This window comes from Hippopotamus amphibius, chromosome 11 (assembly GCF_030028045.1).
Source record: "Hippopotamus amphibius kiboko isolate mHipAmp2 chromosome 11, mHipAmp2.hap2, whole genome shotgun sequence".
Classification (NCBI taxonomy): domain Eukaryota; kingdom Metazoa; phylum Chordata; class Mammalia; order Artiodactyla; family Hippopotamidae; genus Hippopotamus; species Hippopotamus amphibius.
The window spans coordinates 1,631,658-1,875,450 of NC_080196.1; the positions used below are offsets into that span (position 1 = coordinate 1,631,658).

The 243,793-nt window shown below is 50.3% G+C and overlaps 3 protein-coding genes across 10 annotated transcripts; 1 reads left to right on the forward strand and 2 right to left on the reverse strand.

Moving 5' to 3' along the window:
- Positions 1 to 110,339: 110,339 nt before the first annotated feature.
- On the reverse strand, positions 110,340 to 183,545 carry MYLK4 (myosin light chain kinase family member 4). Its single transcript, XM_057699784.1, has 11 exons — positions 183,387 to 183,545; positions 128,930 to 129,008; positions 125,357 to 125,462; positions 122,084 to 122,177; positions 121,897 to 122,006; positions 120,857 to 120,998; positions 118,018 to 118,088; positions 117,140 to 117,268; positions 116,352 to 116,504; positions 113,758 to 113,836; positions 110,340 to 110,408 (listed from the first exon to the last, which is right to left on the reverse strand). Exons 1-11 carry the CDS (start codon positions 183,543 to 183,545, stop codon positions 110,340 to 110,342), a joined length of 1,191 nt encoding a protein of 396 aa, XP_057555767.1.
- A 16,305-nt stretch (positions 183,546 to 199,850) lies between these two features.
- Positions 199,851 to 211,015, forward strand: WRNIP1 (WRN helicase interacting protein 1). Of its 6 annotated transcripts, none has more exons than XM_057699819.1 (7): positions 199,851 to 200,754; positions 202,681 to 202,872; positions 203,292 to 203,533; positions 206,936 to 207,165; positions 208,456 to 208,611; positions 209,681 to 209,760; positions 210,181 to 211,015. In XM_057699819.1, exons 1-7 carry the CDS (start codon positions 199,996 to 199,998, stop codon positions 210,649 to 210,651), a joined length of 2,130 nt encoding a protein of 709 aa, XP_057555802.1. In that variant the 5' UTR covers positions 199,851 to 199,995; the 3' UTR covers positions 210,652 to 211,015. The 6 variants fall into 6 exon arrangements, with proteins under 6 accessions (XP_057555802.1, XP_057555804.1, XP_057555808.1 ...); XM_057699821.1 differs by having other exon boundaries at positions 210,290 to 211,015; XM_057699825.1 differs by lacking the exon at positions 210,181 to 211,015 and adding an exon at positions 209,014 to 209,083 and having other exon boundaries at positions 209,681 to 209,736.
- Positions 211,016 to 233,503: 22,488 nt separating this feature from the next.
- On the reverse strand, positions 233,504 to 241,768 carry SERPINB1 (serpin family B member 1). 3 transcript variants are annotated; one of them, XM_057700175.1, is made up of 7 exons: positions 241,525 to 241,768; positions 240,144 to 240,318; positions 238,309 to 238,446; positions 237,666 to 237,783; positions 236,541 to 236,683; positions 236,288 to 236,455; positions 233,504 to 234,868 (listed from the first exon to the last, which is right to left on the reverse strand). In XM_057700175.1, exons 2-7 carry the CDS (start codon positions 240,309 to 240,311, stop codon positions 234,467 to 234,469), a joined length of 1,137 nt encoding a protein of 378 aa, XP_057556158.1. In that variant the 5' UTR covers positions 240,312 to 240,318; positions 241,525 to 241,768; the 3' UTR covers positions 233,504 to 234,466. The 3 variants fall into 3 exon arrangements, with proteins under 3 accessions (XP_057556158.1, XP_057556156.1, XP_057556157.1); XM_057700173.1 differs by lacking the exon at positions 241,525 to 241,768 and adding an exon at positions 240,741 to 240,880; XM_057700174.1 differs by lacking the exon at positions 241,525 to 241,768 and adding an exon at positions 240,704 to 240,836.
- Positions 241,769 to 243,793: the final 2,025 nt, after the last annotated feature.

The window sequence follows — 243,793 nt, forward strand, 5'->3', positions numbered from 1 at the left end:
TCTATCTATATATCTGCCCATCTATCATCTATGTGTCCATCTGTCTATCTATCTACCCATCTATCATCTATCTACCTATCTGTCTGTCCGTCTGTCTATCCGTCTATCTATCTGCCAATCTATTATCTATCTAGCCGTCTGTCTATCTGTCTGCCCATCTGTCTGTCTGTCTGTCTGCCCCCCTGTCATCTGTCTATACCTGTGAGGGAAGGACTCACTGTAAGGAGCTGACTCACGCATTTGAGGAGGCTGACCAGACAAGCTCTGAGCTGACCAGGAGGAGACCCAGGGCAGCTGATGGAGAAGCTCATGGTCCAAGCCAGAGGCCTGAGAACAAGGAGACCTGGCAGAGTAAATTCTGGTCCAAGTCCAAGTCTGAAGACAGGAAAAGACCAATACCCCAAGGCAGAGAGAGTGAATTCTCTCTTCTTCCGACCTGTGGTTCTGTTCGGGCCTTCAGCTGATGGGGTGAGGCCCACCCGCGTGGGGAGGGCCACCTGCGGTGTCCGTCGAATGATGCAAACGTGAATCTCATCCCACAGCCCCCTCGCAGACACACCCAGCGTCATGTGCAACCAAACGTCTGGGCACCTGCGGCCCAGCCAAGGTAATGCATAAATCACAGCGTACTGGTTATAAAAGGATTTTAGATAGATCATTTGAAGAAGAGATAGACACCAGAGGAGCTACAGGAAAAGTGTTTTTGAAAGTTTTAGCCATACTACTTTACATTCATATAATAATAAAGTGATAGATTTTATGGGTAAATCTAAGAGACGACATAGATACATAGCTTTTTTAACCATTCTTTGAAGTCAGCTACTAATATTCTCATTTAACAGATGGAGACAGTGAGGTCCACAGAGACAGAGTGACTTCCGTACGGTCATAGAAGAAGAAAGAGGGATAGCACCAGAACCACCACGTCTTCTGACAGTTCTTTCTGTAACAACCACCGCTTTTGAGTAGATCAAGATGATGTGTTTTAAATTCAGGTGGATCAAAAAATCTAACCATCAGCAGGTAAATTATAGTTTTGTTTGTCTAAAAATCTTTTTAAATTTTTTTAATTAAAAAATGTCTATGTTATTACTTGGTGTACTTAGATTTTAAAATGCCAAACTCTTTCCAGAATAAAGTCTGCGTGCGTCTCAGATGGTCTGAATAAATGTTTGATCTTAAATACATAACACATAACACAGATTTAAGCTATTGACCACCAGGGAGGGGGAGAATGGTTAAGAAAGGTGGAAGACTTAGGCAAGAGCCTAGAAAACTGTCATTTTTTTGGACAAAGAACAAGACTCGGTTTCACGCTGTCGAATGGATGCTGTATTTCCTTGTTCAGCGGGTGTCCAGTGCTCTGAGGGGAGGGGGTTCTCTGGATGGAGCGCAGCTCAGGTTCTTATGGGGGTTTAGTGAGAGGCTGTGGAGGAAGGGATCACCCTCCTGGAACTTCTGCTGAACAAGATTCCCAACTGTCCCAGCCGGGAACCAAGACAGAGATTCTAGTATGTGAGACCCGGAGTCGAACACGTTTCCCAGAAGGGTCCCAGTGTCAGAGGAGGGGCTGAGGCAGCCACGGTGAAGAGTCAGAGCTGGGGGGCGGGGAGGAGGGCAGAGCCGCGTTGGGGTGACGGATAACAGCTAGAGGGTCCAGATGTTCTTATGACTTCGAATTGTGCTCCCAGCATCGTGTCTGCAAGCAGATTAGTAATGCCAGCTGCGCTGCTGCCTAACCTCTAACTTGCTGAGTAACGCGTCACGTCTACCTCTGGCCTGGACCTCCCTCTGAGACCCAGGCCCGAGCATCCCACTGCCCGCGTGACATCTCCCCTGAGACATCCCAGAGCAGCTCAATTCTGACGTGTCCGAAACCAGAGTCGGGCTTTCCGTGAAAGCCTCGTGCTTGCCTGGGCTGAGCCCAGTACTTATTATCTCGACAAATGGTGGCCGGTGAGCCAACCCCCCAGGGTGCCCGCGAGCGCCCGGGATCACCTCCAGCTCTTCCCCCTGTTCCCCCGCGTCCCCAGCCTCATCCCCGCCTCCTGGTCCAGGCCCTGGAGCCCTTCCCTTGGGCCATCGCAATAGCCCACTCTGCCTACATCCTCTGTGACCATTTGGGTTGAGTTCCCCCCTGCAGCTAGAACAGTCTTGTTCAGCGTGAGACGAAAACCACATCACTGGCTTCCTCTGCCTTAGGGGAGCGGGCTCTCCACCCGGTCTCCAAGATGCCGGCGTGGCCGGGCTGGGTCGCCACACACCAGGGCCCCACACCCACCGCGGCAGGCCCGTCCCAGCCCCAGCCGCTGACTCGGGCCCTGCGCTGTATTGGTCTCTGCCGGGCGCTGTCTCCTTCTAGCTTTGCCTACTGAGCGCCCACGGCGTCCTCCACTCAGCAGCCCGGCCCTGCTTCCCCCAGGAGTCCTTTCCCCACGTCCCCGTTGTAGGGCGACCTCGCAGCTCTCCTTTGAACTTTGTCTACAAATTGTAATTTAACAGGTACTCACGTGATCCTTCAATGCCTCTCTCCGCCCCCGACGCAGGCAGGGACAGGTTCTGGTTTTACTCTTGATTTGGGGCTGGAAAGAATAAATAAGTGAATCCCAACGGAGCAGGAAACGGCTAATGGCTTTGTGTGGCCGCTGTGTGTCCGAGAGGCCCCACGGCTCTGGCCCGGGCGGGGCGGGGACCACGTCGCTGCTGCTCTCTGTCTGCTGTTTGTGCTAATTTAAACAAGATAAGAAGCAGGGACGTGGTTGCGCCAAGAATATCCCTAGAAGTGTGAGCCTTAAAGACTCTGCTGAAAAGTCTCTGGCAAATGAATCTGGAATATCATTAATACAACTCGATTCTGCAGAAAGTAACGTTGAAAACATTTCGCCAGACCTCTTACGTTCTCCCTTTTCTTCATTTTAAGGAAAGGACAGAGGGTGTATTCTGCATGTGCTAATTTCATGATTTCCTGGGAATGTGTCTCCTTTCCTGCTTTTTCTCTTTTTGTCCCATCTTTGGGTGGCTATCTCTGCACCAGTAGGTCTTACGCGGGACCTCTCCGAGCTGAAACACCCCTACGCGTCTGGAGGACACCAGGCCTGAGGAGGACTCTGGAACTTCTGGGGACCCAAGGTGACTCAGCGCAGTGTCACGTCCATCCCGTGCTCCTTCACGATTTCTGTGGGTTTTCACCGAAGCATTTCAGGTTACACACCTGAAGGTTTGTGAGGAAATTTCGTGAGTGGAACCAATAGGTCAGCAAGCCTTTAGGGTCCCCAGCCTGCTGGAGATGAAAGCTAGTCTCCATCCAGAGGCGCTTAGCGAGTGGAAGAGTGAAGTGGGGGAAGCTCCTTGACTTGGGAGTATTTGCTGGTGCTTCCTAGCCTGTCTGCATCAACATTCCTGCAGCACATGAAATTTACAAAGGCAGTGGGAACGAGCCGTGATCGCGCCTCCCTGGGGATTTCCGTGATATTGTAAATCAGCCGCGCTGGCTCTGAGGGCCGGCCGGACCTCTTGGCCTCTGGGTTTTCGGAACATAATTCAACCTCAGTCCTGGGTTCATCTCTGTGTCTTCTTCCCAGAAGAGCGGGAAGAACGTCCTGAGAGTTTTCGGGTTACAGTTTATTAAAGTTCTTAAATCATCTCGAAAAGGGAAATCTGACCCGAGTAAAACAAGTAATTTTTTTAAATGGCCGTCAGAACAAAGCCTGGCATCTTAAACTGACAATTAATTGTGAATATGGCTGCGAGAAGCCCAGAGAACTATTTCAGGCTTCTGTTGGATTTAAGTCACATTCTCATCACCATGTATTCATAAGTATATTATGCTTACGAATAATAAGAAACATGTCTGTGCACTTTCCACATAATGCAATATTAAGAAACTCGAGGCCAGCTTTCAACAGCTGAAGCAGAAGTTTTGACAATTTTCTTGTGAATTAGAATCATTCCGAATTAGCAGCTGGGTGAGACGGTCAGTTTGGACAATTTAGACCCCACAGTGGTGTCTTAGGTCTGATATATTTGTTTTGGCTGCCTGGGTAGCTCCAAGTCAGTGGACGATGGCTGGTGGAGAAAATGGGGAAGGCCCCCCGCACATGTATGTCTCCTTTCTGGGCAGGTGTTTATAAGTGTGATGGTAGGAATTTGCCTTTCCTGTGTTGAGGGAATGACTTCAGAGGGTCTAACATTTTTCCTCTTCGTTCTTGAAACCCAGACAGCACTGGGAACCCGTGAGCCCCTGATGGCAATTGTGGGATGAAAGGTCTTAATTGACAAAAGAGCCCCTTGGCTAAATTCTCGTCTTTGTAGAACTTGTCAAAAGTGTTCAGTTTCAAGCCAAAAAGCTGCCAGAAGGAAAGCCAATCACTATGACAGGAAGATTAGGAGAGCAGAGATCTGCCGGCTGCAGGAAAGCACACGGCACGGCAAAGGCGGTGGGGGGGGGGGGGGGCTGCGGAGGGCAGTGAGCCACGTGGGTCCCTAGGAGAGGGCCCGGTCCCCCCGGCGCCCAGCTCTGCACACCCGCGCTTCCCACCCAGGAGCAGTGACTTGTCTCTGCCATAAGAAACTGGAAATGCAAGGCTCCAAGTGTCCTTCTAATTCAGAATCTTCTCTTCCCATTGTGCGTCTACATGGTTCCCAGCTTTGGAGTAAATGGAGAGATAAAGGAAGCAAGTGACCGCCCAGGTTATTCTCTGGGGAATCCCTGTCGCATGGGCCCCTACATTCCACCCGCAAATATATGCGCAAGCTCGCGCACACACACACACACGCAGAGTAGATCCTGTAGAGCTCGTTGTGGGTTCTCTGCAGGCTGTGGGAAACCTCCAAGAAAAGTCCTCGCCTCTCTGAGTTACATACAGGGCTATAAATACGCTCTTTTAGTTCAGTTGAGAAGGTTTAACAAACAGGCAGAGTTAAGACGTGTGTGAATGGCCCTGAAGACAGCTGGGCCAGGCCTTAGTGATGGTGGTTCTTGTTTGCTCTCAGCTGTGGAAGGCAGTTGTGCGAAGCTCCATCTTAGGTCTGGGGGCGGGGGGGGGGGGGGGCTTTTCCCACAGCCACACCCCCTGCACGGTCGCATCACCAGAGGAAGTCGGATGAAGGGATGGACTCGGATCTGTCAGTCTTGGGAAATACTGTTGTTCTGATTACCTAGAAAAGAAGTCGGAATTTGGCTAAAGAGGCATTTTGAATGTTTCCATTTCCTCCTAAACTGTGGGACCTCTATCCCTATCAATACCCTGCCCCCGACTCCTACCCAAGGAGGGATTCCGTCTTAGCTTCCTCGGCTCCTGAGCCTCTGTGGGGGTTACAGCCGCGGGAGCGCGGCAAAGGCAGAGGGTCCAGGACGAGCTGATGGATTTCAGGAAGTTCCAGGAGGGAAAGGGCGGGTGGGCAGGGAGAAACGTGGGTTTCAGCTGAGACTGTCTCGAGGGGTCTTTTTGACGAGCCTGGAGAGAAGTAGGAGAGAGGTTTTAGGAGAAGATGACACATGATGGACATATGAAAAGAAAAAGCACAATTGGAGAGAAGACTTTCTGAGGCTCTTTATGTGCTTCTGCTTGTTTATTTGTTTTTAATTAATAGAATTAATAGAATCCCTTTTGCAATTTACGGAGACCCCGGTAAAAGATATTTCAATTGCTTTTCTAGTTAAAACCTTGGCTGTCAGACAGTTTTTCTTTGCATGTAACGCCTCGCCGAGAATGGGTGGCAAGGGGCCCGGTTTATGTGGGTGACGCATGTAACGGAAGCCCTGTCTGCGGGGCGCTGGACACTAGTGCTGTGGGGGCCCTGCGTCAGAGCCCCAAAGGCCCCGATGATCGCATCCTCTGTGCTGAGCCTCTCCACGCAGGTCGGACGTGTCGGACGTGGAGACCCCCAGCGTCCTGCTGTGATGCCCGTCACACGAGAGTCAGGGCTCCGGTAGCAGCTGGAGGGAACCAGGGACGTAAATGTTACCCCAGTCGTCTGTGCCTGCTTCAGATCAGCACACTCTTTGAAACAAAATGGCTTGTTTTAAACCTTTTGTGTAACCAGGGCAGGGCAAGGACTTTAACACTAGAAAATACAACTTTCAATTTTTTTTTAAACACCACTATTTTCAAAAACAAAAGAGAGCAAAGCCATCACCGCAAAGTGAAATAGTCAGTGTTTGCGTGTAATTTTCCATCTGTGCCCTAGCGACTTTCACTAGCAATTTAAAAAACCCTGTCATAAGCAGAAAACACATTTGGCCACAAACGTAAACTCCCTTCCCTGCTAGTGATTGAATGTGACTTCCAGGTTTATAAAGTCACAGGCCACTCACATCGCGTTAGTTGTTGAACTGGGGCGAGGTTTGGCTTTGAAAGATGTTTACAATATTTTTCAAGTTTTGTAATAAGCGAGTGTCCAGTGAAATTCACCATGTGGACAGCAGGAACGGGGCGGCCTGACAGTTTTCTGCTTGTGTTCCCAGTGTCAGCTGCCGGCATTGCAGCCTGGGGTGGCTGCCTCGCTTGAAGACAGAGGCTTAAATAATATCAAGATGACGCGGTGATGCCGAACGAGATGTTGAGAGACGTTCTCTACAGCGTTCTACACACTGCGCTGAGTGAAATCACCCTTTCTCAAAGTTTAGCAGATTAAAGTTGTACATTTGCCGTGGGCAGGAAGCCAGCTGTTTCTGGAAACATAAGAAAGGTACAGATCTGTATCTCCTTTGTGTTTTCAGGTAGTGTGAATTCACTCCGCTCAAGTGATTCTGTTTGCGCCTGGTCTGGGAGCCTGGGTTGGCAAGTAGCCGCAGGGCCTGCAGAATAACTCAGTCTTCCCGGGTGACTGCATCCTGGTGCCTCCCAGCCCTCAGCATGGCCACCCCTCGCCCCCAGCCACCATCGCCGAGACATCCTGGCTGGCAGGCCCCTGGCATTCGGAGGCCCCTGTGGCTTTGGCTGTGGGGTGGGGCCTGGCTGGGAACAGAGGGAGGGACGCAGAAGTGGGATAAGGAATTGCCTGGGGTCCTCAGATGTCATCAGATACTCCATCTATCCGTGTAACCCCAGGGCTCTCTGTTTGGCAACAGTTTCCCCGGTTCCTTCTGTGACGTCTCCCGGGCTGCTACATCATGCTTTCTGGGGCAGCCCCTCTTCATTTCAAGCCTGCACTTTGTGCTTTTTTGTTTTTTACCAGATTCAGCACAAAAATGTTAACAAGGGTGGAGGAGGAAGAGGAAGACGTGCTGATTGGCTTTTGTGGCCCCCCCAACCCCCACCCCCCAGGCCTTCATCACCCTCTCCGTCCACGTCTCTGGGTGTGTTGGTCCTGTGGCGTTTCACCCTTTCTCCTTCCTAGTCAAAATGTTCAACATGCTGTATTCCTCACTGAAGTCAGTGTAAGTTAAAATCATTTTGAGAGCTGATCTAAGATACCTGAATATTCATTAGGCATGTGTTTGACTAAATGTAGTAGAAAACCTGAAGATGTTTACAAGATAAGGACTTTATTTGAGTCAGGTAACAAGAAATCTTAGTGTGGCCAAAGCAGGGCTAATGTCCAGGCTCCACCCACCTTCCTGCTCTGCCATCCTCAGCGCATGTGTCTGTATCCTCATGGTGGCAAGATGGCTGCTGCACCTCCAGGCACTGTATTCCAGGCAGGAAAAAAGGAGATGAATGAAGGAAAAAGGGAAAAAACCTGAATCAGACAGACCTACTGAATCTTTCCAATTCAAAAATCTTCTTCCTGGGACACTGTGCTAAGGCGTCTACTTATGCCTCAGCTCAGAACTGGCTTCCGCATCTACCCTTTGCTGCACAAATTCTATAGCTTCTGTATTAGAAGGAAGGGACTGTGTGACTTTTGAGTGGCTCTGTGCAGACTTTAACATTAAGATAACCCATGGGAAATGTATCCCTTCGTTCCGACATGTAAGTGGACCCCAGCAGGGTTTAAATTGAGTCGGGATGGCGTATGCTCAGGGGCACCGTCTGCGTGAGCTGGCCCGAGGCGCTGCAGCTCAGCCAGGGCTCCTGGTCTGGTGCTGGTAGTTCCTCCTTTCTCTCTCTCCCAAATTGTTACTGTGAAGAAGCTGGAAGGATTTTATGGGAATACCTGCATGTGCACGACCTAAACCCTACTGTGAACAATTCCCTGTGGGGGTCTTATCATATATCCCTCCACTCATCCAAACCCCATAAAGATACAAAACAGAAAAGGTCCCTCATGCCCCCTTCACAGTCCGACAGCTGCTGTTCTGACTGTACCAGCATAGATGACGTAACCTGTTCCGGGCCTTCAGATAGCTGAAGTCATTCAGTAGATATTCTTTCGAGGAAGGCCTTTGGGTAAGTGCAAACTCAGGGTAATGTTTTGGAGAATCACCCAGGTGCATCATTGCAAAAGCTAATTTATTGCACTCATTTTATAAGAACCAAGCAAACTCTGATCCCAGTTGGGTCCAAATCACCTATTTTCGAGGCTTATTTTTAAAAATCTCGACAGGGAGCAAAAGAACTTTAAAGCAATGGGAGCAATGGTGCTCTTCTCTGTGGCAAAGAATGTGAACCCCTGGAAATAAAAATCTTTATTTCACAAGAAGGAATGTGGCCTCGGGAACTTCTAAGTGGCTCGTTTTAAATTTCATGTCTCTAAGAGATATAAATTAGCAGCAGCAAAATCTTATGGCCCTTTGAAGGCTTCAGCCCATGAATTGTAAATTAAAGTTTGTTTAGCCATTCGGTGGGGCTTAACCATACCAGAAAGAGCTGTTAAATATTTTACGGTGTCTAAACGCGCTTGCAATCCTGGGCACCAATCCTGTCCCCTGACACATTTTTGTTCGAATGAGAAGGGGAACGACAGAATGCACATAAAAAGATTCCCAGTTAACAGAAGTTTAAAGGAATTAAAGAAAGAAAGAACACACATGTTTGCATTTAGACGTGGTATAGGGCCAACTTTTTCACGAAGAGCTCCTTATTACTTTTGCTCTAAGAGATGCTCTGAATGGCCAACATTTGACAAGGGGAATTTCCCTCCCCTGCTCTCCTTCCCCGATAGTATATATTAAACTAATTGCTTTATTTTAACAAGGGGGACCCTGTTTTCCCCAACCATCCTCTTGACCCCCAGCTTGAACTTCAGCTCTGAGGATCTTTGCTGAGAGATAATTGCACCACCAATATGATTTAAGGCACTTTCGCTCTAGTGCACGGAGTCTTCTCCGTCTCCAGAAACATTTTTAACTCTCAAAGGGTCAGATTCCCATCCCACATAATTCTTGGAGAGTCATATGAAAAATCTGGCCCAGAGTTTATCATTTATAATTTTCAAAACGCTCTCAACGTCACAGAACTATCTAGTGTTTCAGAGATGAACAATTTGCTGTCTTTCACGAATAAAAATTCTCTAAAGAGTAATGTGAGGAAGCCGACAGGATTAAGATTGTCACAGGGAAATTGTAAATAACGCGCCCGCCATAACCTGCAGCTCCCTCATTTCGGGTCCACATTTATAAACATCATTTCTTCAGCTTCTTCTAAAAAACTTCTCGTAATCGAAGTGAACATACACGGAAAACTGGCGTGAGGTGAGGGCTTGGCTCTCCTCCTGGAGAGCATGAGCCAGGCACCCCTGGGAGGGGCCCGGAGCCTCAGGACTCAGATTCTCCTTCCGTGGAACGTTCCCCCCAGTCTGCCTGCTCCGAAGTCCTGGGGCAGCAGCGCTGAGTCCTGTGGTTGGTGTAACCTGTATTTTCCCTCCCGCTTCCTCCATTTTCCTGGCAAGATGCTTTCTGCTTTTATGTACTTACACACACATACACACCCCAGCATGTAAAACACACATATGTACCCCACATACATCCCACATCCAAAACCTATATGTACACATTTTCACAATGAACTGCATGACCTTTCACTTATTTACATTCTCTCTGTCCTTACCCCTTAAGGAAGATTCTTGCTCTCTTGGGAGGGGCTAAGGCAGACACTATTGCTAACTCTTTGGGAAGGTATTGGGTCTGTGGGTGATGTAAACACAGTGTAACCCCAGGCAGCTTCGGCCAATGGAACATGGAGTTGCTGGCCTCTGAAACCCCAGGTGCTGCCCTGGCTCCGGCGCGATTCAGGGAAAGCATCTTGGACAAGGTTGGTTGCCTCTCTGGGGCTCAGTGATTGCACCTGCAAAGTGGGGATATGATGATCTGCCCTCAGAGTTATCGTGAGGCTCTGTAAGATGCGGCATTGTGAGTCTGTAAAACACAGAAGCGTTATCTCCACTGCCAGACAGCCTTCTAGGCGAGGATCACACCCGAGCAAGGCTGCTCTAGGACCCCAAGCAAAGTGCTAGGATGAGTGTGAACACACCTTCCGGGAAACAGAAGTGAAGTGAGATCTGCGCAAAGGTCCCTTTAGCTCTTTGCTATTAGCGGGGTTGGTGTGGGGGCCGCGGCTGGGCTGCTTTACTGCTGGTGGGCTTGAAGCTGAGGGCTTAGCTCACTGCGGGGTAAGCAGACAGCAAAGGCTGGCTGTGCAGAGCCCAAGGGGAGATGGGATTCTTCCTGAAAACTTCGGGAGACCCGGCGCCGCCACTCACCTGTCCCAGGACTGTAGATCCTCCCAGCACACGAGTCCTCCCTTTCCTTCAGTTCTCCCTCAGGAATCCTCCCCGGATGCCTGCAGGGGATGTGCCCTCTACCTAGCACCAGCAATCGCGGTGCACGGAGGGCCAGGGACCACGGCCAGCACGTGGAGGAGGGAAGAGTCAGGGATGCTCGGCCAGTCTTACACTCACATCAGATAACTTGCTTGTCAGAAGCATCAGTCCAACTCAAATGAGCCTGGGACACAGTCTTCTGCTACGGTGAGGGAGGAGCACTCATTTCTCCGCTGGGACTGGAGACAGGCGTGTTTCCCTGTCCTGCGGCCACACACGGCTCTGCGCCCCAGTGTGTGGATTTCCGTGCACCCAGCTACCTCGCGGCCTGCTCCCTGGGCCTCTGGCTCTCGGGGCCTTTGATCGTTTCTTTTTTTCCTGTCTCCATCCTCCCGCTGGTGCTCTGCTTTCTCACCGAGTTTCCCTCCACGCGTGGGTCCTTGCTTTCAACCCAATTCCTTCTGTTTTTTTTTTCATCTTTGAATCCTTTCCGACCACACATTTCCCTTTTCTCCATGGCTAGTTGGTAGCTGATGCAAACCCAGTGGCAGTCGGGCCATAGGCTGGCACAGCTTCAGTTTCTGAGCAAGTAAGTTGTACCTTGGCCAGAGGGTGTCTCCAGAACGCCCAGCCTCCCATGAGTCCAGCACAGGCGTGGCACCAGTCGCGGGGGAAAGGACAAATGCGCAGTGGGGTCTGTATGAACCCACCATCAGCATCGCAGAGGCGGTCCCTGGAGGAAGTCCCACTGGTGGGTCCGTCTGTTGGTATTGCGAGGGTGGCACCGGTCTGCTCCTAAATGGCCAAGCCCACCTCCTCCTAAAGCCTCCGGCTCCCGAGCTCCACCCCCCCCTCCTATCGCGGACGTCACCTTGTCCTGCGTTCTGCCCTGACATCACCCTTACCTTGAACGTGCTGCAGTTACTTGTTTACAGACCTGTCGTCCGCTAGACCAGGGCTCAGCAACATTGGTCTGTAAAGGCCTGAGAATACCTACTTTAGACCTCGCGGGCTACACGGCCTCCGTCTCAACGACTCAGCTGATGGTGCAAAGCGGCCGTATCCACGTGTAAACAAGTGGTGTGGCCGTGTTCTAATAAAACTTTATTCACGGATGTTAAAATTGGCATTTCATCTAATTTTGACATGCAATATTATTTTTCTTCTCTTTAAAAATCATTTAAAACTGTACAAACAACTCAGCTCACAGGCTGAAAATAAACAGATAGCAGGCTGAGTTGGACCCACCCGCCGTAGTGTGTTGAACCCTGTACTTGCTAGAGTATAAATTCTGAGAGCTGGACTTTTCAGGTTTGTGTATTCTAGAGACTTGGCCCATGATACGCATTAAATACTTGTTTAATAAAAGCGTAAGCTAAAGAATTTCTTCTGAATCTATGATATAAATATAATGCATGTTTATTAATGTGTATTATAATATATAACATTACAATATAATAATAGATTGTATTACATAAATACAATACTATAAACTTATATTTGCCTAGTTCTTTACAGTTGGACAAACACCTTCACAAACACCGCTTGTTCCTCTGTGTGTCTGTAACATCTGCAACAAGCCTGTGTCACAGCTGGTGCAATTTATCCCAGCGTGCGTTTTGGCTTTTGTGAACACATCACACAGACCCTGATGTTTGACGGTGTCCGAATAATTACCCTTATAGAAAATGCCTTCCTTGTCTTTTTGTTTGTTTTTTAATCTTTCATTACTTCTGGAGGTGTTTTAGGTGGTTTTTTGACGTGATGAGCGTGAGTTTTCTAGAACACATTTCAGCTTCTCGGGGACGTTAGTTCACATCCAGGAGGAGAGCATATTCCATCCGTCTTCTTGAGCACGAGGCCAGCGTGAACTCTGGACAGGCTGCGGTCCGTGGGGTCATCTCCGAAGAAGAAGGACACTGTCCACGGGTTCCGGTGGGCCTCAGGGGGGCTAGTGGCCGCGCCGGCTGTGCTGTGCTGCCTCGGAGCCTTCTCAGCCCGCTCTGTGCCCAGGGAGGCCGGCATCCCCGGACAATACCCGCGGGACATCCAGGAAGTTCACCCACCTGTCGGGGGTCTGCGGTGGCCGGGCCCCACGGGGAGCACCCCCCACCTTACCTTTTCCACGTTGCTGCTGGGTACTTGACTAACCCCTCCCCTGACCAGACCTCTGTGAATAATCTCTTGGTGAAACGTCTTCCAGGTGCGCCGCCTGCTTCCCAGCGGGCCCGGCTGACCGAGCCGTCTGTGAGGTCTGGCTGGGGGACGCCGGGAACGGGTCAGCCGGGGGCCCGGCCCAGAGCCGCGGCGCGAGAAACCCTCCTGCGGAGAGCGTCCTCCGCGGTCGCGACTCCAGACGTGTGCTCTGACGCTGCAAGCCTCTAGCCAGCATCACAGGTGAGGGGGCCTCGCGCGCCCGTCCTCAGCCTGGACGTGAGGAGCTGGGCCTGCGTGTCACCCTCGCTGGGGCACGGTGGCCTCGGGCACTGAGGGGTCTCGGCCGCGCTGAGCACGCGGGCAGAGCCACGGGGGGACAGCAGAGCTGGGACCCTGCTTCCGGGACAGCACCTCCGGGGGCCAGGACGAGGGCGTGGGGCATGCGTGGGGGGCGGGAGGGGAGACACTGGACCCTCCAGGGGCTCAGAAACTGAAGTCGGGGGTACTGACCACGCCGCGGGTCTGTTTTCCACATTTTCAGCACCACGTGTGAGCCCTCTGGTGTCCTGCACAGAGGGTGTCTCCCCTCATCATTCCGGGCGCTTTTTGTAAATTGGAGTCTAGCTGATTGGCACTGTTGCGTTCATTTCCGCCGCACAGCAAAGTGACTCAGTTATACAAGATATATCCTTTTTTATACTCTTTTCCATTATGACGTATCCCAGGATATTAAATGTAGTTCCCTGTGCTGCACAGCAGGACCTTGCAACGGTTTTTGATGCCTTTTACTAAAACCAATGCTCGTATTTATTTATTGGTATTACTGTTTTCTGTTTTTTTATTTTTTCATTTCTGTTTTTAGTTGTCGTAGTTTCTTCTTTCTGTTTTCCTTAAGTTCATTCTGCTGTTTTCTCTCCAAGTTCTTGAACTGTGTTGCTTTCCGCATCCTTCATACTTTCTTTTTAACAGTGTCAGCATCTAAAGCGGCTGTTTTCCTCTGAGCCATCCTTTAATGGCACCTCATGGGTTTTGATATATGTTGTTTTCTAAATCTTCTGCTATTTTGATTTTGATTTTTCAGTGACAGAAGAATTTAAAGTTTTAAAAATACTTCTAGATGGTAGGTTTATTTGTTTTCTAGTTTCTACTTCTATTAATTTCTCATTTTATTGCATTATGATCAGAAGATGTTACTTTTACTTTTTTAATTAAAAATATATATGGAGGTCTTCTTTCTAGCTGACTAGAGTCAATTTTTTGACTGTTAATAGGTCATTTGGAAACGAGTTATTCTCTGATTTTAGGATATAGAGTGTGATATATAGCAATTACCTCGTTGCGTGTTGTTTAGGTTTCTGTGTGTGTGTGTGTGTGTGTGTGTGTGACTACACACATTCAACTTTTCACCCTTAAGAATTTTTCACTTATTTAATTTTTTGTTTTTACTCTGACCGTGTGCCACTCTTTCCTATACACGCATTTTGCAAAGGCAACACAATCCATGTCTGACAGGTCGTCCTTTCTTCCAAATCAGATGAGCTCAGAGCAACGTCTTGGCCCTGACGTGTTCTGCAGAGGCACGAGGCCAGCCTTTGGAAGCACAAACGGGGGGGCTTTGGAAAGAAAGCGTGGTGTCGTCACAGTCAGCATAACATAGATTAGCACATCGTTGGCTTGGGACCCAGTGGTGGAACTTCCTTACGTGGCGGGGGTATATCCGCACGGGCCCTTGGAACACTTACTGCACGGTGGCTGGGAAGGGCCAGGTGCCACTGTCTGCTGGTACTCTTATTTTCACCTTCTTGTTTTCTGAAAGATGTGAGCCCTCATCAAGGCTCAGAGATATTAGAGCAAGAGCCCGAAGAGGTCGCCCTCGATCAGGCCACGTCACCGCAGATTCTGAGCAAAATTAGTATCTCGGAGTTTACGATTACTTGGTTACAAATGCACCTATAAGGAAGATGGGCTAATTTTTAAGATGTAAGTAATTGAAGATTATAGATGTTGTAGTATTCTATTATGGGATATTACATATTGGAATTTTTTTTCACATATTTAGCAAGCTTTTAATTAGAATGGGTGAACATAGAGATTATTTTAAAAAACAAACTTGGAAATGTAATTTCAGAGTCATTGTATGTTAATTCATGGAGAATCATTGCAGTGGAGCTGGAGGAAGGGAGAGGGTTGAGGTCCCGTTCGTTTCCTTGGTTAAGTGTAACGGCTGAACTTTGCAAATCACAAACCTGAGAAACATTCTAGATCAGATCACTGAGTTAGCATCTGCCAGCAGAGACCACCTGTGGATGGGGCAGACCCCATCGCTTCTTTTTTGTTGGGGTTGTGACAAAGAACTTATAGATGGGGAAGCAGAGTCGTCACAAAACATCCAAACTCTCTTTTGACGGCTGCAGAAGCGCAAGCTGAATGAGGAAGGATAGGTGATTCCAAATTTTGTTAAACTTTTCTGCCCAAACGCTGCTGGTAATGTCCTTGTCCGCGGAAAGAGACAGCCGAGCCCCCTACGTGACTGCCTTCTGTGACAGGAAAGCAGCCAAGAAAAGAGAATAAAAGTGCAGGTTCGGAATCAGACGACCCGCATTCAACACTCCTGCTCTGTCGTGGCCTTGAAAGCTGAGTGTTTCACCCATGAATTGATTTACCATTTCAACAAGTATTATCGGGCTCCTAAGACGTGCTGGGTGCGATTGCAGTTCTGGGGCGACCCGCAGTAGACACGATACCAGGAATGAGTGAGTGAGTAGATGAATGGATGTCCTCTTGAAACCTACATCGTGACGCTTATATCATTGACAATAAAAAATACTTGAAACGTACGGCTGTCCGACAGTACCTGGCGCTGGACTAAGAACGAAGCTGGGGGAGGGGGTGACGATGACTGGGAGGAACGGGGTGTTCTATTAGAACGTCCGGAGAGGCCTCCCTGGGAAAGTGATGTTTCAGCAAAGACCGGAGGAGCAGTCCAGGCAAAGGGAGCAGCCAGCGTGAGCCTCCTGAGGTCGCAACGTGTCTGCCAGCTTGAGGAGCGGAAAGGAAGTCAGAATAACTGACAGGCGGGGTCAGGGTTAGTCAGGGTTAGTCAGGGACAAAAATATAGTTTTTTTTTAATGATGCAAGATGTAGTATTTTGTTTACAATCTCATTCCATCTCCCTAAAAGTCAAGTATCCTAATCATAGGTTGACATCAAAGTGTAATCATTTATTTTTTTACTTTTGTTTTTTTTTAACCATTCTTACCATTTCACCATTTTTAAGCGCACTGTTCAGTACTGTTGAGTGTATTCACGTGGCTGTGCAACAGATCTCTACAACTTTTTCATCTTGTAAACCTGACACAGTACCCCTTGAACAAGGCCTCAGTCCCCTCCCAGCCCCAGCCACCATTCTACTTTCCGTCTCTGTGAGTTTGATTAGTTGCCTCGTATAAGGGGACTCGTACAGTATCAGTCAGTCTTTATGCCAGTATCATACGCTTTTGATCACTGTAGCTCTGTAATCTGCTTTGAAATCAGGAAATATGATGCCTCCAACTCTGGTCTTTTTCAAGAATGTTTTGCCTATTTGGGGTCCCTTGAGATTCTATACTGACTTTAGGATGTTTTTTCTATTTCTGCAAAAAGTGCCATGGACATTTTAATAGGGATTACATTGACTCTGTAGATTGCTTTGGGTAATGTGGACATTTTACCAGTTTAAGTCTGAAGTCTAATTTTAACATTTTAAATCTTCCAATCCACGAACATAGAATGCTTTCCATTTATTTTTCTCTTCTTTAATTTCTTTCAGCAACATTTTCAGTTTTCAGTGTACAAATCTTTTACCTCCCTGGTTAAGTTTATTATTAAGTATTCTAATTTTTTGATGATGTTGTGAAAGAGATTTTTTAAAATTTCCTTTTCAAAGTGTTCTCTGTTAGCGTATAAACGTGCAAACTATTTTGTCATACTAATTTTTTGAATAAGGAAATTTAATATAAACATTATTAGCTAGTAAAAGGAGGATTCCCTTCTAAGAGACAGTGAGAACCCTAAAGGAAATGGAGACAGTGGATGTAGGGAGAGCCACGGAGGCTGAGTCACCTGAGGAAGGTGAACCTGGACGGTCCTCTCCCTCCCAGCAAATTCAGACTCAGACTTCACTGAAGAGGCAGTGACGTGGTCCCCTGGGTAATCCGGGAGTGGGCATCTCTGGGTCTCCCACAACGCTGGCAGCTGAGCTGTAAGAGCAAAATCGAACACCATCACTTCCCCCTGCTGTGCCCTCTGATGACAAAGCTGGGCCTTGTGCCAGGAGAACTTCCCAGGGACCTGCCCCAGCACCAGAGGGCAGGCAAAGAAGGATGCATTTGTAGCTGAGAAGCCTCCGTGACCCCTGGCACAGGAGATGCTAGAGGCTGCTTTCATTGAAACTCATGCACCATTAAGGGGCTTTTACAAAGAGCAAGACAGGATGCCTTCACAGAGTTCTGAGCAGAAGACTGACACAATCTCATCCATGCCCTTAGCAGGAGGATTCTGGTTGCTGGTTTGGGGATGGCAGGCAGGGGGAAGCCCACTAGGAGGCTGTTGTAGTGATAGTAAAATAATAATCTAAACATGTCATTAAACATGTATGTAATAAAGGTATCTAATCGGGACTGTCATGATACCTTGGCTAACTTTGTCATAGCTAACTCTAGGTCTAAACAAGAAGCAAAATATTTTTTAAAGAACGTTTTAAAAATCAATCACCATGAAATACATGCTGATTTTTCTAGTAGGTGAAAAGATACAGCAACAAAAGCAAAAATAAGCAACTGGGACTACATCAAGCCAAAAACATTTCTGCACACAAAAAAGAAACATGTATAACCAATCACTTTGCTGTACATCTGAAAATACAACATTGTACATCAAGTATATTTCAATGCCAAGTGTTTTAAAAAAGAAACCATCAACAACATGAAAAGGCAACCTACAGAACGGGAGAAAATATTCACAAACCACATATATGATAAGGAGTTAATATCCAAAATACATAAGCAACTCCTACCACTCAATAGCAAAACACCAGGTGATCCAATTAAAAAATGGGCAAAGGACCTGAACAGACATTTTTTCGAAGAAGACATACAGATGGCCAGTAGGTACATGAAAAGCTGCTCAACGTCACTAATTGTCAGGGAAATGCAGATCAGAACCACAAAGAGATACCACCTCACACCTGTTACAGCAACTATCAGCAGAAAGACAAGGAACAGAAGTGTTGGTGAGGAAGTGGAGAAAAGGGAGCCCTCGTGCACTGTCAGTGCAACGTAACTGGTCAGCCACCACGGAACCCAGCATAAAGGTTCCTCGAAAAATTGAAAACAGAACTACTATACGAGCCGGCAATCCCACTCCTGGGTGTACCTCTGAAGGAAAAGAAATCAGTGTCTTGAGGAGATATCTGCAACCCCACGTTCACTGAAGCTTTATTTGCAATAGTCAAGACAAGGAAACCATCTAAGAGTCCATTGACGGATGACTAGATAAAGAAACGTGGTCCACACGTACAGTGGATTGTCACTAGCTATAAAAAGAGCGAAATCCTGCCATCTGTGACCACATGGAGGAGGGCGTTTTGCATTTTTCCCAGTCAGACAGAAAAAGACAAATACTGTCGGATCTCATTTACGCCTGGAATCTTAAGAAACAAAACTCGTATAAATGGAAAACAGATTAGTGGCTGCCGGAGGTTGTAAAGTGAGTAAGTCCTAGGGCTGTCGTGTTCAGCATGGCGGCTGTAATTAACAGCCCTGTATTGCATATTTGAAAGTTGCTAAGAGAGTAAATTTTAAAAGTTTTCACCACACATGCAACAAAAAACGTATAACTATGTGAGGTGATGGGTGCGCGAAATGACCTTATTGTGGTGACCATTTCACAGTATATACACACTTCACATCACTGTGCTGTACACCTTACATTTACACGGTGCTATATGTCAACTATATCTCGATAAAGCTGGCAGAAAAAGAAACGAAACGTATGCAGCAGAAAGCCCTCCTTCTACCTCCATCTGCTATCCATCTCATTCCCATAGAACTTTTTGTTTCTTGTGCATCTTTGAAGAGTTTTTAAATATAAACACTAGCAAACACAACTATACATTTCTAATCTCTCCTTTCATTGTTACGCGAAAGGAATATGGGATACTCTCAGCTTTTTTCACAAGATAATAGATCTGGAGATTTTTCCATATCAGTATACAGAAAGACTCCTCATTTTTTCAAATAACTGCATGTTCCATACTTTAAATAGTTTCTAAACTAACGGAAATTTGGGGCATTTCCAGTCTTTGGTTATTGTAAACAATGCTGCAATGGAAAGCCTTGTTTATATGTCATTTTGCACGTGTGCAAGTCTACCTGTAGAAGAAAGTTACAGAAGGGAAATAATGGGTTAAAGGGTGACATGCATGGTAACTCTGATGCTGTTGCTGAATAGAGCAGGAATAGAGCATCGCGGGGCCTGGAGGAATCTGCCCTCCCACCGCAAGGTACGAGGGGCCTGTTTCCCCGCAGCCTCACCAGTGGAAAGTATTAGCAACTTTTGGAGTTTTGCCAATGTGATTAATGAACAATGACATCTCAGTATAGTTTTAATTTGCATTTTTCTTACCCTGAGTGCAGTGAACATCTTTTTCTATTTTTCATATTTCATGTTTTTAAGACACAATTACTGTCTGTTCTTATCCTTTGGCCATTTTTCTGTTGGATTGTTGGTCTGAGCTCTGTGTTTTTAAGCCAACTGAGAAATGTTAAGCGCTGTAAATTACTTTGGGTCTAAAAATCCCATCGCATTTTTAATGTTGTAAAACTTACAATAAGCCTGCCATTTTAATACTAGTAAATACGTCTTATTATGCTACAAAATAGTTTCTTTGTTCCGAGGCTGAAGTTAGAAATCTCAAACACGGCTCACGTATGTGTGTGCGTATAATGATGGCCTTCTTATAAAGTCACATGAGGCCATAAAACTTTACTCCAAAAAGGGAACCCAAACTCCAACGAGGTCTCTGGATACAGCTATGCTGAGGCTTAGAAACGAGGTTGCAGATTAGCCTAAGCACTGAAGGGGATAGCATTTCTAATTACATTTCTAATTACTCTAAGCCCGTTTGTGGAACAGACTCCAGTCTGAATCATGAATATCGAGCCAGAATCCTGCATCGGCTCTTTGGATGGTGTACCGTGTATTATAGTCATATCGAACCCCATTTTATTACTAATTGAAAAAAAGCGTAATAGACATCATGAAATAGCATGTCAGAGCGCGTCGCCTTGTGTAATCCCCTCGTTTCACGTGGACTATTAATAGGGGCTTTGATTTCCACCCTTCCTCTTAACTTTTCTTCACCTTTTGAAACACTTGCAGTGCTCATGGGAACACCTGGTTGTAGGTAAGTCCACCCAGCTTCCGTGCTGCCCGATGCGCTTTCTTGTTTAGTTCTTGGCTGTTCCAAATTTTAGGGGTCCCTAGAGAAAACTAGGACAGTAAAAGTTCTGTTTTTTTGGTTGATAGACTTCAGTTTCTCCGTGGGTCCATGAAGGATGTTTCATGAAACGTCTTCAAGGTTCCCAAAGATCCAACCATCGCAGAGTTTGTGAGAGGAGAGGAAGGTGGGGTGATGGATTCTCCACTTTCCCTGAGGAAAGCGCTGCCCTATTTGGGGGCAAAGTTAATATTTCTGCATAGCTTTGTTACATTCTATTTCCTGAGGTCATAACAGTCTGGGTTCCAATTACATTCCTAGAATAATGAGCCTATTACAGTAAATGAACATTTTTAACTGCGACCGAATAACCGTCTATTGAATATGCCGGCACCTAATAATTCTCCTTTTGGCAGAAGGAAAGAAGGAGGGTTTTGGGTGACAGGAAGTCATCTGTGAAATGCGATAGAAAATAGAGGATGAGAACGTAAGGCGGTTCCAGTGTCTGTTGTGGCCTCTCTTCGTCAAGGCCTCTGGGAGATAGAGGCTATGGACCCTCTCTGCAAATGCCATGAGGCTCCCTGACTCCAGACTGCTTCAGGGTCCTGACCCCGGAAGTCACCTGGTCTAAGCTTGTCCCCTTGTTCCTTTTGAAAGCTGTGGCTGATACCAAACGACAGCTCAGGATCCTGGCTTCATCGGCTCAGCGTGGTCACAAAGAATGAAGTTGGATCAGGTAGCTCGTGTTGAGCGTAAGTTTTAGGAACAGATTTTTTTTTAAATGTTAAAAACATGGTTTTAAATAAAGCATGTTCTACCAACCATACTGCCCCTTGACTTCGTGATATTTTCATGTGGTTTTTATCAAGGCCACTTTGTGAGCGGACATACACACGGCAGGTGTTTCTGTTAAAAAGGCAAAGAGAAAAAGGGGCCTGTCGGTGGAACGTCCTGATGGAGAAATCCCCTGAATAGGATGCAAAGAAATGTTCCAAAACAAGTATGGGAGAGAGGAACGGTGAAAGCATTTCCATCTACAAGTATCTGTGCCTGCTTTTCCTAACAAACGATCGCTAATCTTGCAAAGTTTCGCATACTGATGAGAAGAATGCTTTAGTGTAGGGTTCTGGGTCCATTTCTGGCCCCACAATTCTCTGTATGAGCTTCCCCGAGTTCCCTACCTTCCCTGCACCAGCGCAGACCGCCCCAGGGCGACCAAGCGGAAGCTCCGTCTGCAGATTTGGAGCTAGAGGCCCGCGGTGGTCGTTGGCGCCACCGCAGAGTGTGCTGGTTTGGTGGATGTGCTCTCTCCCATTCCCGCCAGAAAAAAGGATCAAAACCAGTTTGTATTCATGTAGAAGAGATGATGACATTCGTTTATAATTCTGTCCCAGGGCTATGTTAGCTTTTCTGCTTTCTGTATCAGTCCAAGGAAATACGGACCGCTGGACATCCAGCAAAACATTAATTCACTGTTAGTGACCTCATACTGACGGGACAGGTCAAGCAGGCAGTGGTGAGTCTGTTGGCAGCTTTGGTGAGATACATGTGCTGCAAAAGGTGCGGGGTAAGCCATATAGAAATTCGGGGTGCTGCCACTGAGTTACGTCTTTAGGGGTCCAAGGGGTGACCAGATGTCCCCTCCAGGGTAACACGTAAAGTGCTGTATCTCATGTTCCTAGAGCACGTGGCATGCCCGAGAGGTGTGGGGGCCCATGTGCCGGGTGACACGGAGGATGGAGCGGGGCAGGCTCTGTGGTGGGTCACGCTGCCTCAGCCCTGCCCCAGAGCCATGTGGTGCCCGTGGGGCCAGATGCCCTCGTGGTGGAGCCAGAATGTCCTCTCTGGGGTTCTGCAGAGGGGCTGTGCTACATCCCAGACCAAGGCCCACAGCCAACGGGAAGGCTGAGAGCGAGAGCCATTTAGGACAGGCCCAGGAGAAGGGATGATGGGTTTCCATCTTGGCTCAACAAGTGCCTGCGGTGGTGGGTGTGGGTCACCTCTTGTAAGTCTCCTCTTGGAAACAGCCCTCAGGAACCAGGGAGGGACCCTCCCACCCGGCAGGCCTCCGTGTAGCAGCCACAGTGGTGGGAGCACAGCTGACGAACAGCCTCGAGCCACAGTCCCTTTGGACCCACCACGGCCCTCGTGCCAAGGCTGTGTCCCCAGGCTACACGCAGCCAAGGACCGAGCACGGCAGGAGTAAAGCTGGCCCACCCTGCAGATGGGATCCTTCCGGAGGTGACCTTGACTCAGAGGCGCACCAGCCTGGCTGGACGATCCTTCTTCTTGGAGGACCTGAACCAAGACAGGTCAGGGTATCTGTCCACTCAACATAGACGCACCTGCTACCGTTGGGATTCCCACACTAAGCCCCAGAGAAGTGTGCTTCCACCTGACAAGGAGCAGAGGCCACCTCGGAACAAAGCGGTTCTCACCCCCTCGTCAAGGTCAGGGAAGCAGCCGTCGCTGCATCCACCTCAGGGAGGCGGCTGTGACCTTGGGCCTCAAGTTCAGCAACAGGCCCATCTCAGTGTTCTGTAACGTTTCTTACACCAAACTTGTATAAATAATGAGGGGCAGGAGGGGCAAGAAGAGGAAATAACTATGTATATATAATTTATAACAGGCAAATTATGTTTATAAATATGTAGCTATCTATAACACAGAGAACATACACACATATCAAATAAATGTATGAAAAATATGTATAGCTGCTGCCATTCCTGTCTCTGTAACTGATCATGAGACCATCGTGGATACATTTTTAAGTATCTTTGTTGACACGCAATCTACATATCATGAAATCCACGTACTGAAAGTGTACGCGTCGACCGTTTCCGGTGTGTGTGCAGAGTTGTGGAAGCATCACCACGAACATCTTCCTCACTCCCAGACCAAACCCTGGACAGTCACGCCCGTGTCCACGCGCCCCCCCCCCCCCCATCGCTGGCAACCACTAACCCACTCTCTGCCTCTACAGATTTGCCTGTTCCGAAATTTATACGTGGTCTTTCATGACTCACGTCTTCCACGTAGCGTAATGTTCCCAAGCTTCCTGAGTTCTTCACAGCTGCTGTTTGTGATGGCTTCATAACTGGCACGCGGTACAGCAGGGATGCTTATGCTATGGAGGCATTAAGGGGAGGAAATGAGTTAATATACAAAATCCTCCGGGTGATGCCCGGCTGAGGTAGTACTTAATCAAGTAGCTATTTTTTTGTCTTTATAAAAAGAGCTAATTTTATAAATTTATTTATTTGTTTATTTATTGGCTGTGTTGGGTCTTTGCTGCTGCACACAGGCTTTCTCTAGTTGCGGTGAGCGGGGGCTACTCTTCGTTGTGGTGTGCGGGCTCCGCATTGCCACGGCCTCTCCTGCTGCGGAGCACGGGCTCTAGGCACGTGGGCTTCAGTAGTTGCAGCACATGGGCTCAATAGTTGTGGTTCACGGGCTCTAGAGCACAGGCTCAATAGTTGTGGCCCACGGGCTTAGTTGCTCTGCGGCATGTGGGATCTTCCCATACCAGGGATCAAACCTGTGTCCCCTGCATTGGCAGGTGGATTCTTAACCACTGCACCACCAGGGAAGCCCAACAGCTCATTTTAAAACTGTGTTTTTTCTAGCTATAAATAAACAGCACATAGATGAAATCCAGGATCATTCACAATATTCACTGTCAACACCATAATCCCCTCCCAGCTAACGTTTTGGAACATATGTAATATACACATATATACACACATACATATAACTCATTATAAATGCATGTGCATACATACATATGTAATATACGTTTATGATATGCTAACGTCTTATTTGAATATACCTGATTTACAGCGCTGTGCTGGTTTCAGGTGCACAGCAGAGTGGTTCAGTTATGCACACATACACGGCCCTTCCTTTTCAGGTTATTTTCCCGTATAGGTGATCGCAGAATATCGAGTATAGTCCCCTGTGCTGTGCAGTGGGTCCGTGCTGATTATTTCATATGTAGTCGTTTGTATCTGCTAATCCCAACCTCCTATTTTATCCCTCCCCCCCACCTTTCCTCTTTGGTCACCATAAGTTTATTCTCTATGTCTGTGGTTCTATTTCTGTTTTGTAAAATAAATTCATTTGTGTCATTTTTTTAGATTCCACATATAAGTGATATCCTTTGATGTTTGTCTTTCCCTGTCTGGCTGACTTCACTTAATAGGATCATCTCCAGGTCCACACACGTTGCTGCAAATGGCATTATTTCATCCTTCTTTACGGCTGAGTGATATTCCATCGTACGTGTGTGCCGCGTCTCCCTCATCCACGCCTCTGCGGGGGGACACCCAGGTTGCCTCCACGTCTTGGCTGTTGCGAACAGTGCTGCTGTGAACCAAGAGATGGGCCTTGAGAATTTCTGACTTACGGGGAGACGTGTCCGTGGTGCTGCCACTGTGGCGTCTGCCCACGGGCCTGTGAACCAGGAGTACCAGCCACCCGGGGGGCAAGACAGATGGGTGGGTGGGTGGTGCAGTGGTTTTTCAGAGGAAGACCCGAGTCCTTGCCTGGCCCCCAGGCTCCTGCCCGTGCCTCCAGCGGCCCCGTGGCCTCCCACCCCCCTCATGCCGTGCGTCCTTCTAGAAGTGCTGCTCCTCCCTCCTCCTGAGGACCCCGGCACCCAGGCCCCTCGCCCAGACAGTCCCCTGTGCCCCTCGGCTCCAATGTGTGCCGGTCTCCACCCCGATGTCCCTTCCTCAGAGGGGCTGTCCCCGTTATGTGATCACACAATGTCACAACATAACTGCAATTACTGTGAGTAATAAATCGTGAAATTAACCATTCTGCATCTGTTTTTGCCCTAGATCTGCTCTGTCTAATAGAACTCTTTTTCTTAAGAACTTTAATTGAGATATTATTGACATACAAGCTGCATGTATTTAAAGTGTACAATTTGATTTTTGTTTCTTTCTAATAGAACTTGTGACGTTGCTGGAAATGTTCTGTAATCTGTGCTGCCTCGTACAGTCACCACCAGCAACTGTGGCTACTGAGTTCTGGACCACGGCTGGTGCCACGTGGGATCCGTATTCATTTAAACTTAAATTCAAGTAGGCACGTCAGTCCGGCCGCCACTGTGTCGGACGCACAGCTGTGGGTGAGCAGCCACCCGAGTCTTTCCATCGCCTCCCCTTTCAGGCATCCGTGAATGAACAGAGGACTTGGACCAAGGAGCTTGTGTATTTCAAACCAAACGTCCTTTATGAAGACTGTTGCTCCGACTGGTTTCACACACTCAGCGGGACAGACTCTGCTGTTCTTCTCTGTGTTGGGTCAGTGATGAGACTTTCCAGGGCACACCAAGCCCTGCATCAGCTGATTAAAACTCGCTCGTTGCCCACGTGGCACCTTGATGCGGATTGCACGGTCCAGTAGTGTCTAGGAAGTAAGACCGACAGTGGAATTATTACTCCGATAGAGACCAGATAAAAATTTGACAGGAATGAGAGACAGCTAAGCAGGTTAAAACTCTGAAAAGCTAATAAAATTCTTCAAAGAAACAGGCAAAGATTGTCAGCTTAAGTCAAAGATTGATAAGAACAAAACGAGCTTTGAACAGCAAGACTCAGCGGGTTCAGGTATCCAGAGAGAACTTCAAGCAGCGAGCTCACCCTGGCTCCACAGTAGGTGCCCCCGCCAGAGCGGGTGCACAATCTCTGCGAATACAGAGCTAAGTTCTGGTGAGTCTACCACTTATGATCCAGAACACTCGGCTACATTCGAACTTCCAATGAAGAAATTCAATCTTCTCTGAAAAGTAACTGCATTTCCTGTATTTGTATTTGCTAAATCTTACAGCCCTATTTCAAAAACTTGGGGATAAACTAGGCACAGAAGATGAAAGTGTGCCAAATCAGAATATATATGTTGTGACTTAGAGTTCAGTGCTAAGGAGGTGACTGAGAGTTTTTCCTTTTTCTTGTCTCTTTGTGTCTCTTTGGTAGAAACTCTATCTTTTCTGCGTGGTTTGCTCCTCGTGGTCTGGATCAAGTTTCAGCATGTTTCAGAGTTTTATTCTGTACTGATGATGACGTTAGATCATATGAATTTCTCTTCTTTATAAAAGCAGCAGGAAAAAGGCAATGGCCACACAGCCTGTGAGCTCCTAAGGATAGGAACTTTGTGTTTAACAAACTTATAGCCTCAGAGTCTAGCACAGTGCCTGACTTAGAGCAGGTCATCAATTAATGTTTGCTCTTTCCTTAGATCTGTTGACGATGGTGGGGAGGGGTGGGGTTAGACAGAGACATCGCCAGTGTGCCCATATGTGGTTCAACTTTTCATTCCCACTGGTTTTCACAGTGCCTCAAATATATGGGGGGTCTCCATCAATGCTGAATGAATTGAACTCAGCTGAGTTCAGACAATGTGATTCCTTTCCATTAGGGTCTATGTGTCTTGAGAAACACTTTCATTGTGTAGCATATTATGGAAATTTGGATTTGCTACACACCTCGTAACCACACTTATTATTTTATGACTTTTTTATTCCTCTGGGTTTCTTGTTCGCGGTACACAATGCTCTGTGGTGTGACAGATCTTGGCGTGAGTTATTCCAGACCTCAGGGCTCTCTCATCATCCAGCCCAGTGCAATTACATGAGCACTTGAGATTCTGGCTGACTTCGGAAAGTGGATGTAAGTGAAGCAGACAAGGTGGAAAGGAACAGAGTGACATCTGGAGACGAGCCTGGCCAGGACCCGTGTCTGCCTGCCTCCAGCTCGCCCCCCACCCTTGGTCTCCATGCCCCTCCCAGTCAGCACACGATGGGTCACAGGACTGTCCCCTGGGCTGTGCTGGGGTCTGTCAGCCTCCAGCCCCTCCAGGTGGGCAACCCATCGGTCAACACATCAGTCATTTTCCCAAGCACCGTAGCTGAGTTTGGGTCTGATTGTCTATCCCCTGAAAATGACCCTATGTGTAAACTCTTAAATAATCTTTTAAAATCTCTAACTTCTTTGAATTTTCTACAAAGAGTTCACATACCAGAATTCTAGCTTGGCCACAATCCCTTTAATGAAATGAAAGATAGAAGGAAAAATGAGAATGCTGGTCGTCCAGGTGGTAGAATGTTTGGGTTTAAGGTATGCACACTGTTTCCTGGATCTCTAAGATAGATTTTATGGTTTTAATCAAAAGTATAAGCTTTCAGGATAATGCTAAGAGATGGTCCATTGAACTGCATTCTTAAAATATGAAAGACATCCAATCATTCTACAATCCCTACATTGTAAAATTTTATGTCTCAACTATAGTTAATTTTCCATCACCCAAACTCTTGGCTGGACTTGCACATTTTCTCAATAATAACTGCTCTTACTTGGCTAGTCATGTTAAATTTAGCGAAAGCTGGGATGCCAATCACCTCTGCCCCGGCCCCTCCTCTATTAGGTCATTTCTGATGCTATCTAGGGCTTCTGTCATCACCCTGTGGGTCTCCCCGTCACTGGGTTCCACGTTCGTAAGAAATCGCTTATTTGGCCGTCCATCCGGGCAGGCCCATCAGACCTTTCACAGCAACTTGCCTGAGCCTGGACGCTACACCGCTGGCTGCAGGAAGCAGGCCTTCGTGCTCTTGCATTAACACAGGAGAGAGGGGCGGGGTGTTTATTAAAACGCTCATCAACGTGCCTCCCTGTGCGTGAACGTTCTCTAAGTAGGAGGTAGGAACACTCCTTTTCACAAAGAGCTGTGGCTTCAGGGGAGAGAGAGGCCAAGTTTTCCTTCTTCTCTCCCACACCGACCATGGGAGAGAATCAGGTCTGTTTGTGTGTTGCATGATGACCCTATGGAACACAAGGAAATAGGGTGGAGACCCTGAAAAGCCAGGGTCAAAGGTTTTCAGTTTTTACCAGTGAACAAATTACAGAGGGATAGTCCAGGGAGTCTGATTCTAGCCGAGGGGAGGGGAGCGGATACGGTGCGTTGTTTCTGTCTCACGCTTGGACCTGGGGGGTGTGGCCTGGTCTCTGTTCAGCTCCCCAGCCTGGACTCTCACCGGCTCCCGGCCCCGCCCTCCAAGCTACATTCGGGCCAAGATAGTTTCAGCCCTCAGTGCTCTGTGCTTCCTTCTACTTTTCCTTGACAGACACACGCAGACACTGGGACAGATGGGCCCATGTAGACGCACACGTGGCCAGCACGTACATACACACAGGCTGTGTGCCCCTGCAGGGTCAACGTTGCGTCAAGGTCTCCGCTGCAGACGAGACCCTTGCTCGGAGCAGGTGGTCGACGATAGCTGCTGAATAAATGTCAGACGAGGAGCAGGGCCCAGAAGCGTGCACCTCTTAGGGGCAACTGCTGTCAAAGCTCTGATCCTGTCTCTCCTGCATTTTGATTCTAATTGGGAGTCTGCTGATCACCGCGTGGACTTGGAAGGCCAACGACTTCTCCCCAGCTCCCCACATACGCCAAGTCAGCTCGACTAAGGAACGTTGCCTCAGCGCGTGTACACAACACACGCTAAAGCTGCGCGATGGTTATGTGCCCAGGAGTGGGATTGCTGGATCATACAGTTGCCGGGAGTGGGGGGATGGATGGGGAGTTTGGGGTTAGCAGATGCCAACTATTACATATAGAATGGAAAAGCAACAGGGTTCTCCTGTAGAGCACAGAGAACTCTCTTCAGTACCCTGGGATGAGCCATAATGGAAAAGAATATGGAAAAGAATGTCTACATGTGTATAAGTGAGTCACTTTGCTGCAGAGCAGAGGTTAGCACAGCCCTGTGCATCAGCTATACATCAACAGAACAGTAAATTTAAAAAAATGCACATCGGTCCCGCCGGGCAGTCCAAGCTGCTTGCGGGAAGGGGGGGCTCTCGTCCAAGTCTCTCCTGTAGCTGAGGCTCTTAGCCTAGTGTTTGACATACAGAACGTGCTCATTAAATACGTTTAAAATTTAATAACTCAAAGTCACCTTTCAGAGAGTTTTGCTAATCCGCGCAGAGAAGAACGGACACATCTCAGAACCACTGGGCTGGACGCGGCTCCAAAAGCAAAGGGGCTTCAAACCATGGCCCGCGACCTCTTCTTCCAGGTTGCTCACCCTGCGCATAAAGTGCCTGAGAATCTGCCTGGCAGGCAGCAGTCCCTGAGCATCTGCTGCCCCCGCGAGCAAACGGACCCACCTTTCCCGGTCCCTCACTTGCCCTCCTCGAGACGCGGAGTCTGGCGGCTGGAGCCGGGCATCAGGCCGCTGGGCTGGTCGCAGACACGGGTGAGGTCTGGCCGAAGTCACACCCGGGACCGGAGCATCTTCTCAGAAGAAGGGTTATACGGAGGCAGCCGGGAGCTGAAAAAGTGAATTGTTACTCTACACAGATTTATTACTGAGTCAGAACAGAACTCACACCCTTGGTAAAAAAATAAACTTAAAAAATTATAATATGCGATTATTACTGAGTCAGAACTCACACCCTTGATAAAGAAATAAACGTAAAAAATTATAATATGCAACTATTGTAGAAAATGCATGAACTACAGCAACGTCTAAGAGGAGACTGAATTTCTGCATGCCCAGCACTGCAGACAGCCGTGGTTATTATTTGGATATACTTTCTTTTAATCTTTTCTCCATGCAAAACACATTTATAAAATCAGAATCACTGCGTTTCTGATTTTCTATTTTACCCTTTGATCTAACGTCATAGCATGAAGTATTTTCCAATATTAATAAACATTCTTGAAAGTATCACACCGATGACAGCACGTGAGCATAAACAGAAGATACGTAAACGTCCCCTCACGTCGCTGTTCTACGCAACCCTGGGGAGCTGTCCTGTGTGCAAGCCTCGTCCACTCTGCCGATCATTCTCTTGGGGGCGTGTCCTAGAGAGTAGAAAGGGCTCTCAAAAGAACAACAGTTCACTCGTGACCTCGGGGGAAGCTGGAGAAAAGCTGTGGTTGGGACTATTTCGGGCCACCTTTGAAGGGCACGCGCCCTCCGGGCCAGGCCTCACAGGAACCTCGGGCCTCCACCCAGCCCATCAGATTGCTGAGTTTCTCTTAAAGAGTTTCTTAAATTTCCTGGCTTCTAAAGGAGATAGACATTCTCCAATATTTACTTCATTAGCCAAGGGAAAAGAGGGGGAAGGTATATTATTCCTTGAAAGAGAAAATAAGATATTCTCCAGCCATGTGACCTCATCCCCCACGTCTTTGAAGGACTGGTGTTAATCTGAAGTCAATTCAAGTTAATAAAGTGTGCTTTTCCTTACAACAACCTTTGTTGGAGGTATTTGAGGTTTGTTTTTATAAGTCGTTCTTAAATGAGACTCGTTATAAAATTGTTGTAAAAGTCAGTTATCCTGTCAACAAGGGGTGCAGAGCAAAAGCTTGCTTTTACCCAGTTTAGAAAACGCATCGCCATTTGGAAATGAAATTACTTCCATCGATGTCATTAACTGTGCATTACTTACGCACGGATGCATGTATATGATGTAACGCGTGTACAGGCGTACGTATATAATCATGTACAATTATATACACAAGTATGCAGTTGTTTGCAGTTTACGAAGCATTCTCCAGCCAGGATCCTTTTTGTGAGTCATGACAGCAGAACCTCGGGCATGCTACATGCTGTTTCGCTTTGGCTGGTGGAAACAATGACGTTTTAGGGTCACTGAGTCGTCCAAGGTCACCTGCCTGGTTCACTGGTTACTAGATGGCCCCTCTCCCACCCCCACCCCCCACGGCTACTCAGATTCCCTAAGACCCTAAGGCGTGGGAACTGATTCATCAATCTTGGCTTCAGTTTCATGTTGCAGAACATGAAGGTGACTCTCTCCCCACCACTCGTTAGAGAAATTACAAGAACAGGTGAATTAGAACACAGACCACACACACACACCCCTCCTATTTTCAGGAAGGATGTAGGGTGGCTGATACGCAACGTTAGGGACGATAATAGTTTCACTGAGAAAGACAACAGCAGAAAAGATTTAAAAGTTAAGAAGGACAGAATCTGTACAATTTGTTACTCACTGCGCGTTCAGACTCTGGAGCAATATCAAAATGAGAATTTTCCTTCTCATCAATGACGTTTCAAAAAGCAAAGCAGTTCAGAAAATGCAACGGCTCTCTGCATTGATAACAGTGTGAAATAAGTAGGTTACAAAAGAAAGAAGACCGCGGCGGCACCAGGGAAGTCGAGGAGGAGTGGTCCTGCAGGGGAAAATGTAAGCCATAAAGCGAAAACCCAGGGACCACGGTGTCCAAAGCCCACCTCAGAAGACAACCTGCGGGGACACTCTGAAAGCCTCAGGTTTCCTGGACCTCAATTTCATCATCTGTAGCAAAGAAGCCAACGTAGTTTACGGGCTGTGATTCAGAAGGTGGGCGGTTTATACGAGACCGCTTTGTTAAATCACGTCCGCAATTTTACCCAGCACAGTCTTTTAAAATAGTAAACCCTGGAGAAAATTAACACAAGGTGACATTCACTGCAAACATAAAGTGCCACGTAAATGCTTTGTGATGGGCGATGAACACGCAGCGCGGTCTGCGATGCCGCGTCGGCCCCTGACTTGCCCGCCCCAGAGTGAGGCTGGCGGCTGTGACCGTGCGGGGTGCAGACTTCGAACAGCGAACACAGAACCTTCCCGGCAGATGTTACCTCTCCCAGCAACCCCCGATACGTAAGCCCCAAATAATGTCAGGACACATTCAGTTCCTCAGTCATCAAGTCGGGGACAGGCCCCCCCCATCACTTCAGCCTCGAGGGACAGACGGGGGCCCCTCCCTGCTTGGTCCTGGCGCGTCCCGACGGCCTGAATCCTTCTGGGCTGGGAGCACACCTCCAAGCTGGTTTCCTCAAGGCTTTCTGGACGGGCGACTTCAAAGTCACGCCCCCAGTGCTGGAGCTGCATTTTCACAAAGCTTGTAGCTTTCCAGATACACCTTGGGTTTAATTTCCCGAAGAGCGTTCTTTCTCTCTCCCGCCCTTCCTTTTCTCTCTTTCAAAAGTAAAAAGTAGCAGCTCTGAGCGATCACTGCGTCCTGCTGCTTGCTGTAGGGTCACCGGTGTCCTCTAGCTCAGGCGGGGCGGCTCCCCAACTCTGCTAATGCCTGCCTCTTACACACAGGGGGACAGTCTCACGGCAGTCAACACAGAGAACAAAGTGTCCCCCCAAACATACATATGTGTGTATATATATATATATAAATACACACTATACACACACACTAAATGTCCCCCAAATAAACCTACCTACACACCTGTGTACGTACACATGTGTATGTATGTACACACTGTTTGGAGGATGTTTACACACACACATACACACACGCACACACACACTAGGTCTGCTCTGGTCCCCCGTCAGATCCTCCGAATAAGCTCTGAGAATCACTGGAATCAGGCCTCTCCTTCATCCCGGCCCTGAGATTTGACCTGGTCCCTTCCTGCCTGAAAACCCGCTGTGAGGACCCGCCAGCCCTCAGCCCTCCGTCCATTGGGCCTCCACCTGGCGACACCATGGGAACCTTGTGGGATGGAGGCCTTAAAGAGTGCCCGGTGCCTGGGCCCCAGGAGGGGGGCCTCCGACTTGTGTGGTCTGGGCTGGTCCCCGCACTCGTCCGTGTCCCCCCGAGTGCCGAGCGGAGCAGCTGAGGTTAAGGGCCACTGGTTATGGGATTTCCTTCCCGCTCCCATCTTCTCTCCCTTTATGCACCCAGGACCTAAGAGTAGGTCTGCTCCAGCGGTGGGATTCTAACCTTTGGGCTCGGAGGCCCCTCCCGGGCTGACCAGCCACCCCACTTCCCGCTTCCCAGGGCGTGGACTTCCCTGTGGACCCGGCCGCCCAGGCTCCTGCCGCCCCATCGGGCCCGGCGGCACCAACGCTATTGCCTCTCGTCTGCTCTCTCCACAGAAAATCCGCAGGGGCCTCGGGGGCGCCATGGGCTGGTGAAGCAGAGGCTGGGACCCTCAGAGGCAGAGGGCATCACACACGGTCCCTCGGGGCCCGGCCTGGCCACCCGCCAGCCCTGCCACATTCCCCTCTGGGCTTCGATTTTACATCCAGCCGCTCTCAAGCAAATGTGGCCTTTCAGGGCCCTTGCTCCGCCCTCAGCGTCACCCCCCATACCCTCCACCCTGTTCCACGTGCGACGGAGACCGTGGTCGCAGCAGCAGGCATCCCCTCTCTTCCTTACTGAGCCCTCAGGCTGTGAAGGCAGCTGGCGCGTGTGTGTCTGTGCGTGCACCCGTGTGTCTGTGCACGTGTGTGTCTGCCCCTGGCACGCCCACTCTCAGTGCTGGGGGTCTCTGCCGTCTGCCGTATTAACTGTGCCTGGATTGCTGCCGCGTGAGCATCTCAGTAAGATTTACCCATGTGCCCCCTCCCCCCCAAGTCCCCCTCCCAGTGGTCAGGGCTGCAATGGGGATGCTGTGGCCTAATTCCTGAAATGGTTTTAAATCCCGTGCAAGGAAAGATTCCACAGACTCCAGTGTCGTCCAGCCCCAGCTCTGATGAGGCCCCTGCAGCAGGCACCATCCCCAGACCTGGCCTGGGCGGCTGATCAAGTGTTCCGGAGGCCCCCCGGAGGGCAGGTGGCCAGGGCCACGGCGGGATGCTTGGCCATGGGAGGCCTGGCCTCGCTCACCGCCCGCAGGGCTTCATGCTGACTTCAGAGCTGGGACGAGGGTGGGGCTTGGGCAGTGCGATGGGAGCAGATATTCGTTCCTGGGGCGGGGACGGGGGCGGGGGGGGGCTCTATTCCACAGTCGGAATGAATGTCTTCTGCCTGGTTAGAGAGGCGGACGCCAAGCCCCCCGCCCTGGGCGCCCTGGGGGCACTGGAGACGCTGCCCGACAGCTGCCGAGGCCGCTCGGGGAGACGCTGGCCCCCGGTACGATGCCGGGGAGTTCAGAGGAGGGACGCCCGTGTGACTGCAGCCCCAGACAGACCCAGTCTCTGAAAAATAACCCGCTGGTCCCTCTCTTCTTCTCAAAGGCGGTTCAGAAGAAGCTGCTGGACTGTAAGCCAGCATTTGTTTACGGCGACGTCCGTTATCAGCCGGAGGCTCATGTTTCACAGGCCACATGTGTGAGCGCTCACCCCTCGCGGTTTATGAAGACGCAGAGCCCGAGGTTTCCCGCGCGCCCTGGCTCCTCCGGAGGGCCCACCGGTTGGTGGGGGCCGGGGGCGGAGGAGGTCAGCGCTCCCTCCTGCAGGAATCTCGGAGCGCGCCGGAAACTTCCAGCACGTGGGTGGTACATGTATCAGCTGACGGGGAAAGCCAGAGTGTGAGGGCGGCCACCCAAGACTTCAGGTCACTGCTGACACCCCTGCGGGGGCTCGGATCTCAGCGCTGGGAGGGCACCTGCCGGCCTGGCCAAAACAAACCAGCCCTGCTGAGGGCATGGTGCAAAGGAAGGGCTGAGGGCCAGGGAGCTCGGGGTCACCCTTAAACCAGCTCAAGTAACCGGCCTACGCCAATGCGATGCCCTGGGCGTTGCGGGCAGACAAAGGGCCGGGGCCCCGCCCCGGATCTGGGGAGCCTCCCAGCCGAGTTCCAGAAACACGCCGGCTGTGTCTCGGCCCTTGCTCTGGGGGTCCTCGGCCAGCAGGCTCTCCCCCAGCCCTCTGTTGTCTTTAGGCCTGAGCGTCCATCTGCTTTGGATTCAGGTGGCCTCCGGCTTGCCTCGGAGGTGAAAAGGCTGCCCTCAAATTGAATTTCTCACAACGTTCAAACCAGAAGGATCCCAGTATTCTCACACAAAGCCCGTCCTGCCCAGGCAGCCCCCAGCCCAGGGACCCGGGCATAAATCAGTTTCGCCTGTTTGGCTGAACGAGCCCTGTGCGTCTAACCAGAGGGGCCGGCACAGACAGCGTCTGCACGGCTCGAACCAGCGAGGACAGCGTGGTGACCTCTCACTGACCTCCTGGCACCTCTGTTCCTGGCGGGGACGGTGGCTCTGGGTCCCGGTGGGGCAGGACGGGGTCCCTGGACCCGTCTGGGACTGGGTAGTTCTGAATACGTGATGGGGTTCTCGATCGCCGCTGAAGAGTGTTGGAGGAGAAGGCAGCTTGTTATAAAGCGGGGGCACGTCTGAGCCTAAGCCATTCAAATTAAAATGTCCCTTGAGGCTGCTGGATCAGGTAGCAAAACTGCAGATGAGAAATGTTTAGACGTCTGCCCCCTTGTTGCAGAGGTCGCACAGCCCTCGTGTCGGCAAGCTGGGTGAGGACGCATCCGAGCGTCTTGGCAGGACGTGTGGTCGCGCGGGCCCACCTCCCGAGGATGTTCCTCTTGGAGGGAGGCTCCTCCATCCAGGGGTCGCCCGGCCGCCCCGGGAGCGCTTCGTCATCGCAGGCGCTTCTGCTTATTACAAACCACAGATACAGTGGACGAAGGGACGTCGGATCCTCTCAAACCAGGACCAGCAAACTGGCTGGGGGCCGAATCCAGCCCACAGCCAGTTTTCACCTACAGAGGTTTATTGGCCTGCACACACACACACGTGCACAGATGCACACACACACAAGCACACGTGCGCACAGGCACACACGCACACACACGCACACACTCACCTGTGCACTTGCCAGTCCTCACGCGTTGTCCACCGCTGCGTTCTCAAGGGCAGAGTCGAGGAGCTGTGACGGTGACTGCAGAGCCAAACATAGTTGCCATGTCCCCCTTTACAGAAGACGCGTGCCAACCCTGCTCTAAACGGCGGTGCCTCTGTTTCCTTTAGTTAAAGGACGGCGCTCTCCAAACGGACCCAGGAGCGGAGGCCACCTGAGGGCCTGGTGGCTGCACAGCCACCGAACGGGCTCTGTGGGGAATTTGGGGCTGTACCTACACCTCCACGGCTCCTCTGGGTGGAAAATGCCCTTTGGCCCCGGAGATTCCTAGGTGCGCGAGGACATCCACGGTCCAAGAGACTGCCTATGGTGGGATCTCCTTGACGACGTCTTGGCTGTTCTGAAGCTTCATCTCCTCAGTCTCTGTGGCCTTGGGTTCCACAGGTCGTGGACGGCTCCCAGTAGAATCCCGTCCCCTTCGTGCGACGACACGACAGGCCCTGCCTGGAGCATGGCAGCCGCACCACACGCACCAGCCACGGAATGAACCGCGGATGTGGGTCCTACCCAGCGTGGTCTGGTGCGCAGCCACGGGTGGCCAGGTCAATGCTGATGTTGCTCAGACTCCCATTCCTTCTCCCCACCTCGCCCACTGTCTCTCTCTTTTCAGAACGAAGCTTTTGTTTGCAGCCACAAAGTCTAAACGAACCTCACGTGGCAAGCAAGGCTCTACCGTGGTCGCGGTGCGAGGCAGGGGCTGGGAGTCGGTGAACACCTGAGTTCAGGGCTGCCGTCGCCTCACCACACGGTGCTACGGTAAGTTTACTCAACTAGAACATTTTAAAAAGTCATCTGCCATATGACCCTTTCTCCTTCTTGCTAGAGTTGTATTTTAAGGAATTCAAGTAAAAAAAAAATGATACACCCATAAACATACATACGTGTGTGTTTTATGTATGTATGTTTTATATATGGGTGTGTATACATTCAAAATGCAGAAATGAATCAGATGTGCCCACCTGCTCTATCCTTCTGTTCACCGCAGCTTAAGGACGGAGCCCCTCTCCCTTTCTGAGCGCACACAGATCTCCTAGGACAAGAAACCAGACCTCTGTTTGCAAGATTTGACATCTGCTTTCCTGTTTGGCTAAGTTAGTCCTCGTAAAGCAAGATGCGGATATTTCTTCTGACGGGACGCAGCCTCTATCCTATGACTATTTTCCTTTATTCGCTACGGGGGTTCTACTGGGTGGGGCTGGGAGGAACCCACACTCCTCTCCTTATTTCTCACAAAGAGCACGTGACTCCAGGGGCCTCTGGTGAACGGGTCTTGAGTGAGCAAGACGCCGGGGTGTGAAGACCCCCCTCCTCCGCCGCCCCCCGGCTCTGCCTGGTGGCCGTCCTCCCCGCAGGACCCCGGCACAGGCTCGGGCAGCTTCGCCCTGGGCCCTCCCCGGTCTTTCCAGCTGTCATCATGTTATCATCTTAAGCGGTAAAGTTGTTACCGTGCTTTTGTAGGAAATAATCAAAACCCGAAGCCCCTTTGCAGAGCGACAGTAGCAGAAAGAGACAGGGCGGGGCCGCAGGGGTCCCGGTGGCACCGCACGGCACACGACCCCTGCCGCCGCTCCCTGAACTATTCCGGGACTCGAGGGAAAACGAAGCCTGATTTCCTATTCAGAGAAACGGCATCCATCCCCGGAGCTGGTCACACTGGACAACCGCTGGAAAGGGCTCAAAACGAGGTAAAACACTCGGAATGTCTTGGTTTTCAAACCGACACGCTGGATTGTTCCTTCCAGCTTCATCTGTCAGCATCTCGGGCGGGTGGTGGTGTCCTCAAGGGCCTCTAGATGTCTCCTGCGGAAAAGCAGCTTGAAACGATCCTATCTCCACAGGAAGACAGGTCGGGCCGGGGCCAGCCATCCGCAGCTCTGATTTCAAGGGGAAGTGGAGGGGAGTGGGGAAGAGAAAGCCGGCCTCTGCCTCGGGATGGAGGCGACCCTCTCTGTGACGTGGCTTGCGTTTTCCTGCGGCAGAAAGAGTGCCTCGTGATTCCGGGTCACTTTGTGACACGCGGACCACACAAAACAAAGGAGGGCGGAGCTGCGAGTTGACTGCTGCCAGGGCACAATTTCAAGGAGTATGTTAATGGCCCCCCTACAAAAGAGTCCCAGGGGTCCCTGAAGCTTGACCCCCAAACTTGAACTCTACCTGAACTGATTTTTTTCATTTTTTTTTTTTTTTGAGGTTTGAAAACATTTCATCAACTCTCCTCCCAGAACATTTGAGTTCTGTGCACTCCTGCCCTGTGGGCTGCATCTGGGGGAAGAAGTGCCAAAACCACCGCTGGAAAGGCTGCCCGGAGGTATTTTCAGTCGCCTGGAAGCAGCAGGTAACGGAAATCTTGTGAGACGGCTTGTTCTCAAGAGATGTTTTTGGGTCCAGTTTTGCTGACCAAAGCATTCCCCGGGTTTGGATCAACCTTGAATTAGCAACTGCACTTTGAGCAGCTGGTTCTTGGTTTTAATTGCAGTTAAAGTGCTTGCAAGTTCTACCCCCAGCCCTGCCGTTTGCCACCCCCAGTTTTGTCCCCTGAAATAAGTGTTTCCTGGGATCCCCAGAGCGTTTTGCTTCCTTCCCTTCCAGAAACACTGGGCTGTGGTTGGGTAAATCGCCGCGATGCTTTCGAGTCAATGAGCATCCACTGAGCATCAATGATATTCCCATCCCACACTGGGAGTGAGGGAGGGAGCCTGGTACCCTCGAATTCCAGGGACTCGCCTGGCAGAAAAGGCAGACGCTCTTTCAGATGGTGGCATAAGTAACACTAAGCTCCGGTTAAGAACAGCGGGAACACGCAGGTGGAGATGAATCAGCGTGAATAAGGTTTATTTTTTAAATAATGGGCCACAAAATTCTTCCCTCCCCCCGAAAGCCAGTTGTCCTAGGAGCAGTTGCTTTGGTTTTGTTTAAGAGTCTGGATGTAAATATAGACCAGGGAGTGGCAAGTAGTTTTCAATGCTGAGCTCATTTAGTGGGTTGGTGGTGGCTCCCTGGGGCACCAGGTTGAGAAAGATTCTGAGGCCGTATTTGTCTCCAGAGGAAATGGGGCTGCGACTGGCTGGTTGTCCGGGAGGCCTCGTGTGGAGGGTGGGGCAGAAACGCCGGTCCTGAAGCACACGCGGCCCACGTGTGAATCGACTCGGAGGGAAGACATGCCTGACGTGCCCGTCCTCAGCCCCCGCTGTGAACCGCAGGGAATGTCCTTGTGACGAGGCTCCTTCTCACCCTGATGTGCCTGCGCGAGTCCCGTGCTGGTTCCTGAAATATAAAAACGTGGAGAGAAAAGTCAGAGACATCAGCACATCAGAATATTCATGTCCACCTAGACCCCACTCTGAGTTTATAAAGGGTCTCCATCCCAGAGAACAAGCGGGAGAAAACCTTCCCACGACGCTGCTTTAAGTCTGAACACGCGCTGTGGCCTGTCGGTAGGTATCGACGGGGATTATTCGTGAACCTGAGAGTCACCGAACAAGAAGGATCCACCTAGAGAGGTGACACATGTGTACTTGTGGAGACACGCAATTCCCGACTAATTTTGGAAGAGTGAAGGCCCAGCCAGGGCCATGCTGACAGCTGGTCACCAGGCCGCTCCGGCGGCGATGTGCGCGGCCGCGTTTGTCACCCTGCGGGCTCCGAGGAGAAGGCGGGATTCCACGACCGGCACGCTATGAACCTGTCTGGGTATTTGGGGTGTTATTCTTATTGAAGCTCTGTCACCGTGAAACATGTTCCATGTAGATTTCTGTCTTCTGGGCAGCGCTGGTCCCGTAAATCCTGCAGGAGAGAACTGGCCGGCTTCTTCAACATCAAGGAACAGCCACACACTTTTTTCATTGTCTCCCTTGCAAATGACTTTTAAACAGCCTTACAAAAATGTTTTCCTTGCTTCACTCCCCCGTGAGTTAAAAGTGAGCCCCCGTGCGCGCCAGTTGGCATCCTCTCTCGTGATTCCAGCAGGCAGGCGGCGTGGAATGGATATGGCGATGGCTGGGGCCAGGTGGGTGGGGACCGCTTTTCCTTACCGTGTGCAAAATGAGCTGCTTGGTCTTTAACTAATTCCTTAAAGCAAAAGCACGTCCCACCCACGAATGCTGCCTCACTGGGGGGCATGGAAAATGAGTGATGAAACGGGCCTCAAGCAGAGAGGGTTTACGGCTGCCATCTCAGCGCTGATTAATCACTGCTGTCAGTGAACGGATCGTGCGCACGGGGTTGCATTTTCCAGAGTCCTTGCCTGGTCTCCGGGGTGGACGTACACCTGGGGCTTCGAGCGGTGCTGGGCGCACAGCTGCAACCCGCGGGACCCTTGCGCACACACGCCTGGTGTGCAAAGGATGTTGTGCTTCCGTGTTGGCTTGTGGTTCTAAAATGAGGTGCTTTTCTGCTTCAGTTATATTGCAGTGGATCAAACATCACAAAATAAGCCTCAAACAGGAGTGTAGCCTTACCCCAAACGGAAGCACACGTGTGAGTGTCCGAGTGCAATGGTCAGATGCTGACACCTTGAACCACATGGGCTTTCCTGCCGTGTCCAGGGCTTGCTACCAGCACAGATTGTAAAGAGGGCAGAGATTTGGTTTTGACACATTCCCAACCCTCTTGCATACCTTTAAAAAAAGCAGTTCTGTTCCTCTGCTTTTTTATCCAATGAGAGCTATCTGTTCCGTTCTCCCCTCTACCGCCTTTAAGCCGTTCTGTGCTCTAATCCACAGGAGTGTCGTCACCATGGAAAGATCGTTGGGTGGGGAGTTCTTTTGTTCATCATTGCAGTCAACAAATATTTGTGTACCTATTGGATGCTGGGCCCTGGGCCGGGAGTCAGGGATGTAACACTAAGCCCATCAGACGTGTCCCTGCTGCCTGCTGTGTAGCAGGGGAGACAGGTAGACAGGTATGAACCAAACAGTCACAAGGATGAGTTTACAACTAAATCCACAATAAGTGTCATGCTATGAGCTGGGGGTTCGCAGAGCATAACGGAGGGGTTAACCATGTCTAGAGGAGTGGGTGGGTAAGGGCCGGCGTGTGGGGGAAGCGTCTCTGCTTTGACCGAGAGTAACTAAACGAGTGGAAGGAAGAGCGTTTCCATGCGTGTAGGGTTGCCTGCATCTTGGAGTTCCCAGGACATGGGATCGTCGGTGCTAAACTGGGACCGTCCCTGGCAAACCTGCACGTGAGGGTCTGGGGATGTGCACAGACCCCATGCAGAACGGAGCTTGGAGCTTTTAAGGAATGGAAAGGAGGCGGTGGTTCCCGGGAGAAGCTGGCAGCATCGCCCCTACAGGAGATCCAGTGAGAGAGACGACGGGGTCAAACCACTCAGGGCCTTAGAGGTCACATCAAGGTCGCTATCTTAAGAGCAAAGAAAAGCATTTTAAGCGAGTAAATGACAGAGTCAGTGTTTCCCCTCAGAAAGTTCACTCTAGCTAGGACATGGAGACCATCACTGTGCAAAGTTCAGAAGGCTTTTCCTCGAGGAGAGCCAGCTGTGCTCCTTCAGCAGCGAGATGCTGGCTCTTGCGGGGGTGGGGGCAAGGTGCAGGCTGGAGACCCCGGTTGGTAGAATTTGCCAGTTTCCATGGTGTGAAGCTCCCACCTGGTCGACTTCCAGCTACCACACGACACTGCTGAAGGCGGAGTTGGGAAGCGATGCCACAGGGACTCTAAGAGCCTGACTGGTCCCGTTCCTCCCCTTCCCTTCCCATCCTGTCCTGTCCCTCCCCCTCTCCTCCCCCCGCTTCCCTTCCCTTCCCCAAAAACTAGAGAGGCTGTTCAAACAAAATCTGACTCTAATGACCAATACATTTAAGGCTTCCCCCGGCCCCTCAGGAGTTCTGACATAGGAGAGGGTTTTTAAACCCTTCTACCACATGATGTGAAAACGTGATGTGGGTGGGCCAGGCTTACTACACTGAACCTGGAGGGTCTCAATGGCACAGAAAAAACAGAACACTGAGAGAAATGTAAAAATCACACTAGGTTAATAAAAGTCTCTTTAGAAACCATGGCAACCTGTCCACAGCCTTCTGTGATGCAGGATGTCCACCAGAGAGCTGAGGGCCAAGACACAGGGGATGCCATGGTATCTACTGTCCCACAGGTTTGAAGATTTTGGAATCCCAACCACAATCTTAAAAACAAAACAAAACGTCCACAAAACTTCAGGCTCAGAATGCCGTATGCCTCTGGCCTTGCAAAGAAGAGCCTGCATCATTTTTCACCCTCCCTGGACAGCCAGAGCTGTAGAAATTCAGGCACAAGGTCAAGGAACTCTGCATTTCTTGAGAGCAGGGATCGTTTCTTATTCACCTTTCTGTCCATAGTGCCTGAACTCAGGGGTCAGGTTCAAACTGGAAGTTAAAAAAAGATAGATATATAGATAATTTGTTAACTTGCATAAAAAGATATGCCTTTAGGATTAACTTTATAATTATGTCATTAAAAGCTATCTTATTGGCTCAACTTAAGTATAAATACTATTAGCCTTTTCAGAAAAGGATGGCTTATTAATTTTTTCTTTTAATTTTTAAATAAATTTTTATTATGGAATAGATGTAGTTGTGCACAAGAGTTCTGAAGATGGTGCAGAGAGTTCCCATAAATCCATCTCCAGATCCCCCTATATTAAGAGCTCTCGTTACTGTGGTACATCTGTCACAATTAATAACCAACAGTGATACATTATTATTCATTGAAGTCCACAGTTTACTTGGATTTCCTGAGTTTTTACCTAACGTCCCTTTTCTGCTCCAGGATCTCATCCAGATAACACATCACGTTGAGTCATAATGTCTCTGAAGGCGACAGTGTCTCAACTTTCCTTGTTTCGGATGACCTTGACCTTGAGTACTGGCCAGGTGTTTTCTTTATATTTTCAAGACAGTCTGTTGGATTGGAATCTGCTTGACATTCTTCTCCTGGTTAGACTGAGGTAACTCCAGTGGTAGGGGAGGAAGACCGCAGAAGGAAAGTGCCGTCCTTACAGTGTCCAGGGTACGTACCGTCCACATGACCTATCCCTGTGATGCTGACTTGTACTGCTTTTCGGGTTTCTCTCCTGCAAAATTGCTCTGTTTTCCCCCTTTCAATCTGTGCTCTTTGCACAGCACAGTCTGCACAGCACAGGGCGTGAGGGGCTATGCTCGCCTCCTTGAGAGCCGAGTATCTACATAAATTATTTGGAATTCCTCTACATGAGAGATTAGTCTCTTCTCCTCCATTTATTTATTTGCTCAGTCATGTATCTATATCAGTATGGACTCGGGTATTTATCTTGTATGTTAGGTTCTAATTCAGTACCACTTCGTTTATTTTTTTGCTCAGATTGTTCCGGATTTGGCCATTGGGAATCCTTTCACTCAGCTCCAGTGTCGCTTTGACATAGTCCCATCACTGGGGATTTTATTTCTGAGCACTTTGTTACTTTCTGGCCCTACAAGATGCTGCAGGATCATCTCGTATGGTTCCTGTCCCCATCCTAGAATCAGCTGTTCCTCCAGGGAGCCCTGGTTCATTTTGTTGGAGAAGATCTTCTAATGAAGATCTTCGAAACCAAGGTCTGGATGCGAAGGTGCTCATTACTTCTGGGGTGTCAGTGCTTCCAAACCCTCTCAGCTAACAGAGCATGGAAGTATATGTACTAACCTGTGTATTTACAGGTATCTTTATACATTTCTGTATACATATATCCATATGTATTTATGGCAAGCAAAATGTGGGTTCATACTGATGTATCCAACCCTAATCTATTACCACATACGTCAAAATCACATCAATTGTCAAACATAATTTAGAAAATTCAAGAGGAGAAGGAAAATGTATTTATCCACATTTCACTCTTTCTGTTGCCCTTCCTTCCTTCCTGATGTTTCAAGTGTCCTTTTCTATTTTCTTACTTTTTAGAGAAACTCCTTTAGCCATTCTTTTAGAGTAAGTCTGGTGCTGCAAATTATCTTCATTTTCCTTCATCTGAGAACATCTTAATTTCCCCTTCCTACCTGAAGGATATTTTCACTTGATATACAATTCTGGGCTGACAATTGTTTTTAATTTATGTATTTATTTTGTTTTTTATTTATTGGCCGCATTGGGTCTTTGTTGCTGCGTGCAGGCTTCCTGTAGTTGCAGAGAGCGGGGGTTACTCTTCATTATGTTGCATGGGCTTCTTATTGCGGTGGCTTCTCTTATTGTGGAGCTCGGGCTCTAGGCGCACAGGCCTCAGTAGTTGTGGTACATGGGCTCAGTAGTTGTGGCTCGCAGGCTCTAGAACGCAGGCTCAGTAGTTGTCATGCACGGGCTTAGTTGCTCCGTGACGTGTGGGATCTTCCTGGACCAGGGCTTGAACCTGTGTCCTCTGCATTGCCAGGTGGATTCTTAACCACTGCGCCGCTAGGAAAGCTGGGCTGACAGTTTTTAATCTATCACTTAAAACATGTTGTGCTGCTTCTTTCTGGCCACCATGGTTTCTGATGAGAGATCTGCTGACATCCGAATCGCTATTTTTTTACCCGGTAGAGTTGGGTGCTTTCACTTCGCAGTAAGAAGAAAGCACTCAGGGAGAAGCCTGTGGAGGAGGTACTTTTTCCTGGTGAAGCCACTGCTGCTGCCTGGAGCCTGACGTCCTGCCCCTCGGCAGCTTAGAGCAACGGGACCTGCTCAGTGTTTGCAAACACCTGGCCGGGAGGGGCCTGAGGCTCCTCGGAGCCGCCAGCACTCTGGAGCCCCGATCTCAGGAAGCAGCCCCAGCATCTGACAGCATCCACCTCACTTCCTAATTCTTTGGAAAGGAACGCGCCAGCATGTTTGGGCTGGTGAGGGGCTTCCAGAGACTTGGTTCAAAGTCCCCACTTGTCCCTCTACTTGAACAAGTCACCAGACCTTCCTGGGTTTCAAAGTTTTACCTTTAAAACGAAAAGAGCGGGGGAGCCAGCCTCTGGGGTCCCTCAGCCCTGGAGTCTGCTGTGCCTGTGGCTGGAGGAACCCACAGGCCAGGCAGCCACTGCGGGGCCCCAAGTGGCCTCTCCCAGCCTGGTTTGTGGGGTCACCCTCACGTCCACCTCCAGGTCCCCCCATAAGCCACGTGCTCCTCTAGCCCCTGCTCAGAAGAGGAGTGGACAGCAGGGTGGCCGCCTGGGGCCCCAGGCTGTGAGCGTGGGCTGCGGCCCCTCACAGAGTCTTCCAGGCCTCGGCGGGCTTGCTGAAGGACGGCTGTCTGTGACAGTGCGACCTCGGCTCCCACGGCCTCTTGGACATCGTGGGCTCTGGCCAGGACACAGTGGCCGTGCTTTAGGAGTGAGTTCAGCGGGCCTGACGGGACCCACAGCCAGGTCAGCTGCCAGCCACTCTCGAGGACATCTGTGGGCGGAAACCGTCGCCGTCTACGTCTGCTTGGACCCTGCAGCCTCTGGCGGGACGTGCACCCCTACAGGCCCAGCCAAGTCAGGTTCCCTCCGTGCCGACAGCTCCGGCGGCCATGGCCGCCAAGCAGAGATGTTCTGGCAGGCGTTTTCCCAGGAGGGCAGTGTTACCAGCTCTCGGTGGAGACAGGCCTGCGTAGGCGGCCCTAGAAGGGGGCTGGGACTCGGGAAGGGCCCAGATGGTTTGGGAAAACTCTAGAAGCCATTTTTAACAGGAAAAAACACACACACACACACACACAACCAAGGTGTGGGGGTTGGAGTGTGGAACTTCTTGGCAACGAGGAGAAAGAAAATAACACGTCTGTCTTCTCAGCCTTGACCTCCCTGTGTCCCAGCTGCCTCTGGACAAGGCCGCTGGACTTTCCTGATGTTATCTCAGATCCAAAGGGGCCAAAACTGAGGTCATCTTTCCTCACCCTGGCTCCTCTTCCCACTCTGTCAGTAAAGCCACACTTCAGACACCAGAGCAGGGCCTCGGGGGAACCTCTGACTTTCCCTTCTTCACAACCGTCTCTGGACATCTCTTTCTCTGAGGCAGGATTTCAAAGTCATTGCTCACAAAAGTGACCAAAATTAAGTGACCATGTAAGACAAGGAATTTCAAAAGGGAGAATCGAACCCCAAATAGGAGTAAACCGGGGCATTTCCCACTGCTCCATCCTGCAGGCACCAGCCCGGCCAGGGGGACACCTGTGCGGCCCCCAGACCCCCGGCTTGGAGCCCAGCCCCCCCACGTGGAGCCCACAAGCTGCACCTCCTCCTGGGCCCAGGCCCCTGACCCGACCTTTCCTGGACTTCCTATTCCTCCTCCTAAGGCCTTCGCCCCTCCTCCCACCTGCCCCGTAGATGCCATTCCTTCGCTGAACTCAGAGTAACTGTCCAAGCCCAGCTCAGCCCTGCAGCCTCTACCTGCAGGACCTCCTGGACCATCCCTGCCCAGAGGGCCAACTGCACCCGCAGCAAGCCCAACGGATTGGCTAGGAGCTCGGGCCCCAGAGCCACACGTCACCTACGAGTGGACTAGTTACCTAACATTTCAGAGCCTTCTCCATCTTATCCGTAAAATGAGACTGATAACAGTACCTAACTTACAAGGGTGCGGAGAGAAACAGGATATGGCATTCAGTGTGCTTAGTACAATAGCTGGCTATTAACTAACAACAATCGGTCAACAAATTCTTGTTCTCGATGCCGTCCCTTTCCTTATTCTCTCGTTTCCACTTTTCCCTGCGTGTTTGTTTTCATGCGGCCATCTTGTCGACCCCTACCAACCTGTAAGTTCTCCAAGGGCAAAGTATGTTCTCCCCCGTGGCACACACGTTCACACACATGCACACACACACATGCATGCACGCACACGCAGGATGTTGCTGGAGTCAGGCCGGGGGCTGAGTGGATGGACAAACTTCCCATCTGTGTGTGTGCGGGGGTCGGGGGCAGGAGGCCTGGGGCCCCATCACCTGTACTGATGAAACGTGGGCCCTGCGGAGGCTGGGCTACCAACCAGCAGAGGCCGTGAGGGAGCTTCCAAGGAGCACAGTGATTTAATCCGATGTCACCCAAAGGAAGGACAGGGAACCATGCTGTGACTTCGGGGAACTTATAAAATAGGCGAAGAACAACTGATAAGGACATGACATCTTCTAGATTGGGGCTTTCAGGCAACGTGCAAGGAGGAACTAGGAGAAAAGTGAAGAAAGGCGAGAGGCAGAAAGGGTCCCTAACCATAGCCCTTGGTGATGGCCGTGCGATGGTTTTATTTGATCCAGGAACAAAACAGAGAGAACTTTTCCACATCAGTCTTAATTCTAACACTATTTCTCATCAAACAAAAGTGAACTCAAGATAAAATTGAAGGGGAAACCAACAGAAGGCAGTTGAGGACAGGAAAAGTGAACCAAAATATCGGAAGAGGCCTTTATCACGTCGCACCTCAAAACAGAACGAAAAGACACTCAACAGCCCTCCATTCCTGCCCTGGTTTCCAGGTCTGGGGCTCCCCAAGAGGTAGGCTTCCTACCCCGTCCCATTGTTGCTTCAACCAGCCCCAGGGCACTGATTTTCTCTCTTCAGGTTTATTCATTTGTTTTCCTATCTCTGAAATGCAGCCTGTATAGAATCTGGGCAGGGCTGCAAAATCACCCCATTCTCCGCAGAGTCTGCACCGCTCACAGCCCCTCCCTCCTACCCTCCCGCCTGGGACCCTCCGCACACCCGGGCCCTTGGCGTCAGGCAACATCTTTAGCGTCACGGGGTGTAAGAAGTAGTTAGAAAGGCACAATTGGGGTATAAAGACCAGTGATATTTTGGCTTTGAGCAGACCAGCAAAAGAAACGTATCCTTCGAAGGAGAGGGCCTTCCACTAAGATGCAAACAGCCACAAAACAGAACAGAATCGAGAACGCTGGAAAAATTAGTCACTCAATATTGCAGCGGTTTGTTTCTCAACTAAACTCAGTGTTTTGGTGTCAGGGGCTGGAGGGGGATGGAGGTGGGCGTGTTTGCATCCTGGCGATTTGTGCAAATTTCCAGGCAACCTGAGTCAGTTAACCAAAGAAATGAGGAAGAAATAGAAATGGCTGTCCCAGGGCAGGTCTCCCCTTACGGACGGCAGATTTCAGAGTCACGTTTGCTGTCACTGCAATGAGAACTGGCTCACGGCCGGGACCACAGCCTCGTTCACTGGGCAGAAACAAGCGTGGAAGGGAGAAACGTGCTATAGCCAGACTAGGGGGAAAGCGTGCCACTGCTGAGACTTTAAATAATCGGAGCCTGTGTCCCAGGTAAAAGTTTCAAACGTTCTACTTGGACTTGAGACCTAGGGACATGGTGGGACTAAAATAAAACAGTCTTTCCCTTGTCCTGGAGAACAAAGCCAGAAACTAAAGAGCCGAGTCTTGTTTATCGGAAGGACCATTACCTGCTCTTTATCTAACTTTACTTGGGGGCCAGCTTGGGGCCCCTCTGTCCATCTTTCAGCCAGAGAGCAAGGGAACAGAGCCCGACCTTACGATTCTTCCAAGCAACACGTAACTGAGATGGCAAATCTGCAAAACCCCCAAATCAGACCCACTCAAAGCAAGAATCTAGTCCCCTACACACACAGAGCCTCGTAGAGGCAGATCGCGCTGCGTCTCAGACGCTGCTTCACTCCTTCCCTCGCTGGGGACGGCCCGGGGCAGGACTCGTCTCCAGCCACCGCTGCGACCAGGAAGGACTGCCTTTGCCTGGGTCTCAAGACATTTGCTTGGTCACTCGCCAGACATTCACTGCCACAATCCAGCCTGTGCTGCCGAGGTCGGAGCCAACCAGGGCGTCTGAGAACGTGCAAAAGTGTGTTCTCACCGGCTGCCTGGCACAGGCCTCGCCCGAGGGAGGAGGAGCGGGTGTCTTCCTGCCAGAATCCAGCTCCCAACCTCATGGAAACTGGGGATCATTTCTGATGCTCCTTCTGACTCTGCCAAGGCTAAGTGCAGCTGCAGTCACTCTGCCTCCAGCTCAAGGACGTCCTTGATCCTGAGATCTTGGAGACGTCTGGTTCTTCTTCTTCTTCTTTTTTTTTTTTGTCTGGGCCACAAGGGAATCTTCGTTCCCTGACCAGGAATAGAACCCTTGGCCCCTACAGTTGAAGGGCAGAAACCGAACCACTGGACCGCCAGGGAAGTCCCCAGAGATGTCTGGTTCTTAATCATTAAATGCATATTAATAAAAACCAATGTGATATACCATATTGTGATATATTTATCACAATTATACAAGAATATTATATATTAATACAAGAATATTACATTAATAGTAACTATATATTAATAGTCTATTACTAATGAATGTTAATTATATTGACTATATATATAGTTACTTATATTAACGATACTATAACGTGAGAGTCACGTTAATATACGAACATTCTGTAAACACTCTGTTCGCATTTGTGAAAACCGATGCCAGCCTCAGTGGCAGACGCTGCGCTGCTCCACCCAGGTGTCGGCTGTCGGGGCGTCCGGCGGACCGCCCCGCTCCCAGCCCTCTCCGGGAACGGCTCTGGGCCAGAGCCAGCTACTCACCGTTCCCCGCCCTCTTCCTGGGGACAGCCTGCCTCCCGACAACCGGGTGATGTGGGGCCACGCTGCGGGCTGGGACCATCTCCCTCCGCCCCATCCTGCCTCCTCCTCTCCCCTGTCGGCCGTCACTCCTGAGAGCACGTCATGCTAACCTTCCTCCTGGAGGCGCTTCCTGGGAGGTTCGTCGACAACCTCTGGTCCCTGCAGGCGTCTTCGTGACCGGGTGCTCGGTGGGCCCAGCGCTGCGTCCCCCTAGCCACCGGCAGTCGTGGTGGAGCGTGGATGGTCTCCGGGACAGGCTGGCGGCGGTGACTCTTAGCACTGGTGGTGACTGGATGTCACAGGCGTAGAAGGAGGGCTCCATATATCAAGTGTTTGATAAAATTGGGAGAAATACAGCATAATGACAATGCAGTCGGGCCATTGCTAGGTGCAGTAAATTCTTCGGAAAGACTGAAAGGGATGGCTCAGCAGTTAAAGGCGGGGCACAGAAGCCTAAAGGGGGCATCGGCAACACGTAAGGAGCCTCCAGTGTCCTGCAGCCGCGGAGCAGCGCAGGTGAGCGCCAGGCCCGGATTAAGCAGAGACTAACCAGGCAGAGCGGGATTCTCACCAGGGCCGACTGCGCAGCCGGGAGCAGAGACCTGCGAGGGAAAGCACGGCACTCTCAGTCACAGGGCAAGGACGTCTGGGGGATGCACCTGGGCATCATAAACCCCAGATTCTCTTGAAACTTCCGGGCTGCCAGAGGCGACCCCTCCCCCTCTGAGGCTACTGCACCTTCACCTTGAAAACAACATAGAGGCCTCTTCCTGGTACGATGGATGACACACTGTCTGGCCCTGCCTGCACCGACCCTCTGGCAGCCCCAGACCATAAGCAGACCAACTTGGTGGGGGTGCTGGGTGAACCTGGCCGAGGCCGGCAGGTGGACCGGTGTCCAGGGAGCTGAGTGGACCGTCACGGAAGGGGACGCGGCAGACGTGGGGGAACTTCCGGGATATAGGATTTGACACCTGGAGGGGTCGCTGACACGCTGTTGGAAGCGGAAAAGTGACGGCTGACGCCCAGTGAAGTAACAAGGCCCGATCTGCCAGAGCACGCGGTGGAAGCTGGGACAGGCCAGAGCGGTTCTGCCAGGCGGGGCCGGAGAGCACATCGATGAGCACGGTTTGGAGGAGGGACCGCAGGGGTCTCCGTGCACGACCGCACTGAGGAGGGCACGGGGCCCTGAGAAGCCCAGGGGCAGCTGTCCTCTGCAGGCAAGGCTGGCCCCACAGCGGGCGGTCACAGAGGAGAGGAGCCACTCTTCATGACTTTGCTCGGCCACCATGTCCCCAGTTACAGTGTGCTTGTCATCATTTGGGGGCTGGGCTGCGGGGACATCAAAGGACAAGACCTAGGTCCCTTGTTGAAGAAGCAAGAAATTCAAGACAGCAGCTGCAGAGGTGACACTACACCTGGCGTGGATGGCCACCCTCGAAGCCGGCGCTGCACAGCCCTGTTCTCAGGACACTCCCATCTGGCCACGGAGACCGTAACAGGGAGGAGCCAATTCCGACTCCATCTGGGATCTGTTTCTTTTACTTTAACCTATGCTTCCCATTGCTTTTGTTCGCTAAAAGGATACTGTCTGTACACAACGGCCTGCCTCGGGGAAGCCTGCCTCTCTACCCAAATGTTAAACCAAAGCACCCTTGTTCAGGGAAGCATCCTGACCCTGTCCACCTGTGGATGGCTGCAAGAAAGAGGAGAGCAACACATCCCCTCCCCGAGGCTGGCCATCCCAGGAGATATCTGCAAAACAGATGGTCTTTTTTTTTTTTTAACTTCCTCATTTCCTCCCCCCTCTGTTCTATAAAAGAAACTGGCATCCAAACCCCAAGGAGACAGTTTTTCGGAGACACTAGTCTGCCATCTTCTCGGTCTGCCGGCTTTCTGAATAAAGTCGTATTGCTTGCCTCGACACCTTTTCTCCGATTTATTGGCCTGTCGTGTGGTGAGCAGAGTGAGCCTGGACTCAGTAATAGTTACAGTGAATTATTTTATTGCAAGTGTGAGACGTGTGATGTTGGAGAAATGCAGGCTGGCTCCTACGCAAACTTATAAGGGACTCAGACCCTCTGGGCAGGGGATGGGGGGGCGTGTAGGATGGAGAGGCGGGGTTTGCAGGGACAGAGACATTAGGGATTTGAGGACCACAGCCCTCAGCCCGATTCCTCACGGCACCATGAACTGCCCGCCTGACACCTGGCCAGCGGCGGGTCTTATTCAAAACCATCTCCAGGTCAGAGAAAATGGGCCACGAACACAAAGATTCCTTCCAATGCCACACTGTGCTTCCTTCACAGAGAAATTGCTCCAGAAGAAAAATCATTAAAAGAAAAAAATGTTGTTAAAATAAAGTGAAAGGAAACATAAGGAGGTCCTTCACTGGCTTAAGAAAATAAACCAAAATCCAAAATATTCTGCGAAACACATTAGGGAATTAGAGGGGATCAAAAAGCCCACCACAGGACGCGTTATACGTCAGGTTGAGAAACAGGTTTGATTCTACGCTAGCAGCAAGGAGACCTCAGTTCTGTGCCCAGCACTCTAGTTCTGAGAAAGTCACTTCAGCTTTCTGTTCTTTGCCTTAACGATGAAAAAAAAATGTTAGTCCGACATTTCAGATTGCAGGAGTACTATGAGGACGATTCTTTCAGGGTACTTTGGGCCAGCTCTTCTGGAAACACAAGCACCACGTTTACTCAGGACAAGGCAACCTCAGGTCAGCACCCACCACCCGGCCACACACACCGCGGTGAATTCAGACTCCCCCCGACCCCACCGTGATGCAGGCAGGTTTCCTGAGACACCAGACCTTCGTAGGTACCCACGGGCCCCGCTGGGCAGGGCCTGAGAAGATGTCTTGCCTCTTTCCTTGTCCATCTTTCAGTCAAGCCCACATGCCTCCATGAACACAGGTGCAGATGGAAGTTTTCCCATTTTGGAAAGTGTATACAATTCTTTAGTATATGATAAAATAATATTTCACATGCATAGTGATAGGGTAGGTTATTAAATGTACCGGGAAAACTACTTACCTAGCTGGAAGAATTCAAGTAAGCTTGAAGTAAGCCTTACAAGTAATAAAAGAAATTTAGATATTTACATAATTTTCATGAAAAGCCCTTTCTAAAAACAACATCAGACTCACAGATATAGAGAACAGATTTGTGGTTGCCAAGGTGGATCGGTGAAGGAAGGAAGGACTGGGAGTTTGGGGATTAGCAGATGCAAACTATTAGATATAGGATGGAAAAACAACAAGGTCCTACTGTAGAGCACAGGGAACTGTATTCAAAATCCTGTGGTAAACCACCATGGAAAAAATATGAAAAAAAAAATGTACTGAGTCATCCTGCTATACAGCAGAAATTAAACACAACATTGTCAATCAACTATACTTCAACAAAATAAAAAAAAGAATAAAAATGACACCAAAGGAAGAGGTTATAAAATAAATCATTAGCAACTCTGACTGCATACAATACATTCCATAGATCCCATAAGCAAAATTAAATGTCACTTAACGAAGCAGGACACTGTTTGCCATATATATTCCAGATAAAGTACCAACATCTGTACATAAAGAGCTGCTGCGAGTCAGAATATGAAAGACAAATCCTCTGTCTCCCAATTCCGTTTCCTGAAATTCATCCTAAGGAAACAAGCCTGGAAGGGAGGATCGCAGCACGTGCCGGTTGACAGTCCCCACGGAGTCAGGGGGCCAGGGGCTCCGCCTTCCTCAGGAGAGAGGGACCCATCCGATGGTCACCGTGTGCGGACACTGTGCATGGCCGTTGCTGGAGGAAGGGGTTCTGGAGGACGAACGAGCTCATCCGATAACGGGGTACCACGCCAGGAGGGGTGTGCAGGTCTAAAAACAGAGGCCCCACTGTGGGGGCCCAATGAAACTGCAGCACTCAGGGAGCACAGCCCGGAAGACGGAAATAATCCCCCGAAGTACCCCCCGCCCCACCCCTGGTGAGCCTGTGTACCCACCCCCTCTAAAGTGCAGGAGCACAAAGCTGAGGGAGACTGTGACTCGAGCTTCCACGCTCGGAAACGGGGGAGAGATGCAGCCCCGATGCTCTGTGTTCAGTCCCCTGGGGTCTGGGACCCTTCCGGGGGGCCTTCGCGGATGTTTCTGCTCCTTGCTTTCTCACGGGACCGGGGTACACGGTCTTTCTGTGGGCACCACGGATGTGGCAACCTGCAGACCAGGCCTGGGAGCGCAGGCACGCGTGGAGGCGTTTCCCAGCCTCACGGCCTGGGGACTGCGTCCGCTGACAATTCCAGAAAGTCCCGCGAGGTCTGGAGGCTGCGAGGTGGGCTCTGCGTGCCCAGGTCGGTTTCTCTCAGCAGCTTTGCGTACATTTCCCGTCATCAGGCACAGGCCCTGCCACCACGTCGTGAACAGAGACCAGTAACAGCTGATGTCGGGGCGGGCAGAGGTCTCCCCAGTTCTCTAAAAGTCAGTTCTTTTTTGTTTGTCTGTTTTTGCCGGGAGGTGGAAAGTCAGGCTTTGAGGACCTCGAGGGTCTCAGCAGATTCTCTGGGAACCAACATTTGTCAGGATTCAGTTCCCTGGTCTGAGCCCGTGTGCCGAGTTCTTGAAAGATTAAATAGCCTCCTGCTACCGACTTGGGAAGATCACAGACGTGGGGGGAGGTTCTGCATCCCCTGCCCTTTATTTCCTCTCTGGCTGTTGCACCTGACCACTGACGCGCTGGTTCACGTTAAATCACATAAAAGTGGACGTTCCAAGATCTGGTGCCCTGCCTTCTGGGCCAGGCAGAGTTTTTCTTAAAGAGCTGGAGTGTGATTTTTCTAGGCTCTGTGGGGCCAGATGGCCTCTGTCACACCTGCTCAACTCCGCCATTTGAAAGTAGCCACAGACAATCCCCAGACGCATGGGTGCGGCTGTGTTCAAATAAAACTTTATTGGCAGGATGTGGCTGGATTTGGCCCCCGGGGCCGTGGTTTGCAGACTTCTGTTCCTGTCAATACTCCTGGACCTCACATTCTGTTTTTCCACTTATTCCATCTCTTTTCCCTGCTTCTTCCAAGTTTCCTGTAACATCTGTAATATAACCAGCCCACAAACAACCAAAAACGAGAACTTTGGGGTTTGAGCAGTTTGCTAGAGGGTAAATCTGAATACGCCCCTTCGTCTGGGTTCCTGTGTCTTTCAATGTCTGTTTTGCATTTCCCAGTCTGTCTGACGTGACTGGTGCTGTGTGAAGAGGTGGGGCCCTAATCTGGCAAGGCAGTAGTGCCCTGAGTTGGATTCTCTTTGTGGCCGATTATTAAGAGCATTTCACCCCCTGCTTTCAGCTACTGTTTGCGCTAAATGCAGGAGGGCAAGGAGGGAACCATTCTGACCCCTGGGACCGCCCCCCCCCCCATCACCTGTGGCCCCCGCTGCTCGTAGAGGCGGCCGTAACCCTCGCACAGCACGGAGCCCTGGCAGCGCCTTTGACTGAGATCCTGCCAGACGGAAAATGCCCCCAAGTCACCCTGTCCTTACTGTACGTGATCAGCCTGACACGTCTGGCGCCCCGTCTGCCAGAGGACACAGGAGGCTGCGAGGTTTACCGCGCCGGGACGTGCAGCCAGGAAGGAGGCCTAAGTCTGCCTGCCGCCCCCCCACGACGTGAATCGTGATGCCAGCGCTGTTACTCGTTTGCCCGTTTATCCCTACACTCGCCCACCAAACACTCACCCCGCCTTTCCCACTCCCCAGGCGCTGGGCCAGGCACTGGGGATGTGGCCGCGGACGAGGCGCCCCCGTCCCGTGGGCCAGGAGCCCCGGAGGCTCCCCCACAGCCTCCCATGACTGCGTCATCGTGACTGCGGCCTGGGCTGCGAAGCAGAGCCCAGGGAGACGGGTGGGCACGTGGCCAGGGCACCAGAGCTCCTCAGCCCACTTCCCATCGCAGTCCGACACCTATTCAAGGGCCGCGATCGCACGTGTGTTATCCGCTACGTCACATGACTGTCCTATGGGGACAAACGGCTCTGATTGCTCCACCTTCTCTACCTGGGTGCGCACAGGTGAACAGTGGCGGAGACCAGCGTGACCTCTGTGGCCTCCTATAAGCACCTGGAAGGAATGAGGGGCGCGTACCTCAACGTGGAGAGACCGTAAAGCTCGCGTCGTTGGAGAAAGCAGTAAACAGAACGCTTGGACACGCGGGCTGTTTGTGGAGGCGGAAACATGTATACACGAAGCTGCTCAATAGGCTGTATAAGAAGAATGCACGGTTACTTAGGGATCTGGATAAAACCGCCTGGACGGGGCTGGGGGCAGGGGTGGGGGCTAAAATAAACACGGGAGGAGCCTTGCACCGCCTGGACTGAGAAACAGGGTTGATTACACCTCCGCCCCTGAGGTCCCCCGAATAAACACCAGAAACAAGAAGGCATCGGACAAAGCAACTTGCCTCGATGTTGTACTGGACAGAGGGTGACGCGCTTTCAGTGCCGGCCCTGAGCCTCTGGCCAGGAAACGGGAGGAAAGACAGAGGCAGAGAGGAAAACAAGGCAGAAAGCAGCAAAGAGCACAGCCCCGGGGACGGCGGGGCCGCTCCTGGGTTTGTAGACACGGGAGCCCCGAAGGAGTTGACCCCTTAGAGATCAGGGCCGTATCTTCAGTGCTTAATGCAAGACCCTCTTAAATGACCGGCCAAGGCCGAGGGGTGTCCCCAAGTACTTGAGGGGCGACAGCACGCGCTGTCAAGTGCTCTTCCAGGAACGTCCGCTGGGAAGTCCCCCCGGGCTTGTGAAGCGGTAGCTGATGCCCGCCGTCCATGGCCTCACGGAGTCCTGGGTCCTCTCCGACAAAGTGTGAGGCGAAGAAACGCGGGCCGGGACCCCCAGAGGAGCGCACGTCTGGTCTCGGCCTCCTCAGCAGGCTGTTCAGACACCGTGCTGTCTCTCCAGTCATCTGCAGTAACAAAGCCACCGCATTTGTTAGGAGACACCAAATACATCTTCCCCCTCCCCCACTGCCGCCCCCACCCAAGGTAATGAATAGCCAGCCTGGGCAAGGGTGAACGCAGGACGTCTCCCCCGGCAGCCAAGGGCCAAGAAAATCAGACTACGTTCTTTCTCCTGCCTCCAAATAAAATCTTGGACAAGATGGCAGTGGCCTCGAGAGGGCTCCCCAAAGCTGCTTTGATTTGCCAGCGATCTGTTCAGGGAGCTGATTTGTAGGTTAAAAGTATGCAGTGCACGAAACAGGGAATCATTTATTTCTGCACTGACCTTGGGCCTTGATTTATCTCAAAACCAAGAGAACGTTCCTCTTGGTAAAGGAGGGCTAATTCTTTCAGTACGGCCTTGAAATCTCCTGCCATCAAAAACAATCCGTATGCTGAATGCACAGAAACGCCCTGAACTTCAGGAAGGTGGCGTGGGGAGTGGGGAGGGGGAGGAGATGTGAGAAGAAAGAGGCTGGAAGCTCTGGGGGGAAAGGATGCTTAGCTAATTATGCACATTTCAGGATGGTAAAGAAAGCCCCGCGTCTGGGGAAGGATGAAGGTGGTCCTTGCCCCCGCGGCCCGCAAGCCCTCCCCGGGCTGGTCCCCTCGCTGGCTGACCTCCCCCTGACTCGGGGAGGGGAGAAGAGTGAGGCCCTGTGTCCTGGCGGGCAGGGCCTTCCTGTGACCTGCCGGGGACCCCGCGGCCCCTTTCCCACAGCCCTCCCCCAAAGCCCTGCTGCAGCTCTGGGTTTATTTGTTCAGGTGAGTAAACTCTGTATCAAATGCTGGTTTCTCAGTTGCTTTTAATTAGGCTTCTGGGCTCTACTCTTTCATCTCGGTGACATCTGCGTCACTTTTCTCCAGCTATTTTTGGTGCTAAAGCCGGGGGTTTGCTTTCACTGGGCTAATGGAAGGCACACAGGGAAGGAGAAAGCGGATAATCCCCTTCGCTCCACGTTTCTTAGAGTTGTGATAAAACACACGCTTTTTTAGCAGCAGAAAATCGCTTTCAAAATGGTAACTTTGCAGCCTCTTTCCTGAGGGGCCAGGGTGCCGACCCACCCAGGCTGCAAGGCCAAGGTCGTGTGGGCTCCTTGGAAGCCCTGAATTCCGGGGGGGGGGGGGGGGGAGGGGAGGTGAGACATCCCGGCGGAGCCGAATAGCCCCTCCGCGACGCCCCCTGTCCGGCCGCTCTAACCCTTGGGCTCTGGCTGAGATCCTTGAAGGACAGATTCGCTAAGGTCTGGGTGAAGGCTCGGGCAGACACCGGTGAACAGAGCGGACGGCCATGACCTTGAAATATCCCTTGAAATTAAATGAACAGCCAGCTGCCAGGTGCTTCTTTAATCTCAGAAAGGGCAATGTGTGTGTGTGTGTGTGTATTAGTAACATTTTATTGAATCTTAATAAAATTAAAAGGTGATAAAAATAAAAAGATCCTTTTTTTGCCCTTTGGACCAAAATATTCTCTGAAAACCATGTTCGTGAAGTATGTATAATTTGTTGTTTTTACCAAGGCCATTTAGTAAACTTTTGATCTTGTTAGAGTAATAAAAATAGGTTTATGTAGGGTAAGTATTTAGATTTATCACCGTTATTCTATTTTTATGACTGATAGATACCATTATCCGTGTCCTATAAAGTTCCTACAAAATGGAAAAAACCTGCTTTTTTGTTCCCAAAATAATCCAAATCGTATTTGCATTTATATGGCAATGTACTCTCGTCCCCACGTCCACTGCGGGAGACATAGCAGCACAGACTCCCGGCACCTCTGACTTAAGAAATCAAGCACTTACGCGGATCCGAGGCAGTCAGTTCACAAGAAATTGAAGTTCGTGGTACAGTCACCTTCGTAAGACAACAAACGGGGAAAATAGTTACAATTCACACACAAAAAGGGGATTATAATTAATACCTAACTAGCTCGCACAAGTCCATGAGGAAAAGACCAAGATCCAATAGAAAATGGGGGAAAGGACACTTTACAGACAAGATCACAGACGTTTAAATACACGAGAAGATGCTCGACCTCACTCACAGTGAGTAAAATGCACGTTAAACTAGACTGAGGTTTCATTATCCAACTCCCAGTTTATTTTTTAAAAAAGGATAAAATGGGGTGATTACAAGGGAGGAGAAAGTTGTTTATGAAAAGTTGATGGGAACACATGTTGTTTTGAACATCTGTGGGGGATCTGACAACAGATGTTAACATTGTAAATGCGTATGCTCTTTGACCCAAAGTTATTTTTCTAAGAATTTATTCATATTCATCCAGGGGAGAAATAAAATATACATGAGGTTATTCATTGGCATTGGCTGCAGTAGCAGAAGATTAGAAACTACCCAAATTTCATCAATAAAGGACGGGTTAAATAATTTTGTTGTGACCCGGCGGTGGAACTATCATACAGCTGTAAAAAATGAGGACTGTATTACACATTCTCCACTACATATTATTAAGCAGAGAAAAATCTGGTGGCAGTAATGCATTGTGACTTGTTAGTAATAGGAGATATATCTACGCATGTCAGTGACCAGGAGTAAAGGCAGAGGTAACCAGGGTCCGGCACCTGCTGCGCTTCTGTCTGCTTGTACTAATGAGAAACAGCTCTGGAAGGATACGTCAGAAGTATTTACGCGCAGCACAAGGATTAGGTGCACTGGAGAACTAGGTCGGAAGAATTTTCACCATATACACGATTATAGGTTCAATTGTGTCCCCCAAAGATATGCTGAAGTTGTAACACATGAATAGGACCTTTTTTGGAAATAGGGTCTTACACTGAAGATGTAATCAAGTCAAAATGAAGTCATACTGGATTGGGTGGCCCTAATCCAACGTGCCTGTTGTCCTTCTTAGAGGAAAAAGACACACACACATGCACGCACGCAAGCACGCACACGGAAACGGTCAAGTGAAAATGAAGGCAGATCTTGGGAGGACGTGTCTACAAGCCCCAAGACTGCTGGCAAACCCTCAGAAGCTGGGAGGGAGGCCTGGAGTGGATGCTCCTCCCGGACATCAGAAGGAGCAACCCAGCCATCCTCTTGACTTCAGCTCCCGCCTCCAGGCTGTGAGACAGTGAGTCTCTGTGGTCCTAAGCCACCCAGTTGGAGGTACTTTGTTACAGCAGCCCCGGGAACCAAATGCACACCCTCTGTAATTTTTGAATTTTGAACTCTGTGAACGTAATAGCTATTCAAAGAAACAAATAAGTGGATTGAAAATCTTTTGGCCAAAAGTAAGAAGAAATCAGTAGAGTAGGTCTTCTTACACCACGGCTCTGGTACGATTTCTTACATCACACAGAACCTCACGAGCTGTATGGGGATTCGTTTCAGTGGAGTCCACCACGCTGAGGCGGACAGTGTGAAAATGAAGGAAAGAAACCAACACGCCCTGGGGATGCAGGACTCCGGCCCTCTGCGCCTCCGTCCCTGAACCTCCGCCCCGAGCTGAGCCTCGGCTACAGGTGGAGGGTCCCTTCTTGCCTTCTTACCATACTTTTTTTGAAAAAAGAAAAAAGGTGAATTCCTTTGATGAGCAAGAGAGTCTGAGCCCGCTGAAGTGACCAGACCCATTAGGAGATCTGGTCTGGAGGGCTTTTGGCCACTGTCTGTCCACGACCAGCAGTGACACAGATCAGCTCCACAGATGCCACCACCGTGCCGGTGCCACCGATTCCGGGACTCCTTCTCTGCGTCTAGAGTGAGACTGTGGCTTCTTGCAAACTGGGACTGGGTCACATTCATATTTGATATTAGCTCTGAAATTGAAAAAGTTGCTGTGATCACAGTGCAACCAAGATACCGAAATGTCTGGCAAACTCGATAAACTCAAACAAAACCAGATTTTGACGTTAGATGCTCAGCTGAAGTTTTTTAATAGAAAGTACTTTTTAACAGGATGTTATAGATTTATTTAAAAAATTACAAAGCTAGTGCAGAATGTCCCTACACGTCCCACCTCCGTTTTCCCCCGTTATTAACCTTTCACTAGTCTGGTGCATTTGTTCCAATTAATGAACCAATATTAATAACACTGTTATTAACTAACCTTTACACTTTATTCAGAATTCCCTACTTTTTACCCAATGTCCTCTTTCTGTCCCAGGATCCCATCCAGGGCACCTCATCACCCTGAGTCCTCACATCTCCGTGGGCTCCCCTGGGCTGAGACAGTTTCTCAGACTTTCCTCGGTTTTGATGACTTGCAACGCTTTGAGGAGGGCTGGGCAGGAATTTTGTAGGATGTCTCTAAGTCAGGAATCGTCTGGGGTTTTTCCTCATGGTTAGCTGGGAGTACAGTTTGGGAGAGGAAGACAGCAGGCAAAATGCCATTCTCATCACCTCGTGTCAAGGCACCTGCTGTCAGGATGACTTGTCACTGTCGTTACGGACCTTGACCCCTGGCTGGGGTCGTGTCCGCCAGGCTTCTCTGCTGCAGAGTCACTCTCTTCCACCTGCTTTCCACACTGTCCTCGTTGGAAGGAAGCCACCGTACACATCACGCACAGCGGGGAGGGGCTCTGCTCCACCTCCTTGAGGACACAATGTCTCCATAAACTATTTGGAATTTTCTACCTAGAAGATTTGTCTCTTTTATACCCATTTATGTATTTATTCAATCATTTGTTCATATCAGTATGGGCTCGGGATACTTACTGGATTCAGGGTTACTTTATTTACTTGGCTGAACCTTTCTATTAAATAGAACGACTGTTTTGGCGTTGTGAGCGGATCAGCTTAGAACCCACAGCTCACTGCACCACGGCTCACCACGGTGCCCACGTGTGCTCACGTGGTGACCGCGCTGCTAGGCACTCAGTCACTGAGCACACCCGGGCCACGTGCGCACCCTGTGCTGCGTGCAGGTGCACAGGTGCAAGTGGGACAGGCCGTGTGCCCCCCACGTGTGTCGTCAGCCTCATGTTTGGCTTGTTTATTTGCACACAGCACGGCATTCGAATGTGGGGCAACACTGGAGACCATGTGAGTCCTGTGCTCAAGAAGCTCCAACGGCCATTCGAGCAGGCAGGAGGCACCCCCAAACTCACACAAGACGAGAGAGAAAGCGATGTGGAGTTATGACAGTACAAACCAAAAGAAGTCGGGGTGCTGCAGGACAGAGGTTACCAAAGGTGGTTTTCCTGAGATGGCACAGAGATAGATTTTCTCAGAAGAGCTTTACTTTTAAAAAAGTGGGAATGGGAGACGTGAGACAATCATTGGGAGGAACGATTGGATCAAGGGTAGGTTTTTCTGCACTAGTATGTCTGAGGGAAGGATGGACCGATCATCCATGAAACTGAGAAGGAGGATGGGGTGAGACCCCCAAAGTGCGGATGAGGGGTCCCTGGACAGAGTGAAGTCTTTGAGGCACAGAAGTGGTGGAGGGTGGGGTTGGAAAGACGATGGGGGTGAGGTCACGCCTGCTGAGGACGCGGGGACGCGTGAAACACTCCCATTTGACCTAGAAGGGAGTCGTGTCCTCAGGCCCCACAGGGAAGGAAGCAGAAAGAAGGTATGCCTTGTCTGGGAGACAAAATCGTCCATGGTTCTTTTCTTTTTTCAGTTTTATTGAACTACAGTTGACAAAATTGTAAGGTATTTACAATATACGATGCAATGATTTATGTACGTAAACATGGTGAACGGAGTCCGCCACCTAGGGAGGAATTCAATAACGCAGCCTCACCTCACCTCACATATTTACCTTTTGTTTTGTTTTGGATGAGAACACTTTTCTGCTCTCTTAGCCAATGTCAGCTATACCATACGGTGTTATCAACTGTAGTCACCACATCACACATCAGAACCTCGGCCCTCACTCACCTTATAACTCTGTGGGTTGGAAATATCTACAAAAAGTTCATTCCTTTTCGGGGAAGAGCAGGTAGGATGATTCCATAGCCCCAGCGTGGGCTGCTGGAAGGGTTCTAGAGAAAGATGTTTTCAATCCCAGAAGTTCACCACATTTTACTACCCACGCTTCTGCCGTGGCCCCAGCAGGTCTGCTATGTCTAACCCCTCACGTGACCAGAACACGTCCTGGGATTGAAAGGAAACACTGACGTTACAGACATCAGAATAACCGGTGTGGTTTACACGTTCTCTACACAACACAGCTCCTCACGGCGGTTTCTTGCCAAACCTTGTACGACGCCTTGCACAAATCACATGCAGTTATTGGGATGTGCTTTAAAAAACAAACAGCCACATCTCCACAGAGTGAAGTGAGTCAGAAAGAGACAAACAGATATCATATATTCATGCATACATGTGGAATCTAGAAAAATAGTGCAGGTGAACCTATTTCCAGGGCAGGGATAGAGACACAGACGTAGAGAACAGATGTGTGGACACGGCCGGGGAAGGGGAGGGTGGGATGAACTGGGAGATTAGGTTTGACGTAAATACACTACCATGTGTGAAACACATAGCGAGTGAGAACCTGCGGTATAGCACAGGGAACTCAGCTCGGTGCTCTGTGTTGACCGAGATGGGTGGGATGCGTGGGGGTGGGGGTCCAAGAGGGAGGGGCTATATGTACGCATAGAGCGGATTCACTTTACCACATTGTAAAGCAATTATATTCCAATAAAGAATAAAAGCACTTGAAGAGATGGATGTTTTGATTTTAAGTCTGAGATTTAAAAATAAATGTCATACTTGACTGCTACTTTATTTTTTAAAGCATGGCGTCTGTCTGTCCTCAGCCAAGTCAACGTTCCTTGGGCTCCTCCCACTTTCTCCGAGCCTCTCATCCTCCCTGTGCTCCCCTCCCCAGATGCTGGGTGTGAGGTTACCAAGGTACGGTCTTTCCACTCGCAGCATCACACGTGTTTGGAAAACTCACAACGCGTCTCCTGAACAAGCGAGGCCAGTGATTTTCTCTCAGGAAGCTGACGTGGCAATGGTTCCGGCGGCAACGAATCCCCCACCCCCGCGTGCATGAGGACCGTCCGAGTGTGCACACCTCAGCCTCCGGCCAACCTGCGGAAGACGGTCCGCGCTCCCCGCTCTCAGTTCAGCTGGCCTCGGGTGGACCAGCCAGTGGCCGTGGGGATGGCGCACACTGGATTCCACTCCTGCTGTCACCCTGTCTCTTGGGTGCTGGAAGTCACGGGAGTCCATCAAACCCCCAAGCCCTCCAGACGCAGCTCAGCGGTTACCTGGAGGTCCTCCCTCTCCTGCGAAGCAGCATAAACGCCTTTTCGGTGGGAAAGTGTCGCTCGTGCAGGTGGTTTCAGGTGTCTCCCTGTCTTGAGTCTGCGACCGTTTCTTTACAGACTTTGTCTTTTGTGGCTACAAGGATCGCGGCCAACATTTGTAGTCCTTTGTGTTCTCTTACCCCTCGCCATGGCAGGTACGGTCCTTAGCTCCATGTTACAGATGAGAAAACCGAGGAACCCCTTGCCTGTCCGTGAACGGACCCTCGCCAGCTGGTGGAGGCCGCGCACGCACACCCGCCCTGCGACACGGCCTGGCTTCTGGCCCCGACTCGCTGTGTGAACGTGGGCCCGTCAGCTGACGTCTCTTTGTCCTCTCACCTTGAAACGAGGATGATAATACCTGTCTCAAGGGCACTGGTCAGAGTGGAATGACACGTTGTGATTGACGGGAGTCCCTGCCATGCTCTGTGGAGACGTGGGACGTTTCTTTTACTGTGGACCGCGTTTTCCTTCGATACCATCGAGCTGTGCTACCTTCCAGGCACGCGCCTCACGTGATGGTGCTGGTGTGTTAGGTTCCCGTCGCTGCCATGACAAAGCACCCCAAGCGCGGGGGCTGCAGGCGGCACGAGTTTGTTCTGCGACCGCTCCGGAGGTCAGACGCCCCCGATGGATCTCCCTGGCTAAAACCCAGGTGTCAGGAGCTCGCCGCTCCTTGGGGGGCGCTGGGGAGAAGCCGCGGCCTTGTCTTCCGGCCTCTCAAGGCCCCCTGCTTTCTCTGGCCCTCACTCCATCCTCAAGGCCGGCAATGACGCGCGAGCCCTTCTCACGTCCACTGTTGCGACCTCTGCGCCCAGCACGTCTCCTTTTCCCCTGGCGGTTACACTGGGTTCACCCAGGGGCTCGCGGATAACCCCCGTCTCGCGGACCTTATCTGAGGCACGCCCGCAAAGTCCCCTTTGCCGTCGTAAAACCTTCAAAGGTCGGGGGAATGAGGACATGGATGTCTTTCGGGACCATTCTTCTGCCTACAGCGAATGGTGGCCCTGACATCCCCGATTTAATGAGATTAACGTCTGACCCCGTCTCCAGCTGAGAACGCTTAGAAATAAGAGATGAGATGGTTTACAGAGGCCATTGGAAAGGCCAGCGGTGCTGAACCTTGTCCGACCATTTTAAGACTTGGGGAGACTGAGCTTTTTACAAAACACTTGATTTCTCTCTAAAAACACAACACATCAGATTCAAAAGAAAGAAAGGAGAAAAGAAATCAGTGTACAGCTGCTCATGACCCCGGCCTTGGTGTCGTGCTTTGGAGATTTAGCCACACAGAGCTTCCCACTTGGAAGCTGGGACCCAAGGGACAGGGGAGTTGGCTTTACTCTGATAGACCCCAGCTGAGTTAGGCAAAAGGCTGTCACAGAAAATTGTCTCCACAAATCAGGAAAACAACTGATTCTCATGGGTTTTTAGTATGTAGGTCAGCAAGTTTGCTGAAATTGCCGTTCAGTTCAGGAGCTGGAAGAAATCTTATTGGTCCTCTGCCCTGACGTCACTGCTGAGTGGAGTAGGTGGGGCCCAGAGGGCCCGGTGATGGACCAAGGCCGCCCCCCAGCGAGCGGCAGTGCCAGGGCGGGCCCGGGACCAGCGACGCACATCAGACCTTCTGGGTTCTGACTCGGGGGGGGGGGGGGGACACTGTTTGTCTTAAACGTTAAATCTTTCTATCTCAAAACTACTGGCCTTGCTGCCTCTGTGGGGAAAATAACACTTTTGTGTGTGTGGCCAAGAAAAAGTGGTCGTAAAACAACATGCCATTTAAAAGTGAAATGATGACAAGAAGTCAAGAAAAAGAAACGTCTTAATTTTTTTTTATAAATTTATCTATTTATTTATTTTGGCCGCGTTGGGTCTTTGTTGCTGTGCGCGGGCTTCCTCTAGTTGCAGCGCGTGGAGGCTGCTCCTCGTTGCGGCGCGCGGGCTCTAGGGGCACGGACTTCAGTAGCTGTGGCTCAGGGGCGTAGCTGCTCCAGGGCATATGGGATCTTCCCGGACCAGGGATGGAACCCCTGTCCCCTGCATCGGCAGCCAGATTCTTAACCCCTGCGCCACCAGGGAGGCCCCTTATTAATTTTTAAAAGAATTCTGAGTATACGTAAAGGTTCAAATCTGCAAATACTGTGCTTCCTCCTTTCACATCGTAAATCTAGATGAACCCCACCCCTCCTCCCCACTGCACCCCTGGCAGACCCGGGAGGGGTCACCCCCACCACCGCCTCCCCTCGTCTGATTGCTTACACCCCTGTCCTCCGGCCTGGCCCCTCCTCGAGCACTCCACCCAGAACAGCCTCCCTAGAAACGCCAGGCGTCCCTCCGCCCTTCGGAGAGCCCCACGCCCCTGCCTCCGTCTCGACACAGGAGCCACCTTGCCCAATCCCGCTCCCGGACCACCAACTCCCCAACCCCAACCCCCCGTTCCTCCCCCCAGGTCACAGGCTCCAGACGCGCCTGGCAGTGCGGGGCCCCCCGGCTCGGCCGCCGTGCCCTTGGGTACGATCCACCCCCTCTGCATGAAGGTGCCTGCCCCGCCCCCTTGCAGGAACGTGTCCCCGCAGCACTCGCTGGACTTCAGCTCAAGCGTCACCTCCCGGGCGGCATCTCCCAGACCCTGTTCTGTGCCACCGTCGGACCCGTATTGACCACTACAGCCCGCAAGGCCCTGTTACGGTTATTTTGTGTACTTGTTCATCCTTCAGGGTCTGACACACACAGGAGCTCAAGGCTCATTTCTTGGGTAAATGAGTACACGAGCCTCTGAATTTAGCTTGAGGTGGGAAGTGGTGAAAAAAAACTGTCTCTGCTGAACAAGCCGTCCTTCCAAAGGATGTGGCTCATTCTTCTCAGCCCGGCTTTTCCAAGCACCACGCTGTGCTTGACTCTGGGGAGCGCGAGCCTTCGGGGGGCCCGCGTCTCTGCATGGGAGCACGTCCTGAGGAAGCGGGGCTGCTGGGGGACTTTCTCATGCTTTGTCCCTTCCGAGCCCTGCACGTCACTGGGTACTCCTGCAGCAGAGTGGCCCCACATAGGGAGGCTGGAGCGCGCGGCCCACCAAGGGTGGAAACTCGCGTTAGAACGGCAGGGCACGACAGCGGAGGGTTTCCAGAACAGCTACGCGCTGACACCACGCAGGCTCAGGGAGTCCCTCGGCTCTCCTCACGGGCGCACAGTCATATTTTCTGTGCATGCTCAGTAAGAGGCTCAGTGGCGGAGCACATGGGCCCTGGAGGTGGGCCAGCCTGGGTTCGGTCCCAGCTGGGACACCTGCTGCGTGTGTGCCCTGGGATGCGCAAAGGCTCCGACCCTCCGTTTTCCCCTCTTTGAAGCCGTGGTTGCTGTGAGCACTGAGAAGATGCAGGGGAGACACATCTGCAGGGGTCCCTGGCCTGCAGGAAGCGCTCCACATGTTCAAAGCTGGCGGTAGTCATTAAAGTGAACGTTTCTACTTCGGAACAAACAGAGAACTGGCTTGAACGGTCTCAGATACGTGCACCACGCCTCGCGTGTCCCCTTATAGCCAATGCTACTGAGATGTCAGGGAAATAATCCTCTTCTCGTAGGGTGCAGCTGATGTGCTTCAGTTAGATTCCATTTGGCCACCTGAGTGACTGACATGCTAATTTTCCTGATTCCTCAAGCGCTTTGGTTCTCTGTTGCTGCATGAACACACTGCGCCCTTAAGTGCATATGGCTAAGTGGAAGCAGCCAGTCCGAAGAGCCCAGCCACACGACATTCTGGAAAAGGCGGAGCATGCGGGGAGACCACAGCGGAAAGCTCCGTGACTGTCGGGGTTGGCGGGGGGAGGCAGGCGTAAGCCGCTGGGCGCAGGGGGAGCTCAGGGCAGCGCAGTTATTCTGTACGGCACTGTAGGGGTGGTCATGTGACATCGTAGATTTGTCAAAACCCATAGAGTGCATCACATGTTGCTAGAAAACTAGGACAAAATGGCATTGTTTCCAAATAATTAACAGGAAGGGTGGTTTGAATTCATTAAAATTCTCAATTATAGTCATAAAAAATGCAATATTATTACTTTCAAGCAAAAGCAGTCATTAGACACAGGCTAACCATATTTCTTGCTAAGCTCTAAGTACTGCAGCAAACATCCATCCATAAAAGCCACCGGGAAGGGATGGGTGGAAGAGACGGGTGGTGGGTGGTCCCTCCCGGGGGGGAAGGGATGGGTAGGTCCCTCCCGGGTGGGTCCCTCCCTCCCAGGGCCTTCGGAACCGGTGAGTAGGTCCAGTTCTGCCCTCCACAACAGGGCCCCGGGAGTCTTGGGAGGAGCCAATGTCTCAGAGGCCCTGGGGTCCTGCTGCCTCTCTGATGGCTCCTCTCCACTGGGCCCCCAGCCTCAGGGAATCTCTCTTCCCGCCTGCTCCTGGCTAGCGCATTTGCCTGGATCCTAAATCTTTTCTCCTCTAATGACTTACATGAAAGGTGCACGATCCCGGAGGTGCTCCTAGACCATTTTTCTTTCTGGCCTGCACTGCCTCCAGCAAGTCTGAAGAGACTCAGACAGATATCTGCAGAGGCGTCGCAGAACCCAGTGTCACAGAAGGAAGACAAGCCAAGATGCACGGCAGCTGAGAAAAATCTGTTGACTGGAAAAAGAACGAAATCTCAGGGGTGGGGGAGAAACAGAGTGTGTGATCAAAATGGGGCTCATTTCAGGACTGACAGACGCGCTGGGGTTCTCCCTGGAGGAGGAGGAAGGCGGGAAGGGAGGGGAGGGGATCGGGGGAGGGGGAAAAGAAAAGGGAAGAGAAGAGACACGCGAGGGAGGAAGAAGATGGTGGCAGGAGAGCCACATTCCACGGGAGCAGCTGGAGGAATTTCAGAAAATATTTTGACTTGAGATAGTTCAAAGTAAAGCCCAGGCCTAAAAGATCCTCCTTTTCCCGGGGTTACAAGGCCAGGAGTGCGTAGAGAACCACAAAGAAAGGGCTGGGACTTCAGTGGTAGGGCTACAGGGACGGTCACCTGTGCTGACAGGGGGCGTGGGGCCAGGCGCGGCTCAGAAGAGCCGGGTCCGCTCACGGCACCGGCAGGGGCCCCACCTATGTGACATGGACTCACGGGGAGGCGGGGGGGCTCCAGGAATAAGGGGAGGAGGGGGAGGATTTTGGAAAGGAACGCTTTTCTCGTCCTGCTGCTGGATGACAGCAGCGCGTTTTATCCCAAGTAAACGTCTCAGGAGTCAGGAAGGACGCGCTGTCTTCTCGGTACCTGAGCAGTCAGGGAGCCATGGGAACTTTATTTCACAAGTGAAGGTTTAGAATTTAGTGCATGAACTACCTAGAAATGATTTCCAGTTGTTCAGAGTATTTTATGGCTCTAGGTAGGCAGAATATTCTACCACAGTCGCACTATTCACATAGACTTTCTCCTTGGAGAGAATGAAAATAAACTTCAGTTAATGCTCCCAACCTGTTTAATCTACATGCTTTTCTCTCTCTTTGTACCACCACCCAGGACCCGTGTCACCCACCAATAATCACACTCGTCACCAAGATACACTGAGCACTCTGAGAATACGAGGGAACGGGTGCCCAATGGTGTTTGTAACCAGCTCAGTAGGGGGTTGCCTCCAGAGCACAGTTACTCAAGTCTGAAAATCATTTCCATCTGAGGAAGGTCTGGGGCCTCGCGTGATGGGGGGATGGGGTCAGCTAGTAATCTGATCTCCACAAAAATTCTCACAATTATCACCTATGCGGGTGGTCTTGGCCCAGATTCAAACTGACCTGGAACAAAGAAAGAATCACGTCTCTCGTGCTTGTTCCTGGATGCATGCTATCACAGTCCCAGGGCTCTCTGTGGTTAACGAAGCGTGAAGGGCACGCTGTCCACGTGGCTGGAGCCAGCACCGGACAATGGCTGCAGCGGGCAGAATTCTAAGACGGCTCCAAGGTTTCCATCTGTGGTGTGCACACACCTCCCAGTCGTTCAGTTAAAGACCAACTGGAGCACTGCCGTGAAGGGCTTTACAGGTGTAAGTAAGGTCCCAAGTCAGCTGACCTTAAGATGGGGAGGTGATCCGGGGGGCCTGACCTGATCACACTAGATCTTTGCAGGGCTTGGAGCTTCAGAGCATGGGAGGGATCCGACACCCCTGTGCTGACGTGGAGCTGAAGGGGCCACATGGCAAGGACCTGGTGACCGCTATGACCTGAAAGGAGCTCTTCGCTGACACCAGCAGGGAAAGGGGGACCTCAGTCCTACAACCACAGGGCACTGAATTCTGCCAGCAAGGATGAGCTTGGAAACAGATGTTTTTCTACAGAACTTCCATACAAGAATCCAACCAGGCAGTGCTGGACATCTGATCTATAGAAACATTAATAATACTGAGATAACAGTTTGTAGCTTTAAACCACTCAGTTTGTGCGAATTCATTGTTCAGCAGTAGAAAACGCATACGGCCCCCTTTACATCCTTCCGTATCTGTCTTTCTTTTTTTTCACTTAGTTTCATTCTCTGTCTCTGATGCACACCAAACACAAGGTAATAATTTTAAGTCTAGGTCTAAAAGAGGAGGGTTTTTTACAGTTTAAAACGGAATTAATGTTTTTATAACAATATTTTGGCATTTACAGTTTTGTGTCATAAGAAAAAGAAAACAGGTTGTTGACTGTATAAAATGTAGACAGTTCTGCCCTCAGATTCTCAGAGGCGGGAACGTGGGGCCAGAATGATGGTGAGAAGAGAAAAGCACAAATTTCAAGAAGGAGGGGGTCCAAAAAACTCTCTCACTAAGATAAATAACATTTTTAATTGTGACCAAACACATAACATGAAATTTACCTTTTAACCATTTTTAACCATTTCAGCAACATCAAGTACATTCACACTCTCGTGCCCCCGGTGCCCCCCTCCCTCCCCAGAACTCTTTTCATTTTTCAAAACGGAAACTTTGCCCCCATCACACAGTCACGTCCCAGATAAATAATAGCTTAATGCAATATTTTTTATTACACGTTATTTTTTAGAGCAGTTTTAGGTTCACAGCAAAATTGAGATGAAGGTACAGAAACTTCCCATCTGTCCCCTCCCCCCCACCACGCACAGCTTCCCACGTCATCAAGTACAGTGGTTACGATCGATGCCCCTACGTGGACACGTCCTCATCACCCAGAGTGCACTGCTGGCATCAGGGTTCACTCCTGGTGGTGTTCATTCCCTGGGTCTGGACACAAGCATAACGGCATGTAGTCAGCACTATGGTGTCGTGCAGAGAAGTCCCACTGCCCCCACATCCTCTGTTCTCCACTTGCACATCCCTCCCTCCCTCCCCCCAGCCCGGGGCAGCCACTCATCTTTTCACTGTCTCCATCGTCTGGCCTTTTCTAGGATGTCATGGAGTTGGAATCATACAGTATGATTGTATAATTGGCTTTTTGAATTGCCTTTTTTCACTTAGTAATATGCAGTTAAGTTTCCTAATACAATATTTTTAAAGATCAAAATTAATGCAAAGAAATCCAGGATGAACGAAATACCAAAATGTAAAGGCCAGAGGGGTATGAGTGGCCCTGAACACCTTCACACTGTAACGCACGCCACCATCTCGTCACGTAACAGACTGTGTCCTGTGGTAAAACTGGGACGTTTGCTTTGACTTACTCTGAGGAGGTCGTCTAAGTGAATTGTCAAGTTGGCCGTGACGGACTGGACACGGAGCCTGGCGGCCGAGGGGGCATTCCTGCTCGTCCTGACCCTGCCGGACGGTTCTGGGAAGTTCATAGGTGGTGGGCGGTGTAGATGACAGCTGAGAAGTTAGTCCAGATCATGCAAATAAATACGGACGGGAGAGTCAGCGTGGAGCGGTGTCCCCAGCTTCCAGCACGAGCTCCCATCACTGTTTCCAGAGCTTTTCCTGGCGCGACTTCAAAATAAATTCGTTCTGAATTTCCACAGGAAAGTGCTTCCAGGGATGAGAGAATTACTTTGTGATGGGAAAGTCAAAGTCCCGTCCCTTTCCAGCCCCCTGCCCACCCATCAGGCGCCGTGAGGTGGGGATGGGGGGGCTGCAGGTGCTGGGCTCCTCCTTTAAGCAGGCTCTGGGGGGAGCACCTCAGGAGGCAGCCCCAAGCCGGACACCACCCAGCAGCCTGTGACTCGCGGGGACCCGCAGCTCCAAGGGGCCCCAGAGCTCATCGCAGGGACCTGGAAGGAAAGACGTCACTTCTTTGAGCCGGGTCCAGGGAGGATGTCTGACATCCCTCTGACGGGAGAGGGTCTCCAGTCTTCTCAGATGCCAAGGAGTGACGTGGCCAGGGTTGGTTCTGAGGGCGTGGGGTCTGTGTGTGAGGGAGGAAGGGCGCCAGGTCTGACAGATGGGCTGGCCCGGCAGGGACGGGAGAGCAGCCCAAAGGCCCTTCGGGGCGCAGTCCACTCCCGAGGGCCGCCCGGCTCCTGGCAAAGTAGTGAGAAGCCCTCAGGGGCTCCTTTCTGTGCATGAGATAAAAAGGGGGCCCTCCCCCCTGCTCCCACGAGGGAAGGGAATGTTCCTGAACAGACCCAGGAAACCCACGGGCTCGCAGGAAAGAAGCGCTGGCTACTTTCCTACCTTTATCGTCTGTTACGAATATGCCACTTTAAAAGGGAATTTAGATGGTTTTTATTGTTGGTCTCCTGGAAATAGCTCTTAGCTCCTTGAGCAGAGCCTCCTTGCGTTTTCCAGGATCTATAAAAGCCATGGCTGACAGTTCTGCATCTCTTCACAACTTTCATGACTCCACACTAGGCGAACAAAACCCGCATCCTCTGCTAGGGTCGTGAGCTGCTCCGCAGAGAAAAGGAAGAGCCCGCCCGGAGCGGGTGTGGGCGCCGCCTCCCCGGGCCCGCGCTCGCACAAAGGTCCTTCACACCGGCCTGCACGCCTGCTGCGGGGAGAGCATCCTCTCTGGACTCACTGACCAGGAGGCCGGCAAAAGAGCGCCGGCCTCCGCGAGGTCAGACAGCCCCCGCCCTTCTCCCCGCGACCCCGGGCCCCGCCGATGGATTTCAGGAGCCGAGGGCGGGGCGCGGGGTGGGCGTGGAAGGGGCAGGAGGGCTGGGCTGAGCCGGTCACCCCTGCCCAGTGCTCTAAGGCTTCCTTCTGGGAAGTGGAGCGGTTCGTGCTCTGCAGTTTGCTAGCCCGGGTGGGATAAAGTTAAAAGTGACGCTTGGGCTTTACTGGTATTTTCCCAGAAATGGTCATTTTGCGATTCTCCCGATCCAAATCCCACGGGCCCTGCCTTGGAAAAGAGCGAAGACCCCAGGAACCCATAGAGGTCGGCGCCGCCCCGACCCCGCCTGGTGCCGGGCAGGCGTCCCCACGTGACCCAGTCCCGCAGGTGGGGCTGCGTCCCCCGCTCGCGCCCACCGGGCTTCCTCTGCGCTCTCTGGGTGACCCAGGCGGTGCAGGGGCCGGGGTGCGGCCTTTAAGGCGCGTGTAGGATGAGATCCAGAGGCCAGGAGCTCTCCCGCAGGAGCGGGTCTTCAGCAGGTGTCCCCCACGGCGTGTCTCCACAGCAGGGTCCCCTGTCACCTGGTGGGGCGTGGCAGGGCTTGTTGGATGAGGGACCTGGGATGCCCTGGGTTTCGTCCAAGACCTGGCAGAGGCTGACTCTTCTTTCCTGCCCCTCAAAAGAGAGGCTGGGCGCTGCTCCCCTGGTCTTGCCAGATGGCTCAGGGTGGTGTGGGGTTCCATGAGGCGCCTCTGACCAGGTGAGTATGATGGTTCCACATTTTCTCAGGGTGAAAACTCGCTCCCGGAGCTGCTCAGGGGGTGGCCATGGTGGGCTCCCCTGGAAATACTGCCCACGTGGAAGTGTGTAATGCAATGAACATGGGACCTTGCTGCCTTTTTGCTTGATACACAAGTAGCAAAAACGAATTTCAGCTCTAAACCACCTATTTCACCAACACAGGCTTCTCTGAAACAATCTGGAGAACAGCTCGCCCCTCACCACCAAGATTGTCTCTTTTCCTGATGGTGAAAGGCAAAGCGAGGAGGCAAATGGGAGAGGGAAGAGGGAAACATTTCAGACGGTCCAGGTGCATATCTGTGTCATCCTTTCAGCAGGGACGTTCGTACAAAAGCAAAACAAAATGCAAATAAAAACACCACCCCGGGTGTCCGGTGTTTATGCTAAGGTGTCCCCATGGGCGTGTCCACTCGATCCGGCTCCGCTGCATCCGGGGCCTCTAATTGTGATTTTCTTTCCTCCACTGTTAGATTTCTGTTCTTTGGAAGTTAGAAAATGTCAGTGGTTTCTTTCAAGCATTTTCGGGCAGGACTTTTTTTTTTAAAGAGTCAGAGCAGGAAGAGGCCATTCAGCTTATCTCGCTCACTTCCTGAAATCCAAACAAGCTCTCAGAACACCGCATCACACCCCATCCATTCAGCCAGGGTCTCTGCACTTGGACAGGAGACTTCAGAGCCATTTCGACTTTATAAAAACCTTTAGGACTGGTTTGAAAAGCCTCCAAAGATTTGGAGAAATAACTTAGAGAGTTTGAGGCTAACGTTGGTGTGGTTATTTCCCTCCTGAGGAAATGATTCAGAAAAATCCTTTCTTTCCTCAGAGAATTCCACCCCAGTGGGCCTCCCAAAGCTCCCACCTGGACTGATGGCTGATGTTTCCAAACGTCTGTTCTAATTCCATGTATCGCTGAGTAGAGGGAGCCTCCAGCTGTGCTTGCAGCTCCTGCTCCTAATTGAAAAGCAGACTTTGAGACGTGCATAAGATGGAAATGGACAGTCCTGAATGAATCTACTTGCCCTCATCAAGTAATACCTATTTAAGAGTCATTTACAGAAATACAGAACATTAAGCGTCTCACTAGGCAAAAAAAAAAAAAAAAATTCCAATCCGCATCTCATTTTCTCAAAAAAAGGTTTGAAGCTCCTCGCGTTTAAGACAGTTTACGCGGAGGGCCAGTGGTCAGTACTAACCAAGTTCCCAAACACAGTGCCATCCTGGTCAGTAATCTGTGTCCTTTCAGGATTCTTCCTGTTTTAATGCGGAAAAGCAGACACATCAAGCAAAATACACGGCTAAGGACCAGGCAGCAGGAAGCAGGCTGTGTCCAATCCAACCTCCTCGTCTGATAGGACGAAGCTCCTTAGAAAGTACCTGGCGTGGTCTTGGCAACTTGACAGAGTGCGGGTTAGTGTGAGTGAGCCCTTAATGCCGCAGCCGTCAAGGCCACAGTGAACCCTGAGTGGGCGCAGCTCTAAACAGAAGCAGTTGCTCCCCGGGGCCTGCGAGGGCTGCTGTGTCGGTGCTGGCCGCCGGCAATCTGCCCGCCGCTACCAAGGCAGACGGCAAATGTGTTCATCCATCCTCCCCTGCTTGGTGGTGGGAGCCGTACGCCGGCACTCACCAGAGGGACCGGGCTGGGCTCCGGCCGCAGAATCAGCCCGGCCGTCCGGTGTGGGTTGTTTCTTTTTTTTTTTAAGTTCCATTATCAAACCGCAAGATTTGTCGTCATATTTCATTGTCAGAGTTAAAAATAAAAGTCAGACCCCAAATCACGACATCCGATTCTTTCTATTAGGACATGATCACTTGCTATTTTTGAACAAATTCCAGTGACATTGTAAACATCAAGTTTTTTTGAAAAAAGGAGACGATTCATGAGAGAATCATGAAGATAGTTCTTGCTCACCCTTTTAAGCAGCACGTTTTTATTTTGAATCGTACGCATTTTGGTTATATTTTTTTCCAAAATATATCACAGGCTTCTCAGCGATCATAATACCTGATGTTTTTAAATTACAGTGACGGGTACATAACGTGAAGCTTGCCATCCTCGTCACTGGTAAGTGCGCTGGTCAGTGGTGTGAAACGGTGCCCCTCACCGCAACCCGGGGCGACTGGTTGCTTTTAACACAACGAAGCCTGCTTTTGTGACTCAGCGCACCACGGTGAACCTCCGGCGCTGGGCCTGCTGTCATGTGACTCGCGGGGGACAAATGAAGTGTCTGTGCAGTTTGTCCCGTGTGTCAGGCAACCTCGGGCCCTGAGGTTTGGGGGGTCATGAGATGGTTTTTATTGCTCCTGCTTCTGTTGTTCTGTCTTCTCCCATCTGGGTGTAACAATCATTTTTCTCTGCCTTCAGGACACTTGCCTGTGACACCCACTCTTTCCTAATCGACTGCAGGGAAAGTCAGTGATCGGACTCGCTAAAATGTGCTGAACCGAGAGCCCAGCTGCTGAGAAAGCTTTCCTGTGAGTAAGGGTCAAAATAGCCTGTGAACGGGCCTCACGATGTGCGTGTTCGTGCTTTGGAAAACATTTCTGCTGGTTTCAGATTCGTCACCGTGTCTTGGCTTGTAGTGATTGACATACATCTGACCTGTAAATAAGGGAAGACTCTTATTCTTGTGACTCTAGGTTGCCTGAAAATCCCTTGACATCAAAAGGCAAAAGGCAGCAATAACATCTGGAGGCCCGGCCCCCGCTGTGAAAGCTACGGAGAAAATTCAATTAAGGAGACAAAAATGTAAGCCAAACTCCCTTTTCAGGTTCCTATCATTTCCTGCCATAGAAATAAAGACAGATTCTTTCTCTGTTTGTTCTCAGTTTGTCTTGACCATATCATTTTTACTCATAAAATTATTCCTCCTAAATGTAGCCGGCGGAGAAATAAACTCAGAACCGAGACGTCGAGGGCAACCTTGGAGAGTGTGAATCAGATGGGGAGCCCGCGTCTGCACATACCTCCCTCCTTTCTACTCCGGATCTGCGGGTGGGTGGGTGAGATCGTCTCTGCGAGCATCTGCTATGGGCACTGTATTGCGGCGTTTTAGTTAAGTCATTGGTTCGCAGCTGGGGGTGGTTTTGCCCTCAGGAGGCGTTAGGCAAGCTCTGGAGGCAGTTGTTAATTTCACAGCTGGAGAGGTGTGTGGAGCAGGTAGAGGCCAGGGAGGCTGCCAAACAGCCTCCAGAGAACAGGATAACCTCCTCCCCTACCCGCAGCATGGACTCCTCAGTCCCAATGTCAACAGTGCTGAGGTGGGGAAACCCAGAGCTGAGAGGTCCAGAGGATCCGGGAACAGGCTACTGCTATAGGGAGAGGACCGAGCGGAACTCGGTGATGACACGTGTTTGTGGGTGGAAGGAGTGTCTGAAAGTGGGTTTCTGAAGCTAGAGGACTACTGGCTTTGGGGATTTGATCCTACAAAATGTAAATGATTTTGTTAAGAAGTTGAGCCTGCAAGGTTGAGCTGACCTGAGTGTTCTGAGAACTGTTGTAATTGTATCTATTAAAACCATTTTATATGGTTTTATGGGGGGGAGCTCTATATATATATATTGACATAGATAATTATTTTACACACATACACACACACACACACACACACACATGCTATTGGTTCTGTTCTCTGGAGAACCCTATCACATCACTCACTAACCAATTTGTATGAAAAAAATTTGAAGACAGTTTATATTTCCAACATGTAGGAGCCAATATAATTATGTAATGGAATACAAAATATTTATTAAAGTGAACAAATAAGTTTAGGTATTGAACCGCTCTTGAAAACAAAATGCTGAATATACAAAATGGTCCTAAACCATGTACACAACGGGATGCCACTTACATAAATTTTAAAAAATAGAAAACAACCCTGTGCCTTTATTATGGAAAATAGAAGTGTAATAACATAAACGCATGGACTGGAAGGAAGCGCTTCAAGTGGCTCAGAGCTGCGGCCTCTGAGGAGGGAGGGGAGGGGGGAGGCAGGGATGCGGAGAAGAATTGGGGCCAAGCGGGAGCCCCGAGAAGACCTCGACATCCTCAGTAATATTTGGTTGTTTCATAAAAAATGTCTGAGGCGTGAAGGACGAGATGTCAACATGTGGGTTAAATTCTGGCCCCTCCCAAAATCCATCCACAAAGAACCTGAGAAGGTGATGTTATTTGGAAAGTCAGATGTAACTGAGTGGAGGATTCGAGGTGCGATCCCTCTGCATTCGGGTCGGCCCCAAATCCAAATCCAATGGCAAGCCCTTCCCATCATGGACTTCAATTCTGCCCCCAACAATTCTGGGCCTGATGTCCCAAACAGGTTCATATATCGGAGAGAGGATGAAGGCACCGTGCCACAAGGTGAAGGTTAGATCTTGTCCTTCCTGAGGTGGTTCCAGACCTCTGATGTTGGCATCAGAGTACGGTCTTAAAAGCATCCCACCTGCCCCTGGCCCTCTCCTCCTCACTGTGGCAGCCGTGGAGGCCACGTGCTCCCCAGCAGAGCCACGGCGGAAGTGGCCAGAGCCCTGCTCACCTGTGGGATGAGAACTGCCCTGTGAGCTGGCCAGTCTGCCCCTGGATGAGAGGTCAGCACCCGTAGCGTTACGGGACCCGGGGCTCCTTGGTCTCTGCAGCGTGACTGGCTTTTCCTGACTAACCCAGGCCCTGAAGCAGCTGTCACGTTATTTACTCGTCTGCCTCCTGGGGCATCCGCATCCACAGACCTGCCATCGAAGTTCCCCAAATGACGGCGGCTCAGTCTGTTCCCCTAAGGATCATGAAACCATTCGTAAACACGCGTTAAAGTCAATTTTTAGTCTCTTCCCCCAGGATTTCACAAGTACCATTTCGTAGCCCAGTTAGCCTCTCTCACCTGACTCAGAAAAGCATATTGTACTTAGAACACCTTTTGCACAACAAGGAAAACAAAGCCGCTTCCCCAGGTGGTGCTGGGTCCGAAACGTGGTCGGGCCGCTTGGCTGGGAGCTGCACCCGCACGGGGCCGCTTGTTCACATGCGCTTCGGAAAGACGGGGTCGCCCCGCGCTGGTGAGAGGGGTGAGTGTGTGAGTGTGTGTGTGTGTGTGTGCGTGTGTGTGTGAGTGTGTGTGTGTGTGAGTGTGTGTGTGTGTGAGTGTGTGTGTGAGAGTGTGTGTGTGTGTGTGAGTGTGTGTGTGAGTGTGTGTGTGTGTGTGTGTGCGTGCGTGCGTGTGTGTGTGTGTGCGTGTGTGTGAGTGTGTGTGTGTGTGTGTGTGAGTGTGTGTGTGTGTGTGAGTGTGTGTGTGTGTGTGTGTGTGTGTGTGTGTGTGAGAGTGTGTGTGTGTGTGTGTGTGTGTGCGCGCGCATCTGCGTCTCTGCTGAGTCTAGTGCCTCCTGGCCCCAAACCGCACTTTTCTGCAGCCTTCTCTCACACAAAACACCTCCCGTGCGATGGAGGTGTGGCTTGGGGGGCAGTGGGGTGGCGCCCAGCACCTGCTCGAAGTCCGAGGGACCTGGTTCCGACCCGGCCCTTCCCAGGCTGCGTGCTTGTGTTGCCTCCCAGTGACTCCTTCTCGTGTGGAAAATGGGCAGATGTGTCGCCTCGTGACGTCTGTCACGAGTATTGAAAGTGCTTCGCGGAGGGAGAGCCTGGCTAGTCGGAGCTCTTACCGCAGTCACCTGGCCCATGGAAATCCCCAAAGCTCTGTTGCCCGCCAATCACAAAAGAAAGAGGATGGATGTGGCTGGCATCTCCACGACCGCATCCCCGGAATCCTGCCCCTAGAGGCAGAAGCTGCCACATCCCCTCCTGGAAGCTGACGGGGACCAGGTTGAGAAGAGCACGGCAGCCCTGCCCAGAGGGGAGCAGACACGGGGCGGCGCGGGTGAGGACACCCTGCAGCCAGGGAGGCACTGCCCTTCACAGAAGTCCCAGGCCCACCCCACTGGGCGAATCTGAAGACCAAAGAGCCACCTGCTTCAGCTCGATTAGATGTGCTTTGACCAGTTTTCAAGCAGGAAAAACCTGGGTATTGACAAGTTCATCTTGAAATTAATGCAGAAGAGAGACGCCTCGAAGGGCACTCGCTACAAGGTTCCTGGTTATCCCTGCATGCCGGCATTTCAGGGGGGGTTTCATGCTTTATTTTACAAAAACAATGAAGTCATCTTCATAAGAAAAGTAAGAAAAAACAATGGACATAAGAAGGAAATACCCCAAATTCTGAGTCAGAGACCTGACTTCAAATCCCAGCTCTGCCACCACCAGCTGTGACACCGAGAGAGTCCCGTTCTCTCTGAGGGCCTTGTTTCCACCTCTCAGAACAGAGCGAATAGTATTTACCTCCTGAGAGCATCTGAAGCTCAAAGTGCATAACTTATGACATGCAAAGCAGCTAGACTAGAGCCTGGAAAACAGGAAAGGTTTTTTTAAACGTTAACACTCCAAAACAACCTGCCAGGGAAAGCCATTTTTCACAGGAAGGATTTACTTTATGGGACACTGACCACCCCCAGCAAAGGTGGAGAAGGGCCGTGTTCTCCCTCACCTCCCAAGGCCTCCAAGTCACTGGCTTGGGGTGGGGGCTGGGGGGAGGAGGGGAGGGGGAGCTGTGGCAGCCAGAGGATGAGGCCGTGTCTCCCATCAGATTGTAGGTCTCACATCCAAGCTGACATTCAGCCCAGAGAAGGTATCTGAAGCCCCCCCAACCCCTGCCCATGCAGCCGCACCCCAGCTCTGGCCGCCCCACCCCCCAAGCCCTCCCCCGAAGAGGGGCAGTGGCTCCAGCCCATCTCCGCTGTCACCCGGTGCCCGTGCTCTTCTCTGTGGGGAGGGGACCCTGCACCTCGCCCCGGGCACCATCTCTATGTGCTCTGTCCCTGCCTCTTCCTCCCCGACTTCCCGCTTGCTGTGCGGCATCCCTTTCCAGAAGCTGGCAGGTCAGCTGGAGGCGAATCCCCGCCAGCTCTCCTGTCTTCTCCATCTTCAGTTCAGATTTCTCGTGAGACGGACACTCGGTTCATCAGTAGCTTCACCCGCAAATCCTTCCACGTCCTCCTCCCCTCCTCGAAGATGACCAGGCCGCCTCAGGGCTCAGCCTCCCCTCTTCCCATCTCCCTCTTCCAGGGCCTCAACCGTTCTCTCCCTGTTTTACTCCTACTGATGGTTTCACCACTGCAAGGAACACTCAGTTGCTTTACTGCCACATCACCATTCTTGGGGGCTTTCCCAGGGCTTGCAATTTTGTAGCAGAGAGGGATTTCCTCCCTGAAGCAGAGCAATGCTTGTTTTTAAAAAGAGCAGTAAGCTGAAAGGTATTCTCAAGGTGTTCAGCCCACCGCACTCAGGACCAGAGTGGGCACAGTCTGCCCTTTCCTTAACCAAACGTGCACAGGCCGCGGCCTCGGTGACGATGCCTGGGCCTCCCTCCACGGCTTCTCCAACAGGTTCCCGATGTGTGTCCAGCAGAGTCTCCTTCCCCCTTCCTGTGCACAGAGAGCGACCGCCGGCGGAGGACAGACCGCAGGAGATCCCCTGGGCTGGGTCGTCACGGCAGCCCCGGGCCAGCCCCGCTCCAGGCCGGGGCAGCACACAGGCCGCCCTGAGCTCCGGGCGCCTCCTTCTCTCCGCTGGTGGGAAGGCTCTGTGGGGACACGCATGCCCACGGCTCCAGTTTTTCCAGGAAGCAGCAAAGTGCAGCTGAGGGACCTGGTGTCTGAGAGTCCAGAGGCTTCGTTCCAGCTCCCAGATGTATCTCGTTGGCCATGTAACCTTGACCATCTGGCCTTCAGCTTCCTGCTCTGTCACGTGGTGAAGGCGACGCCTGCCAGGCCAGATGGCTGGGAGACCTGCTCGGAAGAGAACAGGAAGACGCAGCATGTTCGATGGGCCGCGGGGCTTGGAGCACTGGGCGCGGGCCCCGCCGAGCTGGAGGCGGGCGCTTGTTCCAGGGGGTGTTCTTAATTTTGTTCTAATCCCATCCGCGTGCTCCCCCCTGGCTCGCCCCCTTTCCGCGTCCCGGAACCGGATCTGTCATTTTCCAGCTGCCGTCACCAGGGCTGCATCTGTGACCTCCGCCGTGTCCAGGGCGCCGTCCCCAGCGTCCCCGGGGTCCCCCGCGCCCCCCGCGCTGCCCTGCGCCCCCTCTGCAGCAGTTCCCGAACCCAGCAGCAGCGCAGCCCGGCCCCCGCAGGCTGAGCAGGGCCCCCCGGAGCCGGCCCGGCCCCGGGCTGAGAGCCAGGCCCGCGCGGGGCCCAGCAGGTCCCAGCAGGTCCCGGCGAGGCCGGGCTCGCCTCCACCCCGCACGCGCGCCCCCCGCACAGCGGGCCCTCCCCGCGGGGGGCACCCGGGCGGCCCTGCGCTGCCCCCGCCCCACCCCCACCCTGGCCCTGCCTCGGCCGCCGGGGCCCTCGTGGCAGCAGCTTTCGTCCCAGGCGTCCCCCTGCCTGCGTGCCTCAGGCCGCCCGATGCCGCGCCGGCGCTGCCCCCTGCGCCGGGCGAAGGCTGGCCGGCTGTCCCCGGGCAGCTGCGGCGGGCGAAGCGCGGGGGCTGGACCCCCTGGGCCCCGCCCTGGGCCCCGCCCCGCCCCACGCGGTCCCTGCCCCACGCGGTCCCCACGCGGGAGCCGCGCCGCGCGCGAAGGGCCGCACTGCCCCCTGGCGGCCGCGCCCCGCCAGCGCGTGGGCCCGCGTGCCCCCGCGTGGAAACCGGCACCGGGACGCGGCGAGGCGCCCCCGGGACGCGTGGGATCAAACTCGCGTGTTTTTTAAGACTTTGAATTTCTGGGTTTTTTGTGTTTGGGGGGGTCCCCAGAGAGGGAGCCGAGTTTCTGAGCCGCTCAGAGTTCATCAAGGACGCCTAGACGTTTTCGGGCGTTTTATAACCTTGCTTTGCACGAGCGGACGCTTTGAGCCTTTGCCGTCTCTGTGAACGAGAGTGAGCAGACGTGCTCGTGCAGGTGTGAAAGGAACGAGAGGCCGTGGTGCCTTTGCATCACGTAAAAACGCCAGGTTTCAAGCTTAGTCAGACGGGGAACTGCACGTCTGAACCAGCGTTTAGGTTCTGTCTGAGCCAGAGCGCTGGCTCCAGCCCCCGGCCGCACACCCGTGAGGACGCCACGCGCGCCGGCGGCCGTGGGAGCCGCGCTGGGAGAGCGCCGCCTCCAGCAGAGCATCCCGTGGCACGTCCCGCGCCTCGTCGTGGATGTCTCCAGTCTAGACAGAGCAACAGCTGTCGCCCATCCGGAAATCGGGGAGGACTATAGTCCAAGAAGGCGTATCCCTTCTGGAACTTTCCACCCCCTCGCCGATTTCTTCACCTGGAAGAATCCTCCTGTGTCCCACTCGACCCCACTGTTGGGTGAGAAACAGGAACACGCTGGGGTTCTATAAGCGCGGTGAGCGTCTTTTCAAGGGAACGGCTTCCCAAAAGCAACTTCAGGAAAGGAGAGAAAACTCGGCTGATATTTAGGTATGATGCTCCCGGGGAGGAAGCGCTCTAAAACGCCGTGGATCAAACCTGCCTTAAAGGAAACGGATGTAAACTTCAGGGAAACATGCCGGCGGCCCTGTGCGCTGACTTTATGAGCTTTTACACGCCTGATGAGTGGAAATACTGGTCTGAAGGAGGTGATGTTCTCCAGCAGAGCTGTCCGTATCACAGGTAGGGAAAGTAAAACCCAAACACACACGGAGAAATGCACCGAGGCCCGAACTGTGCAAACTGAGTGTTTGTCCCACCTCAGATCCAGGAGAAACTGACCAGGGACCCCCGTGTGCGGAGGAAGAGCGGCGACTGTGGGCACAGGTGGGCGCGACCCCATGCTGTGAGGTGGGAGACCGTCTCCGCACTGAGAGCTCCTCTTTCTCTGGTTGTAGAGCTGCTTTCTTCCTTTTTAAATTGTGGTTAAAATACACCAAAGTAAAATCTACCATCGTAACCATTTAAAGTGTACGGTCTGTGGCACTAAGTACATTCACATTGCTGTGTAACCACCACCACCATCCTCTCCGGAACTCTGCCCTTCTGGCAAAACTCAGACTCTGTTCCCATTAATCACTAACTCCCCATCCCCTCCCCCAGCCCCTGGATGTCACCTCCTACTTTCTGTCTCTATGAATCTGACTCCTCAAGGGACCTCGTGCAAGTGGAATCATCCAGCATCTGTCCTTCTGTGGCTAATGTCACTGAGCGTGTTTTCAAGGCTCACCCACGTTGGAGCCTGAGTCAGAGTCTCCCTCCTTTTCAGGCTGGACAACAGTCCATCGTGCGGATCACCACACTGGGTTTCTCCGTCATCCGCTGGTGGACAGCTGGGGCGTGTCCACCTCTGGCTGCTGGGGTAACCTGCTGTGAACACAGCACCTTTTCTGAGTCTTTGCTTTTAATTCTTTCGGTGTGTATGCAGAAGAATGAAATTGCTGGGTCACATAGGCGCTCTGTGTTTAATTTTTTTAAGGAACAACTGCACTGTCTTCTGTAAGAGCTACACACTTGACATTCCCCCCGACAGTGCACACGGGCTCCAGGCTCTCACCAGCCGGTTTTCTGTCTCTTTGAGGAGGCTCCTGGTGGGCTTGAGGTGACAGAGCTGCCGTCCTCTGATTAATGAGCTGCTCACACCCCCTGCCTGGGAGTGTCACAGAAGGTGATTTCTTCGCACGGTGTCTCAGGGGAGAAAGCGGTCCGTCAGGTTGCCTCAGCTTGGACCTGTGAGGACCGTGTGTCTTCTCCCGCAGCCTCCCCCGCTTCCCCAGTCCTCCCCACCGCAAAAGGACCTTGGGAGTTGGTGGAGGGAGGACCTCCAGGACTTGGGGGCCCTGGAGCCCGTGTGACCTGGTGCCTGGGTGGTATCCAGGGGCGGCAGCAGTCAGGCTAGACCCCGTCACCTCACGAAGCCCCGGCACCCTAACCACATCAGCCTTGAGATCCAGGGCCCGGCGGCCGCCTGGTTGGGGGGCCGTGCTGACGTGGGTTCTGCAGGAGCCTGGGAATGAGGAGGGGCCCCAGATTATGAGGGAGCAAGACCCCGATAGACAGAAATGACCCATGGGCGCCCGCTGTGGCCCCAGTCAGGCCTGGGAGGGAATGCGATGGAAAGTCTTCCCAATAGATCCTGTTTACAGCCAGAGCTGACCTTCTCAGACACAGTGTGTATGTGAAGTGAGGTGGTGACTGGGGCACGATTCGTCTCAACTGGCCATTTTTATCACTGGCCTTTTATTTGCACTTGAAACGATTTTATTGTAGGGATCAGAGAATTATAACCCGAGATTATTTCTGTGGTTGGAAGATATGTACAGCTTCCCATGAAAGCCTAATCTATCTGCCTGTTTTGGTGTTTGAATATTTAAAACAAGATAAAAATAATCTGAAGGGATCATCTCTTTTTTCACATCTCAACACTCTTCTTACTCCCTCAATTGCTACTGAAGAGTCTACACTAACTCTGCAAGGAGTCGCAAATGTAAACAAACCTCAATTATAGGTCCATTTCAAAGGGTGGGGGGGGATCTGGGGGACCACGGATCCCACAGTCGTGGGGACTGTCCTTTCAGGGACGGAGTGGAATTCCGAATGCAGTTAGAGCTTCCCTAAGTGAAGACCATAGAGTGGACTCAGTGAAACACACCTGAGAGATAAAGGGAGTCGTGTGACTCAGTACAAAGCTCAACTTGCCATCTTTCCTGCCATTAGAGTCAGTCCCCAGGTTTCACGGTCTTGCAGCTTCCGCAGTGAGCGGTCCCCGAACTTCATGCACGTGACGACCACTGGGGAGGTCTTGACAAGCCCAGGCTGCCCGAGAGAAGGATGGCAGTGGCCAGAGTGGAGCCGGGCAGCAGGTGTGAAGGGTCCCCAGCCCACTGGCAGGTGCAGTCCGGGAGGGAGACCACCGCCCGCAGAGGGAGGGCACACGACACCCGAGAGCTGCGGGGGGAACCACAGCACAGGATGTTTCCCACAAAACAATGGATGGGAGATAATTTGGTTTGGGGCAGGGAGCAGGTGGCCTCGGAGAGAAGCGTGGCTTTTTAGGCAATTTGAAAGCAAAGCACAAAACACATCAACAGACGCAAAACCAACGCTGAGAGTGGAGTCTTGTGAACCCCCTTTTCCCTCAGTGACTTTCCTCTTGCGCCCTCACTAAAGATGCTCTCTAAGGTGTGACTTTAGCTAATTCGCTCCACAGTGTAAGTGACCACAGAGAACCAGAGTGACGCCCTGGAGTTCTCAACTGTGATCCCTGCCCCCACAACCCCCGCACAGGCATGCACACGTGCACAGGCATGCACACGTACCCGCGCACTGCACACGCGTGTATACGTGCAGGCACACACGTACCCAGGCACTGCACACTCACACACACACACACCCCAGTCACCACCACATGAATGTCCGTCTTCCTTTCCAGTCTTAGATTAGCTTTCTTTCTGCCTTTTAAAAACCGTCTCCTCTTTCCCTGAGATTCACGATTTCCCAGGCCCCCTCTACACTTCCAAAAATGAATCCACAAGTCCTTTAGATTTCAGAGACTCTCATTTTTAAAAAATACAGAGAACTAGTCGAGGTCATAAAAATAAAAAGCACGGGAGGTAAAAATATAGAAAATTCTGGAACCGTGGCTTCGACACTGCTAATTGCCTTTTCTAGAACATTTGGAAACAGTCTCCAACTTCTGGCTTCTATCTGTGTTTCCCAGGAAGCCTGAGCGATTCAGGTCTTCTTATTCCTGAGGGTAAAACCCACACTGCCCCCAACCCTCACCCCAACACCACCCTAAGCCCAGTGCCACGAGGCCCCTTTCTCAGCATCTTGCTGGCGGGCATACTTTAGGCATTTACCCCCACAGGGCTCTGAGCCTTAAGTTCCAAGACCAACTCTACCAGGGCATCGATGGACAGGGAGGGAGAATGGAGTGACGTGGGGTCTTTGCCGCCTGCTCCCCAAATGCGGAGGAACACAGGGAAGGCTTCCTTCCTGCAAACTCCAGATGGGCCGAGTTGGGGGCGGGGAAGGCGTGACCGCACAGGAACTTCCAGCCCTGGCTACTTAGGTACGTGACAAAGCCAGCTGTGAAACCTGGTAGCGATGGTTAGAGGCTCAACAGCTTAAAAGAACAAAATATGGGGCAATGTTGCGTAACTGACTAGCAATGATTCTGGAAGAGTCAGAGGTGTGAGAATGCTGCCACCTGCCTCTCATCCGAAGGCTCAGTCTAAACGGTCGCACAGACGAACATGGGGGGAAGGTGTGAGGTTTCACTGGAACGGTGTCCGGTCCCCCCCAACCCCGGCAGGCCGGGCCGGGACACACTTCCTGCCCTGGGCCCTGCACCTGCAGTGACGGTCCTGCATCTCAATGGAACGCGAGGTGCACTGGGGAGAATCTGATACCCCAGCCTCACTCCCAGGGCGGGTGGACAGAGTGCACACGTGTGTAATAAGAGCCCGGGCAGCCAGACGCTTGCCAAAGGCCTGAGGGATCATCTGGGCTTTTTGAACTTTTCTTTGGAGGTGGGGGGAGACCAGCAGGTTTCTGCCATTTTTGAAATATCAGCTGAATGCACCCGGCCTGCTCTGTGGAGGCCACTCCTCCCTGGAGCTCTGAGGAAATGGCTCTGATTCTCCAAGAAGTTCACATCCTGGAACGAAACCCTTGTCCTCCTGAAGGAGGGGAGCCAAAGCCCCTGAGCAGCTCACAGAGGGAATCAGAGACAGGAGGACAGAGTCCAGGTGAGCGCTTAGTAACAGACACGTTTTAGGAACGGTGGCGTTTCCCTACATCACGACTTTCCAGGACCTGGCTGAACACTCTGGGTCCCCGCGAGGCCAGCCTATCCCCAGAGCACGTTTGACACTTAATTTAAAAAAAAAACAAAAAAAACTGCACTAATTGAGTTCCAGAATGGCTGGCAGATATGAACAAAGCTTTAGACGAGAAGGAAGAGTGCAAACTGACAGAGCGTTTTCTTTTTGAATGAACAGATAGATCCTGGAACAGAGATACTAGGTAAGAGCACCTGACAAGTTGAGCTCGGGGACACGTTTCAAGTGAACAATCACCTGGTAAGCACTGACCTGGCCGAGAAGGCCGGGCTGTCAGGTGAGCCCCCAGGGGCCTCCATGTCTTCAAGATAGATTTGTGGCCCTCAGAGCAGGTGCTGCAAGGCAGTACACGGGAAGCCCTACCTGCAAAAATGTGCGCTGGGCTGCATGGACTCCCCTGTCACCAAAATCACACATATACTGACCATCCCCCCTGCCTCTTGGGAGCAGCTTCTCAGAGCTCTCTGGGATGCTGTCTCCCTGGCTGTAGTCCTCATTTTACCCCAAATAAAACTTAACTCACAACTCTCACCATGTGCATGTTTTTCAGTCGACATGACACAAGCACTGGTGCTCATGTGCCTGAAAAGCCAGCTGGGATACCATGTCCATAGTAAGTAAGCAGATACGTTGTGTTTGATACTGTGCTAAGAGATTGACCTTCATTCGCTAATAAACAATCAGAAACTAAACTTTAAAAACACATTTACCATAGCATAAAGGAACATGAAATACTTAGTGATAAAATCTGACAGGAAGAGTGAGAGACCTGAATACTGAAAACTATAAAACACTGATAAGAGTAATTAAAGATCTAATTAAGTATATGAATATTCTGTATTTATGGGTCAGAAGACTCTGTTTTTAAGACTTCAGTTCTCCTCAGATTAATGTATATGTTCAGTGACATCCCAGTCAACCTTCAAGCAGACTTTCTTCTTTGAAAACATTAACAAACTCATTCAAAAATTCCTATGGAAATGTAAAGAATATAGACTACCCAAAACTACTTGAATAATAAAAATGTTAGAGGACAAATAATACCTAATTTTTAGACTTATTACAACATTCTAGTAATCAAGACCGTGTGGTCTCAGCATCAAGAAAGACAAATAGATCGATGGAACTAGAGTCCACCTACACATATGTGTTCAACTGATTGTAAATAAAGACATAAAGTCAGTGCAATGCAAAAATGATTGTTTTTTTACACACAGTGCTTAAACAATTGGATCTCCATAAGCAAACAAACAGACAAACATTTCCCCATATCTTGTGAAGCACAGGTGAAATTAACCCAAACCATAAGGAACCTACATGAAAAGTTTACAATAATAAAAGGGCGGAGTCCAGATGGCGGCCTGCGAACGCGGAAAGCGCCGCGTGGGAATGCGGAGATCCGTCTCCCCACAGATCGATAGGTGTCCCGAGGCCGGTGGGAGACCTGAGGCCCAAGCAGACCGCAGGAAACCCTGAGCAACCGCGTAGGACCTGGGGGAAGTCAGGGTGGGTGGGAAGGGGAGACTGGACAGGACCGGCGCCCCCGGGGGGTGGCTGGGGGAGGGGGGAGGTTCCCGCCTGGAGGGACCGTCGGGGGCTGGGGAGATCCAAAACCACAACTGGGTTTCTCCCACCCAGGAGGCCGGGGGGCCTGCTGAGCTCCCAGACTTGGGGGCCTGCTGGGCTCCCCAGCAGGGTCCTCCACCTTCCAAGGCCCCCTCCGGGCTGCCCGGGTCCTGGGGTGTGGGAAGGAGGGAGGAGGGGCGAGGAGGTGGAGAGGTGGACAGGTGGGGGTGGGGGCTTTGAGATTGGGGGACGGGGAGGTGAGAGGGCGTTTCACCTGCCCTCTTGGGCAGGGAGGCCGACTGGGGTCCCGGGCCTGGTCCTTCACTCTCCGGGCCCCCCTCTGGCACGAGGGTCCTGGGGACGTGGGGGGAGGGGGACAGGGGGAGGGAGAGAGGCAGACAGTGGGGGTGGGAAGGGATCTCTCCAGGTCAGAAGAATAGGGGAGGCGCGGCCGGGTATTTCTTCTGGGCGGGTCCTCCACCTTCCAAGGCCCCTCTGGGCCGTTGGTCCTAGAAGTACAGGAGGGAAGGGGTGGGGGGGAAAGAAGAGAGGCGGAAGGGGGTGACCCACTGGGATCAGAGGGTCAGGGGAGGAGCGGAAGGCATTTCTGCTGCCCACTGACCTGGGAAGCCTGCTGGACTCCCGGGCCTGGTCTCCAGCTCTCCAGGGTCCCCTCCCAGACACCTTGGTCCCAGGGATGTTGGAGCATGGCAGGGGAAGAGGAAGAGAGGCAGACCAGTGGTGGGACGTTCCAGGAGCAGAGGACCAGGGGAGGTGCAGAGGACATTTTCCCTGCCCACATGGGCACGGTGGGCCTGCTGGGCTCCCGAGTCTGGTCCCTCCGTCTCTCTGGCTGAGTGGGTCATACAGGCATGGGAGGGAGGGAGGAGAGAAGAGGAAGAGAGGCAAACAGCTGTGGGGGGGACCTTGCAGGACCGGAGGATCAGGGGAGACACTGCGGGAAATCTCCCTACCCACTTGGCACCAGGAGGCCTGTTGCTCCCCCAGGCCTGGTCTTCGGTCCTCCAGGGGCCCCTCTAGGTCTCACTGGTCCTAGGGGTGTAGAAGGAAAGCAGGGGAGAAGAGGAGAGGCGGGCAGGGGAGGGGACCTCCTGGGATTGGAGGATCAAGGGAGGCGGGGAAGGTATTTCCCCTGCCCACTAGCTTTGGGAAGCCTGCTGGGCTCACGGACCTGGTCTTTCATGCTCCAGGGCCCCCTCCAGCTGCTTGGGACCTAGGATAGTGGGGGGTGGGGGAGAGCAAGAGAGGCAGACAGGGACCCTACGAGACTGGGAGATCTGGGGAAGTGCCGCAGGCCTTACCCTAGCCCAGTTGGCCCTGGGAAGCCTGCTGGGCATCAGAGTCTGGTCTCCTGCCATCCAGTGCCCCCTGCAGCTGTGAAGGTCCTAAGGGAATAGGGGAGGGGGGGTGAGAAAGAAGAGAACCCAAGGGGGAGGGACCCTCTGAGATTGGAGGACTAGGGGAGGTGCCTAGCATTTCTCCCAGCAACTCAGGCCCAGGGAGCCCACTGGGTACTTGACCTGGTCCTTTGCCCCCAGGACCAGAGGCATTCCTGGGCCCCTCTGCCTCATTGGGCCTAAATCCCATTCCCCACCACCCCCAGGGCCTTTTCTAAGTGTAGGCCCTGCCCAATGCCTAACCTCCCCTATCTTGTCTAAGCCCCGTCCCCACAGCCAAGGCCTTTTCTGGCTTTTTTTTTCCTTTTCTTTTTTCTTTTTTTTTCTTCCCACCTCCTCCACTTAGGCTATTACAGTTGTTTTACTTTCCAGTTGTTGTTCCATCTTTTTTTAAAATTTTTTCTAACACATCTGTTAGTTTCCTATTATCATATTTTTTATCTCGCTATTGTTCTGCTGTTGTCCTACATTTTTTTTTTAAATTTTTTTCATTTTCCTGCTCCACACAGCTTGTGGGATCTTGATTGACAAGCCCACGGTCAGGCCTGAGCTCCTGAGGTGGGAGCTCTGAGTCCAAAACATTGGATTAACAGGGAAACCCAGTTCCCAGGGAATATTCATCAGAGTGAGGTCTCCCAGAGGTTCTCACCTCAACACCAAGACCCAGCTATACTCGACAGACTACAAACTCCAGTGCTTGAAACCTCAGGCCAAACACCCAGAGGGACAGGAACACAATCCCGCCCATCCAAGGTGGGGGGAAAATGAGTCAACAATAAATATGTCACAGATGAAGAAACAAGGTAAAAATACACAAGACCAAATAAATGAAGAGGAAATAGGAAAATTGCCTGAAAAAGAATTCAGAGTAATGATAGTAAAGATGATCCAAAATCTCAATAACAAAATAGAGAAAATACAAGAAACAGTTAATAAGGACTTGGAAGAACTAAAGAGCAAACAAACAGTAATAAATAACAAAATAACCAAAATTAAAAATACTCTAGATGGTATAAACAGCAGAATAACTGAGGCAGAAGAATGAATAAGTGAGTTGGAAGATAGAATGGGGAAAATAACTGCCACGGAGCAGGAAAAGAGAAAAGAAAAAAAAGAAGGGAAGACAGTGTCAGAGACCTTGGTGATAACATTAATCGCACCAACATTTGAATCATAGGCATCCCAGAAGAAGAAGAAAAAAAGAAAGGGTCTGGGAAAATATTTCAAGAGGTTATAGTGGAAAACTTCCCCAACATGGAAAAGGAAATAATTCATCAAGTCCAAGAAGTGCAGAGAGTCCCATACAGAATAAACCCAAGGAAAAATACACCAAGGCACATATTAATCGAATAACGAAAATTAAACACAAAGAAAAAATGTTAAAAGCAGCAAGAGAAAAGCAACAAATAACATATAAGGGAAAACCCATAAGGATAACAGCTGATCTTTCTGCAGAAACTCTGCAGGCCAGAAGGGAGTGGTAGGATATACTGAAAGTCCTGCTAGAGGAAAACCTACAGTCAAGTATCCTCTACCCAGCAAGAATCTCATTCAGATTCTACAGAGAAATCAAAAGCTTTACAGACAAGTAAAAGTTAAGAGAATTCAGCACCACCAAACCAGCCTTACAACAATTACTAAAGGAACTTTTCTAAGCAGGAACACAAGAGAAGGAAAAGACCTACAAAAACAAACCCAAAACAATTAAGAAAGTGGTAATAGGAACGCACATGTCAATAATCACCTTATGGGGGGGGGGGAGTCAAGGGAGGGAGGGAATTCGGGGATATGTGTATAAAAACAGATGACTGAACTTGGTATACTCCCCAAAAAATAATAAATAAATAAATAAAATTAAAAAAAAAATAATCACCTTAAATGTAAATGGAGTAAATGCTCCAACCAAAAGACACAGACTGGCTGAATGGATACAAAAACAAGACCCTTATATGTGCTGCCTACAAGAAACCCACTTCAGACCAAGGGACACATATAGACTGAAAGTAAGGGGATGGAAAAAGATATTCCATGCAAATGGAAGTCAAAAGAAAGCTGGAGTAGCAATACTCATATCAGACACATTAGACTTTAAAGTAAAGACTATTACAAGAGACAAGGAAGGACACTACATAATGATCAAGGGATCCATCCAAGAAGAACATGTAACAATTGTAAATATCTATGCACCCAACATAGGAGCACCTCAATACATAAGGCAAATGCTAACAGCCATAAAAGGGGACATCCACAGTAACACAATAATAGGAGGAGACTTGAACACCCCACTTACATCAATGGTCAGATCATCCAAACAGAAAATAAATAAGGACACACAAGCTTTAAATGACACATTAGACCATCTCAACTTAATTGATATTTATAGGACATTCCATCCAAAAACGACAGAACACACTTTCTTCTCAAGTGCACACAGAACATTCTCCAGGATAGATCACATCCTGGCTCACAAATCAAGCCTTGGTAAATTCAAAAAAATTGAAATCGTATCAAGCATTTTCTCTAACCACAATGCCATGAGACTAGATATCAATTACCTGAAAAAAACCTGTAAAAAATACAAACACATGGAGACTAAACAATACACTATTAAACAACCGAGAAATCGCTAAAGAAATCAAAGAGGAAATCAAAAAATACCTAGAAACAAATGACAATGAAAACACAATGATCCAAAACCTATGGGATGCAGCACAAGCAGTTCTAAGAGGGAAGTTTACAGCATTACAGTTCTACCTCAAGAAACAAGAAAAATATCGAGTAAACAACCTAACCTTACACCTAAAACAATTAGAGAAAGAAGAAGAAGAACAACAAAAAAAACCCCAAAGTGAGCAGAAGGAAAGAAATCATAAAGATCAGATCAGAAATAAATGAAAAAGAAATGAAGGAAACAAGAGCAAAGATCAATAAAACTAAAACATTGTTCCTTGAGAAGATAAACAAAATTGATACACCATTAGCCACACTCATCAGGAACATAAGGGAGAAGATGCAAATCAAGAGAATTAGAAATAAAAAAGGAGACGTAACAACTGACACTGCAGAAATACAAAAGATCATGAGACACTACTACAAGCAACTATATGCCAATAAATTGGATAACCTGGAAGAAATGGATACATTCTTAGAAAAACACAATCCTCCAAGATTGAACCAGGAAGAAATAGAAAATATGAACAGACCAATCACAAGTACAGACATTGAGACTGTGATTAAAAATCTCCCAACAAACAAAAGCCCAGGGCCAGATGGCTTCACAGGCAAATTCTATCAAACATTTAGAGAAGAGCTAACACCTGTCCTTCTCAAACTCTTCCAAAATATAGCAGAAGGAGGAACACTCCCAAACTCATTCTACAAGGCCACCATCACCCTGATACCAAAACCAGGCAAAGATGTCACAAAAAAAGAAAATTACAGGTCAATATCACTGATGAATATACACGCAAAAATCCTCAACAAAATACCAGCTAACAGAATCCAATAGCACATTAAAAAAATCATACACCATGATCAAGTGGGGTTTATCCCTGGAATGCAAGGATTCTTTAATATACACAAATCAATCAATGTGATACACCATATTAACAAACTGAAGGATAAAAACCATATGATAATCTCAATAGATGCGGAAAAAGCCTTTGACAAAATTCAATATCAATTTATGATAAAAACTCTCCAGAAAATGGGCATAGAGGGAAATTACCTCAACATAATAAAAGCCATATATGACAAACCAACAGACAACATCATTCTAAATAGTGAAAAACTGAAAGCATTCCCTCTAAGAACAGGAAAAAGACAAGGGTGTCCACTCTCACCATATTATTCAACATAGTTTTGGAAGTTTTAGCCACAGCAATCAGAGAAGAAAATGAAATAAAAGAAATCCAAATTGGAAAAGAAGTGAAATTGTCACTCTTTGCAGATGCACAGAGAAAATCCTAAAGATGCTACCAGAAAACTATTAGAGCTAATCAATGAATTTAGTAAAGTAGCAGGATACAAAATTTATGCACAGAAATCTCTTGCATTCCTATACACACTAACAATGAAAAATCAGAAAGAGAAATTAAGGAAACACTCGCATTTACCATTGCAACAAAAAGAATAAAATACCTAGGAATAAACCTACCTATGGAGGCAAAAGACCTGTACCTAGAGAACTATAAGACACTGATGAAAGAAATCAAAGATGATACAAACAGATGGAGGGACATTCCATGTTCCTGGATTGGAAGAATCAACATTGTGAAAATGACTGTACTACCCAAAGCCGTTTACAGATTCAACGCAATCCTGATCAAATTACCAATGGCATTTTTCACAGAACTAGAACAAGGAATCTTATGATTTGTATGGAAACGCAAAAGACCCCAAATAGCGAAAGCAATCTTGAGAAGGAAAGACGGAGCTGGAGGAATCAGTCTCCCTGACTTCAAACTATACTACAAGCCTACAGTGATCAAGACAGTATGGTACTGGCTCAAAAACAGAAATATAGATCAATGGAACAGAATAGAGAGCACAGTGATAAACCCACGCACATATGGGCACCATATCTTTGACAAAGGAGGCAAAAATATACAATGGAAAAAAGACAGCCTCTTCAATAAGTGGTGCTGGGAAAACTGGACTACATGTAAAAAGAATGAAATTAGAACACTTCCTAACACCATACACACACAAAAAAAAACTCAAAATGGATTAAAGACCTAAATGTAAGGCCAGATACTATAAAACTATTAGAGGAAAACATAGGCAGAACACTCCATGACTTAAAACAAAGTAAGATCTTTTTTGACCCGCCTCTTAGAATAATGGAAATAAAAACAAAATAAACAAATGGACCTAATGAAACTTAAAAGCTTTTGCACAGCAAAAGAAACCATAAACAAGACAAAAAGACAACCCTCAGAATGGGAGAAAATACTTACAAATGAAGCAACTGACAAAGGATTCATCTCCAAAATATACAAACAGCTCACGCAGCTCAATATCAGAAAAACAAACAACCCAATCCAAAAATGGGAGGAAGACCTAAATAGACATTTCTCCAAAGAAGACATGCAGATGGCCAACAAACACATGAAAAGATGCTCAACATCACTAATCATTAGAGAAATGCAAGTCAAAGCCACAATGAGGTATCACCTCACACCAGTCAGAATGGCCATCATCAAATCATCTAGAAACAATAAATGCTGGAGAGGGTGTGGAGAAAAGGGAACCCTCCTGCACTGTTGATGGGAATGTAAATTGGTACAGCCACTATGGAAAACAGTTTGGAGGTTCCTTAAAATCTAAAAACAGAACTACCATATGACCCAGCAATCCCACTCCTGGGCATATACCCAGAGAAAATCATAATCCAAAAAGAAACATGTACCACAATGTTCATTGCAGCACTATTTACAATAGCCAGGACATGGAAGCAACCTAAATGCCCATCAACAGATGAATGGATAGAGAAGATGTGGCACATATATACAATGGAATATTACTCAGCCATAAAAAGGAATGAAATGGAGCTATATGTAATGAGGCAGATAGACCTGGAGACTGTCATACAGAGTGAAGTAAGCCAGAAAAGGAAAAACAAATACCATATGCTAACTCATATATATGGAATCTAAAAAAATGGTACATATGAACCCAGAGGCAGGGCAAGAATAAAGATGCAAACACAGAAAACAGACTTGAGGACATAGCGAGGGGGAAGCGGAGGCTGGGACGTAGTGAGAGAGTAGCATTGACATACACACACTACCAAACGTAAAATAGATAGCTAGTGGGAAGCTGCTGCATAGCACAGGCAGATCAACTCGATGCTTGGTGATGACCTAGAGGGCTGGGATAGGGAGGGTGGGAGGGATGCTCAAGAGGGAGGGGATGTGGGGATATACGTATAAATACAGCTGATTCACTTTGGCGTAGAGCGGAAATTGGCACAGCAGTGTGAAGCAACTATACTCCAATGAAGATCTGAAAAAAAAGAAAGAAGAAAACAACTAGTAGAAAGGGCGGGAGGGGATCTGATCGGTTATGTCACTGAAGAAAACATACAGATGGGACTTAAATTCACAAGACGATGCTCAGATTAAATGGTCGTTAGGAAACTGATGAGATACCACTGCACATCTCTTAGAATGGCTAAAATGAAAGGTGCCAACTACACCAAGTGTTGGCAGCGATGTGGGGAACAGGTGAGGACGTGGGAGGGCACAGCCAATGTGAAAAGCCACTTGGCAGTTTCCTAAGAAGCTGAAATACTCATCTGCCACATGATTCGGCCATGCCATTCTCAGGAATTTACAGAAAACAAACAAAACACACATGTCCATACAGAGACCTGTGCATGAGTGTTCACAGCAGCTTCACTGGTAATAACCAAAATTTGGGCAAAACCCAAGTGGCTGTCAACAGGTGGATGTATATAGTGGGTTCACACTCAGCAATACAAGCACATGAAGTGTTGACATAACATGGACGGGTCTCAAAATAAGTGCCCTGCGTGAGAAGAGCCAGAGAAAAATAAGTACATACTGTCTGAGTCCATTGATATGAAATTCTAGAAAAGGCAAACTGATAAGTACTTGACCAGTTGGAAAACAGATCAATGCATGGGAAGGTGGGAGTGAGCCTGAAGGGACTGGAAGAAGGCATACGCAGGCGCGCGAGGACATTTCGCAGGGCGACCGCCGTGTTCGTGGGCTTGATTGTGAAGACAGTTTCCCAGGTATTAATATACGTCAAAACTTAAAGTGTACGCTTTACAAAACAGGACAGTAGGAAGTCTGAACACGTGTGAAGTGAAGAAAACATGACTGGAATAAATGCGTAGCTATAGAGGATGACTATTTTGAGTACAAGGGTCATTGAAACCTGTAAGTTTTAGGTCTATTTCTAAAGTAACTCTCCTCACTGTCTCATCAGTTACTTTGTGTATCCATTGTTTCCAGGCGGTTAGCCTCATACCTGCCTCTGTCGGAAAAAGGGAAACTGGAAATGGTGAATAGAATTGGCCTTGGAGTTTGATCTTCTGGGTCAAGTGTACATTGATTAAATGAGTTTTATTTGCTGTCAATTGGATTTTTCCGTTGTCTTGACAATAGACAGTCTGTTCACAACAGTAGGGATGTGTGCGTGCATGCACATGTGAACCTTCAAAGGAGACTGTTTTTAAAATCAGAAAGGCCATTGCTGTATAAGCCCATCTAAGCCTAATGTTTTGTCCCCAGCTGCCTCAGTAATGTTACCACATAATAATTACCAATAACTAATAAAAGTGGCTACTAAGTTACTGTGCAATAAAACTCCTGCTTAAAGGCTAAACAGTAAACACTGCTTATACTTAATGTGACAAAATGGAAACCTTACTGTGCCGATATGGACAAGGTCTCCTCTTATCCTCTACTTTAAAGAGTATTATTTTGAAATTACAAGTCCCGTAGATTGCCACAGCAGGAACCATCCTTATCCGGTTTGCTCCTTTTTGTGCTATTAGTGATGTCCTCGTGTGGTGACGTACCATGTTTTAAGAAACAGCTGGATGTTAGCCAAGTTTGTAAGACAGCACAACCAGGACCAGAACTCCTGAGACAGAAGAAAAGGGAAAGCCACTGCAGGAAAACCGGCCGAAACCGTGGCATCTGACTTACCAGAAGTCAGCAGAAGGCAGGCTTGACAGAGAAGCCAAAACCATGTTTCACCTTGAAAAGCTGTGAGCTACTGCACCCAAGAAAAGCTGCTAAATTAATTATGGAATGATAAGATCTGGGACAAATAGGAAGATTTTCAGTGAAAGAGCTTTTTCAAAATGATTTTAAAAGCGTTTATAAAAGCAGACCATACATTGTCTTTTGAAACCTTACGAAAAGTTCATAATGTTTTGAAATATAAAGTTCAATTTTATTAAACATGTGGGTAAGTTTGAAATTATGCAGAATATTAAAATTAATTTGAAAATAATTAAAATTCAGAAAACCCTCAGGTGTATGTCCAAGTTCTGGACAACGTTAATATGGTATAAAAATTGCGAAGGAAATTTACAGTGAACAGGTGTGTGAAGTAATTGAGGGGAAAAGAAGTTCAGACATTAATTAGCAAGAATTATGAATACCCTTGTGAGGTTGTTTTCTCTCAAGTTGACATATTTTTAAGCATATGTGTAGAGGAAATATTTTTTAAATTATGAGTACACATGGAAAATAAAATCTCACTTATTCATAATAGTCTGTACTTTTGCCATCAATCACTTAATGAGATGGAGAAGGAAAACAAAAAAGGGTCTCAACCAAAAGAAAAATATGATTCTAAATACTTTTGGAAATTTATTCAATAAGCAGGGCTAATTGTGTTGAAATGTTCTCATTCCAAATGCAGCAAAATAAGGACTCATGTACTCAAAGATTAGCTCTGTTGAAACTTGGCAAGAAAAGGATAATTATGCCCAAATAAGACCCCCCGTCCTACATGCAAGGGACTTACAGGAGGAGGGAAACCAGACCCAAAAAGCAGAGGCTGGAAGATAAGGCGGCAGCCGCTGTGGGAGACACACAGAGGGTACGACGAGGACGTGTGCCTTTGCTCTGGGTTGGGAGCAACGGTGGCGTCTGGGTCCTTATCAGGTGGAGAGATGAGTGGAAAACATTTCAGAGAGAGAGCTGGGGATGCGTAAGGCTTCAGAATCACAGACAAGCCTACTGTACCGGTGCTGTCAGTACGCAGAGAGCTACCAGGACGAAAACCCAAAACATGGGAGAGGCTTTGGAAACGGGCTGTGGGAAGAAGATGGAAAGACCTTGGGGAGAGTGATCATGCAGGCGTGAAGAGACTTGAGGAGCATTTCATGAAGTCCTGATGCCCCTTGAAGAGGCTGTGAGTGAGGGCTTGAAGGAAAGCAAAGAAAATGTTATTTGAAACTGCAAGAAAACCATCTTTGCTATAGAGTGGCAGAGAGTTTAGCAACACTGTCACCTGCAACAATGGGGGAGGTGGAGGGGACATCCCTGGGGGTCCAGTGGTTGAGACTTAGCCTTTCAATGCAGGGGGTGCCGGTTCGATACCCAGTGGGAGAACTGGGATCCCACATGCCTTGTGGCCAAAAAACCAAAAATAAATAAATAAAAAAATAATAAAACAGAAGCAATATTGTAACACAGACAATAAAGACAAAAATTTTTTTTTTTTTAAATATTGGGGGAGGTGGGAAACTTACCAAACGAGCTGTGTGGTCTAGCTAAGGAGACTTCCAGAGACAGCTGAAAGTGCTTCTTGGTTTCTTCTTGTAATTGCTGTTTGCATAAAACATGAGGAGAGACAGCTACACTACAGGAAGGACTCAAATAAAAGGAAATTTTAAAACTCAGCCTCTCCAGACAACAAATGATACTACAGTTACAAAAAGGCTTCCAGGTAAAGATCAAATCCAGGGCACTCTGAAGAAAACATGGTCTGATCGTGAAGCCAAGAGTTTAAAATCTTCATTAAGACCTCGGAAACATCCAAGGCAGTGCTTCAGAGAACCTCTCGGCCAAACAACAGGGCTCCTGGGGTGTTTGAGGGTGCTGCCCTCTATGTGCCGAGGTCTGTGGTGTGGCCTTTTTCTAACAGAGTCAACCCCAATAATAGTCACAGGTGACCTATAAAGCTTTTAAAAGATTTCTATCGCCAGGTGCACCACCCGCGTGGACTGAAACGTGCAAGGAGAGCAAAAAAGGAAAGGGGCCTTTGTTCCTCCAACTTCTCCTGGCAGGAAGCAGCCCCTACAGGGCTGCACACAGACTAGCTTTCACACACGAGGAAGAGGGACTCAGCGGTGAGGCCACGACCCCAGAGAGCAGAGCCAAGAGCAAATGGCTCTGGGAGGAGCAGGGCTGAGTCCTGAACCAGGAGCTCCCAGCTTCCACCTGCTGAATTTCAGAACTGCTATGGGCCAGTCACTCTTGTACGCTGTCCCTTTCCCCGCATCCTGAGTAGGAATTTTCGTGGCTGTCCCATGCCTGTCCGCCACTGTGGGCTAGGTGTGTGTGTGCTGGCTTACATGACTTTGGACCAAGAGGAACCAGACTCGAGGAGCTGCACTTAAGGAATGTCACTGAGGAAGACTCGTGCACAGCCAGACATGGTTTAGGCAGTGATATTCCTGACTCTGAGCAGATGTCACAGCAGAAGGGGACCTCGAGGGGCCCTTGGAGCAGGGGAGGTGTTCGCACATGGGAGGGACGGGTGTCACTGAGGACCCACAGGACAGTCAATGGTCACTAGCCTTCAAAATGGGCCCTCACGATTCTCACCGCGTGATTCGCACCCGGGTAGTCCCTCCCCACGTGGAACAGGACACCGTGGACATCAGGGAGCAGGTCGTAAAGAGATGGAGGTTTGCACCTTACTCTCCGAGAAGCCAGCGTCACGGGGCCACCGCACGGAGAGGTTCACCTGGTGAGGAGCTGAGGTCTCCTGCCAAAACAGCGTCAGTCTGCCAGCTGTGCCAGCCGGCCGGCCAGGAATCAGATCCTCCTCTAGTCGTGCTATTTTCTAGCACAAGTTGTCCATGATAAAGAGAAACAACACACCAACAGTCTGAACCCTTTATTGGTGCCTGAATGGTCTAAAGGCATTACATTCAACATTTTAGCAACTGTGGTGTCCCAGAAGACCCGCATCTAAAGCCCTAACCCGGTCAGAGACGCCATATTACGACCCTGCTGGAAGCTTAGGAGATATAATTCCTGTGTCTTTAGTTAGTGGGGGTGGGAGGGGTGGGGGGTATTCAGCAAATGATGCTGAGAAGTAAGTAGTGTGAAAAGACCCACACTAGTGGGTGAGGGTCTCAAACCTGACCTTAGGGAGTTTAATTTTTTTTTGAGACTGAAGTTCTAAACTTTCAAGTGATATCATTAGATCTGTGCTTTGAAAATAAAATTGCCAGCAGGGAGGAGTGCAGGAGAAGGAGACTGGAGTCCAGGAGACTCACCGTGACGTCCAGGAGGGCCATGAGGGAGGGGCTGTGTTTGGCAGGAGCCCCCAGGTGGGGGATGGAGAGGGAAGAAGCAGGAGGTGGCCTGCGAGGGGCAGGTGCTCATCACGAGTCCACCTCACCACAGGAAAGCGCAGGATCTGAGTCTTTAGAGGAAAGTGGGCGCGGAGGGGCCATCCCTCTGGTGGGGATGCGTGTGGCCTCGAGCTTCCTAGAGCAGCAAGATTCCAGCTCATGTTTCACACCTGCGTTAGGGACATGCGTCATTAGACGGATAAGAGGGAGAGAAAGCACCGGTATTTGATGGTCCTGTGGTCATACATCAGTGTTAGCTGGTTCTATCCGGCAGAGATGTCACTAAAGGTACAGGGATCCAGGGATCCAGACGGGCCCAGTGGCCTTTATGAGCTGTGCGTTTTGGAGCAGAACAGAGCATCACGAGAAAGACAGGGACTCTGCGTTCCTCAACCAGCTCAGAGATGGGCCAAAGGCAGAAACAGGAAGGGCTTTTCTAAGGAAGAATTGTGTGAAGTACTGTAGCCAACCCGTATGATTTTGCCTGTGATTCCTTGTAAAATTCTGTGACACAGAAGTTAGTTAACATTAGAAAGATGTCACACTCCAGGGCGTAGCAGGTAGCATCTGACATCAACATAAGAATGCTGGTCTGTACAATCTATTCTTCTATCCTCCTATCCATTCAACAACAGAGGAGTTTGAAATTGACCTAATAGACACTAGAATTTTTTTTTAATTGGTGAAATAAGTGTGTTTAAAGTATGGATTGGCTAGAAATGTTGTACAGACATTTCCACTCTCAAATGAAGAATAAAAATATAATATAACATCAGAATAGTAATAATGTCATAATTCTTACATGATAATATAAGAGCAAGCTCAGGAGCCTATACGCTTGAGAGAGGCCCCCAGGCCTTTGAATTCTGTTGGGGATGTCAGACGTTTATCAAGGTTGCTGTCATCTGATCCAACTAAGCAGTGCCCTGGATCTTGCTATTAGAATACTGTCACGTCTGTCTTGAGGGACCCTTCCACACGAGGTACCGTCACAAGACCTGAGAGGCCTGCGCGCTGAAGCTCCACGGGGCTCACACAGCAGGTTTTGTAACTGGCTGTGCCTGTGCCATCATGTGTAGGAAAGACAGAATTCAGCCTGAACCTCACTTTCCTTGGACCAGATACCGGCCAGCAGCCAGGTTCTGGGGGAGGGTCACTCTGCCCTACCTACTGGATGCTGGTAGTAGCTCCCGAGATCCTGACAGGTGTGGAGGTTGGCCCAGGTCTGTCTGAGCATGAACACCGCGGCGGATGGGCAGGGAGCGTTCTCTGCGCTTCCCCAAGGGCTGCCTGGCTGGGCGCACAGCGCCAGGGCGATGGGGGCTCCGGGAAACACATGGGTGGTACCCGGAGGGCTGTCAGGAAGCAGTGCCCCCTGCAGAGCAGCAGCTGTCGGGTGGCCCGGAGCGGCAGGTGCGGTCCTGCTGGAGGAGAGGAGGATGTTTTAGAATTCTCTAGTAACAACTGGGTGAGCTGTGAGGGGCTGAGCTCTGCAGGTGAGGTCACGCGCCGGCTACGCACAGGTGAGTATCTTTCCCGAGAACCGACCTGTACCACGGCAACATCGGGCGTCCAGGGACACAGACCACAGCTCCCCGGAAGCCCTGTGTTAGGAGCAAGGAAGTAAGTTACCGAAGGGGGGCCTCAGGAGCCCCTCATCCCCCGACGGTCCGGATCTCGAGGGGTGGGGGTCGCCTTTCAGAGCAGGGAGGAGTCGGGGAAGTGATGCCGTGGGTTTAGCGTCTCCCCTGGGGAGAGGGTGAGGGGGACCGCCCCCTCCCCCTACCCGGGAGAGAGCAAGGAGAAGCGCCGGGAGGTCGGTGCCCGGTCCTTGTCCCCGAGTCCCGGGCCCCGGCAGTGAGCTGTTCCTGGAAAAGGCGGAGCTGAACCCAGGACCTGCTTCGTGCGAATGCTGGGGGCTGAAGGAAAACTGCTTATCTACCCGGAGCATTTCTGACAGCAAATGTGCGGGTTTTTCCTCCCGTGATCAGTCCTGACCCCCACTGCTTGGAGTCGGCGCAGACCCCTGGGTTCCGGGCTCAGACCCACAGACCACCCCCCCACCCAGACGCGCTTCTGTCAGACGTGACTACACAGCAAGGCGGCCCAAGGCTCCCTCCTCGGCTTCAATAATTTGAATTTATAATCGGTTAACAGAACCCAGGGAATAACTCTGCTTACTGCTCCCAGGATAGTATGAGGACGTAGTAAAGGACACGGATGGCAGCCTGAGCAAGAGGTGCGCAGGGCGAGGTCGGAGGGTCCTGAGCGCAGGAGCTGCTGTGCCCACGGAGGGGAGTGCATCGCCCCCCGGCACGTTCTCCAACCCAGAAACGCTCCAGACCCCTTCACATATAACAGAGGTTTGCCTAGATGTGACCGATCAGCTCGTGGGTCAGTCCCCAGTGCCTTTCCCCTCCCCAGAGGTGGGCGGCAGGGGTGGGGCTCAGAGCTCCCGGGGTTGGGTCCTCCAGCCACTGGCCTCATCCTCCGAGAGCCACCAGAGGCAACTGCTCAGGTGCGGTTGCTCAGGAAATCCCCAGGGTTTTAGGAGCTCTGGGTCAGGAGGCAGGGGCCAGGATCAAATGCACAGGTGTCCTTGTGTCCCGAGACCACAGAGGAGCCCTGAGCTCCCTCCTCTGGGGAAGAAGTCAGAAGGCCTCGCCTGGACGCTGGGCCGGAAGGACTGAGACTCCGACGAGACGGAAGCGTGGCTTTGTGAGAACACAGGGCCCACTTCTGCTTCCAGCGGGGTCACCGGAAACCTCGGCAGGACCGTCTCAGTCGGGCGCGGCCCCAGCTCAGCCTCAGGCCGGTGGCTGGGAGCTGCCCGGCACAGCAGCGGTCCAGCCAGGACGCGCTCTGCGGGCGCAGGCGTGCTGGGTCTGAGGACTCTCCCCACGGCGCCTTAGAGCGCGAGCTGCTGCTAGCTGCCTTCAGGATTTCTCAGACACGGTTCTGGCGCGAGATGCTTTATATACATCTCAGTCCACGTTTTTGTGTTAAAATCAGGGGAAAAAACCCTGAGCCTTGTGTTGGTTCCCTGTACCCACTGTGTTTCCACACGGGGGGTGGTTTCCCCGGGGTTCCCCCAGACGGTCCTGGGGCCCCTGCAAGCGTAGCCCCACGTCTGGGTCTCAGGGGATGTAATATGCCAGCCTGGTCCAGAGGAGACTGTTTGCATCACATCTGCCAAGTCCACTCCGTCGCATAAATGAGCTCGTCAACCAAAGGATAAACAAGGTCCAAATTTATTCTTCAGCCTAACACATGTATATGACGGTCACACGTCTTGACAAGGCAAAGGAGGGCCGCTGGATGACACCACGTTCAGAGACAGACAGCACATAGGATACGTGCAGTAACCCCTGTACGGCTCCGTTTTCACGTCTTATCCACACTGGGAAACCTCATCCAAAGGGCCCCCTGGCGCCTATCAGCCGGCAGAGAACACACAGGACTCCACGCGGGCGCAGGCAGGTGAGGGACGTCCTCTGCTCCTTTGAGTGGGCAGTAGGGGCGGCTCTAGACGCCTTCACGGAAGGTGGACCTGCCCACACAGAGGTCACTGAGGGAAAACCCGCCTGAGGGAGCCGGAGCTGGGAGAGGGGCCCACACCTGCCAAGGGAGACGCTGTGCCTTCCACGCGATGCACAGAGGTCACCCTCATCCGGGAAGTCACCGCCAGGAAGTGCGGCATCACGCTTCCTCTAGCACAGGAAGCAGCCGGCCCTTGGGAAACGTACCTGTCATCCCAAAGAGGCTGGGGGGGCCGCACGCAGAGCCCGCCTCGCGGGGCGTCCCGCCGCGTCCCGCCACGGCGCGCCATCCAGCTTCCGTTTTGGAGGCGAGACAGCGACGTCACGTCACGCGGGAAGGAAAGCAGGTGCACGCACCCCCCGGGGCCCAGCAGACGCGAGTCACGCGACCTCACCCCGAGGTCGTTCCCCAGGTTCAGTCCAGCGAGCAGCCGCCGCAGAAGTGTTCGCGTCCCACGCTGGGCCTGAGCCCTTCGCTCCCCGACTCTGGGTACCTGCTGGTGTCTCTCGCGTGACGGATGTTGACGTGCTTTTCCTTGATGGCTGGTGAAGCTAATTTCTCTCCGGCGGCGGGAAGTGCCCCCTCGGGGCTTGACTCCCCCCATTTACTGGAGAAGCGGCGCGGCCTGGGCGGCAGGGCCCCCCGCGGCCCCGGGCCAGCCACGCGCCACTGCTCGGTCCGCGCGGGCGTCGGGCTCCGCTCGGATGTGCAGAGCCCGCTCGGGTCCGCGCCGCCGGGGGCCGCGGCCGCGCGAGGGCGTGGGGGGGGGGGGGGGGGGACCGGCCGCGCGAGAGACCGGAGACCGGACCGCTAGGCTCCCAGCCCGCTCTGCGGCGCAGCCTCGCCTCCGCTCCCACAGAAGAGGCCCCCGCCGCATGCGGCTGCCTCCCCGGCCGACGTGGAAACCCAACCACAAAGGCTAAGGACTGCTGTCTTCAAAGGAGGGTCTCCTTTCCTAACCCCTGACCTGTGGGGTCCCACCCGCCGCCCGTGCGGTCGTCCGTGGGTGACCCTGGCAGAGAAAGCACGGCTGCCCCTCCGTGCGCGGCAGGACCGGGGAAAGCGAGCGGGAGTGGCTGCCATCCGCGCGCCCTGCAGAGGCCTCCTGCTCGGGCTGGGCGGGAGCCCGCTCCCAGGCCAGAAAACGCCCTCCACGAGGGGCTTCAAGTCAGGCCCCCGCGTCCTGTTCCGCACTTGAGTGGATGCCAGCTCTCTGTTCTGTGGACTGAGAATTGAGCCTGCCCTGGCTTGCATTTTTCCAGACTCAATGAGTACCAGCCACTAAAGATAGCACGGTAACATAACACTTCAGTCACAGGGCTCTGTGTGTGTGTGTGTGTGTGTGTGTGTGTGTGTGTGTGTGTGTGTTTTAAGGAAACCGAACACTTGAAGCATAGTCACAGAACAGGAACCGGAGAGGCCACCCTTGGATAAATGCAGAGGCCCAAGGAAGAGAGAGGCACCTCGCAGTGCAAGAGCAGAGGCCAGAAAGGAGGACCCTCCACGGCCAGCAGGACCCGAAAATTGGCGTGTGGTCTGAACTAATTACACATCATCCTCTGCGTCTGCATCCCCCGTACCTGCAACACGAGAGAAAGGACGGTGCACGTGTCGTTATTCGTGGGCAGGCGGTGAGGACTCACGAGGTGGGCTTGGAAATGATGGGGAAAAGCCAGCGCGTGGAACCTCCCTGGCCCAGGAGGCCCCCGAGCTGCTCTTATTTTGTTTCATCGCTGTTGAGACAACTGGAGCCTAGAACGATTTAATCTAAAAATAAAGACACTATTATAGCTGATCTCAACACAACAGGTATTTGGGAGTGGAAACTGTGAGGGAGGCTTAAGAAGCAGGTGGTGGGCGTGGTGCCGGGCGTGGAGTCGCTCTGCACGCCTCTGCTTCCGTCTCCGCAGCAGGGCCCACGTCTGTGGTAAAATGGCACACGAGCTTTGGAACAAGGAGAAGCTTCCAACTGGAACTCAGTGTCGCGTCCCCAAAGTGAGCGGAGGCTCCCCTGGCTTTCGGTGGGAGTGAGGTCACTTGGACAGGAAGCAGGGCACTGTCCCTCTCAGGACCCACCAGGCCCACCTCTTCTCGTTTCAGCCACGTCGAGGGAAGCTCTCAGGACGGTTAATGTTATTCCAAAGGCCGTGATTGTAAAGACTGACCCCGCACCACCTCTCAAAGTGTTTCACGCGGATAAGGGCTCCCTCGGAAGAGAGCAAGGTGCACGGCGACAACGCGCGTCCCTCGTTTGAAAGTAGACCAGCTGCTTAGACGACCCTGCTGCTCTAGGGGAGGATTTCGGAATAAATGGAAGAGAGAATGTCTGATGCCTCTTGCCTGAGAATTCACGGAAAGCAAATTACTATCGGCTGGAGTCACCTGATTTCAGACCCAATCAAAGTAACACAGTCTGAGAAACAAAGTGGTCAAGGATGCACCAGACTTAGGATGTTTTCTGGTGACGTACTCCCCTCTTTGAAAGGCAATTCTCCCTCTAAATGTATCCAACATTTTTTTTTACATACAGATACATTGTTTTTCATATTCTTTTCCATGATGGTCTACCACAGGAGACTGAATACAGTTCCCTGTGCTCTACAGTAGGACCTTGTTGTTTATCCGTCCTAAATATGAGTTTGCCTCTGCATCCAACATGTTTCAAAATCGCAACGAAACCTCCAGGACGATTGCTCTAGTGATGTGAGAAATAGCAGAAATAATGCACCCCGTGCTCCAGCGCCTAAGATCAAAAGTTCTGAAGCTCAGGGTGGCAGGGAAAAGTCCTCTCGGGTGTGCACTGCTGCAGGGTGTGGGCTGCGAGGAGGGGGTGCGGGCTTGCCTGCCCCCAAGGGCTGCAGCTCTGAGTGTCCATTCCCCACCCCCCACCCCCACCTCCCCACCCCTGCGCCTGGCAGAGGCGCTCACAGTGCAGTGTGACAGCTTCCCCTCCCGTCTCCACAGGGGTCAAGGCATCAGAACTGCTGATTTTTCCAAAAATCTTTTCAAAGCAGCAGCAACCACAGCAGTTTTCCTGCAAAGCAAACAAAATATGACTCTTGTTAATTCAGCAGGGCTTTTAAAATTGTAATGAGTTGGTTGTGCCCCTTAGGAAACCACAGATGACTTTTTATAATGTATGTGTGTCCGTGCGCAAAACAGACACCCCTTGAAGGGTCCCGCTGCTGACCAGAGCTGGGTGGTTCTTTTTTTGTTGTTGTTTCTTTGTTTTTTTTAGTTATGCAAGCTATTTTAGCACTATTTGCAACATCGAGGGACAAGGCCTCTTTGTTTCACCTCCGAAGCTGCTGCGGCCTGCGCGGCCTGCCAGCTCGATCCGGGTTCAGCGTGAGGCTGAGATGCGCGTGGGAATGTTTCCATGTGCTTCACGACCACGTGGGACCCCAGGCTGCATCTATCGATACATCATTCCTAGGGATCTGAGGACTTGTCCCCAGTGCTCGTCTCATGGGCTGGCAGAGGGCAACAGAAACGAGAAACAAAACGATACCCGTTTGATTTTTAGAGTGTTTCCTCAACCCATCAAAAAACCTCTAACAAACCGCAGGAGATTCCTCGCCTCAGTTTACACTGCACGTTGTGCCTTATTCATAAGGCCTGGGAGCCACTCTCGTTCCACAGGAATCATCTTCCACCACCAGATTTTAAAAATCAATATTGTCTCAAAATTGGTTTTACTCATGTTGTCTTGCCAAAACCCCCATCTTCTTTTCTGGCAGGAAAGATTGTGAAGAACGAGCTACTTTTTTAACACAATATTCTTCTCGAAGAAGGCTGCTCTCAGAGTTAACATCTTAAGCTTGTATTTTAAATTGAAAAAGAAAAAAGCGAGAAAGTAAACCAGGAAGCACCCACATCGCAGGGACACACAGTGGGACTAGGGTGGGTTTCTGTGGCCCCTGAGTCGGGGGCGGGGGGAGGCGCAGGAAGGGAAGGCTCCCAGCCTGAGTGGCCGGCCAAGTGTAGAGCGGTCTCACGGAGCATCTCCGACAAAGACGGCGTGTCGCCGGGCCGGGTGACCGACTCAAACGCTGTCGTCTTTGTTCTCTGCCTGAAGGGCACTGCCTGGCCGCCACCTTCCGTCGCCTTGGCTTGCAGAGCCAACGTTCTTGGAAAGAGTCAGCCACCTCCCACCCCTGCCCCTCATCATCCCCCCAGACCCTGGCGACAGGCCTGCCTCCTGTCACCCGCTGAATCCGTTCGCACCGGGCCTGCAGAGTCACCCAGGTTTATGGTGGGAAAGTGGTTTGTGGCAAACCCTTGGGGTTTGTGGTCACCGGGGATGAAGCTGCCCCTGGGAGGGGGTTGGGGGGACAGAGAAGGACCGACCAGGCCCAGCTGCCTGTGGACGCCAGGGCTCAGGGCTCACAGCGAGGCCCAGCTGCATGCATCCCAGGCCCCGGAGCACGGAGAGTCCTCCTCCTCCACGCTGTCACCAGACACAAAACGACCCCTTCCTGTTCCCAAACTCCGAGCCCTTGCTATGTTGGACAAACGAGAACGGTCTCTGTATGTGGAAAGCAGAAGCTTTCCTGTTGACTCCCTATCGATTTCTGAAGCAGTGGCAGAGTCCTCCGGCGACCCTCACAGCAAAGGCCGAAGGCGTGCCTCGTGCTGGCTCGTGACCTTTATCATGATTTACTGAATTATTTCTGCCTGATCTCACCCTGCAACGGATTCAAGGCGGCTTACGAGAATATGCACAGTCAGAGACACAGGAAACCTCAGGGCCCGAGCAAGTGCAAGTCAGAGCAAGAGGGCAGGGAGAGCGGGCTGCAGGAGGAGCACGGCCTTGCCAGGCGCGAGTCCGGCCGGGGCGCTGACGCCCCAGACCAGGGAGCCGGCTGGCAGGGGGCGCGTGTCCCCCACCAGGTGGAGACTCTGGCGTCTCTGAAAGTCCCCTGTAATAAGTACCCTCCCCTAGGCCTCTCCTCGAGGCCGTAAGTCAGGCCATTTATTGAGGTAACAGAAGATACTAACGTGGAAAGCTCCCTCTGAATAATTCCGACAAGATTCTAGGCAGGGCAGAGGCTTCATGTGAAGAGGTGTTTCCTCGGGGTCCAAGCGTGGGCCCAGACCCAGGGGCAGCTCGGGGGTGGTCACGCGCTACCGCTGAGCGGGGGCGTGGCCTTGGGGGCTCGTCCTCGCTCTCCCCATCTCCACCAAAAAGGTGCCACCTCCCCCCCAGGCACCACGTCTGCGCAGGTACGGCTTCCTGAACACCCCATTTGCGCAGCCCCTGGCCTCCGGGCTTCGCCTGGACGGCCTCATGGGAGCCCCTCAGCCAGCACAGGGCGTGAGAGCACATCTGGCCCACCAGTCACACGACGGAGGCGTCTGCGCTGGAAATGGCGGAGCGGCTTCCATCACAGCAGTCTGATGTCACGCCCTCCACCCCAGAGGAAATGCTGCCCCGCTTCCCACAGTCACACGGCCCTTCTCTCCCTCCCCTTCTTCAGGCGCAAATGCCTCTGTAGGAAAAGGCCCGAGACCAACCTTTCAGGAGGGCACCTCCGTGGACTGTTTGGCCACCGGGTCCTGGGCATCAGAGCAGCAATTCTTCCTCTTCTAGGAGAACCAAGAAGACATTTCAAGGAGGATCAGGACGTCAGCGCCTGACTTGCCCTCTGACCACACTTGCAGAGGCAGTGTCTTGTCACCAGGTAGGCCCTGCTCTTGCAGAGGCGTCCCTGGAGACCGAAAGCTGATGGCCTCTGACAGACACACTCCCCGGCCCCGAGTCCAGCTCGAGGGCGGCCCCCACGCGGCCCTCATGCTCTGCGTCCCCACCCTTCCCCTCAGAGTCACAGACAAGGCGCTTCGCGCCTCCTGACACCTGACTTTTGCATGTGTGTGTTTTGTCAAAACTCACGTCGACAAATGCTCGCTTCAACGAAGCCCAAGACAGAATGACCACAAGGATGAGTCAGACAGACACTGCTTCTTCCAGACGTTCAGATCCAGCAGACACGAGTTATGTGCTGGGGCAGGGAGAGGCTCAAGAGGGCAGAGAAAGCGCCCCCAGTTTGGGGCTTGAGAAGAGCTGGGCTGGAGACGGCAGCGCTGAAAGTGGGCCTCAGACACTCACTGGGATCTGGGCCAACCTGGAAGGAGCCGTGGGGACAGGGCTGGGGACCCGACATCAGGATGTGGTGGGGCCTGAACGGCTGGGTGTGGGTGTTCAGGGTGCATGGGGGAAAGACTGGAAGGCTTTTCTGATCAGGGAATCACATGATCAGAGCTTTAACGGAGTGATTTGGTGAGTTAGGGAAGGCGTGAGCAGAGGTGGACTGTGAGCTCGTAGGTTGTTTTATTAGCTCAGGAAATGGGAAGGGGTGTGAGCTGAGGTGGGTGCGCGGGGGGTGGGAAGGAGAGGTAGAAGGTCTTTAGCTCTGGGAGGAAAGAATCGTGCTGCACTTGTTCTGTTTTCCTTCCTCCGGCCCCAAAGCGTGGAACACAGTCGGTGCTTGCTACGTTCTCATAGGCTTGCAGTTTGGGAGGCTCTGCCCCAGCCCAGGTGAGAGCTGTTTCTGATGGAAGCTGGGTCACGTGTGGATGGGGGACACGAGGAAAGGCGGGGGCACGGCATCATGAGCGTAACGGAGAAAGCGGAGAACCTCGGGGCCTTGGCGCCTGCGAAGGGAAACCCTTCTTGCACTCACTGATCACAGCCACGCTCAGCGGTTCAGAAACAGGAGGTGCTTTTAAGCACAACACAATTAAAAGAGATAAAAGTTTATTAAGAAAACTTTTAAAAATAGAATTTAGATTTAAATAGTCTGGGTAAGAGTTAAATTTTCAACATAAAGTTGAATTCTGACTCTATAGAACAGTGTGCCAAGATTATTCCAGACATGAATCTTTTGGAAAAAAATTAGTCTCAATACTTCACTGAAGAATAAAATATACTAATTTTGAGCGTTGGCTTTCGGTAACAGCAACAGTGTCCTACGAGGATGGTTGCGGAAACGCCGCAGCAGGACGGCAGAGTGGGGACCCTCACCCGACTCCCGAGCCTACTGCCCGTGGTGGGACCCTGCACGTCCGTAACCCTGTCCCCGGCGGCCTCCTCCACGTGATGGGGGTATCGCAGCGCCTCCTCGGAGGCTCGGCCTGAGGACCAAACGGGTTAGTGCTCACAGAGCGGTGAGGACAGTGGCTGCCTCAACCCTGTGTAATTATCGCTTCCATGGTAACCGACTGGATTTACACAGGGAATGCTTTTAAGCCCTCACCATTCTTGAAGTATCTACTCACCTTAGGTACCAGCAGTTGGAGAGAACAACAAAAAGGTGATTTTTGTTGTTGTTGTCTTTATATGGCTTAAAACATATTTTTAAACACTTTCATAACTGTATAAAGTCATTAATTATCTGCTGTGGCTTCCATATGGTCCCCCACGTCAAAGTGTATTTGGACACCAATGAGCTTGGATAAAAATACGTCGGTGGAAAATTGGCCCAGAGCAGGTCGGTGACCCTAATAAGTGTTTATGCAGTCTGGGTGAGCTGCCTACTAGGGAACAGCCTATTTTTACTTGACATCAGTACCAATTATCAAGGAAAGGTATATTCAGACACAAATAAAACTTACTACTGAGCTGAATTTAGAAGTGAAGTTAATTTCAATAAAAACTGGATGTGGAAAAAATGAGTCCCTGGAGCACAGTCATCCCAGGGCTTCGGTCAGTGGAAAAGCTCCGCTCCAAGCCCGGGAGGTGGGCAAGCAAAGATGGAGGAAAGGGGATGTATCACGCACGCCCGGCAGCGGGACACGCCGGCAGCCGTCCCAGCTGCTGCTCACGCCGGGCCCACGTCCCCCGTGAGGACTGGCGGCGGAGTCTGCCCCTTGCCTCTCTCTGTGTCTTGCCCCGTTGACCACCCGCCATGTTCAGCAAAGTTACTTGCATGCTACACATCTGCTTCTGTGTGACTTGCATAATAGCCACCCTCTTTGGGTGGAGACAGCCTGGAGGTGGCTGATAGTAATTCAGGTGACAGGTGTCACGGGCGAGACAGCCGTGCAGTGGAGAGGACAGTGCGGGTGCAGAGATGCCTGGGGAAGCCACGGACAGGGCTTGGAGGTGGACTACAGACGAGAGGCGGGGACTGCGGGAGGGGAAGTCTCGTGCACGCCATTCGGGGAGGCGTCCTGGGACGGTGGTCGAGGAGGAGGTGAGGTTAGGGGTGCGTTCAGTTCAGGGCTGAGACCATCCGAGCGGAGATGCCTGGCATGCAGGTGGGTGTCCGGATCCGAAACTTAGGAGAGAAACCTGTGCTGAGGGGCAGACGAGGGAGCTGGGGTGTAAGCGGGAATTAAGGCAACGAGAGCCGATGGGGGTCTGTGCAGGAAGCGATCACAGAGCGCGGCTCAGCCACGCTCCGCGTTCACCACGCACCTGCATTCAGTCTCTGGTAAGAGCCTCCTTCACACGTACCTAATACAGTAATCCCTTGACCAAGCTGAATATTACAGTTTTTTGGCACCCAAAGCAGATGAGAGCAGGTAAGCACCGAAGTTAGAATTCTGAGTTGTGTTTTTAAGGAGGATATTTACCTTGAATGTACATTACCGTGTGTTCTCCAAAACGTTATGTGTCTATATACTCTAGGCTGCACGTGTGTGTGTGTGTGCGTGTGTCTGCACAGCTACAGCGAGACAATTCACTTTACGATGGACACAGGGATTGGATAATCAGCGCCAGGGGTAGTTCTGCTGAAAACAGTCCTCTACCAGACAACATAATTACCATTCACTAAAAACACAAATTGCTCAATAAAAGCATTTTAAGCACAAGACTGGAAGCCTGTGAGAAATGAGTTAGAAAGAACTCCACTCAAGGCTGAGGTGCTCGTAGCATCTGATCCTCAGAGATGGCAGCCGACTGGGAAAGCAGACGAGAAGCAGGAGGTGTTACCTGCGCGCCGAGCCTGGAGTGGAGCTTCTGGTCCGACAGCCAAGGGTGCTTGAGAGCTTCACTTGCACTTATTCTCCAGCTAAAGGGAAACGCAGGGGCTCATTAGGGACAACGGCAAACCAGACCTTGGCTCTGGCCACCGCCTTTGGGAGACCAGGGGTCGCATGTCACATTCACGGGCGATGCTGTCCTCTCTGGAGTCGGTGTCAGGGACTGGGGGTTACCTCCCAATCCAAACAGAGTGACAATATCGGCAAGACAAGCAAGGCAAATAATTCAGAATTCTTGTTAACAACTGAACTTCTGCCTTCCAGTGAAAGTAACCATTCTTGGTGGAACGTCTGAGTTTCGCACACTGAACTTCTATCTGTCAGCTGGAGGATGAACGTGTATTTCTTATTGTGAGGACAGAATCCTACGATGATTCTTGATGATTGCAAAAGCAATTCACATGTTAAAAGTTTCGAACAATATGTGTTTCTAATGTTTGAATTAAGACGTTTTGAAGAGTCAAATAGAGAAGCAGATGGAGGGTCAGGGCACGTATTGAGAGTAGATTAGACCCTCTGAGGCAACAACGGTTTATACAATTAAAAACTATATGAGGAAGAATCATAAAGATTGTGTTATAACTCTGAGTTTTGTAAACTTGTCTTGTGTGCTCATGTTTATCACATTAAACAAAATAACTTTTCAAACTAAAAAAGTATGAGTGCAACAACCTGAGGTCTGCTTCTGAAACGTCAAGAAAGTAGTTTCAAGCAGTCATGAAGTTCAATTTATAAAATTGCTTCAATAAAACTGCTTCATCAGATACCAAATATTTGAGCATAAGAAGAGGATATGATGGAAAAGAATCTGAAAAAGAAAATAGATAAGTATAACTGAATCACTTTGCTGTATGCTTGAAACTAACACAACATTGTAAATTAACGACACTTCAATTAAAAAGAAAAAGAAGAGAGAAGTCTTTACTTTAGTCAGGGAAGGATAACTTGGTGACAGCATCACCAGTGGGACCCCAAATGAACAGATATAATTAAAAAAAAAAACCTCTTGACCTCCACCAACTTCAGCTGGAAGAGTTACTCTGTTGATTAGCATAATTCTCCGTGTCGGACCCCAGAAGCGTTCCAATAGCTGACTGTGCTGAAAAACTAGTCCTGCCCTCCAGTGTCAGACTTTTAAGAGCTGACTATTAAAAAGTTAACTGTAACATCATACGAATAATTAAGTATTTAATACAATTCCAAGCGCGCTTTTGCAGCCCGGAAGTCTGCTCTGTGGTGATCAGAGCTGCGTTGCCTTGAATGCCCAGACAGTCGTTTTCCTGCCCAAACATGTGACTGTCGCTCCTCAGGTAGGAACCACGTCCTCAGGCGGAGGGGACGGGTGGGGGTGCTGGCGCCCTGAGCCTCAGCTTCCTCATCTGTGAGGTCACAGTGACAACGTCCACACGCCACGGGACCACGGGAGGGTGGACCCCGCTGACACAGCAGAGCACTTCTGTAACATGGGTTCTCAGTAAATGTGATTTCTCAGCCTCCAGGGATTCGGCAGAGATGACATTTTACGTCTGTCCTCTGCGGGCGTTCAGACAGTGACGCTGGTTACGTCGGCTCCCGTGCCTTTCCCCCTCGTTCCTGGCTCTAAGGACTCCCTTGGGTTGACACTGCAGCCGGGCTAAGCCCTCCTCACCCTTCAAGCCCAGTTCTGGCCTGTGTCGATATACTCAGTCTCTAATAAATGTTAACCACACTGCACTGTCTCTTTAAAAAAAAACCCGTGTCTTCTGGTAGGTCGTGAGTTACTTCAAGGCAGGGACTGGGCTTCAGGCATCTGTTCTCAGAGCCCAAGACCCACTTCCCGCAGCTCGGAGACGGTCAGCCACGTGCCGAGTGAGGGGGTGTGCCAGGCTCTGACCTGGTCCCCAACCCCCCCACCCCCGCAATTCTAAAATGCAAGCCCCTGTGTTTCCGTATCACTATCCTTCGTGCACTCAATTTTGAATTATGTGATTTCAGCAGGACTGAAAACTGGAAGGCCGTGGAAAACATAATGGTTAAGGGCACGGCCTCATGCTGAGTTTCGGTCCCGCCGCTTAGCCCGCCGTGGGATCTTGGAGTCTCACGCATAGAACATCACTGATACGTTCCACCCGTGGAGCTGGGTTGTGTGGCAGGGGCACCGTCTGGCCCACGGCAGGCTCTCAGATGCAATGGTCGTCAAGTGGGCGCCTACCCGGAGCCACACATGCCTCGCAGGTGAGAAAGGGATCATGGGAACAACTTGTCCCAAACCCTTCACTCTGAGCGAGTCCACCGAGGCCCAGCAAGAGACCCTAATTGCCTCATCGTAAAGGCACAAGGAGGGGTTTTTGCAGCCCCATGCAAGCCTCATGACCCTGCCATCCCAGATCCCAGTAGTCTGGGTCAAGAGCATCAAACTCATTCTGCCTACAAGCTCGCGGGCACATCACAGATGTCCCCGAGGGGGCTGGTGATTGGTCCTCTGGCACGCGTTCTCACAACCCTGGTGGCACATGCCTCCCTGTTACCCCCGCTTCTTCCCGCGCATAGTGTGAAGGTGGTCACCTCTTCTCCTTGATCAGAAGCTTGGAGAGGAACTCCCGGGCCTCCCCCGAGACGTCCTGAAACTCCTCGTCCTCCAGGTCCCACCTGCAGGCCAGGATGTTGCTGAGGGTCTCGGCGTCACTGTCTCCCAGGAAGGGGGACAAACCGCTGAGTCTGTAAGACACAGTGTCCGGGGTGAGTAGTCTTTAAACACCTTCCACCCTGTACGGTTAAGTTGGTTCTGTCATTTAAAACTGAAAGAAGGCAGAAAACCACGAATCAAGCACAAGTTTATACTATGTTTTTGCAACTGAGAAAATGCTCCATCTCCCACTCCAACACCTAACTAAACAACGGTCACAACGAAGGCGGCAGCTACACTCAACTACGAATCTCAGAGAAGAGCACCACTGCCCTTTCAAAGCATTTTACAGCCAGCAAAGGGCCGTCACGTCCTCAGATGGCAACTGCCAGGAATGTCACCGCTGAAGAGTAAGGCTACTTAGTCATTTAAGGGATCAGGACACAAGTTTGGGGGCGGTTGCTTTTTTTAATTACTTTTAGGACACTCGGTGTTGTCCTAGGAGTTAGGGTGATTCATAAAGAAGACACACTTTTCCTTTTTCAGATGAGGTACAGGGAAAGAATTTACTCCTTTCACCCGCGGGAGCCAACAGAGCCTAGGAAGTACCCGAATGTGGGGCAGAGTTATTTATTTTTGAAAGACCTAAATGAGGGCTTTTTAAAATAGCCAGGAGGATACACGGGACGACTGAGAGCACGTGTCAGAGGGGCTGGGGTCCCCTTACAGCATGTAGGTGATAACCCCCACGCTCCACATGTCGGTGGGAAAGGAAACAAAATCGTAGTTCACAACTTCAGGGGCGAGGAATTCTGGCGTTCCGAAGTTCACCTTCAGCTTCTCTCTGGGTTTGTACCTGGAGTTTAGGAAACGATGCAGGGGAGCGGACAGGTCAGTCAAAAGTCAAAACGCATGGAAACGGAAGGGATGCAGCCTACAAGCAAAATAACTGCAGCCACTCAGCGGGTTTAAAATCAAGAGGCTTTAAAGGACATCACATAGTGGAGAGATAGTGTCCAAAACTTGTAAACAAGCTTCCCACCGGAAAGGCTTAATAATCTGAAATGATTGTGAGAAAAGCCTCTCAGAATAATTAGGACACGTGACTTATGGACCATGACAAAAGGAGCAGGGATACAGCCTGTGGCATGCCAATGCTGGAATAAGCCTGTTTTAATGAATAAAGAAGATGCAGGAATTTACAGCCGTTTAACATTCTCACTAATGCACTGAGGTCCAGGTAAACTCTGTGTTCCCTTAAAAAGCGTATCTGTGCCAGAACCCTTTGCAATCTTGCTCACCCTATTAAGTTTTTTAAGTAAATCTTCTCTTTACAGATGGAACAAACAGAAAAGACTAAGACAAACTCTTACAAATTCTGAATTAATGTGTTAGGTTTTAACATGCCCTATTTTTCTTGCATGCACTGCAGAGACTCCTGAACGTTCAGATTCTGAAGCCAGCAAGGTAAAGCTGAAACATAACTTTGGTCAATTCTAAACGGGGGTGTGAAACCAAGGGGTACGAAGGATTTCTCTTTGCAGAGAAAGAGCGCCCCTCGCGCTCCCGGCCTCAGTTCACACACCTGTGTCCAAACTGACATACCTTCTGGCCAATCCAAAGTCAATAATTTTTATTTGTTTAGTCTCCCGATTCACACACAGGATGTTCTCAGGCTGCCAGGAGAAAGAGACACATTAGCAATGAAAACAACCCTCCTTCACTCAAATTGTCCTTGAACCACAACTAAAAATACAGCAACGCTCAGGAAAAACACACCAGGCCTTTCACTCTGGGGCTGGCTGGTCTGCGCGGGTCTTTCCTCCTCTAATTATGTGGTGGGTGAGGCGCGGGTTTGCCTGCCAAGCTGGCCTGACCCTGCCCGGCCCCGCCCCGGCCCTGCAGTGGCCCATCACGCGGGAGCCCAGGCGGAGGTCTCCTGCCTCATGACTTTCCAAATGGACTGGGGGAGGCGTCTCAGCCTTGACATCTGCCCCCCTAAAGTTATGAAGTATGAATTCCCCTTCTTGGAGGGATATTTTTCCCGAGGATTTATGAGTTCCAGGAGAAATGGCCTGGTTCGTTCCCCCAGCCACACTGAACAGGCACTGTAATGTGAACGGCCCTGACCTCCAGACTTTCCCTTTGAGCTCGGTCTCTGGGAAAGTCATATGTGAAAGGCGGGCTCCCCCACAGCCGTTCAGTCTTCATTCTTGGCAGTTCCAGAGTTTTGCTGAGTTTGGTCTCAGTGCCTAAAACCCTTGACTAAGTGTTCCCTTGGAGTTTGAGTCTGGAAGGACTTTGCCCTGCCAACAGGACAGTCTCGGGGTGGAGAGGAGAAACGTGGGTAGTACTGCAACTCGGTGTTTACAGAACGTCTTACAAGTGTACCTGCCTTTGTTAGGACTGAAAAACTGAAGTCTGGGGAAAATAAGGGATTTGATTTGAAGTCAAGGTTATTCATAAAAGAGAAATAAAGTTTTCAAAGAATTGCCTGAAACTTTCAAGCTCTAATTAATCCCAATTAAGCCCAAAATAATCCCTAAGTGCCGGGACGGGCGGGGGGGGGGGGGTGTTAGCCAAGTCGCCAGATCCCCAGGATTCGTGTCCCATCCTTTAGATGGGATCGCGGCTGCCCCTCTCCTGCCTGTCTAGGTAGAGAAGAGGTTAGAATGAGATCAGAAACGCAGAAACACTCTGTGAAATGACCTAGTGTCTCCTTGTCAATATTCAATAGTCCATTTGGTTGGGCAGGGCGTCTTTATAAGCCCTTTTCCAAAATATCTCTAAAACAGATGTCTATAAGCAAAGGCAATTTATAGAGAAGTGGATGCCGTACAGGCAGTTTTGGCCTCATGCTTAAATAACTGATCGGTCATGTATAAAGCTGTCCCATTGCCAAAGAGCACCGTGACGTAAAAACTCTGTTTGCAGAATGTAAAGAGACAGCTCTGAGGGCACTTCGAAAGGTTAAATTTTTTTATAATTATGAAATTAAAGCATATTCATTGAACAAGATTTGCAAAACATAAAAAATATATAAAGGAGACCATTTTTAAGTCACCTATGGTCCCCCTACAGAGTGACCAGCAGCCACTGTTTTGGCCCCTTTCCTTGCAAGGAGCTTCCTGAAAGGGACGCCGGGTCCCCAGCGACTCGCCCAGCTGTCGCCTTCACCGTGCTCTTCACACACGAGCCACGACCAAAGCTGCCCGTGCGAGTCCTCAGTCAACACTGTGAAGCCACGTGTAGAGTGGTCTGACCTATGGCGGGTTGGGTCCGTGCTTCAGGTGCCAATCCAGCCCACTAGGGATGTTTGTAGACCCGCTACACTCAGTGAACACGTTCCATGAAAACACGCATTATCAGAGCAGCTCACAGCCACGGGCCTCGCTCATGCTCTGTAACCTCTGACTGTGTCATTTTATACACCACTTCCTCCTGCCCCAGGAGTGGGAAAGCAAAGCACATAAATCAGGACACTGAGGGGGCCAAGTCAGAGGAGCAGACACCCACGGAAACCTATTTAAGGAAGTTAAATTTATTTAGCTCCGCAATCCCTGATGACTTGCAGGGGATGGCATGTTATACAGAATATATATTTTATCTCACGGTCATGCTGTGCAAACAGGGAAATGAAAAAAATGACTGAGCCACACAAGAAGATGCACTTTACGATATTAGAGCTGGTTGGGGTTCGTGCGCCCGGTCTTTCACTTGTAACTGTGCACAGTCCGGAGTCTAGGGGCTTCATGATGCGAGAGAGCAACAGGGAAGGGTCATTAAGTAAGAGGAGAGAGAAGGCTTGGCCCCCCACTGTTCACGCAGGCTTTCCATGGCTCCCGGGCGGCTGCCCTGCCCCACCCCACCACCCTTCTGCCCCTCACCCTTTTAGCATCGCCCTCTGGCCGCCCTGTATCCCATTCTGCCATAGCTTTCTCCTCTGTGCTCTAGCATGCCTGCAGAAAAACAACCCCTAAGGCCCGCAGCTTCCTGAAAGGTTTTAGGAGAGTGCTGAGGATTCTTGGAGAGCAGGAAAGTTTGGCTACAACCAGGGAATTCGGACGTAACTAGAATTCCCCCAGCTATTCAACCTAATAATGAGAGGATGCAGCAAGGATGCTGTGATGGTGGTGATGGTGGTGGTGGTAGAGGTGACAGCGGTGGCGGTGGTTGTTGTGGAAACCATCTCCCATGTGAATTCCTTTAACACAGGCAAGTTACAAGAATCTGAATAGCAGTCCCTGCAGATGGAGACATGCACATATTATGGGGTGACAGAAGCTGGAAATAGGGAGATGAGGCTAAGAATCCTGAACACGCCCCAGTGACAGGACCCGCCTCCCGAGCTGGGGTGCAGACCCGACAGGGCCCCCTGACCCGATCCACCCCCTGAAGGGTTTGGGAAGGGCGTACGTTTCATACGATGCGGAACACACCCTACCTTCAGGTCCAGGTGGAGGATGTACATCTGGTGCATGTGTCTTATCCCCTCACATATCTGCCTGATGAACAGGATGGTATCAAGCTCGGTCAGGCTGCAGTTGTCATCGATGATGCGGTCGAAGAGCTCCCCTCCGTCCACACTGCAGGGAAAGAGGGGGAGTCCTGAGTCATGACCCCTTGATGAGCATGTGTTCCTCACGTCTGAGCTCCTTGGACTCCTCCAACAGGCGTGTGTGCAGCTCTGTCTCTACCCTCTCAGCCAGACGCCTCTTACAGGGAAGGCCCTTCCTGGAGCCACTGTCAGTGTCACAGACGGGAAGTCTCGAGGCCCTTGCATCCGGCGGCCACAGCTCTGGGCTGGGTCCACCTCTGCTGCTTCCTAATGTCCGTGGGGATGAGGAGGACGCGGGGAGGACGGGGACGGGGTCCCAGCATCACCAGGAGCTTAGACTAACCTCGTGATAAAAGGCTTCTGGGTGGCTGCGGCTGGCTACATTGTTACCCAGAACCCCTATCGCACAACAAAGAACAAAACCTGAGAGCGGGGCTGGGGGCGGGGAAATGACGTGAGTCACAAACGCTGGTCCAGTGTCCGTCAGAACGACTCACTTTCCAACTAAACACTTACTAAGTTTCTGTAGAAGTGATTTGAAACAGAAGCTTCTTAGCCCTACTCCAAGAGTTTGACATGAACTTTGTATTAGCAATTCGGTCGAAGGGGAGATGCAGTTCAGGAAGCACTTTCCTCCGGGTTACCCAGAGCAAGGGTGAAGCCGGGGCTCTGACAGCACAGCTGGGATTTAAAGCGGACCCTGTGCTGCGTCCTGCTGCCCATCAGCAAAACCTCACGCGGAGGCACCAGCTCCTGCGTGATTTCCTTCCCGAAGCGGAGGAGAGCCTGACGCAGGCAGCCGGGACCGCGGCGCCCGGCGTGGTCCAGCGGCTGTGAGGCAGGACGGAGCCGCAGCCGTGGGGGGGGGGGGGGGGGGGGGGCCTGGCTGTGCGCACAGGTCTGGGGGAACGGGGTGGGGCACGTACTACTCCATGACCAGGACGATGTCGTTCTTAGACTCGAAGGCGTCGTAGAGCTGGATGAGGTTCACGTGGTCCAGCTGGTTCATGACGCTGATCTCGTTCTTCACGTCATCCTGGGAAGCAGGAGGGCTGGGTCAGCACCGGGAGGACGACCGCAGGCCAGCCGGGGTCCACGCCGCACAGCCCTTACCTTGTCCTTCAGGCCTCTGGTCTTGATGATCTTGGCCGCCAGCTTCAGGCCTGTGGCTTTCTCCTCACACTTGTGAACCTGGCCGAAGCGCCCCCTGCCAAGGAAGAGGACGTGGCCTGGCGTGAGGCTCTGTCCCCGCCAGGGCCCTGCTCCAGCCACTGCCCAGTGGACAATGCAGCTGCCCTGCACCCCTCTTTCTGACGTTGAATGAGCAAGCCTGTTATGCACCTGCTGTGGCCAACATCTCCTAGAACAGGTCAAGTTCTGATACCGTCCACTGGCATCAGAACCCCCGGCGGGGCGATGCCCAGCCCTACCCCAGCCCTACTGAAGCAGGGAGGCCGGGGAGGCCCCGGAACCTGGACTTTCACAGTGCCCCTTGGGCGGTTCATTTGCACCCTAAAATTTGAGAACGTCTGACATAGAAAAAAATAGACTATTTCTGAACACACACTCTTTCTGTAAGCATATGAATGATACAGGCTGTAGGTCAGGCATATCAGGTTATTTTTGGAAACTGCATATAAATAAGAAGTAATAACAAAATTGGACATAGACACATTTAATCAAAATAGGTATTACATCATGACCTGTGAAATTTTTGACAGTTTCACTTGGATGTAAATTTAAACACCCTTCATAAGCCAGCTTCTTACAAATGTCATCCTGTGCCGAAATGCTCACTCGTGAACCGTCTTCACGTCCGACTTGCTTACTGTGACTCCTGACTTAGTGAAATAGCTGGAACCCACGAGCCTTGCTGTGCAGTGCTGGCCACACTCAGGAGTGGAAGGAAAGCTTCCCCACTGTCATGGGCCCAAAGCCCACGGCATCCTGGGGGCTGCAGAGGGGAGGGTCGTGGCAAGAGCCAAAAAGGGGGGCGGTCACCCCACCCCACCCCACTCAGCCACACTCCCTGTGCAGAGGCAGATGGGTCCTGGGGGTGGCATTACCATAAGCACAGCCAAGTGTGACTTCAATCGCACCCACCGGTCCAGACGGGGTCTCTTTCCTGGAGCCCATGAACCTACAGCCCCGGGCACTTCAGATGTGGCTGCTCATTAAGAAAAGGCTTGTTTCTCCTAATTAGCAACGGCCTGCCCAGCAGCAGTGCCACACCGCTGTTTCGCTTCAGGACCACCCGCTCGGTCTCTCTGGCATGGTTTGCCCTGTAGGCCTGGAGGGATGAGGTGACCTCACAGGGTCCCCGCTGGCCCGCCGGGCTGATAACCTCATGGTAACTGAGCGTGGCGAGCCCGGACTCTAATTGCCCTACAGGCCGCGGGGGAGATGAACCCCAGGACACCTCCGGGGCCTGATGCCGCGTGCGGGGTCCAGGGCTCCCAGCCACGGCGCAGCAGCGCCGCCACAAGAGCAGGGCAGTTTGCTGCGTCCTGACTCCCCTGCAACGGGGAAGGAGGCCACCAGCTGATGACCTCCACACCTGACTGTGTTTCTCTCATTTACCTATGGAGCCCAGAACAGGGGTGATGGGCAGCCGGTCCCACCTGCAGGACAACGAAGAAGAGCCAACGCTGCCCGAAGGGGCAGGAAGGCAACTCTAAGCGTCACTGACACACCTCGACCGGAAACCCGCACAAACCCTGGTTGTGGTTTCAAAGCCACTTCTGCAAATAACTTTCCTCTTCTAGAGAAACAGTTGCCGGTGTGCCACCAAAGCCCCTCAAGACACAAAAAAGCTGCTGGGTGCCGTAAGACTGCAGAGTGCCGTGCACCTTTCCCCTCGGCCCATCCTCACGGGCTCCAGGGGGCTGCTCTGTGGTCAGCCGGCCAAGGAGGAGAAAGTTCAGGTGCATCCGTGTGACAAAGGGCAGAGGAGACGTGGGATTGGGAGAGGAAGGAGGGACACCCCCACCCACCACAGGCAGAAGCACGCGCTGCAGTAGTGACGCATGTTTTCCCTGTGTTGGTAAGTAAATTTCTGTATGTTTGTATAGATTTTCTGCTTTCCTCTTCCTATTTACATAGGTATGCTGAGGGGAGTCAACTTACTAATTCAGGCTCTGAGTTACACGATCTCCCAGGGGGTCGTGACTGAGGTGGGAGAGGAAGGAGCTTCCCCCAGCGAGGGACCCGCCCCCCACGGACTTGACTCTTCTTTCTTCAGGGAGAGAGTGGGTGTGGATGTCCTGCCAATAAGTCCTTCCGGGAGGCAAGTAACTGACTGAAATGAATGATAGCAATTCCCACAGTAACCGTGTGAATGGGAAACCAACAATGGTAAAAGAGACTTAACACGCCCAGTGAGAAGTAAAGTGTTCGCTCATTTCTGCATTTTGTTCCTCGGTTTCCAAGCTTCTAAACGTTCTGGGGCCTCACACTGGGTTCCTCTGACTCCACACAGGACAACACGGAACGTGAAGCAGAAGATGACTGTGGAGGGTCGTCCCCACATCTGCCTCTCCAGCACCGGTGACAACGTTCAGAAATGGTCACCATCTCTTAAGATGCCCACTCGTGCTGTTTCTGGTTCTCTGGTTGACACTGGCAAACACACGAGAGTCTCAAGGCCCGTCTCTTGGTTCACAGCAGCACTGTTCGCAACAGCCAAGACGTGGAGGCAACCTGGGTGTCCCCCCGCAGAGGCGTGGATGAGGGAGACGCGGCACACGTGTACGACGGAATACTACTCAACCGTAAAAAAGAATGAAATAACGCCATTTGCAGCAACATGCATGGACCTAGGGATTGTCATACTAAGTGAAGTAAGTCAGACAGAGAAAGACAAATAACATACAATATCACTTATATGTGGAATCTAAAAATAAATGATACAAACGAATTCATTTACAAAACAGAAACAGACTCACAGACAGAGAGAACAAACTTAGGGTTACCAAAGGAGAAAGGTGGGGGGGAGAGGGATAAATTAGGAGTTTGGGATTAACATGACCACACTACTACATATAAAATAGATGACCAACAAGGAGCCACTGCACCGCACAGCACAGGGAACTCTACCCGATGTTCTGTAATCACCTATAATGGAAAAGAACCTGAAAACGAATAAATATATGTACACGTATAACTGAATCATTTTGCCGTACACCTGAAACCAACACAACATTATAAATTAACTATACTCTAATATAAAATAAAAATTTAAAAACATGAAAAAAGCAATACAAAAACTAAAAAATTAAAAAAATTAAAACATTTATAAGAATAAAAAAAAAAAAAAAGACCCGTCTCTTTGAAAGCTGTCTTCTTTCGTCTTTTGTCGAGACAGTGTTAAAGCTGAGTGCTACTCACCCTCCTAAGATCTCTGTTCTGCTCACGGTGTAGAAGCTGTTGACCGCGGCCTGCTTGGCTGTCACAATACGGTGATCAAACGGTGCGGGCGGTGCGGGGGCGTCGTCTGGGAGGGGAGAGGAGAAGGGCCGCGTGAGAAGGGCCTGAAGGCCAAGCCTGGGCCCTGGGCCCCTGCGCTCACTTGATAGTAAAACACAGTGGGGCACCCGTTTTATTTCTCATGATCCAGGGAATATAAGTGTTCGTTTCGTATTATGATCTGTGGACCACGGAGGTGACACCTGACCTTTGAGAAAGGATGTCAGGACCTCTGAACCGTCTTCGGGACAACTTTCAGAAATGTCAAAACAGTCAAAAATCTCCAAGCCTCATACAGTCCAAACAGGTAATACTTGCAAACCTGAGACATTTACACTCAAACTCCAGAAACCATTTGATCCATTTTTTTTAAAGCACCACTGATAAATTCCACTATTTTAATTAAAGCAGAGAGAAAAAAATGGAAAATTTCTTCATGTCATTGAAAGTTTTGATATTACTATATATGACTTTCCAAAATATTTTAGCCTTTATTTAAGACACATTTAAGCCACAAAGATGCATTTTCCCTGGTTGGAAATAAAACACCCGGTAAAATTGGCTGAGTCTATATCGTACAGCTCTCAAATTTCTCCCACTTTCTACCTTCCAGCCTAAGCATCTAACCTCTAGTCCACCTCAGGGTCAGGTCTAAGATACATAGTTACTCACTAATACGCTTCCAGTATCCTTTTTACTTTTCCATGGTTACTGCTGTTGAAACGTGCTTGCCGTGAACCTATTCGGTGCCCCATTGATTCGCGACTTAAACATCTACTATGTGCAGCTGCTCACATGCGTGCAAAGGGTACAAAGGGAAGTGAATAGAAAGTAACTTTGTTTTCAAGGCTTTACATTTATTCCAAATATAATTCTTGAGCACTTATCCTGAGCTAGGTACTCTGTCAAGTGTTCATGTTTTTAAAGATTCAGACAATATAAACCTCCGGGCATCTGATTTGATGAGGACATTCTCCCCTCACACCATAAACAGGCTGAAAAATGAAGAAGGTATGAAAGAATTCTCTTGGTGGCATTCATCTCTTCAGACCAACAGTAAAGTGACTGAGTTATGAACACAAACGACATCCATACAGCATGATGCCTCCTTCGGGCCGTTAGGCTAAGTGAAATTTAGTCAGAAAAGCTTGCTGGAAAGCTTAAGGAGCTTTAAAGGGCCACAACAAGGGCTGTTTCCTACCCGGGGGATCATGAGAGCGTGTTGCCTGGAGGCCTTCGCTCCAGGGGACCCCAGGGCTCTGCCCGGGCTTCCTGTGTCCTCCACACGCATTCGTCACCTGCACCCGCCACGTCGTTCTGCTCTTCTTGTTCTCCTCCTGGACCAAGCTCTCCTCCACCTCTCTCCGCTTCCTGCCTGCCGCCCGAGGGCTCTGCTGGATCCGAGTTCTGCAAAAAGGGTCCCAGCGCTGACTTTCCCGGGGTTCATGATGGGAAATGGCGTTTATGCTGCTGATACACCTGGAAAATAAAGTCCAGCCACGCCTCTCAAGGTGTCCGGGAGGGACTTTCAGATGGGTGATGCTTTGGTGAAGGGATGTAAGCCTCACGATGGGGAGTTGGTGATGTCAGTGCTGGGGGCAAGATGGAGCAGGCCGCCTCCCCATCACCCCAGCAGCAAGGGAACAGGTGGAGACGGCTCTCCCCCACGACCTCCTGGTGACCCCTTTACAAAGGCGGTCATCTTATGACTCCCTAGCTAATTTGATCTTAATTTTCACGTCCCTTCCTTAAAGAGGAGAGAAATGACCATGTTAAAGCATAATAAAAAACAATGTTTTCTGAATAGTAACAGCCGTGAGAGTTAACCTTTACCGGTGAAAGACCTGCCCTAACTTCAGTTTCCCAATGGCTCCAGACCTTAGTAAAAACATCTCTGCAGTGATGGACTTTCTTAGTAAACATTAGTGTTTACATTTAATGCCTGGAAAATTAGGCTTCTCTACAATTAGATTCCAAAATACGTTCGCTAAGAATGAAATAAGGGGAATTCCCTGGTGCTCCGGTGGTTAGGACTCCATGCTCTCACTGCCGAGGGCGCGGGTTCAGTCCCTGGTCAGGGAACTAAAGTTCCACAAGCTGCACAAGGCAGCCGAAAAAAAAATGAAATAAGAATTATGTCTTAAATCCCTAAAAAACACCACAGGTGTTTGAATTGGGATGCTATTTGTTCCAGATAGATTCTGTGGCTCATAGACATAGATCGATTTATTTTAATTGGCTGCACAATTGCCTGAATTTATATGTGAAACTTTACAGTTGAGGAAGAATCATTTCATAACCTATTTCATACTCAATCCTCATAGTATTTGGGAAGCAGCCAATTTATACATCTGATCAAGCTGATCATTGTTTAATTATTGATCTTAGGAAGGATGTGCTCTATATTGCTAAAAATAAGAAGCTTTTCCTTGATGTTTAAAAAATACTGGATGGGATTACTAGTAATCATTTTGTCCATCTATCAGTTGGTAGAAGACTTAGAAAACAATAAAATGCCTGAAAACATCACAGGCAAGAAGAAAAAATAACGGCAGGAAAACGTGGCCAAGAACAATCCACACAGCTGGGAAAGTGGCTTCTAAACTGTTGCTTTAAAGAGCCACTTCAGTTGTCCTTTGATATGGCCTTAAATTGTGATGTCACGTGGATCTACAGGAAACGTCAGCTGTGGGAGCAGATGCCTTAGACCCTGCCTTTCGCAGGATGGACCACCGTTAGTTCTAAGAACACACTGGTCTTTATTTGGACTCTTGTCCAGCACTGTTGCATGTGGAATCTCGGGTTCCCCTTTTCCCTTCGCTTCTCTGTCACCAGGCCCTTCCTTAGACCGAAGCCCATTTTTCTCTCCACTGAACACTGGACATTCATTTTTACCCGCAGGGCCATTATATTCTCGATGGCTCGGTCTCTCTGGACATGAAATGTCTCTTCCGTCTTCACTTTCTCTTAGCTCTGTGGAGCTTCTTAGAGCAAAATCTTCTACTTCATCTTGTGGTCTTTCCGCACGAAATGTGGCCAAACTTCTCTGAACTAGAGAGGCAGGGGTCTTCTCAGCATGTTTCTTGTCGAGCTTATTAACCGTTTCTTTCTCGGAGGAAAGCTCGTTCTTCCGGGAAGATCTCTCTGAAAGCTACCATAGGACACAAAACATTTCAACGGAGGACGCATGTGGTGAGTGTAATTTTGGCTTCACAGGATGGCCTCTCTATTCAGGCTTCTCTTTATCAGCAGATACAAGCTTTAGGAAAGCAAAGGAAGAGAGCATGTGACCAGCGGACAGAGCGTTGGGCCCCCAAAGACTTTCCAGTTTGTAACTAGTAAGGTCCAAAGCCCATCAAGCAAAGGTGTGCCAACAGCACTTCACTGGACACCGGGTGTCACAAACATGTGACTTCCTCTGAATAAGAGCAACCACACAGCTTGTGTAACGGAGCTCTCTTTATCCATAAATCGATAGCCTTATAAAAAGGTTACCTGTGGGGGGCTCTGTCCTTTTGCCTTTGGCAGGAGCGGTTTCCTTCAGGCTGGGGTGTGGCCACACCTGTTCCTTAGCCTGTGGGTACAGGATGGAGTAATGAGTAATGTGAGTGACGCGTCCCATCAGGGTCTCTCGACCTCAATACTCAGATGCTCGGGGACCCTCATGGCTGGAGAATTGTTATGGGGACTGTCACAAGGCTTATAGGAAGTCTAGCAGCATCTCCAGCCTCTGCCCACCAGGAGCCAACAGTACCCTCCCCGCCTCCCCACCCCCCACCATTGTAGGATGCAAAACATGCCTCCAGAAATTGCTAAGTGGTGGGCAAACTCACCCCAGATTGAGAACCACTATATTACACAATTCAAACACAGGAAAAATACCCAAATAAATAGCAATTTAGGGGGCAGAACAGTCTGAATTAATGAAGCCCTCTGTAGACGAGAGTATTTGAAAGCAAATGAACTCACTAATTTAAAAGAAACTTTGTACGACTCTGGCACTGTTTGTAGAAGAAGGCCCATCTTCATGGATAGATTAAAGGATATTGATAATGTGTATGTCCCCCTTGACCTCTGTTTATATTGTCTTGATATAGTTCACATACACATCAAATAAAAATGAAAGGCTATATGTGAATGGGTTTTGTAAACCAGAAAGCAGGAGACTAAAGTAAGCTTTTATAACAGGGGCTTCTATTGATACCTTGCTTAGAACAGGTGGCCCCTTTCCTAAGGCGGTAAACATTCTCCTCACAGTCCTGGTTTCTCTGAATTAGCTAAGCAAACCCTTTTTAAATACTACATAAAAGGTAAACATTAGCCCAATCCACCCAAATTATCATAAGTTCTGAAGTTATACATTATAAATTAATGAAATTGTATGGATGTTCAAAGAATCAGTCTTTTTTTCTTTGGAAACAGAGAGAAATTTGCCTGAGGGTGACTTGCAAGCATGAAACACCGTGTGAGTGCAGGTCACAGATACCAAGACAAATTATAAATGTGCTTTTAAACCATCCAAAGCGCAGTCCCATAGGTTCAGAGCATTTCCATTTTTCAGATAAGAACCTTCAAGCACAGAGGCATGTTTAGTAAATCTGCAGAAAACCAAAATTAGAGATTAGAGTCTTCTCTTTTAAGTGAAAGGGCAGGAAAATGTCCTTTAGTTTCCTTCCTTTACACTTGCACAGCAATCAGCACATACTCACACCCCAGTATAGCTTGCAGCACTTTCTTAAATGCCTTTTCTCATTGATTTCCCCCTAGATTATAGGCCTCAAGTGGGCAAAATACTGATTCATCTTTGAATCCATAGCACTTAGCCCAGGGAGATGATGATGGTGATGATGGTGATGGTGATGGTGGTGATGATGGTGATGGTGATGGTGATGGTGATGGTGGTGGTGGTGATGATGGTGATGGTGGTGGTGGTGATGGTGGTGGTGATGGTGATGGTGGTGATGGTGGTGGTGATGGTGGTGGTGGTGGTGGTGATGGTGATGTTGGTGGTGATGGTGGTGATGGTGGTGATGATGGTGATGGTGGTGGTGATGGTGGTGATGGTGGTGGTGATGGTGATGTTGGTGGTGATGGTGGTGGTGATGGTGATGGTGGTGATGATGGTGATGGTGGTGGTGATGGTGATGGTGGTGGTGGTGGTGATGGTGGTAGTGATGATGATGGTGATGGTGGTGATGATGGTGATGATGGTGGTGATGATGGTGATGGTGGTGGTGATGGTGGTGGTGATGGTGTTGATGGTGATGTTGGTGGTGATGGTGGTGATGATGGTGATGGTGATGATGGCGATGGTGATGGTGGTGATGATGGTGATGATGGTGGTGACGATGGTGATGGTGGTGATGATGGTGATGATGATGGTGATGATGGTGATGGTGATGATGGTGATGGTGATGGTGGTGATGATGGTGGTGATGATGATGATGGTGATGGTGGTGGTGATGGTGGTGATGGTGATGTTGGTGGTGATGGTGATGGTGGTGATGATGGTGATGGTGATGATGGTGGTGGTGGTGATGGCTAATATATACTAAGTACTGACTACATACCAGGCACGTTTCTAAGCATATTACATTATTAACTGCTTGTTCCTCATTGCAACCCTTTGAGATAGATACTATTAGCCCCTTTTATAATAAAGTTGGGTAATTTCACAGGGTTATATAATTCAGAAATGGTATAACCAGGATTCTAACTCTTAACTACAGCTGTACTCTCACTCTGAAACAAGAAATAGAAGATTATAGGCAAGGTATATCATTGATATTGATTGAATATCTACCATATAGCTGGCACCACAGGAGGGAAGAAAAAAGATTAAAAGAGAACGGCATAAAATAGAAATCAACTAGTAAAGAAATAAATATTTATTGGTCAAAAGATTAGAATTAGCATGGAAGAAAGAATTGCATTCCAATTTTGAAAATGAGTCAGATACGGGCTTCCCTGGCGGAGCAGTGGTTAAGAACCTATCTGCCAATGGACTGGAGAACTCGAGGTATGGGAGGGGGCGGGGGGTGAAGGGGAAACTGAGACGAAGCGAGAGAGTAACACAGACATATATATACTACCAACTGTAAAATAGTCAGTGGGAAGTTGTTGTATAACAAAGGGAGTCCAACTCGAGGATGGAAGATGCCTTTGAGGACTGGGGCGGGGAGGGTAGGGGGGGCTTGGGGGGGGGGAGTCAAGGAAGGGAGGGAAGATGGGGATATGTGTATAAAAACGGATGATTGAACCTGGTGTACCCCCCCAAAAAATAAATAAATAAATAAATAAATAAATTAAAAAAAAAAAAAAAAAAAGAACCTATCTGCCAATGCAGGGGATACAGGTTCAATCCCTGGTCTGGAAAGACCCACATGCCACAGAGCAACTAAGCCTGTGCACCACAGCTGTTGAAGCCTGAGCGCCTAGAGCCCGTGCTCTGCAACAAGAGAAGCCACTGCAATGAGAAGCCCGCGTACTGCAACAAAGAGTAGCCCCTGCTTGCTGCAACTAGAGAAAGCCCGTGTGCAGCAATGAAGACCCAATTCAGCTGAAAGAAAGAAAGAAAGAAAGGGAGAGAGAGAGAGGGAGGGAATGAGGAAGGAAGAGAGAAAAAATGAGTCAGATAAGATAATTTACAAATTCTTAAAGATATTTTATAGCTTTGTCTTTTGATGATTCTTTTTTGCAGTGAAAACCCATGGTGGACAGGCCTTTTTCTTCTGAGTGTATTCTGGATGGCGTGAACATGATGGTAAAAGTACAGGTGGGCTTAGTAATGAAACCCACCTGTGTCGGTGGATTTCAGTCTACCAAAATATGTAAAATTGAGAATCTGGCTGTAAGACTCCACGGCGAGCTGACCCAGGCGTTTGCCTCCAGGGATGTCTTGGTGTCAGTGGTGGGGGCCCACAGGATGTGCTAACGCTCTCGGGGTACAGTGGTCTGACTGGACCAACAGGAGAACTGTTGATTTTGAGGAAGGTAAGAAATGAGCTTCCAAACAAGGCCATTTTTTTCTTCAGTTATATATCAGATATGTTTTACCATTTAAATAACGTAAGACAGTCTTTATTCATTGCCACAGGCTATTGTATTTCCATTTCCCTATGTCATACTGACATCTAGAGGAACTTTGGACTGAAGAGTTCCCAAAGAACAGAAGACATATTTCTCCTTTGCTGTTTCTGGACAGCAACTTCAGTGGGACCTTCTTACTTAGTGTTTCCAAGTTATGTGTAGAAGTCGCTAAAATAGGAAGTACAGGTCTGTAGACACATCTTGTTTGTTTTCCACAAACAAACATACTCTGTACTGATTAGAGAGGCCTGGTCAGAGCTGGAAGCACGGTGCTCCCGGCAGGATTATGACCACCCTCTGCTAAGGGATGAAAACCAGGTCAGACACCACGTGCTTTGCTGAGTCCACATTGAGGCCCAGACGAGCAGGAGGGCCCCGTTTCACTCACAGTTGTTTACTTGTTCACTTTATCATGACTCATGTATTTGCACGTGGGTTCCTTTCGTAACCATTTCCCCGCTCCTTTTATAATATCAGTGGATTTAGAATGACACGGGCAAGAAAGGGGATTTGCCCACATGGCCAGGTATTCAAAACACAGCTCTGCTCTGTCTGCTCTGCCCGTCCCAGGCCGGCGTCCTGAGCGGGCGTCTGCGCCCAAGCTCATCCAGCTACGCTTGCGGGCATGAAGGAAATGTTAGACCTAATTTCTATTCCTTCTGCATTCTTTCCAAATGTATATGTCACTTACGTTTTTTAAAACATATATTAGTAATATTGGGCACATATAATTTATGCCTGTAATATATTAAATGTTTATAAAAATAAATATACATGTATTGTTTATCCATTTATATAATTTATAAACAGATAAACCTATTGTCGTATGCTTAGAAATAGTTTGCTGATAGCCATGCACAATCAAAATACTTTGGAGACCATGCTGCTAGATAACACTATTTCTCACATTCCACTTTTCTGAAGTATATGCTTTAGAGAAGAATCATTCTAATTAGCAGGTTCAAGGGCAAGTAGCTAACTAGAACTACCAGCTCAATGCTTGCAAACTCTTTTCCTCCTTCCTCAAAGTCCTGCTTTTAAGAGGTCAGGATTCGTTTCTCAAATGACTTTCGTGACAGATTAAAGCAATTGTACGCACTTCATACTCCTGTCTCTGTCATGGTTTCACTTATTGCTGTGGAATCGAGACCCTTAGAGGAAGCAACACGGTGCACAGGCATGTGCCAAGTGCCACAATCCTCCCAGCACAACACTAAGACCCGGCTTTTCCTGAGAGGTGGGATAACTAGAAGGAAAATTAATGCGATCAAACAACTTTGCCCAGTCCCTCTTTCATTCGCATTCAATAGAAATCAGTTTTGAAAGGCAACCCTGGAGACAGTTCAAGATGGCGGAGTAGAAGGACGTGCGCTCACTCCCTCTTGCAAGAGCACCAGAATTACAACCAACTGCTGAGCAATCACCGACAGAAAGACACTGGAACTCACCAAAAAAGACACCCCACATCCAGAGACAAAGGAGAAGCCGCAATGAGATGGTAGGAGGGGCACAACTGAGTTAAAATCAAATCCCATAAATGCTGGGTGGGTGACACGCGAGCTGGAGAACAGTTATACCGCAGAAGTCCACCTACTAAAGTGAGGGTTCTGAGCCCCACGTCTGGCTTCCCAACCTGCGGGTCCAGCAATGGGAGGAGGAATCCCCAGAGAATCACTTTGAAAGTCAGCGGGATTTGATTGCAGCACCTCCACAGGACTGGGGGAAACACAGACTCCACTCTTGGAGGGCACACAAAAAACTGTGCTCACCAGGAACCAGGGAGAAGGAGCTGTGACCCCATAGGAGACTGAACCAGACCTACCTCCTGGTGTTGGGGGGTTGCCTGCAGAGGTGGGGGAAGGCTGTGGCTCACCGAGTGGAAAGTGACACTGGCGGCAGGGGTTCTGGGAAGTGCTCATTGGTGTGAGGCCTCCCAGAGTCCACCATTAGCCCCACCAAAGAGCCTGTAAGCTCCAGTGCTGGGTAGCCTCAGGCCAAACAACCAACAAGGTGGCAACACAGCCCCAGCCATTGGCAGACAAGCAGATTAAAGTTTTACTGAGCTCCGCCCACCCAGCCCTACCCACCATCAGTCCCTCCCATCAGGAAGCACACAGGAGGCTCCTAGACAGCTTCCTCCACAAGAGGGCAGACAGCAGGATCAAGCAGTATCAGCAGTATTTCGTCTTGTGGAACTGAAAACCACAGCCACAGAAAGATAGAGAAAATGAAAAGGCAGAAGACTTTGTACCAGATGAAGGGACAAGATAAAACCTCAGAAAAACAACTAAATGAAGAGGAGATAGGCACCCTTCCAGAAAAAGATTTCAGAATAATGATGGCAAAGATGATCCAGGACTTTGAAAAAAGACTGGATGCAAAGATCGAGAAGTTTACCAAAGACCTAGAAGAATTAAAGAGCAAACAAACAGAGATATGCAACACAATAAGTGAAATGAAAAATACACGAGAAGGAACCAATAGCAGATTAACTGAGGCAGAAGGGTGAGTAAGTGACCTGGAAGACAGAATGGTGATAATCACTGATGTGGAAAAGAATAAAGAGAAAAGAATGAAAAGAACTGAAGACAGCCTAAGAGACCTCTGGGACAATGTTAAACACACCAACATTTGCATTGTAGGGATTCCAGAAGGAGAAGAAAGAGAGAAAGGACCCGAGAAAGTATTGGAAGAGATTCTAGTTGAAAACTTCCCTAACATGGGAAAGGAAATAGCTACGCAAGTCCAGGAAGCACAGAGAGTCCCAGGTGGGATAAACCCAAGGAGAAACACGCCAAGACATACAGTAGTCAAAGTGACAAAAATTAAAGACAGAGAAAAGTTATTAAAAGCAACAAGGGAAAAATGACAAATAACATACAAGGGAACTCCCATCAGGTAAACAGCTGATTTCTCAGCAGAAACTCTGCAAGCCAGAAGGGGGTGGCATGATATATTTCAAGTGATGAAAGGGAAGAACCTACAACCAAGAATACTCTGCCCAGCAAGGACTTCATTCAGGTTTGACAGAGAAATCAAAAGCTTTACAGACAAGCAACAGCTAAGAGAATTCGGCACCATCAAACCAGCCCTACAACAAATGCTAAAGGAACTTCTCTAAGCAGGAAACATAAGAGAAGAAAAGGACCTACAAAAACAACAACAAAACAATTAAGAAAATGGTAATAGGAACATACATATCGATAATTACCTTGAATGTAAATGGACTAAATGCACCAACCAAAAGACACAGAGTGGCTGAATGGATACAAAAACAAGACCCATATATATGCTGTCTACAAGAGACCCACTTCAGACCTAGGGACACATACAGACTAAAAGTGAGGGGATGGAAAAAGATAGTCCATGCAAATGAAAATCAAAATCAGATACTCATATCAGATAAAATAGACTTTAAAATAAAAAAATGTTACAAGAGACAAGAAAGGACACTACATAAAGATCAAGGGATCAATCCAAGAAGAAGATATAATAATTATAAATATATATGCACCCAATATGAGAGCACCTCAATACATAAGGCAAATGCTAACAACTATGAAAGAGGAAATTGACAGTAACACAATCATAGTGGGGGACTTTAACACCACTTACACCAATGGACAGATCATCCACACAGATAATTAATAAGGAAACACAAGCTTTAAATGACACAATAAATCAGCTTGATTTAATAGATATCTATAGGACATTACAACCAAAAACAGCAGATTACACGTTCTTCTCAAGTGCACATGGAACATTCTCCAGGATAGATCATATTCTGGGTCACAAATCAAGCCTTGGTAAATTCAAGAAAATTGAAATTGCATCAAGCATCTTTTCCAATGACAACGTTATGAGATTAGAAATCAATTACAGGAAAAAAACTGTAAAAAACATAAACACATGGAGCCTAAACAATATGCTACTAAATAACCAAGAGATCACTGAAGAAATCAAAGAGGAAATGAAAAAATATCTAGAGACAAATGACAATGAAAACACAATGATCCAAAACCTATGGGATGCAGCAAAAGCAGTTCTAAGAGGGAAGTTTATAACAACACAATCTTACCTCAAGAAACAAGAAAAATCCCACATAAACAATCTGTCCTTACACCTAAAGAAACTAGAGAAAGAAGAGCAAACAAAACCCAAAGTTAGTAGACAAAGAGAAATCATAAAGATCAGAGCAGAAATAAATGAAATAGAAACACAGAAAACAGCAAATATCAATAAAACTAAAAGCTGGGGACTTCCTAGGTGGCACAGAGATTAAGAATCCACCTGCCAAAGTAGGGAACATGAGTCCAAGCCCTGCTCCGGGAATATCCCACATGCCTCGGAGCAACTAAGCCCATGCAACACAACTACTGAGTCTGTGCTCTAGAGCCTGTGAGCCAGAACTATTGAGTCCATGTACCGCAACTACTGAAGCCCTCAAGCCTAGAGCCCATGCTCCACAACAAGGGAAGCCACCACAATGAGGAGCCCACGCACTACAATGACCGCAACTAGAGAAAGCCCGTGTGAAGCAACAAAGACTGAATGAAGTCAATAAACAAATAAACCAGCTAAATAAATAAATTTATTTTAAAAAAGAAACAAAACTAAACTAAAAGCTGGTTCTTTGAGAAGATAAATAAAATTGATAAACTTCTAGTAAGACTCATCAAGAAAAAGAGGGAGAGGTCTCACATCAATAAAATTAGAAATGAAACAGGAGAAGTTACAATGGACACAGCAGAAACAAAAAGCACCACAAGAGACTACTACAAGTGACTATATGCCAATAAAATGGACAACCTGGATGAAATGGACAGATTCTTAGAAAGGTATAACCTTCCAAGACTGAATCAGGAAGACATAGAAAATATGAACAGACCAATCACAAGTAATGAAACTGAAACTGTGATGAAAAATCTCCCAACAAACAAAAGTGCGTGACCAGATGGATTCGCAGGTGAATTTTATCAAACATTTAGAGAAGAGCTAACACTCATCCTTCTAAAGCTCTTCCAAAAATCACAGAGGAAGGAACACTCCCAAACTGATTTTATGAGGCCACCATCACCCTGATACCAAAACCAGACAAAGATACTACAAAAAAAGAAAATTATAGACCAATATCACTGATGAATTTAGATGCAAAAATCCTCAACAAAATACTAGTCAATAGAATCTAACAATACGTTAAAAGGATCATACACCATGATCAAGTGGGGTTTATCCCTGGAATGCAAGGAATCTTCAATATACACAAATCAATCAATGTGATACACCATATTAACAAATTGAAGGATGAAAACCACATGATCATCTCAATAGATGCAGAGAAAGCTTTTGATGAAATTCAACATCCATTTATGATGAAAACTCTCCAGAAGGTGGGCATAGAGGGAACCTACCTCAACATAATAAAGGCGATATACGACAAACCCACAGCAAACATCATTCTCAATGGTGAAGAACTGAAAGCATTCCCTCTAAGGTTGGGAACAAGACAAGGTGTCCACTCTCGCCACTACTATTCAACATAGTTTTGGAAGTCCTTGCCACAGCAATCAGAGAAGAAAAAGAAACAAAAGGAATCCAAATTGGAAAAGAAGTAAAACTGTCACTGTTTGCAGATGACATGATACTATACATAGAAAATCCTAAATGCCACAAGAAAACTACTTGAGCTAATCAATGAATTTGGTAAAGTTGCAGGATACAAAACTAACACACATAAATTTCTTGCATTTCTATACACTAACAATGAAAGATCAGAAAGAGAAATTAAGGAAACAATCCCATTCACCATTGCAACAAAAAGAATAAAATACCTAGGAATAAACCCACCTACGGAGGCAAAAGACCTGTACTCAGAAAACTATAAGACACTCATGAAAGAAATCAAAGATGACACAAGCAGATGGAGGGACATACCATGTCCTTGGATTGGAAGAATCAACATTGTGAAAATGACTATATTCCTGAAAGCAATTTACTGATTCAACGCAATCCCAATCAAATTACCAACGGCATTTTTCACAGAACTAGAACAAGAAATTTTACAATTTGTATGGAAACGCAAAAGACCCCGAATAGCCAAAGCAATCTTGAGAAGGAAAGACGGAGTTGGTGGAATCAGGCTTCCTGACTTCAGGCTATACTACAAGCCTACAGTGATCAAGACAGTATGGTACTGGCCCAAAAACAGAAATATAGATCAATGGAACAGGATAGAAAGCCTAGAGATAAACTACAGTCAACTAATCTATGACAAAGGAGGCAAGGATATACAATGGAGAAAAGGCAGCCTCTTCAATAAGTGGTGCTGGGAAAACTGTACAGCTACATGTAAAATAATGAAATCAGAACACTCCCTAACACCATACACAAAAATAAATTCAAAATGGATTAAAGACCTAAATGTAAGGGCAGACACTATAAAACTCCTAGAGGAAAACACGGGAAGAACACTCTTCGACATAAATCACAGCAAGATCTTTTTTGATCCACCCCCTAGAATAATGGAAATAAAAACAGAAATAAATAAGTGGGACCTAATGAAACTTCAAAGCTTCTGCACAGCAAAGGAAACTATAAGCAAGACGAAAAGACAACCCTCAGAATGGGAGAAAATATTTGCAAATGAATCAACAGACAAAGGATTAATCTCCAAAATATATAAACAGGTCATCCAGCTCAGTATCAAACAAACAAACAACCCAATCAAAAAATGGGCAGAAGACCTAAATAGGCATTTCTCCAAAGAAGACATGAGGATGGCCAAGAGGCACATGAAAAGCTGCTCCACATCACTAATTATTAGAGAAATGCAAATCAAAACTACAATGAGGTATCACCTCACACCGGTCAGAATGGGCATCATCAGAAAATTGACAAACAGTAAATGCTGGAGAGGGTGTGGAGAAAAGGGAACGCGCCTGCACTGTTGGTGGGAGTGTAAATTGATACAGCCACTACAGAGAACAGTATGGAGGTTCCTTAAAAACTTAAAATGGAATTACCATGTGACCCAGCAATCCCACTACTGAGCATATAATATACCCAGAGAACACCATCATTCAAAAAGACACATGCACTCCAGTATTCACTGCAGCACTATTTACAATAGCCATGACGTGGAAGCAACGTAAATGCCCATCAACAGATGAATGGATAAAAAAGATGTGGTACATATATACAATGGAATATTACTCAGCTGTAAAAAGCAAGGAAACTGGGACATTTGTAGAGACATGGATGGACCTGGAGACTGTCATACAGAGTGAAGTGAGTCAGAAAGTGAAAAACAAATATCGTAAATTAACACATATACGCGGAATATAGAAAAATGGTACAAATCAACTGGTTTGCAAGGCAGAAATAGAGACACAGATGTAGAGAACAAACATATGGACACCAAGTGGGGAAAGCGGGGAGGGTTGGGAGGGAATGAATTGGGAGATTGGGATACCAAATGGTACACTCTAAATATATGCAGTTTATTGTATTGTCAACTATCTCAATGAAAGTTCTTTAAAAAAAAAAAAGGGGGGGGGCAACCCGGAAATGGCTTTAAATTTGAAAGGACAGAACGACCGAGATGGCCGCTGCCTTCTCTGGACGCCTACAACACGGCGATCCTTTCCTAGGTTGTTGTACTGTCCCCGGCACTGGGGTACAGACCCCCCCATAGCTCTGCTCCCCAGCACCACATGGAGGATCAGGGTTCTAGAAGTGCCCGCTGAACCCATGTGCGTGAAGGAAGATGTGCTTTCTGGACTGGTGATCTCAGGGCGAGGCCATCCGTTCATCAGGCTGCATCACTGAAAAGCCAGGCCACCCCAGGCACCACCTGAAGTGCATCCCTGCCGCTGACTCACACGCATCATCTAGCGGATGTCAGGTGACATCCACTGCCCTGTGTTCGGGGATTACAGTTGCTTCAGAAAATTGTTTTGCTGACATCACAATGGGACACAACTAAACTAACTGCATATATCCTGAGCTGAGGGCACATCACTGCTTATGGAAGTACCAAAATGAACACTTTCTGTAATTTTAACCTTATGCCTTAGAAATACAAAAGCAAAATTACAGCGCCCACCCCCAGCCCGTGGACTGTAAGAACTGCCAGGTTTGGGGGCCCTGTCACTCTGGCTGTGGAGGTTTTTGGGTTCCTCACCACCCAGGCTGCCCCCCCACCGTGCGGGCGACAGGGAGACACCCGCGAGGCCGCGGTCCTCACCATCCCGCCGCCGCCCACCATCAGGGGTCTCGGATCCTCCCCGGACGGGTGATTATCCAGCAAACCACCGCCTCTTCCTCACCTGCCACGAGGGACACGTGTGGAAATGGGTCTGGGGGTGCTGCCCCCCCAAGATGATCTTGGGGGCGGTGGGGGGGAGCCAAGAAAAGCCCACACTCCCGACCGCACCGCTGGTCCTCAGCCTGGAATCCTCTGCCTTGCTTCCTGGTCGAAACGTAGTCACTGCGAGCGACTTAACTCCTCCGCCGAAATGGAGGTGAGCAGAGGAGGGGAGACTCAGGCTGACGTGGGGGAACACCACCTCCCAGGGCGCACCCCGAACCGTGGCAGGCCCCTGCCCTCTGGGAGTCTGTCCCCAGAATAGCACCTGGCACTTCAGACCGTGCGGCAAGGTAACTGAGGGATGGCGGGTGTGTGTGTGTGTGTGTGTGTGTGTGTGTGTGAATAACCAATTTCAAACACAGGTATACATGGGATGAGAGCTCCTTGGTGTTCATTGAATTAAAATGAGTCTTCCTTAGTAAAATTCCTCTCTTACACTACACAAGACCCGACCTTGGAATGTGTTCACATGACGTTTACAACGTTTTTTCATCACCTAGTAAAACGCTTTGATTTCTCCCCGCCGCAGACAGTTTTATAAGGATTCATTTCACATGGTGTTCTCACTATGCTTTTTAATTTTTATTTTAGGTTCGCTTTTATCACTCCATCTCCTGTCTCCTGCTCCAAGTAAGCGGTGGGCGGTTCAGCCCAGCCCCTGCACTCGGGTGGCTCACCGAAGTGGGTGCTCTCTTGGGGTCCCACGGGGGGACCCAGTGTTCCCCAAGGGGAGGGGCTGTGTAGCCCCTTGGTGGTAAGGGAAGATCTGAACTTAGATTCACTGAGCGGAATATTTAACCTCCTAGGGTTTGCCTTTCCACAGCTTCCCCAGGGCAGCAAAGTTTGCAAGCATATTACAAAGCAAAATGGCTTTAAAAAGCTATCTCTGAAAAACCGTGAGAAGCTGCAAAGTTCTTAAAAGTCTCTGAGTGTGGAATGTAATACAAACTCTGTAGCTATAAACTCATCTGTTATGACTATGTCCAAAGATTTAGTTGCCTGCAGTTGTCTGGTCCCTTCTACTCCAAGGAGGTCGGTGGCCAGGTCCACCTGGGAGCTTGGTAGAAATGCAGGCTGTCAGCCCCTCCCCACCCACACATCCGCATCTGTGTTTTCACTAACCCTGTGATGCTCTGGTGCACGTTAACATTTGAGACGCACTGGCCTAGGTAACAGACACAATGACTTGGTGTGAAGACACTTTTCACAAAATATTTATCACGGCCTCCTGTATTGATTTGAATCTTGCCTCCAGCCACAAAGAGGGCATGTCACCCTTGGGGCAGCTCAGACGGGGGCAGGGGAGAAAGGGGGGCAGAGACAAGACACAGCTCAGCCGGTCTGGAAGCCAGGGGCCTTGCGAGGCACACGCTGGGGAACCCAGCACTGTGCGGAACGTTAGTGACCTTCGCAGAATGTCCAGAATCTTGACACCGACCCAGGAGTCCTCAGAGGGACTCAGAAGAGAGTGGCAGCTTTCACACGTCATGCTGAGAACTGTCCACTCAACCCTGGGGGCTCCACCAATGGCCTGAACTCCGGCCGCAGAGAAACCAGCACTGAGGTGCAAAGGTCCTGCTACCCTAACTCTCAGGATGAGTGCATTAGGATGCGGGGCCTCTGGGAGGTGATCAGGTTGAGATGAGGTCCTGAGGCGGGGTCCCTACAATGAGACTAGTGTGTTTATAGGCAGAGGAAGACATCGGGGTCTTCCTCTGACCCCGGGGAAGGCAGCCCTCTACAGCCAGAGAGAAAGCCTCATCGGAGCCCAACTGGGCCCCCGACCTCAGGCCTCCGGACTCCAGAACGGTGAGAAAAAAGTGTGTGTTTGTTTCAGCCATCCAGGCCATGGCATTTTGTTACAGCAGCCGCAGCTAAGACAGGGACAATGAAAACGGTCACAACGGGAACGCTAGAGAATTAGAAGTATGTTCAGATCAGCTCCAAAGCACAAAGAACACAGTTCTGTAACTTGGTTGCTAGAAAGCTATCAACTTGAAAAGGAACAAACGTCATTTTATTTAGCCCAGTTCTTACAAAACAAAAATTTAGAAGCACACAGATAGTACACGGCCTCTGATACGGTCTAGTGCAAGTGCTTTTACTTGTAAGGTATCCTTAAACCCTCAATTTACAGAGAATGTAAATACCTTACTGAACTCTTGGCACTTTATCTCATTGTCTTTTATTTTATTGTGGACATACGGGAAAATATTCAGCGAACCCTGATACCAGTTATTGAGATAGGCAAATACTTCCACCCTGGTCGGTGAACCGTAGATTCCCTGCGACCTCCAGGGCTTGCATCCCCACCGCCAGCTCCTGACCCAGCTTCCCTGCCAGCCTCAGGGCCTCCCTTCGATCCAGCAACTCAAGGGTCCGTACCTGGCAGCGCGGGGACCTACCGGGTGGTCCCTGCTCCGACGGACGCGGGACTGAACTCCCTCTTCTTACACTCAGCCCTGCACGGGGAACCGGCGTCACCATGAGTGCTCCTGGTCCCAAGAGTAGACGCCTGGCTGCACGATTTTCAGTGTTTGAATAAAAGCTTTTCGTTTTATTTCGCTGTCCCCGCGAGTTATCATTAGCAGGAAGTTGGAAAGTGTGCCTTGACCGTCAAGGAGAGAGCCGAGGACGGTGAGTGGGAAGGAGGGAGGCTTCTACCCTCAGCACCTCTGCTGCCTCAGGCCTCGGGGCCGTGGTTCTGAAGTCTACTAAGCTCCCGCCCAGAGAGCCTTAACCCGTAGGTCTGTGCTGGAGCCCGAGAACATTTTTCACAAACTCTGGAAGTGATTCTGATGTAAGTGGTCCAGGGGCCATACCCTGAGAAACCATATGGAATTCCTGCCCATCATTCAAGACGGTGCTCAAGAAGACTTCCCTCTGAATTCTTCCTCAAAACACTCCCTGCTCTCATCCTTACACGGAAAGAGGAGCCGGTCTTTCTTCCCTGTGTGTTGGCTGTCCACCTATCACGTATTTACCATAGCAACCCTGCCTGGACACCACGGAGTCCTCAGCATCTAACTCTGCACCTGATTAATTGATTGGGGGTCGGGGGGTGCAGGTGCCAGACATTATTTGCTGAGCATCTCAGTCATCTGCAAAAGTGTTTCTTACGGGGCGACCTGTTTATTACGTCCCCCTCGGCATCAGGCTGGATGCCCAGCCCCCGGGCTCCCGTGGCACCTGCAAGTCCACATCCTCATGGAGTGGGGTTTGTGGGCCTGTACCTCTCAGAGAAAGCTCACAGTCTGCTCAGACCCTTGTGTCACCAGTAATATACCATTTTACCACTTTCTCAACAAACGTCTTATACCTAGTAGAAATCATTTGCTTAATGTATATCTTTCAGATCTATTATTCATATGTCTGTATTGACCATAAGCGCCTTGACATGCTTCAGAGACACTTCACAAGCACTTTCGACGATGGAAACGAGAGGAGGTTAGCGTTAGGTGCCGGCACTGCCACGTTTTACTCCTTTAGCATGACGACAATTTTGCCCGAAGGCAAGCCCGAGCAGCAGCTCGTTCCTGTGAAGTGTCTGATTCAATTTCTTTGTACGTCACCTAGCTCAGCACTAAAACAGGAGCTAAATCAACGCCTTTGCCTTTTACACTGAAGCCCTTCACCGTGTGTGTCCCAGAACGAAGGAGTGAGCCTAAGTCCTCACCCTCGTCCTCTCCTGCCCTTCAGCTCGCAAAGTCTGCGATGCTGCAGAACCCAGGCTAAACCGTGGCAGGCTTAGGGAGCACACTCCGAATCCTTGTCGGCTGGCAAGAAACCGCTTCTGGGGGGGTTTTCCAAGTCCCTTCACCCTTGGAATCGGCCCTCTGCTGCGATGATTTAGTAGCAACCAGATGCCTGCGTGGAAACGTCTTTAGGGCAGATCACGGAAAACAGTGCACTTATTTGTTTGGCTGTGTGCTGTTTATTTTCCATTCCTCAGCCAGCAGGGGCGTTGCTTCAGTGGAGTTGGCTTCTCCCCACTGCACTAGGCCCCGTCAACACGGAGGGCGCTCTCTTGGGAACTTTATCAGCAGAGTCCCATTTCCCTCTCTCTCTCCGAGGGGAAGGGTGTGACAGGGGTAGTCCCGTTTCTTCCCCAGCGTTGCTCAGAGGCAGTGATGTGGAGAGGCGTAAGATGCACCCCTCAGCTCCTTTGCAAATTCGTGGTCTTGGGAAACCTTGGCAACGAGCCTGTCCTCCTTGTTTAACAGGGACCTTCATTCGTTGATTCGAATAAGAATGACAATCCCTTGTTCGCCCAGGAGCGAGATTGGTAACTAACATCGATGAGCAAAACCAACACAAGCAGAAAGGAACGTTCTTCATTACGGAAATCAGCTCTGTGTTTTCCACAGTGGCTGAAGGCAGAACCAGGAGAGACTGGAAAAATCCGCTTAGATGAAACATCACAGTTTTAAATTACGAGGGTGAGTCAAAAATTATCCGCACTTTGGTTCTATTAACACTTCTGTTGGCCACACTGTCTTATCAGTGCTTTCTGTTCAGGGCTCCTGTCTCCCCAGTCACGGCCGTGCAGGTCGTGAACATGCTACTTCAGCTCATTTGTAACTGCAGCGCGAGCAAAAATGGATGCCCCACTCGTGATTTGCACGAAAGAAGAGCAACGTGCAGTGATTTCGTTTTTTGTGGTCTAAAGGTACCAGGTGCCGTTATCTATCAAAGACTTTGTGCGCTGTATGGAGAAAGTGTTTTGTCACGAAGCGGTGTGTATGATGGATAGAGAAGTTCAAGGAAGGTCCCATAAGTGTTAGCCATCAAGAAGGAGCTGGATTCACTTCTGATGAAGTGAAGACAGTGGTGCATTCGTGGCTCACAGCTTAGCCTAAAACATTTTTTAACGAGGGAGTACGAAAGCTTGCTGACAGATGGACAAAGTGTATTGAAAAGCAAGGAGATTATGTCAAAAAATGATGTATTTTTCTTTTCTAAAATTTAATTAAAGTAAATTTTACAGCCAGAGTGTGGATAATTTTTAACTCACCCTAGCTGATTTTTAAAAGAAATTAAGATAATGGAAAGAGTGTGCTTCACAATCCGGTGGGTTAGATACATAACTGTTTTGTATTTCCAACCACACAATTTACCACAAAAGACACAGTATTTCAAAAGTGCAAAATAAGACAAAGAAATAGAAAACTTACTAAATCATAAAATCTATTTAGGATTTGAAGAGACTTGGAAGACCAAATAGCACATTCAGCTCAACTGGAGAAAAACGAGATTCTTCCCAATCCCACCCAACGAGAGGAGATCGTAGTAACATCTGAGTGGCCTCTGCTGGGAGGATGGTCCGGTTAATCCCCGGGACCTCCCCCCAACACCTGCCTCCCCCACAACGCTGACAGGGCCTCATGGAATACAGACGCTGTCCTCGTTTTCTCACGAAATATCCACCCGCCACAATACATTTTCCAAATGCACACGCAGTTCTCAGGGCCCCATTTGTTACTACACAGCAGTTTCCTACGACGTTTAGAAGAGCAGGCAACTACAGATGAATGTATGTCAGGAGCTGGTCTAAGCATAGCCATGAAGCTGTGGTTTGGTATCCAGTTGCCAGAGTGAGAAGGACATAATCAGGTCAAGTAAATTTTAAAGTGACTATTTTTGTTTGGAGGAAAATATTCTTCTCAAATAAGACAAAATACGGGACAGGCTTAAGAAGCCCTATGCGCCCTTGCAGTGGGCACCTGAAGAGAGTCGTCGGGCCTGGGCAGCACAGGGCCTGAGAGCTAGGTTGGGCTGGCCGGCTTTCCCTGGCTTGTGGGGTCCCACCTGGAATTCTCCGTGGGTTTCAGGAGAGCAGAGGCCCGTGCCCTGCGTTTCCACAGGAAGCAAAAGCAGCACACGCTTGCCCGTCCAGCCTCCTGGAGACTGCTCGTTAGCCTGCGCCTGGAACCGCAGTAAATGCCTGCGATGGGGTGACAGCTGGCCCCAGCCGCAGCACTGTACAGTCACTGCAAAGTGCCGTCGTGAGCACTCCAAGGAAGAGCTGAAGTCTGCTTTCAGTTAGGAAGCGCGTAGGAAACCGCGCCCCCTCTGCATTCACTCCGTGCAGCTGCGCCCCTCAACCTGCTTGATGAACTCCTCCTTCTTTGTGAACCTGACTGACACACAAAGGTAACGCATTCAGTGCAAATCACGAGCAAAAGGCCGTTATAAAACCCCGGGCGACAGCCATCTGCCCCTGCGCCGTCGCCCGAGAGGCTCGGCCTTCTTCATCCCCACAGGCTGGGCCAGTTCATCAGGCGCCAGAAAATACATCTAAGCTGTGAAACGAGAAACTGCTAAAAGAAAAAATAAAATAGAAGTAACTTTTTCCAACTATTCTGGTCCTATCTCATTATTTTCATGTATTAAAATTTAGGCAACAGCCTAAATAGACTTGAATTTCACATTTAATGAGATCAGTTCAATCTGGCATTTAACAATCGCTGTAAAACTTTTCATTTTGATTTAATTCAGTTAGAAGCTATATATTTCTCAAACTGACCTCATTATTGGTGGAGCACATTTACACAAATATGTAACTTGCATAGCAACATCGGTCAAACATGAACATGAAAATTTCTTCACATGCTATTATTGCTTTGCTGCTGTTCATTTGCTATTCACTCCCACAAAATTACTCATATTGGCACCAACTTTTCCTGTTTAATAGAGAAGTAGTGTTATTTAAAAATAAATAAGTTCAGTTTCCAGGTAGAAGTTATAAAAAGTATTAAGTACTTTTTATGAATTCTACTCTTAGTATCAGCTCAAAAATTTTTCTCTACTAAAAGTTATGACAATTAATGTCAAAGTCAAACGCAGGGTTTTTTTTTTAATTTTAAAGAAAATTAACCAGATGAGGATTACAACGCCTACAAAAACCCACGTTCTATAAAACAGGGACTCCAGCTGCAAAAAATCCTCAACTCAAAATCCTAAAATCTAGGGGTTTTTTCAAGTGATTAAATAACTAAGACTAGTTTATTTCATAACATGGATATATAATTTTTAATGAAATAGCGTACCGTTTACATGCATTTCATAATCACCCGCATTTCTATTAATGTTGCTCGCATCAATACTGATTTAACCAAATTCACGTCTGCAAAGTATACATAACCTCTTACTCCTAGATGACTTAACATCTTTACTAAAAGTAAAATATAGGAATTCTGATAGAATTAATCCCAACCTTACATCTAAATATACTTCCTCTAAATGATGTTTTATTTCAATAATTAATAATGTTAAAATAAGTTTCCTTACTAAGTTCAAGCACTAATCAAAGAACACAGGCTCCAAAATAGAAGTTGAGGAAGCTGACTGAATCTACAAACATACTTGTGCTTAGAAATAATAGCAATGTGTGCTTATGAGTGATATTCTTTGATGAAAACTCTGTTTTTTAAAATTTGCCTTTAAGCATTATATTTTGTTACCTTCTCTTCCAATAGTTTTTCAAATCATTTTTTTAGAGGATACCAAAGAGCTGATCTTTACTTAATCAGAGTTTACCTTTCCGGATCTGCCATACAAGGTAGCCTTTGTTATCATGAACCTTGGCTGTGAAAAAAGAAAACGACCACGTCTCACCCTTCCATTTCCTCCACTAACAACACAGAAGGAATTGTCCACTCTCACATTCGCTGTGACCTAAGCCATCCGTCTCAGTAGCCTCAGGTAGCCCAGGAGTTAATTAGGTACTAAGATGCTCAGGGATTCTGCCAGCTCCCAGCTTCTCACAGGGCTGGGTTCTGTTTATACCCAGGACTATATGTTCCTTCCACTTAATCTTTTGGCTTCTTACTTCACACTCCAACTCACATTAAAAGTTCTGGTCTCCTCTCTACACGGCTGCCCCAGTGCAGAAGTCTTTATTAAGACTGGGTTTGTCTTCTGGCTGCGACACCTCAGTATTTTTCCTACACAGCTCACATCCTTGAAAACACTATCTGGTTTCTTTCTAAATGAGCACCTCTGATAGGGCACTTGTAAAAATATGGAAAAGTTTAACCTCCCTTCGTAAGCCACGTACCTATCAGGTTTCAGATGATCCCATCCTCTTAGACGATGCTTTCACTTCATCTTGGACCTCATCCTATTAGTGGTCCTCATGATTTACACGTGAGCAGGGACGGAGAGCTGTTTGGTGTTTCTTCCTGCCTTGGCCTTCATCACACTTTGCCAGGCTTCCTGTCCACTAGCGTCTCTGACATCTATGAGCATTGAGCCCCAGTTTATTCTCCTTGGAGAACTCACCGACACATTCAACTACACTCTACACAAATGACCTCAGAACTCTGTCTTTCATCCCATAGTCGCAATGATTACTAGGTCTCAACATTCTGCCATGCCATAAGGATTTCAAACTGTACAAATCTAAAACAAAACCTAACGTTTTACACCCGCACTGGCCTGCCTTCAGTGGTTCCAGCCTCTGTCAACAGTGCTGTGACACTGCTGTCTTCTCTGTAGATCTGCCAGAGAGGCTCAGGGTCCCGCTGAAAACACGCCAGGGCCAGGCCTGAGCCTTGCACTGGAGTCCCCCCTCCCCACACGGGGCACGGTCCTCAGAGGAGGCTCAGCCACCATGGACCCAAGGCCCTGGCAAGCTCCACAGTGTAGGCACGCGACTAGCACCAGGACTCCAACAAGAGAGCAGAGAAAAACAAGTGGGAATCCAGAGAAACACTGCTGTGAATTCCAGCTGGGAAGACAAATCCTGAAAGGTCTGCTCATGGTTACTAGGGCCCGATGCTGAGCGTGGGCCCCAGGATGCAGCAATAGTCTCCAGGGGGAGCCCGACGCGTTCAAGGTCTAGACTCAGCTCCGACAAACACAGCCAAACTTGGAATGGGGACCCGCAAAGCCCAGTCCTAATATCTGGGGCCTCCTTGGGGGATGGGCTCTGGAGTGAGGACTTGGGTGTAGGGTGCCCACATGAGAACCCAGGGTGCCCACAGGAGTGAGCTACACATCTGAGAACTGTGCAGAGGCCACAATCAGCTCCATGCAATGGCTGGATGTACAGAAAGGAGCCCAGTGTCTGGGCAGAGACACTTCACTTCCTAAGAATTCTAATAGGGAGAATTTCCTAGAATAAAGCTCCCCTGTCGAAGGAAGGGCAGAGAGGTCAAGGCTGCCTAGCACTTCCTGCTTCACCCCAAGCCTGTGGGTCCACTGACCCCTGAGGTCAGCCTATGGGAAGCTAAGGCCCAGGATAGCTTGGAAGGGAGGCGGATGCTTACAACTGAAGGTCATGAGAACGGGTTCAAGGTCGAAATGCACACTACAGGGCAGTGACCCACAACCCCCTGCACAATAGAATCACCTGGAGGGCCCCTGAAAAATACCATTCCTGGTGTCCCATTCCAGGCCAGTGTATCCAAGTCTCTGGAGTGGGACCCTCACCCAACATTTTCTAAAAGCTCAGACCTGTCAGATTTAGCAAACGCAAACATAGGACACCCACTTAAATTTAAATTCAGATGAACAACAAATAATTTTTTAATATAAGTTTCTCCCTTACAAAAAAGAATCATTCGTTGTTTATCTGAAATTCCATTTTAAGTGGCACCCTGTACATTTTCTCAGGCAACTCATGTGAGTAACGTACCATCATAGGTTGGAGACAGTTGCCCTGGGGTGAGCTCATCAAGGTCCTGGTCCTCCAACTTGCAAAGTCTGTCCTAAGTGGAAAGTGAGTCCTGTCACAGCTGAGACTGCCCTGTGAGGTTTGTGAACGAGGGTTTAATTCACTGAACTTCAGTGGCGTGTGTGGGAGACAGTCAAGGTTAACAGGAGGGAAGTAAGCAAGACAGTGTCGCTGTCCTCCAGGGGCTAGCTGTCCAGAGGTGAAATAAAATAACTAACTAAGAAATTTATTAAAATAAGAAATAACTTCTTTAAAACATTTACCCACATAGTAATGGATCGTGTTGACATCTCTGTTTATGAGAGAAGCACATTTGGAGCAAGATTTAAAGAAATAAAACCTTTTTGGAAACTTTTGGATGGAACATCAAAACTTCATTCTTAAAAATCAACCACTTTTAAATACTGGTTTAACGCATCCCTCTTCTATAGGTTTTCTGGCAGGAAAGCCACCTCCAAGTTCGAAGGATGCCTCACTCCTGCAGGTGCTCTCAGCTGTGGAGGTGGAGGCTCCCAAGCCATGGGGCTCCTTGGGAGATGCGAAACACACCTTTTAGTGTCCTTTAAAGCTGGACTTTAAAATGTGGAACAGGATGACACGAGGGACAAGGGGCTGTCACAGCATAGACTGTCTCACAGTATCGCCTAGTAGCACAAATACTTTGTTACTAGTAATGGCCCAAGGACTGAAATCTGCCAGCCTTTCATTTTCCAGATCAGAGTGGTGAGTTTATTCTCATAATAATGTCTCTTGCATTAACTAGTCTCCAGGTGTGTTTTCTTGAGTGGGAGGGTCAGGGTGGACCTGCGGCCAGTCTGCAGGACTGTACGTGACCTGCCCACAACCGTGGACATGAGTCCAGGACGGGAACAGCCGTCTTCCACATGCACCACAACAGAAGGCAACGGAGGACCACGGCTCCAGGCTCGTATCAACCCACAATTAACACGTATTGAGGATGGTTCTCTAATTAACCACAGCTTCACCCGGCTCTTCTGTTATCCAGTCTACATGCCTCTGAATTTCCCCAAAAACGTGGTAAGAAACTTAATTGCAGAAACTAATCTAAATTATGGTGCTCTCACATCAGCCAGGTTAGTAACCCAGGAGAAACAGGACCAAGGTGAGTTTAGTGTGACATTTCCTTGATGAACGCTAGTCACGGTCTTCGGCGGCTTTTTTGGTGTGTTAGCAGTCCCTATCTTTACCCCCAGATTGTCCAGACCCTAAATATTCTTATCCAACAGTTACTTCCAAATTTTCTCATTAAATTCTCTTGCAATATACCCTGAGAAAACCGTAATTCAAAAAGACACATGCACCCCAATGTTCACTACAGCACTATTTACAATAGCCAGGACATGGAAGCAAACTAAATGCCCATCAGCAGATGAATGGATAAAGAAGATGTGGCACATATACACAATGGAATATTAGCCATAAAAAGGAATGAAATTGAGTTATTCGTAGTGAGGTGGATGGACCTAGAGTCATACAGAGCGAAGTAAGTCAGAAAGAGAAAAACAAATACCATATGCTGATGCATATATATGGAATCTAAAAAACGGTACTGATGAACCCAGTGACAGGGCAAGAATAAAGACGCAGACATAGAGAACAGACTTGAGGACATGGAGGGGAAGGGGAAGCTGGGACAAAGTGAGAGATTAGCATTGACATATACACACTACCAAATGTAAGATAGCTAGTGGGAAGTTGCTGCATGACACAGGGAGATCAACTCAATGATGGGTGATGACCTAGAGGGCTGGGATAGGAAGAGTGGGAGAGAGTCACAAGAGGGAGGGGATATGGGGATATATGTATAAATACAGCCGATTCACTTTGCTGTACAGCAGAAACTGGCACAACAGTGTAAAGCAATTATACACCAATAAAGCGCTGGAAAAAAATTCTCTTGCCTATGGCTCTTTAAAGATGGAATGAAATGAGGGGAAGACATTTTATTTTCAAACTCTGAGTGTGACACAGGAAGGAAATCTCTGGCTACCGGGCATGAGCTCTTCTGTGGGCGTCAGCCCCATGGTTCACGAACAGGCTTTAACAGGGTGGTATCATCTGAGAAGCTGTAAAGTGCAAAGACGCTTTGGAAGGGCGTCACTTATGTAACATTATCCACTAATTAAAAACTATTTTTAAGTAATGCTAACGTTGGGTATCTTTGGTTTAAAAGAAATAAGGCAACTTTTCAGGTCTATAATTTTAAAGTAGGCTCTGAGGATTTCCTTCCAAAGAGCAACGTAAGACTGATCATTGTCTTTCACACTAACAGAAGCTCTTTCCTCCAGTCACGGTATCCTCGACAAAAAGTGCTTCTGTAAAGATATAAAGAGTAAATCAAAGTTATCCATTTTGCAGGTAAGTATACAACAGAATACATATCAGAGTTGGCACGTGAAGTAGGTTTTCCTCATCTTTGGTTTTAAAGCAGAAAAGGGCCTGCTGTTAACTGGTTTATTTAAAGAAACCACCACCATGTTCCCACTAACCATCGGGCACTGCCTCTGCTGCCCCTGCAGCAACGGCGTCATCACATGCTGCAGAGGCCACCCGCGCCCAGCCAGGGGAGGACCTCCGTGGAGGGAAGCCATGCAGCTCAGCTGGCTGCCTTTGTCCATCAGTGGCGTCCACCTGCTGTGTCCCTGAGCTCCTGTGCTCTCAGCCACTCGGCCTCCAGCTGGTAAATTCCAGAAGCTGGGCCATTTATGCATGGGCTTGCGTATTTGCAAATAGCCTGGGGAGGGCCACCCAGACCTGTGTGTCTATTTCAGGCCACTTAAAATCCAGTAGGAAACCGCCAGTCATTCGAAGACCATCATCCGTGATATGAAACTTCATGTGATCTCTGACTTGAGCTAAGCGGGGCAACAACAAAAGACCCAGGAAATTCCTCAGTCTGTGACATTCATGTTTTGATTTTAATGATGCTGAGATAACCAGCTATGCAGAGTTAAGCAGATCAAGTCTCGAAGGCCCGTGAGGAGCACTGGGTGGTACCCACCAAGGTTAGGGATGCCCAGGGGAGCGTGCGTATCTTCACAGAGCTAGGCTCTACCACCAGGATTTATGGAGGAAGGGCTGGACGCAAACTATCCCCCACCGCTGCTCGACAGAGTACTTTGCTGCAAGCCGTAAGACGTCCCGAAGAAAGCAGGCTATTCACATGCATGAAATCTTAACTCCTGGTAGGGATCATCTCTGCGAAATTCATCACTGGTCCACAGCCAGGATGTTGGGTTTTAGTGGCATTTCTGCTAACCAACTGCGTCCCCTGCAGAAGGCACTTCATATCTCAAGGACTATGGTTCTCTCTGTCAAATGGGTTTATCTCCACTAGTTCCAAAGATGATTGAGAGGCTAAGACACAGTCAAACGCGGAAGTGTTTTTGGAAAAAGAAAAGCAACACAGACACTAAGTTGGTGTGGTCTCCCTGGAACAAGCACATTCAAGCATCTGCACACGTGGCATCTGCTCAGACTCCTCCTCCACTCGGTCAAGTGTCCCCCTCCACCACTGAAATAGCAGGAGTGTCCACGCCTGACCCTGACACTTGGAAGAACACCTTCCCGCTTACATAAGGGCCAGCACAAAGCTGTCACCAGTATCATGTTAGAGAGAGCCGTTGCCACCCTAGCGTCAGGGCACGATTCACCGGCCAGGAATCCCTGGGGAGGTCTCTGGGGATCACCACGGCCGGGCGGTGCAGGGTTTCCCAGCCAGCTCCGTCTAAAGGTCGGATCCCATATTGGGGCCCAGGCGTAGGCTGACAAATATACCCTGAGCTACCATCCGTGGAGAACTTTGCTTTTACTGTTCCTTCTCCAAACACCCCCACCAAACCCAGAATGAAGAATGCTTTTCCTTGAGTGAAAAGTAGCGTAAGCCAAAACCACAGCCAGACCCCACCCCACACCCATCCCACCACGGAGCCTCTCAGAGAAACAGAGCGTGAGCGTCGGTGAGCATGTGGGGCATCGGAACCCGGGCCCCGCTGGCGGAAACGTAAGCTGGTGCAGCCGCTGGGGAAAACAGCGTGGCGGTTCCTTCAAACACTTAACGTGGAGTTACCATGTGACCCAGCGATCCCACTTCCGGCGTACACCCAAGAGAATTAAAAGCAAGGATTCAAAGAGATATTTGCACACCCGTGTGCACAACAGCAGTGCTCACGACGGCCAAGATGCAGAGGCGACCCAAGTGTCTGTTGAGGGTGGATGTGGTCCGTTCACACAAGGGAGTGTTGTTCAGCCTCAGAAAGGAAGGGAATTCCGGGGCAGGCGACAGCAGGGACGAACCTTTTGTTTACATGATGTATATTTTTATGTTTTATGTTATGTGTATTTTATGTTTATGTTATGTATATTTTACCATGATTTTTTAAAAAGTAATAAAAGCTAATTTCATATGTTTTGCCGTTTGAGAGCTTTCTTAGGGAAAGCAGGCTGACCCAGGCAATCGTGGGCCGAGAAAAGTTACGGTTTTCCTGCAGCATCAAAAGTCTGAGCACAGGAAACTGTACTGATCAAGGGGAGAGAGCGTATCCGCAAGGGCATCTTCGGACTTCCGGGAGTGAGCGGGGCCTGCTTCCGGGGTCCGGCCCGCAGGATCAAAACCACAAACAGACATGTTCTGCTAGGTTCACCGCTGCTTGGGAGAGAGCTACATCTTTGTACCACATGGAAAATGAAGGTGTTTCCCCTGCCAGAGGAGGAGGTGAAACGTCCACACAGTAGAAGACCTCAGTGCACTAAAGTCCCTTGGAAAGTCCAGGATTCACTGACCCTTTTCTGTGCTAGCCCGGGGTCCATGGTCTGTTATACCTGCCCGCCCCCAGGCTCCCAAGACCAAGGCCTCCATGGGCTTCAGCGCCTTCGTGCTCTGCTCAAAGCCCCCACCCCCCAGCACCGCCCCCTTATCTGCTCCCTTAAAAAAAAAACTCCAGTGAATGCTTCTTTGTAAACGCAGAAGAAAAACAGCAATGAAAGGACTCTGAGCAAGCACTGCTGACAGCACACTGGCTAAAAGACAATTATCCCTTCTTTCTCTCCCTCTTCCCCACGTAGCTGAGGTTACTACCATGTGGCTAGAACATTTTAAAAACTGGATTTGGGGCTATGATCAATACTTTTAAATGATCGACATTTTTTACAGACACAAAATCAATGGAATTTTCGAGGTATCACAGTTAATCAAAATATCATAAATCACTTTTCATTCTTGGTAAGTTGAAAAAAGCCCTGTATGTACCAAGCAAGGAGCAGAACGTTCAAGCTATGATCCTGCTTGGATAAACTCTTGAAAGCACGTACATACACGCTGGTATTTCTAAAGGAAATCTCAGGAAATGATTAGCGGCGTTCACTGCGAAGAGAAACGAATTTCTCACCGTTTTAGAGCTTCCTGTACAGTTTGCATTGGCTACCCCAGGCTAGTGTGTGTATACCCTTCGTTCACTCATTCAGGACAGAACGCCGGGTATGCCCAGAGGAGTAAGAAAATCCTTACAATCCAGCAGAGAAACTGATAAGTACATTATTAAAATAATTATCACACATGTGCTTTAATTGCTTAAGAAACTGGGTTCACATCCTGACTTGGCCATTTCCTAGCTGTGTGATCTCGGGCAAGCCACCCAACCTTTCCATGCCTCAGTTTCCACCTGTGAAATGAGGGTACTAACCATTCTTGCCTTACAGCGTTTTCATGAGCATCAAGTGAACCTACATGAAGCACTTAGGCCGGTGCCCGGCACACAGCAAGCTCTCGATAAACGCCCGATGCGATCACGGTAAAGACACAGACAGGGATGACGCCAGCACAGGGGAGAGAGGGATTCCTCCTGCCTGGGTCCCGGGTTATCAAGGCTTCGAAGCAGAGGTGCTGCTTGAGCCTGGCAGGAAAAGATAAACAGGTTTTCGCCAGGTGAACAGGAGAGAAAGGCCATCTCAGGAAAAGAGAACAGTCTGAGGAAAGGCAGGGCGATGTGGCTGCCTGGACAGCCGCCCCAAACAGGCAAAGTGAACTCCTGAACTTTCCTTCCAGGAGCTTCTCGAGGAAATGAAAAAGAAAGAGCAGCTTTGTTCGTTTTTAAAGTCCAGTACGTACTTTGTGTAAGTCCGATCCTTCATATGGCATTTCAGACTCACTTGTTAAATTGCTTTTTTACAGTCTTCTTGGTAGAAGTTCACACCTGATCAAACACCTGTAAAGAAGCCAGTATAAAAATGAAAATCCTAAAACACAGAGACACACACGCAGACCTCCAGAGCGACGTGCAGTGGGCAGCGGCCTGGCACCTCTCGAAATCCAATTTGCACCTGCTTCTGGGGTCAAGCAGTTCACAAGATGCCGTTTGGCATTGGAAACGACCTTGTGGCCGTCCACCCCAGCATCCACCACATGGGACTTCAGGTGAAGGTCCAGCACCTCACACCTGCCTGCTTGTCCCCAGATCCAGGTTGGCCTGTGACCTTGGGCTCTTCAGTTTAAAGCCCCATTGAGTGAGCATCTCCGTGTGTGAGGCTGCGCCGACAGGCTTTCACAAACCACATCTCCGTCACCGCCCGTCTCCAAGAGTGAACGTTCATATTTCCTCCTCCTTGCGGGGCAAAAGCTGAGCTTCTGAGAAGCTGAGCAGCTTGTCCCAGTTCCTGACCCATAGCTCGGGATCTGTGTCCACCTCTTCTCGCTCCATAGTCAGTGCTCTTTGTACTGCTACAAGCTGCCTCCTCTGAGAAGTGCCGTAACCCCAGCTCCCCAAGATGCCAGCCTCGTAGAACCAGAGCGTTAGTGACATCTGGCCTGTGGTCTCCAGCCCACACGCTGAGAATCCCCTCGCTGCCCACGGTTCCAGAGGCACCCTCAGCCTTGTCTCTGGATTGATTATGTCAGGTTGCTGGTAGTCCATCCAATGTCTTTCTCCCAACTTCCCTTCTAAGAGACACCTGGATAACGTGCGTGGCTGAAAAAATACCTTCCTCAGCCTCCATTGCAGAGGCGGTGGCCATTGAGACATAAGTATGAAAGAATAAAAGGCTTTCAGGGGGAGCTTTGTGCCCTTCCAGTCCTCAAACTGCAGGAAAAGCAGATGCTGTGGCAGGAGCTCCAGCAAACTCCTTGGGACCACGGAGAAAAGGCCAGAGGATTTCAGAGACCTTGGCTGTAAACCAACACCTCGGGACCTCTTGGCTGTCAGGGTCCAAAGCTTCATGTATTTAATCCACCCGAGTTAGAGGTCTGTTTCTAGAAGCTGCGTACAATTCCGACCTGATACACTGACTCTGACCGTTGTTCCAATGTTTGTTTACACTGGTGGCTAGTGAAAGTCAAACCCATATGAAAGAATTGATGAATAAAAATAGCTTTTAGTCATGTATTTTCTCATCAGGAAATAACAGAAGTATAGCTGCTGTTATTAGGAAGTCTGCGAATTTTTGAATTTTACATTCATAAGGCTGAGTGTCACTAGTCCCATGGGAGCCTTAAAGTGACGTTCAAAGGCCAGTGCTCTGCATTCTCTTTCACTCCCTGACATCACTTGGGACTGCTGCTGTAGACAGACCAGCCAGGAGCAAGCAAAGCCCCGGGGCTTCTAAGGGAAGCCAACGCTCTACACACACACACACACACACACACACACACACACACACTCTTCAAAGGGCAGGATGTGCAGCTAACTCTGGGCTCACATCCTGGAGTCACACCCACCCACACGTGGGAGAAAGCACTCCAGTCAGCTCCAGGCATAAAGACCAGCACGCTGGATGTTTATCTGTGAGGAAGGAAGGAAGGAAAGAAGGAAAGAGGGAGGGAGGGTGGGAGGCAGGACAGAGCAACGGGTCACAGTGAAAAGAGACAAGCCAGCAGCCCTTCCGGGGCTGGAGGCTGAGGTACCCCTTCCCGATGTTCTGTTACAGGCCCTGAGAGCAGGAAAGAGGGCCGCTGCCTCACAGGAAAATCCGTGAGCCTGAAAGCAAGTAAATACAGCAACTTCCCACCCAGCTACAGAATTGAATGTGCCAAATAAGTTTATATTAATTGACTGTGAAAATGCATGGTATTTTATAGCCCTTGAATTCCTTGCCTGTGTTTAGTGGTTTATTAATTGTAAATGACATGTTATAGTTCACAGTTTGTCTTTCTGTTATTTTCATTAGAGTAAACCCTCCACAATTCCAAGTTCAGGTGGACGAAAAGTCTATAAAAAAAAAAATATGAAATTTGTTTAAAAAGAAGCAAGAATTTTATTCCAGTTCTGTTAATTCAGTAATACCAATTAAAAGCTAATAAAGTGGGGTTCAAGACACAGCAAGCCAGATGCACATCAACAGGAGCACTTGTAATCAGAGGAATTTGTTTGTCTTTCTGCATACAAGTTCTAATAATATCCTTGAATATTCTTCTCTTAACTGGTTTACCAATCTGCAATCTTGTTTACACTAATTTTTGTAATCAAAAATAAAAAGTAGAGAAAGGCAAACTTTAACCAAATCCATTATCACGAATTATACATCAGTGACGTGTGACCACCTGGGGTTTTCACAGTGTAGCTGACCGTGGTGCCAGTGCTCTCATATGTAAAGAAATCTGGGTTGATTTGAAGCTAGTAGCCTCTTTTTGAACAAGTGAAGTGAAATTAAAATTACTGCTGATACCTTTGTACATATGTCAGCATCCCCTGGAACTGAACTAGACGGACCCTTCCTGTTTAAACCTGACCTCCTTTCCTCCCTATCTCACTGCATGCTCTGTTCCTTCTTCAGAATCTATTAAAATAACACTAAAGAGATCTGTGAAACAGCACACACACACACACACACACACACACACACGGTCAAAAAATAACAAGAGAAGGCCCAGCAGTCACAGAATTTGAGCAACTGGAAGCGGATGGATAAGTGGTCACCAACTGGGCACAGCCCGGAGAGCTGAACCTCGAGACAGCAGAGCAGGAAGGCTGAGGAGCAGCACCGACGGTCCCCGCAACACTGGAAGCTTCAGAGAAGACCATCCCTTCATCCCAGCCCCAGAGATTACGGCTGAATCGGTCCGGCATGTGGTCTGGACGCTGGAGTTTTTAAAGATTTCCTAGGTGATTCTAATATGCAGGCAAGTTTTGGGACTTCTGCCCTCGCATGAGAAACAGAGGCTAAAACTAATGAAGCAAAGCAAGTTGGAGGAAGCAGAAGTGATGCAGAGAAAAGAAAACTTTTTAAAAACACTCATCAGTATCCTCATAAAACGTATTAAATCTCTGCTACAAGAACAGGATTCACATAAAAGAAACACTCAGAGAATAGGAAAGAGTTCTTGGAATTGACTCTGATGGTTGATGAGAGACCGTAAACGGGCTTCCACAATAAAGAAATCTCCCTGAAAGCAGAGCAGAGGAGGAAAACAGAAGTGAAAGGATGAGAAATTCTAAGACCAGGCTAGGAGACCTAACACTGAAACACCAGGAGTTCCAGAACAAAAACAAGACAACATGAAATCGTCCAAGAAAGGTTCCCAGATAGAAGGATGAGAGGGCCTAATAAAAATCCTATACGAGGTCTGTCGTGAAATTTCACAACACTGGGGACAAACAGACGGTGTCACAAGCTGCTAGAGAGAAGGATGTCTGCCACTTACAAAGGGTCGGGGTTCTGAACTCACGTGGACCTCTCAATGGCAACACGGAAGCTAGAAAACAACAGAACAATGCCTTCCAAGTTCTGAAAAGAAGTTATTTTGAACCCAGCCAGATAAACTATCATCCAAGTGCATGTGTAAACTAAAGACATCTTCAGACGTGTAAGATCTCAAAAATATTGCATTAGGAAACTACTGGAAGATGTGCTCCATCTAAACAAAGGAGTAAAACAAGAAAGAGAAGCAAAGGATACCCAACAGAGGATGCCCAACCTAAGAGACAGGATTTCTCCAGTAGAAATGCTAAGACATCAGCTGTGCTCAGGCTTAGATGGCAACCACTCTAGAGCAGAATAAAATTCCGATTGGTCAGAAGTCTCTGGGAGGAACTTCTTCAAGAAGATAAATTTGATAGGATACCTAATGTATCTGAAGGTATGCAGAAAAGACTTGGGCAATTAATAGATGGTTTGGTTTTGAATTCACAAGAAGTACTTTTAAAAATTAAGCAAGTGAAAAAAAAAGTAAAGTTTAAAAATCAAGACAACCAATAACTCCAGGGAAAAGAAAGGGCTGAGCAAAAAAATAAAAATTCATAATAATGCTCCACATTGCTCTCAGTCATGAATAGAATTTCAAAATCACAATAATTAAAGCATTGAATTTTTATTTAACTAAAAATTATAATATAACTATGTTGGGAGAATGGGAAAAAGAAGCAGGACATAAAAGGTGTGTGCAAGGGGGGTAGAGGTTGAGATGAAAGAGACCCGATACTTACCTTCCTCTCAAAACCATTCAACTTAAAAAGTTTAAATATGAAAAGGGAAAAAGAACATATACATATTATTTAGATATATGGAGATAATTGAAAGCATTAGCTAAAAGAAATGAAAATGTTTACCTCTGATGGGGGGGACACAGGGACAAGAGGAGTAGGACTGCTGTGTCTCATGAACTCTGCGGATCTTTAGAGTACGTGAATGTATAACGAATATCTAAAAATTATATGAAAAAGCTAGAGATTTTTATGTAAAAATATTTTTATGTATTTTATATATAAAATGCTTAATTATGACTGGGCTGTCCCAATTTTTAGCATGACAATTGAAATCTTATTATATTACCTTAATAATTTGTTTTTACACTGAATAATTTACATTTTTTCAACGATACACCAACTTCTCATATTTTCACTTCTTTAATTAAAAAAATAAAAGTTATGTGAGCTCTGATAATTATTAAGCTGATTAAGTTTTCCCATCCCTGTAGAGCATCAGAAAGCGTTTGTTTTAAAGCTTGAGGTTGAAACAGATTTGCTCAAGCAATTCGACACCCAAACACTGGGAAGTACAGAAGATGCAAAGGTCACCCAGAAATGCTGGGGGACCACCCTGTCCTGGGCATTCCTGAGGTTCTCTCGCCCTCACTGGCACCCCAGGGTCTGCGTCTGCTCTTTCACTTGGAATCAGTTTCCCATATTTCCTCTTTGTCATGGTCCAGCTGGAGCACCTCGTAAAGTTATGGTTTTGGCTTTTTGCATCTTCCGTAAGAGCTCAGGTGGACGTGGTCGGGCTGTGGCTGCCTCTGGCTCCAGGCGTCCCTGGCTACACAGATGCCCTGCCTGGGGCTGCGGGCACTCGTAGGAGCCTCGCTCTTCCTGGGCTTTTCTCCACAAAATGATTTGGTCTGGTTCCATGCCCGTCGCCCTGGCTCTGCTGCATCATTTTGAAGGTGGCCTCGCCCTCCTCCAGCACCCTGCTCCTCACCACACCTGTGCCTACGGGCTAGACTCACAAGGGCATTGCGGTGGCTTCTCAGTCATCAGGCAAAGCCAGGGGTCCTGGCGCTCCTGCTCTCGAGGGCCCAGCAGGGCTTGCTCTGGGCAGGGGTATATTAAGGGAAAACAACAGGACCCCCAGAGGGTTCAGATCCAAAGAGGCTCTGAGAAAGGTGCTCCGACCTTGATCCAGCCGAGGAGAGACCAAGCCCCAGCTCAAGAAGAAAGGTGCTTGCAGCTCCGTCATCCTGGCTGGGGAACAAAAACGCTGAGGGTCAGTGAGAGCCTTCTGGGAAATCGCGGAGGAAAGAACAAAGCTCCTGCGGGGAGGGAGGGGCAAGTTAAAAATAAATCACACTACAGAACTCACCCTTCAGACTTTCCTGATCAGTTGCTAACCCTCACGTGTACTGAGGGAATATACATCAATTCAACACATATCAGGATTCGATATTAAAACAAAACAAAAGCCTCCTACAGTTGGGAGTAGCATTGCGTGCACCTCATCCAAGCTCCTTTCGTTATATCCTGACACGTGGTTCCAGCTTCGAGCCCACGGCTTTGGCAGCCTGTTCTGGGAGGGAATGACCTCAGTATTTTGAAGGTCCTTCTTGTCCACAAAGGTTGCCACTCCTGGTCTCTTCAAGACACCGACCTCAAGGATTCACCCAGGAGCAAGCAGGACTTCTCTCGTCAGCTGCACATATTAACCCAGAGATAAGGACACTGGGACATTTCTGAAAAGGCTAGGAAGTAATCAGCATCTCCAACGTACTTAGGAAATGTACATTGCTTGTGAAAGTCCAAAAATGGTACCGAGATGCTGTAACTGCAGAATTGCAAAATATACTAAAAAAAAAAAAAAAGAGTAAAATGTTTCAGGTTACAGACAGATGTAATAAAAAGCAGAGAAGATATAGTAGGTGAGAGGGAGGAAGGGCTCCAGGCACACAAAGCTGTAGCCATCTACCGGGAAATGGCTTAAGTGTTTTGAGACTGTAGGTGAGTGGTTTGCGTGAAACCAGATCTCAGTGTTAGGTGTCTGCTTAAGTCAATTCCATCCTTGATGTGCTCTCCCTGTGGCCATTCACACCAACTCAGAGGAGACAAAAGCCGGTGCCCCGGGGTGGGGGTGGGGGGCTGTTAGCGGCTACAGGAGACACAGTGAAAAGCAGGAGAGGCCCAGAGGAGCCTCAGACCTTACTATTAATCACTGTGTAATTAACCAAACAGATATTCAGGCTAAACCAGGCTTCTAGGCACACGTCTCACTCGGGATTTGTACCTTGCAGCAGGAGAGATCATGTTCACGATACTTTGAGTTGTAAACATGTCACACAGGCTGTTGTTACCTGAAATGGGGTCCTTGTAGAGTCCCTGTGGGACTTCAGAGAACACAGATGTGGGCAGATGGGTGGCACCCCCAGAGCTTGGAGAGTTTGCTCTTTCTGGTCAATCTTCACAAATCTTGAAGAACTGGCTCCGTTAACTAGATCAATGCCCAAGGCTGCTACCCTCTAAAACAACATGGATCCAACGTGACCTCAGACACAGGCGTTTGGACTCTGTTCCACTATGATTCTGGCCACGAGAAGGGAGCAAGACACTGGAAAGCCCTGCAAGGCTTTTGGGGTAAAAATGGAAACTGAGAAGGGGGGCCTGCCAGGAAAGGGGCTGCTAGGGGACTGGGGGCAGGGCCACTGGGGAGCTCCCCCTCCTGCCCCAGAGCTTTAGGGCACAACCTCCCCCACTGGTGGCCCGGAAACCCAAAGGACAGGCATTCTTTCACAGGAAGCCTCCCCCCACCCACCTGTCTGCAGCTCTGCCCTCTGTCCCTGCCTCCCACTGGGCTGTGACAGCCCCCAGAACTGTAAGGACATCGGTGCCCCAGCCGTGGGCACGGGTCCCCCACTCCCTCTGCCTCCAGCCCACCAGCTGGACCCACACCTGGCTCCTGGGTTCCCAGGTCAGCTCACGGCCACAGTCACAAAGAAGCTCGTGTGCAGCCTGCCCACAGGCCGTGCCCTGTTACCATGCAACTGCAAAGACAGGAGGCCCCATGAGACGTGAATTTCCGAGAAGCAACAAGTAACTTTTGGGTATAAGTATGTCCCAGATATTACATGGACATATTTACGCTAAAAACGCTGCATCGTGTCTCTGAAATTCACACTTCCCTGGGGGCCTAAACTTTATTTGGCAGCCCCGCCTGCAGCGCCGACCCAGACGCCCTCCTTAGGCCTCTCGGGACACCTTCCAGACGATGGGTTCAGGGCCTCAGATGTGTTTCAGTGCCTCTGAACCTCCTGAGGCTCCTCCTCGGGGGCGTTTTTCAGCGTTTACACACTAAGACCCCTTGGAAAGCAGTTTTTGACAAACCACAAAGGAGACTATTAAAACCTACCCTGGGGCAGTGGTCTCTGTGGTTTTCATTGACATAACCCAGAAGGGTCACTGGAGCGACTGCTCCCAGCAGGACCTCTGGGCCAAGCAGCTCTACCTTGTCCAGGTGAGGACGCGGTCGGCAACCTTCAGAGGCTTCCTCTCCTCCTCCCTCCAGCACCCCTTCCCAGGAAACCCACCACGCTCTTTTGCAAACACATTGTTTTATTTGGAATCTTAGGAGTAAACTGTCAGCAGTTCAGCAGGAATGAATGGACAGCACGGAAGAACAAGACATCCCACGGTGTGTGCGTCACAGGCTGAGCAGAGCTGCCGGGGCCACGGGCGTGGGGAGGCCGGTGGGCTGAGCGCCTGTGGTGGCCGAGCCCCCATCCACCCCGGGGCTGAACCCACGCAGGGAACGTCTTCTCCCGTGTGCGTCCTCCGCTGGCCCGGGTGTCAGGCCACCCAGCCCCCACAGGTCCACTGCCCTAGAGGGAGCAATTCTGAAGACTTTGCTGCAAAGAACGTTGCCAGCTTGGCAAAACCCTCCCGTCCAGGAGGATCGCCCAGCGTCGGGAAGAAAGGATGAGAAAACGGAGGAAGCAGGCACGTCTCGAGCGTCCCGCTTTCGACGAGGGAGCCCCGAACAGCCACAGAGGCAGGTCCCCCTGTGGTTGAAGGCTCTGGCATTCACTTAAGAGGCTACTTCTCAGGCCACCGTCTCTTACTCAGCACTTCTAATCCAAACAGTCAGCCCAGTGTCTGAGGAGGAGCAGGTAATGAATGGGGCAGTGTGAGAGGCCCTAGTTGCTAATGAAATATTTAAAAATCCAGGACATGGATGGCCTGTACTATTTAACACAGAGGAGAATCTTACCGTGCTGCCCGCCCCCCCCTCCATACCCTAGGGATTTTTTTGTTTTGTTTTGTAAGGGGAAAAAAATAGAATTGAAGCACCTTAAAAAAAATATGAAGTGAAAAATTATCCATTAGCACAGCAAAGACCTATTTCCAGGAAACAGGTTTTAAAAGAAAATTCTTGACGTCCTGAGGTTAAGCCAGGAGGTGTCATGAATTTGAACGTGGACGATGAAAGAGCCACTGTGTCCAGGTGCGGCGCAGGCCGGCGCGTTTCATCGTTAAGGGAGGCTGGTTAAACCCCTGGTTGTGGTCCAAAAATATCCTGGCAGTTAGCATCCTGCATTAAAATTTATAAACCACGAAAGACCTTTGCTCACAGAAAAGTTAATTCAGGCTGAATAGTCTGGAAAAAAGAGTGTTTGAAAGGGGTAGTCATCAGGAGAGGTTATATGGAAAACTAGAGGTAAGGAATGCCTTTTACTCCCCTCAAACATACTAAAAATATAGCAATGGTAATTTCAGAAGGAAGGGAAATGGCACGAAGTGTAATTTCATTTCTAAGAAGTCACAGCAACGAGGCCTGGAACCACCAGCGTCAACTTTCGGGGGGATAAAATAACGGCAGGGGTACTGGCAGGAAGCGGACCTGACCGTGGCGTATGAACGGGCCCCCCTGGCGTTTGGCTCTGCGGCCAGCCCAGAGGCTCCCCTCTCACGGCTCTCACCGGGCCGGTCTGCCAGGGCGTCTTCTCCACCTCCGGCGGCCTTCCTCCCTCCTTCACTCTGAGCCTTTATCGAGCGCCTCCTGTGTGCTGCCCTGGCTCTGTTCCTGCCCACGCTGCTTCAGGTGTGAGCTACAGAGGCCTTTCTGTTGCCCGGATTCTCTCTAAGACCGTGGGGGAGGGCAACCCTGTGCTTCTCACCACGGTGCCCGGCCTCCCCCACCGCACCCCCTGTGCGCTCAGGGAAGATGAGTGAGACGGGGGAATGTCAGACCCTGAGGCCAGGTTCATGTGCCTATTTTATCTGTTATTCCAGAAGGACCTGGAGATTCAGCTCGGAAGTTAGCCTTGTAAGGGGATTGGCCAAGAAGAGGGAGTGGCAGCCGAGACAGCGTGACCGTCGAGAGCACTGGCCGCGACACGACCCTCCTACGGCGTGAGGGGCCAGCAGGCGCCCGCCTGCCAGCCTGCCAAGCGACAGCAGAGAAGGCCTTAAAGGGGCGCGTCTGCAGCCAGACGTCCCCGTTCCTGGAGAATCTCCGTCACCAGAGCCCCGCGTGAGCTGCCCGTCCCGGTCTCCTCCTGAGTCACGTGATCCGACACTTCCGCCTCCACTCAACAGTGAGCTTCCAGAGCGACGGGAACGGCAGTGTCACCGCCGCTTACCGAGCGCGTGCGTGCCGGGCGCGGGGCCAGCGCTTCCCGCGCAGGCTGGCGGCCTCTGCCCAGCAGCCCTCAGGAGGGCAACGGCGCTCACCCCGCGCCACCAGCTCCGCAAGCTGCGGGAACCCGTGCCGGCCCGGCGGCCGCAGGGACGGGCCCTGTAGGAGACGCCATTTCTCTGTCCTCCTCTGTAGATCCCAGGGGGTATCTGGGCACTTGGGAGGCATTTAATAAATTCTTCCACGTGGCCTGAGCAGAACAGTACGAGTCCTTGCATTTCTGGTCATGGACGTTCCCTCAGGGCCCCCATGTCCAGAGCGTCCGCCGGAGCGGGGCCTTGGCCTTGGCAGAGTTTACGGCCAGCTCCAAAGCGCCTGGGCCTTGTGTTCTGCGCCAGCCGTGCTGAGGGAACCCCAAGGCCCCGGGCGTCTGGGCGGCTGTGGGACCAGCATTCTGGGAGGGGAGCTGAGTTTGCCACTAAGGCCTGAAAACGGGAAATCAAGAGGCTTTTGCAGGAACGGCCAAAGGGACTGCACTGGTGCTTCGTTTCTGCTCAGAGTGACCTCGGGCTGCAAAAAGCTTGGCCTTTACTCCACCTGCGCTGGGCTGCTCCTTCCAAACGTTCCTTCACTCACAGCCTCCCTTGACCCTCTGTCCCCACGTGCTCTCTTCATCTATTTGTAGACATGTGTAGGGCTAAGAACCCTCAGGTTGGATTTCATTCAGTTTCTCATCGATTCAAGGAAGTTCCACTTTTTTGTAATTCTTCACAGAGACAGGCCCTTCCGCCTGCTTGGACACAGGGCAACAGGACCACTGGTGCTTCTTTAAACCTGTGTAACATCTTCCTTCTGTAAAGCTGATGTTTACTGACTTTACTGCCATGAATCCTCTTTCATCACCCCAAACAATCCCACAAAACATTTACTGATGCAACTGATGCAAAGACAAAAGAGCTACGGTGGAAATGGAAATACATACCTAAAGCTAGTGTTCCCACAGTTTCTCACGAATTCATGATCCACAGAGACCAAACGAGCACTAGGAGAGGCAAGAAACTCGGTGACGTCAGCCGACATTCTTGTAAATCTCAGAACCGAGAACCATCTAACACGTGTGTTGTGACCGGCCTTATTCTGCAGATGAGGAGACCCGAGTGGTCACAAGACTAAGTTAGAAGAGAGGGGTGATGAGTACTCATCGCACAAAGGGATCAAATATTTCAAGTTTAATATACTTTTTATGGCCTAACCAACCACAGCAAAGACACATTATCACCTTTTTAGTTGCCAGGCAGCGTCTCCTGATACAAGCAAGTTCCTAGAGAGAGGAAGAAGAGTGAATGGGACAGGGGTCCCTGGAACAGGGCCAGCTGACCGCACCGCTCCTGAGAACGCCCGGGAGGGCTATGAGAAGCACAGATTCCGTCACGGGGATTCTGCCGCAGCGGTTTTAGGCGCCCGGGATCCAAATCCGCCAGGCGTCCGGGTAGTGCTCCCCTGCAGGAGAGCCTGCGACACTGTGCTGGATCGACAATCAGGGAGCCACACAACTTGCTCAAAGTCAAGGCCACTTATCCAACGTGAGGGGCCAAGCCCAGATGGACCCGCAAGCTCCAGACACAGCCATCTCTCCCCTTGACCCTGGGAGCTTCGGACGCAGAGCCCTCCTACGTAGACACAATGGATCCGGCTGCCCCGCACACACGCGCTCGTGGAAAGAGACTCAGTCACGGGACGACTCTCCCAGGTTATCCCTTTACTCAGCACACTTTCAATCAGACCATTAGACTGCCTGCTGCTCTGTGGACAAGGGTGACCAAGGAATTTCCATGACGCAGCAGCTCCTCACGGGCCCCCACCTTTCAAGTGGGCGAGGAACTTGGGGTCCAGACCCACCTCTGAGAGGGCCAGTGACCATCGCAGGGGAGGCAGGCCGCACCCGGCACCTCACACAGCCCTCACCCCGGCTTATCTAACTTGCCACGGTACAAGTTTTGTATTTTGTCTGCTGGGAAACCTAATGGAAAGAACTATTATTAGACATATTTGTTTTATCAAGGAAAATATGCTCTTAAAATGTTCAAGAAAGGATTTTGCTTGGTTCCCAAGAAACAGCCTGACAGACCCCTGGAAGAATATACACTACACACACACACACAGGCATTCCGGATATATGTGTGTGTGTGTGTACAAATGTATGTAATATGTAAACATGTATTCACCACTGTGGTCGTAAGTGTTTTTCTTTCAACATTTTTTTACACTAAACTTTAAGTAACCCTTCATTTTTCAGTTGCAGAAGATGACAAACATTCCCTTGCTTATCATACGTCAGTGCACGCGAGTCGCCCAGGACCCGGTCAACGTGCAGATTCTTACACAGCAGCTGCGGGTGGGACCCGGCAGGCTGCATCTCTAACCGGCTCCCGGGCGATGCTTCAAGCCATGGACCACTCTTTGAGTAACAAGATTCTGGCTTGTGGTGAGTGACCATCTTCATCACACAAAAAACAGCGGCTGTCAAAGATGAGCAGGCGTAAAAGAAACAAAAATAAAAACTATGTTCAAATTAACTTACTCTTCCCTGGATAACTCATCTCAAAACGGACTTCAGAATCTATACCATGCCTCTTGGCCATAGTTGTAAACAATTTTCACTCAGTTTTATGAGAGCCATTTCAGACAGCAAGCTGATAGACAAATTTTGACTTGAGAGGAAGAGGCAGAAGGCACCCAGAGCACCAGGTGTCCTGCTCCTGGGGACACACGGCTCCACGGGGAAACAAGAAAAGCCGGGTACATCGGATCACAGCGACCGCTCAGGGTCGATGCTGCCGGTTTAGAAATGATTCACATTTCATCCAAGCACATCCTCTTGGAACTCTTCAGGGAACCGTCCAACACCATGTCATTCCAAATATTCTACTATTTAGAGCTTGGCCCTACTCATTACTTTGTGTACACTGAATATGTGAAATAAGTATACCAATAATTATCCTCACTTCTAAGGCTTCAAAGACTAAACTGTCCCTAAACTGTGTTGGTTATAACTAGAACACAAACGACAATAGACATGCGTGATACAGGTGCTGTGATGGACACAAAGAAATCCCGGGAACGAGTCCCATGGGGAAGGAGCCCCAGCTTTTTAGGAGCAGAGGCCAAACCCAAGTAATTACCAGAAAGGACATCAAAACGACCCACACAGACGACACAGGCTATTTGAACGGCGTGCTTAAAGCATGATGTGGTCAGTGCAAACCAGGGAGGTCCGATTAGAATCAACAGTGCTGGGATTTGAATCTGACCTCAAAGGGCAGAAGGATCCCAAAAGGCACGGGAGAGGAGAGAGGATGAGGACAGGTGTGGTGGACGGTAAAGCAGTGGGAACAGGAGTTGAGAGTGGGGTCACATCTCTGCGCCAGGTGCCAAGCCACGTACTAACGAGGATTAGCTCACGTCATCTTCCCAGCTCTCCTGCGAGGCTGGCATCATGACAGCACTTTGGTGAAGCAAGGATGGGAACTCAGGGTGCACGGCTGTAAAGGCTCCTGTGGGGCCTTGAGTCTGGGTCTCTTATGCCCAAGTCAGCAATCAGTTTTCTCTACATCAGCCTTCCCCCGGGTCACCTCACGGCACCCTGCCGTGTGGATGTGAGTCCGGAAACAGAGAGTTCAGGAGTCAAATAAATTGCTAAGGCTCTTAGGATAAATAGTGATGCTAATAATATTTCAGATGTGAATTAGTATTTACTGAATGCATCCCAGGTGCCTGGTTAAAAATGGTTTTGTTGTTTTAAGAGCAGGACCTCTCAGAGCCTTTAATATTCTAACATGCACTGAGAATTTCCAATATTATGTGTTGGGGACTAATATTAATAATCCCACATAAGATGATGTTGAGGGACTTCCCTGGTGGCACAGTGGTTAGGAACCTGCCTGCCAATGCAGGGGACATGGGTTTGAGCCCTGGTCCGGGAAGATCCCACATGCAGCGGAGCAACTAAGCCCATGAGCCACAACTACTGAGCCCACATGCTGCAACTACTGAAGCGCACACACCTAGAGTGCATGTTCCACAACAGGAGGAGCCATATCAATGAGGAGCCCGCGCACCATAACAAAGAGTAGCCTCCGCTCGCTGCAATTAGAGAAAGCCCACATGCAGCAATGAAGACCCAACGTGGCAAATAAATAAGTAAATAAATAAAGTTATTTTTTTTAATAATTTTGATCATGGAAACATATTAAAGTAGAATAACTGGAAACGGGCTCCGGGGCCTTGGTGTAAGTCACCATCTGCGGGTGGACAAGCTGACACCTCAGACACCGCGCCTGGTGACTGCCCACGCCTCCCTCTACCCTGGGGAGTTCATCAGAACACACAGAGCTGTAGGAAGCGCCATGTGGCCCTCTGAGCTTGAGGTCAGGGTGGGGAGCTGGAGAACGCCGCTTCTCCCGGGGTATCCAGCAGCTGGCTGAGCAGGGTCTGGTCGCTCACCAGCTGCAATATGAAGAGACGGAGCTTCCCAACAGGACACCGGTGGAATCCCTCCTGCCCTTCTGTCAGCCCGGTGACAGTAACTGTTGTCATTTGAGGGTCTGAAAACCTCTGTAAACTCTACCTGAGTCAGGCTTGAACTACCTGCTCACCGCCTGGCTCTCACGGTGTGCTAGAAAACATATTCAGTAAGATAAACAGTCTCTGCCTTCTCTCACGCTCTATTAAGCCCACGTTGCTAAATCTGTCTCTGTTTATCACTTAATACAGCCCCTCCCTTAGTATCTGGTGACTTTCCAAGTCACGTTCGCATTATAGTCCTGTGAATAGTTGGGCCTCTGGAGAGGGGATTCACGCCAGCCGGGATGGAGCGTGTTCTCTGCCTTAGGGTCCCTGAAGATCACTCCTCTTATCTGTACACATCGTGGAGGACACGGAGAGAAATACCAACCCATCCGCCACCATCCCAGGCGTAAGAAACTTTTTGAGAAGCCGCGCCCAGAGTCCGGTGTTTGACAGGCTGTGAGGGTGGAAGGAAGGGCCAGGGGTACAGGGCGGGGAGCTCACGATCACTAAGGTTTTGGGCTCCGTCGCCAGGAAACCTGGAAGGCAATTCTGGACGGAAAGACAGCAGAGGAGAAGCGTCCCTCCCTCGGGAAACCAGGCGAGCGGGCTCCCAGTGGGCAGGCGCTGAGGCCGCAGGAGAGCCGCCCATGCCGCGTGACGGCTCAGCTGCCGCCAACGACGAGCGCCGGCTGTCGCGTCCGAGGAGCCCGTCTCCACGCCAGCACCGCGTGAACCGCCTCATACAACGGCCCTCGGGGCTGCTCTCCTTAACCCCAGACGAGGAAGAGGTGAAAGAGGCCGAAGCACTCGCTCGCGGTCATGACGGCAGCAAAAGGCAGACGTGAGATCCAAGCTTGTGGCCTCACGTGACGCCACGTGCACAGTAGAAGTGGCTCCCTTGTAGCTCCCCTCTATGAAGTACAATGTGCATGCAAACACCTGCAAAAAGACCAAGTCCTGCTATAAAAGCTGAAAAAGATGGCCCTGGAGTCTCCACCTTCTTGATCTATCGTCCACTAAGTGGAAAGTCAATTCCACTCCGTCGTCAGGACTTAACTATGATTAATAAAGTGTGGAGAATATAGAAACTATTGTGTATTGTGTAACAAAAAAATTAAGTATCTTATGGTATGCTGACAAACAGCATTTAGTTTATAACTTTACAACCTTACTACACATTTGAGAAAGTCATTCATTCCAATGTTTTGTCTCCTGGCTTCTCCTCTGTCCAGGAGTCAATGGCTGAGAACAGGCTGCCAGCAGCCTCAAGACACTGGTTTCAACAACTGGAAGGATGAGAATGTAAATAGTGCAGCCACTGTGGGAAACAGGATGGAGGTTTCTCAAAAAACTAAAAATATAGCTACCATATGATCCTGCGATCCCACTCCTGGGTACACATCCAAAGAAAACAGAAACACTAATTTGAAAAGATACCGTCCCCCCAGTGTTCATAACTGTATTATCTACAATAGCCAAGACATGGAAGCAACCTAAGTGCCCATCAACAGATGAATGGATAAAGAAGGTGTGTGTGTGTGTGTATAATGGAATATCACTCAGTCTTAAAAAAGAATGAAATAATGTCATTTGCAGCAACATGGATGGACTTGGAGGGTATTATGCTTAGTGAAATAAGTCAGATAGAGAAAGACAAATACTGTATGATATCCTTATATGTGGGGATCTAAAAAATAATACAAATGAGTGTATATAAAAAACAGAAACAGACTCACAGACATAGAAAACAAACTAGTGGTTATGAAAAGGGAGAGAAGGGGTAGGGGCAAACAAGGTGTATGGAATTCACAGCTACAAACTACTTTGTGTAAAATAGATGAGTAACAAGGACACCTTGCACAGGGAAATGCAGCCACTATTTTGTAACAACTTTAAATGGAGTAATTATCTATAAAAATATTGAATCATGATGTTGTATACCTGAAATTAATATAATATCTTAAATCAACTATACTTCAATTAAATATTAATTAATTACTTAAACAATTTTTTAAAAACCAATTGGAAGGATTAGCGGGAAGTGCTGTGACCTCACTGCAGGGCTGCAGTAACTTTTGCAGCTTCTTCCCACTGGAGGTCACTGTTACGTTGTCTCCAGAGAAGAGCCTCAATTTGCTGAGAAAAAGAAACCAGCTGGTTTTTACCCATCTACCCAGTCTGGTTGTGTTTGTACTAAGGAACAGAACCAAAACCAAAGGTGAGATGTATTTCAGATAATGTGAAGATGATACAAACCATCCTTAGAAAATTCATCAGAGATGGTTCTCAGATACTTAATGTTTAATTTCTGGAAAATAAATTCCAGTTAAACGGTCTACAAATAACCCTAGTTCCCTGTCTCATGTGCTGGGCTAACGAATCCACCCAAAGAGCGGCGCCAGCGCACACAGCTGCGTGCCTCTGGGCAGGCTCCCGACCTCACCAAGCCTCGGTGTGCTCATCTACAAAGCAGAGGGTCGGGGCCCACTGTGAGGATTCACTGGGCTAAAGAGCGCTTCACACAGCACCTGGGACACAAAAAACGCAGCAGAAATGTCAGTGATCACCACTGTTGTGCTTAGGGCTGCACAGGGCAGTCCCACGAGGTATAGAAATCAGTTCATACCCGTAACGTGCCTGACACGGGGTCTGACACGGTGAGGCCCACCTACGTGTTTATTAAATAAAATAAGTAAATAAATACACCCTAGTTTAAAGCATAGATCCTAAGCAGGTAAAATGCAAACACAGCCTTAAGAATATAGAAACTTACTCATATTATCCTATCAATTCAACATGCTTATGCTGGAAAGTTGGGAAGAAATGAGATCTTACATTTGTCATTATTCATTTTTAAATTTCTAAATAACTAGAGATTGCCAAGAAGCGTAATGGAAGACCCTACTGTAAACATATCTGCGTAAGCGTTTGAGCTGCAGACTGTGCGTACCCTTAAAATAAACAACCTCGTTTCATCCGATTCTGCCTCTTTTTGAGACCATCAGTGCCCACCAGTAAGGGAAACTGCTCTGGTCTTTGGGTCTCAAGTGTCTGCCCTCCAAAAATTCACATTCGGCAAGCATCACTAGAAATTCTTCATTCAGCGGGAGCTCACTTGAGTGAATTAACATAGAATTTAGGCACAAAGATACAAGTGAGCACTTAGACTCTGACACAGGCTGGTTAAATGCATTTATGTTCCTGCTTCACCAAGTACAGTCTTAAGGAAAGCTGCTCTTTAAAAAACAAAAACAAAGCTTGGAGTGGCTGGTGGTGAAAAGTGCTGTGATTACCAGCACACCTGGTGCCTCGGCCTGAGCTTGTGCGGTGGTGCTAGCAGTTTTGCCCACCATACCTTTTCATCATTAGTGCAAATGTCAGTGCAGTGAAAAAGGCAAAAATATTAGAATAGAATTGAGGGACTTCCTAGGTGGCGCAGTGGTTAAGAATCTATCTGCCAATACCAGGGACACGGGTTCGATCCCTGCTCCAGGAAGATCCCACATGCCACGGAACAACTAAGCCCATGCACCACTGTTGCAAAAATCGGTCCACCCAGAAACCAAGCACCACATTCGGAGGGTTGGAGAACTCGGGTTTATTAAGCCGGCGGCCCCAGATGAGCTAACGCTCCAAAGTTCTGGGCCCTGAAAGTTCTGGGCCCCAAGCTCAGGGTGAGCTTTACTTTTATAGTGCACGTTTACAGAGCATGGAAGTTTCCAAACAGAAACTTACAAGAGCAGGTGCAGAACATTCCATTTTTTAGCAAAACATTTTAAAGTTACATTGGATTGTTAGGTCACCCTGTTTTTCTCCGGCCACAGCAAGCATATTTCAATGGAGTTATTTTTAGCTGAGTGTAAGTTTCTAACTTTCCTCTTCACCACAACTAATGAGCCTGAGCTCTAGAGACCGTGAGCCACAACTGTTGAGCCTGTGTGCCACAACTACTATAGCCCATGCACCTAGAGCCTGTGCTCTGCAACAGGAGAAGCCACTGCAATGAGGAGCCCACGCACTGCAACGAAGAGTAGCCTCTGTTCCCCGCAACTAGAGAAAGCCCACGTGCAGCAACAAAGACCCAATACAGACAATAAACAAAGAAAAAGAAAACAAAAAGAAAATTAAAAAAAAAAAAAGAATAGAATGGAAAATAGTTTTGACTGTGCAGACCTCTAAAAGAGTCTTAGGGTCCCCCAGGGCATCCAGGGACCTCACTTTAAGAACTGCTGGTCCCAGGGAAAGACAGAGCTGGACAGCATAGATTCATCATGTGTTCCCCTTGCCGGGTCCAGCCTCTCCTTCTATGGAAGATTTGGGGAAACCCCCAGGGCTGTTGAGACCCTCCTTAGGGTTTAGGCTGGATGGCGTGATAAGCGTCTTCTGAGGCCCTCTCCCAAGAACTGAAGGGGCCTGAGACATTCAGGGGAGGGCGGGGGCCTACGGCAGGTTCTGGGAAACTTGGAAGCTCCACGTCAACGCTTCACCTCCTGCTACCCCCCTCCTGTCCCCTGGCGTCCAAGGGAGCTCAGACCCCTTTCAGATCGGGGACCCATCCTGCAGTCCACGTACACGCTGGACTCGAAGGCAGGCAGGCGGGACGTGGGGCAGCCGGGTAGGGCAGCACCTGCCAGGGCCGCCTGTCTGCCTGTCGGGTCTCCGTGGTCAGCTCCCCAGGCCTCCACCTGCCATTCCCCAAACGGCAAACGCGGCTTAGAATTGCAGAGCTGGAGAGGATTCACCGTCATAAAGCGTCTACATTGTACAGGAGGTAGGGACCTTTCTCCAGGACGCAGAAAAAAATATCAAACCAAATCTTGTCTTTATCATGCATTTCTATACTCACCCCCACCCTAATTTAGTTTGGATCAGCCCGAAAGCCGCGAGCACAGGAAAGCGGCGCTCCATGCTCATGGCTCACGTTTGGATGCAAACCCTACAGGCTAAAGGCCCCCGAGACACCGCAGGTTGTGCTCACACCCCCCCCCCACTTCCAGCCTGGTCTCTGCCGCTCTCAGAATTTCCTGACACCTGGCCGCGGACCGGAGCATCCCTCTGCCGCGTCACCACCTGGGCCTTCTCACGGGCTCCTTGTCGCTCAGACTCCAGCTCCCAGCTAGAGGCCTGGGCGCTATTCCTAGTGCAGGAGCCGAGGGAGCAGGGGAGCGGGCAGAGGTGGCACCAGACCAGAGGCCGGGGGTCTGGCTGACGGTCACCGCCCCCGCGAGGGGCCTGCGGGACCTCTGCCTCTGACCCGGGGCCTGCCCCGCGGCTGCTGTGCCGCATCCGTGTGGGACCGGCCAGCAGGAGCTTGACAGCGACCTTGCCTAGGGCCACCCAGCCCCAGAACGTGGCTGGATGTGGGGAAGGGACAGTCCCGCAATGCAGCTAACCTGGGGCAGGTCCACTTTCCCTCTCCTGCGCTTGGAGTTCCCTCCGAGAAGGACCTGGCTGGGCGGACCTCTGAGGTCTCTCGGGAGCCACGCTGCCCAGGCCCGTGAGCTCTCCTGACGACCCACCGGTCTCGGACATGCCACAGCAGCCTGCACGTCTCGGGACCCCAGGTGCACGAAGCCGGGAGCCACGCTCCCACAGCAGGTCTGGGGAGCGGGGGGCACCCTGTCGTTTCCACACAGTCAGCGGTCGAGCCAATCGGATGCCTCTCCCTGGTCAAAAGTTGTGAGTGACGGGTGCGGCTCACCCACACGCAACCGAAAAGGCCGGGGTGTGTCACCCCGCGGACGGCCCTTGGGTGGCACGGGGCAGAGGAAGGGCGCCCCCTGCAGCCTCTGAGGCCATCCTGTCTGCGGTGTGGCCTTTGAGGCTCCCTTGTTGCACACCCTGGGCCCTGTTCCCACTCCCGGAGGTCGACTCCCAGGACAATCCCAGCATCTGCACTCGGGCTCCCGTCTCAGCTCCGCTTTCTACCGTGACCGCAGGAGCGTCGGCAGGGAGGGCTGGGGCCAGCACGCGAGGGGCACCGGCTAAACTTGACCTGTTAGGGGGGTTTCTATGTGTCTGTGTCCAGAGGGGAGACTTTGGGCCTCTCCTCTCTCCACTGCTGTCTGCCTATCTACCCATCTTTGTTATCATCTCTACGTCTGGGGCAGAAAGTGAGAAATAAAGCCCAAAGTGCCCCAGTGGCCTCGGACAAAGACCTGGACACGGCGCCCTGAGGCCAGTGCCCAGCCGCTGACGTGGCATCACCTCCTCACTAGGGATTCGGAGTGATTTTCGGTTGTAAACTAACAAACCATTTTAAAAATGTACATATGTGTGTGCGATTGTGTATTTTAAATTCTAGAATATGCACATCAAAACCATGATTCCACTCGGTTCTTTTGCTATAATTTTTTAATGACTTGATTTATATAAATATTAACTAATAGGGGTAAAAGTAGCACACAGATGTAGCAAAAATCACGAAGGGGGTGTGCGAAGAGCTGAAGTCTGGGAAACACCGACAAATAAATGTACTTCTTGCAACCATGTCTGAGGTAGTGCATCAGGACAGTTTGGTCAATTGTATTTAGGAATTTCAATATCAATATGCTAATCATTTTCTTACTTAGGAACACAGACGTGATTTGCAATATTTATGTATTTTGCTACATTGATTTAACTTTTAGAGAAAGAAAAGATATCTTTTTCACAGCACACCAAATGCCATAAAACTATCACAATTTTAATTATTCTGAGAACCCGAAATAACACAAATGTAAACTGGGACTCCCAGAACCTCACACGGGCAGGGATCTGCACCCAGGGTACCGGGAGACCCTTCGGTTGTTTTATGTCCTGCATGCAGACCTACATCCAGATAGGATTCTCTGACTCCCTGGAAAGGTAGCTCCTAACACTGTGTGCTTGAAAAACTTCTAAGACAAGAGGTCGTACACATTTCTAAATAATCACGAGCAAGGGAAAGAACAAGAGGGTGTGTCCTAAAATCTAATTTAAGAGACAGTTTCTTCACAGTTAAAAAGTTACAAGAACTTTTTTAAAAACACACTCGAAGCCCTCCTACCTAGCCGGGCTATCTGTCAGTCTCTCCCCAGGAAACACCTGGAGGCCACTCTCACAGCCGGGGGAGTAACCCAACCTATGCCACACGGACGATGAAAGCGCACCGTGTTTCCCACTCGAGGTGTGCTCGACGGCCAAAAATGATTCACACTCGGGCAACAATGACAGACATACTCGTGGAGCCTGGTGCGTGGCGAGGCACAGGGCCACCACGAAAGCCTGACTCCTTGAGTTTGGGGTCCTCTGAGCACCACCAGGACGCAGAGTGGTGGCTTCTTGTTGAATAAGATACGGATCGGGCGTTTACTGCAGGTACAGGGACATATCGCCCAACCCCCCTGGAGAAGTTGATTCACCACAAAGTCATGCATTTTCAATGCGGGTGATATCCAAGGGGGTGAAAACTGATTCTTTAGGAGGGATTAAAAACTCTTACTCTTTCTATGTGCAAACGACAGACACGCCTATAACACGTGAACAGGTATACAGGGCACCTGTGGCATTCAGGTTTCGTGGGCGGGGTCTGACTAAGCAGATGGCAGCCGGGAGTCCCTGGGAGGGGGCAGATGGCGGTGAAAAAGACGAGAACACCTCTGTCAGTCCGCTTCCTGCGGGAATGCGATTCAGAACGCTTCCTGTGGTATTTGCTAAACTGCCTTACGTTGTCTTAAAACTAGTTCGTCCCTGCTAATTGATAAAAGAATCGAACACGTAGAAAGAACTGATTTCCCAGATACGTACACCATCTCTTGGGAAGTGCTAAAATCCCTGGAATCCGAATGACTTCTTTCAGAATGCTACTGCTCTCCTGACTGAATTCCGCTCCTGGAACAGCTACGGCATCACGGGGCAACGGCTCAAAGGGAAAGGCAGGGGAGGCCGTGTGCGGCGGCTTTGTCAGAAGAGGTGGTCGCTCTTCAGCCACGGCTTTTGCACAGACTTCTTAATAAGGGGAAAGGACATTTTGCTTTTGTGCCATTTTACTTCCCTAAGTCATATAAGAAGTAGGAGAAGGAGAGATGCTGACGTTATTTTTAGCTCTCACAGACAGAAATAGAGCGCCGGCTTCAGCGCACATCAGGGGGGGCTGCCTCCAGGCTCCCCGAACGTTGGTGAGAGTCTGGAATGTGAAAGGCGCCGCCGGCCTCTCCTGGTCCCAGCCCCCCGCGGCGGCCGTCCTGGGCGAGGAGTGCGACGGGACATGCATCCTGTCTGCTTGGGCAAGCCCACTCCCTGGCTGGAAACACTCGAGTCGGACAGTAACACGGATCCGCCGCAGCTAAAAGTGATGACGTTACTACCTGGGTGTCCTCGAGAGCAGGCGCCTGTCTGTGACCTCCCCGTGTCATCACGGACCGGAGCACACGCCAGAGGACGGGAGACGAGAGAAGGCACAGGCCACCTACGATCCAGATGTCTTTTCTTCTAAGTGATAAGTCCATCCTTGCCTTCTCTGCCCTGAGCCAGCGCAAGCACGTTTCCAAGCAAAACTCTGCCCTGGGCAGGAGGCGGTGCGGAGCTGCCGGGCTCGGCAGGACCGCTCGGTAGGCGTTTCCAGTTACACATCCACGGACAAGCTGCCTCTTTAAAAGGAAAAAATATGACGGTCCGTGTGACAGATCTGAAGCAGGTGCAGGGGCTGCGGGAGACCAGCTGGCGACAAGTGACACCCCCGGGAATGCGCTTGTCTCCAGTTCAAGGACAATTAGCACCATGGAGACTGGGCTGCCGCCAGGGAGCTTTCTCCGGCCTGTGCGGCGAGGAGCACAGAGAGGGGTTTGGGGACACGCAACACGAAGCATCCCAAGCCCTCCACCCACACTACCTTATTTTGAGATCTAAGTTACAGTTACTGTGACCACCGCTGATGGTACAATTTCACAGCGGTTAGGCAGCAAAGGCCACCTGCTATTAAATGCGCCAACTGCCACCAGAACAGGGAGATCCACGCTTTGCCCCAGCCCACTCTAGCCTGTCCACATCCTGTTAATAAATGTTTTGTTCTCTTTGGTCTCTGGAGCATCTGTACCAGGCAGTGAGACATGCCAGGGGCTGCAATCCCGCCCCCTTGGGGCCGTCCTGACTCCTGCCCACGGCTTCCCTTCTTCCCCTGGGGACCACGCCTGGGGGCAGAGGGTAGGGGACTAGGGGTCACAGGAAGACGGGGGGGGGGAACCAGAGGACAGGGGGTGAGCACAGATAGCCCTGGCCATAGAAAGCAGGGATGCATCACAGCCAGTGGTGAGGGGCAGCGAGGGATGCGGACAGAACCATGGGGAGAATGGACTCCGGGTGTCTGAGAACAGAAGCTCCTTGGTCTTCCGTTAGGAAACAGGACATGTGTGTGTGTCTGTCTGTCTGTCTGTCTGTATCAAACAGCAAGTTAGACCTGAGGGACATGCAGCAGCCCGGAGGTTCTTTATACAGATAACAGAGAACCAACAGAAGAGGAAACCCTGGATCTGACTGTGTAAAAGTGATCCCAATCATAGGTATGAGAGCGTCATCACCTGTGAAGTCAGTGACACACGCACAGTAGCTGTTGAACTCCTCACGCATACGCGCCACGTTCACTGTCTCAAGTTTACTTGATTTCAACACCATATTATGTGGCTTGAGAGCTAGTTTATTGTAGTGTATCTGCAAAAAGCTTTTAAAATTCTCTACTATTTAGGTGCTTTTGAACAGCCTTTGGAATATAAGAGAATGAGAATAGCCATTTGAAAACAGAATTGAAAGGAACAGAACATAGTAGAAAAGTAGAGTGTGTGGTATTTAGTCAACTCGACAAAAAATAAAGCAGAGGAAAAGAAAGAAGAGAATTAAAAATAAATCCAGAGGAGGAAAAATGAGTGAAAGAGAAAAACCTGGTTAGGAGCAGGAAAAGAAGATGAATCTGAGCTTCACCAAACTATGTTAACAAGTGTAAGTTGTCGAATGCATAGGTAATCCTTTCCTGTTAGGAGAGAAAAGACTCTTCTACAAAGAAACTGCACTTCAAGCCTTCAGAACAGTGTGCGAGTCACTAGCGTGTCCAAAATTCAGAGTAAATTCTTCCCAGGGCACCGCAGTGAGGGTTTCTGCTATGATTAGCTGTGCTAAGCTTCTCAAAGAGAGAGGGATAAGGAGAAAGGGGCATCGGTGGAGACCATCGAGGCGAGCATTTGTTTATGGCCCCTGGAGGGAAGAGCGTGGTATCCTGAAGATTCTCGGGGCCCCAGCAGGAGCTGCAGACGGCCGGGCCAGCTCCGTCTGCATTCCTGAGGACATCTGAGCCCCTGGAGGCCCTCCCCACCCACCCCTGCCAAGGCTGCTGGCCGTCCGGGCACCCTCTCGCTGGGCAAGAGAGGGCCTCTGGGGCCATGGCCTTGGCAGACATGGAGAGAAGAGCTCCGTGCCTCCCGTCCGTGTCCTCGTCCGTCCTCCACAAGGCGAGAGAGAGACACGGGGAAATTTACTGCCAGCATCTCTGGGCCCTGAGCCATGTGCCAAGAAGAAACTGAATGGATACGGGTCATTCCTCCCCACCTTCCGCACAGCAGTCACCACAGGGCCCACACCAGGGCCCAGGGGACGCAGGCGACATCAGACCCATTGCAAAGGACGTCCCTTTAGGGTCTCTGAGAAACAACATTCGCAGTGCTTCCCTCAAAAATATCCTAAAATATTTAACTTCCCAGTCATTTGATTTCTAATGTTCTGAAGCAATTCATCACAAAAACAATTCTTCCTAAAAATGTTCACGTTTCTGCATCACACCATTTTGCTCTTTAAAGACACAGCCTATTTACAAAAATTACATCACAGAACCTGGAGGAAAACAGTCCTGGGAACACAATGAAATTCACAGAAACAACTACAGATTGTTGGTTATTTCAAAGTTCTCCTCTAAGAACGTTGTATCTCCTCCGTTCTATAGAAATTAGTGAACAGAAAAGGAAACCCTTCTGTTTATTCATTTGTCTCATAAGCAGCTCTAATGAGGAAGCCCTCGTATCTGACTAAAATTTTGTCCGTGGAAGTTTCTTCTTGGTGTTCGCTGAACAAGCCGTGAGCTCATGGGGAAAGTGGAGGTCTCACAACACCCGCATGCCAACCCGACTCCCCTCTTCTCTCCAGTACATCTCACTCACTCACAGGGAAGGATGCCCGGCCCGGGACCCCTAACAGCTTTAGTTCATTGTCTGCGGCACTGTGGAAATGCCCTTCCTGCCTGGACAGGGGTTTTCAGAGCCACAGCTGGACAAGGAGGGACGCTTCCCAAACCTGCCTGAGAATCACTCGCTCTGACTGCTGAAGGCAATAACCCCCAGCCCTCTGTTGGCTCCGCAGACACTCTTGGTGCCTCTTTGGTGCCGTGACCAGGCCATCGGGGGCGGGGGGGGGGGGGTGGCGATGGGAGGCCCGGCCCTGAGGAGGGCGTCCAGACACCAGTGACAAGCACGGTCCAAACATCTGCAGGTGCTGCTGGCACGAGGCCCCACCAGGCGGGTGGGCGGGGAGGGCGCTCCGCGGATGGCGAGGGGGACCCCTGAGCTCAGACAGGGGACGGGCGCTGCCGGCCGACGCCCCCTGAACCTGCCCTGGCGACGGAGCCTGTGCGAAGCGCTCCGCACACAGGCGGGTCTCCAGCAGCTGCAGCCCTGCTGTTCAGACAGGCGGCCACGGGCCGGGGCAGCGCCTGGCCGGGAGCAGGCTGCGCCGCCAGCAGGAGCTCATCCCCGCCTCTGACCACCGCTGGCGACAGCCCGGACCCCTACCCTGAGCGCCTCCGGGTCTCGAGGAAATTGGAAATTTCTGCAGAACAACCGTGGGCCTCGCAGGGCCTCTCTGGGTGGCATGCCCAAACCCATCCTTCCACACCATCGCTGCTAAGAAATGTGTGTCCCCACGTTCACCCCCGCCACCGCTAAAGCAGCCAGCGGCTGCGGCCCGCCGCGCGGAGAGGCGCACGTTCACGGCGCCTGATGGTCCACCCGCCCTGCGGCCATCAGCCTCCGTGAGCAAAATGGAAGGCTGCCTGTTCATACAGCTTCCTTAACGCGACACGAGTGGCCAAAGTTTGAAAGCGATCCTGTAAGTGGCCACAGGTATTGCTTTATGCGAGAAAAGATAAAGCAGAACTGACGCTTTTCAGGAGACTAAATTAGCACGGTTACCTCACTCTTCCCAGGTCGTGAATCTTGTTCACTAGAATTTTCTTCCAGAAAACACTTCACTTTCTCCACCTCTTCCATGCACTGAAAAAAGGCCATTTTCTCCAGCTGGTCACTGTGGTAACACGTGTTGATCCCTTCCAGTCTCTGCACTTTTAGCATCTTGGAGGTGAGTCCGATTAAGCTCCTGTCTGGAGTGTGCTTTTCGTGCCCCTCTGTCTCTGATTTGTAAATCAGGACACAGTCATGACTTTCGAGTCTGCCTTCCTCTTGGCTGCAAGGAGGAGAAACAGAGTTCTCATCACCAACTCAGATATCTGACTCTTTGGGAAAATGACCAGTGGGAATTTTGAAGTCGCTTCTATGTAAACTGGAGAAGGGACCCAAAATTAGGAAAATAAATGCAAATATCAATATTGAGTTTCAAGTGTTGGAACTTTGAAAGGAAAAAGGTTTCTTGCTCTACTTTTTTCTACAAAAGCAAACAGAAACAATCTTAAGTTTCACTGGGTGACTAAATTTTTCCCTCATTGCCTAAAATAACTGTTTATGTTAAGTTTCTGTTAAGCGGCTGGTTTAAGTGCGGAATTCAAAGTTTCTTTGGGTTTAACTGGGTTGTTGGTTTTGCTCCTCCTGGCCCTGATGGGAAGGGCTTGCTGTGTAAGGAAGGGGTTCTCTTGTACTCCCCCCTGGGAATGTGGCCCCCATGGAGGAGTGGTCTCCACCAAATGAGCCATTTCCAGAGCCCTTCTCTGCCTACATCTTAAAATGTTTATTTATTTATTTATTATTTATTTATTTATTTTTGGCACACGGGCTTAGTTGCTCTACGGCATGTGGGATCTTCCTGGAGCTGGGATCGAACCCGTGACCTCTGCATTGGCAGGCAGATTCTTAACCACTGCACCACCTAGAAAGCCCCCTAAAATGTTTATTTTTAAAAGAACTTTGTTTTCTAACCATCCTCTCACATAGATAAGATTCCCAGATACCTTCTTCTGCATCCTCGTTAGCAGCTAAGTACCAGAGATTCCACATCCTTGTGCTTCCCTTGAAATACTCCCCTTACAGATTAAGTACTCCCCGTACTACTGCTCTGATACTGAAGATCCACATGTATGTATCTATCTACACATCTCCTGATCGTTAGGGAAAACTGATGTGAATGTGTGGCCCGTTCCCTCCTGAGGCCCCCTGCTGGACATTTTCTGGAAATTGCTTTTTCCAGCTTTTCCTCAGTTTGAAATCACCTGTAATTATCTCCACAGAACTTCGTCTTTCATTTTCTCAACTCATCTAGTAAAATGATACCTTGAGTTTCAAATTACTTAAAATCCAATGCTCTACACAATTCTACTGAACCACACAAAGACCTCACATTTAAACACACTAAAATGTAAACAGGATCCACCAGAGCTCTGTAAAATATACTATAGACCATCAGTATCATTCTTGCAAGTTGCCCTGAAAAAAATTATTATTAAAATAAAGACTGCATGCCTACATCTGAGAGAAACTACACCTAAAATCTAATATGTAATTGCAGATGGTACTCAAGTTGGCTCAGGAAGCCATGAATAAATTAACATATTAAAACAAAAGTTTGGATCCAAGACATAAAAATTTTGCAGAGAAATAGTAAAGGTTAAGCTCTACCTAGAGTTTGGTACAGCTTGTTATTTAAGGCAACATAGAAAGAAAGAAAATAGAGCAATTACCATTTATAGGAGGACATGCTGGGGTCTGGGCCACTCCAAGCGCAGAGTATAAGTTCCAGCAGATAAAGGGGAGTTTGCAAAGTTCAAAACAACTACGAAATTCCCTGGTAAAAGTCTTGACTCGCGGTCAGAGTAAGTCTTCTGAAAAGACAAGTGTCCACTCTGAGAGGAAGTATCCTCTCTCTCAAATGCCACTTTGAGCCCCTGTTTAAACTCAGATGGTCCTTGATCTCATGTTGCTCAGCTGTTGCCTTCTTAGTCAGATGGGGAAGAATATTAATTTTAGACACCAGGCTTTTCAAAGCTGATGGCTCCATTTCAGAGGTCAGGTAAGGAGAGGACAGACCGTAACAGTGGATGAAATATCACCTTCACCTTTCTGTCCCGTCACGGTGGCAACGTGTTCAGGATTACAAAGCTGCGTTTGTCTCTGCCGTCAGATACCGGGCTCTCCCGCCCATTTCAGACTCGGGACTTAGGGCACGTTCCCAGCCAGAGGTTTCGGGTGTGGGAACCCCACGGCCACCTTTTGTGCCCACCTTACACTTTGAACACATCCAACTACAATAGAAGGGAGCTTCTGACAGCAAAAGCAATGCAGAAGTTTTAAGGTTCTCAGTCCTTGAAATTGTTTGCAACATCTCCAACTGTTTACAGCTGCAGGGAAAGTTTAAAGGCACAGGCATGCGGGGCAGTTATAAAGAACAGGGATTTCAGGGACTTCCCTGGCAGTCCAGTGGTTAAGACTCTGCACTTACAACGCAGGGGGCACAGGTTCAATCCCTGGTTGGGGAACTAAGATCCCATGTGCCACACGGTGTGGCCAAAAAATAAAATAAATAAATAAAAATAAAATTTAAAATTAAAAAAAAGGAATGAGATTCCATAAACTCTCCCCACAAGCGCCACACTGCCTTCCCCCCCGTCTTCCATCACAGGCCAAGAAAAGGGAATCCAGCGCTAACAATCCCCTTGCCTGGTCCCAACAGCAGTGGATTCCTGGACTCACTGAGGCTGCACAAAGCCCTGATTCCCCAGGAAACAGAACTAACAGTACAGACGACCCTGCAGTTCTTCAACCATCACCCCGCAGAGCCTTTGTGACCCCCCAACCCCTACTGCACACCAGTCTCTAGCGCCCTCTGGCTTTTGCAAAAAAAAAGTTCTTATTTTTAATTCAGATCATGTATTCCATACAAAATAAAAACAACATTTTCATTTTGAGTAGCACATAATTATAGTAAAATCTTTAAAAGGCCAAACTTTGGGTATTTTTCTAGGATTAGAGAACTTTGCTCTTCAGGAAGAGTGGCTAAACATTATCATGTATTTGTGAAAGATGAGTTATGTGACAAAATTGTTATGGAAAAACTGAACTGATTTGAGGTTATCAATTTTCCTTGGGGTAATTAAACTGTAAAAAAGTACTGCTAAGGTGACCAGTCCTCACACCCAAAGAAAACCGCATGTATGGCCTTTGGCTGATTTCACGGCTTCTTCTGCCCAGACCATCCAATCGCCGGAAGCAGACCTCCCATCCCCTCAGCTCCAGCAAACCAGCCACAGGCGCCAATCAGCCGGAAGCCAGCAGAAATTGCCCCTTTGCATTTTTCTTAATAATTTTTTTAGTATTAAACTAGTTTAGGATCTACAGAAAAAGTAAAAAGTGAAAGGGTAGCAGAGAGTCCCTCTATGGCCTGTACCCAGTTTCCCCGGTTTTTAACCTCTTACACTGGTATAGACACTTGTCACAATGAGTGACCAGTGCTGACACGTTATTATGAACTAAACTCCACACTTTATTCAGACTTAATGAGCTCTTCCCTAAGGTCCCTTTTCTATGTTGGATTCTCATCCAGGACTTCATATTCCATTTAGAAACACTAGGATTTATGATGGATTGGATACAGGGAGTGAAAGAAAAATGGAAGGCAAGGATGATTTTCCCACACTTTTTCCTGAGCACCAGAAGGAGAGAGTTGACATTGCCTGGGGTGGAGAAGGTTGTGGGAGGAGTAACTCTGGGGGGAAAAGTCAGGCCCTCAGTGTTTGACAGGTCCGTTAGACATCCAAGCCGAATAGGCTGTGAGACAGAAATCTGGACTTCAGGGGAGAGGTCCAGGTAGAGGTGTAAATTTGGAAGTAGTCGCATGCAGACAGTTTCATGCACGATGCAATCAATAAACGTCTGCTGACTGATTGCTAGAGAAAGGTTTTTAATCATGTCTACTTGTCCTAAAGGAAAAGTCAATTAAAAGAACCCATGCTACTTGTCTTCTAAAATTAGACAACGGTAGTGCAGTTCTGCTGTGTCACACTATTTCCAGCTTCTGGTGGCAGAGGACAAGCAGCTGGTACAATACTGGCCACGAAGAAAAGCAGGAATGCACACATACCCACGGTGGTCCACCCACCCGGCCTCAGCACCCTATGTCCACACCCACAAAGTGACAGGAGCGTCTTTAAAGATGCTCCAAGGCGTGGAAAAGTTCGCAGTGAGGCTAGAAGCTCCCCGGCGATGCTTTTCCTGGATTTCCCTCATATTTTGGAGCTATAAATCATCTTTAAAAATACTAACCTCAGGAAAACAGCATTCCGCAGAGCCATAGAAATTGTGGTTCTTTCCAAGGGACGCTGACCAGCAGGAGACGGCGCTGTCATAGGAGAGGACAAGGCAGGCATTGCCAGTGACCGTGCGTGCTGGTCGGCATCCAAAGCAGCCTGGACGATGCTACTGGTTTCTGCGTGCACACAGCATTCTGAACGTGTCAGAACAACAAGGCCTCTTACATGGCTACACACAGAAGTGGAGCAATCTTCACAAATACCAAAATGCGAAAGAAAGGCATCCCTGTTATCCACATAGCTACTAAATTTTCTTCCTTTCAAAAAGCACCACTATGATTCGTAAAAGCAAGAACTGATACACTGCACTTCACCAAAATTCAAATTTTGCTCTTCAAAATACACAATTGGAAAATGGAAAGACGAGCTACAGACTTGGAGAAAATACTGTGAGATCACATATTTGATAAAGGACTCGTATCCTGAAACAAACTTACAAATCAACACTATGATGACAACTCAAGGTTAAAAATGGACGAGAGATTTGAAGGACATCTTATCAAAGAAGATAAAATAATAGTTAATATGTACACACAAAATGCTCAGAAATCTGTCACTGGAGAGATGCAAATTAAAATCACAATGAAATAACATTTCACACCTACTAGAAGAGCTATAATAAAAAGACAGATGAAGGCAAACGTTGGTGAGAATGTGGAATAACCGGAGCCCTTGCCCTCAGCGTACATGTTGAAGGGAATGTAAAAGGGTGCAGGTGTCACCCTTGGAAAACAGTGTGACGGTTTCTTAAAAAGTTACTCCCCACACGACCTAACAATTCTCCTCCCAGGTATCTTCCCAAGAGAAACAAAAACATTTGAACAGGTAGATCCTCACATGCAAATGTTCACAGCAGCCCCAGACTGGACGCAACCCAAGGGCCCAGCAATGGACTTGGTGACTGGAGAAAGGTAACTGACACACCCCTGCAAATAGACCACGACTCGACAATAAGAAGGGATGCAGCACGGATCCCTGCTGCAACCTGCATAAACAGAAACACTGTGCTAAGTGAAAAAAGCCAGAAACAACGACTGTATAAAGTTCCATTTGTATGAAATGTCCAGAAAAGGCAAATCTATAGACACAGAAAGTAGACTGAGGCTGCCTGAGGCTGAGAGTAGGAACAGGGATTAGCTGTAAACAAAATCTTATCCGGGCGATGGAAATGTCCAAAAACATTTTGAACAACTCATTAAGTTTCCAAACACACAGCTGAATTGTACACTGATGATGGGTGAATTTTATGGTATGTAAATTATACTTCAATAGAGTAATTAAGAAAGTAGAAAATACAATAATATGAATAATGAAAGGTAAACTTGTTAAAAGAAGGAAAAAAGCACTAGTGAACAGTTTGTGGTCGGTTGTTCCAGGGGACCCGGGCCGGACCCAAGGACTCATAAATCACAGCCCACACTTGCCGGGTCAGCGGGGGCAAGAGAAAGGGAAGAGGCATGGTGTGTGGGACAGAGGTAAGGCTCTCACTCTCCTCTTCTCCGGGCAGGAACACCACATAGTGTGTGACTGTGCAATCAGCAGAAAATCAACAGATATTTAAAACTAATTTCCACCTCTTACTTTCTACTGGGAGATAGGGAACCTCGAGCCGGGAGGACAGAGATGCTACAGAACATTCAGACGTGTTTACCGCCCAGCTGATGTTAGACCCTTACGATGTCCAAGTGACAGTGAGTAAGGAGCTATGTTTTGAGTAATAAAAAATGAAAATAAGAGGCCTGAAAAAACTAGATAAAAACATAGCTGGGGTCATTTAAGAATTAGACGCCTCAGAAGTAAGAAACAATGTTTTAGTTCATTACTTCTCTAACGGTTGCACAATTCGTTCCTCTAATTCCATCTTCCCTTCCTTTCTTGTAAAAGGTAAATGCAAGTCACTAAGGTAATATACTGCTTAGAAAACGTGTGAAAATCAACAGGAGCAAAGCACACAGTGCAACGCTATTCATGAACTCGTAAACATATTTCCAAAGCTCATAGGACTTTCATACAATTTTTGTTAGATATGTTTCCTTTCCTCGGACTTGTTTTTCTAGAACTGAAAACCTATGGAGAATCTGCATGAGTATTACAGAAATATCCACACAGCCTGGATGCAGCGTCACCAAATGTTTACATCTTCCATACTCGCTGCGCCTCCTTCCCTGAGAGTAAGTTACAGACCTCGTGAAACTTTATCCCTGAACTCGCCAGCACTTGTCTCCTTGAGAACAAAGGCAGGACGCAATCAAAAGCACACAGCGCTTAGTCGGCACATCTTTTCAGTCTCCTTTCATCTATTCAGGGAACAATAACCCAGTCTTTCTTTCTTTTTTTTTATACCTTTCATGACATTGATATTTTTGGAGACTCCAGACCAATTTCTTCATAAAAGATCTCTCCATTTGAATTGCCTGATTGTTTCTTCATACTTGGAACCAGGTAAACCACTGGTCATGAAAACCACATCAGTGATGGTGTGTCTTTCTTGGAACATCTCAGTAGGTGGTGCGTGATGTGGCTTGTGTCATGATGTCATACAATGTGGTGACCCGACTCAGGTGGTGTCTGCCAGACTTCTCCACGGTAAAGGTACCCTTTTTCCCTTTGTAATTAATAAGTAACATGAGATTTTATGGGTATCCTGCTCCACAACAATCTATCACTCCATGACTTTAGTATCCGTTCTTGTGTGAATCAGTTATGGCTACAGAGATGGTTAAGTGGCGATCTTCTAATTCTCATTCCTACATTTGTCGCTTGGTTTTCTTCTATAGAGGAGAGTTCCCCATCCCGTCCTGACCCCCTCCCTTTCTAGCAGCGTTCCTAAAGCTGAAGCACATCCCGTGTCAGTCACGTTCATGCTCAAATTGCCCTGGATTTGGTCAAGGGGAGTACGTCTGTGCTTTTGACATGTCGCTATTGTTTCAGGAGGCACGTCCTTATTTTCTGGCATAATGAGATGTTCAAAGCTCTTCCTGCCCTGCTCCTAGAATATGCCATTCATCAGAGGAGCCCTGGTTCCTTTTAGAGAAGAACGGTATTTAGAAACCAAGACTAGGGCAATGGGAGTGCTCTTTGCTGCTGGGGCGTCACTGCTCTTAGTCCTTTCGATGGAGCCAGAAGTATGATTTTTTAAATCATGAGTTCATACTTAGTTTTCTAATTCCAACCCAACACCACAGGATTCTCTCTGCCCCATCCCCCATCCTGCAAATGTATCTCCGTCCCATTAATTCTTTTTTTTAAAATTTATTTATTTATTTATTTTGTCGGCTGTGTTGGGTCTTTTTTGCTGTGCACGGGCTTTCTTTTTAGTTGCGGTGAGTGGGGGCTACTCTTCGTTGTGGTGCGTGGGCTCCTCATTGCCGTGGCTTCTCTTTTTTGCAGAGCATGGGCTCTAGGCACGTGGGCTTCAGTAGTTGCAGCACATGGGCTCAATAGTTGTGGCTCAGGGGCTCTAAAGCGCAGGCTCAATAGTTGTGGCACACAGGCTTAGTTGCTGTGCGGCATGTGGGATCTTTCTGGAGCAGCGATCGAACCCGTGTCCCCTGCATTGGCAGGCAGATTCTCAACCACTGCGTCACCAGGGAAGCCCCCATTAATTCTTTAAGCCTGAAAATGAAAGAACAAAATAAAATGCCTGCTGTAAGGTAAAATTCATGCTTCTGTTGAGACAATTCTAAACAACTGGGAAAAGTGAGAGTGTTCATGCCCAAATTTTAAAAATTCCATGCTATAGCATGAATCATCCTTTTTTTTTTCCAGTTGGAATTTGAGGAAGGGTATATTTATATATCCATTCTTGAGAATGCTTTTCTACCTTCTAAATTGGAAATGAATTTTAGGAGCTAGAAGAAGCTTATGACAGGAACAAGGCATGAAATTACAGAAGTGCAAAGCCCAAGCCATGCTCTTCTGACCAAATGCTGGCCTGCTTTTCCCAAGAGGGCCAGGTTCAGGGGAGAAATTTTCCATGGGAAAATGCTGCAGCAGAGAGGGTAACAGTCTAGGCTGAAGGAGAGGTGGGTGAAAACTCCGCATACTCTCAAGGATGTGTTATTTCTTACTAAAGGTAAAAGTTTTATCTTTAGGTAGAAAATAAATTTGGCTATTATGTAACAGTTCATAATAGGTTTTTAGGTCTTATCCTATATATTCAAAAATATTGATGTTCCCTGGTGTAAAAGGACCATGGCAGCTGGTAAAATGGTAAAAGGGCATTATAAGCCCCAGCTGTTCTATGGGAAACACTTGCAGTGTAATGAAGCCTGGGGGGCATGGGGGGCACAGGTGGGGGGGGCACACTCCTGCACTTCTGGTTGGAATGTAAATTGTTCTTATCTTTAGGGAAGGTAATTTGGCCGTGCTCTTTGACCGCACAATTGCATTTCTAACACTTCTGCCCCAAAGAAACAGAACTGTAAAATATTATCTTTGAAGTTACCCACGATGACATTTATTACATTCAGAATATTGAAACAGAACCTAAGTACAAGCTGGTTGAACAGCTGTGGTTCTCCCATAAGAAAAAACGTCATGCTTCCATTAAGTCAGGTGTAGAAGAGTATTTAACAATGTCAGAAAAAAACGAAAGTTATAGTGAGGGGAAGTAGTTGTGGGGTGGATTTGCTTCTGGTTTACCCCTGCCCAGAGGTGCTGCCCTCTGGGTGCCAGCTTCACGAAGGGAGGTCTGCTCGGCCCCTCAGCTTGAGGGCGGATGCCTGGCCCAGGGAGACCCTGGGCTCATGACTGTCACCCTAGCCCTCAGAGGCCACCCAAGTCCAGGCCCAGGGTTGGCAGAATTAGCAAAAGCCCTTGGGGAACAGGAACTCTTGTGCTCAGGTCCCTCTGGTCTGTCTGGATTTAGATTCCCCTTGGATTTTTGCCAGGCAGTTCCTATTTTATCAGGTCTTTGATACTTTTAAGATTTCTAAACCATTTTACTCAGCATTTTTACTTGTTTTCAGCAGTTACCTGTGTTGATCTGAATTTCCCAGCTGCCATTATTGGAAATGGAAACCTTTTGAATTAAGTTTTTAACTGAGGTTAAACTTGCTAACCGTGAAATGCACAGAGCTTGGATCTACGGTTCGATGGGTTCTAAGAAATATGGTTCCTGATTAACCAACATCCTAATCAGGATACAGAATATTCCCGTTATGCCCCCTTTCAGTCAATTCTTCCATCTCAGGGACACTGACTTCTAACGCTCCAGATTCCCTAGGCGTGCCTGTTCTTGAACTTCCTTCCAACAGACTCACCGTCTGTGCTCTTTGTGTCTGGATTCATTCACTCAACATAATATTTATGAGAATCATGTGTGGTTTTGCATGTATCCTAGTTCATCCTTTTCTAATTCAAGTAGCATTTCACAGTATGAAGAGACCACAGTCTGTTTATCCATCACTTGCAGATTTACACTGTTTCCAGCGGTTTTGTTTGTTTGTTTGCTTGCTTTGCTATTACAAATAAAGCTTCTATAAACATTCTTCTCCAAGACTTTTTATACATCTTCATTTCTTTGGGGTAAATACCTAAGAGTACAACGGATGGGTCACAGGGCAGGTGTATGTTTAATTTTATAAGACATCAACAAGTTTTTCAAAGAGCCCATTCTAGGCTTGTACCAGCAACGCACCAGCAGCTGCGAGCTTTCCAGCTGCTCTGCACCCTCCTTCACATTTGGCATTGACCGTCGTGGGTTTCACTCACTCTCATGGCCAGGAAATAGGATCTTGCTGTGGTTTTGAAAATCAACCTTACTGCGATATAATTTACATAAATAAACTGCACCCATTTTAAAGGTTTAGTTTGATGAGTTTTGATAAATGCATATAATGGTGTAACTATCTCCTCAATTAATACATAGCACATTTCCATCACTAGCCAAAACATCCCTCATGCCCCGGCCACCAATAACCCCCATCCCTTCACCTGCTGATGTAATTTCTACATTACAGATCAGCTTTGCCTGGTCTAGAATCTCACATAATTGGAATCACACAATATATAGTTTCATTTCTGGCTTCTTTTATTCAGCAGAATATTTCTAAGATTTATCAATCTTGCTCTGTGTTGGTACTTTATTTTTTTACCAAGTAGAATTCCATCGTAAGAACAAACCAAACTTTGTTTTTCCATTCCACTGGTGGGCGTTTGAGGTGTTTCCAGTTGGGGGTTATTATGAATAAGGCTGCACTAACCATTTGCACACAACCCATTTTGTGGACACACTGCGAACATGTTTTCACCTCTCCTGGGTAAATTCTCTGAGAACAGAATTACTGGATCAGAAAGCAAGGGTGTGTTTCCCTTTTTAAGAAAACTGCCAAATCATTTTCCAAAATGATTTTACCATTTCACGTCCTCACAAGCAATGCTTGAGTTCCAACTGTGCCTTGTCTTCACCAACACGTAACGTCAGTCTTCTTCTTTTCAGTCATTCCAGAGGGAGTACAGTGGCATCTCCCTGTGCTTTTAATGTGCACTTCACTGCGCATATGTTTTTCTGTCCATATACCAGGTGTCTTCTTCTGTGAAGTATTCTTTTATACTTTTTGCCCATTTAAAAATGGGGGTGTTTTGTCTTATTATTGAGTTGCAGTAATTCTTTACGTGCTCTGGAAATAAGTCCAGTGCAGATATATGTATTACAAGTTTTTTCTCTCAGGTTATGGCTTGTGTTTTCATTTTCCCACAGATGTCTCTTGAAGAGCAGATGTTTTAAAATTTTAATTAAGTTCAGTGTATACATATATATATATACATTCACATATACATATTTTTAATGACCAGTGCTGTTTACATCCTCACTAAGAAAACCTTCATGTATCCCAAAGCCATGGAGAGATCCTTCCATGTCTCCCTGTAGAAGCTCCAGACTTCTAGCTTTCACGCCGAGGCCAGTGACGCACCTTACGTCACTTTTTGCCTGTGCTGTAAGGCAGAAGCCAAGGTTCATTTTTTCTCTTTCACTGCTTCAGTTTGGACAGGATCATCTATTGAACTTCACATTAGTTTTTAAGGCCTTTTTAACAACATCTCGGAGATCCTCCTTTACACTTGCCTTGTTCTACCAACCAGTCACTCAGCAGCTCCCGCGTATCCCCCATGCATTTCTGGAAATTCCTCAAAGAGTTGCTGTGTGCTGTAAGCTGTTCTGTGGGCTGCAGTCCCCACGTGTGTCTGCAGGGTCCTCCTGCCCCGCTGGGTGACAGCCATGGTCAAGACCCTTCAGGAGGAAGCCTGGGCGCCAGCACCGCTGATGGAGCCGCGGTGTGAGCACCAGGGTCTGAGCGAGGAGGGCAGAGCTGGGGATGTGGCCTCCCCTCCAACGCGGCACTGCTGGGTCCTCCAGGTGCAGATCCACGCCAGTGTCTCCTTTAGCTCACCTTCTGGTCTTCAGCCTTCTCCCAGCAGGGCTTCAAATTCTGGTCGATGGATGAATAGAAAACAATGTCATGGCTCGCCCTCCACATTCTCTTCTTCCTTCAATTAAAAACCCATCTGCCCCCAGAGCAACCCAGCCTTTCTTCCCAGTGGCAATTCTCCACTGTTCCTAGGAGACCATCTTATTCTCATCTCCAAAAAAGGGTCCTTTTTCTTTATGGAAGGGTTCTCTGTGTCGGCGAAAAGTCTTCATCTAATCTTTCCATAACTAAAAGACCCATTCGGGTGGTCTTTCTGGAAGAAACAGAATGCGTCAGCTGTGAACCTTAGCGGAAAAGGTCAAGCCTGCACTTGACGCCTGCCTGACGGCTGTCACTTACTGGTCCCATTCCGGTACACCCCAGTGCCCCCTGCATGTCAGGCACTGAGCCTGCACTGACCTATGATGGAAGTTGGGGGCAGGAGTGGAAACAGACATGCAAATGGGTAGTTACGATACTACAAGGCATCTGTTACAAGCGGTAGACAAGAAGTCAAATAAGCAAAGGGACCAAACCATCCTAGAGGGTCAGGGGTGATTAACAAGACTTCTCTAAACTGAAGAGTAAACAGTAACCAAGACGGAACTGTTCTCTATTTTACTAGAAGTTTTTAAAAATCAGGGATTGAAGTAGAATTTTATCTACGTCAATTCACCTTTCACTTTATAAGGTAAAGAGACCTGCTTTCTCCAACAATGTACTGACCGGCGCAATTCAGAAAGAAAAAAAAGTAACAGATAAACACATTGGAAAGAAAGAGGAAAAGTGCTGTGCTGACACCAACTCTCCGACACCAACTGGGCGTCCTGCAATTCAATTCTGTTCTGTCACCAACTCACCAGAGTCAGGATGAGAACCCACAGATCAAGGCAGAGACCCCCACAAGGATGACCCACTTCAGACGCCAGCCTCAAGGCTCAGGGACCAGCACTCCTACCAACTGGCTGCAAATGTGGGAGTTCCCATGACCCCCTCCTGGATAATCTCCTGGAACAAATCACAGACCTCACTGATAGCACTTACAACTGCAGTTTTGTAACAAAGGATGCATATAATGCAAGGTCTGGGGGGTCTCGGACGCAGCTTCCATGCCCTCTGCATGGAGACAGGGCTCATCCCACCCCCGACAGGATGGTCACCAACCAGGAAGCTCTGCCAGCCTCGGTGTCAGGAGGTTTTCCTGGGGTTCCACTATGTAGGCATGACTGATTAAATCACTGGCCATGTGCCTGAAAGCAACCGCCAACGTCCCTCCCCTCCCCAGAGACGGCTGGGCTGAAGTTCCAACCTCTAATTGTGTGCTTGCGCTTTCTGGTGACCAGCCCCCATCCTGAAGCTCTCCCAGGACCCACCCGGCGTCACATCATTGGCTCTCCTGTCACTCAGGGAATTCCAAGGATTTTTGAAGCTTGGTGCCAAGAACTAAGTTCAGATATATTCTTTTTGTACTACAAGTATCAACTGAAAATTACTCAAAACTCATAAGAGTTCCCCTCTCCCCGCCAAAAGCCATATATGAAAGAAATTAATAAAAATAAAAGCACTTCTTTTATACCAATAAGACCAGTAATAAAATAGAAAAATTCCATGGTCTTATTACAGTAGCAAGAAAATGTATACAATTTATTAGAATAAACTTAATAAGAAATGTGGCTTAGGTTCCAGGGGACCCAGGGGAGAGTCAGGAAAAGAAAGGCGAATGAGGTTGGGTTAGGGGAGAGGACTCTCAAAGCAGGATGGAGAACGGACGACCATGACTGACTGACTTTTAGGATGGTGACTCAGGATGGCAGGGACGTGCGTCATGGTGGGATTAACTGAACTCAAAATGTGCAACATACCCCGGGTACGAACATGAGGGGCAAGAGGACGCCTGCGGTTCCACACTGCTAGGAGGCTCATCACAGGCAGCGCTCAGGACCCGCACCAGGCTGAGACCGTCCTTGCGGCCACTGAACGGACGGCTGACCTGAGTTGAGCCACGCGCGGAATCCGTCACCCCCACTGTGATTCTGGGGCCAGAGGACAGACAGTTACACTGCTCAAAGTGAACAGCAAGGCTGACTGAAAACAAGAAAGCAGTGAGGGAATGGAGGAAGTTTAAGCCCAGGGTTTAGTGCTTTACACTGAGCTCATTTACTGCAAACTTATGATAGAGTTTAAACTTATTTGTATTCATGCCAATTTTAAAGGAAAGTTTAAATCTGGTTAGACAGGCTGGTGTGCTTTATTCGTTTTATTTTTCTACCATCACCATCTAGTGGAGAAAACTTTGAACTTCAGACAGAATGAGCTGGGGTTCCAGAAAACAGAGTAATAGCGGGTTCACTGCGTGCTCCGCACGGTACTAAACACCTTTATGTTCACAGGATCACTTAATTGTCACAACAGCCCGGGAAGGCGGCATCCCTGTTCCCTCTCAGATGTGGAAGCTGAGGCTGGGAAGGGAAGGAGCTCACCCAAGGTCACACCATGGCCAACTCAAGCCCAGGTTCCAGGGCAAGTGCAGTGCGTTTTCACCTCATAGTCCATCCAAATGGTTCAATTTTATTCATGGATGAGACCATGGGAGTGAAGTACATATACACATATGGAGAGTTTTATCTTTTCTTTATATTCTTATTTTTTCTTTTGTATGTTATATGAACAAAGCACTTGTATAAAAATAAAATGGGAGTGTCCTATATAGTTTTGTTATCTTCTTTTACTCCATATTACACAATGAATACTTTCCTACTACAGTGAAAACTTTTGAAAATATACATTAGGTAACAATAAAGACAGATATAGAATTACATTTGTATGTAAATACACAGTGTAGTCTTTCTTAATGCATTTTAAAAGACTGGAAGACGATGTTTAAATATTAACGAGAATCTTTGAGTAGATTTTCCATGAATGTGTATTATTTCTAAAAAAGAAAATAATGAGTTTTAAGCCTTACATTTGTTAAAAGGTTCAAGAAGCTTCACAGCTGTAACCCAGTTTGTTGTCACCATTTTACAATATTTTGTTTGTGTCAGAGGTAACACGCGTCCACCTATTTCCATAAACGTTCACAGTCAACGTAGTGTATTATATTTCCGTACTCAGTGATACTTTTCTTCAAAATTCCTTTTGAGGACAGCCCCAGAACCTGACGGGAAGCAGGACGTGGCCCACCAAACTGTGCCACTTTGGCATAAGGGTTACATTGAGCTGAAGGCAATCAAGCCGATACAAGAAAAGCTCTCTGCTCTTCTCCCCCTCCTCCCTAAGAGGAGGACATCAATTTGCAACGGGGTCCCCCCTCCCACCCCGCAGGAAGGGCAGACGTTCACCAGAGGAAGCTGCATCGCACACGTCACGCACTCGTGCTCGTCTCCCATGTATTTGCCTCCCCCGCCCCCCCCCCCCCGCCTCCCTAGAAGCTCAGGGTCCTCGTCCTGCCGCGTGTCTACCGATGCGGCGTTCTCCCGCTAAATGCTACGTGAGCCCCGGTCCGCCCCCAGGTCCCCGCCGGCAAGGGCGCTGCACGTGTTCACGGTCTGCTGTCCTCTTCCTCACCGTCGTGCGTCCGCTCGGTGCGCAGGGCCCCGGCGAACAAGCCCGCGACGGGAGAGCAGACCCTTCCCGGGGTGCCCGCCGGTGCCAGCCCGGGGGCCAAGTACGAGGCGGCGGGGAAGCTCACCGGCCCACGCTTCAGACTGCGTGCCGGCCAAGCAGCAGTCGTTCCTCACGCCCGTCTGCTTACCTTCTCCTCTAACGTGACGCCTGCGCCTAACTTTCGCTGGAAAAACTACCGAAGAGGCCGACGTCGGCCCTCTTACCGACGGCCACGCGTTCGGGGCACAGGCGTCGCGCCCAGCGTCGCCGGGAGGCAGCCCCCCTCCGCCCGCCCTGCTCCGCGGCCGTCTCCCCAGCTCTCGTCCTCTCCGTGAGCGCATCTCGTGTAAAGAGGCGCGGGCAACCCTTCGGGGTCCGCCTCTGGGGGAGCTTCAAAGAGGGGGTCCCGTGCAGACCCCGTAAAACCCCAGCTGTGCGGCCCTGCAGGGCCGTCCGCTCCTTCCCAGAGGGGCTTCGCTTCTGTGCCCATCCTCCCTCCATTCTCTTCCTCCAAGCGTCACACGTGCAGGTGTGTCACACACTTCTGAAGACGTTTACGAAGAGCAGCACCGCGTCCCAGAGGCGGTCCCCCCGGCGCCGCAGCCAGGCCCCCGGCGGGGCCCGGCCCGACGCCGCCTCCGGACGCCAGCGCGCTCCCGGCCTCCGACCACCGCGCGGCCGCGCGTCTGCGGGCCGAGGCCCACAGCCTGCGGCGCGCGGTTCTCCAACCGCGTCTGTCGTCGTCGTCGCCGTCGCCGCCGCCGCCACTAAGGGGAGCGCTCCCACCCGGGGCGACCTTCGCGTTCCTTTTGCCGCGCCCCCGCCGGCTCCCCTCGCGCAGCCGCGGCGCGTTTCCATGGGCCCTCCGGCGTCCCGTCCGCGGAGAACAGGTCTGCGCGCGCGCGGCCCGCCGGCCTCCCGCGCGCGGCCGGCCGGAAGCGGACGCACTGCCGCCGGGAGGACGTCCGCGGACTACACTTCCCGACAGGCCGCGCGGAGCCGCTGCCGGCGGCCGCCGGGGGAACCTCCGCGGACTACACTTCCCGACAGGCCGCGCGCACCGCGGCCAGCGGCCGCGGACTCCGCTTCCCGGCGCGCCGCGCGAGGCGCCGGGGCCGCCGGCCGAGGGCGGGCCGACGCGGGCAGCCCGGACGCGGGGCATGAGCGGCGCCCTCCGCCGGCCCGCGCGCGTCCTGCCGCCTGCCCGAGCGAGGGTCGCGCGGCGCGGGGCCTAGCGCGGCGGCGGCCGCCATGGAGGTGAGCGGGCCCGAGGACGACCCGTTCCTGGCGCAGCTGCACCGGGTGCAGTGCCCCGTGTGCCAGCAGGCCATGCCCGCCGCGCACATCAACTCGCACCTGGACCGCTGCCTGCTGCTGCACCCGGCGGGCCACGCGGAGCCCGCGCCGCCCCGCGTCAAGCGGCGCCGGCCGGCCGAGAGCTCGGCGCTCAGGCAGCCGGCCACGCCGACGGCGGCCGAGAGCAGCGAGGGCGAGGCCGAGGAGCCGGACGACGGCGGCGAGAGCGAGAGCCGCGAGAGCTACGACGCGCCGCCCACGCCCAGCGGCGCGCGCCTCATCCCCGACTTCCCGGTGGCGCGGCCCGGCAGCCCCGGCGGCAAGGGCGCGGCGCAGCGGCCGGCGGCGGCGGCGGCGGCGGGCAGCGCGTCCCCGCGGAGCTGGGACGAGGCGGAGGCGCCGGAGGAGGAGGAGGCGGCGGGCGACGGGGACGCGGACGGGGACGGCGAGGACGAGGCGGGCCGCTGGGGCGCGGACGCCGCCGCCGCCGCCTTCGGGGCCCCCGGGGGCCGCCCGCACGCCCGGGCGCCCGCGGCCGACGAGGTGCGTCGGCTGCTGGAGGGAAAGCCGCTGGCCGACGCCATGCGGCCCGACGCGCTGCAGGACTTCGTGGGGCAGGGCCGCGCCGTGGGCCCCGAGACGCTGCTGCGCTCGCTGCTCGAGGCCAACGAGGTGCCCTCGCTCATCCTGTGGGGGCCGCCGGGCTGCGGCAAGGTGAGCGCCCGTCCCCCCCGCGCCCCGCACCGCCGCCCGCACCCCAGCCTCGCCCCACCCCCCGCCCGCACTTCACCCCCATCACCGCCCGCACCCCAGCCCCACCGCAGTCCCCCACCCGCGGGCCGCAGACGCGTTCTCTGGGCGCGTGCTCTGGTGGGCTCCGGAGTGAGGGTGTCTGAGTGCGGGAGTTCGCGGGAATCTGGGGACTCTGACTGGGACTCCCGTGGCGTCCCGCCCTGCCCACACCCCCACCTCATCCTGGCAGGCGGCCTAGAGCGATGGTCCAGCCTGTGGGAGGCGGGGGCGGGGAGTCAGTTTTGAAAAATATAATCGAAAATTGTAAAATGTTTGTTGTGTGTGTTTCTGCTTTTTCTAGCTGTTGGTTTTGTTTGTTTGTTTGTTAACAGACAGGTCTTTTTCAAGCCGTGAGACTGTACTTACCTAACAGGACTGACTGAGAACTTCTGTCTGCAAGTCGCTTTTATCTGTCATTTCCATAATTATCCTTATGATGCTTTGTCTTTTCGAGAAGAAACATCGGTGCATTTTGCTGTTCGGTACTTTCTTAGGAATTAGCACGAGCTCAGAGAAGGGCACTTGGGCTGTTGGGGTCTGGAGAACACAGCGTTGGGAGAACGCTTGAGAGACAGTGTGAAGGAGCCTTGGGGAGACAGGAGTTAAGGCTGAAAACAGAGAAAGTGAAGAGGTGCTTACACACACACGTTTTTTTATCTGTAGGAGAAGGCAGGGGAAGGAGCACCAGTGAGTGAAAAGCGAAACCCAGGGTCGGGCAGCGGCCCTCAGAGCTGTGGGGTTCTGACCTCCATGCACAAGGGCTTTTATGATTTTCCTCCAGCTTTTCTTTCCAGCTTCGACGCCCATGACGTAATCACATCTCTGTTTACTCCCGTTCTTAGAACCGTCTTGCTGGTTCTGTGCGTTCTCCTGTGCAGTGGTACTTTCCACTGGGAACAATCAGATTTAACCCAGGGAGCGTGGTACCACGCGGTAGCATTTTTAGTGATTCCCGAGAACTCTTTACCTAAGACCGTCAGAATAGCTGATCAGATGGAGGTGGTAGAGGCAGATGGCAGGAAAAACGCCCCTGGGGAGATGAGCAGGACACCTGCGCAGAAGATGCCCGGCAAGAGAGGCAGTGGGCGGGGCTGCTCGCTGCACTGGTTGGTGGCTGGTCACAAGCGGGGCAGTGTGGCCGGAAGGCTGGGACTTGCTAAGAAGCAGCTGCAGTATCTGATGCTGCGTGTGACTTTCCGAAGATAAGATGCCCCCTTTCCACTCGTTCAAGAGCAAGATTGCCCCTCTTGTGAAAGTCTCCCGTTTTTCTTTACCTCCTTCCTTACTGCTGTGCTTGGCTGCTGACGGCGTGTGCGTGTTTATCCAGTGCCTGTTAAGTGCCAGGCGTTGTGCAGCACTTTGACTGAATCTCTCCATCGCTTCCCAGGAAACACTGACAGGGTCACAGGGCTGCTGTTCCGTCTCCATCCCCAGTGGACAGTCCCACGTGGCGGGAGTCATCCTGAGTGCCAAGGGTCATCATTGGTCTCTCATTCAAAGACTGGCTCTCCTCTTCTGAGCTGCCCTGACGGGCTGTGGCCCTGCTGGCCCTGTGGGTCTGCCCTCGTCCATCGGCGGTGCTTTCTTGGCCGGGAGAGGTCACAGCTGCATCAGGCCAGCGCTCTTTTCGGGGATTCCAGAGATCTCACTGTCCCCAAAAAGGCATCAGACAGGGTTAGACACAAAGGAGGAGAGATCAGGATTAGCTGAACTTTTAGTGGCTTTCCTGTTTTACTTATTTTTTTAAACGATTAGAAACGTGCCGCACTGAGATCGTATCTGTTGCGCAGGCGCCCTGGGTGCGCCTCCCCCATCTCGTCAGCTTCCACACTCTGCCCTCTGTTGCAGACCACGCTGGCCCACATCATAGCCACCAACAGCAAGAAACACAGCATAAGGTTTGTGACGCTGTCGGCAACCAGCGCCAAGACAAACGACGTGCGCGACGTCATCAAACAGGCTCAGAACGAGAAGAGCTTTTTCAAGAGGAAGACCGTCCTTTTTATTGATGAGATTCACCGGTTCAATAAATCTCAGCAGGTATGCTTGCATCCTTCTGCTTTGTTTTGGTCTTTGTGCGTGTTGACTTGGGTGTAAAGCCTGTGAGGTCACCGCACAGATGCTCGGAGCCGGGGTGGTGATGGACCCTCTGCCCTTCTCCTTTATACCTGCCTGCTCACTTCTTAGCGTTTTTTGGTGACTTCTATCTGATGCTTCCTCTACCTGATAGGTGAAATTGTTTGTCTGTCCATGAGCTGTACATATCAGAAAAGCCACTTTAGATCAGGTTTCCAGTTTTCAGAAACGTTTAATTCAAACATCAGGACTCAGAGTGGACAGCTGAAGTGGCTGCTCTAGTCCTGAACTCAGAATTAAGAAAAGGAGGGAACAGCCGACTTACCCAGCATCCTGCAGGTTGTCAGCTGGGGTCCATTTCTTCTCTTTTCCTCCACAATCAGGACACGTTCCTTCCTCACGTGGAGTGTGGGACCATCACCCTGATTGGGGCGACCACGGAGAACCCCTCCTTCCAGGTCAACGCTGCTCTTCTGAGCCGCTGCCGGGTGATCGTTCTCGAGAAGCTCCCTGCGGAGGCCGTGGTGACCATCCTGATGCGGGCGATCAACTCCCTGGGGATCCACGTCCTGGACTCCAGCCGCCCCGCGGACGCGCTGAGCCACGGCAGCAACAGCAGTGCCGAGTGAGTGACTGACGGTGGCAGGGCCCCGGCGCTGGGGCTGGCGGGGCGGGACGGAGGCAGGGAGTCCTGCTAGGGAAGACAGGGAAGGCGGAGGGACCTGCTGGTGGCAGACAGGCAGGCTCTGTCTCTGCAGGTGGTTCCCGGCTGTCAGATGAGAGGTGGAGCCCGTCCTGGGCGCGTCTGTAGTTCTTCCAGCTGCTTAGTCCCTAACTTCCGTTCTTGGGTGTTTGCTTTTGTGTGGACAGATTTTGGCTTTTCCTTTAAGGCTTGGACGACCGGGAGAAGCGTCATTGGTTATTTTCTTTGTAGTTTGTGCTCAGATCCCAGTTTCCTTTTTCCTGCGGTTTTTCTTCTTTTTAAGATGTGAAGGATTATGTACATGTTACCATCAAGTTCTCTTAAGTCTTTTTAGGATGATTTTTGCACACTCTAGAAGTCCATCTCAATTCCTTGAAAGTAAAGAAATGTTAAGGAAAATGACGCATTGCAGGCCATCCCTTTCCCCTCGGTGATCTCTTTCTGTATCGTGAGAGCCACGTGAGTTCGCTGGTACGCGTGGTGTGCATCGTGGGTGATCGATGGGGTTACTCGGGTCAGAGGTTTCCCCTTATTTGTATCAGGACTTATTCCTCAGCTGCCCCACGGCCCTGTTTCTGTGCTCCCGGCGTGAGCCCTCCTCCGCCCCTTCTCCTGAGATCTCAGGGTGTCTCAGCGTGTTTGCTCCTCTTCAGAGCCGGAGGTGTCGGCGGGGGTCGGGCCGGACTGGCTGGTGGCGGGAACCTCTGGCAGTCCTGTGCAGTGTTCCTCGCGGCCAGGTCCCATCTGAGATTTACCGCGTGACCATCCGGAGTGCTGTCAGCACACGCCTTTATCAGTGGAACGCAGGTGCTGACAGATTCGTTTGTTTTAAAAGATTCATTTTGGATGGGAGTGAAATTGGAATGTGGCTCATTGGTTAAAAGTTTAAATGTTGAAGGAAGGATTTCATTTTCCAGCCGCATACAACACATCCCCATTTTTAAAGGCTCATTCACAGCCTGCTAGCTGGCTTCTCTCATAATTAGCGAGGCCCGCTCGTGAGGACGCGGGAAAACGCGGGAGCAGCCTCAGCTCGGCTGTGAGACACCGCCCCTGCCCCCCCCCCACCCCGCCGTCTGTCTCTTTGCCTCAGAGCGCCTCACGCCTCCAGGTGTGTCCAGTGGGCAGTGTCACCCAGGAGAGAGGTCCGTGCAGCAGAGCATGGACGCGAGGGTGGCACAGTGGCAGGTGCCTTCACCCCTTTGTCTCCTGTGTTTACATTTCTTGTGATGCCCGTTTGGTAAAAAAAGGTAGTATTCAGAGTCCTGAGTAGCTTGCTTGTTTTTCAAAATATTATTTTGTTATTAAGGTTGGAAACTCCATATGGCATGACCCCAATTTTGTTTTAAAAACTAGACTGGATATTTACGGATAGAGATTTATAAGATGTTCAAAAGCGTCTACCTGCCACCCAGTAGGTCCGGAGCCCCGGACTCCACACCCGCGTTCAGTAAGATCATGGGTGGAGGCTCCTCGAGGAAGTTCAGCAAGTCACCGGGTGGCTGTTCGCCCCAGGTGGTGCAGGTGAGGGGTTTTTTTGTTTCTTTTCCACGTCCCAGTTCTTACACGTGTTTCACCCTGAGATCGTCGGAAAATTGAATTTAGTCCATTCGTCCTGCAGCCATGGAGTGCGTGCCGTCCGCCAGGCAGTGGGATAAAGAAAGAATCACACGTAATTCCCATCATTGCGGCCCAGCAGGAGGGGGCGGAGAGACGGCGTGTCTCCACCAGGGTGGTCCTGCAGGCTCTGGGTTGCTAGGAAGCCTCCCAAGGAGCTGGCAAGCGTTGCTTTTGTTAGTTCTGAGATGAGAGGTTCAGGCCTTTCGGTTCTCCCTGCCCCCCCCCCACACGTGCACACGCAGGTGCACACGCAGGTGGTGTGCCAGCACCAGGCCCAGGCCGGCCTCGCGCTCGGGCACCGCGGGCTCCCGCACCCCCGCTGCTGCCGGCCCCCCCAACACGTTATCTTTAGCGCGGGTTGTCTCGTTTCTTCCACATCATCAAAAACCTGCTTCAGAAATGGGCCGTCAGCTTTACAAAGAGCCCGTGACGTGGCCTGGGGCTGTGTTGTGAGGGGTCCGGGAGGGAGGAGGGTGGGCCTGTAGGCCGCTTCCCACGACGCTAGGGCCCAGGAGCGACTGTCGGGAGTGAAGGTGCTGATTGCTGGGGAGGGGGGCGGCCCTGGAGGGCTTGGCTCTGGTGAGGAGGCCGGGTGACTGAGACGCAGCCTGGGGCCCTTGAGGCTGCTCCCCGTAGGGAGGGGGTGGGTGGGGCCAGGACCTCTGCGGGGCCCCCTCTTGTGCCGCCTCCACCCCCGGCATGGCCCAGCCCAGTGGGTGCCCAGGAGCCGCTTTCCGAGTAGCTGACGCGGACTGTCCTGGTGGGAGCATTGTGCGCTGTAGACGTTTTCAGCTGAAGCTTGGGCATGACGTGGGGGAGCCTTAACTTTGAACACTTGTTTTTCGCTTCGCGCATGTGTAGCTGGCGGCTGGCCGGAAAGAACAAGCCCCCTCTACACAGCTAGTGTGTTAGATGTCTTGTCTGACTAGACGGCGAACAGGAAAGCTGCTCCGTTAGACCCGTAAAGGAGTCGTGGTCAGACCTTCTTCAGGAAGGCCCCGTGTGATTCGTGAGCCCTGGCAGCACGCCCCCGGCGAGAGCCCTGCTCCTGGGTCCTGCTGTGCCCAGCAGGCACGGGGCACCTGGTTGTTTGTGAAACGAGGGACACACGTGTGCTTGTATAGTTCTCAGTGTCTGCGGGGGATTGGTTCCACGGCCCCACACCCCCACAGACACCAAAATCCAAGGATGGAGGGTGTTCACGTCCCTTCTGTAAAGGGCCGTGGTGTCTGTGTGTGACCAAGCACACGCATACAGTTCACGCCACCGCTGGGTGATGTGCGATACCGAACACAACGCAAACAACACAAACAACACGTGGACTTGTAAATATGTTGCAAATGCTTTGTAAATAGTTGTTGGCATGCAGCAGGTTCAGGCAGGGCTTTTGGAACTATCTGGAATTTTTCCCCCTAGTGTTTTCCGTCCGAGGCTGGTTGAGTCCACAGATGCGGAACCCGTGCATACGGAGGGCCGAGTGTCCGGTGAAGTAACCTCGCGACTCCAGGGCGAGGCAGTTCTCAGTCCTGGTGATGCCAACTCACGAGACACCACAGACCCACTTTCTCACCGTGGTTTGGGGTCCAGGGCAGTGGCTTGAACCTCGGGTGGCTCATTAGTGACCTTGCAGGGACGAGAGGTCGCGCAGTGCTGCGGGATGGGGTCGTGTGCCCCACGTGTGACGCACTGCCGGTGGTGTTGCAGGCCTTCCGTGTTCATAGAGGACAAGGCGGTGGACACGCTGGCCCACCTGAGCGACGGGGATGCGCGAGCTGGGCTGAACGGGCTGCAGCTGGCGGTGCTGGCCAGGCTGAGCGCCAGGAAGACGTTCGGGAAGAAGAGCGCGCAGGGCTACCCTCCCAGCCGCGTGCTGGTCACCGAGGGCGACGTGAAGGAAGGCCTCCAGCGCTCTCACATCCTGTACGACCGAGCAGGTGAGCGACCACCAAGCCCTGCGGCCAGCCCCCCAGGCGGCTCCATGTTGTCGTAGAGGCGCCCCCCGCCCGAGCCCCATTTCACAGGCCTACTTCCTGACTCTGCGGCCGCAGAGCAGCACCGCCCCGGTGACCGCGGGTGTGGAATTGCGGGAAGCTAGGTGCGTGCTTAGTTTAACTAGAGTTAGCTTAATGAGAGTTAAAATCCTTAATTCTTGAAGTCTCAACTAAAAATTAAGTTTACAGAGAATCTGATGCTTTTATTTTGTAATAGGTTTTTTAAAAAATTAACATTGCTGTGTGCGTGTTTCATTTTTCATAGCACCATATTTATAGATAGCGAATCTGATCCTGGCTCCTGCCAGATTCCTGACCTGCACTGTTAAATGTCGTAAGCACAGCACGTTTGTGTCTTTTTGTAAAAGACGTGGGTAATGAAGAGAACGTGCTGTAGGTGAGGCCGAGGTCAACTTCAGATCTGGGTGGTTCTTGGGCCTTTTTACAACTCTGCTGAGACAAAGCCCCCACCCACAGGATTTTAGTTACTTCTTTTCATGTCATCTAGTGTGTAGTTACCCACCTGTAGGATTCAGTAGCTAGCTCAGGTGTTTCTGCGTCAGAGTGAAGAAATTTCCAAATGAGAACAAGTTCTCTGTGCTGCACTGAGGTTGAGGTTCTACACACATAACGTGAGCTTCCAGGCTGAGGTGGTGCGTAGTAAAGGCAAAAGGGGAAGCCAGTGTAGAGCCTGGAACCCGGGCTGTGCCTGCAGCGCTTGCTGCGTGCCCGGCGCGGTGGCTAGCGCGGCTCCGCGAGCTGCCCACTCTTGCACCCGTTCACAGAGGAGGGACCGAGACACAGACGGGGCCGACTGCCCGCGGTCACGCGGCCAGTACACTGGGCATCGACCCCCGGGCTGCCTGGCTCCGGAGCCCGTGGCCTCGGCCGTATTGCCTTCATCGTGACCCCTACAGGTGGGAGACCCGGCGCTGCCTCCTCGCCCACGCGTGGAGAGAGCTCTTCCGCGGCCTCCGCACCTGCGGGCTGGCCGCGGGTGTGCGGCCGGTCCTCCCGCCTGTGTCCCGGCTCCGTGTCCCACCCCGGAGGCCGTGCACGCTCCACCGGGCAGCCGGGGGGTGGCCGTCCCCCCTCGCTGTCCTCGGGCCTCCCGGGTCCCTCCTTAGTTCGGGCTGCCCTGGAGTCAGCCACGCGGGAGGAGGCGCGTGCGGGGCGGGGCGGGCCGCGCGTCGGGCCCCGGCCCCCGGCTGAGCCGTGCGCTCTGGTGCCCAGGCGAGGAGCACTACAACTGCATCTCGGCGCTGCACAAGGCCATGCGGGGCTCGGACCCCAGCGCCTCCCTCTACTGGCTGGGGCGCATGCTGGAGGGGGGCGAGGACCCACTCTACGTGGCCCGGCGGCTCGTGCGGTTTGCCAGCGAGGATGTCGGTGAGTGACCAGGGGGCCCGGCCCAGTGGTGCTGCGGCTTCCTGGCCTACGTGTGTGGGCGGCAGGGCGGCGGGGGGGAGGGGGAGGAGGCAGGGGAGGGGGAGGAGGCGCACGCGCTCGCGGTCGTTTGCTTCCAGGTGTCGTGCGTGCGCCCTGGGTGCCTGTCTCCCAAAGTCAGCGCGTTCTGCTTGCTCTGGCAGTAGCCCCTCGGGTGTAGGCCACGTGCTGCACTGTGCAGGTGGTGCGTGTTTTACAGAGTGAAGCTTCGTGCCGACCCTGCATCAGGCGGGTGTGTCAGCACCATTCTTCCAACGGCGGTTGCTCACATGGCGTCTCTGTGTCACATCTCAGCAATTCTCCTGCCGTTTCACATTTTTTATCTCCGTTACACTCTTGTTACAGATGTCAGGGAGAAGTCATCTTTGATGTCACTACTACAAAAAGATTGACTCACTGAAGGCTCAGATGATGGGTAGTGTCTTTTAGCACTAAAGTGTCTTTAGCCCTCGTGCTGTGGTGGCAGTGTGGTGTGGGTGGAATCTGTCTGCACACCAGAAGCCCAGAGTCTGGGGCTCCTTTAGTGCAGCATTTGCTTTGTTGCCGTGGTCTGGAACCCAACCCACGACGTCTCCAAGGTGCCTGTGTTGAAACAAAAGAAACGTTTTAAATTTGCTTTGCAGTCAGATGTTTTGGTTTACGTCAGACAGCTCCTGAGGTAGAAATGGAAGATTCTGAACACTATGTAAGGAAAAAGACCAGAAAGCTTTCCCTTTCTTTGGTGTTAGTAAATGTTTTGCTCTCAGTGTGTCCATCCCCATGACCGTCCTCGTGGCCTCTGCTCCTTATGTGTGTTGTATGTAGTCTGTTTTTCCTACTAGAGGTGGAGCTTTTGTCCACAAGGAAATGATTCTTGACACTGCACAGTAACCACTCCGTAAATATCTCGAGTAAACTCATGAGATCAGACTTCGCTGAGGGGAACTTTTGGCCAGGGTCTGCAAGCACTGGTGGGTCGGGACGCGCTGGGCGTCGGGACTTAACCTTGCCTTTGTCTCCGTGTGCGTGGCAGGTCTGGCCGACCCGTCTGCGCTGACCCAGGCGGTGGCGGCCTACCAAGGCTGCCACTTCATCGGCATGCCCGAGTGCGAGGTAAGGGGCCGCTCCCCCCTCGGCAGGTCTGTCCCTTACTCTCGTGCTCTGTCCCTCGTGGTCCCTCACCACGGCCACCTGGGCCACCGAAGATGCCACGTGGCTTTCTAACTCCCGACGTGGCAGCTGAGACTCCAGAGAGGGGCCCTGGGATGTCAGCGGGGTCGTGCGTCCAGACTGGCGGCGTCCTGAGTGCTGAGGGGAGGTGCTCAGGGTGTCCGGGGGCAGAAGTGTCCAGAGCTGAACAGAAAATCTCTGCACATTCACCCACAAGCAGAGCACTCCTGCTTAGCTTTATATGTTGGGGTTTTAAGAAAAATTTCATATAGTGAAAAGTTCTTTTAAGTTTAAAAACACGAGAAGAAAACCACGGGTCTGGTTCAGCCGCTCTCCTCATGCAATGTCTTCTTTGTGTCATAGGTCATCCGACTGTGGGCAGAGCGGGGAAGTAAAAGCACGGGGGGAGGGGGAGGCTCTCAGAATGGCCCCGAGGTGGCACTTCGTGACGCAGTGTCACCCTCTCGCCCAGGTGCTCCTGGCCCAGTGCGTCGTCTACTTGGCCCGCGCCCCGAAGTCCATCGAGGTCTACAGCGCCTACAACAACGTCAAGGCCTGCCTGCGGAGCCACCAGGGGCCCCTGCCGCCGGTCCCCCTGCATCTGCGCAACGCGCCCACCAGGCTCATGAAGGATCTGGGCTACGGCCAGGGTTACAAGTACAACCCCGCGTACAGCGAGCCCGTGGACCAGGACTACCTGCCCGAGCAGCTGAGGGGCGTGGATTTCTTCAAGCAGCGGCGGTGCTGACTCTGGCTGGGGCAGGAAGGACGGTTCCTTTGCGTGGGGGGCCTGGATGGCGCGTGGGGGGCCTGGCTCGCGTCCTGGCGGGCTGACCTCGGTGCCAGAGCAGCGCGCTGCTGAGGTGGGGGCGCTGGTACCCCAGCCGCGTGTGTGACGTGGACATGGTGTTCGTTGGTGCCCCGTGCGGCGTGGCGCTTGTGCAGCGGTCTGGCAGCTGCGTGCAGTGAAGTAACGTTACAAGGAATTATCTATTTTGTCATAGTATTTAAGTCATAATGTCATTTCAGAATTCAGTTCTGTAGGCTTTTTTTTTTCCTTTAAAAAAATGTATATTCTGGGTAGTTTCAATTGGTAAAAAAAAAAAAAAATGTAATTGTGATTTAATACTGCATAGTGTTTTGGGTATTTTTTTTATATGCAAAGGTCTTATGAGCCAATAAAACTATTTCAAAGTACTCTTCAATTCTTGCCTGTGTTTCCACCTGGGATCCAAGGTACAAACATCTGTCACCATTACATTCTGACAGATAAACACTGTGAAAGAAAAATTATCATAGGTGACGGAAAGTTTGGAAGTCCGTGTGCCTTTCCAAAGTTAACTTTAGCAATTTTGAGGTATCGTGAATGGCCTCTGAAAGAATCAGCAGCCTCCTGTCCTGGCCGCCCCACTTCTCCAGTGCTACTTCTCCGGTGTCTGCTGAGGTTAAACATGCGGAAGCAGCACCGTCGGCTCTGACAGTGATCTTGAAATCGGTCATCGGTGGTCGGACCAGCATCATCTTTGTTGTTTTAGGTACAGTTAACCTTCAGTTCCGGGACTGATTTGTTCCCATCTCTTTGAGGCCAGTTCTTGGAACGGTAGCAGCTGATGTCACGACTACAGCCTGGGGCTTCCTAGGTGGCACAGTGGTTAAGAATCCGCCTGCCAAGGCCGGGGACACGGGTTCGATCCCTGCTCCAGGAAGATCCCACATGCCGCAGAGCAACGAAACCCGTGTGCCACAACTACTGAGCCTAATCGGCTAGAGCCCATGCTCCACAACAAGAGAAGCCATGGCAATGAGGAGCCCGCACACCACAATAAAGAGTAGCCCCCACTCACCACAACTAAAAGAAAGCCCACGCACAGCAAAAAAAAAGACCCAACACAGCCAATAAAATAAATAAATGACTACAGCCTGGTCATCGTGTCGTTAATTTCTTCCACCTGGTGGGGGCTTCAGTATCTACAAGACAGGACATGGCTCAGAATATTATCTATAGGAGCCGTCCCCAACCTTTTTGGCATTAGGGACTGGTTTTGGGGAAGACAATTTTCCCGTGGCGGGGTGGGGGGGGGACGGGGGATGGTTCGGGTAGTAACACAGGCAATGGGAAGGGCAGATGAAGCTTCTCTCGCTCACCCACCACTCACCTGCTGTGTGGCCCAGTTCCTAACAGGCTGCGGACTGGTGCCAGTCCGTGGCCCAAGGTTTGGGGACCCCTGACCTATAGCCCTTGAGGAGGAACTAAAGGTTCTGGACTTTGATTAATGACTAAACTATAATTGCTTTGTCCTGTTTGACTGCTTTTCTTTACGTCTGCATTTTCTCACTTCTCTGATTGAACTTATTCTTTGGCTAAGTTTCTTCCGCAGACGAAAGGCAGGCAGCATAAGCAGGACGAAGAGGCAACCCTCAGGATGGGAGAAAATATTTGCAAATGAATCAACAGACAAAGGATTAATCTCCAAGATATATGAACAGTTCATGCAGCTCAATATTAAAAAAAATAACCCAAATCAAAAAATGGGCAGAAGACCTAAACAGGCATTTCTCCAGAGAAGACATACAGATGGCCAAGAGGCTCATGAAAAGCTGCTCCACATCACTAATTATTAGAGAAATGCAAATCAAAACGACAATGAGGTATCACCTCACATCGGTGAGAATGGGCATCATCAGAAAATCAACAAACAGTAAATGCTGGAGAGGGTGTGGAGAAAAGGGAACCCTCCTGCACTGCTGGTGGGAATGTAAGTTGATACAGCCACTATGGAGAACAGTATGGAGGTTCCTTGCAAAACTAAAAATAGAACTACCATTTGACCCAGCAATCCCACTCCTGGGCATATACCCAGAGAACACCATCATTCAAAAAGACACATGCACCCCAATGTTCATTGCAGCACTATTTACAATAGCCAGGACGTGGAAGCAACCTAAATGTCCATCAACGAATGGATAAAAAAGATGTGGTGCATATACAATGGAACATTACTCAGCTGTAAAAAGCAAGGAAACTGGGACATTTGTAGAGACATGGATGGACCTAGAGACCGTCATACAGAGTGAAGTGTGTCAGAAAGCAAAACATCGTATATTAACGCGTATATGCAGCATCTAGAAAAATGGTACAAATCAACCGGTTTGCAAGGCAGAAATAGAGGCACAGATGTAGAGAACAAACATATGGACACCAAGGGGGGAAGGTGGGGGATTGGGGCGGTGGGGGGGATGAACTGGGAGGCTGAGATTGCCATATATACATGACTAATAAGAAATATCAAATTGCACCCTTTAAATATATGCAGTTTATTGCATGTCCAAAAAAAATGAAGGTGGAGAACACGGGGGGAAGACCATAGGGTCCTGCTTGGTTTCACTCCGTCTCCTCAAACTCCTTCCTAGCCATGTGGCGCCTGTTTCCCCAAGGACAGCCCCATCTAGTCATCTGTCGGTCACACTCCGCGGGCTGTGACCCCTCCTGGGCGCCTTGATTTCGTCCGTGTGTCACACCTGACCTCGGGACCCTGTGCTCTCCTTTCTGCCCGGGTGACGCAGACCCTGTCGTCGCTGTAAGGAGCACGGGTGCCGGGGAGGCACGCTGACTTCGGACCTCGAGAGTCTGGCAGGGCTCCCACTCTACCTTCAGGCCTGCCTGGCTGTTTGGGAGTACGTTCCAGGCTGGGAGTTACCCGCCAGCTGCCTTCCTCTGGCCCACATTGCTGTGTCGCTGTCGAGAAGTTTGACCTCTGCAGGCTGAACAAATCTCCTCCCTTTGTTCCTGAGGTTGGAAGGTTTGTGATGATTTCACTGGGCATTTGGGGGACCCTGTCAGTCTGGAAACTCACGGCTTTGAGCGCTGGGAAAGTCTTTTCTTCATTCAATAGATTTTGAGTGCCTGCCTCACACGGAGCTCTCGTCGGGAACATCAGTGAACAAAAGAAAATCCTATGCTCGTGAAACTGTGGGAAACAGCATTTCAGCGTGGCCATCTGATAAGTGTGAGGAAGAAGCGCTGCCCGGGATGGACGTAGGCAGGAGCGGATGTGGTTGAGATGTTAAGGCGGCCAAGCGGCCTCATGGAGAGCTAGAGGGGGAGGATGCCGGCCCGACACCCAGCCAGGCGGAGGGAGAGGCCAGCACGCGGGCCCCGAGCAGGACGGTGTCAGGCAGACTCGGTGTCCGGTGAGGCCAGTGTGACGCTGAGGCAGGGGATAGACGGGCCGCACTGCTGGTGTCTGTCACCTGGTGTCACCCGGACCCTCCGAGGACAAAGCTCGTGGCAGAAGCTGAGCGCTGCTGAAGTGAAGACCAGAGGCGCCCACTCCTGAGGTCAGGGACACGTCCCTGTCTGCGCACGCGCAGGGAGGCTCCTCGGGGGTCAGAAAGGGAGGGGCGCCACCCCATGGTAAGTGTGGACGTGCACCCGCAGGCCTCGGCGGTGGGGTCCCCCTTCGCAAAGAGGTGCGCGCGCGTCTTGGGGAGGGTCCTGGACCAGTCAGGTGTGGACGCAGAAGCAAGGGAACTGGCCAAAGGGGAGCAGCCCCGGAGGGACTGCCCTGCGTGAGTGGGTTAGATCACCTCCCGCCTGCGCCCTCCTCCCGGACGCCCGCCCTCCTCTCGGGGCGTGTGTCTCCCCTGGTCTCTGACTTGCTGCGCTCCTGCTGGATGGAGAGGATGCCCGCACCCGTTCTCTCGGGGAGTGTCTCTCGGCCTTGCTTCTCTGCACGCTCTCCCACACATTGTGCTGTGTCTCTGATAAACCGCGTACCTGTTTTTACCGTTTCTGCCTCCTTGAAACATTCTTGCTTTCAAACTGGGGAAAGAGCCAGGGCTGCTTTGCCTGGAGCCTGGAGCCCCTGGTGGACCAGCGTTTGGATTCTGGTTCTCACCCAGGCTGCCCAGGTCCAGTCCCCGGGCAGGGAGCTAGGCTCTCTCTTCAGGACCGCTCACGGCGGTCCCCCCGAGATCGGTGGCCACGTCAGGAGGTGATGAAGTGGCCGCTTCTCGGTCGTGGAAGACTTGGCTTTTACTCAAGGTTTCTAGCAAAGGAGTGTCGTCGTGGGACTAAGGTGTCCCGAGGGTCACCCGTGCTGTGGCCCTGAGACAGGACGGAAAGGCGGCGGGGTGGGCGAGGCCAGGCGGCATCCGTGGTGCCCGGAGGCGCTGGCGGGCGAGCAGCGGTGGCAGAGACAGTAAGGACCGGTCTGGTGACGAGGGAGTTTGAAGCGGGAGCCAATAAAATCTGGTGACCGGCCGTGTGTCGCGCGTGTGTGTGAAAGGGGCTGGCGGTGGCCGGCATTTACTGAGGGTGTGTGACATGTACCAGCTTGGTTCTTAGCCTTTGCATGGGCTACTTATTTGAATCCTTGTAATGACCCAGTAACTTCAGTACCATTACTTACATTTTCGGGATCAGGAGGCCAGGGCACCGAAAGGCTGGCCCCTTGCTCTGCACCACCCAGCTCGTGGGGGGTGGGGCCTCGGTCTGAGCATCGGCCGTCAGACGCAGAGCCCTGCCCTCACCTGTGGGCTCTGCTCACCTCCTGCCCCCACCCCGCTGGGGCCCCCGTGCAGAGCCTCCCCGACACTCTCTGGTTGAGGAGCCGGACGGGAAGGGTGGAGCGCGGGGCCGGAGGGATGGGGGAGGGGAAGCAGACCTGGAATGGACAGAGCTCTGAGACCGGACGTGGAGCCCCTGCATGTCAGAAGAAACAAAGTTGCACCTGATTGTGTACCTTGAGAAAACTAATAATATACGCCAGGAAAATGGTCAGATGTAAACAATATATGAAAATCAGTCACTTCTGGGCTATAATTGTAATCAGGAATTGTACCAAAAAAATCTCCCCTTCTCAATAACAGCCTGGAATAAACTTACTCGTCTCCAAGGAGCAGGACCAAGGTGGGGACAAAAAAAAAAACTCGAACAAAAGCAGACAGACGCTGTATTCCTAAACATGATTTTATTACAAACATCATTTATTATATACAGTATTTAAATTTGGTTTTATAGTCCCATCATGCTTGGCGTTTAAAAGATGATCAGTGTGTATTTGTTGAATGACAAAATGAGTGAATAAATGACTGAGATACTTGCGTCGGTGTCTTACAATAGAGGTCTGTCCTCGACGCGTGTGTCCACCAGGAGGCGGGCTCCCCAGCCGTGGCTGGTCTCGGCGCAGCGGCTGCCTGGTACCCACACTCCGCCAGGACGGTTCAGTGCATATGGTTCATGTCATGGGCCAGTGAACAGTTTTTTAAAAAGCTTGCTACTTATTTGTCTGATTACAGAAGTACTATGTAACCCTTGCCAAAAAAGGTACCAGAGAGGATGCAGCCAAAAACAGAACAAACCACATAGAAAAAAATAATAAAAGTCAACTTTAATGTTTCTTCCCAGTGGTAACCACTGCTAACATCCTAGTATGTGTCTTTTGGGTATTTTTTCCAGTGTGTGTGAGAACATTGAAAGCCACACCACTGTCTCCTAGCCTGCTTCTTCTCACCTCGCACGGCATGTGTCACGTCCTGGAGCTGGTCTGTGCGTGTGAGTCTCGGCCCCCGGGCATCGCGTGCTCCGTGTGACGCAGAGCACTGGCCGGACCCACACAGGCTGCGACCGCGGGGTCCTGAGAACCGGGGAGACGTGGTCTGGACCTCAGGCCACTTCCTGCGGCTCCTTTGCCAGCCCCGGACTGCCCTGCCCCTGCCCCCGCCCCCGCCCCCGGCCCCGCCCCGCCCCGCCCCTGCCCCCGCCCCCGGCCCCGGCCCCGCCCCGCCCCTGCCCCTGCCCCTGCCCCTTTCCTGGGCCGTCCCCACCCTCCAGCCCACCCAGGGAGGGGGCTGGTCACTTACCACCAGCCCTCCCTCCCCCTGCTTAACCTCCTCATGCTCTCCGTGTGAAGACGGGTCATCCCGCAGTCCACGAAGCCTGCATCCCACCCCCCTGGTGTCTCCCCACCCCCCACCGTCCACATCATTGCCACCTCACTCCCGCCCTCAGCCCCCGCCCCCAGGGGATGAGGAGCCACGGCCCAGATCTGTCTGCTTGGGTGCGACACCTGTGCCACTCCTCCCCTGCGTGGCCTCGGCCAAGGTCATCATCTTTGTTTTCACTCTCCTCGTCTGTAGGGCGGGGTCACAGGATCACCTGCGCGCAGCGGGGATGGCCCTCTGAGACGTAGGCGCGGTGGCTGCGCGTGGTGCCTGCTCAGGAAGAGTGAGCTGTGGGCGTGATCTCAGCTCCAGCACCACTTCCTCAGGGAGGCCTGTGACCCCTCAGGCCGGGTCAGGCCCCACCCCGGCTGCGCACCCACCCGGGTGTGCTCAGAGCTCAGGGAGCACGGGTGGTCCCCAGGCCCGGGGTCCTTGCTGGATGTTGCCTGCTCCCCCTCTGGACCACACAGGGTGAGAGGCCAGCGCCCAGCCTGCATCTCCCTTCACCTCCTTCCCCGAGGGACCGGGCATAGCCCAGAAGGCCCGGCCGGGACCAGGGAGGGTCGCAGTCTTCCAGGGACACTGGCCACGTTGCTGCCTGCTGTGCGTCAGGCACTGTTGAAAATGTTTTACATTTCTCGTCTCAGTTCCCCAAATGACCATCTCAGCCACGTCTGTGTTGTGTCTAGAACAGGACTTGGGACTCAGAGAGGTTGAATGACGGTCCCGGGGCCACAGAACAGGCTTGAAGCCCAGGCAGCCTGAGTGCTCAGCCGCCGTGCCCGTGGTTCTCGGACTGCTGTGCGTATCAGAACACAGGATTCTAGATCAGCCTGCCTGCGGTCGAGCTGAGACTGTGTTTCTAGGAGGTTCCCGGCTGGTGCTGTGGCTGCCTGTCCACGCAGACCACACTGCGAGAACCACCATCAACGCCCAGAGAGAAGTTTCCAGTGGCCACAGGCTCTTGCAGACGCGGATAAAACCGCGCTGTTGCCTTTGCCCCCTCCCGCCTCCTGCCTGCATGCTCACTGATCTTTCCTCTCTGGCTCCGACCGTGTGCGCTGACTAGGGAGGCCGTGTCACCTGGGCCTGTCCGCCTCCCTTCTGTCAGACTCGTGTGTGTCCTGCTGGCCATGCCTGCCCGGGGGAGGGTCGCCTGACGCCACAGGAAAGGGCATCTTTCTGATTCTGATGAAGGTGCCACAGGGCCAGCTGGGCCCTGGGGAAGACAGAGGTTTCGAGCGACTCGATTTCTGTGCTTCTTGCCTAGTTTGATGAACCCGTCGCTCCCGTCAAGGGCGTGGCTTTGGACTCCCTTGGCTCCTCACGGAGGAAGGAGATCCCGCAGCCCGCAGGTCCCCTGCCTGCCCGCCACCCCGTCACTGCTGTGCTCCGTGGAAATGAGTATTGTGAAAACAGGAAGCCTTTTCTCAGGCCCAGGGCGTGGAAAACCTCCCACTTCCCTGTGGGCATCGGAAGCCTGGGTCCTGTGAGCCGGAGGAAGGTGCCCGGTCGCTCCCCAGGGCGTTGCCGGGGGCGCCCGGGTCCAGGTGCCTCTGCTTGAGCAATGGCAGAGTCTGGCCGCTAGTTCGTTACTGAGGGAAGTTACATAACCGGCAGCCTTCTAACCGCTCAACTGTGTCCTGAAGCAGGAAGTGTCGGAGCTGGAGTCCTATATTTCTTCTGTTATCTATTTTCTTAAATCTTGGCCCAGGATCCACCAAAAATGTGAAGGCTTCACCGAACCGCCCAGTTGCCTCTGCTGGCATCGCACCTGGCATCGCAGCTCTGCATGGATTCTGGCCTCCCAGCTCCGGGCAGTCAGCCTGTAGTAATGCCTCTTGTACCCTCACAATGTCTGGCTCCTGGGAGGTGTTCAGCCAGCATTGTCTACTGATTTTCTTGCTGGAGAAGATGGTGACGTTTAGGAGGGGACGTGGTCCTGCCTCAGATGGGTAGGTGTGAACCTTCCCTGGTTCAGGGAGCGGATGCACCAGGCTGAGGGCCTCCTCCCGGCTGCCTCGCTGAGCCGGGGGACGGCTGGGAACGGCGTAGTTAGGATATGGTATGAATTTTCTACTTCTGCACCAAAAGCAAGACCCAGGTTCCTTTTGCAGTATCTTTATTTAAGCAATAAACTGATTGCAAAGTCAGTGTTTGCTCACCTGTCCATGAGGGTCTATCGAAGTGGAATAAAAAGTCATAACCGTGAGGCAGAGCTGGACAACGTCTGGGATCCCGGAGTGTGAATCAGTCTCCCCCAGCCTCAGTCTCCTCATCCCTTGACAGAGTGTGGGTTACGATGACCTCTAAAAATGCGTGCAGTTCGAGGGCGCGTGGTTTGTATCCACATCACAAAACCACTGACAGGAAGCTCTGCACTTTGCTGCTGAGCCGTTCGATTCCAACCTCCTTCCATGATGGGAAAACTAGGTTCTGGGACGAAGCCATTGTCCAGTCTGTGGCGTGTGACTTCATTCCCGTGGGCCTCAGTTTTCCCAGCTTTAAAGTGAGGATAAGAGAGGCTTCTGGTCCCGTTTTTACTTTGGAAGTTTCTTGTGAAAATTAGGTGAAATTATCAATACTTCATCGACCATCTGGTACTGTCTAAAAGTGAGGGATTATTATCCTTCTTGCCATTTATATATGAAAGTGTTAGGGCTTCCCTGGTGGCGCGGTGGTTAAGAATCCGCCTGCCAATGCAGGGGACACGGGTTCGATCCCTGCTCCAGGAAGATCCCATATGCCGCGGAGCAACTAAGCCCGTGTGCCACAACTACTGAGCCCATGTGCCACGAATACTGAAGTCCACGCACCTAGAGCCTGTGCTCTGCAATAAGAGAAGCCACCTCACTGAGAAGCCTGCACACCGCAACAAAGAGTAGCCCCCGCTCGCTGTAACTAGAAAGAGCCCATGCGCAGCAACAAAGACCCAACGCAGCCAAAATAAATAAAATTTTAAAAGAAAGAAAGGAAGTGTTAGGGATTGTCGGCAGGTTTTCAGAGGCCTGACCTTGTGGAAGACAGATGTTTTCACTGGCTTTGCTGAATGTCCACGCAGGAATGGGTAGAACCCCAGGTGGTAAACCGTCCTCTACTTCGCACCCTCTTTTCTCCCTGCAGACCGGGCTGCTTCCTCCGTGAGGGAGAACCGCCCCTAGGGCTCAGGCCTGGTGGAGTCCGCTGAACCTCTCCTTTTCCTGTCTGCCCCCACCTCCCCACCCCGGGATAGGACCCTGTGAGCATACCGAAATCGTGGAAGATCAAAGGCCAGTTGCCCTCCGGCACCTCCTCTCCAGCTCCCTGGTCAGGTGACCGTCACAGCCGCGTGAAGACAGAACCAGGAAGAGACCGGAGAAGGCCTCACAGCTTGGAGGCTTCGGGGTCCTTTGCAGCCTTCCTCCCAAGCCGGGCCTGGGTCAGAGGTGGCGTCTGACCCCAGGGTGCACAGCACACCCCCGGGATGCTGCAGAGCCAGCTCTGTCGTCTACTCAGGCGGGTGCCAGTCAGGTGGGCGCCCGGCCGCGCAGCACCCCCGGAGCCCGTGAGGAACGCAGGAGGCACCGCGTGCGGCCCAGGGAAGCAGGGCTTCTAAGGCCGGGCCCAGGAATCTGGGTGGTAGCAAGGGCTCGCGGGACTGTCGCAGCCGCTGCCTTGTAAAAAGCGACGTTCTAAGTTATTCGAGGACACTCTGGTGTCATAACACTAGGCGGACACCTAGAGCTCTGTGTGCCGGACCCGACCACCCCACCCCACCCCCGTGGGAACACCCTGCTCCCTCACCTCTGCGCCTGTGACGGGAGGGCTGCTGGGAGCTTCTCCCAGGCCCTCGTGGCCCAGCCGGGAGCGAGACTGCATCCAGGGGCCTGGCGGGTGCCCCTCCTCCAGGCCCGGCTCCTCCGGGGACCACAGAGGACAGGACTGGGCGCCTCTCTGGTGGTGATGCACGGATGAGACAGTGTGGACCTCAGGGTGAGGCTGAGCCGAGGCCAGCAGCCTGGGCGTGTTCCGGGCCGCAGTGGAGGCATTTCCTGGACCGGCCGCACCCCGGCCACACCCCTGCCATCTCTTCAAGCTGCCAGTAAACCACCTCCCTTCTTTCCTCTCAACCAGGTGAAAATGGGTTTCAACATCTTGCGGCAAGAGCTCTGATGGTGGCCGGCAGGGTGAGGAGGGCTGGGAGCCGGGTGGGTGGGACACGGCCAGGATGGAGACTGGGGCCTGACCCAGGCCGTCAGGGTGTGGAGGACAAAGGTCAGGGGGCACGGCGGCTCACACCCATCCTTCACTGGTAACTTGGGATTTCCTGTTTCCTCTTGAAAAAACTTCAAATTTGTTTTGAAATGAGGGCCGAAAAGAGGGGTTTTGTCTTCAAGAACTGTACAGTCTGCCGAGAACATCTTTCTCTGTCATTTTTTGAGATCTCAGTCGAAAGCAGGCAGGCTGGCTGCTGCGGCCCTCTTATATCTGTCCCTCTTCCCCCAGGGCCTGTCTACCTGTCCCCACCCTGAACCCAGCACCCCAGCCGCTCACCCAGAGGTGCAGAGAGACGGTGAGGAGAGCTTGGGGTGTGGAGTCAGGCGCCCTGAGTCTACGCTCTGCACCTCGGTCTCTTCACCAGTGAAGCTGAGCCGCCGGCTCCTACTTAGAGGGCAGAGAGGAGCGAGAATATTGAGGATAAAATGCCCGGCACATGGAAGGCGTTTTGTTGTGGATCTTGAAAGACCACTAGTAAACCCCTTTCTACTGAAAGTAAAGATTTTTCTTTCTGATCCTGGCTATTTTCGGAAGTGGCCAGTGTCGTTTGTGTGCTGGGACCTGTCCAGGTGTGATTTTCCTTCCACCTGGGAAGCCAGGTGTACCAGACACTCCTTCTTATGACTTAGTGCCAGGGATCCTTTTCCTTGTGTTGTTAAAATATAAATAAATACACAGGGACATCCCTGGTGGCACAGTGGTTAAGACTCCACACTCCCAACGCAGGGGGCCTGGGTTCCATCCCTGGTCAGGGAACTAGATCCCACATGCGTGCTGCACCTGAGAGTTCGCATGCCACAACTAAGGAGCCCACAAGCCACAACGAAGACCCGGTGCAACCAAGTAAATAAATAAATACATACATAGAGCTGGGTGACAGTCTGTTTCAGCCCTAAGATCAGATCACTTGTAGATAATCAGTGCTGTCTCACAGGCATCGTTGGACAGGAAAGGAACTTCTGAGTCGTTTACTCCAGTTCCTGCAGCAGTCATGGGTCACCCACTGTCACTCTGCCCGTGTGACAGAGACCCGACTGTGGTGGGAAAAGGAAAGACCAGAGTCAGTTATTTTGATAGATCCTTTGTTCTGTCATAACTTTCCCCATCAATACACGTAACAAATACCATCTCCCAATCTAATCATCCTGATAATACTTCTGGCTGAAACAAAAACAAACAAAAATAGCACATTAAAACGCATAACAGCAGGTTATGGTTGTGGAGAGTTTAGCCTGAGACCTGCCTCCTTTCAGTAAGTGTGTGATTAGCAAGGTCATCTCCTCTCCTGGCTGCACTCAATCAAATTCCCACGCCATCAGTTAATTCCCTCAGAGGCTCCGGGTTCACTGGAGAATGGTCCAGGAAGGCTTCCTGTGAACCGAGCGCAGAAGGAAGACGTGGAGACCCGCCCGCCTGCAGAGGCTCACAACATCGGTCTCGACTTAAACCCCTTGTGGCCACGGGACCTGGTTCCTCGCTGTGTTCATTCCTTTATTCACTGAGAGAGTTCATGTGTAAGCACTAGGTGTACAAAAATCAGTGAGAGGGCTTCCACGCTAAGTCTATGGCAGGACAAATATACTCATAATTAAAGTACTTCTACATCTGCTTGTGGAAGAGTGGGCACTTCCTGTCAGAGAGTAAATTTGCTAGTAACGGGCAGGCTTGGTTCGATGCCGTCTTCTTGGGGAGGTCTCTCCATCGAAATTCATCTTTCCTTTACACTCAGCAGGGCTGGTACAGCATCTGTAGTATACAGGACTAAAGACCATTTTCATGGTCTGTTTTGTATTTTGGTTAGATTACTAGGATCTGAAGAAGAGACAACAATAAGAAAGAAGTAGGTCTTTGCCTTCAAGGAGCTTACAGTATCAGCAGCTTTAAGACAGGGTCACCAGTGACAATTCAGAGAAGTGTCTGGTAGGTGTTAAAGGAAGCAACCGAGGTCAAGGGTGCGGACGAGAACATCGCTGTGTCGGGAGAAGACTCGGGAGGAGGCGGCGTGTTGACAGGGAACCTGCAGGCTGAGTATTTGCACAGGTACAGGTGTAGAAACCACCATTCTGAAACGAGGAAAGGGCACGGACCGTTCTGCTTCCGTGTAGGACTGGGTTTCTCAACTGCGGCACTGTTGACACCGGGGGTCCAGCCACTCTCTGTGTGGGGCCGTCCTCTGCATTGGAGGATGTTCCGCGGCCTCCCTGCCTCCACCGCTAGATGCCCTAGCACCTCCCCCCACCCCCAGAAACTGTCTCCAGATGTTGCCACACGCCCCCCAGGTCGAGACCCCTGGTGGAGAATGTACACTGACACACAGACACAGCTGTGTGAGGAGCTGCATTTGCGTCACTGAGGACAGGTGCAGGAGAGAAGCTTCTTTGAATGAGATCTCCAACATCACGGAGGAGAACAGCACCCACTTGGGCCCATTACTTGGTCGTTTTCCCCGGACCCCACTGTTCTCATGGTCTCTCTCCCATCAAGCTTGTTCTCAGTCCTACAAGGATGTGAGGGCTGATCTTCACTGGGACATCGGTGGCACCTGAAGGCTCTGATTCCTGTAACAAGCATTTTTATTTTAAAGCGCACCTAATTGTTTACAGTGACAGGAGGCAGCTTAGCCATAGACGTGCAGGCGTTAGTCAGAGGGCCCGTGGTGGTGGAGGAGGGGAGCCTTCCAGGGCGGCTGCAGAGGGTCAGCACGTCTCCTTGGCTCTGATCAGCCCGCTTTCAGGCACAGTAAGTGCTCAGCGTCCTTCAGGTTTGAATTACAACTGCTTGAGCCTCTGCCAACGTTTTTAGCACTAGAAGAAGGAAACGTGCCTTGTCGCTTTGTGTTGAAAACCCAAAGCTACACGCTCATCCTGCTCCCCAAGAAAATCCAGTTCTGCACAAATATCTTACAGCACGTGACCCTGGGCCCCAATGCAAACTTCACCTCTGCCTCCCCCAAGACAACCGCGCACTCCGTCACTGGCCTCGCGGGTCGTGGTTTAAAAATCAACAGGATTTTTTCCCACAATGCTTCAAACTCGAGGTTGAGATGCAATTGTAGCAGTGAAACACTCAGCCTCTTAGGATTGAGCCCGAGGAACCTGTCGCTCTATTTCTGTGCCTGGTAATTCAGGGATGTAAAGGGACTTTATTCTGTGCAGAAGGGAACAGAACAGGGATAGGTTTGCAGCAGATGCAGAAACAGTGGTGAGAGGAGATGTGAGATCAACAAGAAAACTGTCACCAGGCAACATGCTTGGTTGTCAGAGAGACAGACCGTCTTCAGTAATAACCCACGCGCGATCTTGGATAACAGCCCATAAGCCCTGAGCTAGGAAATGTCACTCTCAGGAGTGGGTGATGGCAAATGCTCTCCCAGAGAACCACGGCACCCAGCTCCCCTGTCCCATTCCATAAATCTGGCACATGCTGTAGACACAGTTCTGGGGGCTGCACATGTGAGGAGGGTGGAGTCCCTGCTGCCTGGAGCATGTGTGGCTTTTGTTCTTCCTGCTGCCGCAGCGCGGGCTGCATGTCACATCTTACTCGGCACAGTGGACTGCAGTCCCAGGACGCACCCAACTGTCCCCAGTGTCTTGCTTGCGAGCCCAGCCCGACCTTGCTGACGTATCACTGACATGTGGCCAGTGGAGCCCATTCCCGAGCAGGATGGTGCCTGGGCACGAAGACGCAGGGTGTTAGGGTCCGGAGGAAACTTACAGAACGTGGGCCTCGTTCGTCACTTTCCCAGGTGACGGATGTGGCTTCCATGACTGATGTGCCGGTGCCCACTTCCTTTTGCTCTCTGGGTCTGCTCGTCCAAGTAGAACCTGGTCTCTGTGCTCCGAGTCCTCTGCAGCTGACCTCGTCCTCCCATTTTCCTCCATGAAAGCACTCCTTGACGGCCAGGACCCTGCCACACTCCTTCCTGGTCCCCAGCCCACAGCACAGTATATTCACACATCACTACCAGGAGCACTAACACCTCCACCTGACCCGTGATCTTCAAAACGAGGAGTAAGTCGTGGTCAGCACAGCCCGTCCCTGCGTTGTCCTGAGTACAGTACTGGGGCCAAGGGCACAGGCTCTGCGGCCAGGCTCTAGGCTGAACCCTGGCTCTTTGTGACCCTGGAGCTGCCTATCGTCTCTGTCTCGGTTTTGCCGTCTGTAAAATGAAGACACTGGCGACAGCCACCTCATCAGATTGTCAAGGGAACTAAACAAGCTCTTAGCGAGTTTGGAGACGTTCCCATGCCATGAGCACTCTGACTCTGTAGAATGAGACACTACCTTCCTTTTAGAGTTTGATCTACGTGGGAGTCATGTCAAAGCAGAATCTCTCCAGGTTGCAGGTTGGAACTCAACAGCGCTGTGCCGGTGGTCAGGGTGGGGTGGTAGGTGGTGGAGGAAGACAGGCCTCGTCCCCCTTCTTTGGGGTTTTCCCACGTGAAACACTCAACTCCTGGGTTGGTGCGTCCCAGCACCATAAATTCAGCCCTCATTCAGCTTTTCCGCACTGGGATTTTCCATGCTGATTTTGATTTACTTTTATTTCTTCTAAAAAGTAGCAGGCAAAGAAGCCTTACCAAGAGTTTTATTTATTGCTGTAACAAAACTGTGGTTGAACTGCCCAGAAAGAGAGCGGTTTCCTGTGTAACTGATGGCCAGACTGCTCACACTCAGAGACTTTCTTAACATCCAAGAGAGAAGAGCTGGCTAGAGAGAGAAAAACCAGATACTTTATTTGGAGACTATTTTATCAGCACGTGAGCACACAAGCCAACACAGCGCTTCTGTCCTCAAGGGTGGAGCTTTGTCCACAAGGCAAGTTGTCATTCAAAACAGGTTTATCACGGGCTGTACACCCTACCCATGTGTGCCCACAAAAGGGAACATTAAGGAAACTCAGAGAGTATACAGACAGAACTCCTCTAGGTCTTTAGAAAGTAGAGGAGGGGTGCCTTGGCGGGGCTGACATCCAGGGGGCTGAGAGAATCCTACTACTTGTTCTGGGTGCTGATACATGGCTGAGATCATTTTGTGAAATATTTTTGAGCTGTCCTACTTAAAGGCATTGAAGGTACCATATAAAAAACACGTGTTAATGCGTAGCAAATGGCATTTATCAAAATAGAGATATTTTTCAAAAGATTTATAGGCTTTCTGAAATCAAATAAAGGTGATCCCTAGTTAGAAAAATTGAGGGTTGCAATGATTAAACAAAACAAATATTATCCACAAGCAATGAAGAGAACGAATGGTACTGTGGGGCTAGCCACCCCGTTCCGGGATTACCTGACCCCCCCGCCCCCACCAAGGGGCATCACTGGTCGCCTCTCCCCCTGACGGTGCGGTGCGCCTGCCCCGGTCCTCCGCTCTCATGCTTGGTGGTGCTGATTTCCTTGTGGCAATTGTCTCCCCACGTGGACGGCCACCTCCCAGAGGATCCCTCCGCCGTACTTCTCCCCTAATCTTCCGCACCTGGGGCGAGGAGAGGCACACGCTGGGTGCCCATTTTCCACCAGGTGAAGGATCACAGGACCACGTGGATGAACCTCAAAAACATGCTGAGTGAAAACAGTCACACACAAAAAGCACATATTTTATGACTCCATTTATATAAAATTCTAGAACAAACGAAAGTAATCTATAGTGACGTTAAACGTTTGGTACCGCTGCTGCCACTGGGTCAGTTAACCAGAGTTATGAACTGCACATTAGGCTACCCTAGAGCGGGGATCCTGTTTGGTCCATGGTTGCATCCTTAGGGCCTGGTTCGGAGCTAAGGCACACAACACACGCTGAGAGAACGCGTATTAAACCAGTGAGTGACTCTGAAGTCAGAACAAAGAGAATTCATCTGGGGACTTCCTGGATGGTGCAGTGGTTAAGAATCCGCCTGCCAATGCAGGGGACACTGGTTCGAGCCCTGCTTGGGAAGATCCCACATGCCACGGAGCAACTAAGCCTGTGAGCCACAACTACTGAGCCCATGTGCCACAACTACTGAAGCCCACCTGCCTAGATCCCATGCTCCACAACAAGAGAAGCCACCACAATGAGAAACTCTCGCACCACAGCAAAGAGTAGCCCCCGCTCACCACAACTAGAGAAAGCCCATGTGCAGCAACGAAGACTCAATGCAGCCAATATATAAATAAATAAATTTATTTAAAAAAGAGAGAGAGAATTCATCTGAACACTCTTAAGAGAGACTTCATGCTGTTGTCATGGTTCAGTGGAAGACTGTGAATCTTGTTCTAGATTAACAGTATTTCTGGAGTGAGTATATTTTAATTTTAAAAACCCACAATGATGAAAAAAATCATCAGTTTTTGAAAATTAGTTCAGCAGGCAACAACAGCAAGTATTTTAAGACAAAATATAGTAAGAAATTGAGTTTAAAAGGCACATAATTCCTTAGATTTTAATATAGTTAGGTCATATGAAAGCAATCGAAAATTTTGTTTCTACTGTTTTGCCTTGATAGAAAACAGCTGGGTTTACTTAAAAATGAGAAAATGTTTACCCAGTTTCCTAAATATTTCAGCTAACACATCAAATTTTGCACAGAAGACTAAGATTTGCGATGCATTTATTCTTTGAAAACTAACTTATTAAAATATTGTGCAATAATAAAATATTACACTTCTAATTTACAGGAAACTCTTACGTATCTGCTGAAGCAAAAGATCTAACTACCAGGATTTGTTGTAACAGATTTACAACATAAGGGAAGAGCTGGTGTAAGAACTTCTGGAAACCCTCTTTCAGTAACTTCCTCTTGCTGTGCAGGCTGGTTTTTTAAGTTGTCTCTCCTGTGTGCTGGAAAATCACCTTTGTTCCATGACACTTGTGAGGTTTCACACTACAGGTCATCCTCTGGCAGGGGAATTAGACAATTCATTCCCTCCACAGGCTCTGTCCACACCCTGCAGGCTGGGCGCCTGTCACACCAGCTCCCCTGTTTTTAGGTAGAAAGTGCCTAGTGTCGCAATTCTGTATATAATTAGAACCCTGCGAGGTTAGAAGAAGAAATGCTTCTATACTTTATAATCTGCACGTGTCTGCGAGCCATCGGCCTCTCCCCGATGGAGGTATAACACCTGAGTGGGTTTTCAAATGACAGATTAGTCCTCTAGTATATTTCTCATCCCCAACCAGATGTAGTTTTGTGCGGAGATCTCGGCTCTTGGCAGTGACCCTGGAGGGGCCAGGGTGCTGGATCTGTGCCACGGAACCGTGACAGCTCAGCAGGGCCTGCTGCACGGCCATCCACCTCCTCTTCCCAAGCAATTCCCGGTTACATGCTGCCTCTTCAAGCGCGAGTGCATGTGAGGTTGTAAAACGATTGAAGACGTCATTTAAGTTGGCCGAGATTCACAGCTGAGAGGGAAAGCACAGCACTGATACTGAAGGGCAGGAATCTCTGAGAATGCATTTCTCACCCCTCTGGACAACGCTTGGTGATGAACCGGGAGGACGTCTGCAGACCAGAGCTCCGAGGCCCCGGCAGCGTCCACTCCCATCTGCAGACTGGAGAGAGCATCGCCCACCTTACGGGGCTGGTATTAATACAAACATCACGTGGGGAGCGCCAGGCCTGGCCCGCTGCCATTTCGTTACGTCTTGCTGAGTCTCTCCCTGCCCCAAGCCGGAAGAATAGCCACGGTCAGTTCGCTGAGAGTCCCGGGTACGATTATTATTTTCTCCGAGTGAGGAGGATCAGGGCAGTGATCTGTTTAAAGGAATAGACCATGGCAGAAATACCTGACACATTTGACTCTTTTTTTTTTTTGGATGAATTTAAAAGTACTCTTGGTTTTGTAACACCCAACCAAGCCCCCTTCGCCCCTCCTCAAGATGGGCTGCCGCTTAAAGCCGAGGCGTTGTTCCTGGTGCGTGAACTCTGAGGACGTTCAGAACCCAGTTATCCAAACCTGACCCTCCACAAGGTGTGACTTTCAGCCCCTTGCTCTTGTGGCTGTATCCTGGGAGGTGACAGAGTGAAGCGAGTGGGGCTCTGGAAGCAGAGTCCTGCCTTTGGGGGTCTCTCCCGCCACTGCTTGAACGGTACCCCTCCTTGGGGCAGGTGGCCTGCATCCACTCTCCTGGCCCTTGGCATTTCCCTCTTCATGGTGTGTCCTGTGCAGCTGAAGTTCTTAATTTTCATTTGGTCTAACTTGGCATCAAAAATGCGTGAATGCCTAGAAATAAATCTAACAAAAGGGGTGTGTGTGTGTCCCCTTAAGAGATCATTATCTCCACACATTCATGAAAATACATTATCTTCTAAAAGCTTTACTGTTTTGCTTTCACAGTTAAGTCTATGTGCAGTCCATCTGGTACTGGTTTTTGTTTAGGTTTAAGGCAGGAATCAACCCTAATTTTTTTCCATATGGGCTCCTGAATGTCCCAGAACAACGTACGGAACATGTCCTCCCTGCAGGCCCACTTTGAAGTGCCACCTTTGTCATAAATATGATGACCGTGTGATTCATCGTCCAAAGGGATTCGATGTTGAGGGTGACGGGGGCGTGGCTAATAGTTCCACTAGAGGCAGAAACAGGCTGTTTTGCCCTGGGATGAGGGTCACAGCTCGTGAGGCAGGGCTCGTGTTACACGAGGCTGTTTCTGGGCTCTCTGTTCTGTTCCATTTTTGACCATCGTTGCCCCAAAACCCCCTCTTATCTTATTTCTGCAGCTTTAGAGTAAGTCTTGATTCAATGAAGTATGTCTTCCTGTCTGGTTCTTCTTCAAGATTGTCTTCGATATTCTTGGCCCTTTACGTTGCTGTGTAAATATTAGAACCACTTGTCATGTTTCACCGAAAGCAAAACAAAACAAAAGCTGGGTTTTTTTATTGATTCTTCAGATCCGTCAGCACATCTGAAGTAATGAATCATGACCACGGTACAGCTCTCCATTTATTTATCTCGTCTTCATTTTTCTCTCAGTAACATTAATAGTTTTCTGTACTGTAGAGGTCCTGAACATCTTTTGTTGGATTTAGTCCCAGGCACTTGAACATTTTTTGGCATTTCTGTAAATGCTTTTAAAAAATGTTTACACTGGTGATGTTACATAGAAATACAGATCAACTTTTAATTGCATTTGTAGCCAGCAGCATCTTACCTAACTCACTTTTAAATTCTAATAATTTAGACTTTTTATGAAAATAATAATTGAAAATAGGGAATTCCCTGGCGGTCCAGTGGTTAGGATTCCATGCTTTCACTGCCAAGGGTGCAGTTTCAGTCCCTGGTCAGGGAACTAAGATCCCATAAGCCTTGTGTGGCCAATAAATAAATAATAAAGTTTAAAAAAATCTAAAATATTCTGTTTGTTCTTTCAAATCATTACATACTGTATTTTTCTCGAGCTACTGCAGCAGCTAGGATCTTCATTAAATTGCTGTAGAAACGGTGGCAACATGCATTCTTCAATTGTAGGCCAATTTCTCCTTTATTTCTTTCTATTTCTGTTGTTCCATTTGGAGGCCGTGGCGTTGGGTGCATACAGTTTAGAAAGGTTATGTTTCCCTAGTGAGCTGACTCATCTTATCGTTATGCAGTGCCTGTCTTTATCTCTGGAACAAGAGAAACTACTTTGCCTGATATTTTTAGCTACATCGACTTTTATGGTTAGCATTTGCGTGATATATCGTTTCCATTCTTTTCCTTTCAAACCCTCTCTATTTTTATGTCATAGATGTATTTCCTGTAGACACCATCTAGTATTTTTTCAATCCTGCCTAACCATCTTTGTCTTTTAAGTAGAACATGTAGTCAATCTACCTTCTAAGTGAGTGATCACTTGGAGTGTAATGTGCCGTCTTGCTATTCTCCGTGGCTGTTTTGTGTGTGTCTCTCTCTTTTTTCTTTCCTCCTTTTGGATTGTGTACTTGTTGCTCTTCCTTTTTTCCTCTTTGGTTTATTTGGGAAATTATAAACCCTTTTACTATTCTTCTAGTGGTTACCTTAGACAGTGCAACACGCATCCTTGACGTATCAAAATCTAAGGTACTGGTAATTATACTTCTATTCTCTTCCCAGAGGACGCAAGGACGTTTGAACGTTTACATCGATTTCCTTCCCCAGCTTCTATGCTGTCCTTTATTTTAATTCTGTATATATTTGAAGGTGCATAGACATTATAACTGTCATTTAATATCGTCTATATTTGTTTAACTTTACCACATTTACAGTTTTGTTTCTTCCTCTTTATTCTTTCCTACAACTGACATTCTTCCTCCATAAAGAATATCCTCTAGAATTTTTTTTAAATCTGCTGATGGTGAACTCTCAGTTTTTGTTTTTCTGAAAATATTGTGAGGGACACTTTTCCTGGGTATGGAATAATTCTAGGTCGGCAGGGTCTTCTGGTACTGTTTTCCCCAACATATTAAAAGAATCATCCCGTGATCTCCTGGCTTTCATCGTTTCTGCTGATACGTGTGTTGTCTTTCCAACCACTGCTCCTGTGAGGGCTCTTTGTCCTTTTCCTTCGGTCGTTTCATCTGTTTTCTTTTCTGATCCTGCCTTAGTGTCTGGATTTCTCCTGTGTCACTGGCTGCATCTGGGGATGTGTTTCTCTGGTGGGTCCTGCTTGGGGTTTGAGTAGGACTTGGGGAATCTGTGTGTTGAGGTCACATCAGTTTGGAACCCTCATGTTGAATGTCAGCTCTTTAGACATTATTCTGCCCCACACGGCCTCTTCTTTTCTCTTTTGCTGTGAAGTGTCTTCTGACTGACTCCTTTGAGTTTTTTATCTTCCCTTTTGTATTTTTCCATCCTTTTGTCTTTCTGGATTTTATTTATTACATTTTTCTTTATGGGAGAAATTATAGGTAATTTCTCCTGACCCGGACAATTCACAGTTGCTCTCTTTTACTATCTTTAATTTGCTAATAAGTCTTATCTGTTTAGTTCTTCATTCATTACTGGAATCTCTATTTCATTTTTATTCGGAGGTACGTGTCTCTTCCACGTTTCCGGTTTTCCGCTGAAATGTTTACCCTTGTCTTTCAGCATCTGGATCACAGAAAACAGTGTTGTTTTGTACTTTGCACGTGATGGTTCGGGTATTTGGAGTCCCGGGACCTCTGTTTCTATTATCTGTTTTTTTTGTTTTGTTTCACTTTTTGGTTTTGGTGTTGTGTTGTTTTGCTGGTTTTAATCTACATTGTCGTGGCTCTTCACCCGTCCAGTTATCTTTGATTGCATGCTGGGTACTGTATCAGAAACGCTGATTATGAAAAATAATTTGAGGGAGGGTGGGAGGGAGTCGCGGGAGGGAGGGGATGTGGGGATATACATATACATACAGCTGATTCACTGTGGTGTACAGCAGAAACTGGCACAACAGCGTAAAGCAATTATATTCCAATAAAGAGCTTAAAAAAATAATTTGAGGTTTATGGGTAATCTTTCCGCAGAGATGATCTTTGTTTGCTTCTGCCATATACCTCTGAGTTGCAGCAAACCAGGATGCATGTGACCCACTTCTAAGCACTGGAATTTTCCAGGCTGTCCAGCAACTTACAGCAGGACTGCATTCCAAGATGGTTCCCTCACACCTGTAGGGCGTCAAACAAAAGCACAGGAGGTATAACGGGGGCCCCACTCTTGACAGGTCCAAACTCAGCCTACCTGGCCTAGAACATCGCCAGAATCCCTGCTCCACGCTCATTCGTCTCTTTTGGATTGGGAAAGCGCAGGGCACAAGAGAGGCCCTGATTTCCATCTGCACCAGTTTCTCCTGGATCTCGGCCCAGTAGCTGCTCATGAGTGTGTCAACCTTCCCCCCGTGGGCTCATGCTTATTTTGTTTGGTTGGTTTTTCAGTTGCTCTTAAGAGGCTTCTGAGTTACCAGTTTCATCATTATGAGAAGTAGACGTTCTCCACATAAAATATGAATTGGGGGAGTTCCTGGCGGTCCAGTGGTTAGGACTCCATGCTCTTACTGCTGGGGGCCCTGATTCAGTCCCTGGTCGGGGAACCAAGAGCTCCTGCGCTGCACACAGTGAGGCAAAAAAAAAAAAAAAGAAGGAGAAGAAGAAGAATTGGATCTAGTCTCTGCTCTCGAACTTACTGGTTGTTCTGACGTCAACAACTGACTGGTAGTCCGTGGACCTGTTCCCTCAAACACAAAAAGCAAGATTTGAGCAGGGTTGCGTGGGGCCCACGTAACTTGATTAACACGATTTTCTCTAAATCACCGAGTAGATTTTAGGATGAGGCGTCAGAAGGGAAGAGGCGCAGAACGCAGTGACGTGGCTAAGAGGGCCTGGGATGTGGCGGGTGCTAGTGAGCATCTTAAGGAGAAAAGACGGAACCAATGCTTGCCAACGTGAGGTTTGCTGAAATTTCGATTTTGTGCCGTGGAGTCAGCACGGACGTGAGTGCTGTCCAGCCAAGAACCCCCTTGTACCGTCTGGGCTTGTCTGAGATCCGCGAGAAACAAGAAGAGGACTGAGGTCAGTCTGGTTTGCAGAATCTTAGGAAACTTTATTAACCAGCCCACCAGCTTTGTGGGAGCAAGAAGATGCAACACTTCACGCCCCGTTCCAAGGGCCACGTCAACAAAGGTTTATATTCATCAGAGAGCACCCCCTACCCCGTCTCCCACCACAGCACCGCATAAAGCCATCCCACAGCCACAAAAACCTGTACCAGGTGATGGACGTCACGAGCCTTTAGCAGAAAACACAGGAGAAGCCGCTTAACAGTGAGATCTCTGCACCACCTCTTTGCGCAACAGTATCTCCTACGACATTTTTCTTTCTGTCGTTTTCTGCCATCTTTCACGACGAGATACCTACTGCTCTATTCCTTGTGATACCACTCCAACTCACATCAGGAGGGAAAAGGGAGAACAAAAAAGGGAGGGCTTAGGTTATCCCCAGGTGGCTCTTCGATCGTTTGAAACCTGGAGGGCTGTGACGGGACACCAACCCTGCAGGAGGCAGAGCCAGGGGCATTGCCAAGGCAAGCCTGTCTTCATAACCTGGGCCCTGGACTGGGGTGCTGTCCTGAGTTTCAACTGAATATGCTTTTAAGCCTCCCTTCAGCAATCAGGGTGTCTCTCTATTATGGCTTCCAAAAGTCTATCTGTAAAACAGATGACAGCGTGACCGTGTCCACTCTCCCCGCGCCCGGCTCTCAGGAAAGTTTAGCAACTTCATAGATGGCTACATTGTCAAGAATCTACACATCTGATTTTTTTTCTTTTTTAACTCGCACTCAAAAGAAATCACTGAATTTTTTCAGGATAAAAAAAGAACACATACCCATGCCAAGTTAATAGGTATGAACAGCCAACAGAACTGAGCTTATAAAGGAGATTAAAGATTCGTTTTTGGATAACAGCTTTACTGCTAAAGATCTATGAAAATGGTCACCATTGAAAGGGCAGGTAGAAAGCTCCAAGCTTGACCTTGTACTTCTCGTGTCTACGGGGAGGTCAGTCTGCCGAGGAACAGGATGTTAGCAGAGGGATTGTGCCGAATGAAGAAAATGAACGGATGGTTGGCAATGAAATCCTCCTCCGGCATCAGCATGGCGTAGGTGGCGATGCCTGCGGTGGCGGCCGCCGCCTCCGTGCCCTCCTCGTTCACCTCCACGAAGGACTTGTGGACCACCTTCGATATGAAGAGGTCTCTGGCTCCCGACATGCCGGACAGGTCCGCCTGGCTGCTGAAGAGCTCCTGCATGCCGAGGCGGGCCAGCGGGTCGTTGAGGATGTAGCTCTCCTCCAGCCTGAACCTGGGCAACTGGACGTTGACCTCAAGAAGATCCAGATTCTCGCGTCTGGTCCACTCACGCAGCTTTTCCAAAGACAGCTGTTGCTCAATCTGGAATCAGAATGAGCAAAAAGAAGAGCTGAAACCGTGTTATATAAGTAAGTTAAGGAAGCACTGTTGAAATGAAAGGCCCCGTCATATCAGCTGCTCACTAGTTTTCTCCAGTTCCACACCAAGATAGATTCTATTTGGAGGACTTCATTTCTTTCTGGCTATTGTGATAACAAACAGAGCTGCGTTCCGAGCCCCCAAGGACCCAGGTACAGGGACTCCAGAGATGGGGTTCATCACCACCCACACATCCAGCCAGGACTTCCCACGCCCCCACCACACTGAGCCACTGGCCACCAGGGCGGATACGGCCCTAGTGGGTTGTCATGCAAGAGGATATTTTAAAGCTTTCTTCTATTTATTCTATTCTATTTATTCTGAACACCAGTGATCACTGGGGTTACCTGTGACCCCCACACAGCCAGAGTTATTGCTAAGAGATTTAGGTCGAAGGTGAAAGCAGAAACGGACCTGGCTCCTCATCTAAAATGGGATAAAAGCTGTAGCTACTAGCAGCACCGCCGCGCGTGCTAAATGCGTGGCCCCACACACGTGCTCTGCAGGGTCAGCGACCGTCGTTCCTGTCGCGGCTGCTGTGCACTGGAACAGAACCACATTCCACGTCTCTACTGATGCGCACAGTGCCCTCAGGCTCTCTCTTTTACAATCAGGAAGGGACAGATACAATTGAAAGAAGGAACACATTGGTTTTAACCCACGCTCTATCGTTGCAAACGAACGCCTTCCCGAGAGCAAGTTTGGTTAGGGAGCGGGAGGGGAGAGCGGGCAACCGGCCAGAGACACTGAAGCAAAACCACACTCCTCACCGTTTTGCCTCCTCCTGGTCCTGGCAAGAGACACCATTGCCTTTAAATTACAAATAACAGAAGCTGCAGACAAAGTTCAGGTTAGGAATTGGGCTTCTCTCTCAGACTGACAGGTCACATGCGTCTTTTCCTGCCCCGTAGCTACTGGGCGTTTAAGGCACAATCTGTGTGAGCTGGAGTGAGAATAAGCAGGGTCCTAACAGGACCTCATAGCGCACGGTGCGACTGTATACGCTCACGTTTCAGGGTTTTTAATTTCTAAAAATTGTTGTAATGAAAGCATCCTCACTCGCGGCACTTTCCTCTAAGGTTCACCTAAGGGCGTCTCCACGAGCTGCCGCTGGGCAGCAGGACCCCTGGCTTGTGCCTTAGAGGATCCCACCAGGCGGTCCACGGACAGCAGCTGGACACGGAAACGCGGGGCTTCCAGCGGGACGTGCCGAGGGACTCCTTCACAAAGCAGCGACAGGGAACTGGGAAGGTACGCCGGGTCACTCCAGAAAACACAGCACAAGCACTCACCCCCGACACACACACACACACACACACACACGCACACACACGGGGCCCGCGCAGGGCACAGGGGCCGCACCTGCTTCAGACCCGTGGACTCGTCCTGGATGCCGTCCGGCAGCAGGATGACCATGCTGAGGTCCTTGCCCTGGTAGGGCATTTCCAGTACCCGGCACTTAAGGTCCTCGATACGGCCAAACGGAAATTTCTTCTTCTGATACATCATCTTCACTGTCTTCGTGTCTTTCTGAAGAGTTAACACACAGATCGCTCTCGTTATTACCCGCGTGGCTTCAGAGCACAGGGTCCTGCTGGACGGGCGCCCCCCTCACCTTATTCAGTCTGAAAGGTGCATCCTTCGTGGCCTCCGTCATGAACTTCTCCTCCCAGTTGCCTTTGAAATAGATGGCGTTCACCAGGACCAGTTTAGTCAGGCTATCAACCATACCTGAGGCCAACAGCTCCGGGATTTTCCCTAAAAAGACAAAGTTAGCTTTCTAAAACTCCGCCTATCAGAATTCCAAACTCGAGCTGACCTTTGATTCGCACTGAAATGCAACTCAAATGCTCCCTTCTGTTTAATTTCCTTTAACCCGGTGCTAAGCTAGCCAAGCGCCTCGGGGTGCTTCTACTTTAAATAAACCAACTCACCCACACTGCCCCAAGAGGGCCAACGGTCGTCTTCAAAACGAGTCAGTTGTTTAAAGGGCTAAACACAGGGAAATTCTCCTTTTCTGGAACGTGTGATAAACAGATCTGGCCTCACGTTGTGACTGGCCATTCTTTTTCAGGGAAAGAAAAATTTCTTCACCAAAATGTTTTTAATCACAAATAAACATACCCCGTTCTTCAAATCATCCAAGTAGCTGCCTAACTCTCACAGGAACGCGTTCAACAAATTATCCAAAAGGCATTTTCAACAAATATCCCAAAGGTAGGACAGTCCTCCCCAGAAACACAGGCCCCACGCACGACCCGGCAGGGCCATGACAGTCCCCCGTGGAAGGAACACGGGTGTCCTGTGGGTGCCCCGACCATTCCCTGACGGCAACAGAGACGCGAGGCAGAAAAACAGCCCGAGGGGACTCAGCCCCACCTCCCCACCTTGATCTCCTAGGCAAGATGCTGGCAAAAGATATTTATGACCACAGCAGCTTGTAAACACTGATTCACAAGACCTCCACCCCTGTTACTCCACATTCAATATGAGTTTTAATTTTAATACGTAGCTTGGGGAACTTAGGGGAGGAAACACGGAGCACCTTCGGTTAAATCACTTGTACGTTTCCACTGTGAGGAATTCCTACATTTGAAAGCTGTCCAGCCCTGGGAAGTGCAAGGTGGACCCCAGGGTCGGGCCGAGGGGCGAGGGAGGGGGAGAGGGGGTCACCTGCAGCCGGGAGCCGGGGGGAGGAAAGGAAGGACCAGCGTGTACGACCAGGGCTGCCCTCGCTCACCTTCCGTCTGCCCTTTGACCCACTCGTTTATGGCCTTCCTCGCGTCTTCGGAGGCCTTCAGAAAATCCACACTGGCCAGGTCAGCACCATACATTTTCTGAGTTGAAGCTAAGAACTCCTGTTTAAGAAAAAAAAAGGAAATGTCATGAATAACTCCTACTGCATACAGAAATGGTTTTCTAAAATCCTTAAAAGCAACGGAAATTGTCCCAAAAGGCATATTTCATGGCAGCAAAGAAAATTCTAACCCTTAGACTTTTATTATAGTGAAAAACACATAGCATTCAACTGGCGATCTTAACCACTTTTACGTGTACAGTTCATTAGTTTCGGTGTCGTATAAAATTTACCAATTCTTTTCTACCCTTTGACTAACATTTTCATAAACAAGCAAATGCTGATTGTACTTGGAAGGGAGTTACAGAATTCACTCTTGCTTTAGTAAAACAGCCAGAACTTTTCACTGTGGAGACTAGCAAATGAAACCACTTCCATTTATGGGCGTACCGTCTGTTCTGTTTTCATTCTGGATGGTTTTTCTGCATGTTTATAAAAATTAAAACTGACTCCTGTGACTTGATTGTGCTGGAAAAAAGTCTGCATTGTCTAGTGAGTTTTAGAACACGAAAAGCAAAGTACTTACCGGGAGGAAATCGTAGCTTTTCTCCCCGAATAACCTGTTAGCAAGTTTCAGAATATAGGGAGCCCCACACTTGTTGATATCAGCATTCAGACTCTGAAATCTGGAATGAATCTCCTCAACCCCTTCAAAATGGAGAGCCTAAAATAAAGAACATAGTCCTTCTATAACCATTTATTTTGAAACTATACCCTGGTTGCTTGGCATCTGCTTCCATCACATTGAATTAACATGTTTCTATGACTAGTTATCGGTGATGCCCGGCCCGAGACCTTAGTCACTTTTCTTTGCAGAACGAGTAACAGAAAATCCAAATGCGCAGCTTCGGGAAACATAGTAAGTACATTAGAAACTGTTTTCACATCACTTTTTTCTTATAATTATAGACCCACACATACGAGTAGTTAATAAACTAAATATTTATACAAATCTGCTTCTTCCCCCCCCAAATTGTAAATTGTATGTCCATATGTATATTCTGTACAAATATAATTTTCCTGGAAGTTCTCAGAAGCAGTAAAGACAAGAATCATCAGCTATGCAAGAACACAAAGGTATTACAGAGGGAGGGCTTCTTTTTTAATTGCACTATTAGCACCAGTAACTCACTTACTTAAAAATAGTTTCTTTAAACTTCACATTGGGCAAAAGTTTAATTTCCCTTATATCAGTTACATCAACAGTCCCCTTATGGCTTTATGAGGCCTGGGTTCCCTGCTTTTCAGGCACAAAGAACAGACCTCTGCCGGGTACAAAGGCCAGCTCCTGACTGAGCTATGGCATGTGTGTGTAGGGTGCTGTGATCCATCTCTGTAATGGAAAGGAGAGGGGGAGACTTCAGACTATTCCTCACTGAGGTTATGAAGTTCCTGGAAAGCCTCAAAGCAGAAGCCAAGATTACCTTGCAGAGGACAACTGACAACAGTCGGTACCAGGGGTTCTTTTAAAAGTGGACTTTTGAAAACTTTCAAATGCTTTTGTACCTGCCATGATGAAAAAGGCTGGTTTTCCATAAAGTACAGAAATAGAAGCTTGCAGCTGGGACAGGCCCATGAACTTGAATCTAGGCTGGACCTCCCCTGGCTCTAGGCGCAGCACAATCTGTGACCCGTATGTTAGAAAGACCTTCACCTTCACCCCTCTTTTTAAGGAAAGCAGAGTTCCCTGCGCAGAATAAAGCACGCCCAGCACACAGGTGCCCTCCACGCCCACCAAGGACAGGCAGGAGCCTCCGCCTCCCCGCCCCCTCTCCCTGCAGGCCTTCCTGCTCACACAGGAGCAGCAGGGCACAGCCCACCGGGACACACCCGGCGCCAGGCCTGGGGCTAGGAGCACGGGGTCACGGGCTCTCATGCCCCCTCGACTTCTCGACTAGGTGTCATTAGGCCCAAAGGTAACGAGCCACAGCTGGCATCATTCAAGGAGCTGGGCATCACAGGCAAAGCAGAAACTGGACAGTCCCCGGGCAAGGGAGGAGGTGGGCCACAGGAAAGCCGTGCACACGCGTTGCTGGAACAGAAGCAGCACGAGGCAGGGGTCCGTCAACCTTCTTACGGCTCTTACTGCCCTCAACCCAACGAAACCCAGAGCCTGACACATCGCAGGTGCTCCGTAAAGACTGGATCACGAATGACAGCCTGCATCCGAGCGCAGTTTTCCTGGGGCTTTTTCTGAAAGTCTGACTTCATGAAGTACCATGTATAATATAACACACCATGCTGAACACCGAGATACCGCCCTACAAACACACGGCAAGAGCTCAAAGGCACAACTTTCCGGTACAGACTGTGGTGGGAGCCAGCCGGGAAAGCACACTCTTTCTGCTAGTTTCTGCGGACCTTGGACATCTGCGCGGCGGTATTGCCTCTGGCCCCCAGGAGGATCATGGCCAGGGCCGAGGAGATGCTGAAGGGGGAGACGAAGAGGTTTCCAGCAGGATCGCTCTTGCTCAGGGTGCGGAACAGGTCCAGGGCGAAGCGGGTGTTTGCCGCGCTCAGCTGCTCCATGGTGAGGCTGCAACACAGAGCAGAGCCTGAGCGGCCGCGCCCACGCCAGCCAGCCACGCCCTTCCCACCCCCTCTCCCGCTCGGGCAGCACCTGAAATACCCTGCAACATTCTCTCTCCCTCCTCTCTCTCTCCCTGCCTGGCTCGGAGGGTGAAACACTCCACGTGCACAAATGTGGGCGCTTGGGGCGACTGGGCAAGGATTCAGTACTGACAGGGGACCAGCACTCCGTGTCCTAAAAGGCCTGGCCGTGCAGACAGGTGCATCTGGGCCCTTCCCGGCTGCAGGGGGAGCACACCCCCACCCTCCCCTGCTGCACCGGGAACACACACCCCACCCTTCCGTTCAAGTCTCTAATTCATTTGAGCTATGAATCCATTGCCCACGTTTACCTGAAAAAGAATGTTTCCATTAGAAAATCATAGCTACCTGCTGTGGATTAAAGCAAATTCCAGCAAAAGAGACAGAATTATCCTCATTTTTGAGATTCACTTGCTGATATCTGGAGAGGTCCAGTGTCCCCGGTCTCACAGCCAGCAGCCAATGGGACAGTTTGGAAACCCAACCCAGGCCCCGGGGTCTGGGGGAGCAGCCGGACAAGGAGAAGGTGACGAGTGGCCTCTGTCACGCCCGCAGGCCGCGGAGGACTGCAGGTGAAGCCCCCGGCCTTGGGCCTCCGCTCAGCCAGCCGCTCTCCCCGCCCGACCTTGACTCTCAGCCCCCAGACGGGCGAGGAAGAGGGGCAGCCGCGCTGCCCGCCCGGAGTAGGTCCTGAGCTGAACTACTGCCGTCGTTGCTGATACATCATCTCTGGGATCGCCCTGGCCTCCCTTCCCCGCCTCCAGCCGCCGGGGCTGCCCGGAAACCGGCCCAAACAACTCGAGGAGGAAGCGAGAGAGAGAGAGAGAGAGAGAGAGAGAGGCGTTCTGGACTCCGGTTTCGGTTCCGCCTTCAGGCCGCCAGGGAGCGACCTCGGTCTCCCGCGGGCCACGCGGCCCGGCGCCCCGGACGCGGTACCGGGGGCCCCGGGGCGGAGCGCACGGCGCGGCGGGGCGGCCACCGGGCAGGGCGCACGCGGGGCGCAGGGCCGGTGGCGGTGACCCCGGGCCCCGGCGGGGCGCGGGGCAGGGCCGAGTGAGCCCCGGACGCGGGACCCCGCGGGCGCTGGCGGATGGGCGCCTCCCCGCCCGCCCCGCTCCCCGCCCCGCCTTACCCGCTGCGGGGCTGCCTGCGAGGTCTGCGGAGAGCGCCGAGCGCCGCCCTTATAGCGGCGGAAGGAGTGTCGCCGGCGGGCGGGGGCCGCGCGGTGGGCAGGGCGGCCCTGCCCCGGGGGATGGATTCCCCAGGAGTCTGGGCGGTGCCCGGGCGGTGAGGGCCGCTCCACGCAGCGCCCTCGGGGCGACCAGCGCCTCTCCGAGTGCCGGGCAAACTCACGTCTCTGTCAGGGACCTGATGGGCTGTTTCCTAAGGGGTGAATGACTGAGATGACAGGGTGTCGCCTCTTAGAGGGCAAACCAGCCTCTTTGGAATCGTATCTGTACGCGCCGAACTCTGGGTTATTCGGGTGGGGGGGCCGTGGGGAGGGGCCTCTAGGCTGAGAGAAAACAGAATCGGTTCCAAACAGCATCCTCCATGTCACTGTCTCTCAGGTAACCGTGAGTTCGGCCCCAAGACCCGCGGCACGTGTGCCCCACCAGGCTGGTCCACTCACACACCGCACGCACACCGTGAGAACACCCATCTATCCGTGGGAATAAAGTATTTCTTACCCATTGTACTAAAACGTGCACTGACCCGTCTTTCCCCTACATAGTGTTACAATAGAGTGACTATGGTTGAAGAATAGAAGCAGGAAGTCTTTCTGTGAGGTCTGCTTCCCCCCTTTAAATGCCTGCATGTGTAGTTTCACCAAAAGTGACAGTACTCGAGGATATTTAATAATTCTGCATGCTTGAAACTTCTGTGCCTTCTTGCAAATCTCAACATGAAAAGGGGACAGAGGAAAACTCCTATTTTAAGTTAGTATGGTTAATACAGTGTAAATGGGTTTGTAGGTTTTTGTTTTTGTTTTTGTTTTTGTTTTTGGACTCTGAGATTTTGTTTATAAGAAGAGGGGCAGAGAAGACCCAGTAGTGAGAGCTACAAATACTCTCCATAGTTAAAAAAAAAGTGAGACTTTAATAACCAAGATTGTAGAATGTTTTACATCTGATTGAAATAAAGAAACCGACGTTTATTGAAAGCCAGTCATAGTTAAGTTGAGTGGTCTGATAAAATCCGTAACCCCTCCACCACCTCTCAGAGATCTAGAGACCCCTCCTCAGCTTCTAGCAAGAGGTCGGTGTGAGGAAGTCAAGAATAAGAGGCTGTGCTGAAAAGGTGTTAAATTAAAATCCCAGACACATAAATCAAGGAAAAACGGGTTCTGAGTGTTTTTTCTTCTCCTGACATTTTGCATTTGTGTTCACCTGAAGTTAGTAGTCTGGGTCAAATATGAATGAAACCACTTCCTAAACCAAGACATTTACTGTATGAGGTTCGGACAGAATGGACTTTACACACCAAACATCCCTCAAGCGTGTGCTGTGCAAAGTCGAGGCAGAGCAGCCACTCGGTGCGCCCTTGCGGCTTCGGAGTATAGACGTCCCCTGTCCGAGGTCGCACAGAGACTGCGGGACACACCTGATGGCACGGCCGGTTTGGTGCTCGCCCTGGCCGGATCAGCCATTTCGTCCCCGGCGACAAGCCCAGCAAAGTGCGTGTGAGGGCGGGCGCCCGGAGACGAGCGCGAGCACGTTGGTGACAGCGGGATTCGAGTCAGGTCCCGCAGGAGAATGGAGACGTCACCCAACGGAGCCGCGCAGGACCCCGGAGATGGGCAAACCGCCGCGACGCAGGCGACGTGGCCGCATCTCCCGAGCGCGCTGAGAGCGAAAAGGCGTCCGCGCTGGTGGGAGCTGCGCGGTTCTGGTTACGCAGAGTTGAGATACAGGTAGAACCAAGCCGTGGTGTTAGAGGTCAGGAGAGAAGGGGCCCCAGGGGAGGGAGGTGGATCGCACTGACTGCATTTTCCCATCTTCTGTTTCCCTGATGCTCTGGCCTTCCGGGCCTTGAGCCCAGGGCAGGTCGGGTCCCAGAGAGGCGGTGCGGCTCCCTGCAAGGGCACCTTCGGCATACAAACCAGCCATCTCAGTGACCTCACTCGCAACTGTCTCCTTTATCAAACCGCCACTGGCCCTGCACCACCCCAGCACCAGGCAGCTAGAGCCCACCCGGACAGCCGGAGCCCACCGGCATGATCCAATGAAGGCTCTGCGCCCCCACCGCTGCCCTCCCCCCCTCTGCTTCCTGGCCCACGGGGCTGCTGCCTGGGTCCCATGCGACGCGGCGTGGCATCGCGTCCTCCTGGTCCTGGAGATCTGTGCCTGTAAACCCCTTTCATGACACTCACGTCCATGTCTGCTGTCTCGTGAGGCCCGATT

Excerpts from the sequence above, each read along its gene's own strand:
- MYLK4 (XM_057699784.1), bottom strand. The coding sequence starts at position 183,545 with ATGCTAAAAGTGCAGAGACTGGAAGGGATCAACACGTGTTACCACAGT. Across the intron at positions 118,089-120,856 it reads TCCTCCACCTGGACCTGAAG|CCTGAGAACATCCTGTGTGT; the intron begins GTAGGGTGTGTT and ends TTCTCCTGGCAG. Across the intron at positions 117,269-118,017 it reads GACTTTGGATTGGCCAGAAG|GTACAAACCCAGAGAGAAGC; the intron begins GTATGTCAGTTT and ends CCTAAACTCCAG.
- WRNIP1 (XM_057699819.1), top strand. The coding sequence starts at position 199,996 with ATGGAGGTGAGCGGGCCCGAGGACGACCCGTTCCTGGCGCAGCTGCAC. Across the intron at positions 203,534-206,935 it reads GGCAGCAACAGCAGTGCCGA|GCCTTCCGTGTTCATAGAGG; the intron begins GTGAGTGACTGA and ends GTGGTGTTGCAG. Across the intron at positions 208,612-209,680 it reads GTTTGCCAGCGAGGATGTCG|GTCTGGCCGACCCGTCTGCG; the intron begins GTGAGTGACCAG and ends TGTGCGTGGCAG.
- SERPINB1 (XM_057700173.1), bottom strand. The coding sequence starts at position 240,790 with ATGAGGATAATTCTGTCTCTTTTGCTGGAATTTGCTTTAATCCACAGC. Across the intron at positions 238,447-240,143 it reads CCGCCGCGCAGATGTCCAAG|GCTCTCCATTTTGAAGGGGT; the intron begins GTCCGCAGAAAC and ends TCTTTATTTTAG. Across the intron at positions 237,784-238,308 it reads AAAGCTACGATTTCCTCCCG|GAGTTCTTAGCTTCAACTCA; the intron begins GTAAGTACTTTG and ends TTTCTTAAACAG.